The 288,358-nt window shown below is 44.2% G+C and overlaps 1 protein-coding gene across 1 annotated transcript; it reads left to right on the plus strand.

Annotated features, from left to right (window-relative positions):
• The first annotated feature begins 23,146 nt into the window (after nucleotides 1-23,146).
• On the plus strand, nucleotides 23,147-239,134 carry TNFSF8 (TNF superfamily member 8). The gene is made up of 4 exons (XM_069609675.1): nucleotides 23,147-23,395; nucleotides 122,665-122,740; nucleotides 228,365-228,427; nucleotides 236,221-239,134. The coding sequence occupies exons 1-4, from the start codon at nucleotides 23,258-23,260 to the stop codon at nucleotides 236,607-236,609; spliced, it is 666 nt and encodes a 221-aa protein (XP_069465776.1). The 5' UTR covers nucleotides 23,147-23,257; the 3' UTR covers nucleotides 236,610-239,134.
• The last annotated feature ends 49,224 nt before the right edge of the window (nucleotides 239,135-288,358 follow it).

Below are 288,358 nucleotides of genomic sequence, written 5' to 3' on the forward strand. Positions count from 1 at the left end.
GTGGGGCAGATCTCCTGTTTAGAAGAAGTTCTGGCCTTGATAATGTTTTGTCTCGCCTTTTCCGTTTTGGCTTGAAATGCATTAAGCACCGTATTACAGTCCTCCTCAGATGGCGTGAATGGGGGGGTAGGAGAAGCAGGCTTTTCTATGCTCTTCAAGATGTTAAAGAGTTTGCTTGTATTATTGTCAGCAAGCTCGATTTCCGCGTTGAAGAAGTTGGCCTTAGCTGACTTAATTTTATCTTTATATTCCATATCCTTCCTTTTCCAGCTCACTTTACTATCTGCCGATTTATTTGTGATCCATTTTCTTTCCAAAGTCCGTTTTTCCTTCTTCAATAAAAGAAGCTTTGGTGTATACCATTTTTGGCTGTTGCTATTTCTCCTAGTTAGCTTAGTGGTAAGCGGTGCCACGGATTCTACTAACTCAAATAAGTGTTTATTATATTTGTCTAGCAATTCGACACATGAGTCGTGATCCTGAAAGGAGCACAGAATTTTGTCCAAGCAGGGCTTGAGCTGAAGTTCATTTAAATTTTTAAAATTTCTGATTGCTACCTTAATGTGAGGGTTATGGTTATGTGCATAACAGGGCAGTTTTAGGTTAGCCGATATCAGATAATGGTCACTCCAAATGCAGGGAGTGGTGCTACAGTTTTGTAATGAAATGTTGTGACCACACAGCCAGTCTAACTGGTTTCCCTGAGGGGTAGTGGGATCTTTATTAAGAACTATGAAGTCAAGGTTATTCAAAGCTTTTTCCAGCGCTATAGCCCCTTTGTCCTTCTTATTGCCTCGCCAGAGGTTCAAGTCTCCCATAACGACCGTTGACACGTTGACAGATCTCAAAGTGTTTAAGTGAGAGCAAAGTTCCAATGAGAAGTCTGAGACCAATGACGGTGGTCTGTAGATAGCTATCAGGTTAAGGCAATTGTTAGGTGAAAAAATCAATTTGAGGTGTAGGGCTTTGCACCCGCTGAGTCCTACAGATACCTTGAAAGGTTTAAGGCTGTTCTTGGCAATAATTGCTACCCCACTTCCCCTTCCCTGCACTCTGTTGTCATAGTAAATAGTGTAGTTTTCTGGAATGGCCTGCTCACATGTAGGCCCCACTGGATCTTTGAGCCAGGTTTCTGTTATACAGAGTATATCAAAGTTGTTGGAGGATATCATGTCTTTGATGTTGATAGCGTGTTTGGTTAGGGAGCGTGTATTGAGAAGACCAATATTCAGGCACATCCACTTCTCCATATCATCCCTGAAATTATCAGCAGACGAATTCCCCTCCCCCTCATGACTAGTGGCCTCCTCCCCCTTCCTCAGGCTCGCTTGCGTTTCTGCAATTGACGCCTGCATGTCTCTCGCCCCTGCTTACCTAGGCACAAGGGCACCGAGTAATCCCAAGAGACCAGTGGGACGGGGAGCGGAAGATAATGGTCCCGACTCAGAGTTGCACCGAACGCCGACACATCCAGCCACGGACCGGCACAGACCGGCTTGCCCCCTTCGCGCCGGCACCTTTGCACCAGAGCGACCTCATTGTGACTATGAGGTCTAAGTTTTAGGATGTTTTATATTGAATACATTTTGGGATATTTTCATAAACCCGACCATTTGATCTTTAATGTATGGTGATAAAGATGATGTTTAAACTCTGCTTGGGTTCAGGCCTTGTCTCCAACCTGTAGTACAACATCGAAGGGTAGCTTGTCGTGGAACCCCCTTTCTTGCATATTGTAATTTTTTACATGTGAACTGGGCACAAAATCTAGTCAGTAACTTATTAGCTTGGAGAGAGGCTGGACAATGTTTCAAAAATGGTATCAATATGTCTGTGTTCAGATTTCCAGCACCCTCACCCCTCCCTGTGTCTGCTGGTACACACTGCGAGGTGTTGGGACCCAGATAGCTATCTGTTTTGCTTTGATACTGTACAGTAATAAAAGATACTTGTATATTTTCAACTCGTGATTGGTGTATTTCATTTGTGGTACTAAGCCTCGATATTTCTTTGGTCTTTCAACCCATCCTGCACTCACTCATAACACAGCATACACACATCCATACACACATTTAAATAATAAATACACATACAAACACATGTACACAAAACACACACAGAAAACACTCTCTGTTTCATTCACACAAGCATACATGCATTCACACACATATTTAAATGAATACATGAACATACAAATGCACACATTTATAGAGCATGCACACTGCAAGCACTCTGCCTCATTCACACGAGCACCCATCATGCACTCACTCATAACACAAGCCATCCCTACTTGGGGTTATCTATGGAGGGAACTAAGTGCTAGGGTTAAATCTTTCAAAGCCTGGTCATTGAATGCTACTTCGAGAGGAGGTAGAGCAAGGACACAATATTGAATTTCATCCAAGTAGGGGCCACTGGTTTTACTTTGAATTTTGGTTTTGTGGTAGATGAAGTGGTGGAAGGGACAGGGGAGGAGAGACTTTGACATCGAATCAGAACAAGGAGTGGTTGGAGCAGAAGTTGTGAACAGTGGGGTGAGCTGTGGTGAGGGTGGATGATTGGAAGATGAGACTGAGAGAGTTAACTTGATTATGAGTAGGAAGGTTGTGACTGGCGGCAAGGGAGTGGTGCTGTAGTAGATAATCAAGTGGAATAATGGACTGTGTTGACTGCAGAGAGAACATTAAGTGAAGCCCTAGATGAAGAGGTGTTGGGTGTGATAAGTCTTGGAGAGTATGTCAGCAATCAAGTTGTTAGGATGAAAGAGCTGCTGTTCTTAGCAGATTTTTGTCAGGGAATGAGGGAAAGCATAAATACAGTTTCCGTTTATCACAGTAACTATTGCATGTATGGCATCACAAATCTATGTTTTTGGACCTGAGAATTTTACGTTATGCCAATTTGATTTATAGCAAGCACTACTACTATTTTCATGGTGTTCAGTTGCTCAGGCAGACGTCAACAAAATATTAAGGAATTAGCTTGTTAGTGGGAGGAGTGGGCGTGCAGTCGAGTGCTTTTTTGCTGTTCTGTTGGCAATTTCAGTGCAGAAAAAGATTGTCAATGTGTGTGGGTTTGGTTCTAGGTGGTATGGTTCGGTGGTCTTTTGGGTGCTTGTGTCCATGTGGGAGGCCTTGTCTGCCCATGGCATAGGAGTTGGATTGACTGTGTTGTGATGTGTGAGTTGTTGGAGGAGTTGTGGAATTTTGCTCTTTGGTGTCAGTGTGGGTATTGTGCTTGCCGTGTGTGGGTGGTGTGCTTGGTTGGTTTGTGGCAGCTCTGCAGTATGGTTTGTGGGGAAGAAGGGGGTTATCCTCGTGCCAGGGTATAGGTTTGAATCATTGCTTTGTAGGTTGTTTTTTGTTTAAACTGAAATCCGTTGAGTGGTGGTTAACAATGTTAGGCCTCTCTTTCACTGTAAGGACAATTTGATTGGATCACGTGACCCGGGAATCCAGAGCAGGACTCAATACTTCATCATGTACCTCTTTGTATTAAACATACACACTTGGCATTTTAAGTCAGCATATTAAAAAGTCATGATTTAGTACTTTCCTGAATGTCAGGTGTTCCTCTAGTTTTCACATTTCCTTGGGAAGGGTGGTCAATATTTTTATTGAGATGATTGAAAAGGCTGAACCCCATATTTCTTTTTCAATATTATTTGGTTTCAAGACATCTGCTAATTCTAAACCTCAAGGTTCTATTTGGTCTGTAGATGTAGAGTTGTTCTAGCAGGAATTCTAAACATTGGCTGTGAATTACTCTGTGAATTATTACGTGTTTTTTAAATAGAACTTTTTCTTGTCTGGTAGCCATTATATGGATCATAGTGATATTCTGATGTGTTCTTTCTTACTGCTTATGAGGAAGTGTGTTCTAGATCTGTTGTAGTTTTTTGATGAGGTAGTCAGGCTTTCCAAGGTAGATGCTGTTGGCATAGTCTAGTCTTGACATGACCAGATAGATAATGTCATGTGTTCTGTGTGGGAAGATAAAAAAGGGTAACATCCACTTGAGGATTTCTGAGATGTTTAACAACTTTGGATGCTTCTGGTAGTGTTCCAATTTCAGTGGGCTGTAGCATTTAGGGGTTCTTAATATATATAGGGACCAGACTTGAGGCAGATATACATATAAAAGGAAGTTAACTTTATTTGTTACAGGGAAGTTATTGAAAGAGGGAAGGAGCACACGGTAGAAACATCTTTATCCATCTCTCTCCCATCCTGTGTGTCCCAACTGTCTCCACTGGAACCTTGATGTAGATCAGGTTCCAGTCACCAGGCAACATTCCAATGCTTGCATCTGTGCACCAACACAAGCAACATGCTACACATCCCCTTTCTTTATAAACATATACACACACCAACAAGCACTGAACAGGAACTCACATCAAACCACCAAACAAACATTCATCACACTCACCAAAACAAACCACTTTCTCAACCCTCTCAGCGTACATCTACATTCGCGTAACTAACGTTCCCCAACCATCACAAATATCACAAACCAAACATATATCCAGAACTGCCACCACTGGATCTCATAACTGCCACTTACGAGCACAAACCACATACTAACCAGATTCCATCATCTTCGCAGCTCATATGTCAGACATACACTCCTTCCACTCCGCATGCCACACAGAGTCTCGGGTCTGCCACACCCGCAGCACTAACGCAACCAACCAAATACACAAACTAACATTCTGTAACCTTAGCAATACACCAACATAGGATACAACACCACCTCTCATTCTCTCACACAGAACCTGCAGGTTGCACTCACACTCTCATACTGAACTTGCCCCAAGAAACATATAAAAGTAGGAAAATCAAGAAAAGATACGAACTAAACAAAGATCACATATAAACAGCGTAACTGCATAGGCACAGTAAGTGAAAAGAACACTAAAATGGGAAGTACAACCCTTCAAGTGTACAGATCTTGCAGACACAAATACATCCGGAAAATATATGCGCAAACATCCATAAAATTTCATTTCACTTTCAAAAGTGTGGATCCATTTCATCTTATCACCAGACACACCACATGCGCTGGATACAAACTCATCATACTCTTCAAAGAGCTTATCATTAGGGCCTATTACACCCAAATCCACTCATACCAGAGGCGCGATCTCTTTTACTACAACTGCATATGCCATTCACTAAAACTCGCATCACTCAAATTGATATACCAAAATGTACTGAGGATACTCATACGCTCCATATAATCAGAGGCTTGCACTTCACCCAGCTTAATGCTCCACCTATTTCATGCATTTAAAACTTTTCCTTTAAAATTCTAACATTTGCCAACCAGAACTTAAATATACTAATATTGTAATGCATTTCCTTTCCTAAATGTCTCATGTAAAACATTGTTCACTAAAAGTCCATATGAATACCTATGAGTCCATAGGCTCACCCTGATAATCCTCAAATTTGTTAAATCTACACATCTATAAATATACATATTCAAACACATTTTAAAAAAGAAATGGTTAAATCTACATTTTCCAGCACAAACAAAACAAAACATACTGTCATGTTATCACGATACTTTTTCTAATTTCAAATATTGTGCAGTTTTTCAAAACCATTAAGCCACTGTCCATAGATGACTATATGTCCATATTCACCCTGCAAATCCTCAAAAGTATTAATAAACTTGTATAACTTTTATCAAAATTCCATATAAATCTGCATTTAACACCATACCATTCACAACTAATATGCACACTATTTCCATTCACCTCCTCTCAGACTCTCTCCCATCCTGTGTGTCCCAACTGTCTCCACTGGAACCTTGATGTAGAGTAGGTTCCAGTCACCAGGCAACATTCTAATGCTTGCATCTGTGCACCAACACAAGCAGCATGCTACATGGGCCATGGTATATCTGGTTGTATGAAGAGGTTTTTGGGCGTGATCATAATTTAGTTTTTTTCCAGGAGGAATTTAAGGCTTTTGCTGCTCATCGTTGCGTTGATTTGTGAGAGGCAGTTGACAAAGCTTTAGTCTATGACTTTGCTGGTATTGATTTTGCAGATGATTTGTGTATCATCTGCATAGTTGTGACATGTGAGTCTGTGTACTTTGTTGTGTGTCATGAGTGAGGTTATGTAAATGTTGTAAATGTTGAAGCGTAGTGGTGATAGGGATCAGACTTGTGAAACCCCAAAGGTGAGTGTGCGTGATGTTGAGATGAAGGATGGTAGCTAGGCGTTTTCAGTTCTTGTAATGCTCACCTGATTCCCGCAGAGGCGCCGGTCTTGACTGGGTGAATGCCGTATCTTCAAAGGTGATGTGTAACACACGGTTGGCTCTTTGGGCTGGACCTCTGTGCACTGTATGTCTGACTCGAAGAGTAAGATGTCTGCAGATAGAAAATATGGGATTAATGGACTGGGGTTATTGGGTGCCTCTCTCCTCTTCCCTTTCTCTTCTCCTGTAGAACCCCAAAGGTTAACACCCTCACCTTAGGTAAGTGAACGCCGAGCTCTCCATCTGCCTCGGGGCAGGGTGCCGTAACCAGTTTCTTCACTGGATAAGGGTGCAGGCCTCTTGACCTCAGAGGACTGCTGTCCGTCGTTAACTGCACGAACGGTAAGTTCTGGGCACTTCAAATGTCTTAAAAGTCTTTTGTAATGATATCTCTTGTTTTGCAGGGTTCCGGCGATGGCGGATGGCGGGCTGATGAGAGTTGAGGATCGAACCCGCGTGAGGAATAGAAGCGCCTGGAAGCACGTAAGTAAGCGCTTGTAGCCTGCTTCACGATGCGCACTGACTGTCCCTTTTATCTTGCAGGTACAGGTTCGGAGCTTTAGAGAAGCTGAAGGGTGCTGGAATACCCACTGGATTCGGCGTGGGAAGGAGTAATGGCACGTGAGTAATAAAGTTGCCCAATGTCTTTAAACGCACCTTCTTTTGTCTTTCAGATGCCGGAATGCAGTGCGAAGACCTCCGGAGCATGCGAAGAGTAGGTAAGCCTTTGTCTTTCAGATGCCGGAATACAGCGCGAGGCGTTGGTGACAGCCGATGGACCAGGTAAGAGATGCGCTGCCACTGAAGACCGCAGTGCTAACCTGTTCTTTCTTTGTCTTTACAGGTGCTGCTGAAGACTGGATTCCAGGATGGTAAGCCTTTGTTCCCTTAGGCCCAGGATCAGAAGCAGAAGACACGATGAGCGTTCTGCTGCAGAGAATGCAGAATAACGCAAAGCAAGATTCATCCATCGGGTGTGGTTTAAATAGCCTCCTGTAGTGCTTAGGTGTCTCCTTCCACAGCTACGCCTAGGTAAGAAAAGAGTTCCTGCTTTCCAGAAGAGTTCCAGTGTTCTGAACCTAGGGAGTGGCTCCTGCCCCACCCAACAGGAAAAGTAGTCCCAAACAGAAGAGGATCAGGGGTTCAACTGGCAGGTAAGTAAGCAGCATGGTCTGCTGCAGGTAAGTCCATCCAAGCATTATGAGCCCGGCGCTTCCAGCGCTGGGGACTGGGCATCTTTATGAGCCTGGTGCCACTGGCGCCAGGACAGGGTCCAAAAGGTCCCAATTGGGACTGGCTGGCACTCGGAACCGGGGTTATGGGTCTGCTTCCAAGGGAGTCGGGCAAGTCCTGATCTTTTGGAAGCAGAGATCATGACAGCACCCCCCCTCAAGGCCCCTCCCAAACCGGGCTTCTCCGGGGGTTTGGGCTTGTTAGGAAATGTTCAATGAAATCTTTTGATTAGACGAGGCGCGTGGACATATTCTGCAGGTTCCCAGGATCTTTCTTGGGGACCGTAGCCTTTCCAGTCAATCAGGTAAAATAGTTTAGATTTGGAGATCTTGGAATCCAGGCTGCTTTTGACTTCAAACTCGAGTTCTCCATCAACTAGAATAGGTTTTGGAGATGTAGTTAGTTGGGTTTGAGGTTAAACGGGTTTTAATAGAGAGACGTGGAAGACCGGATGTATCTTCATGTGAGGGGGCAAGTCCAACTTGACCGCTACTGGATTGACTATGGTAGTGATGGAATAGGGACCAAGGTATCTTGGGTTGAAGGTGCGTGGTCCTTTTAGAGGTAGATATTTGGTGGATAACCAGACTTGATCTCCTACTTGATATTGGGGGGCTTCCTTCCGATGTTGGTCTGCTCCTTTCTTGTATTGTTCTTTAGCCCTTTGAAGGTGAGAAACGGCTTCCTTAAAGGCTTGGGTGATTGTAGAATGCAGGTGGTCTACTGCTTGTGTTCCAAGATCTTGGAGTGGATCCAACTCCGAGGTTCGAGGGTGACTACCGTATAAAAGAAAAAACGGGGTCTTCCCAGTTCCCGAGTGGACAGAGTTATTGTAGGCATATTCGGCTATCCAAAGGATATCTTTCCAAGTTTTTTCAGTTTGTTGTAGCATGCAGCGCAAATACTGTTCCAGAGTTTGATTGGTCCTCTCGGTTTGTCCGTCGGTTTGAGGGTGGTGCCTGGTCGAAAGTCTCACATCAATTTGAGCCGACCGACAGCAACTTCGCCAAAAATGAGAAATAAATTGACTACCTCGATCCGAAATGAGAACTGAAGGAAAACCGTGCAGTCGGACGATGTTTTCGAGAAATTCTCGGGCCAGAGTTGCTGCTGTTGGTAAGCCTTTGAGTGGAATGAAATGCACCATCTTGGAGAATAGGTCCACGATTACTAGGATCGTATTGTATCCGGAGCATGGAGGTAGATCGGTGATGAAGTACATAGAAAGCGTATGCCAAGGGCGAGGTGGGATGTCAATAGGGCGTAAGAGGCCGGCTGGTTTTTCCTTTTGACTCTTGTTTTGGGCGCATACTCCACAGGACATTATAAAGTCTCTGATATCTTTTTTCCAAGACGGCCACCAGAAGTAGCGCTTGATCTTTTCCGAGGTCTTGGTCATACCGGGATGTCCTTCCATTAAAGAATCGTGATAACAAGAGATTACCTTTTTCTGTAAATCTGTGCTGGGCAGGTATAACCGTTCTTGGAAATATAATAGGTTGTCCTTCACCGTAAAGTCCTTTCCCTGCAGATGCCAATTCTGTATGTCTGCTGGAGTTACCAGTAGCCTGGCTTTATCCTTAACTTCCTCTATGGATTGTGTGGCGATTACACCTAGAATTCTTTGTCCGGGAATGATAGGTACAGGTTTAGGATTGATCAAATGTTCTTCCACTCCCATCCGAGAAAGGGCATCAGCTTTACCGTTTTTTGTACCAGGTCGATAGGTAATTATGAAGTCAAACTCGGCAAAGAATAGTGCCCAATGGAGTTGCCTAGAGGATTGAGCTTTTGCGGTTTTCAAATATTGCAGGTTTCGGTGATCTGTAATCACAGTAACGGTGTGTCAGGCCCCCAGAAGATAATGCCGCCAAGCCTTAAAGGCAGACTTGATAGCTAGAAGTTCCTTATCAGTAATAGTGTAATTGATTTCAGGAGGCGAGAATTTGCGGGACCAAAATGCCACGGGATGCAACTGATTGGTTACTGGGTCCTTTTGTGATAGAACTGCCCCCATGGCAAGGTTCGAATCATCAGTTTCAACGATGTAGGGGAGTTCTGGGCGAGGATGTTTTAAGATCGGTGCAGAGATAAATCTAGTCTTCAAATTCTGGAAAGCTTGTTCCGCCTCAGTAGACCATTCAAAACGTTTGTTTTTCTTTAACAAGGCGGTGATGGGCTGGACTATTCGAGAGAATTCGGGGATAAACCTGCGGTAAAAGTTAGCGAAGCCTAACATGCTTTGAACACCTTTTACGGAGGATGGCGATGGCCATTTGAGAATTGCATCGACCTTCTTTGAATCCATATGCACTCCGCTAGGTGATAATATGAATCCCAAGAATTCAACTTCAGTCACGTTGAAAACACATTTTTCCAACTTAGCGAAAAGTTTGTGTTGATGCAATCTCTCGAGGACCATTTTCACGTGTTTCCGAAGTTCAGTTTCCGATGAAGAATAAACGAGGATGTCGTCAATGTAAACAACAACACACACATCTATGAGCTCTCTGAGGACATCGTTCATAAAATATTGAAAGGCGGCCGGGGCATTGCAAAGTCCGAAGGGCATGACCTGATATTCAAATAGCCCATACTTGGTGCGGAAGGCCGTCTTCCATTCATCGCCCTCTTTTACTCGTACCAAGTGGTAGGCTCCTCCAAGATCCAGCTTTGTATATATGCATGCTTTTCTGACTTGGTCCAGGAGTTCAGGGATCAAAGGTAACGGATATCTATTCTAAACGGTGATCTGGTTCAGGGCGCGATAATCTATACAAGTTCTAAGGTCCCCTTCTTTTTTTGGAACGAAGAACAAAGCTGAGGAAGCAGGGGACTTGGAAGGACGAATAAACCCATTCGCTAGGTATTGATCCAGGTATTGTCGGAGGTGAAGATTCTCAGGCTCGGTGAGGGCATAAATTCTACTACAAGGAGGAGTAGATCCAGGTATCAGGTCTATCTGGCATTCATAAGACCTATGAGGAGGTAGAGAGTTAGCCTGATCCTTCCGGAAAACATCTTGGAATTCTAGGTATTCAGGAGGTAACTGGGGAGCCTCCGAGGAAATTGCTGCCAGTGCAACACCAGGTCGAGGGTGACAAGTAGAGACACATTCTGGAAACTGAACCGTTCTTGCTCGCCAATCGATCTGAGGATTGTGCTTCTCTAACCAAGGAATTCCTAGAATAATCTGGAACTGAGGGGCCTTGATCACATCGAACACGATCTTCTCATGGTGTTCATCTTGACTTATTAGCGTCACTTCTTGGGTGGTATGCGTTACTGGTCCGGAGGCTATCTCCGTACCATCCACCGTAGTAATGACGTCCTTTACAGCCTTTGGACAAAGAGTCAGATTCATCCTCAAAACCATTTCATGATCCACATAATTGCCGATGGCACCGCTGTCGACGTAAGCTTCAATCGCATGTAATCGATCCGAATGTTCAGGGCTAATGAGGACCATAGGTATCACGAAATGCGAGGTCACGGAACTGGTTTTAACGCTCGGCAAGAGGACATCTATTCTTGTCGGGCGAGGTCGTTTCCCTGCTCAGAGTTTGTGACCCTGGTGACTGCAGCTCCTACTGCCTTCTTGGCTGGTTTCACCGGACAGTCTCGAAGAAAGTGCCCCGAGTTTCCGCAATAGAGGCATAATTGCAGCTGTTTTCTCCTTTCCCGCTCCTTTTGTGTTAGTGGTCCTTTCAGGCCCCCTATTTGCATGGGTTCCCCGGAATCTACTCCTTTGGTAGGAGTTGGTGGTTTGGAAAATACTCGAGCATCAAACTTGGAACGATCGGCCTTCCTGTTCTGCAGTCTGTGGTGAATTTGAACGACTAAGTCAATATAGTCCGAACAGTCTTGCGGGGGATTCACTACTTGGGCTAACACATCTTTGAGCTCTCCACGTAGACCTCTATAAAACAGCGTAATCCTTTTGTCCTCAGGCCATCGAGTTTCCACTATCAGTCTGTTGAAAGACGCAATATAAGCCAAAAGGTCTTGATTACCCTGTCGCAATGAAAGGAGCTCATTGTCCAAGGCCTGCCCCTGTGAATGTCTTGCAAACAGTTTTTCCATACTGAGCTGAAAAGCTTGAAAATCATGGAGAACCGGATCATCTTGATTAACTAGAGGGATCGAGCAGTCTGCCGCATTGCCACTAAGGTACGAAAGCACGAAAGCTACCTTAGCTTGATCAGTTGGAAAGGCTGCTGTCCGGCATAAGAAGTGCAACCGGCACTGATTAATAAATACTGCAAACCTCTTTGGGTCACCAGAAAATCGTTCAGGCGGAGCCAGAGGTACATTCCCCGGTAGGTTGATCTGCACTGGGTTCGTAGAGGATGTTGAAGGAAGATTTGCACCTGATGCGGCTAACAGAGTTTGTCCGGCTTGTGACTGTAGCAATTGTCTAGCGAGATCGTCTGTTCGCTCCTTGGAAATAATCAGTTCCCTTCTTAGAGCATTTGTTTCCTGATGGGCTGCATGCACTTCTGCTCTTAGTTCCCCAAGTAACTGGGCTAGCTGGTCGGTATCCGAGGTTTCCATAGCGCCTGGGTGGGAGTTTTGCGTTCTGTAACGCTCACCTGATTCCCGCAGAGGCGCCGGTCTTGACTGGGTGAATGCCGTATCTTCAAAGGTGATGTGTAACACACGGTTGGCTCTTTGGGCTGGACCTCTGTGCACTGTTTGTCTGACTCGAAGAGTAAGATGTCTGCAGATAGAAAATATGGGATTAATGGACTGGGGTTATTGGGTGCCTCTCTCCTCTTCCCTTTCTCTTCTCCTGTAGAACCCCAAAGGTTAACGCCCTCACCTTAGGTAAGTGAACGCCGAGCTCTCCATCTGCCTCTGGGCAGGGTGCCGTAACCAGTTTCTTCATTGGATAAGGGTGCAGGCCTCTTGACCTCAGAGGACTGCTGTCCATCGTTAACTGCACGAAAGGTAAGTTCTGGGCACTTCAAATGTCTTAAAAGTCTTTTGTAATGATATCTCTTGTTTTGCAGGGTTCCGGCGATGGCGGATGGCGGGCTGATGAGAGTTGAGGATCGAACCCGCGTGAGGAATAGAAGCGCCTGGAAGCACGTAAGTAAGCGCTTGTAGCCTGCTTCACGATGCGCACTGACTGTCCCTTTTATCTTGCAGGTACAAGTTCGGAGCTTTAGAGAAGCTGAAGGGTGCTGGAATACCCACTGGATTCGGTGTGGGAAGGAGTAATGGCACGTGAGTAATAAAGTTGCCCAATGTCTTTAAACGCACCTTCTTTTGTCTTTCAGATGCTGGATGCAGCGCTGAAGACCTCCGGAGCATGCGAAGAGTAGGTAAGCCTTTGTCTTTCAGATGCCGGAATGCAGCGCAAGGCTTTGGTGACAGCCGATGGACCAGGTAAGAGATGCGCTGCCACTGAAGACCGTAGTGCTAACCTGTTCTTTCTTTGTCTTTACAGGTGCTGCTGAAGACTGGATTCCAGGATGGTAAGCCTTTGTTCCCTTAGGCCCAGGATCAGAAGCAGAAGACACGATGAGCGTTCTGCTGCAGAGAATGCAGAATAACGCAAAGCAAGATTCATCCATCGGGTGTGGTTTAAATAGCCTCCTGTAGTGCTTAGGTATCTCCTTCCACAGCCACGCCTAGGTAAGAAAAGAGTTCCTGCTTTCCAGAAGAGTTCCAGTGTTCTGAACCTAGGGAGGGGCTCTTGCCCCACCCAACATGAAAAGTAGTCCCAAACAGAAGAGGATCAGGGGTTCAACTGGCAGGTAAGTAAGCAGCATGGTCTGCTGCAGGTAAGTCCATCCAAGCATTATGAGCCCGGCGCTTCCAGCGCTGGGACTGGGCATCTTTATGAGCCTGGTGCCACTGGCACCGGGGTTATGGGTCTGCTTCCAAGGGAGTCGGGCAAGTCCTGATCTTTTGGAAGCAGAGATCATGACAGTTCTTTCTGTCAGGAAAGCTATCATCCACTGTAGTGTCGGGTTGCTTATGCCTACTTCTTGGATCTTTTTGATAAGGGTTTCAAGGTCGACTATGTTTAAGGCTGCTAACAGATCTAATAGTATCAGGAGGTAATTGATGTTGGAGTCTGAATTCATTTTTAGGTCATCCCAGATGAAGAGTAGTGTCTATTATTCTCACATGCCTAAAGCCAACTTGTGCCTGGTCCAGTATGTGGATGGATTCCATGTGTCCACATATGTGGATTTCTAGCAGTTTCATCAGGTAATGGATGCTTGATATTGGGCAGTAGTTTGTGGGGTTGTCTATTTTTACTCAGGGATCTTTGAGAAGTGGTTCAACATAGGCAGTTTTAGAAACTCCTTTACAGAGGCGTTGCTAGGGGGCTATAGCCCCTGGTCTTTTGGTTGTAGCCCCGGATAGAATCTCTGGAGCTACAGCCCAAAGGCTAGCTAGCCCCGAGTCCGACAGTCCCGACATTAGCGTAGCCCCAGGTCTTTTCCACAACTAGCAACACCCCTGCTCCTATATACAGGACCTGTTGCCAGAAAATGGCTCATGAGGTTGCAGAACTATTGTGAATGTGCCTCTTTGCAGAGGATGTTCTTGTAGTCTTCTGTCGAGATTACTGTCAAGTAGTTTTGTAATGTGGTAGCCTCTGGGGTTTTACATTGGCAATATTGTTACTTATTTCCTTTGGCATAGCTTTGATGTATTTTGGATTTGTACAACTTTGTTGTTAAAGTGGTTTGTCAGTTACAGAGATTCTGCGAGGGGGAGGGGATGTTATTGCAAGATGTCAGGGATCTTATCTCATTGATGAGGTTCCACATCTCTTTCTGTGTGTTGCTTGCTTTTGGCATGTGTTCAGCATAGTGTAGTTTCATCCCTTTTAGTTTTTCTGCTTTATAGAGTTGTATCTGACTTTGGTATGTGATTTTTGTCATGTTGGTTGAAATCTTTTCTCCAAGCTTGTTTGAATTTCCTGCTGTTTTCTTCAGGGACTTGAGGTAAACCATCTGGCAGCCATTTTCTTTTGGGAGAAGGCAAAGAGTTGATTCAGTGCTACATCATCTAGATCGTACCTGATGCATTTTTTGAATGCCTCATTTCTTTCTTCTTTTGGAAGTGTGTCCAGTAGAGCATTTGGTGGTTTTGTGAATTCCTTTCGGGTGTTGAAGTCCATGGTGTTGAGGGAATGACATTCAACCACTAATATGTTATTTAGCGTATGTCCATCTATACAAGCTGTGCAGATCACCATGTCTCTTGCCTGTGAGTCTGTTTTGGTACCTAATTGCAAAAATGTGGAGCCCTTCAACTGAGTTGAGAAAAAGTATGCCCAAATAACCTGTTCTCTTGGATGGTTGGATGGTTCCCACTCAGGAAGGTATACAGCCACATTTTAAATCACCTCATGTTTTTGGAGCATATTCACTTCTATTTCACACTCAGGTTCTACACTTTGGCTGACTGAGGGACCCTTCAGTACTGATCTTTGGGTGCACTGGTGTTCATGTTATTGGCTTGTAACCTAAAAGACTCCCTCCCTGCCCATCAGGCCTGTGAGGTAAACTGTAATGCTCCGCTCGGTGCGTCCCTCGACATACTGGCGGCACAGGCTCAATTGTTGGCATTTCCCCTGGAGACTCGAGCAATGGGACCACCGCCAACCATCAGCATCGCCCTCAAAGTGCAGCATCAAGGACGTCAGGCACAGTATGACGTAAGCACGGTCTGCCAATCAAAATGCACACAAAACATGGAAATCTGTGATGTTGTCTTGATTTAAATGCCGAAATGTGGAAGAAAGATGCTTCTCAACATGTTCTCCAATCAGTGAGTGGCCTCCTGGTTCTTTGTGGTTTTGACTCTCTGGATTCTAGTTCTTGCTCCTGGATCGGTTTGTGTTTTCCATTGTATTATTTTTTTTTTTCAATTTCCATTTGTAAAGCGCACAACTGCCCTCGGGCATTGCGGCACTGTTAAGAAGACTTACTTTAGTTACATAAGTGCTTATGAGATAAGTATACATGTGGCCTAACCCCTACTTTCAGGACGACGGCACAAGCAATGCATAGAGGCAAATCCGGTGGCATAAACAAGAAGGCAAGCCTTATCTTGAAAGGTGGCATCAGTTAATGCAAGAGTCAGTATAGGTGGCACAGACATCAGCCTGACCCTATGTTGCGGGTGGCGGCATATCCAGTGCAAAAAGTAAGATCCGTTGGCAAGGACATTATGGCCAGCCCTAACTTGAGTGTGGTTGCATCAAGTAATGCAAGAGTCAGAATTGGTGGCAAAGGCAGGCAGCCTGACCCCCTGTGGAGGGTGGCGGTGCATACAATGTGTAGAAGGTCAAATCCAGTAGCAAATGCGTGCTGGCAAAACCAATCAATGCAGCCAACTGTCTACAAGGAGTTGGGGAACATCATACAGCAGGCGATCATGGTGGTGGGGGAGACACACGCATTACATACACACGACCAAGGGTGTGGGGTAGGCACTCGTACTACCTACAGATGACCAAGGCAGAGGGGGACAACATGCAAAAGGCAGGCGGTCATAGGCGGTGGAGGGAGACACACGTACCACATACAGGTGACAACGGGGTGGGGGAGACACATGCATTACATACAGGCGACCAGGAGGCTGGGGGAGATTCACGCACTACATACCGGGGACCAAGGGGGTGGGGGAAACTCACGCACTACATACAGGGCAATCATGGTGTTCGGGGGGAGACACACACACTACATACAGGAAACCAAGGTGGATGGGGGAGACTCACGCACTACATGCACACGACCAGGGGGGAGGGGACGTCATGCACCCATCAGGCTATCATGTGGGCGAACATAGTATGGGAGGGGAGCACACGCTACTACATCATGAAACAGGGCCTGGCTGCGGCGGGAGTTCTAACATACAATGGAAATATAACAGCATGAGCAAGATATGGATTACCCACAGTGAGGAAATAGTGGAAGTGGTAATGTTTGGGTGGCAGATTAAGAGTAACCATCGTTACGGATGGCTAGCTACTCGAGTGAGACGAATAGAAGAAGACAAATGTAACATTTTAGAGTGCCTGCAGCAGGGTAGCAGAGACAGGATCATGGGTGTATGGACCGGGTCGGACCGGAATCCCGGTAAAACAGGGAAAGACAGGATCCTTAGTGTAGGCCTTTGGTTTAGGCCCGGCGTCGCCTCCCGGCTCCAACTGAACCGCTGATTTGCTGCATCAGGCGGCCAATTGGAATCTCCTTTCCCCGAAATGAATCTCCAGGCAGAGAGAGGAGGTCAGGCACGACGAGAAACGACGTTGGCCATGTTAATGGTGTTTCATGGCTAATGCAATAGAATCTTGGTCTGGGTGTCCACGCTGTGCCCCAGTGGAGTGGGGACACGTCCTTCTGGATGGCTCTGGAGAAGGGGAAAAAAGAAAGGTTGGTTTAGTTATTGGACTTTGGACTTCTTCTTGACTTGTCTCTGAATCTCACCTTGGATTTGGCATTTTGGTGTTTTTCCCTTGGATCTGAAGCTTTGGTTGCCTCCTTTTCTGCAATGTTTTCTCCTGGATCTTGGTGTCTCGAGGTGTTCTGTTGTTCTTCCACGGATCATCACCCCCTTAGTGGTGTCCTCATGTCATCCAGGTAGGACCCTGCGTCTATTGCTTTGCTGCTCACCAGACTGGAGTTGTGCTCTGTATATAGATGTGGCTCGTTCTGCCTAGGTTAGAATCAGTTCCTGCATTGGTTTCTACGCCGTCAGGTGCTTTTCAAATCTATTGGTGAACACAGGTGAACACCAGGATTCCCTTCATAGGTCTTTCCACCCTGGCCTTGAACTAACGCAACTCAAACTAATATCTATTTATTGCGTAGAATTTGCAAAAAATGTTACAACATTAGATTAAGAAAAAAATGTGGTGTTTTTGGGGTCGTTATTTTGCAATTTTCTTTCAGGTGATAGCTCGACAATTATCAGAATAGTGTACATTCCACAGAAGAAGCACCAAGCACACACGGTGCACGTGTAAAACATGTAATACACGTCCATGGAAAAGGTAGCATGAACACAATCAAATACTTGCAAGGAGGAAACCGTATATCCAAACTCCCAGGAGTAGCGATTTCTTTATGGGGGCAAAAGGGGCAAAAACCCTGGGCCCCTGTCCTGGGAGATGCCCCCACCTGCTGGAATGAAGAAAAAAGTCTGTGTAAATACATAAATAACACAGGTTATGATTCTTTCTTGTGTGCTGCTGAGGTTCTGAGCCTGCTGTCCAGCTATTGTTGACGATTAAGGTTTGATCTGATCTTAATACTGTGCTTCATAAAATAAAAGTTAAATGTAGCCCATATAGTTTTGATGTTGACTACAGCACAACTCCTGAAGCATTTTCACCTTTCTTTGCGGAATATGTTGATCCCACGCAACAACCAAAGTTGAAATACATATCACTAACCGTAAGTATCCTGATAGTTTAGAAGAAAACTCATTGGTTTAAGCACTTGTTTATAGGTCAAATCACATTACTAAATTCAGCAAGCAAGACTCAGACTTTCCTCTCACTAAGGATGATAAAAAGCTAGTGATAGTAATTGTCTGTCTTGCTTGGCACAGTTGTACAACGATCTCTTGGGAGCCACGTCGGAATGTCCCCCTTCACCAGGACAGAAACCTTCCTCGTTGATCACTGAAGTAAACACAAGGACAGAAAGTCCTTCCCCTAGGCAGAAACGATTTACGTCATGCGTCCCTTGATGCATTCAAGGTACCTCGACCAAGGAGCTCCAGTGGATGACAAAGCAGAAACCATAAACCCACACGACATAGGCGAGAACCCTGTTCCCTTTGTGAGTAGTGTATACAGTTGGGAATGGGAGGATTTACATACCGATCATCTTCTCAAAAGGAATGCAGGAAATAACCATAGGCTGCACCTTTCCTGGATGATTCCAGTAGTTTGGAAACCTATCTTTGTCTCTATGACTCTGACTAGTGAGTCCCTGTATTTGAACACCGAGGGTTTCAACTCCTGCCTGTCTGTGTTCACCAACACACTGAGCAATGGAATACTGTAAGAGAAACAATGATACATTTTTCGAACTAAACTTAGGAATTATTTAACCAAACAAAGCATAAGCACTCTCTAAGTACCTAAACTTACCTAAAGATTTGAGTCTGACCATAACACTGAACGTTCATAGTGTGGAGTTTCACTTATTACGAGACACAGAGCCTCCATTGTATTACCCTTCTTATGGACGGAGGTTTCTTTCTTGCTGGCCATCTTGGAATGGGTGTCCTGAAGGTAAAGGGTAAGAGGATGTGTAGAGGGTAAGAGGATGTGTCCCATTTTGCCGGATATCTTGGATGGGGTCTGATTGCTCTGCACTGTAGGGAAACAGGAGTTCACAGTTAAGGTATACCTTCTTGTCCAATGAGGCTGCCTGGAAGAAGAGGAGCATGTCTGATGGAAGCCCGCTTGACTCTGGGATCCCTAACAGTAATACCCAGGAGGTCATTTTCTAACGATCACAGCAATAAACAACATTGTCATTTGTGTTGCTGGTGTAGTAGAGGCACAGAGCGGAAATAATGTCTCTGCAGTGATGTACTCCTCTGTCTTCAAGGTGCGCTTATATTTATACCTTTGTGAGTTGCTCATGCAGGTGCAAAATGAATGGATTCCTACAGAGTCCACCTTGTTTAGCACCTGCTAAAAGCACTGGGATTCCATAGGCATCCATTGTAAATGCCGTCAGTAAAGCATAATGTGCGGGCAGCATATACATTTTCTTTTTTTTTTTTTACAAAGACAGAATGTAAAACCAAAGAGTAAAGGTGATATCACCTCTTTCGACTTTTTGATTTTAAACTCTTTGTTGTAACGGTCAACACTTGCCTTCAGTAGACCCAACAGCACTTAATGGTTAACATTGGTGTTCCCCTGCATGCTGCAAAATGACGTGCCAGGATCAGCGATCTTGAGTTATAAAAACAAACATAACTTCATTATGGCAAAAGTCTAGAGCGAAGTCCCTTTAAATGAGGGTTGTACAAATTAGACAGCTACCCCTAATGAAACAAAAAAGCATAACTCAGGAGAGGTGACTAGGCAACCAAATTTGAGACATTCCAACCAATGTGTTGAGGCTTATATACCGACATTGACACTGAACAACCCTCGAATACTGGACAAATCCTCTAATCTCACAGGATAGAACCAGGCCGAGTTTTGTGAAAGGGTTAGCCTTCTCACATTTTGGTGTGTAGCTCATTGCCTTCTCTCGTTTCATGTAGGCCATTTGACTGGAAGTGTCCTAGATAGGAGGGAGCCCACCAAAAGTGATAGGTTTATGGTGAGCTTACTTTCAGTTTTGTGTATTTCACACAAAAACAGTTTCTTATGAAATACAGTAGTGAAAGATAGACAGTGTTTTTTATGATCACATCATTTAGGAGTTCGTCACTTGTGTACTTCCCCTAATGAAAGCGAAAATGCAATGACCTTAGACTAATTCTGCTTTGGCATCCCATGTTTCTATGCGGATTTGTTTTAAAATATTGTCAAGTGCGTTTATCATTTAATGTATGCACTTTCGAAGTCATGTCTACAAAACAGTGTATTATTGTAGTTCATAAAAGTCAAATATTCACAAACAATTTCCCCTTGCTATGTGACAAGAATGTGGGAAACAATTTGATCAAGGGTTGTAATTGCAGACTGGGCTCAAATGCGAGGTTCACAATTTTACCAAATTATGTGATGCTGGGTAATTTATTTAATCTCAAAGTGCCTATCCAGCCAATATTGCCTGTACCCAAATATTTCAAAATTGTCAACCACTAAGAGTGATGTATTTCTCAGGTTACACTCTTCAAAAAAAGCTTCCTTCCTAGTTTAACTATGTTATTGCTACACACATAAAAGTAACCTTTGATATATTTCAAAGCACAAAGTCATTTGTTTCTTTATTTAATTGATTGATTGATTGATTGATTGATTGATTTATTGAGCGCCTTACACCAAGGCGGTGTACAATGGAACAACACATACAGAGAAATAACAACAATTAACATTGTGAGCAAGAATACAACTTGAATCATTCTACAAAACAGTGCAAGGAGCAATTAACTGAGAGGGGGGCAAGTGGAGTGGGGATAGGAGTGTTGAGGGGGCAGGAGAAGGATAGAATAAATGTAGAAGAAAGGGGGAAAGAATGTAATGGGAGAGGGGAGAGAGGAATTAAAAGAGGGGAGAGACAGGGGGGAATGGAGAGGGTAGGGGGGGCTTCAAGGTGGGGAATGGAGAAGGAGGGATTTAAGGGAAGTGTGAAATGAGGTGAAGGTAGAGGAAGAGCGGATTGGGAGCGGGAGAGAGTTCCAGTGCAGAGGAGCAAGAAGGTGGAAGGAGCGGAACCGGGAGGAAGCACAGGGGAAGGAGGTACAGTGAGAAGGAAGCGGTCAGCGGAACAAAGGGAGCGAGAGGGGGAGTAGAAGGAGAGAAGGGAGGAGAGATAAGGAGGAGCAAGACCATGGAGCGATTTGAAAACAAGGCAGAGAAAGTGGAATTTTAGTTGTAGGTGGAAAGGTAGCCAGCCAAGGTGAGAGAGCGAAGAGGAGATGGAGTCGCTGGAGGTAAGGAGACAAAGGGTACGAATGGCAGAGTGGTATATGGATTTAAGAGGGGCAAGCTGAGAAGTGGGAAGTCCGAAGAATAGAGAGGAGCAGTTGAAGAGGCGGGAAAAAATGAGCGAGGAAATTAGTAGTTTGGTAGCATGGAATGTAAGAGAGGGGCAGATTTTGCGAATATTGTAGAGGTGGTATCGGCAGGTGCGGGAGGAGAGTGAAATGTGTTGCGAGAAGGAGAGAGAGGAGTCAAATAAAATGCCTAGATTGCAAGCATGGGTGGAGATAGGGAGATCAGAGGGAGGAAAGTGGATAAAAGGGGGAGGAGAAGGAGGGGGAAGAGTATTAGAGGGGAAGAAAAGGACTTTGGTTTTACCGGTGTTGAGGGAAAGAAAGCGGGAGGACATCCAGTTCTTGATGGCTGTGAAACAAGAGGAGAGTTTAAGATGGAGGTCAGGTGTGAAGGAGGAGAAAGAGAGAAAGAGCTGAGTATCATCAGCATAGAAATGATGGGAGATACCAAAGGAGGAGATAACAGGGGCGATAAGGGAGGTGATGATGCAACCTCACTTGAAAAACATGTTCCACTTCTAATCTCTGTATTTTGGATATGTGCACTTCCTGGCAATGTCTAATCTGTATCCTCTGTGCTATATTATGTGCACTTTCCGCATTGCTTTCTATTTCCTTCCTAATTGTCTCCTCTATCCATGCTTGAACACTTATGTACTGACTGGCTGGTAATTGTGGGATTAAGTTCCTATTCCAAGGGCTGGAATGGGTTGTAACAGCCCAGCAGCCCAAGTTAACGGCCCAAGTGAAGCGGTAACCCTGGGTGCCAAAAAAAAAATATTTTCATTCGTTGAACGGGACGCCTTTCCCGTCCCGCTAAATGACTGAAAATACTATGTGAAGATAGCCACCATGGAAAGGGAAAGTGGGAAGCTGGTCACAATACACAGGTAAGCGCGGTTGGGGATAGAGTTTGGAAAAGGTCAACAAAAAATAAGGGGATGGAGGGTGGGGGGGGATGGCGGCTGAGGGAACCAGCTGTCAGGCGACTTCGAATGCTGACTGAGATTGTAGGTTTCAGCCCACATTTCTAGCCACCTGATTGGCTCGTTCCCCCGTGCCATGTGCTAATCTAAGTTCTGTGTCTATGGGGGAGAAGGTTTAGCTGGTAAGATAGTTCAGCGGGTTGAGCGCTCGCTGCTGCGATCTGAGCATGATCTGCAGGTCGCAGGTTCGAATCCCGGCAAGACCAACTCAGCCTTTCATCCTTCCGAGGTCAATAAATGAGTACCAATTTCGGTTGGATGACATTGTATGTAAATATGGGCTCTGTAGAGTGCTTTGGATTAAGGCGCTACAAATATACACATCATTATCATTACCTTATCATGTGGCTACTGATTTGTGTCCTGCATCTTTACTCCAGCCTGCATCCCTCCCACGAGGCTCTCTTGTGTTGTGTCAGCAGTAGAACACAAGTACCCTTGTCGTGTACTGCTAAGGTTACTCTAGAAATGCCACGTATTTATTATTCTGATTCCAGCAAGAATGAAAGGGATAAAAAGACTGCCGGGGAAGCATGTCAAACTGGACATTGGGGGGGTGACCAGAGGTTCTTGGACCCCTTCTTATCTTTGGTTTCAGGTAGGGGCCCAAATGTGTGTGTGCCCTGGGCCCCAAAGCATGTGGGATGGCCCTGCTGAGGCGAGCAGAGCGTGGAATCTTTCTGCAGTGATGCTCGTCGTCTTTCCCTTGCACAGGCATATATATCGTTATGGGACGGCCCTTCAACTTGCATTTTCTTAGACAACGATTTTCCACTTCAAGCGAGGCTGTGGTTTTGAAGAGAGGAAAGGTTAAACGACAGAGTAGGTGGGGGCATTCTGCCAGGAACAGAAGTACAGGTCTCTTCTGATCTCTGTACCGTCTTGTGAGGAATGTGGTCATGTGGGAGACTCTCATGTGGTGTGGGGTGGGGGGCTGTCTATAAACGTAGAAGCTGTGAGGGAGAATTTCACAGATGGTGAAAAACTAAGCGTGGGGTAAGAAAGTGAAAGAGCGAGGGAGAGGGGAAGAAATAGCGAGAAGAGGCTGGCAAGCAGAGCTGAAAGGGGGAAAGGGTCATCTTCCCCGATGCTGCCATGATGGAGAGCAAGGGCAGTGCGCCGCAGTCACAGAAGCGTATTGTCAGAATCCTGAGCTTCATCTCCGTCGGTTCCTGTGTGCTGTGCCTTCTTCTTGCCGCCATTACCCTTGTGGTATTGCTGTGCTACAAGACGGTAAGTTCTGCTTAACTTTCTGCAGCCCTTCCTCTAGGCCCCTGTTGCTGTGTGTGCAGATGCCTAGGGATGTCAGTGGGAAGAGTTTGTGTTTGGTATAGTTTTTTGGCGGCAGGGCAGCTAAAGATCCATGGCATAGTGGCGTGCAGCATCCAGGCTGGCAGAGTGGTTGTCTTGGAATGCGTCATCAGAAGATGTAAGCCTGGCGATGATAGGGACTTGGAAAAGGTGGATGCCTGCGCATGTCCCTCGCTGATTGTTTATGCGTCTGTCTTGAGGTCACAGTAACAAACAGAGATGTTTGTGGAAGGCAGGTCTACTTCGGCCACAAGAGTTTATGTTTACTCATTATGTGGCAATCCCAAGGTTTTGCACTAACTCCCGTCATCCTTCACCACTGACTATACTGGCTTGGGAAACATTGGTCTTGAAGTCCAACACTTCTGATGGGCCCCAGAGTGAGCAATTTATTTCGATAAATAATAATAATAATAATAATAATAATAATAATAATAATAATAATAATAATAATAATAAAATAAATGAAATGGGAAAGTACCATTTACCATACCTTTTAAGGCTATTGCAAGTCCCAGAGGAGTTCTGTGACCAAATAATAGAACAAGGCTGAAGCTGAGTCCCTCTCTAAGGCCATGGAGGTCTCAGGTGACTTGCAATGTCTATCTTAATGTATGGTAGCTGGTATTTTACTCCTTAGAATACATGGCCTCACAAGGCCATTATGGACACAAATGCATTGGTGCTCAAAAAATGGCTTTCTGAATTTGGGACCTCTAAGAATATTGCAAAATGAAAAGGGATACACATCACAATATGGATACAGTCTGAAGGAAATGCAATTTGAACTACTTCTCGTTGTAAATATAGTTTGAGAAGAATATTAATCAAATTCCGATTCAAATGTTTTGCATAACAATGCTTTTGCCTACAATTGACACACATAAATACAACAGTCAATACATATTTAATATATAACACGCATCACATAATTTGGTTTGGGCTGTTAAAAGAAAAGAATATTCAAGACCTAGTAAAAAAAAAAGATGTTAGATAATGGTCTTCCTATAGATTCTCAATTAGTCTCATGATTTCATTGAATACAGATATTCCAAATAGATGATCTCAAAATTTCAATGTATTTCTGTTATGGTCAGCCAACACGTTTTAACCCAGAGATCTTTCTCAAGGCCCTTCTCCTATAGACTAGGCATAACAACCGTATTAATTAGTTGCCGCCACTTGATTGGTGGGCAGGGACTAGAGTTAATGCTGAGAATCTTGAATGTTACGGATGCACCTTGTGTTTTGTACATCTTATTAGATTGCGTAAAGTTGCGTCCGCATTGTAGTAACGTATTAATAGGTGGATAACTGGTTCCGATCAAAGGGATGAATAAGTCTGTGCCTCCAATGGCAGTATGTCAATCCTAAGGTTAATTTCCTTCTGAAGTCTCAAGAACTACACTTGCAATTCCTAGCAATCCTCATAAATATGTGACGTAAGCACAGATGACTTCCACCAAGAAGCTCTCCAGCTACTCCAGCCGACCTGATGGTCCATCCCCGATCTTCCAAACTCTAACCGAAAAGGAAACCACACAAAATGTAACTGTTGTCGACATTATCCTCCTGTGACTTAACCATCCCCTAACAGGCCCTCTCACGCAAGCTTCCCGCAGGAGAGGCTTTTGGCATTGACTTCTTATAAGGGGACAGCGGGGGCAGAGGAAGTGAAAATGGGTTACTGCTTCTACTGACCTGTTTTTGCACATACAGGCACAATCTCACACATCCAGACCGTCTCATTTCCTGGTCGCAGAATTCAAAGGGATAAGATGCAGTGAGAACTACAAGAGAATAATGTGCGTGGCGTGACCCATAATGTCCTCCAGATACTTACCACAACTTCTTTCTTACTTGAAAGAGAAGCACATATTTTTCCAGGGTAGCGGCACGTGCTGTACGTGCATTTTGTAAACTTCCTTGCAAAATCTTTGAATCACTTTACAGTGATTTGAAGTGTCTCCCTACTCATACTAATCGCAGGTGAGATTGCCTAGCGGATTGAGCGCTCACTCCTGTGATTTGTGTGTGATTGATCTGCAGATTGCAGGATAGACTTCCAGAAAGGCCAACTTAGCCTTTCATCCCTCTGAGGTCGATACATGATTACCAATTTTGGTTGGGTGATATTGTTTGTAAATATGTAAATAAAGAAATAACAAATCTTTATCATTATAGCACAGGTTTTCATATGGGGTCGAGCCAACTCAAAATGCTTCGAATCAATATCACCATCATTTTGTTTGCAGCGTTTCAAATGAGCTTCAGCATTTACACTGTGGATAGTCTAACTTGTCTAGTGACGCTCAATCGGATTGGAGACTCTTGAAGCCTGTAGGTGCCTGTTGGTTTGAATTGTATCAGCCTCTTAAAGTCACCCCGAGATCTAATTCCCCACATGTCTCCAGTCTCATCATGTTTAGTATAACAACAATAAGAAAAAGCCAAAACAATGTAAAACTTCCCAATTTCTTTTTAAAATCATGTACATTTTTATTCTGAGACCACAATACAAAGCATAAAGCAACTGCATTGTATTTCCAGCCGGGAGCTGTACGTTCACCTCAGTGAAGGAGAAGGTTCAAACATGCACAAATATTTATTTTTAGCGAGACCTCTAAAGAAACCTAGCCCAGAACACATGCATGTTATTGGAAGGGGACTCCACATTCAGCCCAGTAAAGGAAAAGGTGGAAACATGCATGTACAATGTTTTCGGATGTTTCAGGCAGGTAACCAGGCATAAGCCAACAAAGAAAAGGTGGCGAACATGCATATACATGTTGTATTCTGAGAGCCAGCAAAAGATGTGTAGCATAGAACGCCAGCATTTCTTTTCAGGCATAACACATTATATTGAACACAGCAAGTAAAGGAGAAAGCATGCACATACATATTGTAAGTAAATGCAATCCCTGCCTGCATGAAAAAAAAACCGGACTTAAAATGGGCTGATTTGTGTTTTGTAATATCAGATATTTTACAAAGAAAACATCTTCTAAATGAGGGAGCATCACCCTGCTGTGAAGTAAACCGTGCACGCCTTTCTTTTTTCAGTCATTCTAAACCACTCTAAGCCAAAGTATAACACTTTTCCGAAATGAAAATGAATCAACTAATCAAATGAAGTACACTTTTTAAAGTGGATGTGTGGTGCAATAAAGGATGGCTTTGGATTAAGCACAATTTCGAATGCATGGAATTCTCTCTCTGCTGTCTCGGCACAGCTAGTGATCCAAGCAGGAGGTGCAGGCCGTATGACATCACTTCCCTTAAGCTCCAGTATCCCAGAATTCATTATTAATGCCTTAGACTTCCGAAGTCATTCAAGCTAATTCCAGCCTCTCTTAATTCTACAGGTTCAAATCAGCTCAGCCACCAGGTTGGTGGCTTCAATCAGTAGCTTCCAAGCAAAGGATGTTCCTATGACTTTCTTCAGCCTATCACAGACCTCCAGGAAGTGTGATGCCCTATAAAATGCCTATCTCACTTTCTGGTCCCTTGTGGGTTTTGTTAAACTGTGCGAGGAGTGATAGAGCTTGTTTATAATTGGAAGGTATTTGGACTTGATTAATTGTGGATTTTTATTTTAACTTCGGAACATTAAAAACCTCATATTGTCCACCTTAATTTCCCAAAGAAAGAAAAGGAGGTGATGATATATTGTGTCATGTCTCCCAGAAGGATTTCACCCAAGGGCACCTGTACAGTTCGCTCAGTTCAAGAGTTGGACACTTATCGCTATCTCCATCTACTGTCTCCATGAATGGCTGTAACTTTGTCCCACACAAATGTGATGTCATCATGTCAACACAATAGCACAAGCTGTGCTGAGTCTTTACTCCTCCCTGCAGATGAGTGTCGCTCTAGGGCACTTGCCCTGTGTGTTTAGTCACTTCCAAACTCTGTGGGGGTAATTCATAGAATTTAGCGCACAAGTGGCGCACGCGGCTGGCGCACAGTGTGTGCGTGCGAATCTCTGAGCCAGCCGCGTGCGCTAAAATCCATTTCCGAGCACAGCGTATTCATGGATTTTAGCTACCAAAACCAGCCGTGGCGCACAGTGGCGCAGCGACCCTGCAGCAGCGCCAGTTACGGCCCCAAGAACGCTCCTCGCGCAGGGAAAAGCCATCAAAATCCCCAATCCGGTGCAAAGGGCTGCGCTAACCCTGTACCAGCACGGCAAGCGGAGTACGTGTATTACTGGGGTTCTCGGGAAGTTTCACACGCGAATGGCCCTGTGCGAGCGGGGTACGTGTATTACTGGGGTTCGCGTGAAGTTTCACATGCGATTTCAGCAGGGTACGTGTATTTCAGGGGTGCGCGGGAAGTTTTACACGCGATTGGCCTGGGTACGTGTATTTCGTGGGTGCGGGGGAAGTTTCACACGTGATTTTAGCAGGGTACGTGTATTTCAGGAGTGCGGGGGAAGTTTTAGATACGATTGGCCAGACTAAGGGTATATCAGGGGTGCGCGGGAAGTTTTACACGCGATTGGCCTGGGTACGTGTATTTCGGGGGTGCGCAGGAAGTTTTACATGCGATTTTGCTGTCATAGCAGGGAACGCATATTTCGGGGGTGCGTGGGAAGTCCTACACGTGAATTGGCAGTGTGGGTCCTCCCAGGTGTCCCCTCTACCCCCTCCACGGCCCCTGTAGGCAGCCCACACCACAGGGGACTACCCTGCACCCCTGATAATGTCCCCCAGCACCCCCAACCCCAGCAGTGAGGGGCACCTGCCAGCAGGCCCCGACACATGTCCTCCTGCACCCCCACCTCCCCAGCAGTGAGGGGCACCTGCCAGCAGGCCCCGACACATGTCCCTCTGCACCCCCCACCCCCCCAGCATTGACAGGCACCTGCCAGCAGGCCCAGAAACATGTCCCACAGCACCCCCACCCCCCAGCAATGAGGGGTACCTGCCAGCAGGCCCCGACACATGTCCCCCTGCACCCCCACCTCCCCAGCAGTGAGGGGCACCTGCCAGCAGGCCCCGACACATGTCCCTCTGCACCCCCCACCCCTCCAGCATTGACAGGCAGCTGCCTGCAGGCCCTGACACATGTCCCTCAGCCAACACGTCATCACAATCTAGATCCCTGGCTCTTATGGCCACCCATATCCCACCCCACGCCACCCCAGTCCAAACACCCAACCAAGCTTTACATCCATTCCAAATTGAAATCCCCATTACATGATAGATCACAAATAAGCAGTATGCGCATGAGTACAAGTCTGTCAGACACACACAATGGCAACACATGACTGAGAAAACCCACATTGTGACATGCATGAAACCAATGAGAGAAGACCACACATTGAAGTAAGAAACAAAAATGTATTCAAGTCAAAATGAAGGGAATTAAATCAAAACACACAAAAATTCCAATAATAATCAAAATACAGAATGTCCCAAAAAATGATAAATAAATAAAATGAGAATCCAAATTAATCCAAATGAAAATGTGTCCAAAGTCACCGTCCAACAAAGCAAATCCAAAGGGAAAGAAAAGCGTAATATCCATTGCTCCATGGTGAAGAAAAAAAAGAGATGAATGAGAAAAATCCACTGTAAAACTATGTACAAATAGCAAATCCAGGGTCCATGAGCCCAACGACATAAATGAAACCTACAATGAAACCTACCTAATTACTAACTATATACAAAAATGTGGGGCATAGTCCATGCGCTCCAAATGAAAGAAAAAAGAAATGAAATTTAACACTAAGTAACTATATGCAATGGCGTCGGGCAAGTCCAACGGCTCACTTGTTGATGTCATGGGCCAGGGCATCATTGAACTCCTGTTCAATGTCTTGGAGGCGGGCCTGTTCTCTGCCCCCGAGGTCTCGCAGGGATAACGCCATGTCCACCTCCAACTCCCTGCGAATTCCCTCGAGACACTCAGCCCGCCTCAGCACCCTGCACATGGAGTTCTCCGCCCTGACCATTGTGAGCCTTGCCTCCTCCACCCGCCGCCGCTCCGCAACTATCTGCTGGCCCAACCGCTGCCATACGGAAGACAATCCCATTCCAGGGTCCTCCTGCCCTCCGGCCGATGCCTGCCCCTCTGATGTAGATGGCCCCGAGCCATGATGCATCCCACGTTGAGCCTGCCGCTGCCTCTGACGCAACTGCCTCTGCCAGCACGACGGCATCCAGGCTGATGGAATACACCAACGCCATTGTGCACGTGCCCTGCCCGATGATGCCGGCACATCCTCCATCTGCTGGGGTCCAGTTGCAGTGGTGTCCACCCCTGCTGGACCTCCGACTCCCGACTGTGGCAGGGATGGGATCCCCACCGAGCTGGCTGCGTTGGTCAGGGCAGGTCCACAGGGGGCCCTGGTGGCATCTGGGCCGGAAGACGGCATGGAAACGACTAGCGCATAGTCTCCACAGAGGAGGAGAGGGCCGCCAGAGTGGCCTGACACATGTACAAAACCCCCGACCATGGACACTCCCAACTGGGCCACGTTGGCACGCTGCTCTTCGTGATGACGTGCATGCTCCCCCCGGGAAACACGCACGTCATCACGAATGTCACATGTGCGCAACGCGACACCAATCAGGACCTTCACCATACGGCCAGGGGTCCCCTCGTCCGCAGGTAGAGGAGTGTCAGATGACATGGACATCCCCCCTACATGCGGGCGGGCCTGGGATGGGGCATCCCTGCTGGTGCATGGTGGTGCAGTCACAGTGTCAGGGACAGTGACATGCACAGGCCCCTCCACGGCGACCTGTGCTGCCTCCTGCCCCTGCCCTTGGACTGCACCACTTGCACCAGTGGTACCACCCCCACCAGGCCCCATGTGCGGCTCAGTAGCGGCCTACTCCTCCTCTGTGGAAACCACCAACCTGGATGGCTCCACACCGTCTTCTGCCATTGCAAGCCCCTGTGGGGGCTCACCCACCCCTTCCGCTGCAGCCGTAGTGGCAGACGCAGCATCAGTCCCCTCACTCCCGGACAATGGTAAATTCTGGGAGGGTGACTGGGCCTTGCGTCGCCGGCCGGTGGGGGCATCCCCGCCGCTTTGCTCCATAGCGCCGTCTCCGCCCTCTTCATCACTTGCCGCTGTGTAGAGGGAGACATAGAACACAAGCATCAGGGTACTGTATAATGGTCCCCTAGACAAGAAGCAATAGCAGATGAGTGACACTGTCAAACATCACTTCCATCATGTTATCCACAACACATGGGTCAGTGCAGGCAAAACACATGCAGCAACAGGCATGGCGCATGCTATGAACATTAGCATACATGTCCAAGGGACGCTTGAAACATACAATGCTGGTTTGAAACTCACATGCATCATTGGTCATGCCTATCTCATGCACACACTCCACCGTAGTTTCATCCATCTGGCCTCGTACACCCCAGACACAGTGGATACAAGGATGAGTAGGCTGCATCAGTGAATCTGAACATTGTCACAGACATGTGTCATGCATCCATGGCATTTACAAGTCACAGACACGCAAGTCAGACACACAGACATGGACACCATACATGTCCATGACCGCAGCACCCATCTCTCACACCCCATCCATGTCCAATAACAGAGACAGGCATGCATTAATGTGTGCATTCCGCATGCTGCTCCGCATGTTGCATTGTAACACATGCACCTACCATGTGGTTCACACATTACTGGTCTCACATGCATGACCATGATGTCCCTGCACACACACCTATGTACATGGCCTATGTCAGACATACAGGCAAGTATCAGACAACCAGCACCCTGCAACATGCCCTGTCTCACACAGCAATGCTTGCCCACTTACTGCTCAACTCCAGATGGATCTGCCTCTGAAGGATCTGGGCGTGGAGCGTTGGGGCTACATGATCCAGGACCCTCATCTGGATGGTACTCATGCTGCCCGGCCCCCCTCCACGAGGCGCCGGGCCTTTACGAGGGTCCTGAACTCAAGACCTCCCAGCGCTTCTTGACTTGCTTGATGTTGCGGGTTGCCATCCCCTCCACGTTGATGGCAACCACAAAGTCGTCCCAGATCCTATCCCATCCTTCCTTGTTGGCGCGTGATGTTCCGAAGAGGGCATCATAATGCCCCAGGACATGCTCCACCAGGACACCAACTTCCTTCTGACTGAAGCTGGTGGCCCTCTGCCCCTCTGGCAGGGGGTCGCCAGTGGTCTTAGATGGTGTTTGCCCCGACATAGTGACCCCCGAGGCAGGCGTGGGTGAGCAACTGGGTCCTGGGGCTGGGCTGTGGAGCGATGGTATCCCAGTTGGGAGTCTTCTGTCCAGCAGGTGTGGACACAGCAACTGGACCCCTGCAGATGGCTGATGTGCAGGCACCAAATAGCAGGGCACGTGGGCAGCAGGCAGTCAGGCAGCAGCAGATGGCAGGTGGGAGAGTGCTCGGGGGGGTGGGGGGGCAGGAAAATGGCCTTCAGGGCAGGAGCGTGGTCTTCCGTGTGTTTTCGCTTGGCCAGCTTGATACGGAGTGATTTGGCACGTGAAAAAATTGCACGTCAGCGTGTAATTCGAGGAAAGGCCCTTAGCGCGTAAGCGCGTCAGCACACGTACGCGATTTCATTGGACCAAAGGCCTTTAGCGCGTAAGCGCGTCTGTGACGTATTGCGCATGGGCGTTGCCCTTTCGCGTGCAAAACTTCCTGCGCACCCCTGAAATACACGTACCCAGGCCAATCGCGTGTAAAACTTCACGCACACCCCCAAAATACACGTACCCCACTCGCACAGGGCCTATCGCATGTGAAACTTCACACAAACCCCAGGAATACACGTACCCCACTAAGTATATGCATGCTTTTTATTTGTGCACACTTTTGTAATGCGCAGGGACGCTACCACCTGCCTTCGTGTGGCGGACGTGTTTAGGCCTGTGCGTGTCTTTGCCCGTGCGCGGGTTTGCCCTATTCGATTCCATGAATACGTGTGGTTCGCGTGCGTGTGGGCGTTCCATGTACTTCCCAGCAGTACTTCCCCCGTTACGCCTTCTTTTTCACGCGTTATTCCCCATTCCACGTGTTACACCCCCTGTTCGGCCTACTTTTGTTGTGTGCGCTGCGCGATGTGCACTTTCGCTGTGCGCTTAGCGCACGCTGTTTGGAGACGTGTGCGCCAGCGTGCGTCATGCACGGATTTGGCACACAACCAGTGGGAAAGTAGCGCAGCGCCTTCCTTGAATCGCATGCATGAGCGTGCGCTTGCTTTCTCACGCTTGCGCCTCCTTGCGCCTGCTTGCGCTGGGATTTTCGGCGCACGTTTGTTCCATGAATCGGCCCCTGTATCTCTTGCCTTTCTGAAGGCCTGTCACTTTACCCTGACAAGTGTCATTGTTATTTTCTCTAGTTCCCAATAACTCTCACACAAAGTGAAACCCCTAGTACGTGCATCCCGCTGACCAGACCATTAAGATGATCTCACTTTCAAGGAGACTCCCCCTATACTGATGACATTTCTATAGTTAACAGGTAAATAACTAACTGTGTCACAATGCACACAAAACATTTCAACAAATATGCTAATAAACTTTTGTCAATTTCGGTCTCCAAATCCCCACATCATCACCATCTCTCCCAACCCTTCATCACACTCAACTCTTCTAACTGCATTACCATTTTCCCAAATGTCCAAAGCCTGCCTCCGCAAAAGCTCCTGTCTCTCTGAAAGCTGCCCAGGAGTGCACGAAGGTCAAACACATTTCTCTAATATTGACAGCCGGTTCAAAAATCTGATTTGAACTTTTCCTAAATTCGACATTGGTTTGAACATTTCGAACCACCTGAAATTCGGGTTGTTCGAAATTCAAACTGATCAAATTGCCCAGCAATAGTACAGAGATTGCATTCTCTGGTGTAATGTTTTTCCAGGTAATCCCAATATACTGCACATAGTCTTGTTATATCATCCTTTGTTTTCTACTATGTGGTGTGCCTCACATATGCCATCCCATTGGTCCAAATGCACTTTTTTAACAGACCTGAAACACGGGTAGTTATCTACCTCTTTGAGGTGCCCTTTAGCGATAGAATGGCTCAAAGCTGCACTAAGTCTGGCCCAATGTAATACAGATGTGAGGGTTATCATTTGTGTGACAGTGTTAATTCCCAATCCTTCATGCAAGAGCATTTTTGGGGCACTTAAGGGGAGCCGCAGAAAGATTCCTCAAAGATGTATTTTCCAAATCCTGGATGCTTGCCACACTTATAAACCCCCCAGCACTCAAGCCTCCCCGCAGCAGTTGCTACAACCTTCACCCTGTAGGTTTTCCACGGTGCTTTGATGGTTGCAAATCAACTTTTAACACCCAAGCGTTTACTAGTCTCGTTTCTCTTCAAACCAAATACATTGTTCACCTTTTGCTAAATATTTCTTTGGAGAATTTCCCTTCAATTGGTGAATCTCTGCCACACACAGGATTAAAGAACAATAGTCACTATTGTACAGAACATGTCCTTAACTGTATTCAATAAATACATTTTGCAGAGGCAGAGAGAAAATGAAAGTAAAGATAGGTCTCACATGTAATGGAAATAATGTCCTTTTGAAGTCAGAATGACTTCAAAAAGAACCTCCACCCCTGCAGGACATGGAAGGCTCTGGCTCCCATTCTCTGCATTGAAACACCTAGCGTGCATGAAGCATGGGAGCCAGAGGGGCCTACATGCAGAGGAGTTCTTCTGGAAAAAGGTAGGAAACCTTTTTTTTTTTTTTTTTTGTAAATGTGGGTGTGTGTGTGCCTGAACCGGTGTGTATATGCACATAATATAAAATGTGTGAGTGAGTACATGATGTATGGGTGCCTGTGTGTGTGAGTGAATGGTGGATGGGTGCACGTGTAAATGAGCACCTGAATGATGTGTGCATCTGTTCAATGCCTAGATTACTTATCAGTAATCCTACTTTTCTTCATCCCATTTCTTGCATATGAAGCACTGTAACTCATATGTAAGTACTGGGACGAGGAATATGGACGTTGCGGTAATGCTAGGCCAAGGAGCTGATGTTGGAGGTTGGAGGAGGAGAGGGAGAGGGCACATGATGGGAATGTGGTGCGGGGGGGGGGTGCGATATCACGTAATGGGCACCGATGCCTGCAACTAGGCTAACATTTCATGGAGGCAAACCATTAAAACGTTGGGGGAGATGCTGTCTTCAGACACTGTGGAAGGACAAATATAATTGTGAGGGGGCATCTAACTGTTTCACACATTCTAATGTTAATATTCTAGTCCAGCTTCAATGTTACAAGCAGTTAACACTCTCCTCTATGTCTGAAAGCACCCACTTAGGAACTGTTGTGAGAATGAGTTGTTGCCTGTCCCCTTCTACCCTTCCGATCAGTCCCCTGAGAAGCAAGTACTAAACCCATTGCAATCTCAATTGCCTAAAAACTAATGTATGCAAATGAAAGTGCTAACAATTAAATGTTTCATATTAGTCATTTCTAGGACTTTGTTAACTGTGAAGCCACAGATACTGTTTATTTTATTTGACCTGTTCTGTCCTGCTATGGCTCTGTAGGTCAGCCAGGTCAAGTTAACATATTCCAAAATGTCAGGGGGGAGGGGTTAAAGTCCAATCAGCCCAATGGGCATTGCGTCAATGTGGACATCCATGATAAAACAGGCATGGTTGATGTTATTAGTGGTTAGACTTGCATGTTAGTACAGCCAGTCTAGTAATTTCTTAATATGACACGACATTTTTACAGGGCATCTATGATAAAGTGAGCCTGATAAGTGTTATTACCTTTCTAGACTGGCCTTTGGTTGCAGCCAGTCTAGTCATTTATGATGGTGACATTACATTTTTACAGGGCATTCATAATGAAGTAAGCATGATAAGTGTTATTACCTATCTAGACTGACATTTGCATGCAGCCACTGTAGCCATTTCTTAGAATGGCATGGCATATTTTTCTGTGCATCTATCAAGAAGTAAGCATCACAAGTGTTATTACTTGTCTAGACTAGCCATTTCTTACTGTGACTTGACATTTTGTACTGGGCATCTCTGTTAAAGCAATCAGGATAAGTTTAATTACCTGGCTAGACTGACATTTGGATTCAGCCACTCCTTACTGTGACATTGTATATTTTTCTGGGCATCTATGATAAAGTAAGCATGATAAGTGTTATTACTTGGTGAGATTGGTGGCATTTTTTTACTGTGCATTGTCAAGGCTACAGCAAACACAATATGTGTTATTGCGTGTCTGGCCTATATTGTCCAGCCAGTTTGGGCATTTTTTAACGGTGGCATTGCTTTTATAATAGCAAAGCAGTAAGATAGCTCAATGGGTTGAGAGCTTGCTGTTGTGATCTGTCTGGGATCTGTAGGTTGCAGGGTCAAATCCTGGCAAGGCCAACTCAGCATTTCATTCTTCTTGGGTTGATAAATGAGTACCAACTTCAGTTGGGATGATAATTGTATGTAAATATGTGCTATGTACAGCGTTTTGGTGAAAGTGCTATATAAATAACAATTCATTATCATTAGTTTAACCATTAATTCTCCTGTGCACTGAAAGTGACTTGTATATATAATATTTTTTAATACGGTATTATCGCAGCAACATGCAATGTAGGGGATCTACTTTTCATATAATGACAATACCTGACATGCAACTATAATTGGCGTAATATGGAAGTAACTGGCCATACAATGCTGAAGTGGCATATTTATGGCAGTGCCTCAGCCCATGTTTGTATTGTTTTGTATTTATAGTTTATTAAAAACTTTAACACATTTGTAACCATATACTTGAAACTCTTAGTTCATTACAAATTGCATTACATTACTTCAGACACAACATTCTAAAACAAACATTACAAACATGAATTCATTCAACACAATAAAATGTAATACCATAGAGCATATACCCATCAGGCCCTCCTTTACTCACCCCCAAGATTGCATTTTCCCCCTATACAACACAATACCCCCTTCCCTACTTCATTATTGTGGACTAATCGAGAAAACCATTTTCCTCAAACTTTTTGTGTATGACTATTAAAATATTCACTAAAGCAATGGTCATTGAAATAGAGTATCCATATGTTTAAATCCTCTAATCTCCTTATGAACTTTCTGAACCACATTTCCCTCCGCCCTAGGGTTGTGCTACAGCCAATCAGCCAATGTTTTAGTGTTTTTACCTACATGAGTTTTTACAGAGCTGATCATTTCTACTTGTCAAAGGATCCCTCTTATGGGACCCCACCTTTGTAGGGAGCCTAGTGAGTTAAGATGAAAGCGCGTGCAAATGTAATGATATTTCGCCCCTTAGAATTTCATCACACAGGACTGCATCTCCTTGTATTTCCTCAGTTGTGTGTTTAGCTCCCTTTGTAGTTTATACAATGACATTCTCTGTATATCTTTCCCCATTTAACAATTTTCATTGTGTTGTACATCTTCACCAGGCTTTCCATCAATGTAAGTTTGTCTGAGCACATTTTAGCAAAAATCATGTTAAAGCAGGCCCCAAAAGTGCTCAATGCTTTGTCATAATTATTGCTTGAAGATATATTCAAATCTTCAAATAGCCAACCTGATGGTGGAAGCAATATTGCCTCGGCCTGTGTTTTAATATTGGGTCTATCCCTGACATATCATGGGCATCCATGACATATGAAGGCAGCACCCTTGTTAAAATGTGATTGGTATCTAAAATGTTCTTCGCTGCTTTAGTACGTATTTGGTATTTTATTTTTACATGTCTGTACTATTTCTTACGCCTGCAAGCCACTTCTGGTGATGCCACCAGGGTTAAAGAGGAACTGATGCCATCTGAGTCTAAGGTCAAGTGACATCACTTCCTGTGATGTCATCTGGTCTGTGATGTCACTTCCGCTACGACTGGAATTTTGGTGAATGCAATTCCGATTAATTTCCCAGAAAATATTTCCACATGTGCCCTGGTATGTGCCTGTTGTGCTAGAGTCTGTGTTCTCAAAGGTCAGCGTTCATCTGTCTGAGTCATTCTTAGATGGTACTAAGAGCAGCAACACCTTTCGTGCTTGACCCCTGCCACCATGGATGGAGTCAGGGCTAAGAGCTAGCAGTGGCTGAAAGCTATCAGCATTGCATATGCCCGTGTCAGCTATGGCCTGCACAGGGGAGTTGTTTTCTTTCCTATGGTATGGTGACACTAAACTCTGTAATGATATTTGATAGGTTGATGGTTATTGGTTAGGGTTGGGGTTACTAGGAAATGTACGGATTATTAAGGGGTAGGATGCACCAACAGCTACTTGCCTGTTGAGCATAGTGGTTCAGACACACGGCCTTGTAATGATATGTTAGGGTGGCTAGCACTGAAGCAGCTTACTGTTTTTCTGAGAGGCATGAGAGCTCAAGGCACTATGGGACAATGGTGAGCACCCCACCAACAATGAAATACTTCCTTGTGCTGCTTCCCACAACAGCTGATACATCAGTGGAAAACATAGCTACAAGGTGAAAGAATGTGTATTGGGGATTGTTACCCTGCATAAACCACAAGCACTGAGGACCTGCAGTTGTTTGAAAATAACTAGTTAATCCTGTTTACCATAACATGCATGGAACATCATTGATCTGTAATATGCATTACCAAAGCAGGGCCAAATTCAGAATAGTGGAAGCGGATGTGATATTTAACAGATGGTCGGAAGATGCTCTTTCCAAACTTCACATCAGTTCTGTCTGAATTTACAGAATTGTGTTTGTTAAAGGGCTGCACGCAGGCCCTGATGTCAGTTTTGAAAAGCTCGGAAAGTACTGCAGTTCTAAATAACCATCACAGTTTGCTTGAGGTCTGTTAGACTGAGCTGTATGCATCTCAGGTATCGATGTGCTCACTTCAGTGACAGGATTCATCAAAACAGAAAGCAATGCAGTAAGCAATCCGCATAGAAGTAAACTCCTAAGTAATTATGTAATACTTGCAATTTCAATTAAATGACTCAAAGAAATCTCTTGCCATTCTTACCAAACCCAAATGCAATAATTCATAAATACGCTGCATGTTTCCTCAACCTCTTTGGTGTTAGATTGCCTAGTTGGCATGACAAGAGGCATCACTTATGGCTTGGTTTGACTAAAACACAATTTGCTATATTGTCTTTAATTCTCTGCCATATAGACCAATGTGTTCTTTTGTTCCAAATGTAGGCCAATCAGGATGTCTGACATATGTGCTTCAGTGTTTCAAATGCGCACCTTTTCAGTGATCTCCTTAGCTTAATGTGCCCATGGTATTGGACACTGGCAGTGTTGCAGTGTCATCTTGTTCGGGCATTCTCACACACCGCTGTTGTTGTAAATCCTCTTCCCTATTTCCACCACCCTCCCCCACATGTACAAGGCCCCTGTTGCCACAGCCCCAGCCATTCCATCCGCCTGTGTCCAGATTGCATCACTGACACCCCCCTCCCCATTTTGTATGATACGGGGGAGGATCCTGCTGTGCAAAGCGAGGATCTTGCGTTAGAGCAGAGGAAGGAAGGAGGAGTGTTTCCTGTGGGAAGTGTGGATCCCTGCTGCAGCAGTGCAGGTCTTTCATGGAGAAACACATGGCTTATGAAGATTTTGATTGGGTATGCTGTACATCTGCCTTCTGCATGCACACTGGTGACAAGAACACTTGCATGAGTGTGGCCACTTGGGATCCCTTCATTGAATTTAATACTCCCTCTGTTGCTCTTTTCTGCCCTCAACCACAGGCATTGTACACTCCTCCCTGCCTCGTGAAACCATGATGCAGAGAGTGTGGCACCTCCTCACAGCCCCGCCTACGGACATCCAGGTCTTCCACAGAAGAGACCTCCACAAGCTGATGATAGAGGCACCCAGGCGTGATCCAATTGTCCAACAAGGTGTTCCTCTTTTAGTCATTTGCCAAAGTATTTCAAAGCTCATTTCAGCAATAGAGATATCTGGCAGAATGCCATCTTCAATGGTGTACAATCCTGAGCATTTATGAATTCTGCTAGGCAGAATTAAACTGGCTTTCGCTCTTAGAAAGTGAGCACTTTAAACCAGGCCTCACTTTCTAATGCTCCAAGCAAAACATTTATAATACACGTGTACTCTATGTAGATGCTGTCCACTGACGCACCAAGAGCTGCGTCGTGATGTGGCAACATGGCAGCCACAGGGTAAGCGTGCATTCCTGAAACACCCTGCTGCAACCAGATTCATTCGAACAGCTGTTGATGCCATACCAGGGGGAGCGACTCTACCCGAATCAACTCACTGGAAAGCGCCTAGAAGCCAGCTTGATGCTGTCGAACGCCCAACAGAAGTAAAACCGTTTTTCTGTCCCATGGCCTATTTTATTTGCCCTTCACATATTTAAGACCCACTTCATATCTTTAAAGACACATTCTTGATCTTGAACTTTCTACAAAGACTATTTGCCGGTAGACCTCTGTCTTTACTACTCAGAGCGCCCCCTTCTCTTCAAAAGTCTGCTTTACCTACACATTTACTTACATGGGTGGGTTGCCGGTGGTTGTAATAATTTATTTGTCCTGATTAAAGTCCTATTTTTTTTTAAATTGAACCGTGGTTGGATATTTTGGATTTTATTTTGGTATCTACACACACCCTCTTTGGCCCACACTGCCTTAAAGAGATGAAGGGGGTATGCAGTTCATGTTGCAGGCTAATTCTCCATTATAAGTAGAAGCTTCTCCATTATGAGTGGAATCACTGCTTTTCTCGTAGTAGTGTGATGATAGGTTATTTATAAGGCGCTTAATACCCAGAGATTTCTAAGCGCGGACCCGCGGATCGAACCTGTGTGGCTCTGTGTCCTCTTGTTTCCAAGGCGAGCACGTTGCCGCTGAGCTATCCTCCCAAGACAATGAGTAGGAGAGGAGATGAGTAGGAGTTTAGAAACCGTTACTCATCCCTGTTCTCCTTCCCGCACAGCAGTAGTCATTTTGTCACAAGATATTTACAAGGGGCCAGAATCTCACACTGCTCAGCAACTGCATCTCAAGCTTATTATGCCAATGCTATCATTCACACATGTAAAACAACAAAAAATGTTCTTTGCATCCCTCAACCTCCAAACAAAGAACGATTTCCCTTGCCTCGTGAGAAGAGTGCATGGATTAACATACCGCAGCTGATACATTTCCTGGTTTTGTGAAGCAAAAGGCTGCTCTCAAAGTCCAAGAGCCAATGGGAAGAATTTATGTTGTGTTAATGTCATTTATACCATGCATCGCTGCCATTTTCATGGTATCTAGGCACTCGGGAGGACCTGACAAGAAAACGAGTGAAGAGAAGGAGAGTGCAAGAGTGTTTTTGCTGTTCTGTTGATAGTTTCAGTTTAGAAAATATGCTCACTGTGTTTTGGGTTTGCTTTTAGGTGGTATGGATTGGTGGGCATTCAGGTGTGTACATCTGAATGGGGTGTTTTTTGTGCCTGTTGCGCAGGAGGCCGGTGTAGAGCATGTTTTGATTGTGTGAGTTCTAGGAGATGTGCATTGTGCTGTCTGATTTTAGAGTTGGTGTTGTGGTAGTTGTGTGTGGGTGTTGTATTTAGTAGGCGAGTGGTGTGTTTGCAGGAATGTGGAGAGTTTTACTAGGAATAATAGTTCAAAGGGGAATGCTTATGGCAATGTTGCATGGATTGTTTGGCATTTGGACTAAAATCCTGTGTGCAGTGGTTAGTGATATTGTGTTTTCTTTTGCTGGATCTGGCCCACTTGGTTGACTTCTCCTTGGAGTCCCAAAACTAGACCTCACAGTTTGTGGTATACCTCATCGTACTGAGCTTCCATGCTTCTCTTAAACCGTGGTTTGGCTTTTAGGCAGGCAAGTAAAAAAGCCAGGTTTTTGATTTTATGAGGTCAGATATTCTTAAATTGTGCATATTTACTTGTGGAGTGAGGTGCAGAGTTGTGTTGAGATTATGAGAAGGCTGATCCATGTTTCATTTTCAAGGTTGAAGACGTATGTCATTGCTGGATCTTAGGGTTCTTTTTGTTCTATAGAGAGATATTTTTTCTTGCAGGAATTCTGCTCCTTGGCCAGGAATTGTTCTGTAGATGAATGATGCAGAGTGTTTTGCAGTAAATCCGACCAGATCCTGGGAGAGTTGTTCAAAAGCAGATCCAATACATGGATCCCTTTTTTAACCAAACTGTTTAATGATATTGATGTAGGTATTGGATTCCCTCAAAGCTAGCGATGTTCAACCATAATTCGAATTTTTAAAAAGGGCGACCAATCCAACCCAGCTAAGATTTACGCGAAAGTGTTATAGGGTTACATGGAATAGTGGGCAGTCAACTCTAATATCCTAGTAAATGTACAGGCTGGTTTTAGAATGGGTTTATCAACAGTTTTTAGATTGTTTTTAATATTATAAAAATGTGTGTTTCTATGAGCCCAACCACTATATTTTGTTTTTATTGATCAGAAGACAGCCTTTGATAGTGTCCTCGGATTGTTATTGTGGAATGAAATGCTAGACGTGGGTTTTCCTCCTCCCATTGCAACTGTTTACAGGTTTTATGATAGGAATATTGCCAACATTAAATTTGTTCTTGAGGGAACCAATACAAAAAATGGCCTAGCGGAGCAGAGAGTTAGACAGGGTGTTAGAAAGAGGTGTGTGCTGGCCCCCTTTTGATTTCTATTATATATAAAGTCCCTTGCAGAGGATGTAAATAACCTGGCCACCATGAATTGGAGGAAAGAAAATAGGCCTACTATTATTTGGTCATCATGCCATTTCAATCTCTAAAACACCACCTGGGCTACAAGCACAGCGCAATGTTTTTAAACAGCAAAGTGAGGAGAAGGGGTTAGGTATTAATACTAAAAAAACAATTATATGTGCTGAAGTGGAAAGAAAAAAAATCACAATATCACCCTTTCTCTATCCTCTGAAAAATTAGAAAAAGTATCTTTCTTCGACCATCTGAGTGTCGGCTATCTGAAGAGGGAAGCTGGAATGCCCAGATGGAAAAGTTAAGGGTAATGATATGATATGATGAGGTATTTGTAACGCTCCCATACACAAGTGTTTCAAAACGTGACGAGGTAAAGGAGGGGAAACAGATAAAGACAGAGACAACGATCCTACTAGGCCAAGTGACTTTGAAATTGCAGATGTTCCGGGGAGAGGGGAAAGGGAAAAGTGCAGGGGGAAAGGGGAGGGAGCAGTACAGCACAAAGGATTGCAGTCAAATAAATAAAGACAATGGGCCTCATTACACGGAAGGCGGTAATGGTGAACGGTCACCGTTAATGGTAACGGTGATCGTTAACCATTACCGCCTTACTCAGAGGTCCCTTAGCGGGTTGGTGCTTTAACGCCTGCTTTTTGCAGGCGTTAAAAACCAACCCGCTAAGGGACCTTGGTGCTAATTACGGCACCGCAAAATTGCGATGCCGTAATTAGCACCTTCCCCATTCCCATTATGCCCTATGGGGCAAAAATGGGAATGGGGAAGGGCAGTGGAGGAAGGGGGAATTACCGCCCCGCCAACCTTGGGATGGGGCGGTAATTCCCCTTTCCACCAAGGCGGTGCCGATATTTTACCGACATGGACCAAGGTGCTAATAGCACCTTGGTCCTCCGCCTTCCGTGTAATGAGGCCCAATAAATAAAAGGGCAGCCAGCTGGTGGCAAGTGCAAGGGTAAGTGCAGACATCAGGTGTCAAGTGCTAGTAGGAGCTGTGGGGATACAGAAACAGTTCCCGAGTGCAGGGTTGCCAGGTAGGCAGTACAGGTGTGCAACTGGCAGGTGGTGGGGGGGCTGGGATGAGATCAGGGGGTAGGCAGGTAACCAGTGCAGTATCGGATTCAGCCAGGAGATCAGCAGGCGAGAGGAGGAGAGAAAGCAGAAGCAAAGAGGAAGGTTTTGAGGTACTTCCGGAACCAGAGATGGTTCACCTGAAGTTTCAGAGAGTCAGGGAGGCTGTTCCAGAGGGAGGCCCCAGCAGAAGAAAGAGATCTACCACCAACTCCCTGCTTGGAGAAGAGACTAACCCTGAGGAAGTTGAAGGCGGATGATCCAAGAGATCAAATGGGAAGATATTTAGGAAGAGAGAGTTGAAGGTATTGAGGTCCCAGGCCCCAGAAGGCCTTGTGGACAATGCATAGGGTTTAGAACGCAATCCTCACCGCCACTGGGAGCCAGTGCAGAAATGTCAGTCCTGGAGAGATACGATCCCTGGGCTTGAGGTCAAGGACACGTCTCGCAGTCCTGTTTTGGATGAGTTGCAGAGGGCGGAGAGTAGAAGCAGGGAGATTTAGAAAGAGGCTGTTGCAGTAGTCCAGCCTAGAGAGAACCAGAACTCTGGAGACAGTGATCTTCTTGGGGAAGTAGAGGATAAGAAGAATACCTCTGAGGAGGTGCAGCTGGTAGTGTGACTTCTTGGAGACTTTAGAGATGTGAGAAGAGAAGGAAAGTGTGGAGTCGAAGATGACACCGAAGTTTTTAGCCTCATAAGTGGAAACAGGAAGAGGGCCAAGAGAGGCCAGCCAGTGAGTGACAGGAAAGGAGGGAGCAGGTGTGCAGATGAGGAGAATCTTGGTCTTACTGGCCTTAAGGCAGAGATCATTGGCAGCACACCACTCCTGGAGTTTCTCCAAAAGATATGGTGGGTGTGTAATTGTGGCCTCCCTGGATGTTTATCGCTGCCAAGCTATGTAAGTTGCTCTATGTGGGACAAAGATTAGTGGAATGACTAGTTCGCAACCATTTGAACAGTCGAAAATGAAATCCTAAAGCCTCCGGTATCCCTCTCTGTGAGCACACCAAACATGCACTAAGACTGGAATTTGGAATTAGAGGGATAGGGTTTGAGGCAAGATCCATGCCCCTCTTATATTGGTCCCAACTATGGAGCTTGCACGGTTTAACATCCTATAGGGAAGACATGGAAGATGTATGCAACTCCCTAGGGTCGGGGTCGCGCCCATGATTTGCACATATCCATGAGACAAGTGTAGCGATAGATATGGCTAATATGCAAGGTTGACCCAGATGATAAAAGCAAAACAACTCTGGGTCTGATAAAGCACCCAGTATAGTAATGATTGTATTACTAATATCATGGTGAAATCATTGACATGTGTATCCCTACAGTGCTATCCATTAATGAAAAACAGCCTCAACCTAGAAAAATATTGGAAGAGGTGGAAAACATTACAGCTATTAATTTGTTGAAGACGATGATTCTGGGGATTCTGCCTCTGGCTGATTACACAGCAAAGTGTGAACCAATAGGCAAAATAAATCCCTGCCGTAGGTCTTAATCAACTTCTTTGTGCTCTGCACAAGGTATAATTTACTGAAGAGATTGCTTCTCACTCTATTATTCTGTATTTTTAACTGTAATGCAGCCAAAGAGGCCTTCACGTTAGGCAATGGTGATAACAACGGCGCAAAAGTAATTTCCTTCAAATCTGCAATCTTGGCCCATAATTGCTTAGAAGGGTATGAGTCCTACTTATCTGTAAATTAGGTTTTGGGATTCAGAGGCATGGTACGATAGATTTTAGAATTTTTTAATTAATTTTAGTGTGTACAAGCATTGTGATTAAATTGTACATTGTTATGATATTATCCATTTCTGCCATGTCACCAGTTGGTTGGCTAAAACACATTTTGACCTGAAGATTTCCAAATATTTATTTTTACATATTGTATGAGTTCCTGTGGCTGTTTTTTTACGTGTTTTGATTTAATGGCTAAAGTAAATAATAAATCTGTTAAAAAAACAACAGTATATCCTTTTTTGACTGGTAATTGCTGGTATGATGTGCTGTCTTTTACTGAGTCTGAGTAGTCTGTTACTGGAGTAGTCAGTCTTTCCAAGGTAGATACTGTTGACGTAGTCTATTCTTGACATGACGAGAGAGATGATGGTGAGTGTTCTGTGTGGGAAGGTGGGAAGGTGAGAAAGGGTAGTATCTATTTTTGATTGTGCATTTATGGTAGGAGAATTTCTTCACTACTGTATTCACTTGTGGTTCAAGGGTTAGGTGATTGTGCATACATATGTTGAGATGTGTAACCACTTTGGACGCTTCTCAGCGGTTTCCCATTTCGGTAGGTCATGTTATATGCTGTGGAATTGCATCATTGTTGGGGGTGATCATAATTTCTGTTTTGTCCTGGATAGTTTTAAGGCTGTTTCTACTCATCATATATTGATTTGTGAGCGGCAGCTGGTCAGGGTGTGATCACTCCACTGGTGCTGATTTTTTAAATGCTTTAGGGGATCATAGAAAAAGTTAGCTTCCAAGAGATAGTATGAGGAGTTCCAGGGGTTGGTCTCCATTCAAGTCATCTAGTCAGTTGAGCAACGCAAAGTGCAAGAGATTGTGCAAAGTCACAGCAAATAAGTGAGTCTTGAGGTCATGGCACAGGTTTATCATCCACAGTATTGCCGCCTTACAGCATAAATGAAAATTCAACATTCAGTAGGTGTGTTATGTCCATCTCACCATTCACATGTGTGGAATATTTTTCCCCATGCAAATGCACCCCACTACACCCCTTTGCCAATGGGGGAAAGAAACTGCCAAAAATGTAGGCGCTAACACTGTGTGCACCAAATCTGCAAAACTGTGCATGGTTCATAAACCACAAAAGAGCTGCACACCCTGCCACACACAGGCAAAGTTGGTGTCAAAACAGGAATCACTGCTGTCACCTGTCACCTGAAGCAAGGCCACAGAACGGCTAAAATCCGAAAATGCCCTTAAATACAGCTTTCTAATCAATGGCGACCTTCAAAGTGCTGTTTTGGTGCTAAATTCAGTCATTTTTCCAGTGAATTATTGAATTATTGAAAGGAAAAGTGTGCTGAAATCATAGATTCTCCAGACAGTCAGAGGAATCCAGGCCTCACTGGTATGGAAAAGTTGACATCTCAGCTTCACATTCCCTTGAAAACAGGAAGCCTAATAGTTCCAGCATAATGACAACAAGGGGCACAATGAGACCACATTAGACATTCGTCTGGGGCTGAGCCAAGAACAATGGCAAGTTGCCCAACTGATCTCTACAGTGGAGCTTCCCTCTCCACAAAGGGGACACACCTCCCTGATCAAAGGACTGATAGCTGTTGCATGTGAAAGGGAGGTACAAAGAAAAAAAAATCTGCTGGGACATTTTTAAATCCTTATTTGTGATTAAAGGTGAAACTTTTTAACTGAGCAACCTAAAGAGGGATACATCTGAAAATTGGTAAACATTAACCTCATTTCAAGCTTTTGATTTGAAGACATTGATGAAACTGTGCCATTTAAGGAACAAAAGTTCAAAAAAAAAGTTCATTGTAGCAGAACGATTAATGTTGCAAACCTAAGATTGTGTGTACATGATCCACTAGATAAGTGCCCAGAGATGTACCGAATTACAAATGATTCATCCAAACTGTTATGGTTAAAATTGATAAAAATCCTTACAATGACAAAGACAGCTCTCACAAAGATGGGGATTGAATGTGAATACAGACAATCAAATATGAAATGTATGTGTCTGATTTTATTAGGGTACATCATTTCAGAAATGTACATTTGTGCAAAAGTTATGTTTTGTTAAAAATCAATATCGGAGTTTCTAAATCCCATCATAAAGATGACAGCTCTGTGGTGACTGCCAACCAAAAGAAAGCATGTTCCTGCGGCCACTCATAGCAGTGGGGGTGTGTTTTGAAATTCTACCCACACCATAAAACTTGGTGATGGCATTTGATAGTATAAATATGGGAACTTCACAACACATAGGACACACTGCTTCCAGAACACCTCCAGATTTCTGCGCAGCAACTTGTTCTAGAACTCTTCATCGTGTAACTGACTCCAGACTTTTCGAAGATCCAGATTTCTTTGCAGAATCCACACTTTAGCATTGCTGAACTCCTGCTAGCTAGACCCAATTTCAAACATCCAAAACTTAAAAGAATAGTTCTGATTCAGCTTGGCTTGCTATCATTAAGGCTTGGCCGCTGAAACTTGCATTCTGTAACCTGCCATGTCCAGTTACCAGAAGGGTCCATCCAAATCCAGCATGAGCTGCAGTCTAAAATTGAACAGAAATGCGCTGCTGATCCAATCCCTCCAGAAGTGCCCTGCTGCCAGTAGACCTGACCCGATCCAATGACCATAGTGTGACGGTCCAATTTAATTACAAGGGACTGTAAGTATTAATAGGAAGAACAGTGACCTATAGTATATCTGCATTGTATTATCCCAATCTCAACCCATCGCATCTTTAAATTCAGAACCCTTGTATTGTTAGAATCCTTCTTGTACTGATTTTTCCCATCTGTGTTACAAAACCATGACTCCTTAGTGATTTTGAATAATTAATGTAATTCCCATACAGAACGGAAACTAGAGTATCACACATGAAGAATTATGAGTGGCCATGATAACTGTGGAGATTCATGTGTGGCATTCTCTTTTTCATAGTCATTGTATAGTGTATTAGTACCCCGGCGAGAGACAATGAAAATGCAACAAGCATTCTGATTGACTCTCACCAGGTCCCTACCCAGCCGGGAATCCCTCAGTCAGGATTCCACTGCCTTTGTCCCCGGCGGGGGGCATGGCAGCGCCTCAGCCAATGAGGAGGCTCAAAGCAGGGCCATCCCCGCTCCGAGCCTCCCTGCGGCTGAGAGGCTGTCTTCGCGTCCCGCCGGGGACTTGGGTAAGTCTTTTTTTATTTTTTATTTTTCCCTTCCCTTCCCTCCCTAACTTACCTTCTTGATCCTGCGTCCCCGGCGGGGGACGAGGGAAGCCTCCAGCCGTGTGGAGACTCAGAGCGGGGCCATCCTCGCTCTGCGCCTCCACACGACTGGGGGCTTTCCGTCGTCCCCCGCCGGGGATGCAGGTACATTTTTTTTTTTTTTTTCTCCCTGTCCCACTCCTGCCCTCCCAACTCCACTTACCTTTTTTTTATCGTTTTTCGGGAGCGCACGCCCTGGGAACACTTGTGTTCCCAGTGCGTCTGCTCCCGATGGCTGCTATGGAAAGGGAAAACGGACTCCGTTTTCCCTTTCCATGGCGGCGGCCATTTTCTTGGTTGGTTTTTTTTCTGTCCCAAAAGCCCACAGCGTTGAAATGCTGCAGCGTTTCGGGACAGAAAAAAATTGCTTTTAGTACCCTGGTCACGCAAAGTTTGCGGGCCGGGATACTAATAGCAATAGAACCCGAGCGGCGAGGGCATTACCGACTCTGGTAATGCCCCCGCCGCTCGGGTTCTATTGCTTAAATAAAACCTATCTGTCATTTTTGCAACCAAATTCTGTTTCCATTTCCGCGCCTATTTTGTAAAAACGCCTCTCACCCAAACCTCCATTTCAATTTTAAAGATAGATACAAAATTTCAACTCCCACTGATACCTAAGACCCTTAGCTACATCCACAACCACAGTGTATTTGTAAAAGTTTGCCGTGAATTTGCAGTTTTCAAAAGTTTACACGTGTCCTTTTCCCATTTCAAAGTGCTTCTTCCATCCCATCCTGATCTAAAGTGTGTACCTTTGTTTATATTATAGCTCATGTATTTTAGGACCTGTTTAGTGTTGCTTTCCTCAGAATTTCTATCCATTTAAGCATTTTTGCACCCTTTTGTATCGTTTCACCAAGCAATTCTCACCTGTCGGTTTAAAAGTGTCATTTTCCAAAACGGTTTTCTCTCTTGTTTGGGGAGGGAAGATTGCCTTTAAACTCTAGACATTGTCTTTCATTCCTGAATACCTGCTGATTACTTCCATCTTTGTTGGATTTGTCATTTATATCTAAAAAAAATTTGCAAGGGGAATATTAATCTAAACAATATCTGTTCACAAACCACAACTATTCTTTTTCCTGTGATTTCTATTCTGCATCATTATAAGTGAACTCAATTGCTTGACTTATATTCTGAATTGTATTTTCACTGCTTGTTGATTGCTGTCCCATATATATATATATATATATATATATATATATATATATATATATATATATATATATATATATATATATATATATATATTAAACCTATGTGTGATTTGAATATTAAATAAATGAAATAAATATTTACCTTTGCAAATTAGCCTGATTCCTGGTTCAGTGTGACCTGGTGGATATTTTGCTCAGCGAGACCAGGGTGTGTGCCTGATTGAAAACCTTAACACATATATAAAGTAAGGTGTATTAAACATCCTACTGGGAGATCTCTGCACGTGTACATCACAAGTATGTAGCAGTCTCATTTTTGGAGATGGTGCCCATTCGTTGGGATACACTGCAGCTTATGTCTGGAGCATGATGAGAAATTAGGCCTGTCACAGGGCCTCATCACGACTTCGGCGGTAACCCTTAAATCTGGTGGTAGCGCTATTACTGCCGGATTTAAGGGTCCGCCGAATCAGGGCTTTGGCGGATTTCGCCCCAGCTCTGAGCTGGGGGGAAATCCGCCGAAAATTCGCGCTATTACCGCAGGCGGTAAATCCGCCGGCAGTATTAGCGCGAAGATTCCCCATTGAGCCCAATGGGGAATGGGGCATTCCCGAATGGGCTCAGTGGGGAATGGGGACTTACATTACCGCCGAACTCGTGATCCGGCGCTATTAGCTCCAGGGATTTCGGCGGTAGGGCTAATACCTCCCGCGCTAATAGCGTTACCGTTACCGCCCAAGTCGTGATGAGGCCCACACTTTCTTATTTTGGAAATCTTTGCCTCAGAGAAATAGTGTCTGAATACTTGTTCTCGCCTTGAAAATATCATTTTGTGAAACAGCAGCAGTTCTAACATCCATTTGTTTTCTACAGACACCTCCACCATCCCCAGCTGTGTCAGAGCATCAGAGTTTCACACTGCAGTCTCTGTAGCTTTCTCCAGCTTCAAAGTAATTAAAAGAAACTAATTTATCCCACCTAGAATGCAATGTGTGTGAAAGCTTGTGTAAATGAAAGAAAAACCTTCAGTTAGCACATTCCACATGCAATTAATAGAAAAAGAAAACAGACCACCATCCAAAGAGCAGTGTGATTTTTATATACAGAGATTTTGTCATGTAACCAAAAGTGTCTGTCCCCAACCTGACGGGCAATGTGTGAGCACTGCACTCGTTTGGGCAATGCAGTCTCCTCCTAAACTGACAGGCCACATTCCCCCATTCACTCACAAAGGCATGGTCTGGAGCACTTGAGGCGTAGTGCATCAATAAAGAAACTCATGCTGGATGCATATAGTGTCTAACAACTTCAGTGTTACACCATACAGATGGCTCCTGTGTTTATGATACGTTCCCAAGTGAGCATAACCTAGGCTGTGGTGTCCACACTGATGCTCTACCAGTCACAAGACATACTGACTGGCTAATAGAGAAGGGATTCCTCATTTCACAAAAGTCAACACTGTGCATCACTATGAAAGCAGAACCATCAGGAACCAAATATCAAACATTAAGTACCAAAATCAGTGATGGAACATAGAGCAGCACTCTAGTTGTACATAACAGAGGGGACTATAACACAGAAAAAAATTCATAAAGGGTAGTGGGGTAAGGGGTTAATATGGATCCGGATGGGGTTGGGGTGGTGTTATAAGGGAGGAAAATTGGAGGGTTGGGACGACACTCACCCCAAATAAAAAAATAAAAAAACAATCTCTGTTTGTCTAAAAATAATAATAATTTGCATTTATATAGCACTACAAACCCTGAGGCATCTACACGCTGCTTATTGTGTGTGGTGCTCATTTATCGACCTTAGAAGGATAAAAGGCTGAGTTTTGCTCTGCCGGTCTCTGAACCTGAATCCGCAGGCTTGGCATGGATGTCAAAGTGAGTGCTCTACTCGCTGTGCTATTTGACCAGCTGTGTTTCTGCCTTTTGACAAAGATGAAACGTACCACTCTGTAATGTCAGTCGGTAAAATCACAGATAACAAACTTCAGAGATGCCACAGCACATCAATAAAGAGCCCCACACCATGCTCATATGGGAGTGTTGCACTGCACTGAATGTTCCTGTGTCTCTGTTGCAGTGATAAGCAAGTAAGACCTCTAGACTGTAGACCCTGCACTGATGGTCCCCTAGGGCCTCAAAACATGAAAACTAGTACTAACAAGCTTTTACAGCTCAACCATCAGAGGCCGGGGCTACAGAAGTGAAGACCATATTATTTTCTGCAAAAATACAAGGGTTTACATGGTAAACTCATATGTGATTGCAATATGTAAAATCATAGGGGGTCATTCCGACTCTGGCAGTAGGGGGTTAACGGCACCGGTTAGGATGCCAGTGCTGTTACCCCCCTACCGCCCTATTAGGAGGTCCCTTAGCGGGTCCCACCAGGACCGGCTGGTTTTACCAGCCGGCCTTAGCGGGGCACGTTAAGGGACCATGGAGCTAATAAAGGGCCCGCAATTTGCGGGCCCGTTATTAGCTCCTTCCCCATTCCCATTGAGCCCTATGGGAGCTCAAATGGGAATGGTTTTCGAATTGGGGACTAACCGGATCCGCATAGGTCAGAATGTCCCGGTAAGTCCACATTCCGACACCCCGGACCCGAGTTTGGAGGCAGCCATGGTGCTAATAGCACCATGGCTGCCTCCGAACTCGGAATGACCCCCATAGACTTTAGGCATTACCTCAATTAAACGGAATTTAGGCATAGCCTCAACTGAAACGGACAGGGAGTGTACAGTACTTTTCAGCCAACTGCATTGACGGCATACATATCAATCGTTTGGAAACAAAATCGAAGTCATGACTGCAACTTCCTGTATGCATTTGTTTGTAAAAGGACATTTCGGATTTTACAAAAAATGGCACAGTGTCACATGACACATAACCTAAAAGAAACATGACTACATGCTGGTGTATTACAAATCCATGAAAACATGATTAGCTATCATTTCTTCCCTACCAACCATACTCCATGCCTGAATAAAGCCCCACACCTGTCTACCTACACTGCCTACCCCTTTCCTCCCTGCCACATTCTTGCCTATCCACCCAACCTGCCCCACACCATCCTAATCACAAACCCTACCCCATTTCTACCTACCTGCTCCCACTCATCCATGCCTAAATGCTCACTTATCCTACACCATACTTAGATTATCTTATACCTGCATATCCACCATACCTAACATCTGCCTACTCACCCACCCTTCTTCTCACCTGCCTAACACCCATCCACCATACCCCCATCTGACTTCCTACCCACCTACAAAGCACCTGACTACCCGTCCATCCTAAGCCTGATATCTCGGACACTTAACCTCATGCCTGACTGACAAATGTACCTAATCACTCAATCATCCTACCACAAGTGCCCCTACATATCCATCCACCCTATTCAATCCCTCTGCACACACCCACTCACCCTACCCATAGTTACTTATCCTACCATACTCCAGCCTTCCCACCCCTAACCACACGAGCGTTCCCAGCCCCTCCTCATGATTCACTGCCTACCCACCAATTTCTCCCCCACATCTATTTACATTTGCACCCACCCTGCTACACATCTGCCCCCTCACTGACCCTAACCCATTTTCGTCTGCCCAATATCACACTACACCACTGCCTGACCACCCACCCATTTGATCACATGCCTACCTAGCCCACATATCCTATGCCTGCTTACCCACCTACATACCTTAACCCATGACTTCCTATGCATACTACCCCAGGTCTTCCTGCAGACACAATCTGCCTCACACCTGCCTGCCCGCACCCACCCATCCCACTACATACCTTCCTACGCACCTGCCTTCCCATGGCTGTCTAAACACTGAGCCCACCCTAATGCATGCCTTTTAGACAGAAACTAATGCCACACCTGACTAGCAAAAACCATGCCTGCCTACCCGCCCAATAACCCTGTGCATCCCTACCTACCCACCTTAAACCTGCCCGTATGCCTATTCATAACACCAGCCTAACCCACACATGTTAATTTTAATGTTAAAGGATATTTGTACCGCGCACTATCACCACCGGATTGGTCCCCTGGCACTCTGGCAGCTCTGAAAAAGGGAGAGGGGGGTGAGTTAGTGGGAATGAGCTGGAAAAGTGCAAGATAGCAGTGATGTGCTGTTAGCAGGCTCAGCCCAGTGGGTTCGTTGGCTGTGCTTGGGGTGTTTTTCGGTTGGTAGTCAGCGTGTTGTGCAAGTCTATGTGTGGTTTGTTTTGTTGTTGCACTGTAGTGAAGTTTATGCGGTTTACTGCGTTTAAGGCTTGTGGTTGTGTTTGGTTCGAGTTTGAGAGGTGTATGCAGAGGAGAGAAATTGTTAGTGGGTTGGTTATTGTTTCATGATTGCACACTTGGTCTAGGCTTGGCAGGAGAGTCATATATCAATCATTGAATAACATCTCTATCTAGAGTCAGGCTACGTTGAAGATTCCAACTAAGTGCGGCATATGCTGACATTTACAATTCTATCGAGATGTCGCGCATGCTAAGCTTAAGAGTACCCTCTATGTGTGCACATGCTAACATTCACAATTCTATTAAGATGTGAGGCAGGCTACGTTGAGGATTCCAACTAAGTGCAGCATATGCTGACATTTCCAATTCTATCTAGATGTGGTGCATGCTAAGCTTAGGAGTTCCCTCTATGTGTGCACATGCTAACATTCACAATTCTATCGAGATGCGAGGCAGGCTACGTTGAGGATTCCAACTAAGTGCGGCATATGCTGACATTTACAATTCTATCTAGATGTGGCGCATGCTAAGTTTAGGAGTTCCCTCTATGTGTACACATGCTAACATTCACAATTCTATCTATATGTGACGCAGGCTACGTTGAGGATTCCAACTAAGTGCGGCATATGCTGACATTTACAATTCTATCTGGATGTTGCACATGCTAAGCTTTAGGAGTTCCCTCTATGTGTGCACATGCTACCATTCACAATTCTATCTGGATGCGACGCATGCTACGTTGAAGATTCCAACTAAGTGCGGCATATGCTGACATTTACAATTCTATCTAGATGTGGAACATGCTAAGCTTAGGAGTTCCCTCTATGTGTGCACATGCTACCATTCACAATTCTATCTAGATGCGAGGCAGGCTACATTGAGGATTCCAACTAAGTGTGTCATATGATGACATTTACAATTCTAAAAAGATGTAGCGTATGCTAACGATTATTACACCTGTCAAAGGTGACATAGGCTGATCTTGACCGTTCTCCATAGGTTAGGAAACATTGGCACGAGTTAACATTGGCTGTGCGGACCTATCAATGATATACAAAGCACTATACAAATGCCAAGCAGCATAACATAACAATATGTTATGCATAGTGTAGTGCAAAATGCATGATAGTCGACGTTATAGAGGGGTAGGTAGAGTGGCAAGGGCTTTCTGGAGTAGAGAGCAGCTCACCTGGGGTTGCCGTGCTGGTAATGGCGTTCTCCCAGGTGAAGCTGCAGGCCCAGGCACACAGCATGGCCCGAATGACAAATCACAGGGGAGGGTGGTCCTGGAGGTGGGCGGATGGATGGGAAGGGGAAGCCACAGTGAACGGAGCAGGTCGAGCAGGTCGGGAGGGTCTGAGGCCGCATGGTGCAGGGAATGGGGTACTGGGTCCCTGCAGCTCAACTGGGGTCACATGCCTACTGTTGTATCTGAGCCAGAGATGACATGGAACAGGAACCAGGCTGACTCATGTAAGTACCAAACAGAAAATGATTTATTGTTCTTTGTTACATAGATGTAGATCATGAAAAGGTAGGAGAGAAGGTCACAAGTATCTGTCCTGGTTCCCAGCCATACTCCAAGTCCCAAGCATCACTCCTAGGAATCCCCAAGCCTCCAACACTCCAAGCCCCACTTCACCATTCTATGAGGCCCTGCGGTCACATAGACAGTCACACTAAACATACAAGGATACCACACCTACTATACCTGCTTATCACTTCTCTGCATACCCACAACCACCCCTCTAACCCAACATGTTCTGCCCTACCCATCCTAGCCTCAACTACCCACCCTACCCCATGCCTGCCTACCCACCAAGCATACTCCAGCTAATTGTGCCTACCCACCACTCTGTCCTTCCGCACCACAAGCACCAATCCATCATTTCGGAAATACTCTAGTGGTGTGGCCTTGAAGACTATTGCAAACCATTGTACATTTTCTATGAACTTCAAAGTGCACCCCCTCCGAAAAAAAATATATGTTTTTAATGTAGCCATCTGCTATACCTGTACCCAGATAAGCATGCAAATATGTAAGACACTGGAAACATCCCAAGGGAAGCAGAGTTCCCAAGTCCACAATCGTGCATGGAAAGTCTATCCATGCCAGGATTGTGCTTTCCATTCTCATAATCATGCATTTATAAAGATAAACGTAAAGAAACATACAAACACACACACGCATACACTAGTTAAGATGCCAGCAGCTGCAGTGTATCCTGACCCATGGCGTCCTACCCACACTACCCCGGGCATGCCTACCACACAACCGACCCCACACCTGCATACCTGCATCCACACATCCCACTACATACCTTCCTACGAACCCACGTTCCCATGGCTGTTTTACCACCAAGCCCACCCGAACACATGCTTTTCTAGACACAAACTAATGCCCCACCTGACTAGCAGAAGCCATGCCTGCCTTCCCACTGACCCTGTGCATTCCTAACTACCCACCTTAAACCTGCCTGCCTACCCATACAACCAGCCTAACCCACAAATGCCTACTATACCTGCTTATCGCTTCTCTGCATACCCACCACCACCCCCCGTCCCAACATGTTCCGCCCTACACTTCCTACCCTCGACTACCCACCCTACCCCATGCCTGCCTACCCACCCTACATACTCCAGCTAATTGTGCTTACCCATCACTCTGGCATTCCTCACAGCTTCTTAGCCACCCAACCCCATGCTTACCTACCCAACCATCCACCGTGTTCCATGTCTGCCTGATCAACCACCCACCCTTTGTCATGACTGCCCACCCCTCATCCATCTCCACTTCTGCCTGCATGCCCTCCCACCTAACTGCAGTCTTGTAAGTACATGTAGAATGCAATATCCTGCAAACGTTAAAACTTTTGGGTTTGTTTATGATTGTTTAAAAGATGCTAAGTACACAACCCAGTTTCACTCTCGTCAAAAAAGTATGTCATATCATCGTTAGGTATAACTGATAGGATGTAAATAATTATATTCCTCAGAGCGGATGCCTCAAAGAAGGCTACGCCTATGAGTGGAAGGAGGGGATATTTTGAACCCCCCATATTCCTGCAAACCCTTGGTAGACCCAGTTGCAGCAGCTTTGGGTTCAGGGCCCCCGCCTCGGAGTAGTTGTGCGGAAATACCCCTGGGAACTGTGACCCCCCTTGTGACACCCCTCATAGCAGTACAAGACCAGAGGTGGATAAGACTCCATTTTGTAAAGCACCAACTCCATTTTGTAACATTAAGACAACTGTGAGGTTTCAACGCAAGCCTGCAGCTCTCCCAGCCAGGCACGCACAGCAAACAAGTTCCTCCCCCCACCTCCACCCCTTTGCCGTCTCTGCAGTTGTTCGGTTCCCATGAGAAGACTGGCTGCGGGAATGCAACAAAATCCACACTGTATCTTCTGTCTTCCATCTTACTTCAGTGACCCAGATACAGCCCTGAGCAAGGGCCAGAGCAAAAGCTATCTGTCTCTATAAACCTGCCCGACACCCCCACAGACCCTGGCCATAAAAAACATAATGCCCCTTAGGATAGAGTCAACAGCTAGGAGTGACCCTTGAGTTTGCTTTGATCATTCCTGCTCTAATATAGACAGTGCCAACGTGCCTCATGCATACAACATCTGGTAAACCTGATGTGGGCCAATGTGTATACGAATGAACAATATAATCTATATAACCAGAAATCCTTATGTTAAACCTTAATGATGAATGTACGGTATATATTAATATGGGACATAAGAATGCTCATGGAAATGAATTGCAACAACGTAATGCATAACCAATATAACACTGTACACACCAGCACTAAGCTACTTCATGTTCATAACTCTATAAGTTTAAATGTAAATATATGTGTACTATCGTGTAAACATAATACAGCATCTAATCTCTCTCAGCAAGCCATACATCTCTAATAAGGGTGCCAACACAGGTCCCAAGCTACGAACTGCCTTTTTCCCTTACATATGTAAAAGATGAACATTGATTTGAGTCTATGTTTTATCGTTTGATGAACTCGTTTGTTTGTCCTTGTTATGATAAGAATGCCTAGCCGAATGGAAAATATAGTATGCTTTAAACCAATATGACTTGGGTGCAACACAGCAAGCCACCTGTAAAAAGCCTGTATATGAAATTGTGTTCTAAAGGCCCTGTTTTGTTGTGTAACAAGGAACCGCACCGCAAGGAAGACTCGACTCTCTCATGCCCATCATGATGTCAAAATAAGTCAGCAAAGAGTTAATGATGTTTGGACATTCGATCACTGAACCTTTGGACATTCGATCACCGAACCTCCAGAATGAAATGTATACCCATACTGATATGTGCCTTTTGTGACCCAGTCATTTCAGCCATATATTTAGAATCCTCTTTGTTGTTACTAGGTGGACACCCCGACCATATAATGACCTCATGAGCTATACCCCTCAGTCAGTATATCCTGAATTGTCTAAACAGGTCGAGCAAAGTATTTAATGGGTAAAGCTTAATCTATGACCAGTAATAAATAACCTGCCTTTGAACCATGGTTCCCAAGTATTTATGATATAGGTCTCTGAGGTTACCGGACAAACAGATCATGGTTGTGAACGAATGGGAGTGTGTGGCCACAAGGGCAAATGTCACATGGTTAGGGTAACAGAAGAAACATAAGTGTCAACACGGCATACCAACTCGATGAGCCCAGCTGACTGATTTACCTGGGATACCAAGTCAGCGCACCACGTGCCTTCAAGCCAACCAAATGCCGCTGACCCTATGGCACCTATAGGTGAACACTCTTAGTGCCCAATCCCGACTACTTTGTGCCCCCTAGGCCTTCCCACAGCTGATGACGTTTTTTGTATGTAACTAAATTGTAACATGATTCTGCAGAGCGCTCTCGGTGGGAGCAGAGTAGATTCTGCTCGCCCTATTTTAGATAAAAACCTTCAATACCACTAGCACTTTGTCTTGGTCTCATTCCCTTCTCGGATGCATTTTTATTGACTCCATTGGTAGAATTAACTGTATTTTTGGAGGCCTCTCACTTAACCCTATTTAACGAGCATATTCCTGCGCTCAAGTCCTCTTGGCAAAAGCTTGAAGCCAAAAACAAGCACTGAAAATGCTAAAAGGCTTGGTTATAAATATATTAGAAAGCTTAGTTAAGGACGAAGATGAGGTGCCTGGGCAGATGTTTTAATAGTGTTTTGAGAGTGTTTTGACAGTCTTATTCACAGTCTCAGCCAAGTGGATGGAATGTCTTTGTTTGCTGTCTGATGGGTCATTTACCCCAGGAACACTATAATGTGAAATGCTGGACATGTGAGAGGTCATCCGTGCTCATTAGTAAAGCTTGTGCTTTCAATGTTAAAGAACCAGCATGTCATCAGGGTAGAGTAATAGTACCACTTAAAGGGGCTGCTATACAGCTAATGGGACAGTACAACACGTCTCACCAGCTCTTCCATATTCTCAGTTTATAATATTATTTATACAGTTTATCAAAGTGGAGTACTGACAAACCTACCCACTGGATATCGCACATGTCTGGGGCAAGACAAAAGATGGATCATCGCCTCCTTCCCAGTGATGCATAAGGAATCAGGACGTGGACGCATAAGCTTCCAACCTCTCAGCAGGAACACAGAAGGAAGATGTGCTCCAAGGCTCCCCTACTTTTGATTTTACTGTCGTAGATGAGACTGCATGAGCCTTGAGGTCCCATCCCTTTCCCCCCTTCTTTAAGGAGGGGGGGCACCTACAATCTAGCTCTTACTAGAGCGATCTTTGTTTTTGGGGCCTGGATTTTACTTACATAATTTGAGGACAATGAGTTGAACCTGATGAGACAATGATCTCTTTGAAGCCTTAGCTTGCCAGTTCTGCCTTCACGTTCAAGGGTGCTATCATGTTTTACACTGTTTATTCATTACATCCACCTAGGTTCACCCCAACAACATCCTCATAGCTTGAGTGGTGTAGGGTATTTTGTGTAGATTTGGGGCCTGGCGGTATTTTCTTACCGCCAAAAAAATAATTTAGCAACAATCACTCCTTGTTTTCAGATTGGGTTATGTATAATAATAATACAGTGGATATGCATTATTTCAGTACACAGACAAATTTAGATGGTATACATTTGTTGTATGCGTGGTTGGTATGCATGGTTGGTGGTATTTTTGGTGAGCAAAATTTTTTTGTTTTATTTGTGGCCCCAATATCCAGAACCCCTTATTTTTGTTTAGATTGTTTGTGTGATCACTAGAGAGGCCTCAGGCTTACATTTCAGGAATACCACATTTTCATTTTTAGTGTGCCACCATGGGCTGTCCTCGCTGTCTTATCTATGGAAGCGAGCTAACATGCGGTATCTATCACCAATTTATCTACATCGGTGAACTATGTCCAGGGCCTCTCTTTCTGCTGACTCATGTACCTCCAGCAGGCTATAACACACACAGTTATTTATAATTGCTCATACTGAATGAAATCGTGCACACAGCTGCAGCCAAGTCTTATTTTTAGCTACCTTAAAAATGGTAAATGCACAAAGGAAAGAGAAAATAAAACACACTACCCGTCTGCTTTCAGATATTTTTGTGTTTTGTAAAAGATGCATTTAAACACGATCTCACTCTTTTTACAGAAATAAATGAAATAGCACAGTCAACATTATCTGTAACAAAATGAGAAGAGGGCGACTAGAAGTCGCAACATTAAACCTGATGATAAGACACTGGAATTCTTTCTTCTCCTCTGACTGAATAGTTTCGCACACATGCACACTGCCCCCACACTCTGCAATATATAATTACCTAGTTTGTTCAGCATGTGAGATTCTTCGGTTGGTCGCCTTCTGGAAGTGGCAATACTCCCACTTAAAGCACCCCCAGTGAGAACGTGCATCTGCGGTTACTCAAGCCGGGGATTATTGTCTGGGAGTTCCCAGTCTCTGCAGCAGTGCACTGGGATCTGCTTTTTCAGTCAGGCAGCCACCAGCCAGGTCTTTCTCCGAGCTCTCTAAAATGTATTCTCCCTCTCTCCTTCCCCCAGATTGTACAAGAAAACTTGGTTACAGCCTCTAATATGATGCTTGTCCAATAAGAATACCTCATGTTCTATCCTCCTCCTGCACACAATACAGTAAGCAACTGTAACAAAACTGATTTCCCGCTATTCAAGTCTTTGCTTCCTGCAAATACTGTGGACAGAGCGCAGATAGAAGCAAAGAAAAAAAAAATCTGGATGCGCGTTTAAAATGACTTTTAGAGCCTGTCATTTTCCATTCATTTTGCACTGGAGAACACATTATTTTATTAATGAGTTAGCATGTTAGTTTTTGTTAATGAGGTTAGTTCATTAATCCTCAAATGTGTCTCCTGCAACAGAGGAATTTCAGGTAAAAATATATGCTTTTAACTGTGAAAAAAAAATATTTGCATTTTATATATAGAAATCGTTTTTGACTGCATAACCTGTTTTCATTTACATGTCCATGTTACACTGGCAACAGATGCCTTGCTGTACCACCTTATAGCAATGCACCAAACCCATGCAGTGGTGCTGCACTTCAAAAACATGCTATACATTGATCCTGTGCAGTGGTGCTGTGCTCTGTGCTCCCAAAACACGCTAAACAATCCTACATATCCCCTCCTTTTTTTTTTTTAACTTGGCTACGATCCAAGCCGATTGGAAAAAAAAAACAATTTGCTTCTTTTCTTCAAAGTGTAGCAATCCCATACAATGAATATTCACGTGCATAAATAAAAAAAATTGAAAACCACTGCTCAACATATATCAAAATTCATCTGAGTATATCAGTTCTTTTAAAATGTTCTACATTTGCCTTCCCAATGGAAGTGTCCATAGTCCAGTGTTCCAATTTTATAAGTCAATTGAAAACAACAAACTAAAACAACCAACTAAAATAAATAATTAACATACCAAATTAAAATAATTAATTAAAACAATAAATACGTGGAACTCCATATGCTAGGACACTTGTCTGCCTCTTTTGGTTCATTCGGGTACTCTTTCATCTTGGCATTCTTGGATCCTTTTCTATAGAATTCATCTTTTCTTTGGCATTCCGGTTACTTGTCTTCACCTCCACTCGGAGGCATGCATCTTTTGGTCTTCATCCAGGGGACTCCAGGACTCTATCGTCTCCCGTGACCTCCGGTACAAATATGTTAATATTCTAAATCAAATAGAAAAGAAACAGATTAAGTATATAGTACAATACTAACTTCACCCTTTTGCCAAAAATAAAACATGCTTTGTAAAACATTTCGCCCTTTTTCTTTCGCCTTCTGAAATTAAGCACAGGTTATAGAGAACAAGCGTACATAAAAACAACATTCAATATTTAATGCATTTTCATTCTGCACACCAACCATGAGCTTCCATTATTTTTATTTATTTATTTATTTATTATATTATCTATATTTTATATATATTTACATATATTACAGTGTTTATGTACCATTTCAACCATCATTTTTTTTTAAACTTCTCTGTCACTGCCTCCTGACTAGACATATTCACTCCACCTTTTTATGTTCAAGGGACTTTATCTGTTTCTACATGCTCAAGCTACCTGATCTCGTGTCTGGGATGGCATGGCTTAATCTGTTTACGTGCACAAATTGCTCTATTGTTGTTTCACCTTCAGTCTTTAAAACTTTGTAAACTACAGGAGAGACCTTATCTATAATTCGAAATGGCCCCTGCCAGGCTGCTAGAAATTTAGAATTTTTCTGTTTACTTTTTCCAAAATAAAACTTATACACCTAATCCCCTACACTGTATTCTCTCACTGATGTTCTTTTATCGTAGTATGACTTTGCACTGTGAGCAGCTCTTTCTAGATTTCTCTGTACAAAAGCAAATGCATGTTGCAAATGCTTCCTCAATTCATCAATGTACTCATGAACTGTGGATGCACTCACAAGTGTCTGCTCATGTGTTCTGTATAGTATGTGTTGTGGTAACACCATTTTTCTACCTGTTAAGACCTCATGTGGACTAATACCTGTTGCTTTGGCAGGAGTTGATCTGATTGCCATCAAAACCAACGGTACACGTAAATCCCAGCTGGAACCTGCTTCTGCCACAAATTTCTTTAATATGTCCACAACAGACCTATTGCTCCGTTCACCTCCACCTGAAGAGGCTGCCCGATATGCGATATGTAGTTTCCTTTTCACACCCAGTATTTGCCATACCTTACTCATTAGAGTACTTGTGAAATGACTTCCTCTGTCTGACTCAATTCTTTGTGGCAACCCAAACCTTGAGAACACATGGTTCACCAGCAATGTGGCTGCTGTTTGCGCACTACAATCTGGTGCAGGAATACTTTCAATCCACTTCGACATCAAACATATCACACTTAAAATATAACGGTTTCCTCTGCTCGACCTTTTTAAAGGGCCTACATAGTCTATTTGCAAATCTGACGATGGAAGAGTTAGGCCTCTTTTCATCAATGGGGCTCTATGCATTGGTGAAGCAGGTTTAAATTGGGCGCATACTAGACACCCTCTAGTATATAATTCCACATCTTGGGACATATGTGGCCAGTAAGCATAATCTTTTAGTATTTCCAATGTTTTTTGTGAACCTCTGTGGCCTGCAGTTATTGCATCATGTGCATGTTGTAGCATTAGCCCTCTGAATGAAAGGGGTTCCACCCACTGTATTTGTCCTGTTATGGACTCTCTAATCATGAGCCCATCCTGCAGTCTAATTCGTTTTTTATTCTTTAACAGTACTCTCAACTCTTCTTTTCCCATACAATCATTTTCTGTTAAAGGGTTTTGTTCAGGATCTATCAAATGATTATAATAGATTCCCAAAATTCGATCATTCATTTGTGCCTCAATCAAATCTTGGTCTGGCATATCATGACCCCACTGTACCACTGGTTGATCTACCTCCTTTGGTGCTTTAGAACGTGTTACTGCATCAATTTGTATTATCCTCTCCGGGTGTTTTTAAATGCCCACACATTTTTCTCCAGTATATTGTTAAATCATTCTCTGACACCAATTTGTCTCTGGCTTGTATCATTTTTCCATGTTTAAGTGGCTTTTTGTTGTATGTAATCATGCCTCTCGCTTTCCAGCCAGGTAAATACTCCACAAAGCTATTTCGTGCATAGTCAGAATCAGTCACCAGGACAATTTCACTGAATTTATTATCAACAGCAGTAACAATTGCTTTATAAATGGCCGCCAATTCCGCCACTTGACTGCTTCTAGCTCCAATCCTCATCCCTACACTGGGGATGCCTTCACATTTCAACCAGACGTTTCCTATTCCTGACACTAATTGTTTATTACTGTCATTTTCAATGTGAAAAGCACAACCATCCACATATACAGTTGGCAAATCCTTGCATGTTTTTTCATCAAAAGCTTTGTGTGGTGATTGTTCAAATTCCTGCAAACTAGGTTCCACTTCCATTTCGTTTGATACTTGTTCAGCTGCACAGTCATGTAAGACAGCTAACCCTTGAGCAATTGGGCTCTTTTTATTTTGTCCATATCTCACTTCTACAGGAAAACCTTGTAATGCCAGCGTCCATGAAGTGATTCTGGACTGCGCTAGATTACCTGACCTAATTCTTTTACTCTCTAAAAACTGCAAAGGTTGATGATTTGTTTCAATAATCACCTTTTCTCCCTGAACAATAGGGCGGAAATGTTGTAGCGCCCACACAGTGGTTAATAGGGCCTTTTCACATTCATTGAATTTCATTTCAACTTGGGAAAATGCTTTACTTGCATAGGCAATGGTTTTGTGATTCACATCATGTTTTTGTGATAACACTGCTGACATACAATGTTCAGAGAACCCTATTTCTATAAAGAAATCCCTACCCTTTATGGGATATGCTAAACATGGTGCCTTTACAAGACATTCCTTCAATATAGCCACTGCCTCAGACTGCTCTTTTTCCCATATCCAGGGTGTATTCAGTTTAAGCAGTTTAGTCAATGGTTGAATGATTTCAGCATAATTGTCAATGAACTTTCTGTTATAGCCTGTCATCCCTAATAAACTTTTTACCCCTTTCACATGTGTAGGGTCCTTTAGTTTTTGTATGGTCTCTATTTTCTTCTTTTGTGGATTTAGCACATGTTCAGTCGCTTCATGGCCTAGAAAGTTCAGTTTTTTCTTGCACCATTGTGCTTTTTGTAAAGACACTTTGACGCCTGCTTTCTGCAATTGGCCAAGCACATGCCTTATTTCATCAAAATGGTTTTTTAAGTTTTCATTTTTTATCAGGACACCATCCACATAAACTATGGTTCCTCTTTCCGCTGCATCTGGCATGGCCTTTCTCAAAAATATGTCAAATTCACTCCCACTATTGATGTACCCGAACAGAGTTCTAACCCATGCGTATTGAGTCCTGTCAAATGTAAAAGAAAATAAATTCTGTATCTCCTCTGCCAATGGCACGCACCAATATCCAGAGGTGAGATCTAATGTGGTAAACAGTTTTGAACCATGTACCTGAGCTAGGCCCTGATCAATGAATGGCAGTGGCCATGTGGACACTGGTACTCTTTTATTTAACTCCCTCAAATCTGCACAAAGCCGCCATTGACCATTTGGCTTTAACACACCTAAAATGGGCGTGTTGGATGTTCTATGGATTGGCCTGATGATTCCTCGCGATTCTACATTTTTAATAATCTCTGCCAATGATTCTAAACATGCCAGCGGTAGTCTATACTGGCGTACAAATACTGGACTTCTGCTACACCCTTCCGGAAGTGTGGCCACATGTAAATCAGTTAAACCGCAATCATAAGCATCTTTTGCAAATACATCTTTAAATTCCATAAATATCTTTCTCAGTTCGTTTCTATCCTCATCGTTGTCACACGCATCCGCTATGGAGATCTGCTCTACTACCATTTTGGAAAATTCCAGAAAATGTTCTGGTAGTGGAATCTCTGCGCTTTCCTCTAACTGTGTGGCTGTGACTTTTTGTAAGGCTGCCACTTTTAAATATTTTGGCATATCAGCTCCACTTCAATGGGCTGATTTTCTGTTTCATTTTCATTTAAATCAAATGTTATGTAATCCTCTTGATGGTAGCACACTGTCTCATTTGAATCATAAGGGTACACAGAATGAATTTTAAATATTCCTTTGGGCTGAGAGTCCAGGTATTCTGGTAACTCACCCTTGGCATCTACATACTTTTCAGGGATATTTCCAATCACCATGTTATTTAGATCTGCAGTATAATGTAATTTTTGTGTGGCCATTCCTAATGGGGAGTTTTCATCTAAATGAATATCTTGACAACCCTTATTATTTACCATAATTCTAAAGGCCCTTCACCAATATCTACCAATGGAATGTATTCATAATCCAGGCCTTGCTGTTTTATGGATTCATTCAGGCATACAAATGCATCAGAGTCTTTCATCTGCTGTCCATTTTTTGCATTTCAGTGTTATTGCAAACTGTTTTGTAAATGCAGGAATAATAGTATCTTTCCTCATTTGTAATTCGATTGCATAAGGAACCAATTGTGCATAATGATAAGCCCTTCTTTTGTCTTCAAATTCAGGTGCCGGCCCACCTAGGCGTGACCATATTTTTTGATTAAGGAAATCTAACACCATACACATTCTGTGCATGATGTCTTTGCCCATGTAAAAATCATTTTGTGCTCCACTCACTATCCATACATTATGGTAAATTGTTTTCTGCCCAATGCTAATTTTAAGCATGCATCTGCCTGCAATTCGGTTTTCAAAGTCTGGACTGTCCAACCCAGAAACATATTGGTTTTTAATTCTAAATTTCGGGATCTCCTCCCTCTCCATTATTTTTTGCAACAATTTCTCATTAATGAAGCTCCTCTCCTGTTCAAGCGCTAAAGTGGCATTTATTGTTTTAAAACCGTCATTTATACCAACATGAACCCATGGTTGCTCATCTTCCATGTGTATTTCAGCAAGAGTGGTAATGTGTTTTTCTGAATCTGCTTTAGGAGTAATATTTTGTTTGCATATCTTTTCTTTTAAATAAAAACGTAATGTGTGCTCATCTATGGCGGTCTGCCAATTTTTTCTTGGGTCCAAGTATATTTGTACAGGTAGTCTTACATTGTGGCTCTGTATTTTGTCTTGACACATTAATATAACAGTGACACTAGGTATGCAACTATTCTGGAGATATACCTCCACAGCATCATTTGTTTTGGCAACGGTGTGACATTCATTTATGTTGCTGTTTTGTGATTTTAGTTTCTTAGGTCTCAATGGTTTTTTGGTTAAGGGCCACAGCACTCCATTCACCCCATCTATGAGAGGAGACAATCTTTTCAGGCAATCTGTCCCCATCAGAAATGGAATTTCACAAATAGACGTGATCAATACCTCTTGTTTCATTCTGTGCTTTCCTATTTTTATGTCAACCTCAGTTAAACCTATGATGGGCACCTCCTCCCCATTAAAGTTATGCACTGGACCTTGATTTTCCTTCACTGTGATCTGATTCTGTGGGGGTCTCCCTTCATTGATACTCTTTACCAGCTCCTTGGATATAATTGTGGCCTGTGCGCCAGTGTCAATCATAGCAAATGTTTGGCATTTTTCTTCTACAGTGATGGGTGCATAATATCTGTCCTCAACTTCCTCTAATACACATAAGAAGTGTGAATTCTTACTGATTTCAGGGTTCACCTTTCTCAGGCCTTTTTCACTTTTGGTTAAGCACATTGGTAAATGGAAAGACATTTTTCCCTCCTTTTTACCCATTTCTGCGCGAGAGACTTTTTTCATTTCTCCATGTTCAGAGGTTTTTTGGAGTGTGGCCACTGTTCGCCCATCCATCTTGGTATCATCAGGGACCGCATTACAACCTTCCAACTGAACATGTGTAACAACATCATTTAGTAATTTGTCATTGTTTAATTCTGTGCATTTGTGATCATTTAGTGTGGTACCAGCCCTTTAAGCCTCTTAAAAAATACGTGGCTCAAAGAATTCTTCAGGTGATTGATTTGTACCCTCCTTTTGAGTATTTCCTTTTCCTGTATGTGTTTGTTCACCGTTTCGACTGTCCAGGGAAGGAGCTATAGCATCCCCACTTACTCCCTGTTCACTTGTATTCCCCATGCATGAGTCATTATTCTTAAATCTGTCCCTTTGTTCTTTTGGAATTTCAGGTGTTTCTTTTTCATTTGCACAAACCTTCAATGTTTGATTTAGCTCTAAGTTAAACTGACTCCCTTTTTTAGAAGTGTTTGCACTTTCTTTTACATGTTCATTTACTGGCATTTTCGGTTTTACATCATTAGGCATCTCAGAGTCATTATGCAGAATTACATTAGGGCAATCTGTCTTTTCGGCACCGCAGGTATCATGAGTACTTAGTCACTTTTCAGAAGAAGCCCCCCGGTCATTGCTATGGCCATCAGCCCCCTCTTTGGATGGTTGTTTTTGCGCTGTATAGAGCTTCCCTATTTGCTCAGATAACATTTTCACTTGGGCCTCAAGGCACTGGAACCTTTCCATCCCTCTAGTATCCTCTTTTTGTGGCCTAGGTCGATATTGGTTGTTTTCCCCCTGATTGGATCTATTCTGATACCTCTCAGGTGAGTGATTTCTATTGGGATGGTTCCTGAACTCTTGATTCATTTGTGGAGGGGAGTGGGGTGCACCCATCCTTTGGTTGTAGTCCCCTATTGGGGAATCATTGTACTGACGTGGAGTGTAATTAATGTTCTGTCTCTCATGTTGTGGGTACTGACCCCTATGTTGATTCCCATTATCAGCAAATCGATCCACATATCGGGGTCTATCCTGATTACCATATATCATGGTGTTGGGATCAAATCTGCTCTGTGTCCCCAATGTCTGGCAGGGACCATCATTTATTTGATCATGATTTTGTCTTTGGTTATTATTCATACCTGACATATCAGGCCGATATCCTGCCCGGGGTTTATCCCCTAAATACCTAGGGCTGATGTAGCTCTCCCTATTACTAGGATCATGTGATTGGAACATTGGTGCAGAGGGTGATGACCTTTGTTGATTAACTCTTTGTTCAGGTGCCAAATTATTTTTACCTGGACTTTGAGCAGACTAAAGGGGCATTTTGGCTGACCTGATTTCCATCACTGTGGCTGAGGGTTCTTTAGATTTAGGTCTAGCATCTTTCATTTTATCACTTTCTCTACCCTGACAATAGAGTACCTCATATAGATTTGTGCTTTGATGTACAATCCATTCAACGGACTTGTCACGGTCAAATTCAAGAACCAATTGGGATATGATGTCTTTCTGTAGCCCATAGAAGTAGGCAGTTTTAAACTCATTGGAATTGGGGTCAAAAGATACATCAAAGCGAGAAAATGCTCTTTTTAAGTCTTGTAAAAACTGGCGAGGGGATGTATTAGGCCCGGCAGTGATTGTGTAAGCGACTTTCTTTGTCTCCTGCAATGACTGAAAACGAGAAAAATGACACCTAATTTCTTTTTCAAACTCCACCCATGTCATATTCTGCTGTTCATTTAATCCCCTTATGATGCTGGCCGTCGGAGCATCTAAAGTTAAATGAAAATATTGTCTGTACTGTTCCTTAGGTATCTGGAGTGCTTTAAAAATGTCATGAACCGCTTCTAAGTGATCCTCAATGCAGAATTCCCCTCCTTGTTTAAATGGTTTGATCAGGGCTTTAATGGATTTCATTATCTTTATGGGGCTACTTGTTGCAATACATGGAATTGCACCACTTTGTGATTCAATCCTGGTTTCAGGTGTATGGGATTGGTGGCTGCCCCCAATGGGAGTATCAAATCCCCCAAGGGTGCTGCAACCAAGTTCAATCACTGGCCCAGTCACTGGAGCACTAGCTCTTTGGGCAGAACTAGAATTCACCTCCACTCCATTGAATGTAGTACCCTGCCGCCTCTCCTGGGACCTGGGAATGCACATTTGCTGTTCTAAGTCTTTGCACTTTTTAAGGAGCCTGTGTGCTTCATTTTGCAGATAGTTGTTTTCATCACTCATTTTATTTATTACCTCCTGCATGTCACACTTTTGCATTTGGCATTCATTGAATTATGTGTTTCTCTTGTCTCTTTCTTGAATCATTTTAACCATTTCTTGCTCTGCACCTTGGAGATCACTTTCTTTTTCAAAATTTTATTTTTGTAAAATCTGCATTTCTTAAACAATCTCATTTTTATCCTGTCTAATGTGATCCACTAAGGCTTTTAAGTGTACCAATTCTTGCTCACTGTCTTCAAACTGTTTCTTGCTTTTGGACAACTGAATATCAAAATCTCTGCATTTTAATTGCATGTCTTTCTGACATCCTTCTAATTCTGTTCTTAACATCTCCTCTTTTTTACTTGCCCCATCTAAGTCAGTCTTTAACCTGTTAATTAGGTGGGTATCATTTTCTTGCAATCGCAGGGACCTATTCAAAATAAACCATATTTTGGCACATAGCCGTATTAAACAGTCTTTTTCTGCATGTTTGTCAGCTGCATTTAATAATCTCTGAAGGCAGACCTGAATTATGCTGCCTGCTGCAAAAATACTGTGTAGTTTTTATGTCTGCACTTCACCATGAATGCGGTCGTGCCATTCTGTGGCATTGTTCGATGACCACGTCCCATGTGCAAACAACTTTGCCTCTAAATATTGCACTAGCTCTGGGAATGTGGCTTCCAATTGAGACACTATGAAATTCGTTTTTAGTGGCACACTGCTATTATGAAATGGGTTCCGTCTAATGTACAGATGGCAGTGTGAGACACGCTTGCCACTCCCAGTAGGTGCTCTATGATCACTTTCCCGGCCTGCAACGCACCATAAATATGTAGGGTATTTTGTGTAGATTTGGGGCCTGGCGGTATTTTCTTACCGCCAAAAAAATAATTTAGCAACAATCACTCCTTGTATTCAGATTGGGTTATATATAATAATAATACAGTGGATATGCATTATTTCAGTACACAGACATATTTAGATGGTATACATTTGTTGGTATGCGCGCTTGGTATGCGTGGTTGGTGGTATTTTTGGTGAGCATAATTCTTTTGTTTTATTTGTGGCCCCAATATCCAGAACCCCTTATTTTTGTTTAGATTGTTTGTGTGATCACTGGAGAAGCCTCAGGCTTACATTTCAGGAACACCACATTTTCATTTTTAGTGTGCCACCATGGGCTGTCCTTGCTGTCTTATCTACGGCAGCGAGCTAACATGCGGTATCTATCACCAACTTATCTACATCGGTGAACTATGTCCAGGGCCTCTCTTTCTGCTGACTCATGTACCTCCAGCAGGCTATAACACGCACAGTTATTTATAATTGCTCATACTGAATGAAATCATGCACACAGCTGCAGCCAAGTCTTATTTTTAGCTACCTTAAAAATGACAATTGCACTGTCTAAACATCTCCCCACATCGTCAGCACTGTAACGGTAAATGCACAAAGGAAAGAGAAAATAAAACACACTACCCGTCTGCTTTCAGATATTTTTGTGTATTATAAAAGTTGCATTTAAACACAATCTCACTCGTTTTAAAGAAATAAATGAAATAGCACAGTCAACATTATCTGTAACAAAATGAGAAGAGGGCGACTAGAAGTCACAACATTAAACCTGATGATTAGACACTGGAATTCTTTCTTCTCCTCTGACTGAATAGTTTCGCACACATGCACACTGCCCCCACACTCTGCAATATATAATTACCTAGTTTGTTCAGCATGTGAGATTCTTCGGTTGGTCGCCTTCTGGAAGTGGAATACTCCCACTTAAAGTACCCCCAGCGAGAACGTGCATCTGCAGTTAATCAAGCCGGGGATTATTGTCTGGGAGTTCCTAGTCTCTGCAGCAGTGCACCTTGATCTGCTTTTCAGTCAGGCAGCCACCAGCCAGGTCTTTCTCCGAGCTCTCTAAAATGTATTCTCTCTCTCTCCTTCCCCCAGATTCTGCAAGAAAACCTGGTTACAGCCTCTAATATGATGCTTGTCTAATAAGAATCCCTCATGTTCTATCCTCCTCCTGCACACAATAGAAATCTTTTACAGTAAGCAACTGTAACAAAACTGATTTCCTGCTATTCGAGTCTTTGCTTCCTGCAAATACTGTGGACAGAGCACAGATAGAAGCAAAGAAAAAAAAAATCTGGATGCGCGTTTAAAATGAGTTTCAGAGCCTGTCATTTTCCATTCATTTTGCACTGGAGAACACATTATTTTATTAATGAGTTAGCATGTTAGTTTTTTGTTAATGAGGTTAGTTCATTAATCCCCAAATGTGTCTCCTGCAACAGAGGAATTTCAGGTAAAAATATATGCTTTTAACTGTGAAAAAAAAATGATTTGCATTTTATATGTAGAAATCGTTTTTGACTGCATAGTCTGTTTTCATTTACATGTCCATGTTACACTGGCAACACATGCCTTGCTGTACCACCTTACAGCAATGCACCAAACCCATGCAGTGGTGCTGCACTTCAAAAACATGCTATACATTGATCCTGTGCAGTGGTGCTGTGCTCTGTGCTCCCAAAACATGCTAAACAATCCTACAGTGGCATCCCCCATGGGTACCTGTGCTTATTGGGAGAGGAACACAGCTCAACCTGTTTATTTTATTTTATTTATTGGTCACATTTTAGGCGCTTATACAATTAGCAAAACTGTTTCAAAGCACCCACAGGGCAAGAATGTGAGGACAGGGGAAGGTAGACATTGAATTAAAACAAATATAAATAATTGAAGACAGTACAAACAAATCAGAAGATGGATAGGGAGGGGGATACAAACCTACTATGCGTTGTGAGTGTTCAGAACGTGCAAGTGCAGAGGGGACGGCGGTGAGGGATAGGTAATGTGGTTCTCATAGAGAAGTGCTCAGGGTGAAGTGCTAACAGGAAGAAAAACAATAAGTGCAACCTGCTGTGAGGAGGGTGAGCCAAATCAAGTGCAGTAAAAAAGATAGTGGCTGGGATGAGAGATGTGGGGGTTCAGGGCCCGGAGGATACATAAGGACCCAGCACATCAGTCATGCTACTGTATGATTAACAAGGAAGAGGGGAGGAAAAGGAAGAGGTAAAGGGAAAGGTCTTGAGGCTTTTTCAGAACTTAAGGAGGTCCTGCTCAAGACACAGAGGTAGAGGTATGCTATTCCACAGAAGGGAGCCGGCCAAGGAAAGCGATCGATCATCAGTTCTCTGTGTAGCAAACCGCTTCACACGCAGGGAGTTGGAGCCAGAGGAATGCAGAAGTCTAGAAGGGGAGTATTTGGTCAGGAAGATTTGAAGAGTGGTCCCTGGCCCCACATAGCCTTGTGGATGATACAGAGATATTTGAATGTAATCTGTTCTGAGACTTGGAGCAGGTGAAGGATTTGAAGGGCAGGAGAGATGCGGACCCTGGGCGTGAGGCCAAGGATAAGTCTTGCTGCCATATTCTGGGTTAGCTGAAGGGTTTGCAGTGTGGACAAAGGAAGACTGAAGAAGAGGCTGTTGCAGTAGTCTAGCCTGTAGAGAACCAGAGCACAGGTAATATTGAGCCTCTGGGGGAAGGTGAGGAAGGGTAGAGTTCATTTGAGAAGGAAGAGCTGAAAGTTGCACTTCTTGACAATGCCCTGAATATGAGGGATTCAGGAGAGTTAGGAGAGTTAGGAGTCAAAAATTACTCAGAGATTTCTGGTTTCAGAGGAGGGGTGGGGGGAGAGGCCATGGAGGAAGGCCAGAGTGCAGGGAAGAAGTAGTGTGCAGGGGTCCCAATAGGTAGAATCTCTGTTTTGCTGGCATTGAGGCAGAGGTCATTAACAATGCACCAGGCCTGATGGCAGAGAGGCCGTCAGGGATGAAGGCATGTGTAAAGGCGTAAGTAGGACCTGGTCAGATTTGGCTGGCATGTTAGACATTTCTGCTTCTATAGTTTCAATAGTATGACAACTCGTTGATGGTCGCATCAAAGATGGAAATGTTGAAAGGCAAATGGTATCTATACAACCATCTTATACTGGTCATAACCAGGTATGATAATGACTGTGTTGGTGAATATAGAGCAGCTGTTGTGACCTCTTATAGGCTAGCAGGAGACTTACCCCTCAGCCCAACTAGACCTTGCACATTCGCTTAACCGACCTGCACCTCAATGCCTCCAAAATACCACTTCGACCAATGTCGGCCACCAACTGGAACATATGGGGCGTTACGCATCACAACCATGAAGAGATCCTTGGACTGCCCCAACCTGCATCATTGAGAGCCCCCCTTAGACTGCTCAAATCAAGTGCATTCACCCCTACTCAGCACCCGCTTGCTGCTTCTGCCCCCTCAATCCAACGTGCCCGTACTGTGCTTGATCCGCTTGCATCAGCGTTCAACACCGGGTCTGACTTTGTCAGCACACCAAGAATCAAACCCAGGTAATGTTGACCATGAACTGCCACTTTGGTGTACTTGGAGCCTAGGGATTGGTTAGGTCACAATTGCACCTTTTTTCAACACCAACATATCCTTTTTTTGGCCAGTGACTTATCTACCAATCTTGGAACCATGCTCACAGTACTACTTTCCTCAGTCTGTCACATATTTACTGTTCTTCCTTCTGGGTGGACTTTTGTACAGTATTATCTATTCATTCTATTGTAGATAGTGTTTTGAATTAAAGTATATATATATATTTATATTTAGAGCCTTCATTGGGCATTGCCTTTAATTTGGAATGTGTTACTGTGTTGCTTGGGTTACTACTGGTTGATCTTTACACCCCACTTAACAGCATACCCTTCTCTCGGCCCATGTTACAACAAAAAGTGAAGTAGGCATTTGTCTTACCTGTCCCTGTTTAAGCTTTATGATTGCATTGGGTTTTGGTTTGTGGAAGTGTGAGGGCTGAGCGTGCCATTTTACCGTTACGCATCCTTGTACTCCTGCATGGCAGAATATAATTGATCAAACACACTTCTTTCTTCACTGTGCACTCTGAAGTCTTTCTTGTAAGGATGTTGCAGATCTACTTTTTGCCTTGATAACTTTGGCATCCCCACTGCTAGGCATTTCCTAGGAAGGACACAGGCCAAGCTTTTGACTCTTCAAGAACCTTTGCTGGATTCTGTTGGGCCTATCAGTTGTTAGCTTTAATCCCTTTTTGGGCTGTCGTAGAAAGTCTGGGCTTCGTCTCGCCATGAAGTCAAGTGTATCCTCGAAATTTCAACTGAGGATCAATCCTTTATCCTCTCTACTTCCTTCTTAACAATCATCCTATCTCCTTATTGGTGGTCTCCCTGCTCTCCACCTATGCCTTATTTTCTCTCCTGTTCCCCCCAGTAATCTATCTCCCCTTACTACTCCTTCTCTTCTTCTTTCTTCTGCTTTTCATCGCTCCATACAGTTCTTCGGCACCTTGTTTGTTACCTCCTCCAATTCTTCTCTTCATTATACTTTCTGAAGCGCCTCCTTTCTTCACCTCTGTCTCTTTTTCATCTCCCGAACTCCCACACTTTCTGCTCTTCTATGCACCAACTCTCTGCCACTCCTTTGTGCCTCTGCAACTGCCTGCTCCTCTCCTTTCTCAGATGTCCTCATCATCTCCTCTACTCCTCAATCATCTTCTCCTCTCCCCCTCTCTCTGATATTTTCAATACCTCCTCTACACTTGCCTGATTCTCTATCACCTACTCCTACATTCCTCTCTTATTATGTTTCCCCTTCTCTGATTGACTGCTCTCCCTCCTCGCTGCTCCAACATGCACATGATCATGTGTTTGTTTTTATAGCCTAGTGGGTCAGCTGACTTACAATGTAATTGAGTGTTTGACTTTGGCTGAGTATTTGCCTTAAGCAAGATCAACGGATTGCTTCCTTGATGTTAAACCACTAATAATTTAGCTGCCCATGTGTGTGGTGAGAGCATCAGTACAGTTTTGCTGGCCAAGGTTTTATCTTAGTCAGTTACCATCTGTGATTGTTTGTGGCTGGAGCTGCTCTGTGGTGGCCTGCATGCTTTTCCTTTTGCCACTGAGTTGTTGTTCACATATGTGTTATGCTCCACAAGCTCGTTTCAAGCAGTCTTGTGTTCCTCTGAGCATGAGAACGCAACTCGTGAGCATTGCCTGTGAACAAAATGAGCTGCCAGTTTTTTGCTATTTAGCATGACAAAGAGGCTCTCATGGCTATAAGGGTACTGCGGCATAGACATTTTGGGATTCCATACCACTTTCAATTTCATGGCGTTGAAGGTTTAACTATAAATTTGCCATAGAACCAGGGGAGTTCAGTTTTATATACAAAATTAGGGCTCTCTGGAGTTCCATTTAAAAATGTTTAGGTGGGTAACCCCATTTTCTACCTGGGCCTTGTCTTCCAGATCACTTGCCCCCCAGGGGAGATCATTACTCTTCTCTATCTCAGTTCCTCTAGAGTTCTAAGGGTAGTTGGAATTTGATGCCTTCTGGGCAGTCTTTACTATAAAGCTGCTGATGGAATAGGGAGCCAGATGGATGCCCCGTCTAACTCCTTTGGGAAAAATATCACGGTTCAGGTGATGGCACCCGCTCCCAGGGCACCCCAGTCTCATAATCCAACCTGTTACATGGGACTTTTTCACACTATACAAGAACAAAGTTTAACATCCTTGTGCAACCTTATGACTTGGTAATGCCATTTTAGGTAGAAACCAGTATTCTAGTCATCGGCTTTCCTTACGCAAACCATTCGCATCTGGTGCTTAAAAACGATTAGCCTGTGTTCTTTTTTGACTATCAATGTCCCAATCTGGGCGTTGAATTGTGGAAAAGAGTGAAGCAGTGCTGGGCGAATTTTCCTGCCTCTCATACCAGAGAGGTTAGTCATATTTAATTTACTTTTTGAAACTGGTGGTGACATTTGGCAGCATGGAAGCACATTGTGGGTGTCAAGGGTGTCACATCTGTATGTTTCCTTTGGAGTCATTTTACTCATGTGTTTATCGCTGGAACTGATACTCCATTCATTATTTCCCACTGGGGTCTGTTAGGGATTTTGTCAGAGGGCTATTACACAATTTGGTGGTATTTTAGTACTTTGGTAAAAATAGTGGTAAAATAGTGGTAACGTGGCGTTACAGCGTGTTTATGGTTCTTTATGGGATGACCTATATAATGTGACAAAACGCCCCTCTGAACCTTGTGTTCTATTTAGGGTTAACTATAAGCACAATATAGCAGACTTTGTACCTACGGGAACTTGACAGTGCCAATTGTCATTTCATTCCAGTCACTTATTTATGAGATCGGACTACTGTCTTTTTACAGATCTGCTCAGCTGTCAGCATGCATAGCTGAAACATCACACTCATACAATCTGTCTATCTTTGAACCCATGGTAAACAAATGACACAACCCGGGAACCATGAATAATATCTCAAGACATGCAGTAACTTTTAGAATGTGCATTTATAATTGAAGTTACCGATTGAAAAACAGCAACATTGAATAGCGACACAAATAGTCATGGAATATCATTCAGCAAAAATAAGCAGCAAGAAGAAATTACAAAATGTACTCAGTGCAAAGACACAGGGCCTTATTACGAGGTTGGAAGTAGCCATGGTGCTATTAGCACCATGGCTACCCCCTTACCGCATTCCGGGTCCGGGTTCTCTGAATAGGAACTTACCGGGTCATTCCAACCTTGGAGGTCCCGGTAAATCCCAATTCTGAGAACCATTCCCCATTCCCATTCGAGCCCCCATAGGGCTCAATGGGAATGGGGATGGAGCTAATAACGGGACCGCTAATAGCGGGCCCGTTCTTAGCTCCTTGGTCCCTTAGCGGCTCCCGCTAAGGGACCTCGTAATGCAGCGGTAAGGGGTTAACGGCAACAGCACCCTTACTTTTGCCGTTATCCCCTTACCACCGACCTCGTAGTGAGGCCCACAGTGTAAGTTTCACCCACTTCGAACTTGGGTCGGAAACATTTGGCAAGAGCCACGCTTAGTGTAAAATACAATTTCCCCAAATGACATTTGAAAGGTGCTGAGTTCTTTTACATGAAAATAACACTTCCCTGGATATCCCAGAGTACATTCCATACGTGCGTCTCAATTATCACAAATATACTCACATCAAATATGAGCAAGGTTCTTTGTTGTCCTGCCAGCATACAAGCAGTACCGCAAGCCCTGTGCCCAGACAACCTAGATAGAAGGCTACAACCTCACTGCAACCCATCTTCTCAGACTGCTGCCTGGGAAAATCTGGTCTCTCTGCACTGCACAGCTCTGCTCTCAGGCTACTCAGCTACCCTGCAGTTCTCCTCTGGACAGAAAAGACTGACACTCCTCTTCTGCCTCCTAAATGTATATGTCAGCTGTGTCACTCAAACTACATCCCGACCTTTCTCCTGACATCTACATATCACCCCAGACGATTTCTCTAGAAGCATGGCATTTGTTCTCTCCGAAAACCACCTCCCAAGGATGTTTGTATAAAACTGCTTCTTGGAGCACACAATAGTGCCTTCTGAACGAAACCACAGCCAAAGCACTCTGCCTGCACGTTTAAACTTCCAGTGAATTGTTAAAGGTATATTATTAATTACTGGAAAGTGTTAGTTGATGGGAAAGTGTTAGTTGATTAATTTGGGTTAACAAATGTACTCAGTGCAAACTGGACAGATGGCCCATTCACCAAAAAATGTATAATTTTAAACATGCTTAATATGCATTTCCATTTGCTGTCTGTAGTTTGCATTCACTTTAATGCCTCCACTGAAAGTATTTGTCATGTCCCACTTACTACCTTTCCTATATAGTGTCACGATTATAGTGATTGGGTACTCCCTATATTTTGTTATCGGGGGGTTGACTCTGCACAATGGGAGGCTATTTAAGCATACCTAAAGGAGGCAGATGGTCTACTCCTCTCTTTATATCCCTTACTGTCTGCCTGTCAGTAAATCGAAAATCTAATTATTTAATAGATAAATCAGTACATTGCACAGATACACAATTTCTCAAATTACACAAATATTCAATTTTATTTGGTCTTTCACCTTTCTTGAACGAACACATTAAAACCACTAAAAACATGTGCACACTCATAAAACATACAGGACACATATCTTAATGAACACAAATCATAACATACATTTTTCAATTATTTCAAACAAACTTAATTTTTATAGAAATCAGTGAAATTCAAAGCAATTCTTTTTTAGGAACCTATTCATAGATATATAGATTTGATGTGGGGTCAACCAGTTGATTCTATGGTCTGGCCCTTCTGAGTTAATACATACGAAGCAGAGAGGTTATATTAGTTGTCTTTTGTAACCTCCCTGAACTTACTGATCTAATTTTACTGTTTGTAATCAATGATACAATTCATATTAAGCAACCAGGCATTTGCCATTACAAGTAGAAATCAGGAAATTAATCAGATGCGTATTTCATTAAATGTCGACATATGTTTCGGCCACATGGACACATACTGCACAATCTAAAATGTTGTTGGTCTAATTAGTATATGAACCATCATCAGGACAAAAATAGTTTTTCAAAAAGTCAATTCTTCCCCAGTGATATGCTTCTCGGGGTAAGGAATCGTCTCAGTGCTGGTTGGCGGGTCTTAAGCACTATGTGCAGAGTCTCGGATGATGTTAGTGACTGCGGCATGACAACAGTCAGCGGTGCAGTCGGTTGCAGCTTGAGGGGCTTGACTGGCTCGAGAAATTGTCCTTTAAAGTGGTCACTGGTTGATGGTTGTTGATGCACTCCTCCTAGCTTAATCATTGGGCTTGTGTCATCCTTTAAGGCAGATGGCCCAAAGCTAAGGAGTGTGTTGCAGGCAACGTCCTTGTCCTTGGTTTGGTTCAGAAACCCTCTGGCACTTCCAACCTAGAAAGCTTGCTTGCAGAGCTTAGCAGGGCATGCTGTGTGCTGACTGGGTACCGGTTCTGCAGCTGGTGGAGGGTCCTCTGGATTCAGTATCTCCCTCTGTTCCTTGGGAGATCTTTAGGGGAGGGATCTTGCTTCCCCCTTTGGAAATCCTGGCCTTCCTTCACTGGTGGAAGCTCTCAGGCAGACTGTATCTTCAGCCAGTGTCCAAATGAGTTCTTCTTGTTTCTCCTCGCAAAGTCTTCAGATGATCCACCAAAAGAGAGGTACAATCCTCTTTTAAATCCAAATGGGCCCCAGTGATTGGTGTAGTCTATGCCTACTAAATGAACCAATCCTGGGTCCCCACCAACAATCTCCTGTATACATGAGGTTATCACATAGTGCTTTGCAACAGAAAAGGTAAAGGGGAGAAAACATGTAATACTAAGTCCCAACCATCTTCCTGTCTGTTGTGGATTAAAGGGTATCTCTGGTTAATGGAGCTCTCTTTGGTTCCTGATTAAAGCGGCAGCTCTTCTTTGAAGCAGTGGCGAGACCAGACTGTTGGTCGCTGCCAAACCACATACTCGTACCTTCTGAACGGGGCACCTTGGAAGGATGACTACTGTGAATACATAGTCCCAGACATGACAGGTCACTGTCCTTGATACTGAGAGTCAGGAGCTGGCTTCAGGTTGACACAGTGCATATCAAAGGTTGTTGGGGGTTTCCCGCCTTTTGTTAGTCCAGCAACCAGGCCTCCCTTGGACCTACTTGAATTATCTCTGATTCGTATGCAAAGCTGCCACCAGAAGCTAACAATTGATATGGCGGATACATGGAGCCTTTGTTAGTTAATTAGGATGGCTATAACAGGAGGAAGGTTTTGCCTTCCCCCTTCTGAGATGCCTTGATATTGTCATTTTCCACCTAAATATGACAGGTGGAAAGGTGCCTGTAGGCTGTGTCCACCTAGAGTACACGGGTCTATGTGTATGTCTTGAAGTGAGCATAGGAAAATGTCTACAGATTGGGCCCACACATTTTCCAGAGTTTGATCTACCATCATTCAATTTCATTTAAAATTTCAAAAAAGCCCAGGTGATCGCACACCCACTGCGCAGATGGAAAAATTCCTCACACTGCATACCGACATCGATCCGAGAAAAAGTTGAAGAAGCATATGAAAAAGGATTCATTTCTGAGCAAGAAGCTGGTTTCTTGACACCCACAAAATCAGAACCTCCATATTCTACGTAGTTCCAAACATTCATAAAGGTAACTTTCCCCCACTAGGACATTCAATAGTCTCAGGTAATGACTGTGTTTTGGAACCACTTTCTAAATATGCAGATTACTTTTTGAAACACAAAATACTAGATATGCGGTTATACATCAGAGACAGAGGACATTTCATCAACATCATAGAGGGCATAAGTTTTAATCCTGAAAAGACATTTTGATTTGCATGGACATTGAGGCACTTTGCAGTAACAATCCACAATCCAGAATTCTGCTAATTGTGGCAGAACTTCTAGATATGTGTTTTAACCATCTTATGCAGGATTTGAGCCATTTTATAGTGTGGTGCAATGAGATATGTCTAACAAAAAGCTTTATCACATTTCAGAAGTTTCTATACCATCAAATTGAAGGAACCGTGATGGGCTGAATGTTAGACCCCAATTCAGCCAATCATTATGTCAATGATTTTGAGGAAACCCATTTATATGCCATAGATCATCAATATTATCACCATATTAAATTATGGAAGATATATATAGATGATTTATTTCTAATATGGGAGGGATCAAAAGAAAAATGGCCCAGTTTACTGGTTGAACAATTTGAATCCTAAATTGTTCTTCACCCAGAGCCACAGCACCTCTGAAATTGTATTCTTAGACATCACAGTGTTCTGTGAAGATAATATCCTTAAAGTAAAACCATATAGGAAACCCACTGATTCTGATGCATTACAAAATTTCCATCCCAAGAAATCTATGGGAAAATGTACCTTTTAGTCAATTTGTATGGCTACGAAAAAATAGTTCCAACTTGACACATTTTAAGGAATCAGCTGGTATTTTAACAAAAAAACAAAGAGCCAAATCCTATCCCAACAAGATAATCCACAATGCCAGGAAACGTGTCTCTAATATTCCTAGACAGGTATTATTGGAATACAAGACTTAAAATAAACGAGAGAATGGTGTGTGTATGTACTTTCTCGCGTTTATCATTCAAAATAAAAACATACATTATCAAACATTGCCTTTTATTGAACAAGTGTTAGCTTTACCACCCCCACTTCCAGCTTTTAAATTAAAGCAAAAGCATAAGGAATGTGGTGGTTAGAACAGACGTAAGTAAAGTTGTCAATGTTAGAGCAACCACCCTTTGGGATATTCAGAGTATCCCTTGTATTCAAAAATTAAGTTTCATCTATTCCTTTACTTTTGTTTGCCCATGTTGGTCTCTCAGCAAACTCTTTTATATGGTGTACGTTTCTTTTACTTGTGTACACCAGTGCAACTACACAATGACTCAGTGCAGTTTGAAGGGGTGTATTGCATTTTATTTATTTATTTGCTTATATCGCACCAACAGCCCACAGGCATAAGGTCACCACAAACACAAATTGAGACTAACAAATAAGACTGGACAATGGAATTAAATTTAGTGAATTCACAGTGCTTTTGGCGGGAGACCTGAGAGGAGGAAAGTTATCCAAAAAGATGTGTTTTCAGTGCTTTCTTGAAAAACCGTAGGTTTTCCGTGGCTTGGATAGTCATCAATAAATAATTCTAGAAAGAGGAGGCGATGGCTGGAAATGATCTGGCCAGAAATCTCGATCTTGAGTACTTCACTCTTTGCAATTGTATGCAGGAGGAGGAACACAAGGTCCTCTTGGGGTGATAAAGAGGGATCTGGGCTTTGATGTAATCAGGAGCTTTGCCAAAGAGAGAATCGTGTATTAGCATACCAATTTTAAAATGGATGTGTTCCTGCACCGGAAGCCAGTGTAGATTTCTCCTGAAATTGGAAATATGAGATTTCCTAGGAATTTTCAATGCAATGCGAACCGCACCATTTTGAATAACCTGAATGGCACGAATATTGGATTTTGAGGCTCCACCAAGTAGTGAATTACGATAATCCAGCCTGGACAATATTGTAGCTTGCGCTACCATAACCACATTCTTTTCATTAAGGAAAGGCCAGATTGACCTCAAAAGTCTAAGGTGGTAGTTGCACGTCCTACGTAGGTATTGCATCTGGGCGTCGGAGTACAGCAATGCCTCCAGGAATATCCCAAGGGTCTTATCCTTCGAGTGGGTCTTAATGATGCTTCCGTGAATCACAAAGTTATCATATGAAGGCTCAAGTTTGGAGATGGCCTCGGGAGAGCCAAAGACCTGAAGCTCTGTTTTATTTCCATTGAGACAAAGCCATTTTGTACACATCCATCTCTCAATGGCGTTATAGATGTTGTTTAGGATCTCTGAGTCAATGGCATGATCCCCGGACAGCTCGATGACCAACTGCGTGTCATTGGCGTAGGTGGTAAAAAACAAGCTAAGCTTTTCTAAGGACCATGAAAAGGGATCTGATGTACAGATTGATTAGAAGAGGGGAGTTGGAAGCACCCTGCGGAACACCACACTCTATGTCAGAGGTGGACGAGAAGGCTGTGCCCCAGTCGATTTTAGATTTGCGTTTGGAGAGGAAGGACTGAATCCAATTTGCCTCAGCTGCAGAGCAGGAACCCAGATGTTGTAGGCACTAGAGCAGACGCTCGTGGTCCACAAGACCGAATGCTGCTGACAGATCTAAAAGGATCAGCATCCCGGCCTTCCCTTTCTCCAGAATTGTCAGCAGATGGGATTGGAGATCCACCAGTGTCTCAGTGCTAAAAGAAGCTATACTATAGTATTTGGTGCTGGGTTCAAAGGCTTTATCAAGGAGTTTCATAGCAGATCACCTTCCAAACCAGGTTGTAGTACTACACTAATGTTGCTATCCCGAGTAGCCATTGTAGGACGCTCCCCCCGAGCTACCAGCAGCCTTAAAGAGCATGCCCGATAAAGTAGTTTTAAGATTAACTTTTTCATTTCTGTTGTGCTTACTTTCCCTGTAACAGCTCTGCATGTCCCTGCATGGGAGCAGATGTCTTCATGAGGTCCACCTGTGACTTTAGCCCCTTTTGGCTGCAGATGCAATCCTTTCACGTATATTGCTTGGCTGGCATCATGTTTCTGCCACTTTGCATTCAAATCTTGCACGTGAATGACTTTCTGTTTTATTGTCCGTTTTTTCTTCTTGTGGCTTATGGCTGCTTATTAGATCGCTCACTGTGCAAAAGATCATCGATTTGATCTCTGGCACTGCTCTTTTCCTCCTCCAGACAAGTCACAAGCAGCTGGCACATTTCCGCAGCAGCCATAGGGACGTCATTTCACCAAACTGCCAAGTGTAGCGAAAGAGACATCACACGACCCTTGACCTGTGAAAACAAAATCAAAATATCAAGGCTGAGTACCCCAAAAGGAAATACACCAGACATGGGTTACAAAGGAACATACAAAGTACTTTAATTTATACTGAATTCAGTTACAAAGAACAGACCAAAATCAGATAGCTATCGGCACTCCGTGCAACACAGCAAGCTCCAGCGTGGTTCGGTGTATTCAGTGAGAGACGCTGAACATTAGAATTCATTGCTCTTTTATAATATTTGCGAACACAATGTAAAACCCTACTTCGGGTTAATATTCCTCTAATACATTACTGATCTAGGGTTCATGCCGAGTTCGCATATCCACATGTAACTGGTTCGTTTTTAATACATATATCAACAAGCCTACACGGCAACTGTGTATTCTGTGATTTACCATGCAGGTCTTCTCAAACATTAATACAATGTAGTTAAACAAGTGTTCTATGTTCAGTATTTGAATACATTGTTCTCAAAATATTCCCACGGATTAGTTTCATTGCACGAGTAATCCTTTACACACAGGTCAACGAAGGACAAGGTCTCAGTTCACGACCTCAACAAGTGGCCTACAGGCAAGTTACATATTAGCTACATGCAGAGGTCAAGACAGCCATGTTGTATTTTGGAATGACATCATCCACCATTTTAACTCACAGGGTGACTTTACAAAGCGAACCTAAAATGGCAGATTGACCTAAAATGGCGGCTTACATTGATTTTAAGGTCAGTACCTTGCAACACAGATTTCTTCGCAAGTGACTTACAAGCAGCTTGGTGTAGGCCAATATACATATATTCACTGCAATAGGAGGCACGATATAATTTCTCATTTGACAAACCCTCCTTTTGGCCTATGCCAAGTGCTAAACTACTTCGGATTTCCTTGCAAATAACTCTATGCCTCATCGTCCATGCACCCTGAATCACTGTCGGAAATATCTATCGCCATTAGGTCATTCGCTAGAATTTCTTTTAACACATATTCTTTGGAATTTTTATCTGGGGCATACACTTTATGTCCTATTGTACCTATCGTGTGTGCGCAACATCCCCCTAGCATCGAACATATACTAGGTAGACACTGAATACAGCAACAAAGAAACAACAGAATTCCCAAAATAATCAGCAAGACCGAAAGTACCTTCCAACCCCAAGATCGCAAGAAGTCCCAGAACCAAGCACTAAGATCCCAGTTTCCCTCGGGAACATGCACTTCTGAACTAAGGACCTGCAGATTCTGTATTGCCTTGAAGATTGAAAACACAGCAAGCAGACCCCACTAATTTACACACTCCACCACGTTCAGCCAGAATGACATCTAATGCCATCTGGTTCTGAAGTGCTACTAGTCTTAAGGCCTTCTGTTCTAATGTCATATTATAGAGTATGTCCGTGGTTCGGTTGATGGTTCTCTCCAGTATTCTCGCTAGTCTTCTGATATCTTTGGAATTTGCTATCTGCCCCCAAAATGGCACAACTGATTTTGCTATATCTCCCAAGATATGTGATGGAGTGTCACCATTCGCGTCCCGCCGTGGATGAGTCTTTGAAACTTATATTGTACTAGCTATAAAAAGCCCAGGTAACAGGATCCCTAAATAACAGGTTCCCTGCCAATCCCTGGGCAACCATAGGAATGCTACATTACCGCAGACAAAGAAGACAGGTTCGCCTACATACAAAGGTCTGTTTTCCCCAGTAAAATTTGCAACATTGGCACAACCGTGAAAATCTCCCATTGACTGAGTTCCATTCCTCTGTATGCAAAAAGAAACTGAATCGGGGCCATGCTTGACAGTATAAGAAGGAGGCATGGCATCCTTATTGTCTATCGAAGCCATCTTAAAGGAAATCAAAGATTGGAAAGGACGAGACAGTCTATCAGAAGGCCTAATAGAAGCAAGGTTAGGTTTACTCCTGTTTGCGAATACGAGCATCCCGGGGGAGTCAAAACACGTTTCTCAAAACTATTCAAATTAGTGCCGTCAAAGTTCCCTGAGATACTATCATTCCAACGGCCAGAGAACAGTGCTCTAAGAGAAGCATAACAAGCAGTTGTCAAAGGTAAAGGATGAATATACCAACCTAGCCCCTTATCCTCGTGTTGCGGTAAATGTGAGCAGACCCAACAATTAGACTTATTAAAAATGGCATGCGTAGCATTCATGATAAGTAGCAGAGTATTATTGTGGTACCTTTGTCTATGCTGAGAGTCCCTAGGGGACAGAGTATGCAAATGTACAAAGGGAGTAGGAACAGTAGGTACACTTTCAGTAGGTAACAAGGACTCTAAAGGATGAGTTTCCTCAAGGTACCACAAACCTAAGACAGTGACTATTATAAAGCCAAATATCATTATAAAAACACAGCAATACGTTTTCGGGGCCCAGGTGCATTGTCGATTGTCCCGGTTGGTCACACCATCATTTACAAGTCCCATACGAGCGGTAGCGGTGGCAGGCATTGTAGTCTTCAAACCGAAACCCCATGTTCGTTGCTGGCAACCTCCCGGCCGCGTGACTTCTTAGTCCTTCGACAACCCTAGCCAACAGAATCCCTTTTCTCAAATTTGGGCAAAAACAAGCCCTGGATGATCCTTTCCTTATCCGAATGCACATCCGAACCGTGTCGTAAATCTATTTTTTTGGATGCAGATTGTACCTTGCTTTTCCCGGTACTGATTGATCCGGAAACAATGTATTGTCACTTCCCGTTGGAAGCAACGTATCAGGGACAAGTGAAGATGCCGAATTTGAAACAGCAGTTTCCGGATGCAAAACATTTGGAGAGTGTGGAGACAAAATGGCTGCTTCCCTAAGCCTTACGGGCTCAGAAAGATTCTCCGACACACTCTTGGCGCTATTTACTGCTTTGGGATTGTTGGTTGCAGCGTTAGCAAGCGGTTCTGTTTCTTCTGTATGGTGTGGCACAGGGTGAGGAAGTTTCTTGACGTGGGACGCGTGGATCCAATTCTTTCTTCCAGAAACCCGCACCGCTGTTTGGGTGACCAACAGGACTTGGAACGGGCCCCGCCAGTGAGGTGCAAGGCAAGAAGAGCACTCAAACGCCTTGATGAGCACCCAGCTTCCAGGCCGTATGCTGTGGCCCGGGCCCTCGTATCGCACAGGTAAAGCCTCTCGCACCTGGTGATAAATCAAATACAGGTTTTTAGTCAACTGGCTGCAATAATCTGAAAGTAATACATTTTCAATGTTTCTTAAAGAGCTACATTTAGGAAGGTTCCAGATATTGGCAGGTCTCCCCATTACCAACTCAAATGGAGAGAGCCGAGTCTTAGTTTGAGGGGTTGTACGTATGGATAATAACACGATCGGTAAGCCGTCCGGCCATTTTAACTTAGTGCCGGCACATGTCTTAGTGAGATTGTTCTTGATGATACTGTTGTGTCTTTCTACTAGTCCGGCGCTCTGAGCATGTCTGGCCGAATGGAACCGTTTGTCGATCTGTAATGCCGCACATATCTGCAGAATTATTGCAGCGACAAAATGTGGACCATTGTCCGACCAGATAACTCTTGGTAGCCCGAACCGTGGGAAGTACTCCTTTAACATGTTTTTTGCTGTAGTCATGGCTGTAGCATCTTTAACGGGGAAGGCCTCAACCCATGTACTAAAAGCACAGATGACCACCAGCACGTGCTTCATATTATTGCACCGTTCCATTCCAATAAAATCAAAGTGGATAACTTCAAAGGGGACAGAGGGTGGCCCAAAACTTCCCCTTGGAGTTACTGTCCCCTTTCCCACATTTTGTTGTAGGCAATTCATGCAATCCTGGACATAGCGCTGGGCAATTTTCGAAATGTTGTCATTTGCCCAAACTTTCTCTAACATTTTTTGTCACTTTCTGGGCACATACATGCGTAGGACCATGGGCCATGATGACCATCATCATTTCATACGCGTCAGGGAGTAGCCATTTCCCTTCAACTATGTCCACCCAAAACCCGTCATCATCAAGTTTCCCCAAGCCTTCAGCCCACCTCTTGGATTCTTCTAACGTGGCATCAGCTTGGATATCCCGTACAGATCCAACACCCTCATCCATTGCATAAACATTTACAGTCTCCCTTGAAACATACATCTCTGTAAGGGGATCGGTAGCAGTTTGTCTAACTATCTGATCAGCGAAAGCATTCCCTTTTCCTATGTCATCTGTAATCTTTCGATGTGCTGCACATTTCATAACAGCTAACTGAGTAGGGAGCGCAAGCGATGAGAGTAGTTGTACTATTAGGGAGCCATGTTGGATTTTGGTGCCATGTGAAGTTAAGAACCCTCTCTGTGACCAAAATGCCCCAAAGGTGTGAACCACCCCAAAGGCATACTGAATATCAGTATATATGTTTACTGCAAGCCCTTGAGAAAGTTTGCAAGCTCGAGTCAATGCTATAATCTCTGCAGCCTGTGCAGAGTTTTCCGTGATTCTCTTAGTTTCCACAACCGTGCTTAATGTGGTGATTGCATAAGCAGCTGTGGATGTACCACCCGGACGTTTAAAGCAGGAGCCATCACAAAACAGCTCTCCTTGCGGATTATCCAAAGGAGTGTCTTTCAAATCAATTCTACCCTTTGTTGTTCGGTTGTAAACAAACAGTCATGTGATTCTTCATCGCCGCAAGTAGTATCTTGCGGGAAAGGTAGGAGTTCAGCCGGATTAAGAACACAACACCTCTTAATTTCAATGTGAGTAGCAAACAAGATCAATTCATATCTCGTCAACCGTGCGGAAGTGAGGTGTTGCGTTTGGGTTCGGTTCAGTAGAACAGCTACAGAGTGAGGCACCATCAGGGTTAGATCATGGCCTAGGACCATTCCCTCACTCTGTTTTACAGACGCAGCAGCGACAGCTCGCAAACATCTTGGCAAAGCGCATGCTACAGGATCAAGGGCGGAAGAAAAGTAACCGCACGGCCTATTCTTCCCTCCATGTTCCTGCATTAATACAGCCAAAGCACATCCATCACATTCATGCACAAACAACACAAAGGCCTTTTCATAGTTTGGTGTGCCCAAAACTGGTGCAGAGCATAACGCAGTCTTGAGCAAGTCAAACGATTGCTAGTGTTCCGCGTTCCATGGCAATGGCGACGAAATGCCCTTCTTCGTCAAAGCCAACATCAGTTTGATCACTAGTCAAAAATTTGGGATCCACAACCTACAGTAAGAAGCCATACCTATCAAGGCTCTAACTTCCTTCTGTGTATTTGGGACAGACATGCCAGAAATGTGTTTTATTCTTTCATGTGTCAATCTTCTTCCCTCCTTTGACAGGAGATAGCCTAAATAGGCGACCTCCTGGCAACAATATTGAAACTTTTTAAGTGAAGCTTTGTGACCATGCTTAGCTAGATGGATAAGCAATAACACAGTGCCCTCCTTACAGGTGCTCTCAGAGTCAGCAGCTAAAAGCAAGTCGTCAACATACTGAAACAATGTACAAGTAGAGGGCAATTCAAGGGTATCAAGCTGTACTTTCAAAGCCCTACTATAGATGCTAGGACTCTCTGTGTACCCTTGAGGTGCACGAGTAAATTTGAACGAGTGTCCCCCTAAGGTGAATGCGAACAAGTATCTACTATCCTTGTTTTTAGGAATACTAAAGAAAGCATTCTTTAGATCCATAAGACTAAAGTAAGTAGCTGTAGCTGGAATCATGGTTAATATTGTCATCACATCAGGCACAATTGGAAATTGGGCAGCGACGACTTTATTAATGGCACGTAAATCAATTATGAAATGGAATGGAATTGCATTATCACCTTTCTTGTACATGGGTAATATCGGACTATTGCACAAACTTCCTGAAATTTCTTCAATCACCCTGCAATGCACAAAGTCGGAAACAATGCATTTCAAAGCTCGCTCGCCCTCAACTGAAATCTTATACTGGGGAATGTGTGGCAGCTCAATTCCATGTTTTAAAACTATCTTAACAGGCTCAATCTGTAAAACACTGACATCCTTGTCGTCAACAGCCCATAAGCTCTCTGGTACATGAATGAACTCTGGCGGCAAAGGTCTAGTCAAGAATTGTGAGACAGAAAATTGCTGTAGTGAAATCGTCAAGCGCACTCCATGAGAAGAACAATAAATCACTGCATTTAATTCTTCTAACAGATTTAACCCCAGCAAGTTCTCTCCACAATTGGAAGTCAACAGAAATGTACAATGGTCCGTAAAGGGACCCAAAGAAAACGGTATTGGTGAAGAAACTGGATAAATAACTGGTGTGCCAGAAAACCCTACAGAAACATTGGTTTGCCTGACAGTGGAATGTTTGGAACCCGTGAATGATCAATGGAACACTTCTGTGCTCCAGTGTCTATCAAAAACTGATGTTTCCTATTTCCCACCACCATTTCAACGTAGGGACCTTTCTGATTGACGTTAATAGGTGTAGGTTCCAAACCCTGCTTCGGCCAATCCTAACGAAACAGAATGTCATCAAAAGGAAGCTCTTCAGATAAATATGCAGCAGAAGGATGATCAAATATGTTCCTAGTATCCACACTCGGAGTCTAATTATCCTGTGAAAAAGGTTGCTTAGGATCCTGTGTAAACTGACCTCTACCAGGGCCCCCTACACCCAGGCGACCTCTGGATCATCTACCCATAATCCCAAATGTGTTATTCCACCTTTGTCGAAGGACGGGGCATTGTGCACGCCAATGACCCTCTTGACAACAATAGGCGCACTGGTTAATGTTCACAGGACCCAAGGGCACATTCCCTTGTGGGACATACTGACTTCTAATCTGTGACCTACCCCCTATGGGGCCTCTAACAATTTGCTGTAATAGCTCTTTTGTCTTAAAATCACTTTTACGTTTTTCAACTCTATCTTTTTCATTATTGACACAATTCTCGTAGTACTGAGCCATATGCAGTACTTCTGATTGGGACTTCGCCTGCCAAGCGCTCTCAGAAGACATCATTTGTGACTGGATGTCAGGCAGCAATCCACACACAAATTTGTCCACAAATAACCTTTTCCCAGACTCTGTACCTAAGTCTTGTCCGCTGAAATCCGAGAATACCTGTTCGAACCGATTAAAAAACTCGGCAGCACCCTCAGACTTCCCTTGGACACAGGCCGTAAGTTTGTCCCAAATAATTCTTTTCTCAGGAATTATGGTTTTCAATTTTGCAATGATTCTATCAGACAAAGTTAATATCACCTGAGGCGGTCTTTCACCAGCTGGCCTTTCTCCATCGAGTTTAGTTATATTTGCCCATGTATCTCCCAAACCTGGCAAGTCGTCTATAGTTCTAACTTGTTTACACAAATCTACGGGCAGGAGTACAGGAAGTAACAAATCAATATCCCCTAAGGTGAACACTGAGGACTGCAAGACGGACTCTAGTTCTTTATAGAATCCTGTCAGATTTTTCCTAATATCAGGAATAGATTGTCTAATAGTATTCACTTCCTGTCTCGAGAACGGAACGTGAACAAACTGCGATACATAATGTGCAGGTATGTTCACAGCAACTATACCCTGTGCAACATCGGCCGCAACCCGACAAATGTCGGAGGAACCTCGCTCATAGGCAACTGAGAAGTAGGTGACTCCGCACGCTTACTAAGCAACAGAGCTAAGTCGTGCACTAAAGCAGTCAAAGAAGTGTCAAGTGAAAAAGCTCTCTTATAAATACTCAATAACTCTGTGGGACAACTAATCTTTCTTTTTACACAATCATCCTGTAGTTACTCTATCATTATCTGCATCACTTTCCTCTGCATTTCTGGCGTATACTGACTATATGTGTCATATACTTCAACTGGAGTTATCGACATATCTGAAATCGATCTAAGTGCGCCCTTCATACAAATTCGTGTTTCCTCAGATATCGATTCTCGACAAGGAAGGAACCGATTCTGTACATACATACTTTCCCCCTCGTCCTCCTCATTCTGTAACCTTTCCAACTCCTTTCTATACCCAAATAACCTTGCGACATGCTCATTTACTTTCTCCACAGTGTCTCTAGAAAACGCTAAAGTATTTAGATCCCTTAACCCTTGCGGGAGATCTGCATTATTTAATTTACCCCACATTACACATAAATGAATCCCTAAACCTTCAATATAAACAATTTTCTCAGGAAAATTATCCATATTATAAAGTGTGGCAAAACATTAGCTTGATCATCCCACTCCATACAATGCTTAGCCCATGCAATCAACTCACGTTTCTTCTCTGGTGGTACAGTATTGCGAGTGACAACCTTCGACCCTGCTCCTCGATCGACTACAAGCAGCTCAGGACCACTTGGAAGAGAGAGAGCAGGCAAATTCAATGGAGGTACTGTTACTGGTGCAATAAGAAGAGGTGGAGGAGCTGGTGGAAGAGGAACATTAGGAGGAGTAGGAACAATGGGAACAACAGCAGGTAGAGCAGGAATAGCAGGAGGAAGAGGCAAAGCAGCAGGAAGAGGAACATACGGAGGTGGCGCAGAGGCACCAGGCCTTCGTTCGTTTAACAATTTGTCTATGAATTCGTCGGAAGCATGGAGGTCTTTAGAAGGATAGATTTTCTGAATTCCAAGTGAGAAAGCCCTATCCATATTCCTAGTCGATTCAGAATGTTTATCTTGGTCATACAATAATGCTTTTTCGGCGTTCGTCTTATGACAGCGCGCATGTTTTTCTCTACTTAAGTTGCTGCAACGCTTCTTTTTTCCAATTCTGCAAAACATCAAATGCTGCAGGTCAAGTCTTTTTCTTTAATAGAATTGACTCTAAATACTCAATACGAGGGATTTGGAAACTACCATTGATTGGCCACTGAAGTTCGGAAGCATGTCTGGTTTGTCTGTGCCAAATATCATTAAATACTATACTTCCAATGCCATGCTTACAGTACATAGTACACGCCGGCGACCCCTCCTGTGGTGCGGAAGGCTAAATTCCAAAGATTGTCTATCGCTGAGGGACAACGTCCTGAAGCAGGTAGACCATTTCCCAGGCATGTCAAATTATTGGTGTTATCTCGTCAATAATTGTGTCCGCAGATACAATACGCCAAAATCAAATTATCAGGATTATATTAAGAGTCGGGTCACGACTAACCTGATCAAGCCTAAGGAGGTCCGATCAAATTTCAAAGAATCTTAACTAACTAATCTTACCTCGTTTATGGTGATTTCGGCAAATCTGCCCGCCTCGATAAGTGGACCCTCGTCAAGATGCTGTTGTCGGACCACAAGCTAATCGTCCAGGGATCAGGTCGTGCAGCGCTGCTGAGGTGTCGCGTCTCATTCAGTGGGGCCCCTTTTTGTCACACCGTCCGATCCTGGTCCGATAGCGAGGGTCAACCTTCGATAATCCGGCATCAATCTTGAGGGTCCCTATTCGGGCGCCAACTGTGAAAACAAAATCAAAATATCGAAGCTGAGTACCCCAAAAGGAAGTACACAGGACACGGGTTACAAAGCAACATACAAAGTACTTTAATTTATACCGAATTCAGTTACAAAGAACAGAACAAAATCAGATAGCTATCGGCCCTCAGTGCAACACAGCGAACTCCAGCATGGTTCGGTGTATTCAGTGAGAGACGCTGTACATTAGAATTTATAACTCTTTTATACTATTTGAGAACATGATTTCCAACCCTACTTCGGGTTAATAGTCCTCTAATACATTACTGATCTAGGGTTCATGCCGAATTTGCATATCCACATGTAACTGGTTCGTTTCTAATATATATATCAACAAGCCTACACAGCAAATGTGTATTCTGGGATTTCCCATGCAGGTCTTCTCAAACATTAATACAATGTAGTTAAACAAGTGTTCTACGTTCAGTATTTGAATACATTGTTCTCAATATATGCACGTGGATTAGTTTCATTGCACGAGTAATCCTTTGCACACAGATCAACGAAGGACAAGGTCTCAGTTCACAACCTCAACAAGTGGCCTGCAGGCAAGTTACATATTAGCTACATGCAGAGGACAAGACAGCCATGCTGTATTTTGGAATTACATCATCCACCATTTTAATTCACAGGCAAACCTAAAATTGTGGATTGACCTAAAATGGCAGCTTACATTGATTTTAAGGTCAGGACCTTGCAACACAGATTTCTTCGCAAGTGACTTACAAGCAGCTTGGCGTAGGCCAATATACATATATTCACTGCAATAGGAGTTTCTCATTTGACAGACCAATGATGACATCACAGAAAGTGATGTCAACTGACCCCACCCCAAAGTGATACCGTGGGAAGCGATGGAACACAACCTTTCACCCCTTGACAAAACAGGAAGTGGCATCACATAGCATTGTTTCTAAGTACACTACGAAAAATATGGTCATGATATCACTATAATGTGATATACATTTCATACAAGAATGGATTGCCATATGTATCATTAAGATCAGTGCATATAGGCCCATATTACTGAATTACTGTGAATGCAAGCAGACGTCCATGGCCAAATGATAATGATGTGTTATTATTTAGCACTTACACTTAAGCTCTTTATATAGAAGAAAATACATACAATATCACCCAAACTGTGTTGGTACTCGTTTATCGACATCAGAAGGATGAAAGGCTGAGTTGAGGCGTTTAAGAACAGACTAAATGAGTGACTCACCCCCTGAAGTGTGACTGAAATAAACCTTTAATGAGTCTAGCAATTCTTGTATAGAATTCCAGAAAGACACATTATTTGGTATTCCTATTCTTTCCTATTTAGGGTCACTGCTGAAAGTGTTAGACTTGTGGAACCCCTGTTATTTTTTTAATTTTTTTAAGAGGCCTGAACAAGAAAGTCAGCCACTCCAGAAGCAAAGAGCCACATGGCGCTGGCCATAACCCAGTAGCTTTCATGAAAAAATTTGAAAACGGACACACTTTAAAAAAAAATGTTAGGGGTAGCAAGGGAGAGCTCAGGGGTCGCAGTTGCGAAACTGGCGACCCCTAAATGATGTCCCTGGGCAGCCAGCTTCCACTGCAGGTGGGGGTCTCATCAATTAGTGAGCAGCACAGCACATCACTGGTGGCCTGCACCTCTTACTTGATGGCTATGGTCTGGAGTTTGCTTTGCTGATGACTCTGCAGTGAAACGAAGCACAAGAGGTGGAAGTGGGGTGCACTTTGTGTCTCATTTTGAATGATTTCAGTGTTGGTGTATCGGAAGCAAATTGTGTGGGACTGTGCTACACATTTCCCTCAACTCACTGCTGCTGGTCCCGGGATCTGTCTATCTTTTGATGCAGCGACCTCTGCTACATTATTTCCTCCCCCAGGCAGGAGCTGCTCCAAACTCTGATGCGGCCATGGCCGCTCTCCCTCTCCCATGTCAGAGACACACAGTGTGCAGTGGTACCGGCCACATCTTCATCCAGAGCGGGAGGGGGCACAGTTCTCTGCACTGCCACAATTCTCTATGCAGAGTGCAGCTATTCACTGCCATTGAGCCTGAGTTCGCCTGGGCCATTCAAATTAAACTCTCTTTGCACATACATGATTGTGCTGCTGCTGGCCGGGCGGGGGGCCAAAAGTACACCCCCAGCAGCGTTGTTGACTCTACCTTCTTGGCGGTGGGTGCCACATCAGGTTCACTTTATAGGCGGCGGCCATTGGTAATATCCAGGGCAAAGCATTGAGGACATCGCAGGCAGGCAGGGGCTCTCTCCTCCTTACCACAGGAGCTGATTTTGCTTCTGTGTTTTGGCAACAGCCTGCCGCTTCATCCATCCCCCGGCGGATTTCACAGGGGATGCAGGTACATATTCATCCTGGCCGCACAAGCACTCTCTTCACTGAGGGCCATGGCCAGGGAAAAGTAACCAGCAGGGTGTTGGTACATCCTGTTACTTTTGCAGCAGCAGATGGCACTTCATCTTCACTCTTGACCTTTGTAGCTCTGGTCATGGAGCTGGGCACTTTTCCCGCTTGCATGAGCAAAATGGGTGACTTGGCACTGGATGCCGCAGGGGCTGGGAACCCAGCTTCTCCCGGCTCCACAACCATCATCTCGACTGAACCCGCGGCTGAGGTGGATTTTGCCAGCAGGGCGCTAGGGGGTTCACTCCTCCCTTTCACGGCGGTGGATGCTGCAGCACCTCTCTTCCCCCAAGGGTGACTGACAAAAGTGCAGAGGTCCTTCCTCGCCATTGTTGTGGGGCCAGCAAGGTTCACACGGCCAGCTTCACCAGTGCTGCCAGCACTTTGGTGGATTGCCGGGATCACAAGGACTTATTGGTGTTGCAGGCCTAGGGTGCCGGGAGCATCCGGATCTAGGGTGGCCTGGGCAGTCCCAGGGTGCCACTCTGATCTGGGGGGCCGAGATCAACAGAACCTGCAGGACCATGATCACATTGTGGCGCTGCCCCTTGAAGGGATGCGCACGCGGCGGCATGACATTGCACGCCGCCGCGTGCAGTATAAATAAAAGGGGCGTTCCCGGCCGCGCCAGTGCGACCGGGAGGCCCGAGCAGTACGGACGTGTGTGTGTGTGAGTCTGTACTGGCTGGCGGGTTTACGGGCATCGCTGGGGGTCAGGACAAACCCCCAACAGTGGCGACGAGTGGTGAATGATGCCTGGGCCCGGCGGTGATTGAAACTTCAATTTTCTTTCCGTGAAGCGGAATCTTAATGAAATTTCGTTTCATGCCGTAGGCCGTGCATCGACCTCGAGGTTGGTGGCCATTTTGGATTTCGGCCGTGGAACTTCACTGAGCTCCGGTTTGGGAGGTGAGTGGCATCCAGGCCAATTTTCTGGACACACTGTTAGCAGGCAGTTATACCTGCATGCCCATGCCCGATTTTTGAATTTTCTTCAACTTTTGGGTCTCCTATGTCGAGTGTAAGCAAGGAAGAGGGCTACAATGGCTGGGCCTGCTTAGCCCAAATCTCTCCTTAACTCAATTTTTGGAACATCTGTGCCCACAAGGTACTGCTGCAGCTGGGGATTTGGTTCTTCATCATCCCCTTCATCATCAGGCTGGAGAGTTGTTTCTTCTTCATCCTCTTCATCATCAGTGAAGATTGCTGCAGCTGTGGACTTTCCATTCTCTTCTATCCTGTTCATCATCATGTCCAGCTGTTGTGTCTGTGCGTGAGGCAGTCTGTGGAGGGGGATCCTTGCCATCATCATCTTTCGCCCCAGGTTGGACATTTCATTTGCCTGGGTGTGTGTCAGGACTGTGTTGTGGTGGTGAGAATTGAGTTGCGGCCCCCAAATTCCACGCTGGGGGTGCCTTTGCGCTCAAGCCCATGAGCGGGGCTGGTGGTCAAGACGGTGGACTGCCGGCAGTCCAACAGCAGCCTCCCCAGGACGGTGGACAACCAGCAGCTCTACAGCAGCCACCTCAAGATCAAGCAGGAGGTCAGGCTCCACCCCCTCAGGCACCGCCAGTGGTGCAGCCGGTTACTCAGCCAGTAAATCCCATCATGGCCCAAGCACGAGCCCAGGCGGCCCTGCAGCCCATCCCCGAATTTGACGTCTCTCGCCCGCCGTCCAGCTTAGGGCCCAGATGGAAGAGGTGGGTTGATCGCCTCGATATGTATTTTAGAGGTGCACAGGTAACGGATGATGACAGCAGGCTGGCAACCATGTTGTACTCGGCAGGACCTTAGGTCCAGGAGATTTTTGAGTCGCTTCCAGCAGGGGATGGCTCCTATGCGGCAGCGAAGACTGCACTCCAAGCTCATTTTCTGCCCCTTGCCAACTCGGACTATGAAAGATTTGTGATGCTGTCTGCAAGGCAAAAGGAGGATGAGACTTTGGACACCTTTTATGGACACCGAATTCACCTGTCGCTGGCATGCGCATGGGATGATGCAGAGGACATGATAAGAACAATGCTCATCCAGGTGTGCTACTCGGGCAAACTCAGAAGACAGGTCCTAAGAGAGCTGGGCACCACACTGCCCCGCATCCTTGAGCTGGGGCGGTGCCATGAGGTGTCTGAAGCTCGGGCAGCGAGATGGAGGCTGCGTCCCGGTCAATTAAGACAGAGGAGGTGTGTGCCATATGGCGAGGTGGAAGAGGCATCAGAAGACCTGGTGCTGAACCCCGTGACAGAGCTGGAAGAGCTGGCGAATCTTTCCAGAAGTGTGGGTACGACCTTCCCCACCCAACTGAAGTGTGGAAGGTATGGACTGCCCGATCACTTTTCTCGGGTGTGCAAGGCAGCCCTGCCCGTGATGGTGCCTTGAGGCACGGCCCGGGTTCGTTCGCCGGAATCGCCAGCCGAATGTGGCCTAGGTGGACCAGAGTGAGGAGGATGCCCGGGTCGAGGAGGTAGACAAAGAGGAGGAAGAGAACATTTTCTTTGTCTCCAGTGTTGGAGCCCTAAAAGGGAAGAACAGAAGACAGCCGAGGTGTGTGGTGGAGGTGAACAGGTCGCCAGTCCCGGTCCTGGTAGACATGGGAGCGTCAGTCAACGTGATGGCCACGTGGGCATTACAACGCCATGGACACACCCCCAAGTTGGTCACACCGAAAGCTCGCATTTTTGCATTCGGGGGGCTGGAACCCATCCCGTTGGACGGTGCCTTTGTGGCGAAGGTGGAGCATGATGGTTCGCAGATCTACGCACGATTCTACATAACACCGGTAAGCACATACACCCTGCTGAGCTGTGCAGCGGCCAAGGCTCTCGGCATTGTCAGTTTTGGACAGATGGCCGGTGACCCAGTGAGGTTACATATAGACGAATCTGTGCAGCCCATCGCCCTAAAACATTGCAGGGTATCTTTTCACCTTCGTGAGCAAGTGGGCAAAGAGCTGGACAATCTTGTCAATCTGGACATAATCGAGAAGGTGGAGGGTCCGACCCCCTGGGTGTTCCCAATTGTCGTGGCGAGGAAACCCAAACAACCTGACTCTGTCCGCATTTGTGTCGATATGAGGCTGCCGAACAATTCCATCAAAAGGGAGAGGCACCTTACCCCAATGATTGATGACATCATTGCGGAGGTGCAGGGTGCTTGTTTCTTTTCCAAGTTGGACCTCCGGGCAGGCTACCATCAGGTGGTCCTTCACCCTGAATCAAGGTACATCACCATGTTCACCACCCACCGGGGACTCTACCGCTACAAAAGACTTGGCTTTGGCATGTCCTCGGCAGCAGAGGTTTTTCAGAATATCATCCGGAGCGCCGTTGCCGACCTAGAGGGTGTTTTGAACATTAGTGATGATATCTTGGTATTTGCTAGGACTGAGGTGGACCACCTGCGGAGGCTGGCAAAGACTTTTGAGAGACTGCAGTCGCTGGGCCTCCCCCTTCACAGGGAAAAATGTGAGTTCCTGTGCCTGTCCATCAAGTTCTTTGGCTTTGTTTTCAAAGAGGGGGGTGTGTCGCGGGATACCAAGAAGGTCCAGGACATCAAAAAGGTACAGCGACCTTAGTCGGTGTCCGATGTGAGGGGCTTCCTCGGCATGGTCACTTACTGTGGACGGTTTATTCAAAATCTTGCCTCGAGATCTGAACCCCTCAGGGCCCTGACAAAGATCGACTCCACCTGGCACTGGGCCCCGCTTGAGCAGGCGGCGTTCGAGGACATCAAGGGTGCGCTGGCGGCTGAGGACACCATGGCGTTCTTTGACCCTGCTCTACCATCGGAGGTCATCGTGGACGCCAGCCCATTTGGCCTGGGCGCTGTGCTAACTCAGATAGACCGTGACGGGGGTGTCCGCCCGGTGGCCTACGCCAGCAAGGCGCTGTCTGAAACGGAGCAGAGGTATTCGCAAAGTGAGCACGAGGCACTGGTGGTGCTCTGCGGCTGCAGGCACTTCAGGCTATATGTTCTGGGATGCCCGGTGACGGTCGTGATGGACCATAAGCCTTTGCTGCCCATTCCGGCAGGGTCGTCATCCAAGCCACCGGCGAGGATCGAGCGGTGGATGCTCGCTCTCCTGGAGTACGGGGTCACATTGGTGTATCGGCCGGTGGCGAACAATGCGGCAGACTATCTATCCCAACACCTGGGTGCACGTGGGGGGGTAGAGTATGACACATGTGCTGAAGAAAGCGATGATCATGTCCGAATGGTGGTGGAGGCGGCCATGCCCAATGTGATGCCCCTTGGGGAACTCGAGGCAGCAGCAGCAGGAGACTAGTGCTTCCAAATCCTGAGACACTCCATGCAGCAGGGTTCCTCGGCGTCCGGCCTGCTGCTCAGAGGTGACTGGATAGTTGTTCCCCAGTCCAAGGTGAAGGACGTGATCACCCTTGCCCAGCATGGGCACCAGGTTGCTGCAAAGACCAAGGCCAGGTTACGGCTGAAGGTATGGTTCCCTGAGTTAGAACGGAAGGTGGACGACTTTGTGGCGGCCTGAGTCTGGTCTCAGGCGGCATCTCCTCTGCAGCGAGAGCCGGCCATAGAGGCGATGCCTCGAGGGACGCGACCCTGGGAGGTGGTCCATGCGGACTTTGGATCTACAACGATGGGTACCCACTTCCTAGTGATCATCGATGAATGTTCGAGGTACCCGGAGGTGGAGTTTGTGGAGTCTGTGGCCTTCGAACATGTGGTGGTGGCCGTGGAGAAGGTGTTTGCTGCCCATGGTTTCCCCCACATGGTTTGCTCTGATAACAGGGCTCCATTCCTGAGCGAGCGGTTCTCGGAATTGATGGAGGGCTGCGGGGTACAGCACCGGAAGATCACCCCCCTGTGGCCAAGGGCAAATGGAGAAGCCAAAAGGCTGATAAGGACACTGAACACGACCTTCAGAATTGCCCAAGGCCAGGGACAGTCCCTCCAGAGAGCTCTCTATCAGTTCCTGAGTGTGTACCGCACCACCCCGCATGCTTCCATAGGGGTGGCCCCGGCCAAAGCTCTATTCAAGCGCTGCCCTCCGTGTTTGCTGCCTGAGGTGGGGGAGAAGGAGCCGGGGGTGATTGATAGCCAACAGGTAGAGGTGGACCGGCGATTGAGGATTGAACAGGAAAACATGAGAAGGGGGCTCCGCTCGCAGCGGCTCGAGCCAGGTGACGAAGTCCTCATCCGAAACAGACACCCCCATGGAAAGCTCTCCCTTCCATACGAACCGGAGCAGTTAGACGTTGTGGCCGTAAAGGGGTCCAGGGTGACCGCCTCGGACGGAAGGTCAGCCGTTACTCACAATGTCAGCTTCTTCAAGAAGCTAGGAGACCCGAGAACTGACCCTGCCCCTGAACCGGACTTAACGGAAATGCCTGATGACGGAGGAGGCCCTTCCGGCACACCTGAGTCCCCTGCCAAGGGGATGCCTGTGGATGGACTACCCATGCTGGATGTAAGCATCAACATCAGAAAGGTCATAATTCGGGGATATTTGTGGAAAGAAAGATGAAGTTAGATGTTTTGAGCTGTGGCCTAAAACTATGGTTGTCTGCTACTCTGCGGTAAACTGGTGTTTAACGCTGGAGTCTTTTAACATTTCCAAGAGTTCACTGTGTTCAGCTTCCCCCACCAGGGACTTGGAGATGTTTAACTATTTTATTAACTATATAATTATTATTATTATTATTATTATTATTATTATTATTATTATTATTATTATTATTATTATTATTATAATTATTATAACTCAGCAGCCGCCTGTATAAAAATGTCCCAGCCCCGCAGTGGTTTGAATCATACATGGGGGTGTGTGAGACTCTGAATTAGGTCATAAATGCTTGTACCCTGAAAGGCTTCTATGCGGTTGACAAACTCCCCCTTCTTATTCTAAGATGCAGTAGTTTTATATACCCCCATTTTAGCTAGCAATAGCTCTGCATTTTTCATGTACATTTGACTGTGTTCAAAACTTCTTGAATAAAATGTCCTCCCGAGGTGTTGTTTTTTTTAGGCTTTTGGACATTTAGCACTTCAGAATCCGGTGCGTACAGTGTTAACATCTTTTTTTAAACTGATTCCTTGTTCAAATAAGTCTGATTTTTTGAAGAGTCGTTGCATACAGATTTGCGTTGTCATATTCTGATTAATTGTGACAGTTTAGAATCGCCTTCATTTCCGAATACAGGATTAGGATTCTAATATCCCGCTCTTCACGAGGGTGTGTCCCTAATTGTTCCAGCTGTTGGCGTGGAAGCAGGTACATTTTCTGTGTATATTTCAAAAGTTAGCCGTCCAAGGGTCTGGTGACTAGTGGGATGGCGATACCCAGCAGAGAATCAATGAAGCTGTCTGTCTGTTTTACCAGTTTTCTTTTAGACCCCAACAATGTTTTCTTACCACTATTTTATAATGGCGAGCTTTTTTTTCAAAATGTGCAACTGGTGTTGTGTTAAAGGAATAGTCCTCTTAAAGCATTGAGTGCAACCTCTGAAATTGCACCCACTAAACCATAAGAAGCCAAATGACATTGCTCTGTAGCAGTGTAGCTGAGACTAGACTTTTCAGCAGAGCTAAATTCCTACGTATATGAGGCGACATGGGCAGACTTTATTTCTTCAGCCCAGCTTGTTTCCAAATGATTGGTTTGAGGTTTTGAAGGTCTTTCTATAGATCTGACTGCTATTTTTGTTTACATATGCAGCCGGTAGGTCAGGTGGGAAAATACCCATCCGCAGGTGGAACTCGTCCAGGGTTTTTGTTTTCAAGTCAATCAATAGGTAACCATAAGGCTTGTGGGCCTCATCTTCAAAAGCTTCTAGGAAATAGTTTGCTTTACCGGGGTACATCTGTCACGTGATAACCATCAGCTGTTATCTCTGGGGTCTTAAACAAGACTAAATAGGTGGCATTCAAAGTTAGAGAGTGGGTGTTCTTGCCTTTCTAGAATACATTCTTCACAATGTAGCAGATGATGAGATTCCTGTGGTGTGAGTACTGTGTAAAGGCTCGCTCTATCTCACTACTGGATCCTGCCTCACTCATCAAATCATTCACAATAACAAGATTGATAAGATGTGGTGGGCACAGGCGGTCATCATTTAGGGTTGTTGGAGTCCTTCAATACATTTCAAGTGCGGGAAACGGGTTCCAAGAGTTGCATAGATTTTCTGCCAACATGAGAAAAGGCATACGATGTTGGCCGGGGTCTGGCTTAAAATGCTAAAAGCATTTTCAAAAAGTTGTTTTAGGAAATACCTTTTGTCACAGTTAGTTGTACTGAAACACAAGCACAGGGATGTTGCAAGTGGGTATCCATGTTTGGATGTGGAAGTCTGTATAGATTCTGAGGGGTTTAATAACAGTGCGGTAATGTTTTATAAGGTTTTATGTAGAGCTTTAGTGGCAATCTCCCATTGTTTTTTCAAACGCAAAATGCTGGGTTGTTCCACCACTTTTACATGGTTGTCACTGTGTTAACCCTCCAATGCATTAAAGTGATTCCTGTGCACTTCACCCCCCTTTTCTCAACCTTTTGTGAACACATTCTGTATCAGACGTATAAAATCATGTATGTTCTTATGTAGAATCGTTTTAAACAAGAGACTTTGGAAACTTTTTTGGGTTAAACTGAAAACTATGCTTGCTAAAAATGAGGACATTTCTTTTTTTTAAATATAAAAATAAAAGCTTTGAAACTTATCGAGGTTATCGTCTGATATGTTGTGAGATTATGCATCGGGTGCTGTGGGGGGCTCTTTCAGGCGCTGCATTCTTAGTGGGTGTTGCTGCTGGTCACCGGTTATAAGGGTTTCTGTAGTGCTGTGTCTGGAGAAAAAAAGGAAATATTAGTCTACCGGCCTTTGAAAAGTGTCTCACTTTTCTGCTCCTTCTTTTGACCTCTGCTTTTGGACCTCCTTTTAAATTGTGACCAGCTCTAGAACTGTACCTCCTCCTTTTCTTATGCACCGTCGGGGGAAACGACATTGTGACGCTTTACGTTTTTTCCTAGACAGCCTTTTTGCAAATGTATATAAGCCCCGAACCCTCCTGGTCTCGTCTACTGAATCTTTAACTCAGTTGCAGACGCACTTCCTATGACATCCTTGGCTATATTGGTCACTGCTGATTTGACATGCGGTTTGTCTATTTCAAACCCCCTGCAGAGGAATGGGCTAGCTCTCCTAAAAAGACTTTTAAATATACCTGCTAAACCGCCACCATACATGACCGGGGCACCCTTAAAAAAGTAATGTCTGTAGCCGGCCTGATTTCTGTACTATTCCCTATAGAGCTTAGGATATTCATAGGTCTTCACCACAGGCATGGCGTTCCTCTATTTTCAATAGATGGGATAGTAACAGATTCGTAGATGAAGCTTCACAAAGACCTTTCTAAAATGAAGTGATACCAACGCGCCAGAGTCATATGTTATCTGGATATTCAGAGTGTTGAAATGGCCATTGCATATTGGTACGTAATATTCTTTGATATATCATGTGGTGATTATAGAATTGTTCTCACCCATCACCTCTATGCATCCTAGCAACGGGACGTAACTCTCACCCCCTCTCTGGGGTTCAATTATGTTGCTATAAACATACACCGTGTACAGGCCACCTTGGCTATCTGAACAAGTCTTTTCCAGAGTCTTCATATTTCTTAAATGTGTTACGGTTCCCAAGATCCTGTGCAGTTTTCCTGAGCAGATCAATACTGTGTCGAGGTCAAGGGTTGTAGGGTAGACTTTCCTCTGCACTGCATCATGGTGCAAGCGAATATCGGTTTAAGGGACAGTGGCTTGCAGAGATTCAATAATAGCTTCTACCATGGCATCTACAGTGTTGTAATAACCGTGAGGAAAACCTGTATGTGGCAACTCAGCATGTGATGTACGTTTGATGGTAAACTTGCACCGCTTCTACAAGTGTGGGGGTACTGTATTTCTGTTAGGGCTACTTCCCAAGCCCCATTCTTTGGAAAAACATCTAATGAGGCGTTGCAAGGTAGGGTAATATAAAATGGGTACTCTTCCATTTTTATAAGACTTTTGACTTTTTTGTGAACTTGAACCGCTCAGGCTCTTTAACGCTCTAGCGGATATCCAACTATTGTATTTTTCAGGTCATTTTCGCCACTTCACAAACACCTGCTCCAGACCTCTTTGACCTTTTCTTCTTATGATGTTCTCACTTAAGTAAACTCTTGCAGATTGTCCGGGATCTTCTGCAGCTACGCATTGTAGAAAATATCCGTGATAGGGTCTCCAGAATAATCTCAAACAAGTTTACCTAGTGCACACCTTCTAATTTAAGTAAGGTAAGGGTATTACGATATTTAGTGGGGTGCGGGGGAGAATATCAACCTTGACACTGGGTTGTACCAAATTATGTAAAGACAGCAGGTGTCCACAATCTTTGTGGAACACTCCCGTCCCCTGCACACCCTTAGAGTTGAAAACACAACCAAATTCTCTTTCAGAAAATAAATCTTTATAAAGGGATGATATCGTCATCCATTTTTTTAGGACTCCCAATCCAATGTATCTTAATAGGCAGAGTCCAAGTTCTCAAAGTACAGAATCCTTTACGCGTTTCGGGGTGAATAGAACCCCTTCTTCAGAAGATGTCTACTTAACGTGTTTTCTTCAAATTATCTGTATTAACAGTAGAAAGGATATTGTTATTTTAATCATAATTATGCATCATAGTCCCTGTCTGTCATGACTGGATTTTTCTTAATATATAATCACCTGTTCGTTTCATAATTTGGTTTCAATTGGAGATACCAATTCCATCTTGATCGGTATATCTTTGTCAAGCCTAAAAAATTAAAAAATATGCAAAAAAAGGGTTGTGAATCCCTGTCATTTTGAGAAGTAAAGTTATAAAATAACTGCCACCATATTGGTATACTCAAACTTGTCCATTAGAGAGAAGATATAAATGTTACCTGATTAGCAGGGCTTAGTCGGGATTTTGGGTAATTTCCCGCTTTGTTAAAGCTCTGTGCTTCTGTAGTGGAGTTTACAGACGCGATCAAATGACAATGTGGGCCCTGTAAAACGGAAAAAGATTTATCAGGAGCTATATTTATCAATTACTGAAAATCTGTAAGGTAATTCTATGTGGTAAAGTTCTAATTACGCTTACCTCCAAGTGGGACGTCTTTATACCAGTAACGTATGTTGAAAATCATACGCGCGGCAACTGAACAAAAATGGCCGTTCTGATGTTTATATAGCGTGATGACGTCAATGCGTGTCAACGTCATGACGTCACAATGTTTACTTTTAACGCAATATAATGCGTAGTATAAGCAGGATAGGGTAGAGTCTTAAAATACCAAATTTAGAATCTATATTATGAATATATCTGCTAGTCAGTAATGTGGGTTTCTTGTTTTTGAACATAAATCTAGAATGGTCTTCAGAATTATCGGCGACTCGTGATTTAGAAGAAGAATCCAGCCTGCTCACAGTCTATCTGTTGTTGAAACAATATGGACGTGTATATACATTTCATTATTTCAAGGCAAAAAACAAATAACAAATAAATTCTAGCAAATATAGATAGTATTCAAAATATAAATAATCTAATGGTCTAGAAATGTTTATCACAAGAAAGACTATTCCTTAGATGATATGGGAACTGTGTGTATATTAGTTGTTTAAAAGCTTCAATTCAAAAACAATTTTATATGTACCAAAATATAGCAATTGAGGAAGCTTATAAGAAAACACCCAAATTGAATTCTTCATTCATACCATTGGGGGAAAGACTGTTCAATTTTTCAATCCAATGTAATTCTCTCTGTCCCAGTCTTCTGTCATGGTCTCCCCCTCTGGGTAATTTCTTCACTTCCTCTAAAATGATTACTTTTAGTTGAGCTACTGTGTGTTTATTCAAAGAGAAGTGTCTAGCTACAGGGGATCTGGTACTGTTAGTTCGAATGTTACTTTTGTGTTCATTCCATCTTTCTTTAGCTTTCCTGATGGTTTGTCCTACGTAAAAAATACCGCAAGGACAACTGAGCCCATAAATAACTGATTTGGTATCACATGTGGTGTAGTGATTCAAACGAATTTTTTGTCCACTGTTAGGGTGTCTCACATAACTCCCCTTCATCACATTGTTACAGTTCCCGCAGTTTAGGCATGGGAATGTGCCTGTCATCTTCGTTTTCAAAGTCCGTTGTTTATCTTGTTTAATCTTTTCTGCTTTCACCAGTTCATCTTTAAAGTTCCTTCCCCTCTTGTATGCTATTAGGGGAGGTTTTGGAAATAGTCTGTCCAGTTGTGGATCCATTTTGATGATATTCCAGTTTTTCTTGATAATCCTGGTAATGTGATGACTTTGTGCCGAGTATCTCAAGGTATGGAGAAATGGAATATCCTTTGATTTGTTCTTATTAATAAGGAGATCCTTTCTTTCCAGTTTATCGACTTTCTCTTTGGCTTTTTCAATAACATCACTAGGGTAGCCTCTTTGTTTATACTTTTCGGTCAGTTGCTGGTTTTATGACGATATCATCCCTTTATAAAGATTTATTTTCTGAAAGAGAATTTGGTTGTGTTTTCAACTCTAAGGGTGTGCAGGGGACGGGAGTGTTCCACAAAGATTGTGGACACCTGCTGTCTCCAGAATAATCTACCAGATGGTACACAGGTACACCCTCTTTAACAGCAACGGCCTGTATCACAAACAGCTCATCGCTATAAGACTGTTGGTAAGTGTTTCTTTCAGCTTAGATAGACGGATGTGGTCACCCTTTTTAAAAATAGGTTTTTGGCCTTCTCAGTAAATCTTTTATCATAAATAGTCCTCATCACAACCAAGGCATGTTCTGACATTGCAGAACTGAGTGTGGTTTTGATGGTTTATGGTAGCTGTTATTCTACACGTAAATGGCTGCTAGACATCAATGTAGTGCTGTGTATTATGGGCTGTGAAATATTTCCATAGTTTGTTTTTTAATGTACGGTTAAAGCATTCAAGCACAGACGCTTTTACTTCTGAGTGTGTTGGAAAATGTTGGACACCATGTTTTTTTTATCAGGTTCCAAACTGTCTAATTTAGAAATGATTTACCTGCATCCGTCTGTGGTTTGACAGGCAAACAACCCTTGCTGAATATGCCCATAAAAGCTTTGGGGACTTCCCGCCCATATTTATCACGCAATACGACTACAAAGGCGTATTTGGACAGTATATCTAGGACCGTCAATATATACTTGGCCTCGTTGTTATGTTTAGCATACACTGACATACTGACCAAGTCAACCTGCCGTTGGGCATCCACAGTGTTTACCACCATCGCTCTATGCTCACATTTTTTTCTACCTGGCTTATGGAGCCAGTAGTGTTCTTGACCGGCCAACCATTTCTTCACAACAGAGTGGTTGATCGGGTGCTTGTCGGATCATGCCCTTCCACACCACCCAGGCTACCAACTCCACCTTTATCGTGATAGAGTTTCTTCAGCCTTAAATGAGACATGTTAACAGCTGCCACACTTGTAAGACAGAACGTGACATAGATTTAGCGAAATACATTTTATTTGAAAAAATAAAGAAAAATCAACCTTACAAAACAATTAGTTCTATCTCATATTAGTGGACAGTGACCAGACGGCTTAAAGACAGTGTGTCCTCTCTCATATAACTTTTGGTACATAATACACTTTAGGCATTCAGTAGCTCGTACAAGTCGCGATCATACAAATAATTACCTTTAAGACTAAGATAATCTTCAAACAAAACACTCAATGCCCGTAGTATGCTCTCCCTGGGGTGTAGATGTAAAGACTCTATATTAAATTTGTATGCACGCCAGTATTTGTCAAGGACAGGCATTTGTATGTTGATACATATATTCCTGATGCACTTTTCACTTCTGCAACTTTTGCCACATGGTGGTGATCTTACACATATATATTTCAGAGATGAAGTGTCTGTTTCAGCGAGTCTTTTTTTAATCATATGATACTATAGTTTTTCCAAACAGTTATGACCAGGTGTTAGCTCTTGTTGTACATCCGAGGGTCGTGCTTTCTTCATTTTGTCCTAGAAACAAAACATTATACATGTCACAAAACCCTGACTTTTGCTTCAAAAAAAAGAAAATCACTACACATTGTGAAATAGTCTGCGAGGTACCACGCACCTACGATGCTGGTCATCTGTGTTATGATGAACTACACACATACGTTTGTCTACCATTATCTCAATCATTCTTCTAGCATGCATTGAACACGCACCATGCCAGTATTTGTATTTGCAGCTTGGGTATTCAGAGCCCTGGATTTCTCTGAAGATTTCTGTCAAAACCCTAATCAGTGCAGGGTGGGCAGGTAATCCTAAAACTTTGTACACAGCTCTCAACATTTTAAAAACGTTATGCAGTGATAGCATAAAGCAAATTCTATGAATTGATCTAGAGGTATAGGAGGATTTAAGGCAGTCATAAGCATCCGAATGGGGGTCTTTAAACCTATTGCCATGACACATTTGGTAGAATTCTCGTTTTAAACAAGCCTTGTTTTGCCACTGATGCAGCAAACCTTTCACCCTCAAAGTCCTGTCCGAGTGTTCAAGGTTGATTTTTTAAATCTGTGGCCTACAAATTGTCCAAATGTGACCCATTTTACACCTTTCATGGCGTTGGGCACTTGACATTTCATTCTGTTTTGAACAGCACAGAAAGCAGAAATTGACGGTATGGGCTGAAGCCCCCGACTTCTCACCACTGCTGATGTTCTCTGTTTTCTACAATTCAAAAAATAAAGAAAAGCTCATTACTTCGGAAAGGACAGGTTTCATACACACCTTCATATGTGAGGAGATAAAAGATATGCTATATTGTGTACTTACATCTGAACAGTTGCCGTTATCAGAAGTCTCTTGTGGGGTCTGTGCATCCATGGATGAATAACCACTATCGGAATTTACAGGTGTCTGCAATGGCTGCAAAACTTCAGGAAACAGCACCTCCAACACATCCATGTATTTGCGCATTTGAGAGTCTGTCACATCCTCCTCCTCCGCCAGGGGTCCTTGGTGAGAATCTGTCACCTATTCCAGGGGGCCTTTGGTACCCTCCATTTCAATATAATCAGATTCCTCTGTATCTGGCCCAACACTCAATGCCTCTGTCTCCTCCGGCTTGATGGGTGATATTAGTTTGGGCAAATCAATGTGCAGCTTAGAAAACTTCTAACTGGTCTTCTTCAAGTTCGGGGATGTCATAAAATAGCGTATGGCCATTCGCATCTTGCGGCGACAGTGATATATTGCGGTAGTAGTTATTGAAGGTATTTGAAGCATCGTCCACCAGTGTTTTTTTAGAATAATGGCTGTATCACTTCATGGTTTAAGGCGTCTCACTCTTTTTTGCTAAGAGCTCCAGACACTGCTGAGAAGTACCGTTACAAATGAGCTGGGCCTAGACCTCTTTACAGGCACAACCTGGGAGGCATGGCTAGTAATAGAACTCCACACATTTGGTGGGTGTGGAATCTGGCTCTCTAACTCTCTACTTCAATATATTCAGGGACAGAGATGGTGTAATACTGGGGAATGTGTAGGATTGGGGGTGTCAGCCACTTCCCCATTTGGGAGACCTTGAACGGGAAGTCCAGGGGGGTGGATACAGCTAGGTTATATCCTGCTGTGAGAACCCAGGGCCGATTTGATGCTTGGGGAATACGTAGAATGGGGGTGTCAGATCAACGACATGTCATTTCTGGAAGAGAAACTTATCACAGATAGGAAACAGGAAGTATGGGACAGCACGAAGGAAATGGCGGAACTTCAGCCCCGGAAAAGGAAGGGGTGGGGCCTAGACTGGCAATGGCGGGTTATATATCTGAAAAGGGGGCATGGACACCTGTCACTTTTAACCCTTGACGAAAGGTATTCCCTTCCACTACTGACAGGAAAGGACCTTTTTGTTATGCATTTATGCATATTGTGCATATACCGAGTCTGTTCTTTACTGTTCTAACCAACATCCTCTCCTAAGTGTCTGAAGAGGATAGATGCCAGTGGGTGGGCAGCTTTTCTGAGTACACCTTTATATTCCCAGGTTCCACTGGCCCTTGTCACTGCTAGAAGAAGAAACCAGCATGAACTACAGACAGCAGCCTGTTAGTCAGACAAAGAGAGAATGAGGGAACAGGTTAGAGAAAGAGAGAGAGCAAGAGAGAGTGAGAGAGGAAGAGAGTGGTTAACAACAGTGACTCCAATTGGAGAAATTGGCTGAATAGCTGGCCCACTAAATTGATTCTATGCATCACAAGGTGGATTGAAGGCTGGCCACAGAACATACATAAAACCTGTGGTATAGTGTGTGGTATAGTGTAAGCAGCCTTCTGATGTTAAGAGCTGATGTTTTCAGCTTCAGTGGTGGCAGAACCCATTGGCTTATATCTAGGGTGAGGGCCTGCTGGTGAGTAAGAGGAAAGGCCAGGGTGATGTCATCATTAGAACATGATGCTGCCATGCCGCCATGCCTTGTGCTGAGTCTAAGCCAGCGCTGCAAACATAAACAACAAAGATTTCAAACTGTACTGTGATCTAACCAAGGAATGACAAGTTGTCAGCCATCTTGGACGGGGAACCAATGGACATTATTTTTATTTGCTTGGTCACCATGCATGAAGGAGTTTGTTTTATCTTAGAAATAAAACACACTCAATATGAGTTTGTTCTAGAAAGCTTCACATAGTGGAAATTGAAAGACAGGGGATGAGTATTTGAACTAGAAGATAATGATGACAAAGACCTTGTGTGCATGAGCCAAAACACATAAAGCCTTGAGGGGATGTCTGAGAATGAACCGATAGACATGAGTGGGGCAATCAGGTACCACACAGATACCAAAGTTACTGAAACAGATGAGGGATATGTAAAGAAGAGTGAACAGAATCAAAGATTGATAAGCTGAAATATAATGCAAAATGTGGAATAACAGGGGCCTAAATTGTCAACTGGAAGGGTGGCTGGTATTGAGTATGTTTTGTTGGTTTGTGAGCCTTGGACAGATGCACTGTTTATGCAAGAGACTGACCTGTTGAAAGAGGACATTACGAGGTGCATACTCCAGGTTTGTGCATGTAGCAACTAAAACGATGGGACAGCGATGAATGAGGCGAAAGGGATGTTCAGTGATAATGATGCTACATGTTTCTTCCATAACATTCCTTGAGGAACACCATAATGAATCGAGACCTAGACAGATCTGAAGGGCAGCCACTTTGGGTAGGAGTCTTGATTGGTAGAACTGGCAAGATGCATTCAGGATGTAGCGTTTGTTGATCTCTGGACAGTATTACATCCCAGACAGAAAGATTTTTCATTCTTCTCCCTCTTCCAGTTAGTTTATACAATAACATATCACCTCTGTGGGAACCCATCATTGACAGCAAAACACATCTGGTCATGTACATGTCGACCTACATATTCTGACCATGCCCCCATTGAGATGGCCTTGAGGTGAGGACTCCAAACGTAGAGGGGATGACACTTGGAGGCTTAATGTGAGACTGATAATCGATCCAATGCTTACAGAAATTTGTTCTGGGTATCCAGTGGGATACTTACTACCAACCTTTCAGGGGAGAGAGCGATGGAGCATGTTTCGGTGGCTTATCAGTGATAATGTGGCATTGTTTTACATTGTCATCAGCCAGTTAGGAAGGCAAGAGCTTCACAAAAAGAATTCTACAACACCTTGACAACACATTGACAATGCTAGATATTAAGCACAAATTCACAATCTCTTGTGTGCTCTTTATTTCTATAATAATAATAATAATAATAATAATAATAATAATAATAATAATAATAATAATAATAATAATAATAAGTTAAGGTGCACAGGGAAAGCAGCTTAGGATGCATTGGGTCTCATAATGACTCTGCCAGTCCTGAAATAACATGCCTTTAATTCCGTTTACCAGAGCGTTTCTGGAACTGGCAGAATACAAGTTTGCCAGTGGGGTAGCCGGATTTACCACCAGCCAAGAGCTGGTGGTAAATCAGACATCCCACTGGCAAACAAGTGCTGGTATTACCGCTCTCTCCTTCACCCCTCACATCATGGACCTTACCAAAAAGCCTCACTTCAAGCTCCAACTCCTCAGAGGCATTCTTGCTTTTCTCTCCTTCCCCCAGAAGCTCGATGTCTCCACAGCTTTGGATCTTTCCGGACTAGACTACTGCAACAGCCTCTTTCAAAATCTCCTTCTCTTAGCCCCATCCAGCTAATCCAGAATACGGCCTCAAGACCAGGAACCATATCTCTCCAGGGGGGCAGATCTCTCTCCATGGATGGTGCCTCCCTTTGGAACAGCCTCCCTACCCCTCTCAGATTTGAGCCGTACCGCTTTAAATTCCGGAAACTGCTCAAAACTCTGCACTTCTGTACCTCTTTCCCTTGTTCCCTTCCCTGTTAATCACCCGACTGCTGTGACAGGTGGCCTGATCCCCATGAACCTCACATGCTCTCGGGCCCTTCCTACCCATCATTACCAGCCCCCCCAACACCTTTTGCATTGCCCTGCAAGCCCATGCCTGGTGGCTCTGCATAGCTCCCTCGAGAGCCGCTTGTACTAGCACCTAGCCTGAGGTGCTCCTCCTGGCTCCCCCTAGCACTTCCCTTTTGGGCCCTCCTGCAGCACCTGCCCACTTCTCTGCTCCCCCTTCCATCCACTTCACCCACACTTCTCATCAATGCACTTGCACGTCCGAATGCCACAGACCTATTAGGACCAAGCCCATCCCCCCAAAAGAAGTGAAAGAGTACAAACAAATGCATGTAATTAAAACAGTAGTATTCAGTTAGATTCTAGTTAACTTGCATTAAGCTTTGGGAAAAGAGCACATTGATCCAAACAGAATAAGACATTGCACAGCATGTTTCTATAACTGAAAAATATAGCGTGACATAGCACAAAAAATACGACAGTCTAACATACCAAACCTAAAAGAGTGTAGCACTTCAAAACAGGGCAGTGCAGGCACATTGGAAAACATCCCTTGATAAGCGCCCAGAACAAATAATGAAACAATCCAGTAGAAACAGCACCACAAAGGTAGCTGGAGGCTCTTTTGTAGGCCAAAGACTCTAGGTAAAAGGAATTATTGTGTGATGAATCGTCCCTGCCAACTGGCAAAACTGAGCTGGCACAGTTGGATGCAAAGCAGCTCTACAGTGAAAAAAATAAATCCGGTAAATCCGTTGTTCTCAAGCTGGAAGCTGAAATGGATAGACATGTTGTTTATTTGTGTTACTAAGAGGAAGCTTAAACTAGTCCCGGAGTACAATACCAGAGGTTATACATCCGAAATCAAAGAAGAAGTTGCTCAAGCAGTTTAAATAGTATGCAATGTTAGTGGGTCATGTATAACAGGATGTATGCTCTTTTCATTGCCTCTAGGCATTAAAGTTACATACACGATTAAATGGGTGGAGTTAACAGAGTTACGTGCAAGGAGAGGGAGCATTTGAATGAATCCCTAACAACAAACAAGTTCCTTGGAAGGATTATTTCATTCGTGTATGCCAATTCCAGGATGAGTTTCAAGTAGCATTTATTATAAGTTTACAAATATATTCCAGGCAACATTATGAACTTTATTCAGAAATATGTTCTTCAGACCGTGATTGACAACAAGACCAGAAGAGAGGAGGAGGTTTCACTACTACTGAAACCTAGCAACCCCCTGTCCCCAACACTGTAGCTCTTATCATCTCAATGTTAGATGTTTCCTATTATATTGCCATTGCAATTAGAGGACCTTCTCTCCATCCTTATGTTCCCACACCGGGTGAGCGTCTTAAAGAGAAGGCAAACATTTGACAGCAGTAGTATACAACTAGAAATTGGCAAAACAACTAAGCATGAAAACACGCTATGTGCTAGGGATTTTAACCGTTTGTTTCTCCAGGTGTTTTGAACTGATCTAGCCAACAGAAGCAATTGAAAGGGAGCATGTGGTCTGAAGAGCCCAACGTTGCAGAATCCTTTGTCCTATGCCCTCTAGGCAGCAACTGCTGACAAGGCCTTTGATTTGCTGATGAATAGTGCTTCTCATGAAAACAGTCCTCAATGAAAAAGGGGATGGAAAGATAGCTTTGCTTAGGCCTTTTCAGGGTATCCTGACGGTAGTGAGGGGGTTGTGAAAGACTGTCACGGCCATGCTATACACCATTTTAGATGACTGTAAGGAAGAAGGCATGCTCCCTCACATGGCCAGATGGCAAGGGCACATGATGGGCCCATATGCTATTTCTGTAACTACCCTCCGAGTCTACATGCATGTGTTTTTGCCTTCAGCAAAGTGTAGTTTGAAATAGTTGGAATATGTCAGAGAGTAGAATGAGTTGAGCTGCTCAATTAGGCTGCAGGAATCATAGGACGTTCAAGAGAGTGGCCAGTAAGGAAATCAGAAACGTGCAGACCCCATTTTAGAAAGGAAGAATAGAATGCAAATTGGTCAGGATTAGTAAACATAGATGACATTGCCATGTGGCTAACTCATACTTTCAAGACCACAGATGCCCCGCCCTCAGTCAGTTGTACATCCTGATTGTCTGACCTATTTCCTTTTGAAAGTTAAAAACCAAAATAATTAAAATACAAATATATATTATCTCCAAGACTGCATGTTCCTTTCTGAAAAACTCAATTTTTCATCTGGAAAATGCATGGATCCCAAAAATAGTCTGACCGTGATCTAATATCATTCATAGGACCAGACTGATATGCAAACGAAGATTTCTCCTCTGTGGAAGGTAAAGTGATCTGAAACGTGGTTTTAGACCCTCCTGAGTGGGCACCTTCCCATAGAACTGGTTATTTGGGAGTGTTTGTTTGTGGTATACAGGCTCCCAGACCTTTTTGCGAATTGTTAGGAACTTGCGGTTTCACCCTAAGTTTCCCAGGGTAATCCAGATGTGAACCCCTTGCTCACTGGGCTTAGAGAGGCACAACTTCACCTCACCGATGAGGCCCAACTAGGCCGAAACACATGTCTGGGGTTTGTGACGAGTCAGAAATGAAAGCCGGACTTGTTTTCATGTTTTTGGTTAAAGACTTTTATACAACTTAACTGGGTTGGGAAAATGCCTCTCTGACCCTATTTTAAAAAGGAGTTTCACTACCTAAGAACCAGAAACTAAGGATCTGTCTTTGTCAGTATCAAAAGCCGTCCTTGTGTCCAAACGTTCTATCCTGACCCTCACACTAAAACAAAATAACCAAGTGATAAGGAAAATGTCTTTAACCTGGTATTGGCAAAAAGGTGTTCTTAAATAAAAATAGAATATCTCCAACACAAATGTTTGCCATAAAGGAAAAGACCCTAGTTCTATAGGGTGATTCTTTTCCCCTGGATTCTTCACAGAAATCACAAAATGTTGCTGAGTTTTACAATTCTTGGTGTCCTTTTTGGCTGACAACAATCCTGTTAGATGAAACACTGTTTAGCTTTATAAGTTCTTCTTTAGCAAAAAGTTCCTTCTTTAAACAAAAGTTTCTTCTTTATTTGACAAATACTCTTTCTGCTTGACACTCCTGGTAGGTTTTCAATTTGCCTTGTTACTCCTGGTAGGTTTTCAATTTGCCTTGTTAACTCCCCTGCCAGGACCCTTTATGCATTTTCAACTGCCTGGTGCACTCTCCTGCCATGGCTTCCATGACTTAGTTTGTATTACAGTTCCTCTTTGTATCCACGTAGCATATACCTTTCTTATCTTGGTATAAATATTTATTTCTACTTGTTTTCACAGTTCCTTTTTAAACGTTCCCCACATTTGCATGTTCTTCTTATTGGGGCTCATATTGGCTTTCTTCCATTTTTACTCATACACAATCTTCTTGTAATTTCACTTCCCATAACTTTACAATGTTCAAATTCTTGTTTGCGTGTCTGCCAAAATGCACTGGAGTCCCCACTCTACTCAAGTTAACTTGCTGGTCCTCTTTAGCATTCTCGGTCTTGCTTGCATGATGCAGCGTGCCTGTGCAGCTTACTCCTCACTCTGGGCGGTTGTGGTGTCTCTCCAGCTTCTCTCGTGGTTTACTTCTGCACTCCGGTTTCTTCTCGGCTCCCATTAAGGAAAATGCTGCTTCTCTCAGTTACTGGATGCCCAGGAACCCTGTCTCGGCTTCTGGAGTCTCCTCGTGATACCATGCTCACACCACGTCACTTCCCCTCTTGGCTGACAAACTTCTTTGCTTCACCACACAGGTTTGCGCCTCCAGCTTCCGCACACCAACTTGTGCCTCCAGCTTCTGCACACTAGGACATGCCTCCAGCTTCTGTTTGCCTTCTCTGTAGAAGACACATCCTCTCTCAAGCTCTCTGTCATAGCTTGGTTACCAATTTTTAAGATCCTGCACACAGGTGTCTTCCTCCAACAACTAGCATATTAATTATACTTGACATCCGTGTTGCTGTGCATCACTTCCTCCATCCTCCTCATCTCAGTATCCAGGTGGTTGTGGGATTTGAAGTTTGCTGATATAAACAAATGATTTAGGTCGTTTTGGAAATTAAAGTCCCTACAATGGTTTCTGATGCATAATATGTGGAGCTTTCTCAATGCTTCCAAGTGGAAGGTCAGCCCTACATGAAGAAAAACTAGAACTGAAAAGGGTATTCTTAGGGCCTTTATTTTTCAGGTGTTGGCCTAATGGGTGTTGGAAATATGTTTCTTTATTTTTCCTATAGGGGACACAGATGTTTGGCAATAGGCCATCAAGGTATTGGGCAACATTGGTCTTCTTCATGGGAACATGGGGATACCAATGAAGCTATGACATCTCTCCAGTGACTGTCACCTCCCTTGTGATCCTCCCCCATAGCCACCTGCAGGGTAAGGATCAGGTAGCGGCTGCTGCCCTCTGGCCCCATGGGAGGAGGTTATCACCAATGAACTTGTGATGACTCGATTTGGGTTCATCGCAGGTTGCTGAGAGGAGAAGGAGAATTGCCAAGCATTTTGCTGCTGAACTGGCCATGTGGGTGGGACCAGTCTGATATGCAAATATATATTTCTCCTCTGTGAAAGGTATAGTGAGCTAAATCGTGGTGGTAGACCCTTGAGAGTGGGAAAACATCCCATGGAATAGGCTATTTGGCTGTGTTCGGTAGAGGGGTTCCCAGATCTTTTTGTGAATATTCGTTTGACGGTTTAGAAGACAAACACCATGTGCTCAACTCTTATTTCAAGCAAATGACTGAAAATATACACCAGATTCAGACGATTGACTACAAAGACATTAATGCGTGAGGTAGTGTGGCGTGCGCTCATGACTGTTATTGAACGTTATTGCAGAATTTGACTATATCTTAAAAAAAAAACCTGACTGCTTAGATTTCTTGTTGGGCAATATGGTTGGCATGCAAATGATGCATGTGTGATACCTCAAGGATGTCTTTATTTAGAACAGACATATTGAACATGTGGGAAAGATCCTATGGGGAAATCAAGGATTCAGTAACGCAGTATTCCTAAAATCCCGTACACATTGTCTAACGTCCCAGAAATAAAATATGAACTTAACAAACATCTGTATGAGCAGGTGGGATATGTCCTCTTAAGACTATGACAGAACTTATTTGAACAAGGAGAGAAAAGAAGCTAACTACTAACACGTAGATGAAAGCTTTTGGACAATGGCATAGCCATGGCTACATAAAAGATGGAGTTGAACAGACTTAGCATTGTCCATGAGGAAAACGCCAATGAATGCTGAACTGTTGACTGACATATCGGAGGACACCATTGGCATGAGACTCATTGGCTACTTCTGTAATCAAATGAAAATGTCCTGCTTGGTGGCAGATACATCAGAGATGCAAGAATGTGATGTTTATAGAGGAAGCAGAGGCAGCCATACTTTGCTCGAACTCAACCAGACTTCTAGGAATGATGGTCTCCTACAGGGACTTTACTGCCTCTTACAGGATTCTGCTGTGGCTTTGTTACACAAGGTTTTCCTCGATCCCTTCAATAAAGATCCGATACTGATCACAGTACTACTTAAACACAAAAACTCCTGACACACTGAAGGTTCCTGGTTGGTGGCAGTTTCATGGTTTTGAGGTACAGCTCACAACTGCACACAGGGGTAATGCCTACCAGTGTAGGAAGATTCAACAATGAGACCATGTTACCTCAATAGGAATTGCTGAGAAAACGTTTACGGTGCAATCCTTTCTAAAGTACCCTGGTCATAATAATGTGAATAAATCTGATTTCTCCTTCTAGCTTTCCTGTACACATACACATACCTATTTGTACCAAGAAACCATCTTTGTCATTGTTCACAACGTTGCCACATGATGCCCTTAGCCCCGAGCAGCAATGACCTTCAAACTCAAATGAATACATAATTGTGAATAATGCTGTGACACTTTCCCAAACCCAATCCCTTCTATCAGCATTTGGTCTCTGGAACAGTACATTGAACATCGCAGGAGATCTGATATCAACTTAGAACAGTGTTATTTATGGATGAGGTTTGGCTCGTATCAAAATCTGAGCTTTGGCACAGATCATCTTGACCCCAGAGGCTGCCTTTGTGTTCCTGATCATATTAGTGGTCACTCGCAGACTCTGTTGCTGCATCACACCTGTCATGGATCTAAGGGTAGGCAATATATGGCTCTTCAGATATTCTGGCATAAGACCTCCATACCCCCTCACGTTATACATTTTCTGTTATTGTATTGGTGATTAATAAAGTGCCTATTCAACAAATGGTGTTACAAGCCACCACAAGACAAAAAAGGGGAGGATGGACAGAGAAGAAAAACAGCATTAACGGTCCTACTAGGCCTTGTGTCATTTGAATTGTGTAAGTGCAGTAACAAGAAGTAGAGGGGAGGAGTGGGGGGGGGAGTGCCGGTCATGGCGGAAGGGACAAAGGCAGGGTGGGAGATGAGTGCAGGACAGAGTGGAGGTATACAGGTGCAAGGCGGGGAGAAATGGCCCTTCGGGATAGGCAAGTGCTAGGGGGAACACACAGGGGGAGGGAACTACTGGCAAGGGCTGATTGGGGTTTATGCCACTGTAAATCCATGCTGTGGGTGATTTAAAAAATTGGTTTGGTACCTTGGCTCACTTATGATAGTTGTGGTCGAGCAATTAAGGCTGAATCTCTGTAGGGTGAGACTAGAAGATATTTCTTGAAACAATGACAATAGGCCAGACATAGATGTTAAATGTTTTGCCGGCACAAGGTTTTGTCAGTTGGTCTGGGTCTCTTCGTTGTGCCTTGAAACTAGACCCAGTTCATTTACCTGTTGACATGTACATGGTTAGGATTGTCCACCTTCTTTACCTGCATTTTGTAGCTATCCATTCAGTGTCTTATATGGCCAATTGGACTTCAGTTCCCAGAAAGCTTTGGTCTTCCTTTCAGTTTCTTTAGTAGATAGGCCTGGAGATGTAGGATTCAGGTGCCGCACACTCTACAATCCCTTTCTCACACTTCAATTCCCACTGTTCACTAATTCTCCACTTGGAGGTAACTAGGACTTCTGGCTTGTATCTATTGTATTTTGTTTATCTATTGATGATGCAGGATTTCCACCCAGAAACACTTACATACGCAATTAGCAGGCAGAAGGGCAATCCTGAGTCAGGTGTCATATAAATGTTGGTTGGGTGGGGCGGAAGCAACCGGCACACACGTGTGTGCTACAGAACCCAGGCGCAGGACACACATTACATGGAGAGGTTTCTGAGCACAGGCTATTCACAGGTTAGAAAGTTCAGTGAAGTTGGCAACAGGTAGGGCAGGGAGGGGAAGTCATGTAGGGATTCCTCGTTTATGAGGTGCAGCTTTAGGGAGGATTTGGTTGAGTGGATATTTGTGGCATATTGTTATTATTCCAATACATTGTGGCAAGAAGGGAGAATGAGCAGAAGTGAGAGAGGAGCTCAGGAAACACGGGGGAACAGAGATATTTGGGATTGAACCAGTGCTGAGGGTGCAGAGGGGAGAGAGAAGCGAGATATGGCGTTGGCTAGGTAGTGGGGCATGGGGGGCAGAAACATGCAAGGATTTGTCAACATGCAATTAAAATTTAAATAGGCAATGGTATTTCATGGAGCGATATCCAGCATGAAGGCAGCATTTGAAGGCGGAAGAAGATTGGGTAAAACTGTAAACAGTATCTGTGAGTACTTTGTCAAGCGAGCAGAAGGAGTAAAGAGAGAGGCCAGGAAGGAGACTGGCAAAGTAGTCAAGGGTAGTGATTACGAGAGTCACTATGGCAGTTTTATTTTTTAGATTTCAAGTGCCATTAGCACCCTCGACGGGTGAGCCAGCCAAAGAGGAGTCTAGGAACATGGGCTCAATCTCCCAATGTTAGCCCACATTCCAAGCTGCCTGATGGCCGCTCATCTGCCTACCATCGTCCCCCGACCCTTTTTAACTAATTCCCACTCCCCACTTACCTCATTACCGCAGCAGCACTCGTCGCTGCTGTTTCCTCTTCATCGTCTTCATCCTTGAGGCCACCATGGAAATGGAAGAGGGTCTCCGTACAAAGCCCCACCTTCCCTTTCAATAGCAGCCATCATTCAACAGTCCTTTCATTCCATGAACGGGATACTTTAAATTAGCCCTATCCCAGCCCACCGGACGGGTGCTAATGGAGTTTACCACCTGTTCCAAGGTCTCGAACGGGTGGTCTCATCCCAGGGCCTTGTTAAAAGTCCGTGCTTTGCTTTGGACTTTAACCCGGGCCCAAGGTCATTACCACCCGTTCCAGCCCTTGGAACAGGTGGTTGATGCCATAGTATGCAAGCCTCTTCAGTAAGCATCTTTGTGGGTCACATTTCCGTTCCTACTATGCAAGCCTCATCCAATCAGTCTCATACTCAGAGGGGCGTTTGGAATCATTGTGCACGATTGCCCGGCTCCATGTGGCTTAACCACTTCAAAGGTTAGGGTTGTATAATAGGTTTATCTTCCCAAACACACTCTGCATTCATTCAATTGAGGGATTAAAGAGCTATTTGCTCATGAAATAGCTTGGTGAGCTCTGGTTGCAGCTATACTATATCGTGTTTGGTGATAACCCCCAAAGCCCTCATCCGCTCAACCCCAATTCAACATTGATTGCTTGACCACATCTGTTAAAGGTGAGCTAAGCGTGCTAAAGAACACTGTGGGCCTCATTACGACCCAGGCGGTAAGTTACCGCCTGGGCCGTGACTTTACCACCATGGCGTAAACTACGTTTACGCCATGGTGGTTGGCGGACTTACCGCCCCATTCCGACCTAGGCGGGGCGGTAAGTCCCCAATCCCCATTTACCCTTCCCCATTCCCATTTTTGCCCCATAGGGCATAATGGGAGTGGGGAAGGCGTTAATTACGCCACCGTAAATTACGGTGGCGTAATTAACTCCATGGTCCCTTAGCGCCATGGATTTTAACACCTGCTAAAAGCAGGTGTTAAAAGCACCATGGCACTAGGGGACCTCGTAATTAGCGGTAAGGGGTCGGCGCAGCTAACGCTGGCGTTAACCCCTTACCGCCAGGGTCGTAATGAGGCCCTGTGACAGAGTCCACAGAGAGTGCCCTAGCGACACCACCTAAGTGACTGCTGGTTACACCGCCTAGTCGAAACATCTGGAGAACAGTCTAGCTGTTGCACGACTCTGGCGTAACTAAACTAGCATGTGTGCAACAAACATATATCACAATAACTGATGAAAATAAGTAATACAAAGAAAGGCAGTTCATATTTCATTTGACATGTTTTCCTCTTGTCTACTGACAGAGACCTATGGAAGAGGGGAAGGAAAGCAGCCAAGAAGCTCTGAAGAACTCCTGCATCACCGGAAGTACTATTGAAGGTGAATAACATGGCAAATTATTATTGATGGAAATGGTAATCCGCAATAAACAGTTTGGCTCTGTATTACAAAAGTGTTTTTTTTTTTTAATTGCACAATCCCATTAAACAACGATTTGTAAATCAGGCCCTGTATCTGCCTTTACTGTGTAAACTGCAAGACCAGAGAAGGGAACGTCACATTCCTCCCCTATCCCAATTCGGGATAAACGTCTTGAAACGTTGGAAGTTGAAGAAAGGCAGAAACATAAAAGATGCCATGGGCACATTGATGCAGGTGGAAGATGTGCTAGAGCGGATATGAACTAGATCCGCATCTGCATTTCCAGTCCTATACAGAGGCTGTGTAATCATTTTTCACCTGGTGCAGGAATCTTGGCAGCACGTGGGTTTTCCTTGTCACTGTCCTCCCCATGGGGAAAAGGCACTTGCATCATGGTAATCACTATGTAAGAACATGGCAACCATAATTACACAGGATTCCTATGGATTCTGCCAGTGGAGTAACTTTGCTGAAAATGTTGGGGGGGACATGACATCTGAAGAAAAGGTTTCCCAGCCAAATGAATGGGGACAAAATGGTGTGCCATGAAAGTTGGGGGGGACAAACACCCGCGTCCCCCCCTAAAATTACACCCATGAATTCTGCCTGCCTTTTGCACTCACAATCCACAGGGATTCAGTCTCTCACTCACATTAAAATGCGACGCAGTGGCATAACGACGCTCGTCCCCTTTATTGATCATTTCTTTTAATGCCACCATCGCGGCCATCAAATTATTCCATACTGCATACATTCCTGTAGATACTTGCTCCAGGGACGTACCACTACCATTCTGGCAAAGTAAGATGTTTGAGAGAGGGCGATACTCGCAGATGGGTATGCTATTATTATTATTATTATTATTATCATTATTATTATAATCATTATTATAATAATAACATTTGTCTTATGGGTTGGCCGCGTTATCTCGTAAAAACAAAAATAAAGATTCTAAAAAAGGTGTGATGCAGGAGGAGATGCTGTTTTTATCCCTGCACCAAGTGGAATTTCCTCTCTGTGCTCCTTCTCTTCTAAGGAAGCCAGATCAAAATGTCCCAGTGGTGGAAACCGTTTGAAACCAAAGAATGCGTCTCTGCAAAGTTTACCACCTCTGGGCCATTTACCCACTCCATCAAAATGGGGCCCATAGAGTTACCAGCTAGAGTTAAGGGAAATTTGCAGTGTTATGAAAAGGAGAAGGCATTCTGACCAAAATGCAAAGCCATTGATGAGGAAGTGGCACCAAGTACAGATGTGAGAATGCCTAGCACCTTGCACGTGCAAAGAAAGTACATGCTATGTACCGCTGGTCAGCTAGCACAGGCGAGCCTGCTGACGCAGGTTTGAATCCCAGCAGGGCCAAACTCAGCCTTTCATCCTACCGAGGTCGATAAATGAGCACCACTCACCATGGGTAATAATAAGAAGCACTCAGATGCCTGAGGGTTCGTAGCACTATATAAATGCTAAAATAGTATTATTATTATGTGAAATAATGCAGGGCTGGGTGAAGCCTACAATGATTTCTTATGGGAATTCAGGACAAGCATACGCGCCCTTAGCGCTTAATAATAAATCTTCAACTTGTATCTTTCACTATTATAGCATTGCAGTGTTATATACCTGTCCAGGTGTACATTGATGCATTTCATCAGACCATGGTTTTAGTGCATAGATGAAAGCATATTCTTATATAGTGCATTCCCGGATGTAAGGAGTGTGTTACTACATAATGAGAGTGTTGTGTAAGTGATTGGAATGTTTGTGGATGATTGAGGTAGCAGTTTAGGCAGTTGGAGTCATATAAGCCTGGGTGGTGGGAGCCAGTGGAACAGGGTCCCAGGCTGGGTCCCCTTCTGGGCGTCTGTCCTGTTCCTAGTATCCTACTTAATGTAACTGAATAAAAGGAACTTGGTAACAACTTACCTGAAGCCTCAGGGAGTCTTTCTTATATCAGTGGCGATGATCTGGTCTTTGAGCTGGACTCAATGTGGGCAGGAACATGAAGCTAAAATAGAGGAACAAAAGAAGAAGTTAACTGTTGAGGGGGGTGCAGAGAACATTGACAGGAGCCACTGCCCTCGGAAGGAAGAACCCACCACCCAGGGTGAACAAGAGGGGTGCCAGGGTGCACCCAGAGCGAAGTGTGAACATAGAGTGCACCCAGGAACCCTGTTGAGCAATAGAGGCTACGGAAAGTGAAGTATGTGGTCCTGGGATGATATGGCCGTTGGTCAGCAGGATCCCCCTTGTGCTCTCAGGACAATTGATGATGTCAACCTCCGAGGCTTCATAGCAATGGAAGGCCATTGTGCAGGATTCTGACCTCCAGGCAAGACCTACGACGATGGTGAAGTAACGATGTCTGTATTGATTGCAGTGCACCCTAGGCTCCTTTCCCCTGTGAAAGGATGCTGCCGCCACAGGCCAGGTGAATAGGAAAGCACAATTCTATCAGTACTATTTTGAGATCCCTCACAGTCAGTGCGTTAAGTGGCACTGAAAAATTAGCCAGGGCTCATCCTGGGACATGGCTTAATACAGGGGGGGTCGCCTGCTCGCTCGTTGGGCTGCACCCCCTTGATGATCCCCAAATTAATCGGATACAGGAACCCCTGCCAGGCAGCCCTTTGTTGAGATCCACCCTCTCACCTCTGGGCGAGAGGGTCTGATCTCTGCATTTATTTACTAACGGCTTGCCTGGCAGGGGACAGTCCAAACCAAATCAATCTAATGTAGAGCAGAGTAGTGGCTAATGGAAAACAGCCACTCCAAACCAAGTCTAAGAAAAGTAAATGGGTGTCATTACGAGGTTGGCGGTAGCCATGCCAGTAAATACTGGCATGGCTGCCGCCGGAGTAATGAATTTTCCAGCGCCCGGGAATGGGCAATTACTAGGTCATTACAGCCCCGCGGGACCTGGTTATTGCCCATTCCCGGGCACCTGAAAATATTACTCCCCATTCCCATTTGTGTCCCATTGGACTCCATGGGAATGGGGAGGACGGATGCACCAGCACCATTCATGAATGGTGCCGGTGCATCCGTCAAGGTCTGCGAGCGGGTGCCGTTCCGCCTGCCAGGTCAGACCTGGCAGGCTGAAAGGTACTTGCTCCTAGAACTCATAGTTTGCCAGTCTGGAAACAACATACCGGCAAGCTTACCGGTATCGTTGTTTCTGGACCGGCAAACTTATGATGAGGCCCAATAAGTAGAAGGGTTGGAGAACCAGAGCTGGACGGGCTCACCCGTGCTCCATCCCGGCAAGAAGGTCATGTTATGAAAAACATCTTCTGCACATATTCCACTTCATGTGGGTGGTGGTCTGGTAGTGTCCATCTTGTCTCTTCTGTGGCTGTGGATAAGATTGTGCAAGTCAATTGGATTCTGAAAGATGAACATATGACCATTGAGGGTGACCTTTAGAGATGCTGGATGGATAATCCCATATCAGCCATTGAGCTGCTTTATCGCTGGTCTAAATGCCAATAACTCTTTTTGTCTTGCTGCAGTGGCATTGGAAACAACCTGCGTTATAAAGAGATTAGCCTTTGTCCGATTCCCCTTGAAGCCTTTTTTAAACTTCCTTCCCCCATTTACAGATCAGGAATTTTCTAAACGCATGTGTGTGAAGAAAACTAATATTTCACTTGCCAATGGTAATTCCATATAGATGTACATGGGAGGGGGTAAGAATGATTGATGCCATGCAATTAGCCCCTCTCGTTACTCCCTGCATTATGTGTTACAGCCTACACTTCAATCCCTTGAAATGAGCGGTTCTGAGGCTCAATATTGCAACATAAATGGTCATTTTTTAATGTTTTGCCTTTTCATCCTTAATGGTGGTGCTGCCCGACGCCAGGCATCATGCCTCGGGAGGGACAGCAGCACCATTAAGGCTGAAAAGGTGAGGTCGCTGGAAGCTCGGGTCTTTTTTCCTAAAGCCTGAAGTTTGTGCAAATGAGCAGGAGCTTCAGGCTTTAGAAAAAAACAGCCTTGGCTTATAGCGGCCCCACCGTTTCTTCGATAATGGTGGTGCCGGCCCAAGGGCATGTTTTGATTTAAGGTATGCATCATGCCTCGTAGGTGCTGCCACCATTATTGATTAAAGGCATTTTTTCTGAAGCCTAAAGCTCTCCTGCGAGAGTTATAGGCTTTGGGGAAAAAATCCTTGTCCTCTCGCGGCCGGGGCTGGAATACATCTCAGAATGATATTTCTGAGCCTGGCAGGGCTGGGATCCAGCAAACCCCGGCCCACTTACAAAGATTAATGTCTGTTGTTCTGTCTTCCTCATGAGATTGCCGTTATGTAAAAGGCTGGAGGTCTCGAGTAACATGCAGCCTGTGCTTTTAAATGGATTGTTTTCACATAATCATAGCAGAGCCAGGGGAGGGCAGAGTGGGTCACAACCCATTTGACACACTCTCCTTTCCCGTGGTGCCTCCACTGCCACCTCTTAGGCTGCCACTGCAGGTTGCATTTTTTTTTAAAAAAACCTTGCGTGGAAGCAGCAGATTGTGCAATCACTGAAGCCCATATTTTCTGTCTTGCATATGTTATGTTAAAGGATATTTATACCGTACACTATCACCACCGGAGTAGTCCCCTTGCGCTCTGGTGGATCTGAAAAGCAAGAGGGAAGGGTAAGTTAGTACACTGAGAGGGAAAAAGCACAAGAGAGTTGTGACATGACACTGAGCTGGCGGTTACTTAAGTATCATTCTGGCCCGGCCTTAAACACACTTTGCAAAAAACTAAAAAGGGGCTCAGTTCAGCAGAACAACAGAACTGGGCTCCCTGCAGTTCTGCATTTTTTGGTGTGATTAGTGATGGACCCAATGCACATCTGGTAGTCCCTGGACTCTGGCCACCCCTGAGGTCCAGTGCTGTCAGCAAGTTGGGGAGGGTGAGGCAGGGAGGGGCGCACAAATCTCGCACAAGGCGCTGGCAGACTTGGGGTTGGCACTGCATAGAGGATTGTAAAGATGCCACAGGACTCAGCAAACGTGATGCAGGAGGCGGCGTATGACACATTGTGTATGTTTGCATTGGAGCATGCATTTTACAGGGCAGAGCATGTGGTTGCATAAGTGTCATAAATGTGAAATACAGTGACAATGAAGACATACATTGATGGTGCAGCTTTATGAAGGTGATTTAAAGGAGTAATGATGACATGTCTTCTGGGTGCAACATCCTCAAAATTATTTACACTGACAGTGCCCACATAGCTGGTGGGTGCCGCTTCATGAAAGAGATTTATAATGGCAGTGCTGTCATCTCTTTTAGGGGTATCATCCAAGTGGTTTGCAGTGATAATGGCAGTATAATTGTGTGGGTGCAGCTTCATAAATGATTTGAAAAGTCTGTGCTGGTATAATTTACGGACATAGTGTCGGGGGGAAATTCTGCCGGGGTCGGCTGGGCCGTCCGCGGACCTCCGGGCAGGGAGGCCCCAACTCCTCCCGTATATCCCAAAAAATGAGTATGAGACACACGCAAGAAGCAAGGTGATTCTGCTGTTTATTAAACAAACGGCAGGGATGGGTCAAGGAATGTACGCGTCCGTCCTGACACTCTCTCCGTCGATGGGCTCTCAGGCCCTTTTTATCTTAGTATGACGCGCTACTTGCGCTCCCTGGGCAAAAACCTATCGCCACCCTGGATTGGCTCCTCGAGTGGTAGGGTTAGTATAGCATACGTATAGAGAGCATTGTTAGTGGTTAAGGGTTAGTCAGGTGGTATAATTGGGTTGTCCCTTCAGGTAGATACATGAAAATTGTTACTGAGGACCCCTGGGGATTGGTCAATGCTAATGGCATCAGTGATAAGAGCCCCATGTTCTGATTGGTCCACGCACGAGCCCCCCAGTCTGGGACCATCGTTGTTCCCAGCTCGCGGTGCACCTGTCATTTGCAACAATGTTTCACTAAGGTTATGTGCAGACAACGTGAAGATTTATTGGTATGCCTGAAGGCCGACTACTCCCACCGCCGCAGATGTCCATTGGATCATTTCATTGTATCTGCCGGTGTCTTGAAATGGGGGGTTTCGGTGCCTCCTTCCTCCTGGGCCTGGCACCCTGTCAGATTTGGCTTGATCACGTGAGGTGGGACCGTGGTCGAGGCAGAATTCTGCACAATTAATATTGTATTTTCCACTGTGTGCCTGGTTTTAATTGTGGGATGTTTTTATCCACGCATCCAAGCCCTACCTCAAAACTGTGCAGTACTGACATGGAAAACATCATGATGGCCAGAGCTTCCCAGAAAATGCACAGGGAAATGCATGAAGAATAGGCTGCCACTCATTTTTGCCGATGTGGGCACAGAAGGACACTGCCTAAAACCACCATTGGACTACCCACACAGTAGTCTGAAACCATTGGGAATGGCAATGCTGATTGCCAAAAGCAAACCCATAACTGTTGGGAATTCATTTTCTTAAATCCCAAAAAGGGGTGCAGTACCAGTACTCACCACTATCAAAAAGCCGGCGTTTTAAAACAACACCAGATTTTACTTTTTTTGTGTAAAACTGAATAAATGAACCCAAGGCAAGCCAAAGAAAGACTTACTGAGAGGTGGATCAAATGTAAAGTTATATTCTGAAATGACTTGAAGGTTTATAACAAGACTGGCTGAGCTGTGGATTTCAGCAGTTTAAGTAAATTTGGACTGAAAGATACTAAAAATCTAAATGTTTAAATTGACTGAGTGACCTACTTTTGAGTGTCACATAGGTTTCAATTGTTTAAATGTCATAGTTTTAAACTTAGGGTCAGCATTCTAGCTGCATATGTAAAAATGTTTAGTTTTATTTGAATGCTGAAAACTGGGGAACAGAAATGACATGTAGCTAAAAACTAGCTTAAAGTGATTCAATTTTGCCTGGCAACTACCCCCCATCAGGAGTGAAACTTGAGTCACAGCTGTGTTCCCAGGCCTATCTGTCTTTTGCTGGCCACACTAAGGATATGCCATCTCTCTGATAATTGAATTAAGGGGAGCCCCCACAGAATACAGGAGCTCTGAACAAAGCCCTGTCCTGACTCAGGCAAATGTTTTATTGGCGGGAGTCGTAAATGGAGCTTCCTCCTGGAAGGACAGGGGAGGGGCACTGCCTGTGAGAGCAAGCTGGCTTGGCAGAACTGGAAAAACCAGAAATTCAACCTTGTGCTGGGGGGAAACCACACCCCTTTGGGGCCAGAACATAACTCTAAAAAGATGAATAACTCATAGTACGGACTTGTGAAAATTATTTAAATGACACCATAATTCTTGTGATTTTTCTGCCCACATTTTAAGACGTGTTAGGACCCGGTGGTATGTTCAGGGGGGTTTTAGCGGAAAAGGGGATATTACTCAAAATGTGTGCATGTGAAAAATCTGACACTTCATCAACTAATGTCCATACTCCTTGGGCACATGTGTGTAAATTTGGGGTAATGTCCGGTATTGCAAACCAGTTAAAAAGTGCAAAATATTGCCATTTCTGAATGCAAGCTCCCAGGAAGAGCAGATTTGGACAGGGTATACCTCCTGTAATGCATGATGGGTGCATATGATTTTAAAACAATATGTACCTCTGCAAATATGTATTTGGTTCAAATCTAGATTTGTGTGCAAGTTGACAGGAGGAGTGGACTTTCTGCAGGCTGTAAAATGACATCACTCTGACACAACTTAGCTCCCCCAATCAGGGGAGAAATGAAAGCTTGGCCAATGACAAGTGGTGAGGGGTAGAGCCTAGTGATGCTGCACACACACCCATTTTAAAAACAGATAAAAGCAGACAGACAGGACAGATAGGGACCTTCTATTCCATTTGCTGCAACACGCTCTGCCGGACCATACCACATCCAGAGATCCAGACTTCAAATCCATCAATCTCCAGAATCCAGAGAGGCTAGAGAGAGAGCTGACCCAGATCACTGTGAAGTGCAGAGACCCAGACCGGAGTCCAGTCCAAAACCTGACCAGATCCGTGGCGAGGCCCATTCTATTTCTAAATATATTGTGAGTACATAGTAGAACTGTGCAGAACCAATCTCTTATTTAAAATAATATAATTCAATCTATTTTAATCTAACCAGAACTGTCTCCTAGAAGTTGTACCTTGTCATTTTGCAAAACTGTCACTTGTCATTTTCCAGTTGCTAGCTGTCACTTGTCTTTCTGAACTTTAAAATTTCAAATCTGAAAAAACGACCTTTACAAAATCGCTCATATCTCCGGAACCGTTTGTCTTAGAGACTTGCAGTAACTTTCATCTGGAAGCTGAGATCCTAGGCTGTCCTAGGACCCTAAAACGATAGTGATAGTCCTTGTAGTTCCTCTGTAATCGTGCCCGGCGCACTCACGAATTTGCCGCGATTTGCAAAATTTCTTCACGTGTGAAAACAGCAGTTTTCTTGCCTTCCGTTGCAAAAATTTGTTTGCAACCTGACAACCATTATAGAGCATTGCTAAGGTGATCCTGAACTTATTCAAAGCATATACCACTCACCCTAAACCTCTAGAGGGAATTAAAAGCATTTTAGCATATTTTTCACTTCATTGCCAGCACATATAAAAGCATTTTGGGCCTGTGTTTTAAACTTCTGTAGTCCAAGCTTGCTGGGGTGAACTGAATCACATTTGATTGCATTTCTGAGAACTGTGTGCTTCCTTCCATTTCCTTGCATTGCATAAAGGGGGGGAGTGAATTGTCCAAGAAAGTGATTACATTGTCTTTTGCTGAAATCCTATCAAGTTATTTTCTGTACTGCATTCCATTCCACATTGCATCCATTTGAAACCATAAAAGTATTGTTGCTATATTATCCATCCTATAACCACTCATCATTGATTATAAAGAAGTGTGCTAGTGCCAGACTATCCATTATTGATTACTGATCAGATTAAGTGTGATATTCAATTATTAATTTATTCAAAAGTGTGATATATAGATCTATTGTTTAAATTATCAAATAAACCTTTTAAACTTGCTAAACAGAACTACTTCTTGGCTCAGTGGGGTCAGGAGGATTCCAAGAGAGGGGTGTTATATAGGGGTAGTCATCCAGAACGCATGAACTGGACATAAAGATATATCAATAAGGGTTTTCATTCAGTATTATAGACTAGGCGTTGACTTAGCTGTAGTGTTGAATTGAATCCTCTTACATAATTGCAGGTGTGACCTTGGCGTCGGCTTACGGCATACGAGATTGCAACATTGTGCCCTTTACTGTCAGTCATCGCCGGGCTTATTCTGCAGGGTCAGCAATTGTACTCTTCCTCATTCAATGTTCATGGGAACTCTTGCTTGCGGCCTACTTGGGCCTGGTGCATAGGTGGAAACGTTTGATACACCGCGCTTTAGGTTATGGTATCGTTATTGTTTTATCCCCAGTATCGTGTCTTCGTTATATTTCCTATTGCAATGCATGGGTTTAGGAGAAGCGTGAGCAAGCGTTATAGATGAGTTCATTATGTGTCTTGCGTTTCAGCATTTGAAAACCTATGTGAAAAATAATAAAGGTGCGCGTCAGTGAGTGTGTCCGTCATCTACGTCGTAGCACTGAATATGTTCTTTGTGCGGATTGGTGTGGGAGTGTCCAGGGTGCATGTTTGCACGGGTGTGCTGACCTGTGGCTAAATCGTCATGGCATCTCTAACGATGTGTTCATTTACTGCTGCATGGTTCAGTCGAGTTCATCCATGCCGCAGGTGTTGGCAAGGGCAGGACAGGCTGGTGGGCACATCCGTATGTTCTTGTACCAGGGTAGTTGATCGTCTGGTAGATGGGCAAACTCCTCTTGTGGCGGGTGCCTGGGCCATGATCCTCTAGGCCAGGGGCGTGAGGGGATTGGTGGGAGCCTTGTGTTCCATTTTCCCACTTCAGTCCCCCCTCTGGTCGACTTGTCGACCACAAACATATCCTTTTCCTTATCTCCTCTCACTCTCCATATTTTAGTTACTCCTCCCAAATGTCCATAGTGGTTTACATGGTCTTCAAATGACCAATACACGTATTCACATGTTCCTCCAGGTGTGCAGTATACCCATTTCCCTACGTAGCTCCTAGGGTTTCTTGGGTTTTCGAGTTTCACAGAGGGCGTGTCCAGGTGGTTGGTGATGATCTGGTTGCGCAGTTTCTCTCTCTCTTTTATTATTGTGCCTGTGTGTTGGCCGTCATCTGCTGGCATCAAGGGGTGCATACCAACCATTTCGATCATTTCGTCTGTGGTGCGTGCCTTCCGGGCCTTCCAAAATCTTATTATGATCAGTGCAGCTCCAGCCAAAATAGCACCTCCAATTATAATCTTCAGTCCGTCCGACAGCCACGATGGCATCCATGACCATAATAGCGAAAACCAGCTGTCATCCTTCTTCACACCTTTACTTTCATTCATCATTTTGGAGTGCATCTGCGCTTAGATTGGCGTGGAACAGCTCTTCGCCTGGGCACTGAATGACTACTTGATAGGGAGAGCTTGAAACCAACAACTAACACCAATAACAAGCATATTGAGTATTTTCAGGCGGGCAACTTTAACGTCGCAAGAATTAGCTGCTGGACTGCAGCAAGGTAAGAGCAAAATGCCGGTGAGACTAGCATCTGTAATAAAAATGATAGGGATTTTGATGATACCATTGTCAGCATCGTTAGCAGGAATGAATGTGCAGCATGATTGTCCTATCTTTGCGCAAACTCCTCCTTCCATTGCTGTGAGGAGGTCCAGTACATATCTGTTCTGTAGTGCTACCATCCTTACTGCTCGCAGTTCCTCTTTTATTGCGTTGAATCCATTTACTGTGGAATTAATTGTCATCATTAATTCCCATCGAGTTATCTGGAGCCATTTTGCGTTTGCGTAAGCCTGTAGTCCTGGATGTATTATTGAGGAGAAAAACATTGCTGCTCTGCTGAATAGTCTGTGTTCTGGTGGGATTGAAGTGAGTGCTGTTTCCAACCTTCCCCATAGGTAATTTCCTGTCAGAGGTTCTCCTTGTCTTTTCTTTCTATTCAGGACAGTGTCGTCGCCGTTGTTCTGGTCCTCTGGCCCCTTCTGGGATTGTACAGATCTCTTATCCCTCTTCTTTCCTTCATCCATTTTAGGGAAGCTTGCCATGTTCACATGTTTCTTGGGTACCACTAGTGATGGTACATTAACGTGTACCATCGTGCATATACCATTCCACAGAGGGGGCAGTGTGTATGCCTTGTCTCCGCAGGCCCAGTAATGGTCCATTAATACCGCTGTTCCCGCTCCCCACTCAGGTAACTCCGGTAACTCCGTCACGCTTGCACAGTTGGTGTTGTACCCCACGTTCACTTCTCCTCTATGTTGATAGCATACCTTAGGTGCAGATAGCGGCAGTATTGTAATTGGGTCTTCATCCTTTTCTATCCATGTCAGCATGGGTGCATACTTGATCCAAATCGTCCAGCATCTGTTGTTGTGTTCAGCAATAGTTGCAGTATCCTCTCTCGTTACCATGTTGCTGCCGACCACTCCTGTGTCCCATTTGTTATCCAGGTACACCTTCCCTATTATGGTTATCAGTGGTCTTTCCCAACATCCTTGTTTACCAGGAACTTCAGTGGCGTACCAATCACATGGTAGGTATTGTAGTGTTACTTTCTTTGTCTCTCCTTTTTCAAGGCCGCTTGTTATGTATCTGAATGCTTCAGCATGTAAACTGGTCTTGTGGTAACTCAAATAAGCCTTGAGGAAGTTGTTTTCGTATGGATATGTGTCTCGCGTCTTCCATACCAGGTGCACCGTGCTCCCTTGAAATCTCCCTTTCGTTTGGAACAGTGCCAAGTATATTATACATCGTGCTGTCTTTTCATCTATTTCTGTGGCAACGAAAGTTCGGGAGGTGCTCATGGCGTATGGGATCAACGAGCAGACGTAGCAGCTATCTTCTGTTGTCTGCTTGCCTATTTGAGTCATGTGTTTGTACCACATGTTGTTCGAGACGTGTCCTGAATCTTGTATGTAGTTGTCGATACCTTTGTTATCTGAGTATGTGCTGCGTTTAACTCTATTTCCGTTGTGTGGAGTTTTGCTAGTACCACCTGACGTAACACCTGTTGCAGCCGGGGGTGGGGGTATATTAGGTTTGGGAACAGCCAAAATATTGATGGCATAACTGTTCTGCCATACAGAGGCAGCCAAGAACCCGGTGATCATCAAAATCCCTATCATTTTTATTACAGATGCTAGTCTCACCGGCATTTTGCTCTTACCTTGCTGCAGTCCAGCAGCTAATTCTTGCGACGTTAAAGTTGCCCGCCTGAAAATACTCAATATGCTTGTTATTGGTGTTAGTTGTTGGTTTCAAGCTCTCCCTATCAAGTAGTCGTTCAGTGCCCAGGCGAAGAGCTGTTCCCACGCCAATCTAAGCGATCTATCTCTTAGGACAGGCAAGTATGGGTGGAGGTGGGGCATGGATTGTTCTATGGCCAGGAGAAATGCTGTGTAGTAGACACGTACCCTTCTTCTTTTCAGGTATTTTGGCCTTTTTATGTGATAGACAAATTGGTGTGATAGCTCTTCAGGGTGGTTATCATCTGAGGGTAGCATCTACTCCTGGGCAGTGAACTTCGTTAGTAATCTGTTTTCTAAACAGTACAATAATATGCGATACCTGCATGTGCGAGAAAGAAAAAGAGAACATTCAAGTGTTTACAGGTGTAAATGTGCAAGATAGTGTCCTTTAGTCCAATGGTTACTGCATTAGGTAGGACATCGATAGGCAGAGGATTTTGGGCTCAACTGGTGGAGGTCACTTTACTCTTCGATCGTGTGACCATGGGGTGGGCGGTATGGGGATTGCCCTTCTCTATTTCAGTAGTTGTCTCTGGGGAATCTGGGGGGTGGTATGGTAGGGGGACACTTAGGTCATTGGCTGTGGTAGAAGTCTCTTCCTCCGTTGGAAATGTCGTTACTGTTCTCCCAATGGCCCTGTCGGTGATGCTAGGGCGGGTCTGGAGTTTGCAGATCTTTACGTCATGTAGATGATTCCAAGCGCGTTTGTCCTGTAGCTTTACTGCTCTCGTTGATACTTCCTCTACCAGATGGGGGCCAGTGAAACGTGGGCTGTTCCACTTCCTGTTGAAATTGCGGAGTAGCACGTGGTCCCCTTTAGCAATTTTGCACAGTTTTTCTTTTCCCAATTCTTTGTCCGCGTCTTCCTGTTGCTCACTCTTAGACCCGCCCCGGGTGTGCTCGAGCTGTTGAGACACAAACACTACACTAGTAATCAAAGAAGACACATATTGGTACATTTCATCACCGAGAACAGTTGCAGTATTTTCATAGTCGGTGAATGCTCTTGATGTTGGCGTTAGGGGGAGGCGCATTTGACGGCCGGTCACCACCTCGTGAGGAGTGAGGTGGTGGTCGGAGCCTGGCCTATTCCTCAACTCAAATAGGGCTAGCGGGAGGCAATACAACCAACTCTTCTTTGTTGTTTGCTGTATTTTTGCAATTGCCTCTTTTAGTAGGCCATTCAGGCGTTCGCATACACCATTGGCCTGCGGGTGATATGCACATGCAAATTTATGTTTGATGCTCAGTAAGGATGTGATGTGCTGGAACATTTCATTGGCGAAGTGTTGGCCATTGTCTGACCGCAGTACCTCGCACACTCCCCACCTGGGGAAGACCTCCCTCACTAGAAATTTAGCTGCTCTGAATGCATCTGGGTGTGAGCAGGGTCCTGCTTCAATCCACTTGGAGAACGGGCATACTACTACAATCATATACCTATTTCCTTGACATACGTTGATCATATCAACATAGTCAATATGGATGTGTAGGAAGGGTCCCTCTGGCCGGGGTATAGCACCTTTTTATCACCTTCAGCGTGTGACCGGCCGTGAACTGTTGACATGTGAGGCAGTTGCTTATAAAATTTGTCACATGGGAATTTAACTCGGGGAAGAACCAGTCTTCCCTAATTCATGCTGCAATGACCTCCTTGCCTGAATGGGCTGGGTGGTGTAATGGGCTCAGGGCGGTGTTCAATAGTGCCAATGGCATTACCATCTTTCCAGTGTTAACCTGGTGCCATAGTGCGTCAGTTGGTGACATTGTACATCCTCCTTTAACCCATATTTCTTTCTCTGCCATTGGTGCAGCTGCTTGTAGCTCCATTATCTGTGTGGCTGGGAGATGGGTGTACCCTTCTCTTATCAACATCTCTTTAGCTATCCCCCTCCCTCTCCCTCTCTCTGACTCTGGGGGGTTCCATATCTCACCAAAATATGCAGCATACTTCGCATGTGCGTCTGCTGCTGCGTTTCCTTTTGAGATATGATCTTCTCCATTAGTGTGTGCGGTGCATTTGACCAATGCTAATTCTTGGGGGTTATTTATTACTTCAATTAGTTCAGCCAACAAGAGAGCATGTTGCACTTAATGAGTGTAAGGTATTGGAGCATGTGGGAAGGGATGGTGACGGTGTGGCTGTACGTGTGTGCCTTTCCGCTGTTCCTTGCTCTTCCTCCTCACTTCCCTCTAGTTCTTCCTTTCTCCTGCAGATCCATGGTGATCCTCTATTTGTCCGGGTGATGTATAATTTATCTAGGCTTTCCCTTTCACTCTCTCTCCCTTCCTTCTCTATTCCTTCTCCCTCTTCACTGCAAAAATCCTCCATTAATTCCAGCCCCCACTCTGTCTTTTTTCCCATAATCGTTACTGATTCCAAGTCTATTAGGTCCGTTCCTCCCCTGTCATCTTTTCCATTTCCCCCCCTTTGTGCTGATGTTGTTGTTACTCCTGTGTCTCCGTATACATATCTCCTTCCTCCAATCCCCCCTCTCCTATCTTCTCTTTTCCCTTCATTTTCCTCCGCTATTTCTCTATCAATTTCTTCTCTTTTCTTTTTCAATTCCTCCATTACTTCAATACTCATTCTTTTCATTAACCTTTCTTCTTCTTTCTTCCTTTCCCATCTCGCTCTTTCCTTCTCTAATATACCCTCTATCATCCTCCCTTTTTCATATTTCCTTTTGTTTTCTAATAATAATCTCCTTCTACATATGTCCATTTCCTTTTCTTTCTCTTATTCCTCCCCTTTCTTCTCACGCAGTGCTGCTCTGGATTCCCTTTCTGCAACTGCCTTCACCCTTTCTGCTTCTCTCCTTTTCTCCTCAGTTCGTTCCCTCATTTTGTCCAATTCATTCTTGCTTTCTTTCCTTTCCCGTGCTCTCTCCCTTTCCTCTCTCTCAAGCTGCCTGATCAGTGTATTCTGCTCATCCCTTAATTCTGCCAATCGTTCTTCCAAAATCTTTTCCTTCTTTCTTAACAACTCCTCCTTTCTTTTCTCCTCTTCCCCTTTCCATTCCTCGTCCATTTTCATTACTACCTTCTCTTCTTCTTCTGTTAATGAACCTCGTAATTTTAATAATACCTTCGCAGCTACCCACTCATCCTGTCCTATTGCTGCGATCTTTTCTTCGCCAATGCCCCCTTCCCCTGTGGGCATTTTTGTGTGAGCTGGTCCCGTCGTGCTACTCTGCTCCCTTTCAGTGTGGCTGCCTGTGACTGTATATGGTGGCGGGCTGTATGCCGGGTTCGAGTACTCCTCAGCCGCCTTTAATTGGACCATGTCTCGTAGTTCTGTTAGAGGATATAGCCCCCCTCCCTCCTTTTTCACTACCTTCGCTAGGGGTATATCGTCGTTCTGTTCCCTTTTTACTTCCTTTTCGTTTATGTTGTTACTCTTTTCTCCTCCCTCTTCTCCGTTCCCCGTGTTCCGTGTGCTTTCACTCTCTTTTTCCCCATTCTCTCTTTCCTCCTTAATCTTCTCTTCTTCCGTTGGTTCCCCCATAATAAACATTCCGTTTGGTCCTGGTCGGGACCCTTGGAACATCCTCCATAAGTTAAACACCTCCACGTGGTGCATTAACTTCTTCCCTTTGTATGTGTTATGCAGATGGTTTAATAGTGAATGTTGGGTATATGGATCGAAACTGCCATTAGGCGGCCATGGTGTCGTCGTTTTGTTGTCCGTCCCCTGTGTCCATTATATGCTATACTTGATCAGTTTCTCCCTATGGGGTAACAGTGTTTTACATATGTGCTGTAGCGGGGTAGTGAGGGTGTTCCCCCACCCTCCCGATCCTGCCCCGTGTGACATAGTAGCGCTTCACTTGTTGTCCTTCCCTTATTTGGTAGCGGTTGTCTTACTAACAGTTTACACTATACAGCCTTAGATCTTTACCTGGCCACGTAAGTTTGGGGACTTGCGATAGTCCGCTAAGAAAAATTAGTAATATATAGCATTGGCATTTGTATATTCTTTTCTTACTTTTCTTTCTTTACCGAACACCTGTACGGCCCCCTGCGGCCGAAGCGCACATAGCCCCCTGCGGCTTCGTGCCCTTTGTGACGTTCTTATACAGCCGTCCCGCTTTCTCTTACTCCTCCTCCCCTTTCTTCGCTTGCCGTTGCCGGCGCTCTCCGTGCGTAGCCACGTCCCCCTTTTCACCTTCCCCTCGATCAACTTGTTACCATTTACCTCCGTTTCCACACCCTTACCATAATTCTCTTCCCCACCACTCTCATAAATAAAGATGCCTTGTTTTCAAAAAATATCCTATCAAAAAAAGGAGCCCTACTGGTGACGTCACCGATCTCTTCAAACTACCGGTATGTTCTTCATATGTTTTTAAAAGTTCAAAATAGGCTTGCAATCTACCCCTGTTAGCCCCACAGCTGTCTTCCTGTCACGCCTGGAACAAGGTAATCAACAATATAATCGGACTGCGCACACTGCGTCGCCTCACGTGTGATACGCCCCTCGACAGGAGGGCTTAACCAGCCAATTATCTTCCGTATTAGGCAACCAGCTAGCTACCGCCTACAGGGAAACGTCATCTATCTATCGAGTTTCCTGCTTGACCAATAGGATCCTCATCTACTCATTGATCAATAATTACCAAATCGTAGGAATCCGCACTCACACACACCCTTACACGCGGTCGCGACTTAGGCCAATCAGTGTCTACGAGTGGCCGCACATGATGTTTTCGTGCTCTGTCCCCTTTTCTTCTGTAACATAGTGGACTGCTCTCGCACGTGTCCAGTTACCATTCATTGCACCGTCAACACTAAGTTATCAAAACCTTCGCCGCGCACCTGTGTAACACCTCCCGCCTCCCGTATTCAATTCCTCCCCCCTCCCTCACAATTTCACATTGCTTGTTGTGCGCGGTATACTCACCAAGTTCTCTCGATGCGGGGCCGCCCGACTGCGTGCACCCCTCCAAGCGGTTTGCCACCTCCCCTCGTCTGGACCACGTCCGGACACTCGCCAACCGCGGGTGGGATACTTCTCAACCGGCTCCCGAAGGCCAATATCCGGATTGCGCTGTCCGGTCTTCTCGCAGTTCCGCGATGGTCCTGTAGTCCTCAAAAAGGGGCAGCGGCAGAGGGGGCCACGCCGCCGGGCCTCCTCGCAACGGGAGTACTCGGAAAAATAAAATAAAAGCAGACCTCAAACAGATCTCAGCAGTGCCTCCAACTTGTCGGGGGGAAATTCTGCCGGGGTCGGCTGGGCCGTCCGCGGACCTCCGAGCAGGGAGGCCCCAACTCCTCCCGTATATCCCAAAAAATGAGTATGAGACACACGCAAGAAGCAAGGTGATTCTGCTGTTTATTAAACAAACGGCAGGGATGGGTCAAGGAACGTACGGTGTCCAGTCAACTGGTCGACAACAAACTGGTTGACTGCAATTTGGTCGACACCATTTGGTCGAATGCCAAATGGTCGAATTTTTTTTTTTTTTATATATATATGTGTTTTGTGGGTTTTCGTGTGGGGAAAAAAAATAAAAAAGAAAAAAAAGGGGGTTGGGGGGGGACCCCCCCAAAAAAACCAAAAAATGGGTAAAAAAAAAAAAAAAAAAAATTCGACCATTTGGCATTCGACCAAATGGTGTCGACCAAATTGTCTGTCGAACAAATGTTTTCGACCATTTGACTGGTAACCGGAACGTACGCGTCCGTCCTGACACTCTCTCCGTCGATGGGCTCGCAGGCCCTTTTTATCTTAGTATGACGCGCTACTTGCGCTCCCTGGGAAAGTTTAGCAAAAACCTATCGCCACCCTGGATTGGCTCCTCGAGTGGTAGGGTTAGTATAGCATACGTATAGAGAGCATTGTTAGTGGTTAAGGGTTAGTCAGGTGGTATAATTGGGTTGTCCCTTCTAGTAGATACATGAAAATTGTTACATGAGGACCCCTGGGGATTGGTCAATGCTAATGGCGTCACTGATAAGAGCCCCATGTTCTGATTGGTCCACACACGAGCCCCCCAGTCTGGGACCATCGTTGTTCCCAGCTCGCGGTGCACCTGTCATTTGCAACAATGTTTCACTAAGGTTATGTGCAGACAACGTGAAGATTTATTGGTATGCCTGAAGGCCGACTACTCCCACCGCCGCAGATGTCCATTGGATCATTTCATTGTATCTGCCGGTGTCTTGAAATGGGGTGGTTTCAGTGCCTCCTTCCTCCTGGGCCTGGCACCCTGTCAGATTTGGCTTGATCACGTGAGGTGGGACCGTGGTCGAGGCAGAATTCTGCACAATTAATATTGTATTTTCCACTGTGTGCCTGGTTTTAATTGCAGGTGTGACCTTGGTGTCGGCTTGCGGCATACGAGATTGCAACATTGTGCCCTTGACTGTCATTCATCGCCGGGCTTATTCTGCAGGGTCAGCAACTGTACTCTTGCTCATTCAATGTTCATGGGAACTCTTGCTTGCGGCCTACTTGGGCCTGGTGCATAGGTGGAAACGTTTGATACACTGCGCTTTAGGTTATGGTATCGTTATTGTTTTATCCCCAGTATCGTGTCTTCGTTATATTTCTTATTGCAATGCATGGGTTTAGGAGAAGCGTGAGCAAGCGTTATAGATGAGTTCATTATGCGTCTTGCATTTCAGCATTTGAAAAGCCTATGTGAAAAATAATAAAGGTGCGCGTCAGTGAGTGTGTCCGTCATCTACGTCGTAGCACTGAATATGTTCTTCGTGCGGATTGGTGTGGGAGTGTCCAGTGTGCATGTTTGCACGGGTGTGCTGACCTGTGGCTAAGTCGTCATGGCATCTCTAACCATATGTTCATTTACTGCTGCATGGTTCAGTCGAGTTCATCCATGCCGCAGGTGTTGGCATGGGCAGGACAGGCTGGTGGGCACATCCGTATGTTCTTGTACCAGGGTAGTTGATCGTCTGGTAGATGGGCAAACTCCTCTCGTGGCGGGTGCCTGGGCCGTGATCCTCTAGGCCAGGGGCGTGAGGGGATTGGTGGGAGCCTTGTGTTCCATTTTCCCACTTCAGTAGCTTCTTGAACGTGTTTTACAGTGACAGTGCCTGCATAGTTTGTGTTGCAGAATCATCCAATGGATTTATAATGGCAGTGCTGCCACGTATTGTGGGTACATCATCATCCATGTAATTTAAACTGACAATGCCAGTATTATTTGGTATTACCCAAATTGTTTGTTTACAATTGTTTGAATGAACAATTGACCGAATGTAAAGGGTCACAATTGACCTTTTCACAATTGGCGTTGGGTGGGGGGTTGTGGGGGGTTTCCCCCCACATATATGGTACAATTGACCTTCACAATTTGGTCAATTGTGAAAAGGTCAATTGTCATTCGAGCAGTTGTAAAACAAACAATTCGTATACAACCTATTATTTTGTGGACAAAACGTCATGAAGTTAATTTATAATGCCAACGCTGGCATATTCAGTTACAGCAGGATGATATTAATGTATTTATTTTTTAAATGTATAGAGTGTGCAAACAGCCAGGGGGCATCGAGGTGCTTTTACAAGGAATGACTTAGTTACATGAAGCATACATCATACAAAACAGGGTGAAAGACATGTAGCAGACATTATAGAAATATGGCATACATATAGCTGCAGCAGAATGGTAGTAATTCATGATGGAGATGCTGGCATATATTGTGGGCACAGCTTCTTGACAAGGATTTAAAGTGGCAACACGAACTTCCATTGTGACAAAAGAATCATGGAAATGCTATATAATGCTCATGTGTATATTTGGACATGTATTGGATTTTATCATGTGTTAGCCTAGGGAACCACTTATAGATTGTATGGCTTTTTATCCCGTTTTTCTCAGACAGTGTGCTGCAAAATGGACACATTCAACCAACTATTTAAACAGAGGGACATATTGGCACAATTAACTACAGAGTATTAGACATAGTAGGCATAACAGGCTCAATTCATAAAAATGGGACCAGGACAAATGCAAGGTGAGAAAGTACTTAATTGTGTGGGTGGCCTTATTCACAAAAATGAATTTGCACTGGCAAAGATGTTTTGCATACAATTTCACTTTTGTGATTCATAATCCAGGCAGGAGTAGTGCAGTGTTGCACAAGTAGACGCCTCAAATCAAAGCATGCAGCCACAATGTCTTGCACTTTCGTCTGGGCACCACTGCTGCATTTTCTCCTGTACCTGGTCTCCCCTTTCTGCAGCAGAGTCCAGAGGGATTTGGAATACTACCACAGCTCTTTTCAGCCATCTGGCTACATTTAAAAACATGCATTCTCACCATAAGCCTTTATATTTATTCTGAAATGGAGTAGGTCATTAAAAAATATAACCATCATTGCATATACAAAAATGTAGGAGCCCTTCTACAGAGAACGAATATGGCCAAATAACCTGTTCTCTGGGTTTGTGTCCCACTCAGAAGGATATACAATCACTGCTTAGCTCACTGTACCTTTCCCAGAGGAGAAGTACTCATTTGCATATCAGTTTGGCGACGTCCACAAGGACAGTCCAGAGCCAACATTCTTGGCACTTTTCCTATGAACAAGAGAAACAACATCAAACGCAGGCATGTGTTTCACCCTTGTTTGGCATAAGCAGTGAGGTAAAATTGAGTCTCTCTACGGCACAGTGGGCAAGGGGTCCACGTCTGGATTACACTTCTGACTTTGGGTGAACCCTGCGCGTTCCGAATTTCCAAAAATATGAGAGCCCCTCTACCGAGAAAGAGCACTGCCAAAGAACTCCATGATTGGTACAGTGAGCTAAAATCCGGTTGTAGACCCTCCTCAGCGTAGAATGCCATGAAACAGGTTATTTGAACTGTGTTTTTCCTCCGTAGATGGGCTCCAATATATCTGCAAATTGTGTAAATCTTTGGGTTTTACCTAAAGTCTCCAAGGGCATTCTAGACATTGCTCACTATGCCTTAGGGAGGCTCAACTTCACCTTACTGATGAGGCCTAACAAGGCCAAAACACATGTGTGGGGTTGCAGATTGTACTCTTGTTCAGGACTGGACTGCCTTTTCGGGTGGGGCCAGACTGATTTGCAAATTGATATTTCATCTCTGTGGAGGGTACAGTGAGCAAAAACGTAGTTGTAAACCCTTCTAATTGGGACACATCCCATAGAACAGGTTATTTGAACCATGCTCGTCCTCTGCGGAGTGGCTCCCACACTTTCTCTCTGCCACATTCTATGTCTCTTCCTCTGCCTCTCTCTGAGAATGAGAGTCACCTTGTCAGGTGCACATCTGCTAGAGCCAACCCAGCCATCTCGAATAGCAGCATGCTACAAAACAAAAAACAGATATTGTGTCATTTTTTATGGTTTATGTTTAATAGTAGAATGACAGCATCAGCAACAAAGGCATTTCCTTTCAGTGGGGACTGGCCTGATATTTGGAGACATCTATTGTATTTGCATGTTCCCCGCAGGAATGTTGCCTTCACACTGAGGGTGCATTGTCCATACGGGAGAGGCCAGGGGAGAATAGATAGGTTCTGTGTGCAGTGCTTGGGTTCTGAGAGACCTGGTACGGGACGAGCAAATCAGGCTCAGTGTCTTAAAATAGTTCAGTTATCTTCAATTGTTTGTTGATTATTAGGCTTAGTGCATACTGTAACAAGAGCATGATGTCTGAAGCACTATTGAACAGTCAGTGTCCATACACTCTCCACTGCTCACCCAACCTTAGACTAGTTGATCATGCCAGATTGTCTGCCCTCACCCTGCTCTGTTGTCTGCTCCAAAGCCTTGTATCGCTGCTTCCTTGATTGTGTCCTCCCCCCTATGATTTGTAATCGGCTCATGTTCACGCTCACTAAATAACCCAACAAAAATAATAATAATAATAATAATAATAATAATAATAATAATAATAATAATAATAATAATAATAATAATACTAATAATAATAATGATAACAATTTCCTATCTGCATCTGAAACTTTCCAAAAAAAAGGACATTTGGAGAGACAAAATGAAGTGTATTCTCGGCAAAAGCGCTTTGGCATAAGGTGCTTAATAAATAAATAAATACAATACAATACAATACAAAAGTATCTAGTAAATAAAGGACATTATTTAATTTTGACTAACAGTGTAAACTGGTCCTTTTTAAAATTGTGGCAGGATCACTTCTAATGATCACTTTCAATACATATCTCAGGGGCAATGTGTTTGTCTCTGAATCAACACAACACATAGCAACACAGGGTCAAATACCCGTCTCGCACTTAGAAACCGGTCCCCGGTATTAAGCTTGATATCAAAGAACACTTATAATTATAGTCATAGTAAGAAGGTTGTAACTGAGCAAATGTCAGTGTCAAAACTTAGAATTACCATGTAAATTATTTTATGATAAAAGATTATCAGATACAAGGTGGACTGGTGCATGCCTGTTGTGCTCTTTCAAAATACTCCTATGAGAATGGGGAAATAGTAAATATGAGCCCTGGGGGTCCCTGGTGGTTTGCATAAAATCAAACAGATTTTTGAAACATAAGAATAGCCACAAACCCTGCTATTTGAAAAATATGTCTGTAAAAAGTGGTGTGTCGTTTAGTCACTAAGTTCTCCATGCACACTTTGCTCGGGGATCATTTCATTGTTCATAACACACACTCTAAAATTAAAGTCTTTGTAATGATGGACAATATATACATCTTCAGACAGCCACCTGATTTGGATGTGAGGATAAAATGGCTGCAGCATTGATCCTGCAATTGGGATCCGAGATTCACACTTACAGAATTTTGGGAGAGTAGGGAATGAGAGCTGAAGCCAGACCTTAGGGTCAGGAGCTCTCTCCATATTGGTGTGTGCTCATGCCCAGTCTCCAATGAGAATACATAGTTAGAGAATTAGGTAAGACAACACTTACACAAAGGTGTCAAAAAGAGTTTAAAGCTATGCATGGAGGGCCATGCGGCAGATTGCTTGCACCCCAAAAAGTCCAGTGACTCACATGCAAATGGCTTTGTGAATCAGGGATTTTCATGTATGGAAAGGCATAGGACACGAAGGGTATTTAGGGCTTTATGAATTGGGCCCATTTGCCTGTCTCTTGTGTGAGCATCTTATACAATTTACACAGAATGAAACACAATTGTGAACACTGAAAGAAATGTATCATGAGTAGCTGCATGCTCCTTTAGAGCTCTGGGCCATTTAAGCACTTTTGGGGCCCAGGGCACGGACACCTTTGTGACCCCACTCAATGAAAGAATTTAAGGGATATAGAATATCTGGTCTCGTCTCCCTCATCGCAATCACATGGATAGCTTGGTATACTGTCTTGCAGTGATCAGAATAAGCATGGATACTCCCTTCTAGTCCCCTTACCCTCTTCACTATTGCTGTACATAGAATAACAAACAAGTAGCATTTCAAGGTCAACATTAGCAGGCAATGACAAGGGCACATGTGTCCTAAAATAGGTACAGGACACTTTTTTGTCAATAAGAACCATTGGGGAAAACGTATGGGCTGTAGTATAAATGTAGGACACAGATCATATGAAAAAGTTACAAATAACCCAGAATGGACAGAGGACACAGATTAGCATCAAAGTGTGCAAAAGTGCTCAAGCATGGATAGAGGAAACAAATTGGAAGTAAGGTGAAAGCTCCATATACCAAAGCATAGAAAGTGGATACAGATTAGAAGTTACCAGGAAGGTGCTCTAGTCAGACATGCTGAGATTAGAAGAGAGACATTGGACCTCATTACAGCGTTGTCAGTAAAACCTGCCGGTAGGCAGCGGGTAACCCGTTACCACCCTTTCTGCCGCCTGACATCCTGATGCCACTGGGATATCATGGCAAGCAGCAGAACGGTAAATCCCCATTCCCGTAGAGCACAATAGGACTCCACGGGAATGGGGTAATTGAAGCACCTGGCATCGTTGCTAATGGTGCCAATGCTTCAGTGAAAACACTGCTGGTAGGGGCCTGAATTCCTGACTCTTAGTTTGGCGGTACGGAAAGGGCGTGGTATGATGCTACTGGCACCCTTATTTCCAGACCTCCAAACACCTAATGAGGCCCATGGTTTTCTAGTAGTGTTGCCAGTAGAGAGCATCAATATATCAAAATATCAATGCTCCCTCTTATTACTGATGAAGTAACACGATAGCGAGTGAAATCAAGTCGGAGGAAGTTTTGAAGATCATGCCCAGAGACGGAAATCACTCTGAAGGACTGAACATTTTCAAAGGTTTAGGGACCGCCAATTTTAATAGGTTAGGCAATGGAAGATTAAGTGAGATGCCAAAGATCACACATTGTTTAAGAGGTGATGTTTAGATTTGCGCACAAACTTCAATTTCTGCAGTTTACACTTTCTTTTCCAGTTACCATAAGCACAGTGCAATTATTTGTTAATGTTTAAATTCCCATGAACTAACAAACTACAATTGTATAGAACTGTTTTGGAAAGTGCACCAATCAGTACCCCAGCAGGACTGTCTTTAAAAACAAAATGTTATAGAAGCATATTATGCAAATTTGGAATGATTCTGCATTAATTATCCCCATCATCAGTATCCAAGTACCAGAATACTCATTGATTGTGATCTTTTAATAATGTATGTTAAGTTTTTTTTCAGAGGGCTATAACATAACTTGGGTGGTATTTATACTCATGGAAAAATGGTGGTAGCGCAGAGTATTTAGTGTAATGCCCTATATGATGAGACAAGTCTCCCCCTTCCTTATACTTGTATTCTGAGTAGGGTTGACTGTAAGTGCAGACTATCAGACTTCGCACTTGCAGGGACAGAAGAGCACCAGCTGTTTTTCCAGTCACTTATTTACATAACCGGACTACCGTCTTTGACGGATCTGCTCAGCAGTCAGCATGCACAGCCAAGACACACACAAACACATGCATCATAGGTTTTCTAGCTTGCTAGCTGATTATACAAACTGTACCTCCCACTTTACCACATGTGGTAAATATTTTTTACCGCTTCTGGGTACAATATGACACTTCCTTGCTATTTCCCCCCTTTTAAAAATAATCCACATAGACACAAAAATGCAACTCCACTGATTCGGTTTCTGCTAATGCTTTTTTCTTTTTATACGTGTTGTGATTTAAAAATAGGTTCTGCGATATACATTTTAGAACAAGTTAACCCTTTAGCAATAGATATATGAGCCACCTTTGTTCATAATGAAAACATTAATTTCTTCTTACCAAGACCTTGAAGCCTGATACTGTTACACGATGTACCGTATAAAAGAAAAGACATAAAGCGCACAGGACAATAGCATGTCAACTTTTCCCTCTGTCACATTTCAGTGATTCCAAATTACCAAGACGAAAGAAGGAGAGAAAACAAAAATTCTTTAAAAATATTCCTGATTGTCTGACTGACGGAATATCACACAATTACCTGCACGCTGCTCAAAGTTTCACCAATACTCACTTCTAATGTGTAGGATTTCTGTGTTGCTTATCACGAAAGAGCCCCTCTCTGCAGTATCTTATCTGTCAGCAAGTGGGTGTGCTGCAAATTTTGCAGCTTTGGCAGCCCAGTGAGAAGCCAGCGACCTCATTCCGACCCGTCTTTCTCAGAGAGCTGCATGGAGAGAATCCTGCACTCTCTGCACAGCCTGGCTCTGCCCTCCTTGCACAGCCCAGCTGCCTTCTGTTTCTTTTCTCTCTGCCAAATGATGAATGAATCTCCACCTCCCTTGCAGCTAGATTTACACCATAGGCCTGTCAATCTTACTGACCCTGCCTCTTTTCCTGACGTCTGCTGTCATCCCAACTGATCCTTCTAGAATCATGGCATTTCTCTCTTTGAACACCCCAGCTCCTGAGCACATTTGTATCAACTTGCTACCTGCAAAGCACACAACAACGCCTTTTGTATGAAAAAGACAGCCAATGCAGTTTGCATGCACGTCTACTTTCACTGAACCACACAGAATCTGTCATCTGAATCATTTACACTGCTCTGTTAAACGGTATATTAATTAATTACTGGGGAAATGTTATTTAATGGGAAATTGTTAGTTGATTACTCCGGCTAGTTTATCAGTGCAAACTATACAGATGGCCCATTCACTATACCATGGAACATTTTACATGTGCTCAGTGCATTTCAATTTGCTGTCTGTCTTTGCATTCATTTCACGGTCTCCACGAAAGTGCATTATCTTTCTATTATCTTTTCCTACAGGGGTCAGGAATGTGAGGCAGACAACTGTTCTGATGATTTATCAGAATATGCCATTTTATTCTCAAATAAAATATAGTAAAATGCCTCACTATCCCTACTTTGCTGAGGATTTCCCTGCCCAACCAAACCTAAGGGAATACACTCTAACACAGGATATCTGGCGCTCACACTAAGCAACAAACACACAAAGAAAATATGTGGCAATGCAAGATAACATAAACAACATTCACAGTTTTTTAATGACCATCTAATGTTTAGTTTAGTTTAGTTCATTTGCTTATATAGCGCACCAAACCCAAAGGTATCTAGGTGCTTTTGCTTGCATATACAACGGTTGTTACATAATGGTACAATAATAACAGGAGCATGCATTAGGCACATACAATGTAATGTCCTGGGTAAATCCCCTTCCCTAGGGTTCAATGCCAATTATTAATGTTCAACTAAAGAAAGAAATGCCTCAAATCAGTTCTTGATGTTTAAAAGTCAAAGTCAGGGTTTATTAACCAAAGTTTCAATGATAGCAAATCTGTTCTCCTTGGTGAAATATAAACCTTCCAGTTATAGGGTTGGCAGTCCATTTTGATGTCTGCAGACATCATTTTAATTGGGAGGGGGAGGTTCAGGGCGAGTTGCGTTATTCCAATATGTATTAAGTTTAGTAATATATGTATAGCCGTTCGGCTTTGTATATACAAATACAAACATAAAGGTAAAGGGGCTGATTCATGGAATTTGTGAGCTGAAAAACTGGAATTTGTGTGCCATTCTGCCCGCAAATCCCTGTTTAACAAATGGGGATTTGCGGGCAGACTGGCGCACAAATCGCAATTTTTCGGCGCACAAATTTCATGAATCAGCCCCATAATACATAAAACATAAAACAACCACATACACCAGTGGGCAATCCGTTGGTCACCGCCCTTCTAGGGTACAACTTAAATAATACATGCATTTGATCATAGAGCATCATTTAACAAATGTCTGATGACCTCGACCCTCATATCAGTATATAAAAGAATTAAAAAAATCTTACAGTAACCAATCAAAAAAGAGTAAAAACAACATTCATAGTTAAAAGTTATGTACAAACTATTATCAAACGTCCAATAAAATGTAATCTTAGAATAAATACAATTTTGCTCATCTCCTGCTCATCTCCTGCCATGAATTTAGACGAAATAGATGACATGTCAGAGCAGTCAAAACTATTATCATAAGCATTGACAAAGCATTCCCTGATAGGATAATGACTCAGACAGAGTGTCATTAAGTGTTCCAATTTTTCTATATTATTTTCACGACACAAATGGCACATGCGTTTTTAGTGTGGAAGACCTACTAGTGCACCTTGTATCTCGAGCACTGCACAAATATTACATTTTAAGAGCAGGTTCTGTCTTATCATATCATTGTTGGCATTGGTACTTAATTCAACTAGATTGTTTTCATAGCTAAAAGTAGTCAATTTCTGTTTCAACAGACTTTTCATCAAGGACACAATCCTAGACACTGACCAACCTTCACAGCCTACACGCCCCTTGTCGTATAACATGAATATATTACCCATAGTACCTTTTTTGCCACATCTATCTAAACATAACAATGCTTTCAAATACCCAACCATAATCATAGCATTATCGAGCACACACAGATTTTCAAAGCACATAACTACTCGATAAATAAAGTCAGAACAGATCATGTTAAAATCAAATTCAAGATTAAAAAAAATCAACTGACACGGCCTGTGGCATTATAAATAATTTGCAAAGCATTTTAGCCTCAAATTGTTTTAGGTGATCGCCATATTTATGGCCCCATACTTCAATACCATAGTTCAACATTGGCAAGATTTTTCCAGTATACAGTAACAAAATAAATCGTACACAATGAAGAACCCCCTTTCCGCCCAATGAAGGAGCTAATAGTCTGAACAGATTTCATGCATTTCACTCTCTTCTGACAAGTGCAGATTCCAGCTCGGAGTATTCGCCACATGTAACCCAAGGGGTTTATAGTCATTCCATCGACAGCCAAAGCATCTAATGCCATACCATATAAAAAAAAGCAACTAAAAAAAACATCTAGTGCATTTTATTCATTTCTTTTTTTTAAGGGAGGTGGATCCCCCTCCCAATCCCCCCTTTTTTAACCTTTTAAACCCATTTTTATTAAACTAAACCCTTTACCATCTAGAAAAAATGCATTAGATGCTTTTTTTTTTGATTTTTATTTTTAGATGGTATTTATAAAAGATAGCACACTAATTTTGAGCCATTCAACATCCAGGCAATATTATTTTTCTTTTTCATCTTCCCAGAGAACACCATAATCTTACTCTTGCCAGTATTTACTTTGAGACCATTAGTAGTGGCATAGTCACCCAGTACATCAAACAGGGTTTGCAACCCTTTCTGTTTATGGTCCATGAGGAGGAGATTGTCTGCGTACGCAAGCCAACTAATTTGTTGGCTACCAACTTTCACAGGACAATTGTGCAAGTTACTAAATAGATATTTCAAGTCTCTGAGATAGAGGTTGAAAGGGTTGATGCCACAATGCAACCTTGTTTCACCCCTCTATGTGTAGCCGTAGAAGGAGACAATCTACCTTCCCCATCCAACCGAACCGTAATGCTTGTGTCCATGTGTAGTAACATAAGCATTTTTAATAACCAGGAGGTATGTTCCAGGCAACTAATTTGCTCCAAAGCCTGTTCCGCAACACAGTGTCAAAGGCTACGCTGAAATCTATAAACCCAAAATAAACTGGACTCTCCCTTCTCAACCAGGCATATTCAAAGGCAGACACTAGTATTAACAAATTATGTGAAGTGGACACTTTAATTTGAAAACCCGCCTGGTTTGGGGGCAGAATATCATTATCTTGGATCCAGATGATCAATTCAACAAGTACAACTTTTGTGAGTATCTTTGCCATTAGTAGTGGCATAGTCACCCAGTACATCAAACAGGGTTTGCAACCCTTTCTGTTTATGGTCCATGAGGAGGAGATTGTCTGCGTACGCAAGCCAACTAATTTGTTGGCTACCAACTTTCACAGGACAATTGTGCAAGTTACTAAATAGATATTTCAAGTCTGTGAGATAGAGGTTGAAAGGGTTGGTGCCACAATGCAACCTTGTTTCACGCCTCTATATGTAGCCGTAGAAGGAGACAATCTACCTTCCCCATCCAACCGAACCGTAATGCTTGTGTCCGTTTGTAGTAACATAAACATTTTTAATAACCAGGAGGTATGTTCCAGGCAACTAATTTGCTCCAAAGCCTGATCCGCAACACAGTGTCAAAGGCTACGCTGAAATCTATAAACCCACAATAAACTGGACTCTCCCTTCTCAACCAGGCATATTCAAAGGCAGACACTAGTATTAACAAATTATGTGAAGTGGACACTTTAATTTGAAAACCCGCCTGGTTTGGGGGCAGAATATCATTATCTTGGATCCAGATGATCAATTCAACAAGTACAACTTTTGTGAGTATCTTTGCCGGTATGCTCAACATTGCCAACATGCAATAGTTAGAAGGAACCTTTAATGGCCCCTTTTTATGAACAGGGAGTAGATGGGTCTCCTGCCAGGTTTCAGGGAGAAGTTCCAATGTGCACAAATAAAAGATACAAAGCTTGAGCCCAAATTCCAAGAGAGAGTTTAAGAAGGCTATTACATATACTGTCCGATCCTGCAGCACAGGAATTATTCAAGCACTCAATTATGATAGCAATATCAAAAATCATGGCCTTACATACCCATACAACGTCCGTAATGTCTATGTTGGCGTCGCCTGGGTGAGAAGCCCCCAGCGTTGATTCAATATGAGCTGCCCATGTCGGTTGTGGAACACTGTTAATGGTTAAATCACATTTCTCAGCCCCCCCACCCTGTATAACTTTCCAGATGTAATTGTTATTATTCATGGTTGCTAGATAAGCAATATGTTGCCATTTTTCTTTCTCACATCTTGATTTATGTTCCCTAAGCCATCTACGATAATTCTGTTTTGCCAGTTGTATGTGGTTAGTAATGTTAGTAATCTCAAACGGAGTGCATATACCCATAGTGGGAAATAATACCTCTGATATTTTGGTGCACAGTTTCTTTTAGGCTACAACAACACGAGCATCAACATTAACACGCTTGTTATGAGGCTTATTACAGCACTCTTGTGAACTTTTGTATTTTCTCCACACATTTGTAATTTCTTTGATATTGGCAATCAGCGACCTAAAGGCACTTACTATGTGCAATGAAGTGATCAAATCTGGGCCATCAAATTCCTCAATAAAGTGAGCAAAAGCATTTTAGATACTGTTTCAGCTTTACTAAGTTTAGTATCATTTTAGAAGAACACAGAGAGGTAGATGATCACTTTCTTATATTGCCACTAACTCGCGTATTGGCCATCTGTGCGCCCCCCGCACAGTGACCATTAAGACAAATGAAACCCAAAGCTTCAAGCAAATTGGTCCCTACATTACCTTGTTGGTTGGTAGCAGTCATCTTAACTGGCGCATATTCATAGATCTGCAGAAGCTCAACTTAGAGATAGCAAGGCTCGCATTGAAATCACCCATCAATTTTATAACCTGGAATATAGACAAGGAGCCATCAACTTCACTAATGGGCCACTGTTCCCCACTAGGCCAATAGGACTTTTCATGGCAACTCTCTGCAGGGTATCACGGCCATGAAGGTGGGTAGGCTCAGTTAACCAGGTTTCCTGCAAAACGATAATTCAGAAAAGGTCCACGTAGGCCACAAGACCATCATCACTAAAAATATGAGAATAACCCTGCTTGTTCCATGAACACAGAATGTTGATGTCATTGAGACAGCGAGGACAAATGAGTTATAAATAGAGATGGCAACCATTGCCAGTATCCATCTCCAGGACACTTCACTTCACCATCAGGTTTATCATCAATAAGGTCTCTCCCCCTACAGTTGAGAAGTGGTGCACAAAGTCCCTTACTCACACAGCCTGCTGTGTTAGATTGTTTGTGGCATGAGTCGAGGGTTTCCAATGGGGGCTGAGTCAATGTCACTCCATCCTTAGTATACAGTATCACAGTAAACTGCTTATTCTTACCAAGGGTATTCTTACCCAGTGCATTGTCTGCCATCCTAGTTCTAATTTTGGTAGGTGACATCATCACGGTTTTTCATGAATACCCAAGTCTATATAATTCAATCTTATATGTTAATGTATAGTCTAGGGTAGCCTCCGACTTGAACCATATCTTGGTTGCACAGGTAGCTGTATTCTCCATCTGGTCAACTATTTTACTATCCTCAGATGAGATAACGCTCAATGGCACCACAGAGTGCAGAATACTTAAAATAGTTGCACAATTAAGGGGGGAAGATATTCCACTGACGAGACAGGCTGTAGTAGAAGGGCTTTAAAATGTCCACCCACTGAGAACCCAGGAAGGCTCTTTAGAGGTACTGGTATCACATTATTCTGTTTTTGCGAGGGCACAGCCCACAAATCCATAAATTTAGCCTGGCCTAATAGCCCAGGATGGCAATCAGAGTTCATTGCAAAGACAGTAGTACCGTCATTGTGTGCAATACTTATACTCTTTCCATTAGCATATTGTTGCGGTCTTTATAAAGACGGTACAGCTACCACTGCAGCGCAGCAAGACATTTCTACTACCTCAGATACAATTAGATTAGATGGTGCAAAAACAGGGGGCATAGATACATTGGCATTGGAGGGCTCAATGATCGTCAAAAATATTATCGAACATACTGTTGTCCGGTATAATACAGGCATTCTTACGCATATTCGCCCTCTTAGCATACATAAAAGCTTTTCACGTAACTTGCTTTTTATGTTTGGAGGGAGCACCTTTAGATATTCCCGTTGTCTTGTCGCTTGCATCAGAGTGGCAAGCTCGAACAGCTACACTATCAACAGGAACAGATGGCACCCAGTGACATGCATCATTACCCTTCTCAACAGAACCAGTTATATCAGTATTAGAACCTTGCTTCCTCAAAGTTTTCCTACAGCGATTAATACTCTTATGAAGGAGAAGGCACTGAATGTCAAACCGCTCACATGTGACTACCAGTGTAGTCCACAGGCATTCAAAGGCCATGAACAGCTCATTGGATTCATGCTTGAGTTACTGATATCAGGTACTCCTGTGTCCGCCATTTCAGGTAGGTCAGAGGGTACATTATGATCAGTAGGGATGATGGGGGATCAATGGGAGTACCCACTTCCTCCAATCTCATCTCAGCCAACATGGGAGCAATGACACCCTCCCCCTGTTATCTCACGTTACCAGAGGGAAAACCTGGGCAAGAATCAAACAGGGTATGGGGATCTAGAGTCATAGGACATGAAGAAGATACAAGGTTGCCTATATATTCGACTTCAGGAGCATCCAGTCTAAGGTCTATGTTGTTGCTTGGGCCATCTATACAGGAACCATGTATCATGGCTGTAGCAGTGGTAGTAGCAGGAATCGACAGGACACCGACTCTGTGTCCCGTCCCTTAGGAATTAATGCCAAGCAGGGAGAATTGACAATAGTACTAAAAGTTGAAGTAGCAAGACACACCAAGTCAAGCTCAGGCTCAAACGTGGTTACTGTCTGTTTGGCACTGTAGGGTATTTTGTGGAGATTTGGGGCCTGACGGTATTTTATTACCGCCGAGAAATAACTTAGCAATAATCACTCTTTGTATTCAGATTTGGCCATGTGCAACAATAATACAATGGACATGCATTATTTCAGCACCCAGACCTGCATATTTGGTATACGTGGTTGGTGGTATTTTGGTGAGCATAATTCCCTTGTTTTATTTGTGGCCCCAATGTCCAGAATCCCTTATCTTCGCTTAGATTTTTCGTGTGATCACTAGAGAGACCTCAGACCTGCATTCTAGGGAAACCACAATTTCCAGGGATAGTGTTGGTGCGCCACCATGGGCAAACTCACTGACTTATTTACGACAGAGAGCTATATGTGGTAGTCTTGTGGTAATTTCCACTACCTTATATACGGTAGGGAGCTATGTTCAGAGAGTCTCTCTTCCCGTTGGCTCATGTACCTCCAACAAGTTATACTACAGTCACTCACAATTATTCATACTGATTCTGACATACACACATCTGTCTTAAAATGACCATTGCACTGTTTAAAAATCTCCCCACATCATTGGCATTGTAATGGTAAATAGAAAATAAACCACCCGTCTGTTTTCAAATATTTTCTGTATTATAAAATTTGCATTTAGACATGATCTCATTCTTTACAGCAATAAAAGGGAACAATCAAAGCATTTTAAATGACACACTGCAATTATAGTGGCGGAGAACAGAACTTAAATTGCAACATTAGCACTTGATTAAGACACGCACGGGACTTTCATTTTTCTACACTGACTGCATACTTTCGTGCACACACACAGCTCCCCCAGTTAGGTAATTACCTTATCTGTTCAGAGGATTCTCTCTGTGAATGTGGCTCTCTTGGCTTAACTCCAACAAAAAGGAACGCTTGCCTTCTCAAGCCGGGGTCATTGCCTGGAATTCTCAGCTTTTTCAGATAGGACTGCCTCTGCCAGTGGAAAGGTAATTCTTTCAGCTTTCCCCAGTCTCGACTGCAGCAGGACACCCCCACAGCCAGGTCTTCTCCCCAGTAGTGCAGAAAGATGTCTGCCTGTCTTTTTCCCTGCTACTGCCCACTAAAACTTTCCTCTCAGCCCTCTTTATGACGTGTTCCAATGAAATCCATCATCTCTCATCCTCCTACTTTTAAACAATAGCTTCGCTTATACATTTGCAATTGTTGCAAATCTGACTTCCTTCCTCCTGCAGTTACTGTGCACAACAACACGGATAATCAGGCAGAGAAGAGAGGAAAAATCTGCACACTCATTTAACTGGTTTTCAAAGTATGCCTAATTCTGCAGTAGAGAACACATTTTATTAGTGAGTTATATTAAAATAAGGTTTTATTAGTCAGGTTAATGGTTAATATGTTAGCTGTTAATTTTCAAATGTGTCTCTAGCAATATAGGCATTTCAGGTGAAAAATAGTGTGCATTTTTAAATGAACACGTGTGCTTTTAACTGTAAAAATAGCTTTGCATCTTATATGTTAAAATCGTTTTTTGACTGAATAGCCTGTCTTTCCTTGTTAATCTGCTAACCCATATAGCAATGCACCGCACCCTTGTGGTGGTGCTGCAAAAAAAAAATGCTACTTGTGCAGTAGTGCTGTAATGCTACTTGTGCAGTAGTGCTGTAATGCTACTTGTGCTGTAACATGCCAAATATCCTTACATATACCCTCCTTTTGTTTTTAGAACTTGGCTATAATCCAAGCCAATTCCTAAAAACAACTTGTTCTATTTTTTTTTACAATATAGCAATCCAACAAAATGAATATTCATGTGCATCAATGAAAATTTGCAATTAACATTTCATCTGAGTCCATCAGTTCATAAAATGTTCCACATTTGCCTTCTCAGTGGAAGTGGCATTACTTTAAGTTTAAATTTTCCAAGTCTATTAAAAACAATGAAATAAAACAACTAACTAAAACAAATAAGTAATATAACAAGTTAAAATAAATAATTAAAATAATAAATACGTGGAACTTCATATGCCGGAACTTTTGCTTTGTCTCTTTTGGTATGTCCCGACCAGCGATGTTATTCGGTTCATTCGAGTACTCTTTCATCTTGGCAATCTTGAATCCACAGTATTCATCTCTTTTGGCATTCCGGTTATTTTGTCTTCACCTCCACCTGGAGGCAGGCATCTTTTGGTCTTCATCCAGGGGACTCCAGGACTCCATCGTCTCCCGTGGCCTCTGATCCCGGAACCTCCGATCAAATAATGTTAATCGTCTAAATCAAAATAGAAAATAAACAGATTAAGTACATAGCACAATACTAACTTCATCCTTTTGCCAAAAATAAAACATGCTTGGTAAAAATACTTCGTTTTTTTTTTTTCTTTTTTCTGAAATTAAACACAAGTTAAAAGAAAACAAACACATATAAAAACAGCATTCAATATTTAATACACTTTCTCTCTGCACACCAACCACGAGCTTCCGTTATATGTGCATTTATTTATTTATTTATTTATTTATTTATTTATATTATATATTTTCACATATATTACAGTGTTTATGTGCCATCATTACAATCAACTTTTTTTTTTTTTTTTTTTAACTTCTTTGTCACTGCCTCCTGATCACACCCATTTATTTTCTCAAGGGACTCTATCCGTTTCCACATGCTCAAGCTGCCTGATCTCATGTCTGGGATGGCATGGTTTGATTTGATTTACATGGACAAACTGCTCTATTGCTGTTTCACCTTCATTTTTCAAAATTTTATACACTACAGGAGAGACTTTATCTATAATTCGGAATGGCCCCTGCCAGGCTGCCAGAAATTTAGAATTTTTCTGTTTACTTTTTCCAAAATGAAACTTGTACACCTGATCCCCTACATTGTATTCCTTTACTGATGTCTTTTTGTCATAATATGACTTAGCACTGTCAGCAGCTCTTTCCAGATTTCTCTGCACAAAAGCAAATGCATGTTGCAAATGCCTCCTCAGTTCATCAATATATTCATGAACTGTGGATGCACTCACTAGAGTTTGCTCATGTGTTCTGTATAGTAGGTGTTGTGGTAACACCATTCTCCTACCTGTTAAGACCTCATGGGGGCTAACACCTGTTGCTTTGGCAGGAGTCGACCTGATTGCCATCAAAACCAATGGTAAACGCAAATCCCAGCTGGAACCTGCTTCTGCCACAAATTTCTTTAAAATGTCCACAACAGACCTATTGCTTCTTTCAACTGTACCTGAAGACGCCGCCCGATATGCGATATGTAGTTTCCTTTTCACACCTAGTATTTGCCATACCTTACTCATTAGAGTACTTGTGAAATGACTTCCTCTGTCTGACTCAATTCTTTGTGGCAACCCAAACCTTGAGAACACATGGTTCACCAGCAATGTGGCTGCTGTTTGCGCACTACAATCTGGTGCGGGAATGCACTCAATCCATTTTGACATCAAACATACCACACTCAAAATATAGCGGTGTCCCCTGCTCGACCTTTTTAAAGGACCTACATAGTCTATTTGCAAATCTGACCATGGGAGAGTTAGGCCTCTTTTCATCAATGGTGCTCTATGCATTGGTGAAGCAGGTTTAAATTGGGCGCATACTAGACATCCTCTAGTATATAATTCCACATCTTGGGACATATGTGGCCAGTAAGCATAATCTTTTAGTATTTCTAATGTCTTTTGTGAACCTCTATGGCCTGCAGTTATGGCATCGTGTGCATGGTGTAGCATTAGTCCTCTGAATGAAAGGGGTACTACCCACTGTATTTGCCCTGTTATGGACTCTCTAATCATGAGTCCATCCTGTAATTTAATTCGTGTTTTGTTCTTTAATAACACCCTCAACTCTTCTTTTCCCATACAATCATTTTCTGTTAAAGGATTTTGTTCAGGATCCATCAAATGATTATAATAGATTCCCAAAATTTGATCATTCTTTTGTGCCTCAATCAAATCTTGGTCTGGCGTGTCATGACTCCACTGCACCACCGGTTGATCTACCTCCTTTGGTGCTTTAGAACGTGTGACTGCATCAATTTGTATTTCACCCATTAAATAATCAATAGGTAGCAATTCTCCCATCACAGCCCCAATCTTAGCCAGATGGTCTGCCTTATCATTTCCCTCCTTATCCTCTCCTGGTGTTTTTAAATGCCCACGAATTTTTCTCCAGTATATTGTTAAATTATTTTCTGACACCAATTCGTCTATGGCTTGTATCATTTTTCCATGTTTAAGTGGCTTTTTGTTGTATGTAACCATGCCTCTTGCTTTCCAACCAGGCAAATACTCCACAAAGCTATTCCGTGCATAGTCAGAATCAGTCACCAAGACAATTTCACTGAACTTTTTATCAACTGCAGTAGCAATTGCTTTATAGATGGCTGCCAATTCCGCCACCTGACTGCTCCTATCTCCAATCCTCATCCCTATACTAGGAACGCCTTCACATTTCAACCAGACATTTCCTATTCCTGCCACTAATTGTTTATTACTGTCATTTTCAATGTGAAAAGCACAACCATCCACATATACAGTTGGCAAATCCTTGCATGTTTTTTCATCAAAAGCTTTGTGTGGTGATTGTTCAAATTCCTGCAAACTAGCTTCCACTTCCATTTCATTTGGTATTTGTTCAGCTGCACAGTCATGTAAGTCAGCTAACCCTTGAGCAATTGGGCTCTTTTTATTTTGTCCATATCTTACTTCTACGGGAAAACCTTGTAATGCCAGCGTCCATGAAGTGATTCTGGATTGCGCTAGATTGCCTGATCTAATTCTTTTACTCTCTAAAAATTGCAAAGGTTGATGATTTGTTTCAATAATCACCTTTTCTCCCTGAACAATGGGGCGAAAATGTTGTAGCGCCCACACAGTGGTTAATAGGGCCTTCTCACATTCATTAAATTTCATTTCAACTTGGGAAAATGCCTTACTTGCATATGCAATGGTTTTGTGATTCAAATCGTGTTTTTGTGATAACACTGCTGACATACAATGTTCAGAAAAGCCTATTTCTATAAAGAAATCCCTGTCCCTTATGGGGTATGCTAAACATGGTGCCTTTACAAGACATTCCTTCAATCTAGCCACTGCATCAGATTGCTCTCTTTCCCATCTCCAGGGAGTATTTAGTTTAAGCAGTTTAGTCAATGGTTGAGTGATTTCTGCATAATTCTCAATGAACTTTCTGTTATAGCCTGTCATCCCTAATAAACTTTTTACTCCTTTCACATTTTTAGGATCTTTTAATCTTTGTATGGCCTCTATTTTCTTCCTTTGTGGATTTAGCCCATGTTCAGTCACTTCATGCCCTAGAAAGTTCACTTTTTTCTTGCACCATTGTGCTTTTTGCAAAGATACTTTGGCGCCTGCTTTCTGCAATTGGCCAAGCACATGTCTTATTTCATCAAAATGGCTTTTAAGGTTTTCATTTTTTATCAAGACATCATCCACATAAACTATTGTCCCTCTTTCCGCTGCATCTGGCATGGCCTTTCTCAAAAATATGCCAAATTCACTCCCACTATTGATGTACCCGAACGGAGCTCTAAGCCAGGCATATTGAGTCCTGTCAAATGTAAAGGAAAATAGGTGTTGTATCTCCTCTGCCAATGGCACACACCAATATCCAGATGTGAGATCTAACGTGGTAAATACATTTGAACCATGTATCTGAGCTAGGCCCTGATCAATGAATGGTAGTGGCCATCTAGATACTGGTACTCTTTTATTTAACTCTCTTAAGTCTGCACATAGCCGCCATTGACCATTTGGCTTTAACACACCTAAAATAGGCGTATTGGATGTGCTATGAATGGGCCTAATTATTCCCCGTGATTCCAAATTTTTAATAATCTCTGCCAATGATTCTAAACATGCCAGCGGTAGTCTATACTGGCGTACAAACACTGGATTTCTGCTACAACCTTCTGGTAGTGTGGCCACATGTAAATCAGTTAAACCACAATCATAAGCATCTTTTGCAAATACATCCTTAAACTCCATAAATATTTCCCTCAGATTGCGTCGATCCTCATCGCTGTTACATGCATCCGCTAAGGAGATCTGCTCTTCTACCATTCTGGAAAATTCTGGAAACTCTTCTGGTAAAGGAATCTCAGCGCTTTCCTCTAACTGTGTGGCTGTGTCTTTTTGTAGGGCTGCCACTTTCAAATATTTTGGCATATCAGCTTCCACTTCAATGGGCTGATTTCCTGTTTCATTTTCATTTAAATTAAATATTATGCAATCCTCTTGATGGCAGCACACTGTCTCATTTGAATCATAAGGATACACAGAATGAATTTTAAATATTCCTTTGGGCTGAGAGTCCAGGTGTTCTGGCAACTCGCCCTTGGCATCTACATATTTTTCAGGAATATTCCCAATCACCATGTTATTTAAATCTGCCGTATAATGTGATTTTTGTATGGCCATTCCTAATGGGGAGTTTTCCTCTAAATGAACGTCCTGACAACCTTTATTATTTACCATGATTTTTACAGATCCCTCACCAATGTCTACCAATGGAATGTATTCATAATCCAGGCCTTGCTGTTTTATGGATTCATTCAGGCATACAAATGCATCATAGCCTTTCATCTGCTGTCCATTTTTGCATTTCAGTGTTATTGCAAACTGTTTTGTAAATGCAGGAACAATAGTATTTTTCCTCATCTGTAATTCGACTGCATAAGGAACTAGTTGTGCACAATGATAAGCCCTTCTTTTGTCTTCAAATTCAGGCGCCGGCCCACCTAGGCGTGACCATATTTTTTGATTAAGGAAATCTAACACCATACACATTCTGTGCATGATGTCATTGCCCATGTAAAATTCATTTTGTGCTCCACTCACTATCCATACATTATGGTAAATTGCTTTCTGCCCAATGCTAATTTTAAGCATGCATCTGCCTGTAATTCGGTTTTCAAAGTCTGGACTGTCCAACCCAGAAACATATTGGTTTTTAATCCTAAATTTCGGGATTTCTTCCCTCTCCATAATTTTTTGCAACAATTTCTCATTAATGAAACTCCTTTCATGTTCAAGCGCTAAAGTGGCTTTTATTGTTTTAAGATAATCATTTATACCAGCGTGAACCCATGGTTGCTCATCTTCCTTGTGTATCTCTGCCAGAGTGGTAATGTGTTTTTCTGAATCTGTTTTAGGAACAATATTCTGTTTGCATGTATTCTCTTTTAAATAGAAACGTAATGTGTGTTCGTCTATGGCAGTCTGCCAATCTTTCCTTGGGTCCAAGTATATTTGTACAGGTAGTTTTTCATTGTCGCTCTGATCTTTGTCTTGACACCTTAATATAACAGTGACACTAGGTATGCAGCTATTCTGGAGATATACCTCCACAGCATCATTTGTTTTGGCAACGGTGTGACATTCTTTTATATTGCTGTTTTGTGATTTTAGTTTCTTAGGCCTCAATGGTTTTTTGGTTAAGGACCACAGCACTCCATTCACCCCATCTATGAGAGGAGACAATCTTTTCAGGCAATCTGTCCCCATCAGAAATGGAATTTCACAAATAGATGTGATCAATACCTCTTGTTTCATTCTGTGCTTTCCTATTTTTATGTCAACCTCAGTTACACCTATGATGGGCACCTCCTCCCCATTAACGTTATGCACTGGGCCTTGATTTGCCTTCACTGTGATCTGACTCTGTGGAGGCCTCCCTTCATTGATACTCTTTACCAGCTCCTTGGACATAATTGTGGCCTGTGCGCCAGTGTCAATCATAGCAAAGGTGTGGCATTTTTCTTCTACAGTGATGGGTGCATAATATCTGTCCTCAACTTCCTCTAATACACATAAGAAATGTGAATTCTTACTGATTTCAGGGCTCACCTTTCTCAGGTCTTTTTCACTTTTGGCTAAGCACATTGGTAAATGAAAAGACATTTTTCCCTCCTTTTTACCCATTTCTGTGCGAGATATTTTATTCATTTCTCCATGTTCAGAGGTTTTTTGGAGTGTGGCCACCGTTCGCCCATCCATCTGGGTAACATCAGAGACCACATTACAACCTTCCAACTGAACATGTGTCACAACATCATTCAGCAATTTGTCATTTTTTAATTCTGTGCATTTGTGATCATTTAGTGTAATACCAGCCCTTTCAGCCTCTTCAAAAATATGTGGCTCAAAGAATTTTTCAGGTGATTGACTTGTACCCTCCTTGTGAGTATTTCCTTTTTCTGTCTGTGTTTGGTCATTGTTTTGCTTGCCCAGGGAAGGAGCTATGGCATCCCCACTTACTCCCTGTTCACTGGTATTCCCCATGCATGAGTCATTTTTCTTAAATCTGTCCCTTTGTTCTTTTGGAATTCCTAATGTTTCTTTTTCATTTGTGCAAATCTTTACTGTTTTATTTAGCTCTAAGTTAAACCGTACCTCTTTTTTAGAAGTATTTGCACTTTCTGTCACAATTTCATTTACTGGTACTTTCATTTTTAATCCATTAGACATCTCAGAGTCGTTATGCAAAATTATATCAGAGCAATCTGTCATTTTGGCACTGCAGTTATCATGAGTACTTAGTCACTTTTCGGAAGCCCCCCGGTCATTGCTATGGCCATCAGCCCCCTCTTTGGAAGGTTGTTTTTGCGCTGTATAGAGCTTTCCTATTTGCTCAGCTAACATTTTCACTTGGGCCTCAAGGCATTGGAACCTTTCCACCTCTCTAGGATCCTCTTTCTGTGGCCTAGGTCGATATTGGTTGTTTTCCCCCTGATTGGATCTATTCTGATACCTCTCAGGTGATTGATACCGGTTGGGATGGTTTCTGAACTCTTGATTCATTTGTGGAGGGGAGCGGGTTGCACCCATCCTTTGATTATAGTCCCCTGGTGGGGAATCATTGTACTGGCGTGGACTGTAGTTCACGTTTTGCTTCATGTCCTGTCTCTCAGATTGTGGGTACTGGCCCCTATATTGATTTCCATTATCAGTAAATCGATCCACATATCGGGGCCTATCCTGATTACCATATATCATGGTGCTGGGATCAAATCTGCTCTGTGTCCCCAATGACTGGTAGGGACCATCATTTCTTTGATCTTGATTTTGTCTCTGGTTATTGTTCATACCTGCCATATCAGACCGGTATCTTACCCGGGGTCTATCTCCTAAATATCTAGGGCTGATGTAGCTCTCTCTATTACTAGGATCATGTGATTGGAACATTGGTACAGTAAATGGCGATCTTTGTTGATTACCCCTTTGTTCAGGTGTCACATTATTTTTACCTTGGCTTTGAGCAGACTCAAGGGACATTTTGGCTGACCTGATTTCCATTACTGTGGCTGAGGGTTCTTTAGATTTAGGCCTAGTATCTTTCATTTTATCACTTTCTCTACCCTGACAATAGAGTACCTCATATAGCTTGGTGCTTTGATGTACAATCCATTCAAGGGACTTGTCACGGTCAAATTCACGGACCAATTGGGATATGATGTCTTTCTGTAGCCCATAGAAGTATGCGGTTTTAAACTCATTGGAATTTGAGTCAAAAGATACATCAAAGCGAGAGAATGCTCTTTTTAAGTCTTGTAAAAATTGGCGAGGTGATGTATTAGGTCCAGCAGTAATAGTGTACGCAACTTTCTTTGCCTCCTGCAATGACTGAAAAGGAGAAAAATGACGCCTAATTTCTTTTTCAAACTCCAGCCATGTCATATTCTGCTGTTCATTTAATCCCCTTATGATGCTGGCCGTCGGGGCATCTAAAGTTAAATGAAAATATTGTCTGTACTGTTCCTTAGGTATCTGGAGCGCTTTAAAAATGTCATGCACCGCTTCTAAGTGATCCTCAATGCAGCATTCACCTCCCTTTTTAAATGGTTTGATCAGGGCTTTAATGGATTTCATTATTTTTATGGGGCTACTTGTTGCAATGCATGGAATTGCACTATTTTGTGATTCAATCCTGTTTTCAGGTGTATGAGATTGGTGGCTGCCCCCAATGGGAGTATCAAATCCCCCAAGGGCGCTGCAACCAAGTTCAGTCACCGGCCCTGTCACTGGGGCACTAGCTCTTTGGGCAGAGCTAGAATTCACCTCCACTCCATTGAATGTGGTACCCTGCCGCCTCTCCTGGGACCTGGGAATGCACATTTGCTGTTCTAAGTCCTTACACTTTTTAAGGAGTCTGTTGGCTTCATCATGCAAATAATTATTTTCATCACTCATTTTATTAATTGCCTCCTGCATATCGCACATTTGCATTTGGCATTCATTGAACTCTTTATTTCTCTTGTCTCTTTCTTGAATCATTTTAATCATTTCTTGTTCTACACTCTGGAGATCACCTTCTTTTTCGCAATGTTCTTTTTGTAAAATCTGCATTTCTGAAACAACCTCATCTTTATCCTGCCTAATGTGATCCACTAAGGCTTTTAAGTGTGTCAATTCTTGCTCACTATCTTCAAATTGTTTCTTGCTTTTGGATAACTGAGTATCAAAGTCTCTGCATTTTAATTGCATGTCTTTTTGGCATACATCCAATTCTGCTCTCAACATTTCCTGATTTTTACTTGCCCCATCTAATTCAGTCTTTAACCTGTTAATTAGCTGAGTATCATTCTCTTGCATTCGCAGTGACTTGTTTAAAATAAACCATATTTTGCCGCATAGCCGTATTAAACAGTCTTTCTCTGCACTTTTATCGGCTGCATTCAATAATCTTGTAAGGCAGACCTGAATTATGCTGCCTTCTGCAAAAATATTGTCTAGTTTTTCTTTCTGCACCTCACCCTGAATGCGGTTACTCCATTCTAAGGTAGTGTTCGAAGACCAATTCCCATGTGCAAATAACTTTGCCTCTAAATATTGCACTAGATCTGAGAATGTGGTTTCCCTTTGTGACATTCTGAAATTCGTTTTTAGTGGCACACTGCTATTATAAAATGGGTTCCCTTTAATGTGCAAATGGCAGTGTGAGACACGCTTGCCACGCCCAGTAGGTACTCTGTGATCACTTTCCCGGCCTGCAACGCACCATAAATATGTAGGGTATTTTGTGGAGATTTGGGGCCTGACGGTATTTTATTACCGCCGAGAAATAACTTAGCAATAATCACTCTTTGTATTCAGATTTGGCCATGTGCAACAATAATACAATGGACATGCATTATTTCAGCACCCAGACCTGCATATTTGGTATACGTGGTTGGTGGTATTTTGGTGAGCATAATTCCCTTGTTTTATTTGTGGCCCCAATGTCCAGAATCCCTTATCTTCGCTTAGATTTTTCGTGTGATCACTAGAGAGACCTCAGACCTGCATTCTAGGGAAACCACAATTTCCAGGGATAGTGTTGGTGCGCCACCATGGGCAAACTCACTGACTTATTTACGACAGAGAGCTATATGTGGTAGTCTTGTGGTAATTTCCACTACCTTATATACGGTAGGGAGCTATGTTCAGAGAGTCTCTCTTCCCGTTGGCTCATGTACCTCCAACAAGTTATACTACAGTCACTCACAATTATTCATACTGATTCTGACATACACACATCTGTCTTAAAATGACCATTGCACTGTTTAAAAATCTCCCCACATCATTGGCATTGTAATGGTAAATAGAAAATAAACCACCCGTCTGTTTTCAAATATTTTCTGTATTATAAAATTTGCATTTAGACATGATCTCATTCTTTACAGCAATAAAAGGGAACAATCAAAGCATTTTAAATGACACACTGCAATTATAGTGGCGGAGAACAGAACTTAAATTGCAACATTAGCACTTGATTAAGACACGCACGGGACTTTCATTTTTCTACACTGACTGCATACTTTCGTGCACACACACAGCTCCCCCAGTTAGGTAATTACCTTATCTGTTCAGAGGATTCTCTCTGTGAATGTGGCTCTCTTGGCTTAACTCCAACAAAAAGGAACGCTTGCCTTCTCAAGCCGGGGTCATTGCCTGGAATTCTCAGCTTTTTCAGATAGGACTGCCTCTGCCAGTGGAAAGGTAATTCTTTCAGCTTTCCCCAGTCTCGACTGCAGCAGGACACCCCCACAGCCAGGTCTTCTCCCCAGTAGTGCAGAAAGATGTCTGCCTGTCTTTTTCCCTGCTACTGCCCACTAAAACTTTCCTCTCAGCCCTCTTTATGACGTGTTCCAATGAAATCCATCATCTCTCATCCTCCTACTTTTAAACAATAGCTTCGCTTATACATTTGCAATTGTTGCAAATCTGACTTCCTTCCTCCTGCAGTTACTGTGCACAACAACACGGATAATCAGGCAGAGAAGAGAGGAAAAATCTGCACACTCATTTAACTGGTTTTCAAAGTATGCCTAATTCTGCAGTAGAGAACACATTTTATTAGTGAGTTATATTAAAATAAGGTTTTATTAGTCAGGTTAATGGTTAATATGTTAGCTGTTAATTTTCAAATGTGTCTCTAGCAATATAGGCATTTCAGGTGAAAAATAGTGTGCATTTTTAAATGAACACGTGTGCTTTTAACTGTAAAAATAGCTTTGCATCTTATATGTTAAAATCGTTTTTTGACTGAATAGCCTGTCTTTCCTTGTTAATCTGCTAACCCATATAGCAATGCACCGCACCCTTGTGGTGGTGCTGCAAAAAAAAAATGCTACTTGTGCAGTAGTGCTGTAATGCTACTTGTGCAGTAGTGCTGTAATGCTACTTGTGCTGTAACATGCCAAATATCCTTACAGCACTTACTGGCTTGGTTGACACTGCAAGAATACTATCAGTAGGTTTAGAGCCCAAGCACCTCAAAGAGGCATTCAAATCCGCAACAATATCACTTACTGCATTTGATTCATCAATTGTGCTAAGGGCACTCGCTTTGGGAATTAAGAAGTCCTTTTCCTCACCTTTGTACCAGTTGGTGACTTGGAAATAATGAAGGATGGGCACACCCGACGACAGCGTCGCAGGAGCAAAGGCTCGCTGTTTCATGGACCGTCACTTGGTCGGCCATCAAGGATCTACACGCAGGACATGGGGAAAAACAGGGGCGGCCCAGCAGGAAGGGGGAGAAATGGGAGAGAGCACACACGACGCACACACACTTGTAATGGGATCTAATGGACACTGCACACACCCCTTAAGAGCCCAGCCAGGCACGGGCATTGAACTACAGCTAACGGGGTGCAGCTGTGTAGTTACTCCAGGGCCAGCTTAATAAATCAGTAAAGAAACACAGACACACTCACACGCGCGGAAAGGAAATGCAAAACAAACAGTCAAAAGTTAAAGAGAGTTAAATATCTTCTACACCCAGTTACAAAGTAATAACAAATTCACACTCAGAAGGACACAGGGAGACTCAATGCCAACATAAACGCTTGGCCAAACTACAGAGGAGAGATGTTTATGTTACCAAGGTCATGCTGCAGCTGTTGCTGATGCAGTCCAGCGAACAGCAAACAGCTCTTGCTCCAGGCACACACACACGTGCTGCCGCTTAAGTAGGTAGGAGAGGTCAATAGGTCGTAGCTTAGCATAAGACCAAGAAATTACTTATAATTCTGTAACAAAAAACAAAAAAGAGCAATGAGATATGCAGCACAGCTAATCCAGCTGGTTATAGTCCTTGTCATAAATATAGAGTCCACAAGGCTGTCAGAAGAAGGTATCCTTTTCAATCTTGCAGGATCAGGCAGGGGGTCGAGACAGCAAACAGCACTTGCTCCCGGCACTTCCGCCAGTGTATTGTATGTCCTTGTTATGTATGGGTTAATTATGGTTTAATTATGGTGTGGTGGTTGTGGCCATAGGCCATGCAGCCAAGAATATTGCCACTGGATACAACCATTATAATAATATGTGTATAGTAATTATTGATAGTGTAGGGGCAGTATACACTATTTGTAACATGGTGACATAATATAATTGAAGTACTTATGATTGCTGTACCATTGAGGGTATAGGTTGTGTTTGTTGTACATGGTAATGAAGGAGAAATCTTTGTTTCTTTCTCTGTGAAAAAAAACATTGGATCATATGTTAGGCGCGCTGTTGTGAAGCCCTTTGTCGAAGGGCTGTTTTGCGGCTGTTCCACATACTTTTTTGGAATTGCCGTTTTGGACTATACATAATTGAGCCCCATTGACATCTTGTACTTTGCACTGACTGAACTACGGTGACCAGAATCACCCTTGTCTGCATTCAGCATTCAGCTGTGCCGACTCCGCCCAGCTAGGACCTTTCCATCGGGGAATCGCCTGTTTTGTGTAAACGGCGCTGGAAACTCGAAATCCCAGCATTCTTTGCAAGCCCCACCCTCGCACACCTGACCCGGACTTCATCAAAAAGCCCAGGGCTCGTGCCATAGCGTGCGCACTGTTGTGAAGCCCTGTGCGGAAGGGCTGTTTTGCAGCTGTTGTGCGGCAGGTGCAGGCGTGGGACGGGATCTGCTGTTGGGCTGTTCGGTGTGGCTGCATTAGGTGCGGTGATCTCTATTCACTGTATCTATGCTTTAAATGGTAAACAATGCATAGGATTGTGCTCTTATTTGCGTGAAATGAAATTGGTATATCTTGGTGAGTGGTAATAGCTTGAAAATTGTAAAAGCATTGGTTACACAGCAAAGGTGTGCTGTGTTTCGATTTTTCCATCGCCATCTACAGGCACATTTGAATTATGATCGGGAGCCTGCAAAGCGGTAAATGACTGAACAGCAAACGGGTCAATTCCAGTTTAAATCTGACTACCCCGATCCAATTCCATGCCTCAGATGAGAGTGCTTCGAATGATGTTGGCTACTTGCCAATTACTGAATCTGTAAGTAATATGGGGCGTTCCATGTATTTAGAAACAGTTCCCTATGCCCAACAATCTTTGACGTTTGCACTTAATAGCGATCTCGGTTTTGTACAACCTGATCTTTCACCGGTTAGTTATCATCAATCGGTGTATCCAGTTGACTCTTTGTATAAAACTCTTTTTTCAAGTGATGTACCCCGCAAGTCTGTGGCACAAGGAAGCCAGTTTCTTCAGGGCTAGCCTCAGCTTAAAGCTCAGGATGTTTGCAATTCTGATGTCTCCATTCTCTCACCTGTTGTCGATGCTGAATAGAGCAAGCTTTGTCGTGGTCCCCTGATGTGGCCATCGCCCATGTCGGCCCTACTCTTAGAAGGGAAAGCAATGTGTGGGCATACGCCGCAGGTGCAAGCTCAGGGTCTCCCTTCTGTGGCATATGACCACCACTCAATGGAGGCCCGCTACAATTCAATCAGTTCCCCAAATGGTCCACAAGCTTTATTTCCAGCGACTATGGCTAACCATAATGAGGGGTTAACCCTACCAGCTTTACGGTTGCTTCCCAACGATCTCATTCATGGCAATGAAGATGAAAGCAAATTATTAGGACCCCAAACAGGTAATGGTGATTTTGCTGATTTTGTTGGTAATGTCAAGGGTTTTAAATTTGCTTGATAAAGGGCATGTGAGGATGCATGGCTCTATTGACTACATTATGCATCTCATTGTGGAACACAATGTGTGGATGAGTAAAATCGAGGGCTACATGTTGGTACAGATGAGCTCTGAGGTTAACAAGCCTTTCCAGGCAAACGTTACTATTCCAACTGAGCTCACTTGGACAAATGTAGCTACTCAAACCCTGGAGATGGATTAATACTGAATACTGCATTGGGAACATATGCAGAAGCGGTTGCAGCAGGCCCTATAGAGATTGATAGGCATAAAGAGAGTGATATGCACCTGTTAAATGAGGTTGTAAACTTAAATGCTTTGAAGTTGGACTCTCATTCAGTGAAATTAGATGATATATTTAGGTTTCTTATGACAGAGTTACAAGCTACTAATAAAACACTTGGTACAACTCCACCTCAAGCTTGTTCACCTCTACTTGAGAATGCCCAATCTTGCGACAATCCTAGTAGTCCGACCCATCTCCTTGAAGTTTTTGAAGAAATCAATAAAGCCAAAGGTTGCCCCATACCTTCTAAGACTTCAGGTGATCTAACTTTAGAGAAAGAGTCTGATCTTAGATTATATTCTCGTAAACATTAACACCAACATGCCTGAGCAATAAAAAGAGCCAATTGAGCACCTTCCCAAAAATAGATAATTTTAGACACGAAGGCTCTAAAATATATATATATATATATATATATATATATATATTTCATCAAACGATCTAATGTTATCAAGACAAACAGATAGTGCTGATGGTCCAGAATTCACGAGTGACCAATATATATATCTAGAACAACTGAACCCTGAGTACAAAAAAATTCTAAGTATAGCTAACCTAGATGTGGCATGGCAAACGAGAAATAATCCAAAAACAGAACAAAGAAAGTCTGCAGATTACAATAGCCCAGAACGCTGAAATTCAAAAGATTTCCCCAAAAAAACTTGATGACCAAACTTCAGGTTGGTCGCCCCTCGAGCTGCAAACAGTGCTAGAAAAAAACACACAAAGCATACTCTGCCCATTTTGAAGTGGGCGACTCAATCTGTTGGCAGAAATGTTAGTTCACCTGTCAGAAATGTCAGAAATGTTAGTTCATCTACAGCGGTAGGCACTTTGTCAACTCACAAAAAAAAACTCCTGAGGTATGCTGACAAGAGATCCCCACTGAAGAGGTAAGACATTACTCCCAAGCCATAGGTATAGATATGGTTAATAAGGTACCCTGACATCTAGTAAAAAGGAGTGCAGATAATAGGATAAACTGCGTTGTTCCAACTAGGACATTAAATATCTTAGGGTTGATAAGTGACCCTGTAAAAAATGGTCAAAAAAGAATTAACTGCTCCTTTTCTTAAAATCCTTTAAGAATTGTCCCCAATTAAGGATCCTTATTTCTGATGATATTCAGTGGATAAGACTCTCTAACCAGAACAACCACTGTATGATCTGTGAAACACATTTTTTGAACATCTTAAACCAACCTAAATTGGTCGCAGAGAGTATCCTTGCAGGAGTACAGTCTCTCTATTCGGTTATTTGATTCAATGATGGAGGCAGAAGCATACCTAGATACCCCCATGACGCCTCCTCTGCAAGTCATGTCTTTACCTGCTGAAATGGCAGCATTAGGGCCACTAACTTCTGTTATTATGCCACAGCTAGCCGCCTTAGCCGGAAACTCTGCTAATATGGCTTGGTTAGCTCCTCTGTTAACTACAATTGCAGAGATAGCCAAATCTACAAATCCGATGTAGCAAGATTTATTAAGATTTACCTCTTGGAATGGCTGTGGATATGAAAATCTAAAGGCGTGGATAAACTCTTGTAAAAAGGCAGATATTCCTGACGTATTGTTCATTCAGGAAACAATGTCAAAACCCCCTATTTATGTGGATGGTTTTGAAACCTACTCACTGGTTGCTGCCATGGGGGAGAGGGGGAGACCATCAGGAGGGTTAGCTATTTTATTGAACATTTCTGCGCATAGAAAATCAAATGTTTTTGGGATGGAGAAGAATATTCTGGCAGTTGAGTATCAACTTTTGAAAGTACCTCAAATGGTGTTCTTGGTGGTATGCATTTACTTCAATCCTCTTAAATTCACACTCGATGAATATTTTGATTCGCTTGATTTGCTTATCGAACCAAGATTATTTCATCATAATTGGTGGTGATTTTAAGAATTGCCTCTCCACCGCCCTATCTAGAGGCAGGTCATGGACTCATTATCTCAAAAATTGGTGTTGTCATATGGTCAATTTCTGCTCTGATATGGCGCCAATAACTTGGACATGGGGAAATGCCTCTTTCTGTATTGACTATTTTTCCGTCTCAAATAATGTTTTACCAATGGTTAACGGTAGCTCCGGTGACAAATAGTGATCCCTTGCCTATTAGTTTAGTAGTGTCTGTTTGTAATGCATTACTTGAGGTTAAATCAGAAGCTTCTTTGACGCTGATGCACAGGTCATCAGCTTCGGTCCATTGGTCCCCTAAATTATGTAGAAGCCTGTGTTATTTAGTTAACAGAAACTTGAAGTTTAGTGATGACAGCAACTGTTCTATTTATGAGTGTGAATATTGTAATGCAAACATAATAAGAGCACATGTGAAACCTCTGCTGCTGGCTGCACAGAAAAAGTATTTATCTATTAGAAAATTTTGAATCTTGAGGAACTACAGGAGCAAGCTTAAGGTGCTCAAACATCAATTACATTGTGCCCAAAACCAGAAAATGTTTGCTTTCATTTACAAACGTGATGTTCTCAATATTTGGGATATGTTAAAAGATTCGCAGTGATATGTGTATGACATCTGTAATCACTGCAGAGGTCTAGGAAACCTTCATATATTCCACACATAATAACGATATAACCTTTTCTATAGAGGACATTGAATGGGCATTTGGTCAATCTAAAAATTCAAAGTCAGCGGGTCCTGATGGGATGCCACCCTGTATTTTTAACTGTTACACAAGAAAGTAGGGTAGCCCCTAAGTGTCAGTGTGGATTCAGGGCGATATATAACATCAAACAAGCAGGAAGAAAGATCCACACTGTAGTCAGTCTGGGCTACTCTCCTAATTTACTCTTATTCAACAAAAAATGTTCTGTGTTCATGTGCAGAGTCACAGGTAAGAAATACCAAGTATATGTCTAAAGAACAATTCATCATGTATTAGTGATAAAACAAAATCTTCACAGGTGTACAGCTGGATGAGTATTTGGCTTGCTTTTATTTTCATCTGCTCCAATGTTTCTTTGTTTTCTACAGAGTTGCTTTTTTTGTAAGGCATTCTGTTCTGTTTGTTGGAAAAAAAGGAAAGTCTGGGTTTGAAAGTTGTGGAATATGCACGCATGTATTGTGAATGAGTGTTTGAATAGTATGGCAGAGATAAATAGAGCTCTGTGTGATTGTGTAATGGGTTGATAGTTGTGGCTGGGAAGGTTGTAAGCTTAACTGTGTGTGTAGATGTGTGATGGGCTTGGGTTAGGGCGTAAGAGAGTGGTAGTGTGAATGAATAAGTAAAGACATTATTATGTTTTCAGGATAATAGTGGGTGTTATAATAATGGTCTTTAGGTGACAATAGAAAGACTGTACATGTTGAAGTGCAATGAATAAGAGCGAAATAAACATTGTTGATTGTAAAGGTATTTTGTAGGCTACTTTGTGGCTAAACTACACTGTACGAGTAACAGAAAAATAATACTACAGTAATGTACTTACTTTGTAGGATGTGAAGAGTAGTTTTATTCATGTTGTTGTCTTCCTGGAGGTTGTTGTTCACTGCAATTGGGAAATAAGAAACCTAGTGGATATACATGGTAGTGGTGCTGCAGGCAGGTTGCCACCAGATTCCCATATTCCTGTTAGCCTAGAAAGTCAGGTGCCGGAAAATGTTAGTCCCTATTCCTGTGGAGTCCCATAGGACTCTACGGGTATGGGGACATGGGAGCACTGACACTGTTGCTAATGGGGCCGGTGATTCTGTGATAAGCATGCCTAATGGGGCCGTAGCAAAAAAGTGTGATTTTTTTTAGAATGGAAATGGAAAATGCTGAGCATTCAAAAAGCTGTCCTTTTTGGGAGGATGTACAGTAAGGTAAAAAAAAATGATTTTGTGGATTTATAGCAGCACTGTGCATAACTTTTAAATAAAAAAAAGAAATAGAAAATATTTGTAGAACACTTTTATGTGGCACGTTTGTGAAAGTTTATTATGTTGTTAGCACATGCATACTTGACAATGTAATGCATTCCAATGTGTAGTTGCTTATTAAATGATGGTTCTTTTGTTGGTATTATGGGAGTTGTGGTTGTACTATTTGCATTAGAAAGGCGAATGTTAGCAAGTATGCATGTTCATCAATGTTCATAAAATTGCACACACTGTGTCATTTCGAAATGTTGGACAAATTGTTTCCATGTTCTTTCATTTCTTTATTTTTAAATGAAACACAGCAGTGTTGTAAATGTATGCATGCATTTATTAGTTTTAGTTAAAAGGGTGCTGAAATAAATATTTTTAAAAATGGATTGCATTTCGCCATTTTTCATTGCATGTACATGCCATGCTTTAGTAACATACATGCAGTTTTCGTTTTGACTTTGCATTTGTTGAGCTTTAGTGTAACTTTCATACTGGGAGAAGTGGTATTAGAAGTGACAGAATGAAAGAAGAAAATAACACTTGATATATTATAATGGGTCAGATTGGCAAGTATGCATGTACTGAACTTTCACAGAGCATCTGTCATTTAAACATGCTGCAAAGATGTTTTAAATGTGGTTTTATTTTCTTTCACAAAAAAGACACAGACATTGCTGCTGGAATTGCAAATATGTATTTTTAAACTGTTATGAAAATGCTCATTAAAAGAACATTTTGTAAACACAGGATTGTAAGAAACTGCCACTTGATGTCAGGAGATGGGACAAAAGAGAGTATGGTTATTGACTAGGTTATTGCAGGATAAGTGGCAGGAATCCTGTTTGTATGCATTTGTAAAAGAGTTGGAAATATAATTTTACAAATATAAGCATACCCATACTGTGTCTTGATATATGCAGATGTGGTTGAATCTGCAAATAGAAATCTTGGAGATTGTTATAGTAATTTTTGATGCAGGTGCTTGTGAGTAATAGGAGACATGTACTCTGAGAGCTCAACAGTACATCTGAAGTGTTGAACTAAAATTACATAGTTAAATGCAGAGTTTTTGGATGTGATTGGTTGATGGGTATGTGACTGCTTGAAAGCAGCCAATGAGGGAGCGCTACAAAGATTAAAGCAGAAAGGGAAGAAGGATGCTCTGTGTTACAGGGTCCACAGACAGTACGGTAGTTCGCGGACAGGGCATGCCAACAGGGCATACCAAACAAGGGGGGTTATTCATGGAATTTGTGTGCCGGAAAACAGGGATTTGTGCGCCATTCTGTCCAAAAATCCATGTTTAACAAATGGGGATTTGCTGCCAGAATAGCGCACAAATCCCTGTGTTTTGGCGCCCAAATTCCATGAATCAGCCCCAAGGTTTTTTAAGAATGCCTGGAATGGAAATGGGACTGTGCAGTCCAGGAGATTAGCCAATCAGGTTTACTGGGTGTGGTATACAAGGAGAGTGGGTGGCAGAAGCATTGTTTGCAGAGAGGACAGCAGATGGCTATGGTTATGTCTTTCAGGAGGCAGAGTGTATGGATTTGTGGGACTCGTGGATCTATTGGCTGAAGCTGTAGGTTGAGGAATGTGGAGTGGCTGAAAATCTTGGATGTGATGATTTTCATGTACGATGGTATGGAGTGTGTGGCATTAAGTGGGTGGATTTGCTCCCATTTTGTTTAAATATGGTCACAATAAAACATCCAGCCATGAACTTTGTTCATTGTGGAGAGAACAGTTTAGGGTATCTGACTGGAATTTCATTGCAGTTCGCAATGAAGGAGTCATTCGGAAAGTTTAAGGAAATGTTCTCCAATTCAAGAAGGATTTTTTCTCGCATTGCCCAGAGACAGATGTGGATACGCTCAAGTTCATTTGGTCCACAAATGGAGAAAGTGAGGCGAATGTTAATATGGCTGTGTGTGCATTTTTGGGAGATGTGGGCATGACATCTTTCCATAATGAAAATATTAAATTTGACATTGCCAACATTTTCCGCAAAGATGGAGTACATCTTACTGATGTGGGTAGTCAGATTGTTCTGAAAAACATTCAGAATGGTTTGAAGCAGTTTTTTGTAAATATACAAAGCATTTTTTAGTAGGTGCAACAAAAAACGGAAACACTGGGGGATAAAAAGCCTACTTTTTTGCAAGTTTAAAGAAATTGTTAAGTTTAGTACACTGTTCTTTAGTTTACTTTAAAAATGTAAAAACAATTATAAAAGATAAAAATACAAAAAAGGTTCTTTTCAGAGTCACCATTTTCCCACACAAAAGAGTTTAATGTATTTGATGCTGCCACCGCACACATGTATCCAATGTCCGCGGACCACCGCTCTGTCAGCGGACTCGACAGGCTGTGTAGGGGCCTATAACTTTTTTGTTGGTTCTATTTTTAAACTGTGAAAGGTGGCTCCTAAAGGAACCCTTTTAGTGTTTTGTTTTGTTTTATATTTTTATGTGGCATTTTTTGCAGGAGAGGAAAGAGAGTGAAGACAATAGAGGGAAGGGGCTACAACCACAGGGACGTAGGGGCAGGTGGAGAGAGGAAGATGTTGGGTGGGCTTGATCAGGTAGGGGGCAGTGTTTATGGTGCTCCTTAACCACGGCCTTGAAAGCACTCTGAAACTGCTCCCCCCTACACAGCGGTTTGTCGCAGTACATACAAGGGGCCTCATTACACGGACGGCGGTAACCATGGAACTATTAGCGCCATGGTTGCCACCGGTATTTTACCGATTCCGCCTTGGTGAATGGGGGAATTACCGCCCCATTCCAAGGTTGGCGGGGCGGTAATTCCCCATTCACCAAGGCTCTTCCCTATTCCCATTTGAGCCCCCATAGGGTTGCCACCCTGTACATCAAAGATGACATCACAAATCAATGATGACATCACCTATGAACTATGATGAAAATTCCTTACAAGGGGTTGTGTTTATAATGTTGGTAACAAGCTGTCAGGGGTGATCGGTGCCCAATTCTGTTTATAAAAAAAAAACAATATGGCCACCAAACAACATAGATAAAGATGCATGTCCCTTTCGGTGTGGTTGGCGGCCCTTGGGGAGGTCAAAGTGGGTGCAAGGGACTGAGCAGTGAACATCTGGTAAGTAGGGTTAAGGGCAAGGAAGGGGGTGGCAACAAGTAAGTGGAGTTAAGGCTAAGAAATGAGAGAGTGGGACTGCATCTGTTGTGGTTGGGGGCTACAGGCAGGGTATGTGGACAGGTGGGCAATGGAAAGAAAAGTAGAGTGTTGAGATGTGACAGCGGCCCATGGTGAAACAAAAGCTTATACCAGATAATGAAGCCTGCCCATGGTCTCACCGATGTGTTAGTGCAACCCCTATTCCCAGGGTGCTAACAGCTAGTTCACAGCATGTGCACCTCTCAACTTTCTTCAGAATGTTAAGTATTGGGTACAGGGTAATTATCCTGGGGTAAATAATAGATACATTTTTGTACTGGCTCTGGGGCAGTACGATATCATGTTCCCTCTAGACCCTGCGCTTCATACCCAAACCAAGTGTAGTATTTAGCAGCCATTGTATATCCAACTTACCATGATGCAAAATATGACTTTACAACCAGTACCTCTACCAAACATGTCTGTTAAACAACGTGTTTATTGTATGTATTTTCTTTTTGTTTGAGAAAAGGGAAGCAACTACATATTAAAATTAGGTCACATCTTGATTACTGCAAATTTGTACAACTACTTTGTAGACATCTACATGTCTACAATCTATTGTAAATCATCTGGATCAACATGTAAAAGAAATATTGGTGCTGTGAGTAATTATGCTTCCAGCCTATGCCTCAGTTTGCTAGAATAATATTAGAATAATATGTATAACAAAGTGTAGCCATAATCTTCTCCTGTCCAGAAATTCCAAAAAGAAAAATTGTACATTTTTGATTTTTCTGCCTAGAGATAGAAGAAGAAACCATTTCTATCAAGATTTGAAATAATGTAATCAGCTTTATACATCTTTTGTAGGCAAATGCAAGGGAAAAACAAGCATGCGTATTTTATGTAGGCATGGGAAAGGCACTTTCCAGGCACAGCCATAGTGGTATTAACTACCCATTGTTGATAAGAGGTGCAAAAAGGTGCAAGTACTTTGGCATCTAAAAGCAATGCCTGGTAAAAGCTTAAAACGTGTGCACAATCCAAAAATGTTGTCTTTTATAGTGCTTGTTTTTAACAGAACTTCAGTGAAGGACACTCAGAATGTCTATAATTCGAACGGCTGAAGGCAGCCCTGGAAATATGCTTTTACTACACCAGTAGCATTTGTGATCAATCAACTTCTGGGGCACCAGTGGTCCAGGGAAGACTATAGGCGTCTAAACCGAACATATTGGAAGCAGAGGCAAATTATAAACCTCCTTGTTCAATTTTGGTAACATGGATCGTTCGTTAGTTGCAAGACAGTGAAACAATACAATTATCACCCAATGATAAAAGGGACTGTTCTGTCAAGGTTTTATATAAATATCTACTTTATGATTATCACGACAGACATTTCTAGCAACGCTACAAAATACAATCCACCTTGTGAAGAAATGCAGAGGACAGACAGTTTCAAAGAAGGGAGAGGGATGCACTCTGGATACTGACAGGCGGGTGGTCGGTAGAGTAAATAAGCAGGACAGTTCAAGGATACTTGGCTTCAGCACAAAGGGAGAAATGGGTCTTAAAATGCCTCTAGGGGCATTCCAAGAAGGACGAGGGAGACAGAACCACAATATACCTTATGCTGTAGGTGTTCTTAGTTCTTTTAAAGGCTGAGTCGGCTTCAGGGCGCTTTGCAGCTTCTGTGACAGAGTACAAGATGGGAGACAGCTGTCGGTATCTGGCGGCAAACAGTTTGGCAAGTGAAGCTGGATGGACAGCTGCAGGCTGGCTTACATGATGGCTCGGTGCAGGAATCATTGTCTCATTGCTGGTCGGTGGTTCTGAAGCACTGGTTGAGATATCTCAAATTGTCTTAAGCGACTACGGCATAAAGAACATCAGTGTTGCAGTCGATTGCACCTAGAGGGACTCGACTGCCTCGAAAATGTCCTTTAAAGCACACGCAAGTAGATGCTTGTTGATGCACTTCTCCTAGCTTCTTCACTTGGCTCGTGTCATCCTTTAAGGCGATGGCCCAAAGCTGCAGAGTATGTTGCAGACAGCTGTGTTTTCGTTGGCTTCGGTTCAGAGCCTCCCTGGCACTTCCCACCTAAGATTTGACCCTCTCCCTTGTGGAGATGCATCGTGGACTTCTCCTGTCATATCCCAATTAAATATAACAGGATAGAACTGCGCTTATAGGCTGTGCCCACCCAGAGTACATTATTCTACGCTTATTTCATGCAGTGAGCATTGGAAAGTGTGTGGGGATTAGCCACATTCATTTACAATTTCAAACAAGCCCAGGCAAGCGCACGCCCACTGTGCCGATGGTCAAATCCCTCACAGTATGTTTACAACTCCAATTAAATCATTAACTCTCAGAAGACTACTTTGAACAAACACTGGCAAGCACTTTGAATACAAAGCCTCATGGTAAGGCTTGATAAAAGCAAGCTCAACGAGTTCCCATTATGAGTAGTTGTAGGCGGGCAGAGGATAGTGAGTTGTAGGTTAACTGGCCAGTTGTGGAGGGGTCTTGCATTTTGCGTCAGAAAATTCAGTGTGGACAAAAACACATGTGGCACAGAATAAATATTAATAACATAACCCACATTGTTCACTGGAGAATGAGTCCCTTTTTAATCACCTGACTAGCTACTTAGAATAATCTTTATATATACAGTCCAATTCATGTGCAGATTAGACCATTTAAGATTATTTTTGTAAACAAAATGGCAGCATACTGACTCCAAATAAAATAAGGGGCACAGCTCAGTTTGTTGGATCACCTCACCTGCTCCCTGTACAACAAAGTGCTTCGATTACTAGGACAAGTACATTTAAAAATAGTGATGTTTGCACCCCCTGTTTACATGTGCGTGTGTGTGCATTGTGGGAGGGCGTACATAGTATCTGGGATTACCGTGGCAGGGGAGCACTCAGAGAAGCGGCATAGCATTCAGGTTCTAACTGCTGTAGAAACATAGGAAAGATGTTTCAAGCGCGAGATGCCCCTTTTAGAAAAATATTCAGGTACGTGGGAATCGGAAAGAACCAGAACCCAAGGGGGCTCTTCACTATGAATGAACCTCACAGACACACCACCCCAACACGCCCCCCTCACCCAACCAGCAGATGCGAAGATCCGTCCTGGAGAACAAATGGGAGGACAGTGTTCAGTCTTAAGTGAGGATGCCTGCCGACAAGGTACACTTGTTTCTGGAGAACCATATTCAGTTTATATATAATTTTCTTAACTCCCTCTCAAGCATCCCCAACGTGCTGATGGAGAAGGAAAGTGGGGGGTCTTTTGCAGGGCAACAGGCGCCAGCAGAGGCGAGTGGATATGTTATCTTGATGGCTTGTACAGGGCTGTACATCGCTGTCAGCCACTTCGAGGCACTGAGGGTAAAGTGGAGCGTTGAGAGTGGCAGGAGCAGGAGGTAGAGAAGAGAAGCAGTAATGTGCGTAGAAAACAATGGGGGTCATTCCGAGTCTGGAGGTAAGGTACAAACCATGCCGGTATTGATTTACCGGCATGGTTTTCCGCTCCATGCCATTCCGACCCCTCAGACCGTAAATTACGGCACCGTAAACTACAATGCCGTAATTTACGGTCTTGGGTCGCGCGCGCGCACCACCATGGCGAAATTTTCGGCATGGTGTAAACCGGAGCTGATTCCAAGTAAGGACCACACGTAAATTACGTCCTCCTCAAGGCCGTAAAGTACCTTACCGGCATGGAGTACATACAGGCATCTCAGAGAAGGAGTAAAGAACCCTGAGCAGTGCGACCCAGAGCCACAGGTGCACACATGTAACACAGACGGAGGCCAGGAGTCTGGCATAGTAGAAAAGGAACACACCCACACACCACCACCCTCCCACACTAAGATGACACCAATTGAACAATCAAGTCCACAACCACACAAACCCCTGCAACAACACCAGGCCCCTCCACTGAGGAGACACAGGGGTAGAAGGAGGGGGGAGACAGGCCCTGCATGCAGCACCAGTGCATCCTCCGTTACCACCCCTGCAGCCCCCATGCACACGTAGCATGACTTGACGCACTAGGAGAAGGCCTAGCAGACAGACACCCCTGACCACCTAGACTGTGACACCGTCACCACCATATTGCGGCACAGACACAAGACAAGCGAGCACCATACAAATGTACAGTGCCAACCCGGCACAAGTGATGGTGTTGCCTGTGCCCCACACCCATGCCAAAGGCACCCACCAGCACACAGTGGCATGTCACAACCGTCCATTATGCGGCCACATATGCAAGTGCCCTTACACCCCCCCCAAACACATCCCCAAACACACAAGGGTCCACCGATCCCCAACATGGACCACCCATGAGACACACAACAGTAAAGCTGGACCAAAAGCAAATGGAGGCATGCCAAATGACAATGTTGCCCCTGACAGCACCCACCGGTCGTATGTGGACCAGCTTGGCATGCACGTTGCGGACATCAACTGCAAACAATACCACTCCCCCTACGTGCAGATGGAATGCAACATTACCAAGAACCGCACACATGGGTGGGCCCGACACCAAACAACTACACATGACTCAAAGGGCCTGCTGAAATGACATGATATGATATGATATGGCATTTGGAACGTGCCTATACACAAGTGTCTCAAGGCGCGACGAGGCAGGGAGGGGGGAACAAGGGGAAGACAGACAACGATCCCAGTAGGCCAGGTGTCACACAGACCGCGCAAGTGCAGGGGTAGTGAGAAGGGAAAAAGTGCAAGTGCAAGGGGACGGGGGAAGTGCAGTACAAAGTAAGTCGAATATTCAAAAATAAATTAATAGGGCCAGCTGGTGGCAAGTGCAAGGTAAGTGCAGACAAGTGCTGGGAAGGGGGGGCTGTAGGGATAGAGAGACAGTCCCGCAGTGCAGGGGTTGCCAGGGAGGCAGTGCAAGTGGAGAGTGGCTGGGCCCAGGCCCGAGGTCGGCGAGAGTGGCCCAGATCCAGATCCTGTGCAGTTTCAGTGAAGAATTCAGCAGGGGAGAGGGAGAGAGAAAGCAGAAGCAAAGAGGAAGGTCATGAGGTGCTTCCGGAACCAGAGATGGTTCTCCTCAAATATCAGGGATGCAGGAAGGCTGTTCCAGAGGGAGGCCCCTGCCGCAGAGAGAGATCTACCCCCAGCTCGTTGCTCCGAGAAGCGGCTGACCCTGAGTGAGTCAGAGACGGATGAGCAAAGGTCTTGGGAAGGAAGACATTCAGGAAGAGAGAGTAGAAGGTATTCATGCCCCAGGCCCCAGAAGGCCTTGTGGACAATGCATAGTGTTTTGAACTTAAGGGAAGGAGGGAGTGGGTGTGCCGATGAGGAGAATCTCAGTCTTGCTAGCATTAAGGCAGTGTTCATTGGCTGCACACCATTCCTGGATATCAGACAGACAGTCAGAGATGAGGGAAGGAGAGGAGGACGCAGAGGGTAGGCTGAAAATTCGCCGGGTATCGTCCGCATAGCGCTGAAAGTTTGGGCAGAGGGTGGCGATGAGGTGGCCAAGGAGTGCCAAATACTGGTTGAACAGCCAGGGAGGGAGATTAGATCCCTGGGGAACACCACAGGTGGAGGAAAAGATGTCAGAGAGGAGGGCCCCAAGTTGGACCTGGGAGGGTCGATTGAAAAGGAAAGAGGTCAGCACGCTACCGCGCCACATGGCCCAACATGCAGGATGACCTGTCTGGCTGGCTGTTGAGTCGTCTGACTGTGTCATGCAAGTGCACTGGTGCCACAGGGTGGGTGCCTGCATGAACCAACTGCGTAGAAACGATGGAGCCATTGTACGTTGTTCACCCTGACAACAAACCTGCCAAAGAACCAGGGCAACGGCACATATGAACATATTTTCACTTTGCCAGAATAAGGCACCCGCATCACACTACATCTACACCAACTGACAAGGGATAGGCACACTGCACCAGCACCACTCATTGGCGGACACCACAACCGCAAGTGCATATCCGAGGGCACACTGCACATTCACATTGTGGCATCCCCCAGCCTGGCACCACATTGGAGACCCACCCCTGGAAGTGGAATTCACGGAGGACAGCAGGGGTACGATATCACGTCACCGGCATGGCACCCCCATAGGAGTGTTGGGAATCACCATAGAATGGATCAGAGCTGGATGATGGACATGATCCACAGCCAAATGAGAATGTACACAGTACACAGCACCAGAATGATCCGACATCAGAACAGCAGCATGCGACAAAGGAACATGTACCCCAAGATGTCCACACCACCGTTCACGGACCATCATGTAGACACAACACCCCACAGCATTACATTGCATCGGACACATATTTGTGTCCCTGATCGTGCCGAATATATCTATGTACATGTACATATGGCCATCATCGAAAGCCTGCCATGACAGCCAAGTACTGTTCACCACCATGACAGTCCACACACCCACCTAATTTTGCGACACATGCAGCTGTTGGTGGATGTACCCTAACAGCAAGCCACATGACCCCTGTCATAAACCCCCTGAACAGACCCATGGGGCAACCAGACTATGGCCATACCCGTGCATGCGTGTAGATGCAGCAGTCACCAGGTTTGCGTGATGCACATATGTGCCCGCGAACCAGGACTGGTGGCTGACCCCTGCACTGATATCTGCTGTCGAATGGGCCCATGCCATATGTGCAGATGGACAAAAAGTGCAATGAAGAATGTCCACAACTGTTCAACTTTGCAACACCAATTGTGTATTGAGATAACAAGAAATGAAAAAACAGTGCTTACATCAGCAAATGCCCATGCCTCCTCACCCCTCCCCCCAACTCCAGAACACAACATCACCCCCCTCCCCCCAACTCCAGAACACAACATCACCCCCCTCCCCCCAAATCCCGAGCAGTCGTCCCATGTAGGATATGGGGACCACATGTGGCAGGAATGGCTAATGTCCCTTGGAGCCCTTGTCTGGGGGAGGCAAATCCCATTTGTGCAAGGAACGCCGGAGGCGTCTCTCCGGGCTGACTTGCGTGGCCTCACTTGTCGCGGGCGTGTCCTCCTGCTGTGGCTCCGTATTTTGACTCCCTGCCTCAAGGGCATTAGCAATGCGGTTGAGGACATGGCATAGCCGGGTTGTATTGTCCGTCAGGGAGTCGCACAATCTGGTGGTGCAGTCGTTGAGGGACTGGCGCATTTGATCGAGTTCCTCATGCAGTCCAGCCCTGGTCTGGCGATTATCCTCAATATAGTTCTCTATGAGATCGCTCAATTGCTGAACTCTGAACTGGTCAGGTGAAGGGGGGCCATCGGATGATCTACTTGCACCAGCATGCTGTGCAGGGGGTTGTATGGGTGGACTGGGGGGAACAACGTCACACCCCAGCGGGTCAAGTTCAAGGCTGTGCACTGGTGATGGTGCATCCCCGGAGTCACTGCATGACGCCAGTGTCACGATACATGGTTCCAGCATTTGCATGCTCTCCTGGTCGTCCTCCGACATGGGCCCCTGGATGGGTGGCGGGCTGGGCTCCCACTCATCTGGTGCAGTAGCGGCAGCCTCCCCTGAAATGCTCGATTGTACTGAGGTACGGGTTTGCTCAGCTGCTGCCGCGGATGTTGTGTGGTTTGCTGGTCTGCCAGCTTCAAGTGGCCTTTCCGTAGGCTGAGGGGTGGTTTTCTTGGCTTCTGGCTTCGGCCTGGCCCTGCCAGTACCCGCGGAGGTGCTAGACCGGCTTCCTTGGGGCTCTGTGCTGTCATGGTCTGTGCCTGTGGGGGTAGGAGAGAGGGACAACATTAGTGTATGTGCTATGTCCTATTTGCATACATGGTTGCATGGACATTTCAGTCATTCACGGGTTGTTCAGTTTGGGGGGTAGCTATGGCAGTGGTACATGTGCATGGTGATGACATATACACATGTTTGGGAGTGATTTGTTGTGCCCTGTTCATGTACATTTCGGCAGGTACTATGCCTACCACGCTGGACGGTGTGCATGATGGGCTGTGCAAGTCAGTGCAGTATGGTTGATGTGCGTTATGTACTCGCACTTGGGCCAGCATTAGGCGGCACTTGCCTCAGCATTTGTTGGATGGGGGGATGCGTTGGATGGGGGGAGGACAACACGAGAGGGTGCCTTCGATGGCCCCTGGGTCAGTTTACACGATGCAATGGACATTGCCAGTGTGCACTGTCAACACTCACCTCCTTCTGCAGAAGTCGTTCCGCCGCACTCCATGGTCCCCACGCCCTCTATGGATTCCGTGCCAATGAGCTGCGCGCAGGTCTCCTCCCACGGCTCTAGTTGGACCTTTGTACTTGGCCCACCTCCCGTCTGCAGGGCCTGGCTGCGGTTGCTGGAGCGAAGGCCCCGCACCCGCACCCGCAGGTCGTCCCACCGCTTGCGGCAGTCCCTTGGGGTGCGGGGGGTGCTTCCAACAGCGCTCACCCTCTGTGCCAGTTCCGCCCAGATGGTCTTCTTGCGGAGGGTTGATTCCTTGCGCATGTCACCGCTGAAGACTACATCAGCATGCTCTGCCAGGTAGTCTACCATGACCTGCAGTTCATCGGTGGAGAATTTCACCTTGCGGACGCGATCCACCACCCTTTTTGGTGCTTTCGGCATGTCCTGCGGTGCCTGGTCCGGTTCACGACTTTACTTTCCTCACAGGGCTGCTGGCAGCTGCGGGTGGTAATGGATTGTGTTTTTAAAGATGGCTGCCACTCTCCTTCCCGTTCCTGTGCGATGTCGTAATTTCCGGATCCGTTTTTTGGCAGAGACCGTGATTTACGGTTTCTGTAAATTACGGTCACCGTAATTTACGGTCACCGTTATGCACTGTCGCTAATGCTTACAGGGCGGTATAGTACTTCACGTGTCGGTTGCATGCCGGTAGGGGTTTTTCGGGGGGTTTTGCGGCAGGCCGCGCGGTCCTTTTCCGGCATGGCGGAAAGCGCGTGTCCGAGAGCTCGGAATGGGCCGTCATTTTCGGACTTCAACCAGCACGGTGTCGTACTTTACGCCATGCCGGAAAATACAGATACTTACCGGCATGACTCGGAATGAGGCCCAATGTTATGTTGGTTACTGGCATAGCGCTGTACCCTCTGCCAGTCCGTTTCAAGGCACTGAGTGTAAAGTGGAGTACAGCAGAGTGAAGGAGACACCATAATACTATCATGGTTCCTCGTATAGTAGTATTCTTCTGCCCCTAGAATTATAGTATTAGAATGATGGTACTTGTATAGTATTCATGTTCCCCTGAGAATTATCCTTTATAAGCCGTTTTTTATGTGAATGAGTTGCATTGAGGGACCATAAACTCACACAGTATTTTTGTAAGGGGGGTGGTTTTGACCTATAAGTTTGCACTAAACACACTCCACATCACTTTCAGCAAAACCCAAAGATATTCCCAATTCAACCAATCGACTTAGTAGTTAATAGGGCCCTAAGAAGGCCTAACCAGTGTCTTAAGTAAAGTGCACTGTCTCACTGCGCTCTATCATGCTGCCCATCTATAGGCCAGCTGTCCAATAGCGGCATTCACTCAGAGTAGTGCTCTTCTCCATACAGCAATAAGGCTATCCCTTCCCACAACCAGGCCCTAACTCACCGGCATGCCGATGGAAATTGAAAGACTTACAGTGAAGAACTTTCTGTTAAAATCAGAGGGCATCAATGAGAGATTTTAAAAAATACAAATTGTATTGATCCTCTGTAAAGCGCTTTATACACCAGAACTATGTTTCAAAGTGCCACAAGGCTAAATGGGACGGGAGAAGGAGAAATAATAACAATGGCAAAAACAGTAATATACAGTCGTGGTCCTACTAGGCCTTGTGGCATTCAGCTGTACAAGTGCATTGAACAGAAGTGCAGGGGAAGGGGAAGAAAAAAGGGGTAACAGAGGAGTGGACAAATTTTGGAGGAGGGTCCGGGAATGAAGTGCTAAGGGGAGCCAAGGAGGAGAACCTCAGGATAAGTGCTGGTACAGGCGACTCTCACATTCACTAGGGTTCATAGCCAGTTCACATAACTAATACAGATTCAGATAACTATACATTGTTCAATGTTTTCCTAAAACACTAGACATGTTTTTCTGCACATACAATACAATGGTAACATCTGTTTTCAAGCTTAAAGTTAATCCAGTTTCAAGGAATGAACACAGAGATTTTGCAAAGGCACATGGTTTCAGCTATTCAACATTCTGTTGAACTGTTTGAATGAGGATGACGCTATTGATACAGACAACATTTAAATAACTGTTCAGTTCAACTCTAGTTTAGCTCCAAGGTTTCTTAGTGCAGGACAAACAATCCACTTTCAGCAGCTTCAACATGTTTATCTATATTGACACAGTACCAAGTTCAATTTTCTCTGCTGGCACCAAAACCAAAAAGTTTAACATGAGACAGAAAGCAGGAGTTAATGAAAATGGTGGATGACTTTAAAATGGCTGCGCAGTCAGCCTTATTCAGGTTAATTGAAATGCGAGTTTCAATGTGATGCGAATGTGCTTAGGCCAATGTTCGTTTCTAGGCGATATTATGTGAAATATACTTTAATAAACCCTCCTTGTGGCCTAAGCAAAGGGCATTTATTCAAACATCAGCATTATGCGAAAACCATGTATCATCGTCAGAACATCCTGAATCGCTGTCTGCGAAAACATTAATCGCCATTAACTCCTTGATGGTAATATCCTGCATTACTAAGGCATTAGAAATCTTCCCGGGCATATGTATCTTAGGTTCTAGTGTACCTATTGCCTGTGCACCACTTCCTCCTATCATAGTACAAATGAAAGGCCTCATTACGGGTCTGTCGGTAGCCATGCCTGTAACAAGGGCACGTCTGCCGCCGGACCTGGGATTTTACCAGCACCCGTGAATGGGCAATTACCGGGTCATGCCAAGGTCCGCGCACCCAGTAATTGCCCATTCGCGGGTGCCGGCAAGAAGGGACTCCCCATCCCCATTCGGCCGCATAGGTTGGACCTGGCAGGCAGAGCGAGACCCATGAGCACAACTCATAGTATGGCGGTACGGTAGCAATGGTGCCAGAAGCGATACTGGCGCCGTTGTTGCCTTACCGCCATACTTGTAATGAGGCCCATTGTATGCAACAACAACAGAACAGTATAATGCCAAGGATTACCATTAAGACTGCAAAGATTTTCCAACCCCAAGATCGCAACAAGTCCCAGAACCATGTACTAATATCCCAGTTTCCCTCTGGAACATGTACTTCGGAACTTAAGACATTTAAATTCTTAATTGCCTTAAATATCGTGGGGGAGGAATCAGGTCAAAGACGCAACACACAGATCCCACCATTGTGCATAGCCCACCACGCTCAGCTAGAATAGCACCATCCTATTTTGGAGAGCCACTAATCTAATATCCATTTGCTCGAGTGTATACAAGATGTCAGTGGTCTCATTGATGGTTTTCATTAACGCCCTTGCCAATTTTCTAATATCTTTGGAGTTTATTATCTGTCCCCAGAATGGCACGAAGGATTTTGCAACATCACCCTGAATCTATGAAGGAGTGTCACCATTCTCATCCCGCCTGGCACGAGTTTTAGAGACTTCATCAGTGGTGGCCACATGTACTCCTGGCAACAATATACCCAAATAACAAGTACCGGTCCAGTCTCTGGGTAACCATGGATATGCCTCATTACAGCAAACAAAGTAACAGGATCTCCTACATACAAAGGTCTATCCTCACTAGTTAATATAGCAGTATTCGTACATCCCTCAAATGTACCCATTTGTTGGGAACCTTCTCTTTGGGAACCTTCTCTTTGTATGCAGAATGGAACAGAGTTTGGACTGTGGTTGATGGTATAGGAAGGAGGCATGGCATCCCTATTACCTACGGGAGCCATTTTAAAGGTAATTGACGATTGAAAAGGTCTGGAAAGTCTGTCAGAATGCCTAATAGAAGCAACATTTAGCTTGCTCCTATTTGCAAACAAAGAACATCCTAGAGGTGTTAAAACTCGCTTTTCAAATTCGATAAGATTATTCCCATCAAAATTCCTAGTGACAGTATCGTTCCATCAGCCAAAGAATAATGCGCTAAGTGAAGCATAGCAAGCAGTAGTTAAAAGGAGTGGATGTATATACCAGCCCAGCCCCTTTTCCCCATGTTGTGGCAAATGCGAAAACACCCAGCAATTTGTTTTATTTAGAATGGCATGGGTTGCATTCCTAATCATCAAAAGAGTGTTATTATTATAGCCCCCTCTGTGTTGAAGGTCTCGAGGATGAAGAGTGTGCAAATGCACGTAAGGTGGAGACACAGTGGGGATACTTGCAGTCGGTAACAAGACATCAAGCAGATGTGCATTTTCCAAACACCAAAATCAAAATGTCATTCCAATTATAAAACAAGCTTTTATTGTGACCAGTGTCCATTTGGTCCTATGGGACCATGACTCTTGATGAGCAGATTTATCATCAGAAAAGTGACCAGCATCCTTTTTTGTACAAGTGGCCTGTAAAATAGTCATAGTTTCTCAGCACTAAGAATCCTCACTGTAGGCTTTTTTACTTCATCTGTGGGTGGAACCTGACCACGTGGCCTATGTTGATTGAAGGTAACTTTGCTGGTCCCTGCCTCTTATTTATATACAGCAGAGGAATGACGAGGGACTGGCTCAATGGTGGTTTCTTGTGGGTTTCTTGTGGGCACAGCCTAGCTGCACTTTCCTATCCTATTTAGATTAATGTAATGTCAGCATCTCTAAATCTAAATCCGATTCTGTGGTCGCAGATCGTACCTTGAGACTCCAGGTACGAATGGTCGATGAACAAAGAGTTGTCGTTTCGTGAAGAAAATGAAGAAGCACAAGCAAAATCGATTGACGGTGAAGAAGAATTTGAAGAAGAAGCAACAATCTCCCCGGGCCCCAAAGGCTCTGGAAGGATTTTCCTAGAAGAAACAGCAGTCTCCCCAGGCCCCGTGGGCTCAGGAAGGATTTCCGTGACACCCTCTGTGTCGATTAGAGCAGGCTCGTTGTGAGCGTTAAGATCACCAATTCCCTTCTCCTCCCCTTTGTCGTAGGGCAGAGGAAAAGGAATCCTCTTCACATGGGTTGAGTGGATCCAGTGCTTCTTCCCAGTTACTCGTACAGCGGTCTGCGTGGCCAAAAGGATTTGATGTGGTCCCCTCCATCGAGGTGCAAGACAGTAGCCCCTTTCAAAATTCTTCAGTAGGACCCACTGGCCAGGTCAGAGTCAATGAATTGGACCCTCGTATTTTACAGGGAGGGCTGCTCACACCTGTTGATGAATCAAATACAAGTTTTGAGTCAACTGGTCACAATAATCAGACAAAAGCGGATACTGGATTTCTTTCAACTACTTGGGTTTTGGAACATTCCATATATTGGAGGGTCTTCCCATGACAATCTCATAGGGGGAGTGCCCTGTCTTTCATTGTGCGGTTGTCCGCATTGATAATAAGGCTATTGGCAAAGTGTCAGGCCATTTCACATTACTATGTGCACACACTTTCACGATTTTTTTCTTTAAGATTCCGTTATGATGTTCCAGAAGACTGGCACTCTGAGCGTGCCTGGCCGAGTGGAACTGTTTATTAATCTGTAATCCCGCACAAACTTCCAGGATGACAGCAGAGACAAAATGTGGACCATTATCAGAACAAATTACCCTCAGCAAGCCAAACCTAGGAAAGCATTCCTTCAGCATGGTCTTTGCTGTTGATTTTGCTGTGGCATCTTTTAGAGGAAAAGCGTCAACCCATTTACTGAAAGCACAGATGACAACTAAAACATATTTATAGTTTTGAAAATGTTCCATCTCAATAAAATCAAAATTAATCACCTCGAAGGGCATAGAGGGGGGACCAAAACTACCCTTCATTGTCAGTGTTCCTTTCCCAATGTTATGTTGCAAGCATGTCATGCAACTCTGGACAAACCGAACAGCAGTTTTCTGAATATTAGTGTTATTCCAGACAGGATCTAACTGTTTGCAAATCTTTTTAGCACACATATGTGTTGAACCATGAACCATGGGGACCATAGCAGTAACATAGGCATTGGGTAGCATCCATCTTTGCTTTTCATTATCCACCCAACAACCCTCATCATCTAGACCCGCTTGACTCTCAGCCCACGGTTTGATTTCTTCTGAAGTAGCTTCAGCCTGAATTTATTTTATACAGCTAATCCCTTCATCTATCATACAAGTGTCAGTGACCCCTTTTGTTGGATCTTACACATACATCTTTGATTGCAAATCAGTGGCAGTCTGTTTGGCTATTCTGTCAGCAAAGGTGTTTCCTTTTCCTAATTCGTCCGTCACTTACTGGTGTGTGGCACACTTCATTATTGCTAACTGTGTAGGAAGCGCAAGTGCTGAAAGTAGCCAAACTATTAGAGTTCCATGCTGGATTTTTGTTCCATGCGAGGTCAAGACACCTCTCTCAGCCCATAGTCGACCAAAGTTGTGGACAACCCGAAGGCATATTGGCTGTCTGTGTATATATTCACACAAAGCCCTTCAGAAAGTTCACAGGCTCTGGTTAACACAATAATCTCTGTGGCCTGTGCAGAATTATGCGGAATTCGTTTGGTTTCCACAGTGGATGTACCATCCGAAAGTTTAAAGCAGGAGCCATCACAAAACAGCTCCCCTTGTGGATTCTTTAAGGGTGCATCACTTAAATCAATTCTGCCCTTAGTTTCCTGTTCTATGGCATAGAGGCAATCATGTGACATTTCGTCACTACATTCTGTTTCTTGCGGAAGAGGCAATAGTTCAGCCGGATTTAGTGAGCAACATCTCTTAATTTGGATATGCTGAGCACATAGAATCAGGTCATACCTTGTTAGCTGAGCCGATGTGAGATGTTGCGTTTGTGTTCTCTTTAATAGAACGTCTACAGAATGGGGTACCATCACGGTTAAAGAATGACCTAAAACCACACCCTCACTTTGTTTCACATATGTAGTGGCAGCAGCTACAGCTCTCAAACATCTTGGCAAAGTGCATGCAACAGGGTGTAACGTGGAGGAAAAATAACTGCACAGTCCATTCTTGCCCCTATGTTCCTCTGTCAAAACAGCCAAAGCGCATCCATCACATTCATGCACATACAACACAAAGATCTTTTTGTAATTTGGTGTGCCCAAAACTGGTGCTGAACACAATGCAGCCTTGAGCAGATCAAAAGTATTCTGGCAATCCATGTTCCACGGTAAAGGCAAAGAAATGCCCTTCTTTGTCAATGCCAACATAGGTTTTATCATTAATGAAAAATTTGGGATCCACTGTCTACAATATGAAGCCATGCCTATTAAAGCTCTGACCTCTTTCTGTGTATTTGGGACAGACATATTAGAGATGCTTTGTATCCGTTAAGGTGTCAGTCTGGTTCCCTCCTTCAACCTCCTGTTGACAATACTGAAACTTTTCCAATGAAGCCTTATGCCCATGGTTTGCTAGATGAATATGCAGCAACACAGTGCTTTCTTTGCAATCAACTTCAGAATCAGAAGCTAGAAGTAGATCGTCAACGTACTGCAACAGCGTGCAAGTAGAAGGTAACTCAAAAAAGCTGTTCTTTCAACGCTCTACTATAGATGCTTGGACTCTCAATGTACCCTTGTGGCACACAAGGAATGTAAACAAGCGTCCCCTGAGGGTGAACGTGAATAAATATCTGCTTTCAACACGTACAGGAATACTGAAAAAAACATTTTTCAAATCCACAACATTAAAATGCATAGCCGAGGCTGGAATCATAGTAAATATTGTAGTAATATCAGGTGCAATTGGAAACTGGAGCAACAACCTTAATAAAGTCAATAATGAAATAACAAGGAATCACACTATCCCTTTTCTTATAAACTGGTAGAATTGAACTATTACACATACTCCCTGCAATTTCCTCAATCACACCTATGTGTACAAAATCCGAAATAATACTCTTCAAAGCCTGTTCACCTTCAACCGAAATCTTATATTGTGGAATACGAGGCAATATAACACCTGGTCTCAACACATTTTAACTGGTTCAATTTGTAAAATACCATTGTCATTATCATTAACTGCCCATAGACATGTCGGAACCTTATTCAAGTCAGTTGGTAAAGGCCTAGACAGAAATTGTGGAACAGAAGTTTGTTGAGGCAAAATCGTTAAATGCACTCCATCCGGAGAACAGTAAATCACAGCATTCAACTTCTTTCATTAATTTTATCTGAACACATTTTCACCACAATTTGTCGTCAATAGAAATGGACAAGAATCAGTAAATGGTCCCAGTGAAATTGGTACCGGCCGAGAGACCGGACTGACCACTGGCATACCAGAGAACCCAGAAAACAAATGAGCAGGGTCAATCTTGCGTATTCAAATACCCCTAGAGGCTAGTCAAAATGACGTAGTAGACAAATGTCATTTTGACTAGCCTCTAGAGGTATTTGAATAGGAAAGATTGACCCTGATCATTTGTTTTCTCCTGGGCAGAATAGGGACCATTCCAGGAGCCATTACATATCTTTGTACTAGAGAACCCTACAGAAATGTTGTTCTGCCCTGACAGTGGAATATCTGGAACCCGTGAATGATCAATGGAACACTTCTGTGCTACTGTATCTATTAAAAATAGATGCTCCCTATTCCCCATCTTCATTTCAATTTAGGGCCCTTTTTGATCGATGGGAATAGGTACCGGTTCCAGACTCTGCTTCAGGCTGTCCTAACGGAACAATATATCGTCAAATGTAAGATCCTCAGAAAAATAGACAGTCGAAGGATTATCAAAAATGTTCCCACTATTAACACTTTGTTGTTGATTATCTTGTGAAGGTGCCTATTGATTCTGTGCAAACTGACTTCTACCAGGACCCCCTATCCTAGGACGGCCTCTGGATCATCTACCCATGACACCATATTGCTATTCAATCTCTGTTGAAGGATCAGGCATTGTGCTCAGCAATGACCTTCCTGTCTACAATATGCACATTGGTACATATACAGGACCCAGTTGTGCGTTACCCTGTGTTGTAAACTGGCCTCTAAACAGTGTATTCCCACCTCTAGCTGCTCTAGCTATTTGCTGCAATAATACTCTAGTTTTCAAGTCTCCCCTCTTCCCTCTTCTTTTCCACCTTCCCCTTCTCTGTATTAACCCTATTTTCATAGTACTGAGCCATCTGTAATACTTCAGATTGTGATTTTGCTTGTCAAGCACTCTCAGAAGTCATAATCTGTGATTGGATTTCAGGCAACAATCCACACACAAACATCCCTTCTCCTGACTCTGTACTTAAGTCTTGACCACTAAAATCTGAAAACACTTGCTCAAGCCTATTAAAATACTCAGTTGCACCCTCTGACTTCAATTGTATGCAAGCCGTAAGTTTATCCCATATGATTCTTTTCTCAGGAACCAGAGTTTTTAATTTAGTCACTATTCTGCCTGGCATCACTAGTATTACTTGTGGCGGTTTCTCACCAGCATTCCTTTCCACATGTATTTGTACTAAAGCATCCCATGTATCACCCATCCCTGACTGATCATCTACAGTTCTAATCTGCTTCCATAAATCAGCAGGAAGGATCACTGGGAAACACCACATCTATATCACATAGCGTGAAATCTGATGAATGCAAAACAGATTCCATTTTTTTATTAAATCTTGTTGGATTCTTCCTAAAATCTGTAATTGTTTGTCTAATAGTATTCACTTCCTGTCTAGAAAATGGGACATGAACAAACTGTGAGACATAATGTGCTTCAATAGTAGTGGCAGGTGTTCCTGCTGCGGCATTAGCTGGAATTTCTACTTTCGGAACAAATGTTGGAGGAACCTTCCTCATCTGCAATTGTAAAGTTGGCAAATATGAACATCTATTAAGCAACAAGGCTAAATCAAGTGACAAAGTAATCAAAGTAGTATCGGGCGAAAATGCTGTTTTATAAATGACCATTAAATCTGCGGGACAACAAACCTTTCTCTTCATAAATTCTTCTTGTAGATACTCTATCATCACCTGTAACACTTTCCTTTGCATTGCCGGAGCATACTGACTAAACGTGTCATGCACTTCAATGGGAGAAATTGAAACATCCCAAATCCACCTAAGAACATTTCTTGTGCAAATGCGCATTTCTACACTCATTGGTTTCAATGGAGGAAGACATTGTTTCTGCGCATATGAACCTTCCCATCCATTACCATCCATTTCATCTTTCTGTAACCGATCTGGCTCCCTCTTAAACTCAAATAACTTCTCTACCTGCTCATGTACTTTCTCAGCAGTGTCCCTTGAGTGTGCAAGGACTAAACCCCTGTGGGATATTCATGTACGTCAAATCACTCCATGTATCAGCTAAATGCGTTCTCATCCGTTCTATCAAAATAGTCTGTTCGGGAATATTCCCTTGGGCAGAAGTCGCAACTAAAACAGCCGATTCATCACCCTCTTCTATGTACTTTTTAGCCCACAAATTCTCTTTTTCTAGCTTTAGATACTTTACCATGAGTCACTATTCTTGAATCAGCTCCAGCCCCTAGCAGAACTACCTGGTAAAGACAGTTCAGACAGATCTTGTTCAGTAGGTAGCTGAGACAATACCGCTGGTGGTGCAGACGGAATTAAAGGGATGGCAACTGTCGGTAAGGGTGGAGGTGCAGGAGGAGGAACAACAACAGGAAGAGGAGCAAAAACGGGAAGAGGAGGAACTACAACGGGAGGAGGCACAACAACGGGAGGAGGCACATAAGGAGGTGGTGCAGTGGAAACAGTTTTTCGTTCATTCAACAATTTATTAATTAACTCATCTGACGTATGAAAATCCTGAGAAACATATATCTTTTGCACATCAAGTTGGAAAGCCCTATATATACACCTAATAGATTATGACTGTCTCTGCTGATCATGCAATAGTGCTTTCTCAGCATTCGTCATGTGTCTACGTGCATGCTTTTCTTTACTTCTGAGTTGCTGCATAGCTTCCTTTCTCCAATCTTTAACTGCATCAAATGCTGCAAGCCTAGCCTTTTTCCTCAACAGCACAGATTCTAAGTGTTCTAGGTGGGTAATTTCAAAACTACCATAGACCAGCCACTGAAGTTCGGAAACATGTCTAGTCTGTCTGTGCCAAATATCATTAAATACGATAACTCCTAGACCGTACTTACAATACATTAAATAAGCTGGCGACCCATAGGGTTGTGCCGGTTGGCCCTGTCCCAAAGATTGTCTATCTCTGCGGAATAATACCATGAAACAGGATGACAATTTCCCATGCATATCAGATCACTGGTGTTACCTGGCGTCATTTGTATTTGCAATTACAAAGCTGAAACCAATATCAGGATTATTAAGAATCGGGGCACGACTCACCTGATTTCAAAACAAAGGGGATTGTCTTTCAAAGTATCATCGTGGCTGGCGATTTCGATAAACAGGCCTCAATATGGGGACCCTCATGAAGAAGCCCTCCTAAACGATGCTTACCGTCTAGGGATCAGGTCGTGCAGTACTGCGGAGGAATCACTTCTCACTTTGCAGGGGCCCCCATCACTCCACGATCCCAGTCCGGTAGCCTCATCTTCGTCTAGTGATGTGACATCAATCTAGAGGGTCCCTATTTAGGTGTCATCTGAAAGATCAAAATAAATATTGAGGTTTAATACCACCAAAAATGAAATATGTCAGTCACAAGTTCAAAAGTACATATACAGTTTATTGATCAGTTAGCCATCTGGCTCCCAACGCCTCTCAGTGTGTACCAGCAGGCACGGTGAGGGGAGAGAGTGCTGGACATCTCAAAAACATCAGTATTCATACATTTTATGATAATCCCAGACTCATCGGTCAACCCCTCTTTGTGTTGTACATTCACTAGGGTTTATAGCCAGTTCACATAACTAATACAGATTCAAATAACTATGCATTGTTCAATGTTTTCCACAAACACAAGACATGTTTTCCTGCACATACGATACAATGGTAACATTTGTTTTCAAGCTTAAAGTTAATCCAGTTTCAAGGAATGAACAGACAGATTTCTGCAAAAGCACATGGTTTCAGCTATTCAACATTCTGTTCCACTGTTTGAACGAGGATGACGCTATTGATATAGACAAAATCTAAATTACTGTTCCGTTCAACTCTAGTTTAGCGCCAAGGTTTCTTAGTGCAGGAAAAACAATCCACTTTCAGCAGCCTCAACATGTTTATCTACATTGACATAGTACAAAGTTCTTTTTTCTTGGCTGGAACCAAAAATCACAAAGTTTAACATGAGACAGAAAGCAGGAGTTAATTAAAATGGTGGATGACTTTAAAATGGCGGCGTAGTCAGCCTTGTTCAGGTTTATTCAAATGCGATTTCCAATGCGATGCGAATGTGCCTCGGCCAATGTTAATTTCTAGGCAGTATTATGTGAAATATACTTTAACAAAGCGTGTAGGTGTTATTTGCCAACCCATTGATTGCCCATGTCTATGCTAATCCCTATGGCCATTTCCACCAGGTCCTGCCCCTCCACTCCCAAAATACATCCTCATGGGAATTCTTTAAGCTCATTTTATTCAAGCCTTACCATCAACTGTATTCAAAGTGGCTGCCAGTATTTTTACAAAGCAGTTTTCTGAGAGTTAATGACTTAGTGCCTGATTCACATGACATTTTTAATTCAGAGTGTGCCATTGTAAAGCACTTCTGGGAATCAGGCCCTTAATTGGAGATGTAAACACGGTACTGATGTATTGAAAATGTTCTAACCAGGTCTGCCGTCAGCCAGTCCATTTGTAAGTGCTTTGCATGTCCTTCACTGAAGTCCTTTTAAAACAAGCATTGGCAAAGCCAATCGTTTTAGTTTGTGTAGACATATTAGGCATCTTCCGGGCACTGCTTGTAGAGTTCCAGGTACCATTTTGCACCTGCTACCATCCTTGGCCAGTTCATACCACTACTGCAGTCCTAGACAATGCCTTTCCCATGTCTACACAAAAGCTCACACTGTTGGCATTGCCAATGCTTGTTTTTATAATGTTTTGTATTTTCTACACACACAAATGGTACATGAAATTACACCAAAGCTTCCTGATGCGATGCAGCATTACGTATCATCTATTCTGGAAAATAAAGTCCTGCCAAGCCATTCTCTTCCTGGGATGAGCAAAATTTCCACTAGTAGGATGGGCATTAACTTTCACTTCTAAATATTCCAGGCATTAGGTTTCACTCTGAGATATGGCTCTTTCCTGGGACTGAACTCTCTCCCTCTATAATTCACTTAATTGCAGTCTCTGACTCAATAGATGTATATTTCCAAGGAATTCTGAGTGTGCTGCCTGGCTTCCTCAATGTGGAAAGCATTCCCAGAGCAAGAGAGTGTGAAGTGGAAGGGAATCTGGCACAGCTACCATAATTATAATGATCATAATTGGTTATTTATGACGTGCTTAATAGCCAGAGGTTTCTAAATGCGGTCCTGGGGATGGAACCTGTGTTTCTCCGCATTGTTTTGCTGCCAAGCCGAGCGTGTTGCCCCTGAGCTATCCTCCCGGTGGGGGATCATCCAGGTGCGATGCTTTAGCAGGATCTGATCCCCAACATGGTCTGGACTTTTGGAATCAATGAGCTGCACTAGACCATTTTGCAAGGATGGCTAATGCCCGTTTGTTGTTTATAGAACACACTGCCCAGGTGATGACTCTCTCTCTTGGGCCACAGTGCAACAAAAATGCCAATTTTTGAGGTTCATTTATAAGAAGTTAAATTCGGAAAAATATTCAGCAAGAAAGGCTGGATAACACATGCCAAACACCTCAGCACAACATGCAGAGTTTGGTGGGAGACCAGAAAAGTCATTCAGCCATATGTGGATGGGAAAGACATCAGCACTTTGGGATCACTGGGAGCATTACTCTTTCTTTGGAAAATAGATGTAGAGATTGCTGCAGTGCAGGCTTAGATGAATGCAGGCTTCACAGGGTCCCTCAAAATAAGCCATCTATTTTTGATAGAGCCTTGCAATTAATTACCTTATTAGTACACATGTTGGGGAGACCAATCGAAAGGTTGCCCAGCTGCGGAAGGAGGTGGCAGTACAGTTTCAGGTAATGCTACACTTGCACATCATGTTAGATTGTTTTCGATCCCTTCTGGAGAAATACAACTAAGAAACACCTCCAGCAACCTCTGCACTCATATATTGTGTATTCTGTACTCTGCTGCTTCTATGTCTTCTTTGCTCATTTTCTATGCTGGCTTGTTGACCAACCTGTAACCCGTGTCAACAAGCCTCTAATCCTACACGTATGTAGCTGTAACAAACATTTATGCTCAAGCGCCCAGATACCTCAGGGTTACGTGTGCTCTACAAATAATAAAACTAAACTAACCTACAAGTTGCCACACCTTTAAGGGCAGGAGAATGTTGGGGTACTGAGAGCCATGAAATGAGCTAAGCTTCAAATACAAAGGCAGTAGAAATCTAATGGAGGAACATCTGCAGAAACGTGGACCCCGGTTCTGGCATACCCAGATAATAAAGAATAGCCACCTGCGGGCATGAAACCAGAATTCAGGAATATGATCATGGAAGGCAAAAGTGGATTGAAACATACAGATGTATCTGTCTGAATTGCTTCTCCTGCATGTGACTACAGAAGTTGCTACTTAAATGTCCCCTTTTTCCTTTCCTGATGACTGCATCTAATTCCCCCAAGCTTTCTCTCCCCCGACGTTAATGAATTTTGCATCTTAGGGGCCTTACATTTGTGTTGGGTTATTATATATGAAGTGTATGACCAAATTACTTTCCATGGACTGTTCATTAAATTAGAGATCGTATACGATATTCTTTATCTTTATTAAAACTCCATTCCGTTCATAGCACAAATGCAATGGGTAACTGTCCTACCCAACCATAACATATGGAAACCTACACAGCCTCTGAAACAGCCTCCCATAGCTCCATTCAGATGCACACATGGTTTATATTCTTTTATCAACAGTCATTTTTACGACTGCCTTTTTTATGTACACAATTACGAAAAAGATAACCAAACTTATTTTGGGGGGGGGGTGGTCCCCCTCCATACCTCATATCTGCCACCTATTTTTAACTATTCCCGACCCCAACCTCTTATCTGCCCTTTCCCACCGCCCCCAAAATTTCAATGACCTTTCTCGTAATTCTGTACTCTGTAAAAAAGGGAGTCATAAAAATGTCTGTCGATGAAACAGCAGTATACCGCTCAAAAGACTGTTGGACAGCCACAAACTGATACTCATAAAGCCCCCAGCTATCCCCCATATAACGTCTTTCCTTACTAGTGCTCCCTCTTTCCCCATTGTCTTTCTTTTTTCCTCAGCAAAAAACATCTAACCAACATAATGCAAGAAAATATTTTTTACTGCTTAATTTCCTGATCATTCTTTTCCGATCTGCTATCTCAGACCCCACGCCCCTCTGTCCATTAGCATTTTGGGTCAATCTTATGAATAAAGGTGGGCAAGCAAAAGAAGGCTTGAGCCTTGCCGGTGCAAAAGGGCTGGCTCTGGTTGCCTCAAAGACATGTCACTGTGTGACATAAGAGCAAACCTAGAACCTGGTTAAACATCAAAGAGCCTGATCGATGTCCTCTTCCAAGTCCCCCAGACCCTTCCATGATAGCAGCCATGTCAACAAATAATACAACCCATCATAGAACTTCGTGAGCGAGGGCAGCATAAAGAACCCCTGAGGCTATGCTTAGTTGAGAAAAGGCTGCTTTATGCAATGGCAGGTCCATATGCTTTAAGCCCCATCCTTGGACTGATCCCCAGGCAAACTAAATTGACCCTAAAAGACAACTAGTATACGGTCAGTCCTACTCCTCCCCAACCCATAAACAAATAAACCCACCCTGAAAGGCCTCAATGTCCCATCCCTGTTACCTCTTGAAAACCAGATGTCCAGCCCATCTTATTCCCATAAATTCTCCCTGGCAAAGTTTCCCCTTTGGACCCACTGCTCCGCTTCCCAGAGCTCACCTTCCTATACCCAGGCTTCTGGCCTGCTCAAGATCCTGTGACTCTGCAATCTTTATTAACCTGTACCCACTGTCCCTCCACCAGCAGCCTGTCCACTTTTGGACACAGCTGACAAAACCTACTCACCATTTACCCATTCCTTACAAATGGGTCTCTCCACCTAGCAATGTGAGGGTCTGGACCACCTTTAAAGTGGCATTACACACTACCAACAAGTCTGTGTAAATCCTAAATACTGTGATCTACAAAAATGTGATTCTTCACTGTGGAAACCTGCCAAAGAACACATATATGATATGATATGGCATTTATAACGTACCTGTACAAAAGTGTTTCAAGGTGTGACAAGGGGAACAGAGGGGAGACAGACAACGATCCTACTAGGCAGGTGTCATTCAGATTGCGCAAGTGCATGGAAAGGGGAGCAGTGAAATGCGGGGGGGAAGAGGAAGGGGACAGTGCAGTACATGGAATGATAGAATAAATAACAATAAGTAGAAGAACGGCCAGCAGGTGGCATGTGCAAGGGTAAGTGCAGACATCAGGTGTCAAGTGCTGGCAGTGGGATTGTAGGGATACAGAAACAGTCCCCAAGTGCAGGGGTTGCCAGGAAGGCAGTACAGGCGTGTGTGACTGGCGGGGGAGGGACCTGGGCCCGGGATCAGAGGGTGGCCAGGTAACCAGTGCAGTTTCAGTTTCAGCCAGGAGGTCAGCAGGGAAGAGGAGGAGAAAAAGCAGAAGCAAAGAGAAAGGTTTTGAGGTGCTTCCAGAACCAGAGATGATTCTCCTCAAGTTTCAGGGAGGCATGGAGGCCTTTCCAGAGGGAGGGCCCAGCTGAAGAAATAGATCTACCACCAACTCGTTACTTAGAGAAGCGACTGGCCCTGAGGGAGTTGGAGGCGGATGAGCGAAGAGCTCGAGAAGGAAGATATTTAGGAAGAGAGAGATGAAGGTATTGAGGCTCCAGGCCCCAGAAGGCCATGTCGACAATGCAGAGGGTTTTGAACTTAATCCTTGCCGCAACTGGGAGCCAGTGCAGAGATTCCAGTCCTGGAGAGATACGATCCCTGGGCTTGAGGCCAAGGACAGGTCTCGCAGTCCTGTTCTGGATGAGTTGCAGAGGGCTGAGAGTAGAGGCAGGCAGATTTAGAAAGAGGCTGTTGCAATAAGCCAGCCTAGAGAGAACCAGAGCTCTGGAGACAGTGAGCTTCTGGGGGAAGGAGAGGAAAGGAAGAATACATCTGAGGAGGTGCATCTGGTAGTGTGACTTCTTAGAGACGTCAGAGATGTGAGGAGAGAAGGAGAGTGTGTAGTCGAAGATGACCCTGAGGTTTTTAGCCTCACAGGTGGGAGCAGGAAAAGGGCCAAGAGAGGCCAGCCAGAGAGTGACAGGAAAGGAGGGAGCGGGTGTGCCTTTGATGAGAGCCTTTCCTGGACCTCTCAGTATCATGTATATAAAGAACAGCTACCCGCCTACACATGTACTAGGTGTGTTCAGTTGCAAAAAGTGCCATGTTTCATGTCAATCAATACATGCAGACAGGAAAATAGAGATATACATATTTTAAATTCATAAATACAAAAAACTCAAAAAATTCTTGTGTTAAAAAAGACAAAACACATTGTTAACAAATACCATCACATAAAAACATTCAGTGAAGGTCAATTTCTTGGACCAACAAAAACCTTTCCTTTAGGCTAAACACAACCATCTTATTATCACAAGGTCGTGAAGTTAGTCGAGGTGTGAGGTGAACATTTTAGTATTACATATAGCCTCAAATCATAGTATACTTGTCCTTGGCTCTGTCGACACAGAAATGTGTTTCTGGGCCCTAGCAACAGTAAATAAGTGTGACAGTCTATAGCCAAACTAATATGCTGTAAAACGTCTGCTGGACCCGTCTTCAGGACGTTGTATAATGACACAAAGAAATGAAAGGATGTCAGAGAGAGGCCCATCAATTGATAGCCTTCACTTTTGACAGTCTAAAAAGCAAAAACGAGAAAACTTATTGGTAACATGGTAAAAACCCAATCGGGGGTGTTGTACCTCTATTGGTGGGCACATGCAAAATTTTACACTAACCTTTTAATTGCTTTAAGGACGTGTGGGGCTTCATGTAGGATAAAGTTTAAGGGCGATTTTCAATTGCCCGAAGTGTTAATCCTCGCAGTCATCAAACTGAAAGAATAAGTAAGCCATAAGTGCTTGTGTTTGCCATTTTTTGAAATGGCAATTTGTATTTTTTACACATAAAACAACTTGGTTCGTTTTACGAAAAACCTTTGCAATCATTAGTGAATAACATCATTACAAGTATCAAGTCTCTGTATGTTTTTAGAACTTGTGTATGGGATAGACCCATAAAGTTACTTGTTGTCATCTCAGTCTCGTGTTAAACACACCACCTTGTCTCAAGCCTTATATTACTTTGCTCAAACAATTGTTGTTTCAACATATATTATCTTACACTAACTTTTTAATCAAAAATAAAAATAAAAATAAACATAGGTGTTTTTTGGATCATCACTTGTTTTTATTTTCATGTCCTATTTTAGGGAATAATAAGTCGAGTCTCCTCTTGTTTCACATAAATGGAAATGCGGTAGAAATTATAACCACATTGATTGTGAAATCTTGAAGGCGAAGGGGGAGGGTGGAGTACAAACGATATTCCTCTAATTGAGCATATAAGATTTTGCTGCAGAGTGAAGGAAGTAGAGATGTCTAGGTCAAATTGACCAAAGTGATGTGCCAGATCTAGATCTTACTAAAGTAGACATGAAGATTATTAGAGGAGATACAGCTGTACTTGCGCTATGTGTGCAATAAGAACACTTGTTATATGACTGGTGTGGCATAACTTTATATCATGTCAATTGGGTAAATTGCTAAATTCCAGTTGATGGCTCACGAGAGAGCTTTTCAAATGGACTCTGAAAATCATTTGTAAAGGAAGTCATTTGTGAAGAAACAAGCTCCATTCGATCCCAACATTGAGACTGGCCTGAACAGTATTAAGATCATAGATCCATTTTTGTTCTAATTGTTTGAGTTTATGATCTCGGTCACCTCCCCGAGGGTGAGCTGGCCCTGTTTGAATTATAAACCACTCGATGTCTACTTTGGTGTGTTTGGCCTTAATGAAATGAGCTACTAAGGGTTTTCAGCCACAGAATTTTTGACTCACGAACGATGTTCGCAAATCCTTTGCTTGATCGGTCTTTTTGTCTTGCCGATATATAGTAACCCACATGGGCATGTAATACCGTAAATTGCCCATGGTGTATTGCAATTTGTAAAACTTTTTAAGTGCCAAATACGACCTTTCAGATTAACAGTTTTAACATTTTTTGTCAAACGGCACACCAAGCAATTCCCGCACTTAAAGTGTCCGCTGACTGGTGGAAGATGCCAAAGAGTTGTTTGTTTCAGGCTAGGTTGTGGTTTCAAAACTTTATACGTGTTTACCATTTGTCACGCAAATTGGCCATACGTTTAAATGCAAATCATGGTGTTTGCAAAACAAAATCATCTGTTTGTATTAAAGACCAGTTTTTTAATATGCATCTGTGAAGGTCATTACTAATCGGGGAATAAGTAGAGACACATGTAAATTTGTCCTCTTCAACTCTACATTGTTTCTCCAAAAAATGTTCCCTATTGGTATTGCGTGCCCTTTTCATCGATCTTCGGGTGATATGTGGTGGGTATCCCCACTCTTTTAGTCTTAAAGACATATTTTTGCTATTGCTATTGAAATCTTCCTTTGTTGTACAATTTGTCTCATGCGCAAAAATTGACCAAAAGGGAGATTTTCTCGCAATGATTGCGGATGAAAACTCTTAAATTATAGCAATGTGTTCTTGTCAGTTGGCTTCTTATATAGAGTGGTACTTAAATTAACGGATGGTGTTTTATAGATCTCTAGATCTAAAAAGGCATTTTTTTTGTGGTCTAAATTCATAGTGAACTTAATGCATGGATCTTGTAAATTGAGCCACACAAGGAATTCTGTCAAAGTTGTCTCACTACCATGCCACGAAAGAAACACATCATCTATATAACGATGCCAGGCTTTAATTTGCATTTTGAACAGATTGTCTTCATAGTACACATATTTATTTCTAAATTGTCAATGAATAAATTTGCTAAATCAGAGTCAAAGGTAGCACCCATGCTCGTCCCGTGTAGCTGTTGATAAAATATATCTTCCACCATGAAAAAATTGTTTACCAATGCTAGTCTAATGCATTCGCATATAAAATCTGAAGGCACTGACTTATCTCTCCGTGTTTCAAGGTATGAATGCATGATTTCAATGCAACGTAATTGGGGAATGCTAGTATATTGCGATTACACATCTAATGTGACTAAAATATTGCTAGAATCAATTTCAAGATTGTTAACGATTTTAATCATGTTAGTAGTATCCTGGACATATGACCTCATTTTCAACACAAAAAGTCTAAGGAACGAGTCCGTATATATGGACAATGGTTCAAGTAAAGAACCAATGGCAGCTACAATAGGACGCCCTGGTGGATTGATGGTGTCTTTATGTATTTTGGGGAGCCAGTACAAAGCTGTAATAGTGGGATGACCTTTAATGAGAAAGGCCTTTTCATCCTCATCTATCCAGCCTTCATTTAATGCATGTGTCATGAGACTGCTAATTTCATCCCGTATGGCGTTAGTGGGGTTCCCCTCTCAGTATCATACCATCTCTAAATGATGGCATTCAGCCCCACAGCATACACATGTTATTACAATATCCATTAAGCATGAGCAAACCAGATAGAAAAATATTCAAGCCTATCTGAACAATGGGTATTCAACTCTGCTCAAAGGGTACAAACCATTGGCTTTTGAATTAGAATTAATGCCACTTTTGTAGATGCAAATATTTGATGGTTCAGCTCGTCGTGAATATAGTGTAAGTGGTGGGTAATTCTGCTCCAGGCTGCGCTAACCATATAAATAATATGTGGCAGTGGTCTCTCGCTGTCTTGGGTGCATGAAAGGTTTACTGGATCAGTATCCTAGAATTTAATACTACTAGTAACTAAGGACATGATAAAATAAACACAAATAAATTAGCACAAATAAAAAAAAGCACAGAAAATTCACTATGTTTTATTTACATTCATTTTAGAAAAGCACATATCACCTTATGCACAAAGGTGATCTGCATTTTTCAGGGGGGCTGTGTGGAAGCACAATTGATATGCTGACCAACCCTCTTGCATCTATTAGTATTGGGAGCGCACATGATTGACAGGCTCCCAGCACCCCCTCAGGTGCTGCAAGCGTATTTCACAATGACGTGCCCTGAAAGGAGCTGTCTTTTTGAAATGTTAAAAAAAAAGCTATTCCTATTTGAGTGATAGGAATTCAGATGGGACAGCAGCGATTCATACCACTGCTGTTTCATTGAAAAGAAAATGCATGACAGGGTTGGCAATGACCCCGCCATGCATTGTGCATCCCTCGCACCTATTCCGAATAGTTGCAGGGGATTCTGTTTGTGGATTCAGGGTACACTTTGAAATGCACAGGAACACTCCCTCGTTGGCATGAATGGCAAAGGGGGTGGAAAAAGGCAAAGGGGGTGGAAAAAGGCATCGGGCTGTGCGCTTCTGTGCTGCACACTTTCAGACGCCCTATGCGAAGAGGGCATGCGTTTGGCACACATGATGAGATGCACCTGCACATCTCATCACTCACGGTTAAAAAGTTTTAAGACTCGGTCCCATTCTTTCTTAAATTCCACTTGGATTTTAAACGAGTTTTAACCCAATTCGAGCCATAGCGACCATTCCCATTGCATTGGGTCAAACCTTATTGAGCATTTACTGAATTGGCTCCATTCAACTGGAAAACCAGCTCTTTGGAGGCTTGAAGGCGTGAATCGATTCAAACCTTTTTGTCTAATCTCCAAACCGGCATTCGAGTCGAGCACTTTAAGGCGTGTCCCTAATATATGCGATTCACATAAAAGAATGTCTAACAGCTGGAAATCTGCAAAGATGAACCGGATGCCATTAATTGCTTTCTGACGTATTTCCGGGAAATATTGGTGTCCATGAGATAATTGTCTGGCAGTGAGTTCTCAACACGTGTAGGAAAGTGAAGGGTTTCAAATGAATGAATAGGCAACCACTGGTTTGTGAGAGAACTGGCCTTATTTTAGCTCCCAGGTTGTCCCATGTCAATAGAGAATAACTCTTTCAGTCACGTTTTTTTCTTAGTAGTTCGGGAACTGCAATTTAATAAAATACAAAATTACAGATGCTAAAATCCAAAGGATGGGACTAGGCACGCTAATAACTCCGGGCATGAACTATATGTCAAGTCATTCGGCGCAACAAATGAAATATGTACCTCAGGGCATAGAGTGTCTTACAATGTATGCATGACGAATGCATTCACATAGCTCCCAGAAGAGGTCCTGTGGCAGGTTCACTGAGCTATGAAGGCGAACCCAAGCAGAATAATTCCCTGCTGTATTTTCTTTTTTGATGATACTGCTCATTTCAACCCACACTCTTATGTATGGTGTTCAAATAATATTTTACCATGTACACGATTATGCCCTATATTTCCAGGCATCACTTCACGGGATTACGAGATTGAAGGCACAAGCAGCAGCTGTGGCTGTGTGCACCTGTGGCTGCACTCTTTGGGGACTCTTTGCAGAGGTAGTCTCAAAGGTAGTCTCCAAGCTGCTCCAAAAATGGTGTGAACGTAATGTGGGCAGGGGTCAAGTCCTAAAAATTAAAGTGGGGGTACTCATCAACAAACGCAATGGGATGTGACATCACCAGGAATGAGCATATCAAGGTGAAATATGGGTTGCCAGACATTTGGTCGAAAAAAATTGGTCGACCAGACAAATGGTCGAACCAATTTGATTAAAACCAAATGGTCGAATTTTTTTTTTTTTAACCCTTTTTTTTTTTTTTTTTGGGGGGGTCCCCCCCGAACCCCCTTTTTTTCTCTAAAAACCCCTTTTTATACTAAACGAAAACCCGAAAAATAAATATATAAATAAAACCGACCAAATTGCGTCGACCAAATTGCAGTGGACCAGTTTTTTTTCGACCGGTTGTCTGGACACCGAAATATGCGCATTTCATTAAATTGGCTTTGCAAAGCCACCCAAATTACACAGGACAAATGGCATTTGCCTTTCATAAAATCAACACACACAAAACCAACACAGGATATTTTCTTATAATAGTGTTTTTGAAACATTAAAATATGTGCATGTTTTAAACTCCAAGAACAAATACAAATGATTTCCCTGGGACTTGAAGTACCGAAATGGGAAATTTCACCTTTAGTTGTTTGTTATTTTTGATTAGGTTACAGTGCAGTGGTGAAGTGTCCGGCCTACAGACCTGACGACTGCAGTTTGGTCCCCGAGGTCTGCTTTAATTAATACATTCCAAGAGGACATCCAATGTTTCTCTTTTAGCTGGGGGGGGCTGAGTCCAACCTCTGAATAGAGTTGGGGGACTCCGCCCCCCCCCCGCATGTACCCTCGACTTGATCCCTGAATGTGGGGGATTCCCTAATGGAACTCCGATTGCTTGCTTCACCGGATATGCATTCACCACTCTGTACCATCGATCAAATATGGACTGTGGAGGGGGAGGGGAGGGCATATTTTCCATATGGTTCTGTGCATCTTATATGTACCAAATGGGATTCGTTCGGAAATGCATGCACAGGCCTCGTCCAGATTGGGTGTGGGAAAATGTGCAATGGACTGAATCATCAGTCTGACCCTTCTGTGCACTGTCTGCAGCTCATGCTGCTCTTGACCCAAATGCATTTGTAGACGCTTTTTTTGAGGGAACAAGGGATACAAACATATGTCCTACAAGTTTGCAATGTATCACCACACGACCGTAAATAGCTGAATTCTGCTTCAGGCAGCCACGTGGATGTTGGAGTCAATGAATGCATTAAAGGTGGTCCAGTGCACCCAGCGCCAATGTATTTACTATGTTATCAGGTTCTTCGAAAACAGCACAGTGCACCTTTTTGAATTAGGTGACAAGTGCATTTCACAGATTGGACTTCTCAGAAAAGCACAAATGATGAGCTCTTCTGAGCTGCTTGTGTGAGCTAGGACTACTTTGGGCCTCATTACACGGAAGGCGGTAAGGGTTAACGGTCACCGGTAATGGTACCGGTGACCGTTAACCCTTACCGCCTTACTACGAGGTCCCTAAGCGGTTTGGCACTTTAACGCCTGCTTTTAGCAGGCGTTAAAAACCAACCCGCTAAGAGACCTTGGTGCTAATTACGGCACCGCAAATTTGCGGTACCGCAATTAGCCCCTTGCCCATTCCCATTATGCCCTATGGGGCAAAATTGGGAATGGGGAAGGGCAATGGTGGAAGGGGGAATTACTGCCCCGCCAACCTTGGAATAGGGCGGTAATTCTCCTTTTCACCAAGGCATTGCCAGTATTTTACCGGCATGGACCAAGGTGCTATTAGCACCTTGGTCCACCGCCTACCGTGTAATGAGGCCCTATGTCTCTGATTCTGAGCAAACTTCTCAGTAAATAAATAATCTATACACCAATCACACTCTCTAAAAATAGATTGTTCTCTAAGATGCTAAAAAATCAAGGACACGTTTCCCCAATGTGGGGGCCATCTGTGTGATATACTTGTCCTAAAGCTCTGCATACATCCAAATCAGTTTCAATGGCAGCAGGCACAGAGTCTAGAACCACTGAGGCTGAATTTTTGATGAGAAAAAAAAAGCCTTCTTTAAGCCAAGGCATGACCAAACACACCAAAGCCAAGTCCTTGGTGTTGGTACCTTTCTGCACTCACACGCATTCATGCACTGGACAAATGTACGGAGCCAGGGCGCAGGTCAACCTTCTTTACTCTCTCCTACATCATAACTAACTCTTTCCCCTCCTCGTCCCTCCCCTTCCGTCCTCTTCCCGCCTTGGTGTGTGTCTGTGTGTGTCCTTTCTTAAAGGGGCTGTGTCCCAATTTAGACACGTACAACAGTTGGTGGATCACCATCAACTAGTTTGACCATAAATGGTGAACTAATACAAATGAAGGGAATATCATGTGACTTTGCCTGGAAGATCTTGAGAATCAGGGGTCTAGATTTGCTGTTTGACAAGTCGGAATTGGGCTGCAAGCAGGGGAGGACTGGCAACATTTGGCCTGGGGGCAAGTTTACTCTTCTGGCGCCTGCAGTGCAATCGCCCAAGTCCACAGTGCAGTAGCCCCAACTTGCCGAAAAAGTAAACTCAATACTGACCTCTCCCAGTCCCGCACATTCTCACGAATATATAGTTGAAATGATTGATATTAGTTTCCTTTTATGCAACTTATTTTTCATTCCTGTTTGTGGGGTTCTTAGAGACCTGGACCCCTGGAAATTCTCCCACTTACCAAACAAAGCACAGTTATTTCATCAGAATAATACAATTGCTGAAATGGGAAAATTGGAAAACTGGAATTTGAGTCCAGTTTTCAATGTGTTACAATTTGTAATTTGACATGCCACATTTCCTCCCGTCCCATCTTTAGTTTTAGAACAATCTAAAGAGGTGGCCAAGGTAGAACATTCATTGGTAGAGCAGAGGCGCTGCTGAACCAGGGAGCCTGGTTTGCTCTCTGAGTCAAACATGAGCTTGTATGGCAAAAGACACATACCTGGCTTCCTGTGTCCCCAGCCAACAACACAAAACCTATACCTGCACCCTGTGTACCACCCTGCCACAACATAAATCCCTCACTTGTTATCTGCCCACTAACCAATGTACTTAACATACATAGTTAAAATTAGAATTATTTATTGAGTAACACTACAGAGTATAAGCCCATATGACCGAGACGTCTCTACAGATAGTTAAAGAAAACAAGCACAGTGATGAAAGGTGATTTGCTCATCATCACATGTATGTAGTGTAGACGTGGAGATTTGAGCTCTGTCTTCCCGGTTTCACAGTTTCCAATTAAGAGAGCAGGGGAGACGTTATCTTCTACTCCATCTTCAATATTAGAAACAAAATAATGTTTTCTGAAAAGTTGTCATTCAATGGCTAAACTAGTATAATGTTCAATAAATCAAAGCACCAATGTATTTACAAGGGGGGGCCTATTAGTCATCAGGAGAATAGCTCAGGGGAAACGTACTCGCCTTGGAGGCAAGATGACATGGAGCACCACAGGTCCTGTCCTCATGTCCGTGCTTGGAAACCCCTGGGTATTAAGCATGTTATAAATAGCCTATAATATTATATCTGTATCCTGAGGCAAATGCATCTGGAAAACAGACTAAGACTATACTTATAATGAACATTTACTATAATTATAATCTTAGTCTGTACAATTGTGTGCACATTCAAAGCACCAATTCACACAATAAAGCAACCTGAAAAAATACAAGAGAAATAGTAATTGAAGCATATGAAAAAAGAATGGGGATCACGCCAGTCCCACAATTGGGTGCAGTGGTGTGCAGGTCAGACATAGATCCCAGCAACAATCATCCTGCTGACCTACCATTCCAGATGTGTACTTCCATCTCATTTACCGTATTTTCCTTATGCATCATCCACCAGAGTTCTGCCCTTGCACTACATTCTCAATGCCGCCCTGTTTCTTACAACTTTCAGACCTCTGTTCCGCTTTTGCTCCATCTTTTAGCTATTAACTCAATCCCCTTCCCTTGAACACAACTGCTTCCCTTACCCACATTGCTCAGTCACTGATTACTTGCCACTATTGCCCTTTAATTTGCCATCACACCATGCACATTCTTTGCCCCTCTCCACCTCCCATTGGCGTGGCTTACAGTTGGGCAGTAGACCACCTTTATTTGTCAGTCCGCCTCTGACAGAAACGACAGGAAACTGTGGTTGAGGTCTTGCTGGTAATAGTGGACATGTTTGCTCCCAAGTTGCACTTTCATAGAATGTTGACTGCATATTTCTACGCACTGGATCAGAGAGAACTGCTAGGGGATTACGCATTGGACCTGCTGATGGGGAGGGACTGGGAGCAAGATCAGCCTTTTATATGTATGTGTCTTTTCAAATAAGGTTGTGTGTGTTTCAGTTTCTATGACTGGGTTAATGTGTTTGAATGTATTTGTGACAGTGTAATGAGACGTGTTACCAATGTATCTGAATCTGGTATTGATTTGCATGTGTCTCTTTTGTTGGTCACATAAGAGAAGAGTGGTCTGGAAAGGACAGATTTAGGGGATCAATCAGAGTTGGGTGGTAACTATAAAATTGTTAGTATTAAGCAAATATCGTTGATTTTCGGTCCACCCAATTCAGGGTTTGATCAAATGCCATCAGTGGCATTGCATGGGAAAACTTGTAGTGGTATTTTAAGCAGACTTTTGCAGAAAATCAATCTATTTATACCTCCATCTTGAAGGTGGAGGTAAAAAATCCAAACTGGCCCCAAATGTTTTAAATCTTACTTTTTACCGTACAGACAGAAGCACAGGTGCATCCCTTCAATAGAGTGAAAAACGTTTGTACAAAGGGTCATGTCGGGGTAAAAATGTGGGCATTTCTGTTTGCCTCCTCTCACCACCTTCCCCATATAACGCATATAAAAAGTCCAGAATTGGGGCAAAGGAAAATCAACAGGAGTGATATGAGCCACTATTGTACATAATCAATTTCTCCCTTCACATTGATGCTAAAAATGGCTGAACAATGTTTAGAACAGCGTTTTTACATTAGCACCATTGGAGGTGGTATTTCTGAAGAATCACTGGAGGTATTCCAGAAATACCAGCTCTGCTGTTCATAAACTTTGAGTAGGGCGGCTTTTCAGAAATACCACCGGCAGAGCTGGGAACTTTCTTGAGCAGCATCACAAAATCTAGAAAACTGAATCTCTGAATGACCCCCTTAGTTTGTATTCTTCTAATAATTAATACCTGAATATTGCATTTTTCAAATGCATCCAAAACTAAGTACCATGGACAGACCAACATCCATTTCTATGATCACCATATAAGTATCATCCAGGGGTTCTGTTCGGGGAGCTATTAAACTATTTTTGTATGAACGCACTGGTGATCAAGACATTCACCAGAATATGAGGAAGCATTCGTACAGAATCAAACCGAGGGCAAACTCTCATAAGATATGGACTCTTACTTCCTTGGCAAGCAGGAGCCGTGAGAAGCTGCTCTGGATTGCAACCAGAAAATGCTGTATGGGGAGCAGTGGTACCAACGTTACCATCCACAGTCACAGAATCTGTTATTTAAGTGCATACATTACCGCTCAGCAGTATACACGTGCCCCTGCAGCCTAGACCCCTCTCCCTATCACTCAAGGTGTAGGCCAATATGTGGGGGCCACCCAGGCACATCTACAACATTTATGAAATCAAGACAAAATGACTGAACCCATTAACAAAGAACCTGATCAGGTTTTGCCACACAGGCTAGTTTTGTCTTTTTCGATTTGATTTTAACATTTTGGAGAAATGCATGGGGCAACAGCCCAGCCTGTCTGGAGGGCAATGGCCCCTTTGCCCGACTTGCAAATTTAAAAATATTAAACACAAACTTTGGTCTTCAATTAGAAATAATGAGGATGGTGGACTGGAAGGTTCACAAAGGTTCTGAAGGAAGCAGCCAATATGTACTAGGACAGTATGATCTAAAGAGTACTGGACAGTACTATTCAGGTTACCTCTTGCATGTCTTATCATGGCACTAAACTGGGTCATCTTGTGTAATGACACTTCTGTGATTTGTAGAATATTATGCTGCATGATTTACAGTGTAGATTTTAGTTTCGGCTATTGGGTGGCACTTGCGTCACCTATATGCAGAAACGATTGCATTAGAGTACAGATAGGGAGAAATGGCATAGGAGGAACTTGTAGATGTTGTTTGAGTATTTGCCACCCATTGAATGCCCATGGCAATGCTATAATCCCTATGATCATTTCCATGCAGTTCCTGTCCCTCCCCACCCAAAACACCTCCTCATCAGAATTCTTTGATCCTGCTTTAACAACCCTTACCATCAAATGTTGCACTCAAAGCGTCTGCTTGTGTTTTTTCAAAGCAGTTTTCTGAGTCAATGACTTAATTGGAGCTGTAAACCGGCTACAGGTGTAATAACAATGCCTTCATCAGATATGCCTTCAGCCACTCGATTTATAAGCACTGTTAAGAATAAGCATTGGCAAAGCCAACAGTTTGGCTTGCGTATAAGTATTAGGCATTTGCCAGGCAATGCTATTAGATACCCATGTACTCACACCATTTTCCATCTGCTACCATCAATGACCAGTTAATATCACTATGGCAGTGACTGGCAAGGACCGTTGCCACACCTACACAAAAGCACAAAAAGTTGGCATTGCCAATGCGTGTTTGATGGTGCAATCGCCTTGCCGTACGACTGCTAGCAACAGCCCAGACCCGAGATGCATCTCTCCCAATTAATTGTGCGTGTTGCTCCCCACTACACGTTCTGTTATAAGCGCCACACAGGTAACCAGTATAACACACTTTACGAGAACTAAATCCTGACAATGCGGAATGAATTGTAAACACTGTTCGATTCTCCAGTTTCGTTAGGTACTTTCCTACTTTCTGCATTAATGCTGACTACATTAATTGTGCAACACCTCCAGAGCGACGAAGAAACACCCTCTTGCATGTGGGAGTCAAACGCATGTCGCCCTTTTCTTGTTCACGCACGTTACAGATCAGGAAGTGTTTATGTACATGCACTATTTCTGACAGTGGATCGCAACAGCCGATTTTACCATTCTCCTCCCACTCTCCGATACCTTGTGTTAAGAAATAAAGCTTGCCCAGAACATGTCTGACTGCTCACCGGGCAGAACTTGCAGGCACTGTCTCTGTTCAAGTGTTGCTTCTATCAAATGCTAGTGTCACGGAGAATGAGCCTGTGGGCTGCTCAGAAGGTTCACCCTCTGATTGAGGTCCACAGTGCACTTTAAAAGAGGGAGGTCTCTAAAAAGCCCCTCATTGATCAAACACTGCTTGGCATTATAAAAGTGTTCAAAGACATTTTCTCTAACAAAGAATAACAGGTAAGTCAGAACTGAAAGATCCCCCCAGAGCGCCCGAGCAGCTGCCCCTATGTTGGCAATCTTTTTACAAACCAAAATAAAATACTTAGTTAATTCAGGCCGTGGAGTTTCTACACATGCCTCGTTGCCTTTTTGCTTCGGTTTCAACAATATTAGCAGCCTGCGCAGAAAGGGCGATTAATACCTGTACATCGAACGTGTAGTGTTTCAGTTCCTCGCTGGCTGCCGTGCATAATTTGTAAAAAAGTGGCAGGGCCCAAATATTTTCTAGCATTTTCTAGCACCCGGTGTGGCACTGCAGGTGGGCAGTTCCCCACAACTGCTGCCACCGCTGCTCCCCACAGTCTTGACATATTTAAGCAATATGCCCCAAGCAGCGGGGGCATTACCAGAGTCTGTAATGCCCCTGCCACCAGGTGCATATAGCTATTAGTATCCCGGCCCGCAAGATCTGCGTGACTGGGGCACTAAAAGGAAAAAAAAACAACCAAGAAAATGGCTGCCAGGAAAGGGAAAACAGGGTCTGTTTTCCCTTTCCATGGCAGCCATGGGAGCGGACGTGCTGGGAACAGAAGCGTTCCCAGGGCGTCAGCTCCTGAAAAAAAATTAAAGAAGGTATGTGGGGTTGGGAGGGCTGTAGGGCTGGAGGGAGGGAAAAAAACGAAAGAAAAAAAAATCATACCCGAGTCCCTGGTGTGGGGCAAAGGCAGCTTCTCAGCCGTGGGGAGGCTCGGAATGGGGATGGTCCCGCTTCGAAGCTCCTCAATGGTGGAGGGGTTGACACGCCCCCCGACAGGAACAAAGGCCGTGGAATCCTGGCAGAAGGATTCCCGTCCGGGTAATGCCTCGGTGAGGGCCAATCTGAATGTTCCTTTCAATTTGATTGCGCCCTCACCGTGTCCTAACTGGGGTTACACTACAGCTCACACCTGCTCATTTTGGTTGATGGATGCACTGACCATCCCCACTTCATAACTAAAGTGAGTCTGAGACAATAAGTGCCAGGGCTCAAAAATAAGTGCCAGGACTCAGCCCTGGCAAACACCCCCACAAATTGCGCACTGTCCGGCTGCCAGCCCTGTAGCCATCTACAGCGCATGTGTGCTATAATGCTGGCAGCTCAAAGTTAGCAGATATTTGACAAACCTTTCGGTTGCACGACAATGAAGGGGTTGGGTATTCATTTGCAACACGTACTATTTCAAGGACTTCAAGTAGAGTAGCTTGAAGCACATATTGGCAAAGGGTGACATTGAGCTGCCTAAAGCTCGTCCTCTTACAAATGAGAGACCTCAAACCTAAAACACGTCAATGAGCCGCTGAAGCTGGAGTAGGTATGGCTGTTCGCGTGCATGATGTGGAGGTATGTCCTTAAGTAAGGTGGGGGGCTTTACTGGCCAGAGCCCAAGCTACAAGCCGCAAGCGAAGCAAGTGCCTTAACGCATACCCCAACACCATTACCACCCAGGGACAATCAGTGTGCGGTGGAGGGTAATCCCAAGGTGGACGCATCAGGGAGCAACATGGGGAGAATTCAGAAGGTGTGCAGGTAGGAAGGGTTGGCTTTCAGTCAATCAGAATCGCTGGAAGCCTCCACCAGGGTACTGATTATGCAAATGATAACCTTTGCCCACCCAAGCATTTCCAAAAATAGTTAATGTTAAGCAAGGCCTCTGGCTATTTATAAGGATAGACTGAAATGTATACTCAGGCAACATGCATTGCTCCAGACAGAATGGGCCTCATTCCGAGTATGGAGGTAGCCACGCCGCTTTTAGCGGCATGGCTACCCCCATACCGGGTACTGGTCCAGGATCCTTGAATGGGGAAATACCGGGCCATTCCAACCTTGGAGGGCCCGTTATTTCCCCATTCAAGGAACCCAGACCCGGTACATCCCCATTCCCATTTGAGCCCCCATAGGGCTCAATGAGAATGGGGAAGATGCTCGCGGGACCCGCTAAGGACGCCTGGTAAAACCAGGCGTCCTTAGCGGGTCCCACGAGCAGGCCTTGTAATGAGGCGGTAGGGGGTTAATGGCGCCAGCAGCTTTACCGGTGCCGTTAATCCCCTACCGCCAGGGTCGTAATGAGCCCAATGTCTTGTGTTGAGGACAAACCTCTAGGCCGTAAAGGTCCAGCACAAAGATTTTGCGCTGGGCAGGGAAATGCCTCAGCAACACGATTTCAGACCTGCCATACTGTAATGTTATGCTATATGGCATTTGTATAGAGCCTACTGCCATTAGTATGGCCCCCAAGTGCTGTTGGATGCCCCTCGGAGGACCTTAGTCCGAGATGTGAGATGTGAAGGAAGGATTTCTAAAATGCATGGGTGCATTTGTAGCCAGCATGAAGGTAGGTAGGGAGTAACTAGGTCCCTGAGAGCAGCCCATAGATATCACAGAGAGGGTGGGTGTGGTGACAGATTGTCAGAGGAGTAGGAAAGTCAAGGAGAATGATTATGTGAACAGCTGGACCAAATTATTTTGTGGCATTCAGCTGCATTCTATTGGAGGTGTTGATGTGTGTTTGGGTGGAGAAAGTTGAGCAGAGTTTGTTACAGATGTATGGAGGTGGGTGGACTGTGCTCCGGGCGATATACAGCTATGTTCTGTTGTGATGGTGTCCTTGACATTCCTGTGAAGCACGGTTGACACCTGGTTAGATGTGGACCTTCAAGTAAAACTTGCCTTTCAAGAGAAGAACAAGAAAGAGCCTGGTGGCTAATTGCACCTAACCCAATGGGGTTGCATGAGTGACCATTGGTCACACAGTTGTGAATTAGCATTGCCAGATCATATGACCACACAGCAATAGTATATGGTGTTTCGGCACAAGCTTTCGGAAGGGACCAAACTAAATACTGTAATTTTCTTGGAGCAGGGGACCACATATGGCTACCTGGAGAACCTCCTGTGGTCTGATCAACATCTGAAAGCAACAGTGACCATTGATAAATACGGTGGGGTATCAGTAGCGTTTTTAATACCCATGGTAGAAGAGCAGTAACTCCAGTCCTGCGACCTGTGTAGGTCACAAGCCTTGTCTGCGGCACTGTATAGAGCTGAACTATGGGGCCAAACGAAGGCCCCTTCACTCAGGGCGTCAGAGAACAATTTTATGAGAGCTCTGCCCATGCAGCCCACCGGAGCCCGCGTAGCCAGTCTTCTTTGGGAATGTAACCCTTCTCTGATTGCTGAAATCTTGTGCATGAAACCCTTGTTGTACTGGGTATGGATTTGGACTAATCCCCATTCAGTGAAATACCAAGTTGCTCTTAGAAATGTGCTCGGCCTGAATGGTGCTGCTTTGCTCCCCTGGTTTAGGCATCTGTGCACAGAGCTTACGATGCTGTACTTTGTCTCGGGTAGTGTCCCAAAACTATGAATTTGGGTTTCAACATACTGGTCAATACTGCATGCTCTGAGGCCACACTTTGTCAACTCAAGATGGGATGTATGAGTCTAACCACAGGATGCCTGTATTTAAGAACCAAACAAGCTCCTCAGTTTGAAAAATATCTTTATCTGATCACTCCAGGATTCGCACACCACTCTGAAGGTTGCATCTTTTACAACACAATGGAAGTGTTCCAATGATCCTAAATGCCCGGTTTGAGGTGCTGTGGAAAAGACACTCATACATTTGCTGTTGTTTTGGTAAGGTTTTAAAGATTTCAGATCAAGATACATTCTCCCTCTATTTAGATTGAAAAACATCAGGTTAACTTGCTCCACACTGGATTTTTGTAAAGATTGTAACATTTTGAATGCAGTTTTATTTGTTTCAAAATTGTTACGTCAGGAAGGGCTGAGAAGGCTAAAGTGGACAGAGCCTCGTAACATTTGATTCATCCCCGGTCTGATCTCATTGCTTGTCTGTACGTCTCGTCTGGTTTTATGTGCGCCCCCCGAGGCCTACGGGCATGTGCGCGCGGAACAAACATGAAAATAAATAAATAAATGGGCTTTACTGTTTTACAGAATTGCCACAAATTCCCTTTTTTTTCGTTTTTGGAAAGTGTAGTTCGGGGGCCATCTACACAAGGGCTACAACATGTTATGACCTGTTTTGTTGTGTTCAGAAACTATGATAGCCTCCGATTCCCACCCATATTTTATACTCTTTACGAAGAGGCTTTAAATAGTTTTTATGACATTGTATTGTGTTCTATTTATTCGTCTTTACAATATCCCTGCTCCTGTTTTTTTTTAAATTATCCTCGGATTATATTCTGAGTCTGTTTCATCCATTTTAAATCAGCATTTCGTAATATTATTAACTTGTGACATGGCTTGGACATCTTCAGGTACTTTGCTGTCTGATATTGTATTTTTTTTATATCTTTGTGTTTTATGCTTTTATAGCAAAATCGAATAAAGCTGTGTAACAACAATAATAGACAGCCTATTGACTGGAGGGGCCTGGCACAATGATTCTTTCTTATAAGATTTGTTTCTTGATTCCAGTGGAATATATTTCCTGAAACTATTGGGGGGCACATGATATCTAAAGGAAAGGTGCCCCTGCCAAACTTTTCGTTGAAGCTGTTAACTCTCTGATGTACCCTACTATTGTGGGGCTGGTGGCGGTCACGCAGCCAGCATCACAGGTGCTGGGGGCCCATGCTGGTGTGCCATTGTCACCCAGACTTACTTGGTTGCAGGATAGGACCCTGTGAGTCTATGGGGACACAGCCTGGGTGCTGGGGCACCTTGGATGGTGGCAGCATCCTGGATACTGGGTGCATGGGCTGGCCCCAGGGCACCATGCAGGTCTGGAGGGCCCAGACCAGCAGGGACCTGCAGGATCGTGATCACACGGCATAGGCCTGCAGGCCCAAAGTGAGAGACAGAGACAACAGGAGTTCTATAGTTGAAGTCTGCAGCCGTTCTGATGCAGGGGCTCTTTTTATTAGCTTGGGCCATGACACAGTCATGGCCCATCTTAAAAGGGCAATACATGTGGGAGAGACACACATCTTAAAAGGGAAATACACATGGGAGGGTCACACATTACACTCCTCCTTTTTCATAACTAACAAAACAAATGTTGCTGAAACATAAATACCCCCCCCCAGAACAACAATATGTATACCACTTGGGAATTGTAGGGTGGACAACTAATAGGATGTGCCACTGATACATACATAGATACATAGGGACTCAGGTAGTTGCAGACATAAAGCATGTATCAACACACTCTAAACATAATCAGCGGGTGACAGTCATGATTGGTGAAACGCTGGTGGAATGTTGGCAGTTCTACCACATTTCAAAAGACCATTTATTAAACTGGGGTAAGTGGAACTTCCACCACTGAATGACGCAATTGCTAGCTGCTGGCACCATTTAGAGCATGCCTACAAACTAAGGGAGCACAGCTTCACATCCATTTAACTGGGACCACTTTAAGCACATAATCTACATGCAGGCACACAGCATCTAAAAGCATGTTTACTGTGTCTTCTTCGAGCACTTGCAGGAATGCAGGAGACTAGTTCACTTTGCTGCAGTGTCCAATCAGGATAGCCACTAACACGGGTTCAGGTCCGATGATGGTACAGTTCAAAGGCCGGCAAAGCTGCACCTGCGGGCACCACGGGCCACATCGGCTTAGTCCCTTGATGTTGGGGCAGGCAGCGAGATGCAGGTAGCAGGGTGCCTAGGCTGCGCCACATGCAGTTGACAAGAGGGGTGGGGTGATAGCGTGTTAATCACCCCCTCTTCTTGGCCACGCTCCCCCAGGCAGGAGTGTCTCTTTTGTGTGGCGGCACAGGAGGGCCCACAAGCACTTGTACAAAGCTGCAACCCTCACTTGCTTGTTACACTTCTTTCTGGTGGTGGGTTTCGGGCCGCAAGATGTTGCTTGGCTGGACACAGGTGACAGGGTGTCTGGGCCATTTCTTCTCTTCCCCCGGGCAGCTGTTGATGGGGCAGTAGTCCCAGCCAGTCCACTTTTCTCTTCTGTCTGGCAGGATAATTGGGCAATTAATGTTCACGGCTTGCAGGAACCGCACCCAGGCCCACATCAGCCTGGTCCATGGATGGTGGGCCCGACAGGGTGACACTAGTGGCAGGGCGTTAGGGCCACTGGTAGGGCAGGCAGGGTGACACTAGTGGCACAGTGTTGCGGCCACATTCCTTATTCAGCTCCCCTAGGCAGGGGCATGGACAGGATGCTACCAGTGACGGAGGGCGCACAAACACTCAGACTCACACTCACACTGGGATGCACCCTTTCTGTCTCTTTGCAGTTGCCATGTGCCAGTTCAGTTCATCCTTTCCAAACTTGCAAATCACTGCTGCGACTATCTGCTGTCTGATCTTTCAGAGTGCTGGTGAAGCACAAGGGATCTCCTTTGTGCCGGGGCCTCTTTGCCACATCCCCAACACCGGAGCGCATTTGTTTTCTCCAGCTCCGATGTGGAGCATAATGCTTTTCACCGCCACTTGGCCCCAGGCTCTTCAGAGGGGCGTGTGCATTTTCTTTTCACAGCACTGTCCTGGAGCTCTTTACTTTTATTTTTTCCATAGCTCCCACACAAGGGTCTTTACAGGTCACCGCCAGGAAGCCCGGGATCTGCAAAGGCACTTTACATTTCCACATTGCTCCGACATGGAGCTCTTTAGTTTTTACCATTGTGTAGCCGGGATTTGCAGAGGCCCCTATTAATTTGTTTAATCTGCGCCAGCACGGCGCACTTTGTTATTTTCACAGCCTGGTCAGCACGGGAATGCTTCAGGGCTTTCCACATATCATTTCTTTGCGGGGACACACCCGCTTCATTCTCTTCACTGAAAGGTGGCCCGGGAACAGTGATCACAAAGCGGGCCCTTGTTTCCTGAGTTCCGGCACCATGGCATCTTATATTTCACCACCGGGCTGCCCGAGGCTCCAGGAGCATGGCAAACACTGCGCCCACATGGCCGGTGTCATGAGGCCGGCACTCAACTTCTGGACAGCTCAGGATTTTACCTGGCCCCCCTCCTCTTCCACTACAAACGCGGTGATTATATAATCACCGCCCGGATCTGCTTGAGCACAAGCGGGATAAGCCTGGAAGTGTTTTTGTGCTGGGGAGTGGCATGCGGGTGAAGGATGTCATGGATGACAAGTCTGACATGACAGGCAATACAGTATTGACAGTTGCAGGAATGAGGAGACTGAAAACCAGGATGTGAGGTGGCCACAAGCTTTATTTTAGTACCAGCCATGGTGCAAAAGAAAAACCAGCCATAACATCACATAAGGATAACAATACTATATTTTGGGGACAGAGGGAACAGGTGAGCGGGGGGCCCTAATCCCAATTAGGGGCCGCTCGAGGCTGATCCCCACCGCCATTCATATGAAAGCTTGTGACAATTGTTTGGCCCCAGCGTGTGAGCTGTGACATGTTCATAAATTGCTTGTCTTTTGGAGCAGGTTCTGCCTGCTTTCTCTTGTCCTTTCCAAATGAGGTGGGGAGGTGTGCGCTTATGTGCCTTTTATTGCTGTCCAACCTGACCAGGTTTAGCACTTGCACCCTCTCTCGCTCACAGGGTGATTTTCGCTGAAGTTATGGCTCTTGATCCACATTTCTTAATAAAACAAAACCCCCCGTTGTGAAGCCTTTCACTTGATACTCCTCGGGATGTGTTCTTAGAGCCATTTTGATTTTTTGATCAAGTGTTTTGTAGTTTTCCATGTATGGAGGCGTTTTAGCCTCTTGGTCTACTCTTTGGAGATAAATTTGGCACTTTCTACAGACATGATCCACTTGAGTTTTTGAAGCCCCCACGCTCCGTTTGTGGGCTAGTTATTTCCTCGGGGGTGGGTTCTAGGAGCCTTACTAGGGTCTTCTCTGCTCCTGATCCACTTGTGCTATGAGACCCCTTCCGCGCCTTAGGCTGCTTGTTTTTACAACCGGGGTGGGTTCAAAGAGCCTTACTAGGTTTTACCCTGCTCCCGATCCACTTGCATTGTGAGGCCCCCTCAGCGCTTAAAGCTGCTTGTTTTTACAGCCGGGGTGGGTTCAAAGAACCTTACTAGGTTTTTACCCTGCTCCCGATCCACTTGCGTTGTGAGACCCCCTCAGCGCTAAGGCTGCTTGTTTTTACAGCTGGAGTGGGTTCAAAAAGAGAGCCTTACTAGAATTGTCCCTGCTCCCGATCCACTTGTGTTGTGAAACCCCTTCAGTGCTTGTGTTGTACTATTTCGCTGCTGGGGTGGGTTCTAAGGGCTTAGCTGGGAACTTCCCCTGCCCACGATCCACTTGCATACCCCAGTGCGCTTATCTTGGATAAAAAATGCAAGGGGGTGGGTTCCGGAGCCTTACTAGGAACTTACCCTGCTCCTGATCCACTTGTGGTGAGACCCCCCCTTCTGCATGCATGGAGGTGGATACTTGAGGCTTACTAGTACATGTTTCTGCTCAAGTTCCTCTCTCCTTTTCAGTTGTGTAAGACCCCTAGAGCCCCCACCTGTATTGATGTTATCTGGTGGATTCTGAGCGCCTGGGTCTTCTATAACTGTATTTTCCTAGAAGATTAACTAATAGACAAAAGCCCCCCCGGTATTTTTTAAAGCCCTTCTTGGAGTTGAATTTTTATGTTTATTTTTAAAGTGAGGCGTTTTAGCCTCCCCTAATATTATGATTTTGCTCCATATTCTACCTGGCCCTCGCTATAGCTTTCCTTACAGTGATTTGCAGGGTGGGAGGGATGGTTTTTTAGTCCTGCAGCCGTCCTGCTGCTGTTCGTGGCTGACGGGGAGGAGGCATGAGAAGGGCCACCTTGCCCCTGCCAGATAAAGGCAAAATTCGGCCTGGGAGCAAGGCAGCCCTTTCTTTGAACTTCAAAAGGCCCCCGCCCTGCATCCGACAGGATGGGAAGGAGGGGCCTTTGAAGTATGGAGTGCAAGGTGACAGGGGCCGCGACTACCGGTTGTCACCTGCCCCTCTCACCTCACCCTCCTGTGCGGGAGACGCGCTGTCTGGGTTCCTATTGTTAAGGGACCCAGCAGCCCGTCCCCCACCATGTGCATGCTAAGTGGGGCAGCGCCAAAAGGCACTGCCCCACCGAACTTAGCACAAACCCCCCACCTCCCAGTTTACGGCCCCGGGCCTCCCATCCAGGTGGGCCCGGGTGTATTTTCTCCTCTCTATCTCGTGGATGCTGTAGGGGGCTGCAGGCTGCAGGCGGACCCTCTCCCTGGATGAACGAGCACCCTCTTCTCTGAGGGCCACAGCCAGGGAGGATCCGCAAGCAAGGCATTGGGCAGGGCAGTGGATGCCGCCTCCTATTTTCTCGCTAATTTTTTTTATGAAAAATGAGGGACAGCAGGGACCGGGGACATCGCAGGGGTTCTTCCTCCTCTGTGTCGCCATTATTGTGGGGCTGGCGGCGGTCACCCAGCCAGCCTCACAGGTGCTTGGGGGAACCAGTACCATGTTGGTGTGCTGCGGCCGGCCGGACTTACTTGGTTGCAGGGGAGGATCCTGTGAGGCTGTTGGGACACAGCCTGGGTGCCGAGGCACCTTGGATGCCGGCAGCATCCTGGGTGGTGGGTGGCTGGGCTGGACCCAAGGCATCCAATGCACCAGACTGGTCTGGAGGGCCCAGACCAGCAGGGACCTGCAGGACCGTGATCACACGGTGTGGGCCCGCAAGCCAGGGCTGCAGGGCCGTGATCGCACGGCATAGGCTTGCAGGCCCAAAGTGAGAGAAAGAGACAAGAGGAGTTCCATTGTTCGAATCTGCACCCATTCTGATGCACGTGCCTGCAGGGATTCCTTTTATTAGCTTGGGCCATGACACAGGGCAATACACGTGGGAGGGACACACATTTTAAAAGGACAATACACATGGGAGTGTCACACATAACACCTACGTGGTGCTAACACTGTTTTTTCTAAAAGGAAATCGGGCCCACGCCTACAATGCTAGTTTGATTTCCTTTTTTTTAAAGTACAAAATCGAAGGGCCAGCATGTAAAATAGAAAAGGGCTTAAGTCCAGTTTCGATGTTACTAGCAGCCATCGCGGTAGTTTTGAGAATGGTGATGGGGGAACAGAGTAGTGGCTGACATGTAAATGAGGTGAGGTGTTGGTTGGGGCCACTGAGCGGGCAAACAGGTGCTGGAGGTGTGCGCACATGCCACAAGTGGGTATGAGAAATAAATAGCGAACTGAGTAGAGGCTCCATCAGCCCACAATACAACGTGAGGTTCAGTGGTCGAAGTGGGCGCAAGCAGTTGGGAGCGGTGCTCCTCTACTTTTTTTTTGGTTACAGGTCAAAGTATTGAATCAAAAGGATCGAAATACAATAGGGTCGAATCAAAAGGACCGAAAACAAAAGGGTTGATTATTTTTTTTATTTTATTTTTATTTTTATTTTTTTGGGGGGTCCCCACAAAACCCCCTTTTTTGTGGTAAAAACCCCCAGAAAATAGACATTTAAAAAAAAAAATCAATCCATTTGTTTTAGGTCCATTTGACTCAACCCTATGGCATTCGATCCTTTTGGATTCGAACCTTTGAACGGACACCCTTTTTTTAATTACGTTTTTTCTGTTCCTATACTTTTATTTTAAAAAGAAACCATACTGGAATGTTTTTTTTTTAAATACAAGTGTAGAAAGCAGTTGAAACTTGTACTTCAGCGCAATGCACTGGCCGTTCCCTTAAACAACAGGGGCATTTGTTTGCGGGTATGAATTGTGCGTGGGAGGCGGCACAGTGATGGGGTTTGTGGGGAGTAGGGCAGGCCAGAAGAGAACATAGTTCCACTACTTCTTTTCATACACTTCGACCACTAGTGAGGTTTTACCAACTTATCCAGTCCATTTTCCAGCCAATAAGATTGCACATCACCAGTCCCCAGGGTGCCAATAATGAAAGGGATTTCCGATTGGGTTGAAAACAAGAATTCAATATATTGGCTACTGATATGAGTAGGTGAGAAGCAAGATTCCTTCTGTTTATCAGGCAAAGCTTCGCCGTGCATGAACATGGCCTTAAGTAGAGAAAGGACTAGTCACCATTAAACGAACCTTACAACCTTATAACTTGACCCTCGGCTGCACTCACAGGGTTTATTCAGAATAAGGGCCTGCCGAGCGGTTCCATCTATTCTCCCAACAGGAGCCTTGCTCAAGCATTCAGCTCAAAGCAAAGTCCAAAAGAACTGATCCAAATAAAACGTTCTATTAAAATCATCCGCAGGACAAGTAGATTCCAGAAAACGAAGATCCCTTCCTTCAACTTACTTAGTCATATATGGGACAGAAAGTGTAAGATCTAGTAAGGGGCTAGCAGGCTTACTTTGACATTGTGAAGGGCATTCATTCATTTCTTAGTGGAAGGCATTTTATAATTGCATATGTTCTTTGTTAATGTCATTTATATGTTGAAATGGTGAGTTGTGAACTTTGAAGGAAATATGGGACTAATATAGATACAAATGACAGCATGCAGAGGTAGCGTTAGCCCTTTCAGACCGTGACCTCTCTTTGTGCTTCTTTTTCAGACATCACCTCATCTCTCATGAAACTACCGCAGACAATGAAAACCACCGTGGCTCATCTGCAGTGTGAGTGCCTGGATTCCAGTGCTGACAGCAGTCCATGTCGCCAGGCTGTCTCAGATAGTCAGGAGCAATTAGTGATGTTCATCTCAATATGTGTTATGGTTACATTATGTTAATGGGCTTTCATTCTGCTCCACCTCATCACCATAGCAGGCTGTGAGCGTCTTGCGTTGTCTATGGAACTGTGTCCACTATCCAGACTTTTGTCTGCTGCAAAAAGAAAATGAAATCGGTGAACATAAAAAAAACAGGGGGCTTGGGGGGGCGGGGGGAACAGGTGATATAAACCCAGGGATAAAAAATCTCAGTAGTGGTAATGGTAATCGACTATTAGCATGCAGAAAAGTCTTCATAGTCTTCATATAGTATTCTGCTTCAAAAGATTTCTATAGAATACTAGAAAAGACTAGATATAGGGCCTCATCACGAGTTGGGCGGTAACGCCGGCGCTAATAGCGCTGGCGCTATCTGCCCTACCGCCAAACCCACTGGCGCTATTAGCGCCGGATCACGGGTTTGGCGGATTCGAAATCCCCATTCCCCATTGAGCTTAATGGGGAAATTTCGCGCTCATACTGCCGGCGGATTTCCCGCCGGCGTTATGAGCGTGAATTTTCGGCGGATTTCCCCCCAGCTCAGAGCTGGGGAGAAATCCGCCAAAGCCCTGATTTGGTGGATCCTTAAATCCGGCGGTAACAGCGCTACCGCCGGATTTAAGGGTTACAGCCAAACTCGTGATGAGGCCCATAGTCTTAAAATACTGTAACAATACAATTATTCGAATTTGTAAAGAGTTGGGATGGAAGCTTGAGGATTCTGGAAACGCGTTACTATCTGTTGGTTTGATGTGTCTATCTGTTATTAGTTTCCTGTAATTTACTGTAAACGTCTGAGAAATTCAAATATGTGTTATCCACCTGACAACTGAATGATACGTTCTCTTCCTAAAAATTGATCCAAATAGTAAATTTACCCCGGCTTTAGTGATGTTCACTCCATATCCTACATATCATTTCTATTTGTAGTTATTTCAAAAGAGAGAATAGCTTTCAGAAGAAGCCTTTTTCATGAACACATTACAGCTGTCAGAGCAATCCCAAATGTGGTGTCTTGAAATAGTGAAGATGTATTGAAAGATTAATTAACCAGGTGATGAGTGTGAAGGCACTGCAACAGAAAGAGGGGAAGAGGGAGCCTACAATGAGCACATATAGACAAGTGGTCGAAGTGAGCGGGAGCGGTTGGGAGCGCTGCTCCTATACTTTTTTTAATTGCGATTTGCAGCTCCTATACTTTTATTTTACAAAGAAAACGTTCCGGAATGGTTTCGTTTTAAATTAAAGTGTAAGAATAAAGTGAAAGGTGCACTTTCAGTGCACTGCACTGAACGTTCCCTTAAACAGCAGGGGCATGTGTTTGGGGGTTTGTATTGTGCGTGGGAGGAGTTTGGCGAAGGGGTTTGTGAGGAGTGGGGGCAGGCGAGCAGGTAACATAGTTCCACTACTTCTTTTCGTACACTTCGATCACTGATATAGACATAAACATGATTTAGATTTACAGTGACAGGGCAAAGCAGGGGATGAAGGATGGGTCGGGGCGAAACTCCCACCGAATTGCAATGCTCCTTCAAAGAAATGTTCATGATTCTTCATACCAGTTTTGAATTCTGATATAGCAGGGGTGGTCTTGATTTTTTTGATGTGAGAATGCCAGGAGGGTGGTGGAGCAAAACGGTGAGGGAAATCAGGGAGGATGGGCAACAAACAGGTTGGAAGTAGGGCTTGGGATCTCATAGTGCAAAGACATTTGTAGTATAAGATGTAGTTGGCCAGGTGGGGGACTAATCTGTGGGTAGATTTGGGTTCTAAAAGCTGGACTGTAAAAGAGCTCTTGGACAACCACCCCATATGAGTGTAGTGTAAAGAGCTGGGTGAGGATCGAAAAAGATTAAAGAGGGTGTGGGCGGCAGAGTTCAGTAGCTTGTAAAATGGGGTAAAGCAGTAGAGAGGGAGCTCCAGGAGCCAAATCATGCAGTAGACCAGCCTGATGAGGACTAGGTTGCACATGAGAGTCATAGTGGAGGGAAAGGTAAGACGTGTCCATTTTTGAGGTTGTTCAGGAGTTAATGCTGACAGCTGTAGCGTTGGAAGTACAGACCTGTTGCAATTACAGATCAATGCCAAAAGGGAGCCTGCAGGTTGAGTGCCTTGGCTGATGGCGTGAAGGTGTACCTGGAAACATTTAGAGGGTGTGTGTGGAGGAGGAAGGTGATGAAAGCTAGGGGGCAGATCATCTTTGTTTTGGAAGAGTTAAGCATCAGGCAGCATAATGCAATCCAGTGACGAATAACAGAGAGGCCTTCAAAAATGTAGAAAGATATCTCCTGGGTGAAGGAAGGGAACAAGGACATTATTTGTGGTCAAAGGCAAAGAAATGAAGCAAGAAGCTTAAGGAAGAGATGTGTCTGACAAGGAATGATGTGTAGCATGAATAGGAGATGTCCAAGGACAGACCCTTGAGGGATCCCCTCTGGGAGAGTTGTGTCATAGGATGTTCCAGCATAACAAAATATAGAGGAGGAGTTGCCACAATGAAAGAGGCAGTCCAAGCATGGCAGTGCAGTGGAAGCTGTGGTAATAGGCGCATGAGTTGTCAGCAGTGTACATTGTTGCATAGAAGAAAAGGAGGACAATGTGAGTGGGTAGGTGGCAGTTATTTGTAAGGAAGTTAGAGACATGGGTAAACACTGTTTCTGTGGATTGACCACTGTGGAATCTAGACTGAAAGGTGTCTAGTGAAAAGGTTGCAGCCAAAAGGCCATTTTCACACATGAATCGTGGCAAAAAGGCTGTGGTGTGACCCAGTAAACGTGTCTCCATTATACCTCAAAATGGAAGCAGTGGTTGCAGGGGTTTGCGCCGCTCCCCTTGAATGGCATGGGTCCAGGGGTTTTCGGGGTGTCCACTGCATCCATTACATGGATTGCAGGTGCCACACCACAGCCTTTTTGCTGCAATGCTTTGTGAAAGCTACCTTTTTTGCTGCAACCTTTTCACAAGAAAACTGATTGGAGGTGGTCTATGGTTCCTTGCATTTCCAGGCACTGGTGATATTTTTGAACACCACAAGATCTACGATTTTGTAGAGGAGCAGGTAAATGCTTTCACACTAGTTCCCACCCCCTCACCGCCTTCATATTGGAATAGTAGAAGAGCAGTAAATGGAGTCCCGTGTATTGTTCCTATACCTCATCGGATGTATGAGAGACGCTATGCACTCAGACAGCAATACAGAATGTACCCTTGCACAGAAAGTGTGGAAGGATGCCGAATGGAAGGATGTCAGCATGCAACAATGGGCATGATGGAACGTTAAAGTGAAATCTGACAAGGGCAAGGTGATGTCATGAAGAGGATATATGAACCTATACTGAAACAACATGAAAATACTTAAGAGTAACACTGTAACTGAAGCACCGAGAGAAACATGCACCTAGACCTGAAGTAATCGTGAATATAAAGAAGATGAAGTAACTTATTGGTCAATAACTGTAAATGTGCAGTAAGGCAAGGGAGAAAGGAAACATATAGATGCTTGCTATAGAGGAATATATAACGTGGCAAGCACGGCCATGATAGGAAAATGGACAGTGGCTCATACCAAATTCTGCCAAGCTATGTCAGAAACAGATTGAGGGTGTAGAATCAGGAAAGGCTGAAAAGCTCTGTGTGCAGAACAAGAGCAAGGCTACATTGGTCTAAGGCCAAGGATGCTATTTTAAGGAATAATTGCAAGGAACACAGGAAGTTAACCAGGATAAACTGTGAATGAAGGAGACATTCCGCTTATTTTGTTATTTTATGTTAGTTAAACTTATAGCACACACGTACACCCAAAGGCATCTTGGTGCAAAGAAGGACACAGCAAAGCCACACTCAGGAAGAGGAGAAACAACAGAAAACAGTGGACTTAAGTAGACGATGGAAGGTTTAGTCATTCCCAATAGACTTAGGTTTAAAAGGAAGATTGTTCAACAGTTTACCAGCCACTACAGAGAAGGCCCTGCCACCCACTCTCTGAAGGCGAAACCTTGGAACCACAAACAATTGGTTGCTGCTAGAGCAAAGAATCCGATTGGGAATGTAGGGCTGGAACTTATCCCGAAGGAATTCTGGTCCAGCCTGATAAACCGCCCTATGAACAATAAATAGGGATTACATAGATTAGAGAAAGAGAAAACATCTGCAATGGCTAGAGTATTGGATGATTAAAAGTGTATAAAGTCTATACACGATAGAGAGTGAGCAAGTCTTTAGAGGCCAAGGGAGGCAACAGCACCCTGCATGCTTAAATCAAATAGCAATAAATAAGAGGCTGAAATTGACAAATTTGTGGTCTCTTCACATGTGACTTAGAAGTCAAGACAAGGGCTATTCATTAGAGCTCAGGCGGAGATAGTGGTGTGCTTGCACTCCCTTGAATGTTGCAGGACAGTGAGCAGGCTACAAGGTCAAATACTGATGGAAGACTTTGGCTTATATCCGACCAATGAGAGTTGATGGCCTAATTGGGAACAGAGGGAGTAGTCTGATGGGATTCAAACACCTGAGTTTTGTTTCACTTATGTGATGCTAGCGAGCCAAAAGTCCAAGGTGGTGGTAGCATGCCAACCAATCATTGGGTCTTAGGGGCAACCTAACATACAATGTTGCATAGACCTATCCACTGCCATTATGTCCACTATAATAAGTACTTTGCGTGTTTAGAGGTACTTCAGCTGTGCCCTACAGAGAAGGGGCTGTCGATGAAGCATGAATCCGTATATGTTCTATATGCAGACATGTTCCCTTAAACCAATTCCGTCCCTTAATAGGTTTTATGATTTGCCACATAGAATGACATCATAGATGACGCATATTGGGGTATAAGACCCCTAAATGTAATCAGGTTGCTTTGTGAGTGAGTATGCATCAGTCAGATGTCTGCCAGTTATCCCTGCTTTATTAAATGAGAATAAAGTAGTACTTTGCCGCATTCTTTGAGTCTGTCCGATTATTTGGTCTGAGATCATTATTGTAATTCCAACTAGCACGAAAGACACTTCAAGGTGCTAGAGCACAATTTTAAAAAAGTGAAGGAGAAGGGTGGCAGCACAATAGTTGGATAGGTTATTGGGATCTGCTGTAGCTTTCATCAGCATAGGTATAGCAGCAATGCCACGAAGAAGGCTGTGAAGATTTCAGATGACAGGGAGAGTATGAAGGAAGGAGAGCGGTAGATGCAGGTAAGAAGTGCCATTTCTAGGGTCAACAGGAGCAAAAGATGGATTGCTAGAGGGGAGGATGGTTATCAATTCAGCTTGAGTCATTGGAGGCAAGTCAAAAGGTGCCAATGAGTGTAGGGGTGTGGTGGAGAAAATAAGGAGGGGAGAGAAAAAGGCAGACAGGTTGTCAGGGATTTAAGAGATTTTAGAAGAGAGGTAGCAGCCAAGGTCATTAGCAGAAGGAGAGAGGAAGGGATGGAGGGGGCTACGGGACACGCATGTAATGGAGGGTCATGAAGCGCTTGCATAATGGAGTAGTAATGAGGCAGATGTAATAATATGACTTTGCCATGTCACGGATGTTCTGGGCAGAAGGAGTGGGAGTATGGGCTGTGCATTAGCGCAGAGAGACCTCACGGCGGGACGGTTGATAGACTAGGTGGGTGGTGAGGAGCCTGGATTGATAGATTCAGCCATGGTTTTGAGCAACCTGCTTGGTTGCAACACCAGCCCAGGGTACTAATGGAACTTCTGTTCTTCTTTCTAGAACATAACAACATACTAAATCTACAGGTGGCCTGATCATGTTTACAAAGAAACTAGTCAATAACACTTAAAGGAATGGTTCGGTCAGAAAATATTATTGGCCAAAAAGATGGCCAATAATAAAACAAATACCTAAAATATATATATTTTTTAAGACCCTATGCAAATTTTCCAGCAAATGAAGCTCAAACTTTAAAATTGCAAGAACTAGGGGGCATCCATTTTGTGAATTCAGGCAGCCTCCTCGGCTCTGCCTTTGCGGCACTAAACAAGCAGCAAAAGCCCCCTACTGGGAGCTTTTGCTTACTGCAGCCTAAGCAGAGCTGAAGAGGCTGCCTTCACTTTCATTTTACATTTTCTGTGCTCCCCAAGCCCCGGGAAGCACAGAAAACGTAAAAGGAAGGCAAAAAGCCGAGGCACGCCAATTAAAAACATAACGTTGTTGTATTTGTGATTGCCGTGGTTGGAAAACCACGGCAATCACAAATACAACAACGTTGTTCTTCTGAATGCTGCAGCTTTCGCTGGGAGTCTCCTGGGCTCCCCAACCCCGAGGGAGTCCAGGAAACACTCAGTGAAAGCTGCAGCATTCAGAATAACATTGTTTTTGGATTTGTAAATACTGCTGCATTTACAAATCCAAAAACGTTGTATTACTAAACACTGCGGCATGGAAACACAACCCCGTTGTGTTTCTGCCAGCAGCGGCTTTCACTTTGGAACTCTCGGGCTCCCCCAGGGGAGCCCGAGAGCCCCAAAGTGAAAGCTGCTGTAAGCAGAAACACTGTGGCATTTCTAAACACCTCCGTTGTGTTCCTGCCTGCAGCGGCTTTCACTTTGGAGCACGCAGGCTCCACATGGGGAGCCCGAGAGCCCCAAAGTGAAAGCTGCTGTAAGCAGAAACACTGCAGCATTTCTAAACACCCGCGTTTTGTTTCTGCCTGCAGCGGCTTTCACTTTGGAGCTCACAGGCTCCCCATGGGGAGCCCGAGAGCCCCAAAGTGAAAGCTGCTGTAAGCAGAAACACTGCAGCATTTCTAAACACCCGCGTTGTGTTTCTGCCTGCAGCGGCTTGAAAGCCGCTGTAGGCAGAAACACTGCGGCATGGAAACACAACCGCTTTGTGTTTCTGCCTGCCTTGGCTTTCACTTTGGGTCTCCGGTGCTCCCCTGGGGGAGCACCGGAGACCCAAAGTGATAGCCACAGCAGGCAGAAACACAACGCGGTTGTGTTTCAAAAACAATGCGGTTTTTCTTTCTAAGTTTCTCAGGCTCCTCCGGCTTGGAGGAGCGTGAGAAACTTAGAAAGAAAAACCGCAGTGTTGTTGAAACACTACAACGTTTTTTTTTTTCCGGTAGCTTCTGCTTGGAGCCCAGAGGGCTCCAAGCTGATGCTACTGCAAACATAAATACGTTTTAAAAGCTGCGGTTTTATTTCTAAGTTTTCCGGGCTCCTCCAGCCTAGAAAACTTAGAAAAAAAAAAACACAGCTAATGCTTATTTAAAAAAATAAAATAGCGCTTACCGAGATGCAGCTGCAGCTTTCCTGCCTGTAGTCTCTGGTCCCCGTCCTCCGAGACCAGCACCAATGAAGCAAAAGCCTCCCAGTGGTAGCTTTTGTTTTCTACAACTGGCTGGCTTTTGCTTCATTAGTGCCGCAAACACAAGCACAGGTGGCATCCATTTCACAAAATGGATGCCCCCTAGTGCTTGCAATGTTAAGGTTTGAGCATCATTTGCTCGAAACTTTGCATAGGGACTAAAAAAATATATATTTTAGGTATTTGTTTTATTATTGGCCATCTTTTTGGCCAATAATATTTCTGAACAAACTATTCCTTTAACACTGGGATAACGGGCTCTTGGTGCATTGTGTTTGGCGCCTTGAAACACTTGTGTATAGGTGTGTTATAAATGCCATATCATATTATATCATATCATGCATATATCAGCTTTTAATCCACATATCTCTTTGCTTTACTCAACAGTGGCAAAGAGAGTCAACACTTCTGCAAAGATGATCTGGAACAGCGACAGGATTCTGAAAAACGTGGATTACCATGCTGGGGACTTGGTGATCAAGACTCCAGGGTTGTACTTTGCATACTGCCACCTTCACTTTAAGACGAACTGCTTGAATAGAGGGCCGGACCTCATGATCAGCCTGCATGTGAATGGTGAATCGAGGCATCAGACATTGCACACCCATTGCAAACAGGAGCACCTTCATAAGAAGGCCTACACAGGGCACTTCTTTGGTGCAGTGTTTGACTTAAAGACCAAAGATAATGTGTCAGTGGTCACAAACGAGGCAGACTGTGTGGATAAGGATACGCTCATCAAGGACAATGTCTTTGGACTCTTCATTCTACACTGAACATCACTTTTGAAGAGGAGCCCCCTTTCCACCGTTAGGTTATCATGAATAATCACCTTTGTTGCCCTCATTCGCCTTTGTTGCCCTTCCTTTACAGCATCTGGCTGTTGATACATTTCAATCTTTGCAGCTACGCATCAGCCGCACAGGACCTAACTATCACAGCGTGCTCTGTGTGGTGATGATCTGGGATTTGGGCACAGTGGACACCCAGAACCCTCCTATCATCACATGCTGCTTTTCCTTCCACGGTAAGACCATGTGCAATATCTTAGAATTCTATCTCCATTGGACCCAGCCCGAAATAACCAATCGAGGCAGCCTAACTGCAGAGTCATCACACTGACTGCTGAGAACTACAGGCAACACCTTTCACATTGGTGTTACCCTAAGCTGCAGCTACTGAATGGACAGGAGGGTCTGCTATGAAGCGGGCTAAACATTTCCAGGGTTCAAACTCTGAACTGCAGTAATGTGCACACCAGTGCTGAAGTCGAGGGTACAACCGGGTGGACGGAGTCCACCCACTTTTTTCAGAGAGCAACTTGATATGCTAATTTCTGGTGATGCCACGTTCAATTGTTATGTTAATGAGCCCTTCCACTTTTGTTTTAGGACTTGACCACTGCACACAGATGTATACTGTGTATGGGTTGGGGGCGATAACCTGCAGAACTGTTTCAGCTGCAGCACCTATGCATGTTTGGTGTCAAGGTGGGGGCCCAAATGATATAGGTAGTGCATAGAGAGAGATATGATCATCTAAATGTAGGAAGTGGTTTTTAGAGTGTGCATGCCTTAAAGTTCAGACTCCGCTGGGGGATAGGGTTCCTCTTGTAGAATGTTCACTGATTAGAGGCAGTGCAGGCACAAGCTATGCACACAACGCATTGTTTCAATCACCAGGAGGACACTAATAATGAACACCACAAATTCATTTCTAGGAATGGTGGGAGTTGGAAAATATGGAGATGTGATGTTCAGGGTGTTTATTAAGGGATTTTTACAGGATTTATGGTTAAGACAACAAGTGCATGTCACGACTAGATGTCATAACAACAAGACAGGATTGCTCAGGCTAAGGGAGATCCGTGGACGACCTTTCCTGCAGGAAAGTGGAGTGAACGCAGGGGGTCTCGCATCAGGAGTGGTGGGTGGATAGAAAAACATCTGTGGAGAAAGATTACAGAAAGACAGGAACAAACAGAAGAAGCCATTGTAGCTCACATGCATGGGTGTGATGGAAGAACAGGCGGCGTCTTCTGTGTCAATGCTGTGAGTTGGACCTTCTGGGTTGTCTCATTCTGGTGTTCTGTGTATGTCAGGTCCTTATTCTGGGGCCGCATCATCTAATCTGAAAAAAATGGAGCAAAGGCCTTTAGTACCAATGTGGCTTCTTACATAGAAGGGAATGGAACAAACTGATAGTGAATGCCCCGATCTGCACTAGCGAACATATGTTCACTGTGGCAAACATAAGACAGACTTTGCCATGTAACAGACATTTAAAAGCAGTAAACACATGTCACTTTATATTATATAGTAAACTTTGTACAACCTCGTCCCCCAAAACAAAAAAACAGTTTGATTCATGTTTGCCCTAGAGTAAACATGTTTTAACAGTGAGGATTTGCTTAAAGCTATATTACCCAAGCATGTGCTCAGTTTTCAGCAGTTGTGCACATGTTAGGCAAGCTCGCCGATGGTGGCATCTGAGCAGCATGGGGCAAGATGATCTCAAAGTTTCCCTTGTCCCAAAAATTGAGCAAATTAATGTATAATATATCTTTCTGGCCACATCATACGGAATGAAGCAAACACTTGACAAAATCTGTATTATCTCAAATGTATTTTATTTGGGCAAACATGAAGTAGACTGATCTTTGCACCATCTTTGTTGCGTAACAATAAAAATAAATGTAGTAAAGAGGTTTATTTTTATTTTAAGCAGCAAACAAAACACCCTTGTTTATTTTTGCTCTAGTGCTAAACATTTTTGCGCCATTGTTTATTACCCAAGCAGCAAAGCTGGCACTAGGTGCATTTGCTTAACGTTTTGCCCTCGTGCAAAAAATAGATTTTTTTAAATATTATTTTTATTTATTTAATATTGTTTCAGTTGACATGTCAACTTTGTCAATAGTTTATCCGATATTTTGACCATTACATTCATTGATCTTACTCCTTTCTTGTACATCATAATATATATTTTAACCCCTAGGTGTCTGCTTTGTGTTCCCTGTCGCCCCATTTATATGAATTAATCAATGCACACAGTTGTTTGTGCTAGTTTAGGCCTGTTGTATTGCTCAGCCAGTTAGGAGCTGCCATTAAAGATCTGTGTGTCATCTCCAGTGACTGACATGTCTGAATTATTTATTTATTTATTATGTATTTATTTATTTATTTCCATGTATAAAGCGCAGAAACTGCCCTCGGGCATCAATCATGGCAGGTCCAACTCAGCCCTTCATTCTTCCCTGCTAGGTACATTGAATGCAATCTCATTAGCAAATGCCTCCTGTTGTTGCAGCATTTGCAACAGGTGTAATCGATCATGAAGTGCTAGATAAAAAGAAATAATAAGTATATCACTATCACTAATGAAAGCAGTATCTTACTATGTCTTACTTTGAAGAATAGGTCAAACGCACTTGTCTTCAGTACTACATAAGAACAACCAATCACCAGCTGTATGCTGACTGGGTCTGGCCATCTCTTCCAACCCATGCAATGTATATTAGACCACCCGGGAAGGGTGCACGGATAGCAACTGGGGTCATCTTTAGTCATTGCAGGGTTCTTTCCAGGTGTGGACTGGGGTATAGAATGGGCTCGGGCACCCAAGGAAAAGTGTCCCACAGTCGCCAGTGACAATTCATTGCTTGGATGAGCAACGGTTTAATTAGTCCCCACTGTGGGATGGTTCGGTAAAATAGGTTGCCAATAGTGCATTTAAAGAATAAGGGCTCGATTCACTGAATTTTTTGCACGGTCCCAAGTGACTTTGCACTGCTGAAAAGTGGCTTTGCACTGCCGACACAAACCCTGATTCATGGAACTGTGCAAGGTGTATTTTTGCCGTGCATAGCCTGTACTGCAAAAATGACTATGGACTGACTTTGCACTGCAAAAATACTCTTTTCACAGTTCCATGATTCAGGGTTTGTGTCGGCAGAGCAAAGTTACTTTGAAAGTAGCACTGTGAAGTAACTCCTCAAAATGGATCTCTTTGAGCAAAACCTGACCTATTCTGACCTACAATTCTGGCCCACACTTGCATATTGTGCCTGTCATCCCTATTGCCCTACAGGCCAGTCCCAGCCTGGTTCTGCCCACAGAGCAATGATGGAGAATGTAGTTCAGTGATGCCCACAGCCATTGGCCACATGGCAGTACTAGAGGACTGGAGCGCAAGAAGGGCTCTCGCTCCCACACTGCTGCTACTTACATTACATTGGGCCTCATTCCGAGATTGGTGGTAGTCGTGGCGCTATTTGCTCCATGACTGCCACCAATAACGGGTCCGGCACCGGTGTTATTCCATGGGGATTTACCGGTGTAGTCCAACCCTGGCCGGACCGGTAAGTCCCCATTGAACGAGCCCCATAGGGCTCAATGGGAATGGGGAAGGTGCTATTTACGGGCCTGCTAATGGCAGACCCGTAATTAGCGGCCTGGTCCGCTAACGGGACCCATAAGGGACGTGTGGTCCGACCACTCTCGCAATGACCCCCATTACCTTCTCATGAAGCTTGCCCTGATGTCGCTGACCTAGAAAGGTCCTGTGTGTGAGGAAGCAGGAGCTACGCATGCTCGTTGCCTCTGCGACAGCAACTGTGCACACCCGGTGCCAGATTAGGTAATATCTGCACCAGCGCTAATAGAGTTAGTACCAGTTTTGCTGTTTTTATTTTTAAAATGGAATGGAGCAAACAGGTTAATTCCCCAATCATGTTGCATAAAGATTTCTGCACTGAAAAAAAAAATAACCAGTCTGATTTGTGTACTTTGATTACTATATAGCAAACCAAAAAAACTGAATTTACATCAAAAAAGGACCCATCTTTCACCTTGTAAAAAGCAGAGCAGCATGTTTCCCCTCACATTTAGTGCATAAGAAGACTACAAATTAAAAAGTCAGTATGTGTGCTCATTTTTCCTGCATCGGTGAAAAACATGTTATGCAATGTGGTTATCTAAATTTGGAGCAAGCCCTCTGTTCCCTTTCATATCGCGCTTGCAGAAAAAAAAAATCAAAACCATTTTACTTTGTTGCAAAAATCTTTCTGTAACATTAATGGCGGAAACCCATGTTTTCTCCATGTAACTGCATGCCCTCAATTGTTTGCACTCGTGGTTATTAGACTGCACGCGCTGGGTGCTTTGCTGTCATGCATGGTGCACTTCGGTTTCCGGTTGCTCTTGATGTTGTGTAATGTTTATGAGGGAAGTTCATTCTTTCAGTTGGGAAGTGTGCGCTGCAGAGCTCTACCCCTTGTAGATGTGTGGACGTGAGTGAAACTTGTATGATGCAATCTATCAATCATGGCCATAGAAAGTTTCCATTGCTGTTTCCGTGACACGCCTTTCTGTGCAGCAGGGAAACTGCTGCCTAAATCCTAGTGAGTGCAATGCGGGCGCAGTCGCTGGCCATTGCGTCACTGTTCTATGCTTCACGGGAAGTCTCCCTGATGTGGGAACCTGGTGAGAAAGAGAGCATCTCATACGGGGGAATTCGGGTAGGACACTGGCTTCAGGAAAATACACAACTATGCACATCCTCTTGCATATGAGCGTGAAATAAAAGCCTTTTTTATTTTTTATAATTTAAGCTTAGCACCTCTTTCACAATATGAAAGGCAATTGCCCTCACTTGCAGCACGGTGATATTTGACAGCATGGTGCTTTAAGAACCCTGGGGCAGTCAGTGCTGCCTTTCTTTTCCTTTGTTAAAGGAATGGTAGCATTATATTGTAGTAATTTACATAGCGCCTTTTACCATTATTATAGTCTTAATGCTCTACTAGTGGGAACGCCCTTGTGGACCAAAGTCCAGAGTTCTATGATATGATTAGTAATTTATAACGTGCTTAATACCCAGAGGTTTTTAAGCGCGGACCCGGGGATCGAACCTGTGTTGCTCCGTCCGTGAGCTATCCTCCCCCTCTTTTTTGAAGATCACAGAGTAGGATTAGAATGTGTGTGTCCATTTGGCCACAATAAGGCTTTGCAGAGCTCGCCAGTCTCCTGTAGAAAGCAGCCCACGAAGTCAGGCATGAGGATGAGTGTTGAGACGAGCCAGGAGATGGCGTGAGAGCTAGAGACTCACTATGTGTCCAGCATGCCCTAATTTGTCGTAGGACTTCGCTGCATGCTGATATCAGAGGTGTTGAGGCATAGTCTGGTGTAAGTAGGCGGAACAATTATGTGACCAGCGAGGCCAGATTTATTGTAGTCGTTGCTGTATTCTGATGTGTGCGGGCAGCCATGCCTGCGGCTAGTGCCCACCGGAGTGATGCATTGATATGTACCTAGAAACTCAGGTGGAGATTTCTTGTATGTGCACCGATCAGGTAGTGTCATCTTCTGTCGATTCTTGTGGCCGTGACAAATGGTTAGTGACAGGGTATGTTTCACAAATTGCCACTAGTAGACCACGGGCTATACTTTCAATCTCTTCCAGGAGTAGAGCATGGCGAAATCTTCACAGATAGTGTGCACTCATGAAACCTTCAAAATGGTTACCTTTACCATGAAAGGCCAACCATATAGGACATCCAAGCGCAATACCCCTCGCGTCCTTCCAGTGAGATTCAAGGCAAGTTCCTGATTGCCTTCTAAGCAATACATGAGAAACCCCAACCTGCCCTTCTGGTGTGAGACATGATCATGGCACACAATTCCTCCCAGGGCAATGCCTTACCACACATCACAATCTATCCGAGTGCGGCAGGGCTGTAGTTCTCCTTCAACAATTTTGATTGTGATTTGCTTGATTTCCTTATGCATGGCAGGTGCACTGACTAATCAATCTTGTGACATTTCATGGTGTGAAAACGTGATGATGGCCTGTGTCCAATTATTGGAACTTGAGATAACCAATGTAATGTTTGGTGTTTGATAGTGTGTGGATAGTGTGTGAGGTAGTGTTGCTTGAGAGAACCAAGGTCATGTTTGGTGTTAGCTAGTGTGTGAAGTGTGGGCTGCCGCGATAAGGGCCATCGCCACTGGTTGGTGAATGTTCATATGCTCGGATTGGAAGTTGAAAGGTTGGGCACAGGTTTCAGGATATTGTGGGAAATAGCCAGGTTTTGAGGATTCTTTTGAAGAAAAGGTAGTCACTGGTGCAGCGGATGAGCAGAGGAAGAGTGTTCCAGATAGTGGGAGCTAAGATAGAGAAGGCCGAGCCACCAAATGTAGTGGAGTGGTAAGGGGGAATAGCGAGGAGGAAAGGCAAGTCAGATCTGAGGTTTCTGGGGGGTTGGCAGTTGATGATCTTTTCCTGTAGGTACTCTGGTCCCGTATTATGGATGGCTCGATATGTGATGCACATGGTTTTAAAGGTCTATCATAGGCTGATAGTGAGCCAGTGTAATACGCTGAGGGTAGGGGTGATATAGTTTCTGGGCGATAGGGCAAGGAGTAGTCTGACTGCTGCGTTTTGGATTTGAGTTTGGATGCTGGGACGCCAAGATAGAGGGAGGTGGCGTAGTCTAGGTGGGCGCTGATGATGGCCAGTATGGCAGAGACTCTTTGAGGATAGGAGAGAAAGGGAAATATTAATTTTAGGATGCATAAATGGAAGTGGCAAGTTCTGGATACAGAGTTGATGTGCTTGGAGAGAGATAGGTCCGCGTCCATGGTGCATGCAAGATTTATAACAAACGTGGATGCAGCAGGTGGGGCTCACTTTATTGTGGCCATGGTATAGGTTTGGGAATGAAAGTGGAATTAGAATTTTGGTTTGCCCAGGTTGATGATAAGATGGTTGGCCGTCATCCATAGGTCGGTAGCAGAGAGACAAAAGGCGAGGTCAGGAAGGGGAGAGGCTGGAGTCGTGGGAATTTTTAAAAGGATCTACATGTCGTCTGTGTAAATGTAGCAGGTAAGGTTGTGAGAGCGGAAGAGAGCCGGCAGAGGGCTTAGGTAGATGTTGAAGAGGAAGGGTGACAGGGAGGCTCTTTGTGGGACCCCATTTGTGACATGGCAAGTGGTAGAGAAAGGTGTAAGGAAAATGAATAAAAAAAGTTATCAGGCAGACTTGTCTTTACCTTCGTTTCTCTCCTTTGACCCTGAAATTCACCAAATGAAGTATACAGACATTAAAAAGTCTTGCTCAACTTTTCCCAGAATATTGACAGGCAAGCTAATTTGCAACATAAAGCGTGGCAAAAGTTTGTAATCTTTCATGCATGGTTCAATTGACTTTTATGCAACCAAGCTAAGCCAGTACCAATGTCTTCAGTAAACAATTGCTAGACGTTGCAGTGACTTATTCTAATTGTTATTGAACATATATTTTAGATTGCAGACTATCCCTCAGGATTGACAGCTATGAACAGGACTCCAGTTCTAAAACACAAACATTGGCAATGGCAACAGTTTTGGCTTTTGTATAGGCCTGGGAAAGGCACTTACCAAGCAGTGATCCAGCGGTAATAACTGACCATTGATGGTAACACCTGCAAAATGGAGCGTGTACCTTGGTATATGATTGCAGTAATTGAATAACATTGCATGGGCATATAAAAGATGGGAGGTGTATGACTTAGTTATTTAAAAGTGAGCCAAACATTACTAGGACCGTACAGAAACTCGCACATGCTGACTATGTTCTATTAAAAAGTATTTCTCATTGGGGTAATTTCGCAAATAAGTGCGTAGTATTGCATTCCTCCTTTTCCATTTTTTGTGGCTTGAAATGAAATGAAATGATATTTTATTGATATCTCGCTGGTTTGCAGTCGGATGCATATACATCTGGGGAGGGGGGGCGCTGTTTCAAATGCATTGTTTGATGTTCGTAGTTTAAAGAGGTGTAAATGAAGCAAGACGACACGAAGCAAAACACGTTCGATCCCCGTGTCCGCGCTTAGAAACCTCTGGGTGTTTAAGCGCGTTATAAATACGCAACTAAGTAAAAAAATATATATAACAATTACGCGACTGAAAAACAAACAATTCCTGTAACAGCACCTCGATGCCCGCGGCTGTGTGAGCGCTTTAAAAATGTAAACAAAACAAATGACTCTATCAATGAAAGCACAGCAGGAGGCATTCTCATGGATGCTTAGGCTATCTGCACTCATATAGCAGGTGCTAAACGCTTTCAGAATTCATAGGGATCCTAGGCATTGGCTGCTGTGTTAAAATCAGATGCTGGCTTTATTGGAGCCGGTCGGGCCTGCAGAACTGCACTATTCGCTCCACACTCCAGCTCTACTTGCCAAAAACTGCAAAATCTCCCCAGGTGGAAAACGAGATGGAAGAGCATGAGAACATCTGTTTTGCGTCTGTTTTTTTTTAACACTTGCCACTCCTGGGATTTGAAATAATGGCACCTACAATGCATAATTACTTTCGTCTGGCCCCTGATCACAATATCCCCCTCCCCAACCCATGCACTGGATCTGCAGTAAGGGGTCGAAACTCCAGATTAGTGTAGTGAGACCTCCCACCTGCCTCCCAAGCTGTGGGACTCCCAGAATTACGCCCAGGCAGCCATCTCGGTGGGATCAGTGACGCATTCGGAGTCTTCATGGAAACGCAAATGATGTTTGTGTTTTTTAGAAGCAGACCATGAATTGATTACTGAGCTATGCCTGTCTTACCGACAGGATGCCGGAAGGGGAGCAGGCCCGGGCGCGGGCACCTGCATCGCTGCGGGCGATAAAGATGGAAATGGGATAAAGATATGCCAGAGCTCGCTATACAAAAGACCAACGCATATGCCAGACATTCTTACGTACACGGATGCAACACGCCCCCTCTACAAAGCCCCCGAACGGACATAAAGACAGGGCAGCTGCTCCCAGTCCTGAAAAACAGGAATATATCCTGATCGATGCAGTAAGAAGTGCAGCAGAATTCCCAGTTAACACAAGTCACAGGGCACCGTGTATATATATTTTTTTTTGCATTTATATAGCGCTACAAACCCTCAGGCATCTGAGCGCTGCTTACCCACGGTGTGTGGTGCTCACGTTGGAATGCTCAAGTTCACACGGAGAACGCCTGTCAGCCATGGGTGGACTGGGAGCCAATAGAGGCCCTGGAAACGATGTTCAAAGTGGGCCCATATTACACGTTTGCACCAGGCCCCACCCTTTTCCTATGAGAAATTGTGGAAAATAAAATAGATTGCCATACATACTAAAGAGGCCCAGGGTGCAGGGGCCTACCTGGAAATCTCCAGAGCTCCCTATAGGCCAGCCGACCCCTGTTGTCAACCACTCCCAGTACTACTTCGGAGGGTCGGGCAATGGCCACCCCTTGATAGCAGGCGCCAGGTATGCACAGGTGTGTGCTGGCTCTCACAGGTGAATGCAAGCGAACTAGCTGGCCATAAGGCGCATGTGTAACTGTGCCCAAGTGGTCACAGCAGTAGACATTATTATGTGAGTGTGTGCACCTGGGCATGAGATCAAGACGCTTGGCAGATAGGTGAGTGTGGGGACACGGGCGCAATAGCCAGGCATTACACATATGAGTCAATGTGCATGTGGGAATTGCAGTCGGACATGGCTCTTTGCAAGGGTGGCTTGACCATAACGAAGGGACAGCCTCCCACCGCATTCAAGATCTTATCTTTCACACTCCCAAGCCGTTGCCTTCCTATCCCTATGGTCCGGCTTTGTCTGAAAATGGTGAGAACCTTGGCAGGAGCAGAGGGTGGTCCTTGGTCCCACAGTGCTCTGCTGCACCGGTCGTGGCATTGGCGGGGATCTCTCCGGTGAGTTTGGCGCATACTGGAGCGCACCTGAGAAACGCATCTTTGCCAGTGAGTGATCTGATGTGTTCATGGGTTTGTAATTTGTGTCCCGCTCATTGGGTGATGCCCTGCTTCCTGCAGTAAGATTCGGTGCACATATATCCGAGCTTCAGGAAGAACCAGCAGATGAGTCTTGGCAGCCAACCCCCAAGCCCCATTAAAAGATGAAAGACAGAGTACTTCTCACTATAAAAGGCAGCCACGAGGAGCCCACACCAGGTGTGACCCTGGACAGCAAACTCAACTGAGAAAGCCACATGGAGAATACTCAGCAGAAAGCAACAGGAAAGATGGCAGCGCTGTACCCACTCCTGAAGACCAAGTCCATGCCCCTCTGGACAAAGATCAACGTCTACAAGGCGATCATCAGACCAACCCTGACGTATGCCTCCTCAGCATGGATGACTTGCCATGAGAGACACCGGAAGAGCCTTCAGATAGTCCAGAACAAGGACCTGCGGATATCGTCTGGTGCTCCAATCTTCACAAGGATAGCAGACCTTCACAGAGACCTGGACATCGAGATGTTGGACGAACATCTATCTGAGTAAGAACTTATGGCAAGGACTGGATCAGAACTGAACCCTCTGATCAGAAGACTCACTGCCACCACTGCAAACCCCTTCGACCGCTACCCGCGGCCCATCACTGCAAAGACCATGTGAAACCAGCCCTACTGTGACAAGACAACACACACCAAGAAGAATACAAACCCACAACTAAATACTCAACCCGAGAAGATGGAGTAATGATGCTCAACCCTCGGTATCTAAAAATCACAGCTGATGGATAAAAATATATCAACCAGAAGAAGAACAAGCGCCCACACCAGGCTTGTGACTGTGAGTGAACCTCCAATATATGTGTTGTGCACAGTTTCATGAGCTTTCCATCGGAAGAGAGCGAGAGAAAGCAAACACGCCTGATGCGCAATAGAAGGTTTTCTAGAAGCAAACTCTCCATAGCAATGCCTAGGGTTGTTGTATGTACAGTGGGCCGTTCTGAGGGACACAAACCGCGAAAAGACGTTGGGCAAAGAATGTGAAAATGTAATGTGATTGAAAATGGAGTGTGCCCCTCTCAAGCAGCATTCTTCAATACACCCCAGGCCCCCTCGCATTGTTGGGTGTCTTGACCCACGTACAAGTTATTGGGCTACAACATTTGTGCTGTGGGCTTAGGAAATCCAAGAGGGCAGAAAAGCCCACATTGCGCAAGAATCCAGGAAAACCGCAGAGTTTTGCGCTCACCAAAATGGTCGCCTGACCTGCCACCCACCAGTGCGAGCGTGATGGCCCGGAAGCGCCAGGGGTGAAAGGTGGTGCCAAAGGAAAAATAGCAGTGCCTTTTAGATAAAAAGCGCTTTGAAATCACCTTTGTTTCTCTGAAATGCAAGCTAAAAATGCCTATTTTAAACATTGCAAGATATTGCAAAATCTCACTGAACACCAGCAGACATTTGGCAGAATGTATTCTTGTGTGCATACTAAATCTGGAAAGAGAAAGAGCCCAAAACAATGTTTATAACAAAACTGGATGAGCTGTGGATGTCAGCAGCAGAAGTGAAATTGGACTGAAAGACATTAAAATCTAAATGTTTAAAATAAATGAGTGACCTACTGTTGAGTGTCACATAGTTTGCAACTGTTAAATGTCATAGTTTTGTGTAAAAAATTGCAAGTTTGGTTTGAATGTAGAAAACTGGGAACCAAAGTGACAGTTAGCTGAAGCCAGGCTTAAAGAGACTGAATTCTGCCTGACAACTACCCCCGACAGGAGTTGAAACTTGATCAGCAGGTGTGTTCCCAGGCCTGGCTGCATTCTGCTGCCCCTGCCAAAAGGAGATCTGCCAAAAGGAGATGACACCACTCTGATTGAATTAGGGGAGGAGCACCTGGGGACTGCAGGAAACTAAACAAAGCTCTGTCCTGTGTGTTAAATTAGGGGGGTCGTAAATGGCTTCCTCTTGGAAGGAAACGGGGAGGGGCACTGCATCTGTGAGCAAGCTGAGCTTGGGGGAAGTGGATAAACCAGAAATTCCACCATGTGCTTTGGAAAACCACACCCCTCGGGGCCAGAGCATAATTTTAAAAAGATGGATAATTCATAGTGCAGACTTGTAAAAATTATATAAATAACATCATCATTCTTGTGATTTTTCTGTGCACATTTTAAGAGGTGTTAGGTCTCTGTGGTATGTTCTTGGGGATAGTAGCGGAAAAAAGGTTGGTACTCCAAATGTATGCATGTTAAAAATCTGACACTTTATCATCTGAAACCCATATCCCTGGTGCACATTTGTGTAAAATCTGGAAAGGTTTAGAGGTCATTATCTGGATGAAAAGGGGAGAATTCTGTCATAAGTGGACACGACATCTTACAAAGACAGGGATCGGATGGTTTGGTGCTACAGAAAATATGTTAACTGGACACATAATATTATAAAAATGGTACATAGATAAATATGTATTTGGATCCGAAATAGATTTGTGTGCAATTTGACAAGGGGAGGATCCTCTGACCATAAACCTACCTCATCACTCTGACTCACAACTCAGTTCCCCCAATCAAGGGAGAGAGGAGAACTGGGCCAATGATAAGCTGAGAGGGGCAGGCTCAGTTATGCTACGCACACACTCACTTTCTAAACACATAAAAGGAGACTGTGCAGGACAGGTAGGGATATTCACTCTTCACTTTCTGCGGAGCATTTTGGCGGATGACTTCACATCCAGACTACAGACTTTGCATCCAGACTGACTCCAGAACAAAACTCCAAGAACTCTAGAACCCAACAGCTGAACTCCTATCAGCAGGCCTTCAAAACCTAGCAACCAAACCAAACTATTCAAACAGCTGGGCTGAGCTGTCTGATTCTGGCTAGTACCCTGTGCCAGTACCCAGAAAGCAGTGCTGAATCCAGAACCACAGACTAGACCAGAAAGCAGAGCTGTATCCAGAACCAGAGATCCGTCCAGTGCCAAGAACTTTTGCCAGAACCAGAGACCAGACCGCTGTGAGCAGAACCGTCAGGAGTCCAGTCCAAACCTGACCAGATCGGGGACGGAGGCCCATTCCTTTCAAAAATATAGTGTGATTACTCAGCCAGAACTGTGCAAAAACCCAATCTCTTAGTTTAATATGATCTAATTCAAACTATTTTAACCTATTGATAACTGCATCATACGAATCGTGTCCCTACTTTTGATTCAAAGCTGCAAAACTGTCATCTGTCATTCTGAACTTTAAAATTTCATTTCGAGAATCTACCTTCACAAAATCGTCCGTATCTCCGGAACCGTTTGGCCTAGGAACGTAATTTAACTTTCATCTTAAAGCTAAGATTCTAAGCTTTCCAACGAGCCTTATAGTTCCTTCATAATTGCACTCGGCGCACGCGACTAAATTGCTGCATTTTGACATTTTGCTTCATTCCAGCCACGTGTGAAAACATTTATCTTTAACTTCCATCACGGAATTCTGTTTTCAACATGATAACCATCCCTGAATCATTGATAGGGCTGGCCTGAACTGATTTAAAGTATCTCTCACTCACCCTGAACCTCCTAGAGGGAATTAAAATAATTTTAGCATATATTTCCCTTCTTTGCATACCACATTTAAAGTACTTTGCCTGTGTTTAAAATCATCCTTGTGATCTAAGCTTGCTAGGGGGGAACTGAATTCGGATTGTACTGTGATTGTATTCCTGAAGACTGTGTGTGTTACTTCCATCGGGGGGGAGTGAATTGTCAGAGAAAAGTAATCATATTATCTTTTGCTGAAGTCATATCAAATTATTTCTGTGTTGCATTCTGTTTCACCTTGCATTTCCTTGAAACATATAAAGCATTCTCTGCTACCTTAGTCCTCTGTTCTTATTCATAAGTAACCAAGAACTGTGCCACTGTAGGATTACCTATTGCTGATTATTGTCATATGTCTAAGTGTGATATCAAATATTAATTTATTATAAAAGTGTGATATATATCTATTGTTTAATTTTTCAAATAAACCTTTTAAATTTGCAAAACAAACTTACTTCTTGGCTCAGTGGGGTCAGGGGGATTCTAAGAGAGGGGTGTTATATAAGGGTTGTCATCCAGAGTACACGAACTGGACATAAAAATATATAAATAAGGGCTTCCCTTGGGCATCCCAGACCAGGCACTGACTTAGTGGGATTGCTTGATTGGAGTCATTTAACAGCATATTATACTTCACGGCTGAGCATTTTACCATGGGCTGTTGCGTTTCGGAGCTGGTTACCCAAGCAGAGGCTAGGCTCGGCTGGCACCCCATCCCTCCTCCAAGTGGGGCATTGCTGGGCCCTTTCCCTCGTCTCCCCCCTCGCAGTGCTTGCTGCCCCAGTCGTACGCTGCATCACTTTCTCTCAGTCTGTGTGCTGCTGTGTATTTCAAAAATCAATACACTTACCGATAAGTCAGCTACCAGATTGGCCTTTTCGGATGAAGAAGCCGAGAGGATACTTGGACTTATTAAAGACACCAGTAAAGAACCATTGAGTATTGAAAATCCTCAAAATTTGATTCAAAATTTAGAAAGACTAATCTGTAGAGAAATTTCTCAGAAACCTCACGCCATGACTTTGGCACAATATTTTAAATCAAAGAGAATGCCAAGAGGACTGCGGATATATCTCCGTCCAACACTCTGTAAAGACAATCATGAATTTGTTCAACGCTGGTAACAAATATTAAATAAATGCTCCCTTGACCTGATTCTACTTACAATTGAAGAATTGTCGAAATCCCTGTCACAAATCAATCAAGAAATCGAGGAGGTCTCTTCACAACTATCCAAACTAAAAACAGCGGCTGAACTAAAAACCATTTTGGAAGATACTAACAACAAATTGGACAACTATAAAAAGGAAATAGAACAGCGTAAAATAAGGAAATTTAGACGCGATACTCTTGATTACGCTTGCGACATCGTTTATTCTTGGCACAAATTTTACAACAACAAACAAACTAACTTTACACCAAGACAACCAAAACCACAACCAGCAAACAACAACACAGATAGTAGTGAAGTAACCAGTGGAGAGGTGGAAGAAATTCCCTCCACCTGCGGTACCACACCACCAACTTCAGTGCCCACTGAAGGACTAGAAACTGCTCAACCAACTGGAACTGTACCTACACCAACACCGGAACGTTTTTTAGGAGGAGGAGAAAAGCAAGGAGAGGGAAAAAGAAAACCCTGCCAGAAGAACAAACATTGAAGGAACCAATAATAATCAACATTTCCTCCAAACTACTTTCTCTAACCCAACTGGACACTTTGAATTTAGGAATTTCCTATATACCAACTAATAATACAAGTTTATTTGAAGAAGAGGTTAACCTCTTCAAATTAATTCGAAAAATGGAGCAAAAAGTTTTTTTTGACAATCTGACAACTGAAACAGGAGTGAAAGAAAAATGTCTGTATCTAGAAATGTAAAACAAAAGTCATTTTCATCCCCAGATCAATCACCCTTTAATCAATCTATTTAAAACTAAGACTACCAGAGCTCTTACATGCCTCAAATATACCACCTCAAACAAACAGAATATTAAGAAACACCAGCTGAAAATTATTAAAGATCTTGCTGAGGACAACAGCATCACGATCAAAAAAGCTGATAAAGGTGGTGCTCTAGTAATTATGTATACCTCATTTTACAATGAAGGCTGCCTAAAATGACTATCAGATCAGGATACCTACCTAAGATTGGACTGTGATCCGGTCAACGTAATCAAAGAGACTGTCAAAAATACTATTGACAAAGCGGAAAATTTGGATTGGATAACCAAGAACACGAGTAATTTTCTAATCAACAAAAATCCAGTAACTCCTGTATTCTATGGTCTCCCCAAAATCCATAAGAATAAAACGGCCCCACCATTGAGGCCGATAGTTGCAGGTACAGAGAGTATCTTTCATCCCCTTGCTGTATACCTTGACACAGCACTGCAACCGTTGATTAAAAAAACAGAGACTTATCTGAAAGACACCACTCATTTTTTACAAAACATCAAAAAACGGAATATGGAAGAGCCCAACTTACTACTCTTTACAATGGATGTGAGTAGCTTGTATACTTCAATCCCATACAACCAAGGAATTGATGCTCTGGAATGGTTGCTCTTAAGACATGGAGATGTCAATATACACAAAGTGTTTGCAATAGAACTTATTAATATCATTCTATTTAACAACTACTTCAGATTTAATGGGCAATTCTTTCTGAAAACCTCAGGTACCTCCATGGGGTCCTCAGTGGCACCCTCACATGCGAATATATTCATGTATTTTTTTGAATATACTCATGTCTTGGACAATGCTATGCGGAAAGATTAAATCAAAAGCTGGTTCAGATATATTGACGATGTGTTTGGCATATGGAAAGGGACTGAATCAGAACTCCTGCTATTTTGGGAATACCTTAACAAATGCAATGACAGAATTAAGTTCACAATGGATATAGGGAAACCATCAGTCAATTTTCTGGATGTGACCATTGAGATTACCAATGAAGGATTTAAGAAACAGATCTATAGGAAACCTACTGATGTGAACAGCACCTTGCATTTTCGTAGCTTCCATTCAAAACATTTAAAAGAAATCTTACCCTACAGCCAACTACTCAGAGTTAAAAGAATTACTTTGGAAGCTGACAAACTACAGGAAGAATACATCACTTTGAAATCCAGATTCAAAGACAGATGCTTTCCAACAGATCTTATTGATAAAGCTATACTAAGAATGGAACAACAGAGTCGGGAAGACCTTCTAGACCCAAGAATAAAAAATGAAAAAACAAGCTTAATTCACTCATTGAAATATTCCAGCTAAAAGTTTTCAGATAAAGAGGATAATTCACAAAAACTGGGATATCATCAAAACAGACCCCCAACTGAACCACCTCTTTCCCGAACCACCAATGCTAGTATATAAGAGGGGCAAGAACTTTCGTGACAGACTTATCAAAGCAGAAAAACACAAAATCACTAATCAAACTGTTCTGAAAAAAACAAAAAATGGTACCTACCCATGTCTGAACTGCCAACATTGCTCCAACATAATAAAGGGGGATCACATCCGGAATGGTAATACTGGAAAAAAGATCCAACTGAAACAATTAGCGACTTGCGATTCTAAAAATGTGATCTATGCCCTACGTTGCCCTTGTGGTAAATATTATGTTGGAAAAACTATCAGAAAAGCCAAGGAGAGAGGGACAGAGCACAAATCCAATATCCGTATGGAGAATATAAAATCACCAGTGTATAGGCATTTCAGAGACCATCAACATACAGTGATACACATGAAAAAGGTAATACTGGAGGTTATACATCCACTCCCTAGAGGAGGAGATTTACTGAAATTACTATCCCGGAGAGAACTGTTCTGGATCCACTGCCTTGATTCACTTTCCCCCTAGGTATGAATGAGGATTACTACCTTGGTCCGTACTAATGAAACACACAATATTGAGTTTAACCATGGGGTATGTACCACTACATGATTTTGATGTCTAGATGTATTTTACTTTTGTCCTTGATTGATGACTATGACCATTTATCATTACTGTTATTTTCTTTCAAATGGTCAATTGTTTACTTTTTTACATTTCTTATATGTCCTGCTAACTATATTTTGTTGTTCTCTGATTTTACATACTTCTGAGCAAAGTTGTTGATGACTAAACATCCAATGAGTGAAAAGATTGTAAGTCCCTATGGTGACAGCGACCTATGGACATTACTACTCATGACCACTCCACTTCTTTGGACTAAAACCGACTTTTACTGACTTCTTCGTATATTATGGTTTTTATAATATATTTATTCATCTCTCTAGTCCTTCCCCATATTTTTTTTTATTATTTTGTATTCTTTCTAGCCACACTACTTCTCCTCTTGGAGGGCTCTGAGTATTAGCATATTTTGCACCTGCTCTGATGCAGTACTTTTAACCTTTTACTTATTACAGTATTCTTATTCCTTTTATTCTGCAGCATCTCCGCGTTTAATCGTTTAATTTATTCGCCCCTTGACGTCACGCTTCAGCGTAGGTAGCATTGGGGCATACCTGATCACTTCTCTTTAGCTTTTCCATGGTCCTTTGACACACAGGACACATCATTTCTTGCTTCATTTAACACGCATCTACTTTTACTAACATGTTGTTTACATTCATTTGTATCACATTACCGCGCATGCACAGTGTTGTCGTCATAGCCATGACGGTGTTCAACATTCGTCATTCGCATGCGCGCGCAGCACTTTGCCGTCACGTATTGACGTGCTTTACTTTCGGAAGTATGTAAGAGGGCCTCTTCATGATGGCAGCACATCCTCCTCAGGCGGGATGAGCTCCACCATGACTCCCTCACTCTGACCGTCTCAATGTACGTATTGGAGAGCCGTGCGCCGACGTATCTTTAACTATTTCTTCTATCGAGCTTACACTATTATTCATACTCTACCTTGCAGTTTGAATGCCAGAAGGAGTTTTCCTGAAATTCTATCTTTGTTTCTGAGTTAACCACAGTGCATCATTGACTAACTCAGTTGTAAGTGTATATCTTTATTATTTTTTTCTACAACTGGACTTTATTCCATAGTACACTCTACTTACCGCTGATACTTTCTTTCATCTATAGCTCTACTCTTTACCAGTATTTGGACTGATTACCCTAGAAACGTGCAGATGCACCATTTCAAAATAATTTTTTCCTATGTACTTTCACCACTTGTGGTAAGTGACGTTCTTACCTGATAATCTAGTTTTGATTATCTGATGACAGGACTACCATAAATTTGACTTGATTGACTCCCCCTAGATCTCTGATTTTGTAAAGGGTCAATAATAACTAGAAGTAATGATGTTTACTGCATTAAGTGGAACAAACTCTCTTATTTTGTTCAAAATTGTCTATAACAATGGTTTAAATTGCTAAATGAACGTGTTGATTTCAAAAGTAAAATCAGATAGTTAACTGATTTGTAATTTTGCTTTCTTGATTAGAGAAGTACAACAATATGCTAAATTGTACCTTTTTCTATTCTTTTTAGAAATTTTGAAAGAATTGTGATATTGCCCCTGAAGAAGAGTGCAAACACGAAACGCGTTGGGCTTAAACATTGTACAATAATAAATTGCGATTGTTATGTTCTACAAAATTGTTATATTGAATCTTTTTGTTCACCAAGTATTCGTACTAAACAGCTTAAAAGAACCTCAGATTACTTTATTAAATTACTGATCTATTTTACAGATAATAGATAGTGTGCAGGGGATGGGAGTTCCTAAATAACCTTTTTGGGAACAATCACCCTTTTTCCTGCTGCTGTGTATTACCAGATCTCTGATGCTTCTTTGACAAGCGTTTGGCCTTGTTTCCTAATCCTGGTTTGGCAACGGCCATCTAGGAAGCATGCTTGCTTCCGCGTGCCGCTGCCGGCAGCATCCCCCCTAGCGTGGCCGACTGATGTAGTTACAGTGACACTTTTGCTCCGCTCCAGGCACAGACGGACGCCGGGCTACCTCCAACCGGCAGAGGTTGCACACTTTTCAGTTAATCTATTCAGAATATTTCCAGAAATAAAATTAATCACAAAGTGCCTGTTTTCGTTTCTGCACAACTCTGGTGCGGGCCCTGATGGCCTCTGAAAGTAGCCAAAAAAGAGGCCAATTATGTGTCGTGGAATAGCCCAAACTAGCCCAATGTGGCAAATCACTCTGCAGCTGGGAAATGGAAAGCCCGCCGACTTACTTCTTGCAAAGCTGCTAATTGCAGCAATTCTTGTCAGGGAGCTCCTCATTGGGTAATTGTTAATTGTATTTTATTTATAACGCGCAAACCCGCAGGCCCGGAGGCATCAGGGCGCAATTTGTACAAGGTTACAGAAATGCAGGAATAACAGAGCATCATATCAAACAGGGATCCAAAATGCAGGTCAAGCAAACAGTCATTATATATATTTACAAGAAGATCTTATATACATATGTACAGTAGTTTCAGTGCCGATAGATGATAGTAGTGGACGGTAAGTCAGGGTATGTCGGGAAGAGGCTCGAAGGCGGCCTTAATGCTGGTTGAGAAGCCAAGATCTAGTATTTGCTTTGAAGATATTGAAAGAGTCTTCCGCTCTAATTGAGACAGGGAGGGAGTTCCATAACTTGGAAGCTAAGACGGGGAAACTTGAGCCCCCTGCTTTTTGCAATTTAAATCTCGGGATCGCTAAACAGTGGGATTGGGCTGTTCTTAGAGGTCGGGAGGTAGAGTGGCGCGATAGTCGACTACCAAGGTAGATCGGGGCTTTGTTGGCTAGGCATTTGTGCGTAAGGGCAAGTGTTTTGAGTGAAATTCTCTGTTTGACAGGTAGCCAATTTAGCTTACTTCTGGTTTCTGTGATGTGGTGGTGTCGGGGAATGTTTAGCGCAGCACGAATGGCGTTGTTTTGTGTCGTTTGAAGTCTGTTCAGGTTCTCTTGGCTGGTGCCAAGATAAAGAGCACTGCAGTAATCAATTTTAGCCATAATAAGGGTTCTCGCTAGCGTGACGCTGTTGGACGTAGTGAGGAATGGTCTGCAAGCTGCGATGAGTTTGCATGTGTATGCAGACGCAGATCTGACAGCATTAGTTTGTCGGGTTAATGAAAGTGTGGCATCAAGGTAGAAACCTAACGTTTTGGTGTCTTTTGAGACACAAATGATATTACCATCAATGTTGAATGATTGATAGGACGGTTCTAGTCTGCTCAGACGTTGTGCAGTGCCCAGAATTAGGAGCTCCGTCTTGTCATCATTCAAGCACAACTGATGTTGGGCCATCCAGGCTTGGATGACCGAGTAGATGTCGTTAAGGGCTTTGGTGTCACCTAGATAATCACCAGTGATGGGGATGAGTATCTGGGTGTCGTCTGCATAGTTGGTATAGGAGACACCCAGATAGTCAAGCACATCAAAGAGTGGTTTCGTGAAAATGTTATAAAGTGTAGGTGACACACAAGAACCCTGAGGAACGCCGCAGTGAATCGGGGAGGGGTCCGCGGCTGCGGATGGGGCAAAGACTCTCATGGATCTGTTGCTCAGGAAGGATTTGATCCAAGCCGCAGCCGAGGAAGAGAAGTTGGCCGCTGAATGGAGGTGCTTGCACAGGATCTGATGGTTGACCAGATCGAATGCGGCTGAGAGGTCGAGAAGTAGTAGTAGTGCTAGTTTGCCTTGATCCTTTAGAACCTCGATTTGGGTTTTAAGGTCTAATAAAGCGGTCTCTGTCCCGTGTCTGGGGCGGAAACCAGATTGTCGAAGACCTAGCAAGTTGTTAGTTTCCAGGTAATTTGGATCTGAAAGTATGCGGCACGGTCTAGGATTTTGAGCAGAAATGGTACGGTGGTGATAGGTCGGAAGTTAGTGGGAATGTTAGGGTCTAGGGAAGGTTTTTTAAGCAGTGGGATAACCCAAGCGTCCTTCAGATTGTCCGGGACAATGCCTGTTTGAAAGGAAGAGTTGATGAAGGCCGTGATGAATGGGGCCAGCTCGTGCGCTGAGTCCTTGATAGTATGAGCTGGGCACGGGTCACCTTGGCAGTTAGTTGGCTTAATTCTAAGAATTATGTTTTCTACCTCTGCCACGGTAAGTGGAGAGAATGCGAATGGTGTGATATTGGTGGGGTCTGGTAAGGGGGCCTTAGTGAGGGGATGAACGTGGTTGTCGCGATTCAAGTTGTCCTGTTTATCTTTGATTTTGTCTTGTAGTGTGGAGATTTTATTTAGTAAGGCCGCTTGGATACTGGCGCACCATTTACTATCTTTCACGCATGTGTCAGGGGGGGCGACTGGAGTTTCAAGCTCTCTTAGGATTTTAAAGAGTTCCTTGGAGTTCGAGTCGGCTTGTAAAATGCGGTTGTTGAAAGATTCCTTTTTAGCCGTGATGATGGCATCTTTGTAGGAGAGTGAGGCTAGGAGGAAGCTGTCTCTATGCTCGTCTGAGGGGTGGCTTTTCCATCTATTTTCGGCACAGCGTTTGGCTTTCCGGAGTGATCTTAGCTGTGGTGTGAACCATGAGTTGAGATAGGCTTGAGGTTTAGCCTTTCTAAGTTTGAGAGGTGCTATATAATCAATGGCAGTTCGCATTGTTTGGTTGTAGGTGTGTGCTAGTGAGGTTGGATCAGAGTAAGAATTGGTGGCTGTGTTAAGGGACGGGAGTAACAATGGGAGGAGTTTCTCCTTGGTTATGTCTTTTTTGCTTCGAGTTGGGAGTGCTGGGGCTAATGGTGACGGGATTCGTGGTGTGGCTTCAATGTTGAAAGTTATAATGTGGTGGTCGGACCATAGACAGGGGGAATTGTTAAGGACTTTGATATTGCAATTGGAGCCAGCTACCCAGTCAAGTGTTCTACCTTTAATATGGGTAGGCTCTTGGATGTATAAGGTAAGGCCGAGGTCAGATAGTGCGATCTCCAGGTCAGAGGCCACTGGATCTTTTAAATCCCCAAGACCTAAGTTAAGGTCGCCTAGGATGATTGTTTGCGAATTGATCTTTGTATTGTTGAGGAGGAGAGTGGAGATTTCACTGACAAATGTTGGAGCGGGTCCTGGAGGTCTATAGATTAGGTGCATGGTGGCTGTTTGGTTAGGTGTGAGTGCTAGTTTGACAGACAGCAATTCGGCCGATGTGAGTTTGGAATCAGGTAACACTCTTAAGTCAAGAGTATTTTTATGAATGAAGGCCACACCACCGCCTTTGGAGGAGGTGGAGGAGCGGTCGCATCGTGTTATGCCGTAGTTTGGCGGTAGGGCTAACGCTAGTAGGGGGCCAGATGCGGCGTGAAGCCATGTTTCGGAGATAGCTAGGAAGTCAAGGTCGGACGTGGTGATGAGGTCAGCTATGTCTAGTGCATGTGCAGTGAGGGATCTGGCATTAATGAGGGCGCCTTTGAACATGGGCAATTTAACCTTGGTGGAGGTGGGTTTGCATGTGGTGGCAGTTGACAGAGATCCAGGAGAGAGGGGGGTTTGTTTCCTGGTGATGTGACGGGAGTGGCGTAGGCGTAGGCGGAATCTGGAGCCTAGTCTCTTATTTCTAAGAGAGAGGGGGCAGGGTTGGTTAGGTGTGGGTTTCCTGGCAAAGTGATCCAGCCATAGAGCTGGGTCGTTGAGGTATAGATTGGTATGGCCTACAGTGGGTGCCGCCGGGCTTATTCTAGGCGATGCGAGAGGTCGTGGGGGTGCCATGCTGGTGGAGGGCTGGTCCATTTTCACCCAGAGTGTGGCGGTTGTTACTGTAGGTAGCTGGAGAGATTGGGTGAGTACTATGGGTAGTATGATATGATAGGTTATTTATAATGCACTTAATACCCAGAGGTTTAACAGACCTGGGGATCGAACCAGTGCTGTTCCGTGTCGTTGTGCTTCCAACGGGAGCACGTTGCCCCTGAGCTATCCTCCCAACACAGTGCAGGGGAGGAGCTTGGAAAATTACATTTTAATAACTTGGCCATTTCATGCCATGACATTGCTGGTTGCTATGCCAACCAGACATTCTCAGTTCAGAACCCAATTTCTCTCTTTCTTTTTTGTAACAATGGATTTAGCAAAATGTGTTGCTTGCCCCAAAAAGATTTGCCAAAACCAAAAAATGGGGGACTCTGACAAACACATTGGGAAGTGATGTCACATAAAATGAACAGATTCTAAAAATTAAATATGCACATTCCATTAAACCTGTCTTTCACAGTTGAAGAAAATTCACAGACCAAATAAGTATTTGCCAAGAGAAGATATTTTCTTAATACATTGCTGGCTAGCTATAGAAAGCTAAGTACCTTTTAAAGCTAAGAATCTTTAACAAAATAGTTCCTCTATAGCAGACTGTCAATATGAGACATTTCATTAACTATCATGAGGGATGCCTTCGATCCTGTGGCTAATTCTCTTGCTTCCCACTTGGACCACTTGGGTTTGAATCCTGGTGGCATTGTTCAGGCCAAAGGCGTGCAGCAAAATGTTCTTATGTTTTGGATCATCTTTAAGTGGCTGTGCAGATGCATGCGCAGAAATCTAGGTGCTATCGTAAATAATCTGGTCCCTGATTGCAGCACATTACAAGTTATCTTGACCATGTCCCCGGAAGCTCCTTGCAACCCACCAGCAGCCTGTTGACCGACCAGCTGTCTGTGTTGATCTTGGAGAATTGATAAGTCACGTGTCAGGGGAGGACGGTCAAAGATCCAAGCCTGCGCTATACTATGCTCCCAACATGAGGGACCAGTCAACCATTCACGCCAGCTTGCTGGACTACTGGAACGGTGAGGACCCTGCAGCCAAAGCCACAGTAGAACAATTAAGTTCAAGCAGCAAACTCCTATATGTTTCATGGTCATCAAATCTCAATATAACATTGTGAAGGTCCCTGTCAACAAAGCTACAGGGCAGGTGGCCTATTGACCCTGCTCTCCCCCTCAAAGGTTGAAATGTATGAATAAACACACCCATCCCTCCATCTGAAAGATGGACACCATCACTGTGGAACAACGGTGGGGAGAGGAGCCTCAAAGGTTCATGCCTAAAGTTGCACAACGTTTGCAAACAAGTGCACTTGGATAATTTAATGTTTAAGTTCTTGACTGGAATGTTAATTGCGGAGGGGTGGATTTCCTCACCCCAATGTTTTCTCAGATTCATTCCAGACTAAACTATATTGGTGTCCTTAAAAAAGGGCGAAATGTGAACTCATTCAATAGGAATTCTTTACCTCTATCTGGGTATGGGAACCTATATTCTCGGACTGTTACTAACACAATTATTGTACATATGTTGCAAATCCAGACCTCCAACTCCCAGCCAATAACAAGTACAAGCAATGAGCACGCCAACAGTTTGGGCTTTTGTATGGTCATGGAAAAGGCATTTACTAGGCACTGCCATAGTGTTATTAACTGGCCATTGATGGTAGAAAGGTTATACACCCTGGTGTTTGAATCCCGTGTCTGCGCTTAGAAACCTCTTCAGTATAAAGCGCGTTATAAAAAAAACAATTATAATTGCCAGAGAGACCAAACCAAGCCCTGTGGTATGGAGAGCTCATTATGAGTAGCAGCTAAAACAGGCTCGTCTACAGTCACTGCCAAAGAAGACTCACCAACAGGAAATATCTCTGAAGGAGCCTTTGCTGGCTGCACTGCTTGATGATCAAGCGCTCAGTGGCTGAACCAGAGCTGCGTCCCCTGAGTTCACGGGCACCGCATTCACAGCGTTGCTTGGGGTAGGGCAGGCATTGTAGCTTTTGTGGGCCTCTTTGAGACAAAGCCGGCAGCTCTTGAGGGTCAATAGGATTCTTAACACTCGAGCGTGGCGGTCTTATAGGATGTGGCAGCTCTGCAATTGGCCTGGCTCTGCCCCCCCATAAGGGCATGTGGACCCACTCTTTAGCTGTGCTCAAAAGTTATGCCATCAAAGCCGCTTGCTCGCACTCGGAATTGGATTCGCCTGAGGGCCTACTCGCATTTTTCTTTCTCTTGGTGTGTCATCGCTTTGGCCCACTATGGGAAATAAGACGAGGCATGCACCGCCGGCTGGATACCTTTGGTAAGCAGCATGTAAAGTAAAAAACACTCTTTATCGCAGACCATAAGTCAAGGCCTATTAAGTTGAGCTGCCAACTTGGATGACGGCAAAATAGTGAAAGATAACAGAAATAATTCACTGAAAAGCATCAAAATCTTCAATGAAAACCTTCTCTGAATCTGCCCTGGATGCTCAAACCTGGTGAGCTAACTTATCTCAGCTCTGATTGCAGGCCCAGCTTGTAAGGTCCAAGGTGCAAATTGTGAAGTATTAATAGGAAACGTTTTTTAGTTAATGTTTAACATCATGCACTGCAAACAGAATCAGCACGAAAATTGAGCAGTGCATATAAAACAGTGATAACATATTTATTTATTTATTGTTTACATTTATATAGCGCACCTAACCCTTGGGCATCTGGGCGCTTGCTTTTCCATATTAGAGTTAAGGAGAGTCATGATCCTATTGAAGATACTGAGGCGATCTGTACTTCACTTATGCATCAAACAACAAACAACTGGAATACTACATTACCCAATAACCCTGGGACTAATTGTAGTACAAGGGGAGTGAATAACTCCTGTGCACCTCCAATCACAATACAGTCTGTCTCCCAAAGCCCTTCGCTTCATGCTTCACTTTGTCTTTCTTTCGCTCTGGTACTAGAACATAAAGAACCAGAACCATCTTTGACTTAATAAAAACAAACTCTCCTCCTTCTGCCATGGCTTTCTAAAACCCAGCTGACCTGGCGTCCGGTCCAGAAGAATGAGAGAAAGACACACAAAAAAAGGAACTAACTGTTAGCTCCAGGCGGACTTACCAAATAAACTTGCACTAACAGTTTACCAATTGCATTGTGAGGTAGCTCTTGCTCAGCCTCTTTGCTCATGCACACTAGCTAAAGCTTAAATTACCACTCTTAATGCACGATGTTGTGGGTGGGATAATACTTTGCCCATGTGTCTTTAATGGTGATGTTCCTTAACTTTAGTATGGACAATCTGTATTCTATGTCAAGGTTCGTATTATGCTCCTTTAAAGCTACTCACCATCACCATCAACAAGGCCATCTGGCCAATGGGTTTAAATCAAAAACCTTTGAAAACTGACATGTTTGACCAGGCTTCTGATTTTAGTATGTCCTCCAAACGTGCCCCGAGACCGAAGGCCTTCAGAGCCGTGGTACCTCTTAAGGAGTGTGCGCCAAAGATACATGTATCAATCCCCACCTGTTGCATGCATCATCAGACCCCTCTGGCGAGGGGTACTGAAGAAATAGTTCTAAAGGGTTTTCTTATCACTATCAAAAGCTGCGACTCTCCAGGAGGCCCAAGCTGTCCAGTCGTTGCTCTATAAGGTTCAAGGCATCAAACCGGGCGCAGTTTAGGTTGTTCTGGAAATTCACCATATGTGACTGCACTGATATAAGTCTTAGTTTTCTTCATGCTGTGGATGGTTGCACCCCCCCCCAAGAAAAACTTCTGTTATTTACTTGCAGGGTCCTAACTTCAGAAACTCTCTCGGAGAAATGAGACAGAAAAGGACAGTCAGCTTGGCTGTCAAGGTTTTCCTGGTAAGGTCTTTAAATTAGGCCATCTCAGGAACAATTGTAGAACTTTTTTTGACATCCCAGAGGTGGGGGTACTTCTGTGTCAGAGGTTGCAGAGTTTAAACTCCTTTCAGAAGCCTGCAGGCTAGGGAATGTTCCCTTATTTATGCCCCTTGGATGTATTGGTTCCCGCTGAGATGGCTGAACTCAATGTACCTACTGTCCTAAAGGCTTTTGCACTACGTGGATCACATCCACTGTAGATGGATCAAGGTCCCTCTCCATGCACTATGTACACTACTTTGTCCAAGGTGCCCTGTAGGAGTTTTTAGTTCTGGGGAACCATGACACCTCCATTAAACATTCAGCTTGTTCTAAAAGGCTTGGCTTTCTCCAGGTACCAATGAAATCGACCAGTCTATCAACAAGATCCCTTCTATCACCAGCACATTAGGGGCTACCAGAGGGTTCAGAAGCAACTCCTCTTGCAAAGGAAGTAAAAGCAGGCCCTGGATCGACATTTCCAGCAAGGCTGGGAACCACGGTTAACTGAAACAGGACAGTGTGATGAACACCAGACTCACTTCCTGCTGACTTAAACTAGCATTCTTGATGTCATAGAGAATGGAGCAAAGGCAAACTCCATCCCTGGTCTCCAGGTCTGCAGGAAGGCATCCGTTGTCAATGCCTTCAGAGCTGCCCTCTAGCTGTAAAACCCAGAGAGCTCTTTGTTTAGGTTTGAGGTGAAAGGTGCATTTGAAAAGGACCCCTCAAACTCATCAGATTCTGGAATACCTCTCTGTCCAGCTACCTAGTGTTGGTCAGGTGCCTGGAATTATAAACCACAACTTTGCTGGAGAGACCCGGTAGGTATTCTGCCATTACCAAGATCTCTCTCTGCAGACAAAAAGGCAAAACATGTATGGGAACCTAACTTGCATGCTGGACTTGTTCCACCCAGTCAGCTGATACATTGCCCATCTTCAATAATTCACTCTGTCCTGGGTCCAGCTCTTCACTGAAAATGAGCCAGCCTGTAATTACATGCAGTTGATATACATCTTTATCTCCTGTCTAGACCACTTCCCTCTGGTTGCTAGGTCTCCACTTCGGGCTCCTATGAGTGACTGGTCATTGATTTCTGCCAGTTCACCAAGAATCCCAATTTCAGCTGCAAGACTGCTGTCTCAGACACTTGGGTGGAAAGGAGATCCCTTTCCTGGGACATGAAGAGCATGTGATCCAGGTAAATTATCATTCAGATCCGCTGCTCAGAAAGTTTGCCAACCACTGTCAAGAGGTGTTTTGTAAAGGACCAGTGAGTGGATGGAAGTCTGAAGGGAAGGGATAGAAACTCCTTGAATCATCCCATCCCCGTGAATTGCAGGATATGCCAATGAACTTCAGGGTGGGAACTGCGAGATATGCGTCTTGCAAATCTAGATGTTCTAACCAGTCTCCAATCTTATGCATCTCTCAGAGTAGATGGATATCTTGCATCTTGAAACGCTGATAAACTAGGAGCACAATGAGTATCCTGAGATTGATCAGTGGTCTTAGTTTCACTAGAATTCAATTTCTTACAATTCTGTCGAGACTCCAGCATGCTGGCACTATGGCATTCTTTTGGCCCACTTCCTTTGACATGAGACCCCCCTTCCTCTGAAAAGAAAATTGGAGGAGCAGACGGTTCTTGGTAAGGGGTTTGAGTACATTCCATTTGGAACCCCTGCACTGTCTCTAGAACCCAGGCACCTGAAGTGATCACATCCCAGCTGCACAAGCAACTCGCCAATCTCTCCCCTACAGCGAGTGCGGCTGCTCTTGCTCTCACCTGAGTTAGGTACTCTCTGCCTGTTTCTGCTCCTCCAGCCTCTGGCTCGACCTCTTCCCGGGAAGGGAAGAAGGGTTTGGCCTCTCATCCTCCTGGTCTTTGAACCTTGCTCTGTTGATTTGGAAACTCTGCATCGTTCAAACCAGCTGAAAGCCTTCAAGGATACATTCTCTTTTAAGAGAAGCTTGGGCCTCATCCAGGACTGCGTGTTCATGATCTTTGTCATATCTTTGACCAACAAGTCGCTGAAGAGAAGACCTTAGTCCTTCACTGCCGCCTCGGATGTCGCTAGGGCCTCCAGCTTTGGGTCCATTTTGACCCATAAATGAACAAAATGCAACAGTATCTGCAGATGGAAGATTCAAATGATGCGTCTGAACGTCAAGCTTAAATAAACATATATATATATTTTTTATTCATCTATTTGGCGCTCCAGGGTATCTGTGCGCATTACAAGTTGCTTATGGTTACATATTACATCATTTTTACATATTACAGATTTTTGCAATCGCATATATGAGATAATTACATGGAATTATATACATAAATGAATAGGTTATGAAAAATGTACATCTTATTTACAGAATGTACAACAGTCAGTGAGCATATGTAACACTTTAATGTCAGTTATGAGTCACGAGAGAAGAGCCAGCTTTTAGATTTCTTTCTAAAGCTGTAGAACGAAGGGTCTGATCTTAAGACTGTGGGTAGAGAGTTCCACAACTGTGCTGCCATGACAGGAAAACTGCTACCCCCTGCTTTCTTGAGCAAGGCAGTGCAAATGCATTGTTCTGTTGGGACAATCAGATGTCTTTTTTACAAATGTGTCCACTGGGTACTTTGGGGCCGAATTAGATATACATTTGTGGGTAAGGGTGAGTGATTTGAACTGGATTCTATCCTTGACAGAGAGCCATTTAATGTGGCGTCTAGCTTCTCAGATGTGTTCTAGGAATACTTAACGCAGTTCTTAGGGCATTATTTGATAGGATCTGTAATTTATTGACAATATGGTCCTCATTACGACCCTGGCGGTAGCCGTGCCAGTAAAAACGGCACAGCTGCAGCCGGAGTTGTTTTTTCCCCGGCGCCTGTCAATGGGAAATTACCATGGTATTACAGTCCCTGCGGTCCCGGTAATTCCCCATAGCCAGGCGCCGGAAAAAAATACTCCCCATTCCCATTCAAGTCCCATAGGAATGGGGAGGACGGATGCAATGACGGATGCAATGGCACTGTTGCCTTTCCGCCTGCTAGGTCAGACCTGGCGGGCAAAAAGGCACCCACATGCAGAACTCAAAGTATGCCAGTCCGGTAACAACAGTGCCGGTAATTTACCGGCACCGTTGTTACCGAACCGGCATACTCATAATGAGGCCCTATGTCTGCTTGAGCCAAGATATAGTGCATTGCAGTAGTCAATTTTCGAGAGAATTAGTGCTCTAGCTAATGTGCTGCAGCTGTCGGAGTAGAGGAACGGTTTGCAGGCATGGATCAATGTGCACATGTATGCTGTAGCCAAGGCTGCGGCATTAACTTGTCTGTTCAAGTTCAGAGCTGAGTCCAGGTAGAAACTCAATGTTTTACCAACTTTGCAACTTTTATATTAATACCGTCGATGTTGAATGATTGATACTGGATGTTTAGCTTGTTAAGTTTTGCTTGAGCTCTGATGAGAAGGAACTTGGTCTTTTCATTGTTAAGGCAGAGGCCATGAGTGGCCATCCACGCTTCAATAATGAGATACATTTTGTTCACCAGTGTGGAGTCAGTGTCGTAGTCGCCGGACATAGGTATGAGAATCTGAGTGTCATCTGCATAGTTAGTGTAGGTGACACCCAGAATATCTAGGTCATCAAAAAGTGGCATTGTGAAAATGTTGTACATTGTAGGCGAGACACACGAACACTGTCGTACTCAACAGGTGTTAGGTACAGGCTCTGCTGTAGCAGTGGGTGAGAAACCTCTCATAGAGCGATTGTCCAGAAATGATTGAATCCGAGCTGTAGCTTCAGGGGAGAAGTGGGCGGCTGAGGATAGGTGCTTGCAGAGCACTTTATAGTCCACTAAATGGAAAGCGGCCGAGAGGTCTAATCGGAGTAGGAGAGCCAATTTCCATTTGTCCTTCACTTCATCCATTTGATTTTTCAAATCAATAAGAGCAGTTTCTGTACCGTGTCTAGGTCTGAAGCCAGACTGAAGGTTGTTGGCTTCCAGGTATGTCTAGATCTGTAGGTAAGCTGCCTTGTCAAGTATTTTTAAGATAAAAGGTACAGTTGTTATAGGCCTGTAATCAGTCGGAATATTTGGGTCAAGAGTAGGTTTCTTCAAAAGCGGGAGGACCCAAGCATCTTTTAAGTTAGTAGGGACAGTTCATGAGTCAAATGAAGAATTGATTAACGTTGTGATGAATGGGGCAAGGTCCCTTGCTGCTTCTTTAATAATGGTTGCTGGGCAGGTGTCACCCTGACATCTGGATGGTTTAAGGGAAGCTATTATAACCTCCACTTCCTGGATAGATACGAGGGTGAATTTGAAATAACTGAGAGGTTTAGTAGGGTCCAGCAGAGATCCCTGCAATACTGCTGTATTTAAGATGTTACGTTTTTTGGCTTCTATTTTATCTTGTGGAAGAGCTATTTTGTTGGACAATGCCATCTGGATATTTGTACACCAAGTTCTCTTGTACTAGATCTGGCTTTGTTAATCCTGTCATTGAATATATCATGTTTAATTTGTAAGATCTTGGATTTGTATTTAGAAGCAAGGTAGGCTTATTTTTCTACAGGGCTTCAGCATTCCTTTTTTCTAGCCGTAAGGCTTTGAGGTTCGGGGTGAACCAAGTGTTAAGGTAGGCTCGAGGTTTACCTTTGCACATTTTTAGAGGTGCGATTTTATCCATGGCTAAATTAATCACAGCCTAAGTGCCATTTAATAACTAAAAAGGATAGGAAGGGAATGGGGAAGGAGTAAAATAGTGAATGGACACAAAAGGAGAGGAGAATGGTAACTTTACTCCCCTATTGCACATGCTCCACTAAGTATTTGTAGTTTTTCTCCAACACGTCCACAGTCCCCGACCATAGCAGCTGGTCCACCCCAGCAGTTGTTGGTAAAAGCGAATTGTCTTTGTTTAATGTCCTCAATCTTTGACCTCAGCAATTTCATTCCTCAGCATACCCTTGTTTTTATTTCTCAGTATCATCCCATGGGTCTGGGCTTTGGCATTTATTTGTCCTGTAGACTGTAGTGTGTGTCTATGGGGAGGTATAACTAAACAGAACCCAAAGGCATATAAAGCAATGCCAGGACTGGCATTCTTAAACCCTCCATGGGTGTACGTACCTTACTCGAGGGGCAGTTCAACCTATTGACACCATAAATAGTCTGTTTCTACCCCAACCCCTCAGTGGTAATTTCTGTTATGTTAAGCCTGTCCACTCACTGGCCATTTGTGTCTAAAACTCACCAGGGGCTATGCTATCCCTGATGCAGAAACACTCCACCTCTTCAAGGACTTTGCTCATTAATCAATGAGCCATACAAAGATTGCATATCGGCACCAATAGTTGTATGTAAGGGGCTTCCCTCCACCACACCTAAATGACATGCCTCCCCTGAAATTTAGAAATAAAACAATGCCTTGTGCAAGAATATAGGTATGGGACCTCTTTCCAGAACAACTTCTACTCCAGCCTTCTGCTCACTGCTGCACTGAAACAAACCCTCCCAGAACAAACTTGCTAAATAATGTACTCTAATAGGTAACCTCAGCTGTCAGTCATCCTCCCATGGTAGGTGATGACAGTAGGTAAAGCTCTGCAATCAGAGTTGACCTACGTATTCTCTGAAAAATCCACCGACCCCACTTGGCTTCATGTGTTCTACCTACAGTGTTCCAAAATCCAAACCCTAACCCACATTTTCTACAACTAGAGTTGAAATAGTACATTATATCCTCCTAGAATATTCAAGGGGAAAAGGACACACATATCTATCTATCTATCTATCTATCTATCTATCTATCTATCTATCTATCTATCTATCTATCTATCTATCTATCTATCTATCTATCTGTCTGTCTGTCTGTCTGTCTGTCTGTCTGTCTGTCTGTCTGTCTGTCTATCTATCTATCTATCTATCTATCTATCTATGGGTTTTTTGCACGGCGCCGCTCGTCCAAAGGCCTCTCCAGAGGATTTAATTTAGTCTTCTTACTTCATATTAAGGAACATTTCAAAATGTGGCTGCAATATGCCCCCAGGGTGCCAAGTGAGAGAACACTTGGTACTGTCCCTCTGCCATCTGCAGGGATGAATGCAGTATCAGCTTTCTCTCAACTGACCAATGAGACTGACCACTGCTTACCACTAAGAAGTCCCAATAAGAAACACTTGAAAGAAAAACATATATATGGTATTCCCAGACAGATATCCACAAAAAATAAATTACTTTTTATTTCCCTGTAATCCCTGATACAGATATACGCCCCTGCCTTCTGTGATATGAGCCCATGGCGGGGGCTGGGATAGCCGGGCTCCTGGAGTGCAGCACAGTCAGGCGTGTGACAGATTGACACAGACACAGCGGCTCTTTGGTCAGAGCAGGAACTTCCCTTTTGCGGGCTTTCCCCATGCCTTCATTCCTTTGCCCACGTCATGAGTATCACATGGACATCACATCCCTTCCCAACTTTGGATGAACAAAATAAACAAACAAGTAAACAGTAATTGCTTCTGTCTCTCTTCTGGTATTCTTTCTCTGCTGCTTCTCAGCCAACATTCTTGGGTGGTTAGCTTCTCACGCGGGTGTAAATGCCATTCAAGATGTACCCTTGGAGTCGAGTGGATGGTACCAGCCGCTTCCAGAGCGTCGTTCGTCTCGCTCTCAGTGCAGGGTCTGTGCTCTGGGTGGAATCTCGTCCGTTTCGCTTGATGTCGGAGTTGGTTCTTCCCCCTGTTCGTTTTCTGGGGATGAGCACTCTGCTCCTGTGGGGCGGGTTTCCGCCGGGCTTTGGTTCTCACAGGATTCCTCCCATATGGCCGGAGGTGTCCGTTGGAAGTGAGATACATTGCGGGTCACAGTCTCATGCCCTCGGGCCATGCTAGGCCATATTCTCTGTGAGTGATGGTCCAGGGGAGTGACTCGTAGGGGAGGCTCCTCTTCCCTTTCTGCGCTCTGTTCCTCACAACTGCCGTGTCACCTACTTGCAGGTTACTTGGCATGGCTTTGCTGGCTCTGTCCTCTGTAGTGTTGTGCTCTCACCGTCAGCGTTCCATCTGTTCCAGAGCCACTCAGGGGGGTCTCCACGAGTGGCGTAGTGGTAGGCTTGATTGAATGGGTACTTTGAACATTAGGGCCGCAGGACAGACTTGGGTTGCTGAGATTGAGGCTTGCGCATTCTTGATGTCTTCAACTTTTCCTGGATCAGGGATACTCCCTTTTTGTTGAAGACGTAGCCGAAAAAGCTCAGTGTGGACTTCCCAAGCTCATACTTTTCCTCATGTAGCGTTAGTCATGAGTCTTCCAACCATTGCAGGATTGCTGCCAACCTGACATTGTGTTCCTTCTTGGGCTTGCCATACAATAAGATGTAGTCCCTGACATTCGTTACTCATGGGAGGTCCTGGAGAACCTTGTGTATCTCATGCTGGAAAACTTCGGCAGCTGATGATATGCCAAAATTGAGGCAGCAGTACCTTCTCAGTCCCAGATGCAATGAGAACATTGTGATGTAGCAACATTCTTGTGATAGGCGGATCTGATGGTAGCCGGATCGTGGGTCCAGCTTGCTGAAGACCGTGGCACCGGTCAAGTCCCCGATCAGCTCATCTATTGTGGGAGTTATGTGCCTTTCCCTCCCTATTGCCACATTCGGGAGGCGCATGTCGATGCATATGCGCACTGCTTGGGGTTGTTTGGGATTTGCCGTGACTACCATAGGCGAGACCCAGGGGGTTGGTCCGTTGGTCTTCTCAATGATCTGGAGGTCTTCCAGCTTGTTTAGGTCTGCTTCTACTGCTGCCCTCATGTGGAAGGGAACTCTCCGGTGTCATACTGCTGGTGGTTCTATTGTGGGATCAATGTGGAGTTTCACTGATCTGCCTTTGAGGCATCCGATGCCTTTGAATAGTCTTTTGTACTTTGTTAGCAGGTGCTCAATGTCTTTGGACTCGATGGCAAAGTAGAATTGGATCTGTTCTAGCCATTCTGCCGTCGGGCATCTGAGCAGGGTTTCTATCCCTGTGCCCACGACATGGATCTGAGTCTTGCAGCTCTTGCCGTGATGTGAAATGACAGTCTTGAAGTACATCACTATGGGGAGGGGCTTTTTGTAGCCGTATGCATATAGCAGCATAGTCTTTAACAGCAGGAAAGGTTTAGGATCAAGTTTGTCAAACCTGGTGGTCAGCATGACGTTTACTGTGGCCCTTGTGTTGATCATCATGGTGACAGGGATGTCGCCCACTGTTACAGTGAAGCAGCGTGATTTATTTTCACCGGTTTGCTCGCTGTGCCTGGGTTTCGCTGACATACTGTGGTTTCTGTGTCTGTTTGAGTAGGCCAGGGATTGCTCTCTGCTCGACTGTCTGTCATCACTGCTGTCACTGTTGGTGTCATTGCCATCTGTTGCTCGGGCCCTTCCTTTCTTGCTTTCTCGTGCCTTGCTTGGTTGTCTCCTCTGCCAGTGGTCGTGCTGTCTTGAGCGGTCTGTTTGTGTGCTGCCGGGACTTGCATAGTTTTTCCAGTCCGGGGTGTACCTCTGAGGTGAGTGATCTCTGGGCTTCTGAGAACTCGGACACACCGATGCGTAATGGTTCATTTTCCCGCACTTTTGGCTTGTGGTACCGTATGCCGGGCAGGGTTCACCTCTGTGTTGTTGACCACCACATCACAGGCAGAGTTTTTCAGTCAGGTGGCTGGCTGCCCTTGTTGGGGTCTGTGCTGCCGCAGGGCATTGACTGTCAACATGCTGTTGTGTGGCGTTTTGGTGTCCAGCGGCAACCGGCTGATTATTTGCTCCATCTCCGACACGTGCTCATCCGTTCTTTCCCGTAGTCGGCCCATGGACAGTATGCTGTCCAGTGGCAGGTCTGTCTCTGATAGGATGCATCTTTTGAGCTTGTTTGAGGATAATCCATGTATTACTTGTTGCCTCACCTCAAACTCTTCGTTCGGGAAGTCACAACTGAGGGCCATTTCCTGCAATCGGTTGTGGAAGTCATTTATTTTCTCCTACGGGCGCTGTCTGGCTTGGCTCATCTAGAACCGTTCAAAATCAGGGCTGACTTTTGCCTTGAACCTCTTGCTGAGGATGTCCTTTGCTGTCTTGTAGTTGTCTACTGTGCTCCGGTTTGGGAGTGCGTTGAGCAGTCGAAGGGCCATGGTGCCCAAGCTGAGCATGAGAAGGCTCTCTTCTTCTCCTCGCTGGTGATGTCCCGTGTCAGAATGCTCAGCTGAAACTGCTGGATCCAGAGCTCCCAGTGGAGTCCTGGGCAGGGCCCGAAGGGTTGAAAAGGCTGCATGAAGGTCCCCTGTATGGTGTCCAGCCATGTGCTGGTGTCAGGGTTTCGGCTTTGTTGCCTCTGTGGCGTTGTGGGGTTGACCGCCATGCTCTGATGTGTCTGGATTGTGCTTGGACGTGCTCCTGTGCTGGTGCTCCTATCCGTGGTACTGGTTGTGTGCATGGCATGCTGTGACCTCCTTGCCAGTGTGGGTGCCGGCTGGGCTACTTGTGCTTCGCGATATGGGTAGGCTACCCACTGTGTTGCCCTGGTGCTGGGTTGCTTCTGCTGGCCTTTTTATGATTCCCCCGACTATTTCCGCTGCCACCGTGTGGACATGTGGCCTGGGACATCTTCTCAGGCTCCTGTGGGTTCTCCGGTGCTTTCCTGTGTGCGTTGCCTTTTCAGGGCATACATGGTGTTTTTCCTAGGTTTGTTGTCTTTGCAGATGGGGGCACTCGTGTGGCCCACGTGCTGGCGCTAGGTTTGTTGTCTTTACAGGGGGGCACTTGTGTGGCCCATGTGCTTGCTGGTCCTCTGAGCTGCAGGATAGAAGGATAATGCAGGAATGGGGTCGTGGGGGATTGCGTGTACTCTTTGCCACGCGTGGCACACTTACTTTGTGTAGTGAAGCCAATTTTTTTTTCTCCAGCTGCTTGCTGACACCCAGGCACCTGGCTGGGAGGGTGCGAGTTTGCTCAGCGGGCCCTGGGGGTTCCGTGGGGCATGGCGACGTTGCATGCTGGCCTGTTTTGGGCTCTGTGGTGTCCGGCATGTTGCCGCTGCTCAGGCCCCTCGGGGAAGGGTGCGATTCAATCTGTGAGTCCTGGGGGTGCCTGGAGCGCAGTGCAGGTTTGGCCTGCCTCGTTGTAGTGAGGCTGTGTCGGGTGGGCCTGCGCATCCCACCTCATAGCCAGTGTGATACGTGCCCACGGCGGGGGCTGGGCCTGCCGGGTGAGTGGAGCGTAGTGCAGGCAGTTGTGGGACAGATTGACACAGACACAGCTGCTCTGTGGTCAGAGGGGGATCTGCCCTTCACAGGCTTTCCCCACACCTTTATTCCTTTGCCCATGTGATGAGTATCACATGGACAGCACACCTCTCTTGCCCATACTTGTTTTTTTTTTCTGCCTCAGAGATAGCTATGAACACCTGGGTCAGACCGTGATCCAGCTTTCAAAATGTAAGTATAAGAGCTGGAGTGCTCTGCTGTTAGGGACGTTCCAAGCTCATCACACACCCCACACGTTGAGAAAAAACACACCATATCTGGTACAAGCCCGCTGTTGTGGGAGGTCCAGAGATGCATGTGATAGTCATGTGCCTTGCCGTTTTTTTCCTGCAGAGCAGTATGCGGGGGTTGACAGGCCGCTCTTATCCGCGTTAGTCACAGTAATACTGCACACTGCATGACAATCAGCTTCCTTTTTTCAGGAAGACATATCATTTTATTTAAACTTTTTCAAAGTGGTATCGAACCCCAAATGTCCCCACATGTCCCAAGCAGCACCTCTACATATAGCAATGTAGCATCCCAACATGTATTTTCCTCACCCCAATTCACACATACACACAGGTGTGGTTAACTAGAGAGTCGGTGTTGCCAGGTCAGAATGAAAGAATAAGTTGAATGCCCCTTCAAAACGAGCCCAAAACAAGCTGACTTCCAAACAAATAAGGTGAAAAAACAAGAACACCTCTAAAACACTGTGGTAGGTCTCAAAGTAAGAAAAATAACAATAATGCAAATATACATAGAGAGAACACAAACATAATATTTTAGACCAAAAAGCATTTATTAAAATTGCATTACATTTTTCTAACAATTAGTATCTATTTTTATTTCTTGTGTGTGTGACTTATAAAAGCACATAATTGGCTTTTTGGATACTTAGCTTCTCTGGTCCATCGTCCAACTGGTCCTCTATTTGTCGCTCTCCTCCGGTCCTTGGCTCCCTTGCATACCTGCCAGGTAGCCCCTTGTCCTTCATGAAATTGAGCCAGCCCAGGAATTTCCTGTTAAATGCTAGGACTGGTATTTTTGTTCTTTCCATTATATGTATGGGCTTACCCGCACCACCATGTAAAGTGAAAATCCAGGACTGGCTCATGGTGTCACACATGATAAGGGCACCCACTTGGCAGCAATGCCTTTGTCAGTTGCTCCTCTTTTCTATTGCGCATCTGGTCCTTGACTCCCTTGTGAGTCACTCTCCTCTAGTCAGTCACCCTTCTGTTCTTGGGTAACCTAGTTGATCGCTCTCCTCTGGTGCTTGTTTCATATGGTCCATCACCCCTTTGGTTAATCGCTCCCTAATGAGTTGCTCCTCTAATCCATCACTCCTTACATTTGGATTTAATCATAAAATACCCAGGTGGTTACCGAGGATAATCCTTGGCGAAATAGAGAAAGAATAGCCATGCAGAATGTTTACAAAGTGTCCAATTGTACTCCCAAAGTGAACTAGCCAGGTGATATGGCAGTACTGGTGAAAGGACACAGTCATCTGGTTCACCCTAGAGTTGGCCTGTCAATGTACTGAGAAAGAAGGAAAATTAAAACTACAGGAAAAATAACAACAAATGAACAAAAGCACACACAAAAAGACAGAATCAAACCCAACCAGTAGAATAAGAATTGTCAAATGCAATAGCCCTGTATTTATATTATGCTGTATGTACACTTGTATGACTGGACAGCCTAGTATAACAGATATTGCCTTTGTGTAGCATGTATTGGCATCTTACACCAGCACACTGTCAAATATCCAGCCATAGCCATTACACAAAGAGGTACAACATTATATGGTTCTTGTATGGTTGGATGTTTCCATCAAATGTCCAAGTGCAGCCCATTATTACAAAAGTAAGCACAGGTTCTACTGCCATATGCCCTCTTAAAGCGTCACAAGCTCAGGCTTTGCCATGATTTTTGTCTCGTACTGGTTTACATGGTAGTGAACACTTTATATCCTTAGGTGCTGTCATAATGCAGCTACATCCCTTATATGCCTATGTAAAGCTGTCCCCTCCTGCACCCCTTAGCCTCCTCGGCTTTAATGGGAACTATCCTTTTTAGTGCCGGTTATTATAAGCCAAACCTATTGCATTAGAGTGCAGATAGGAAGAAATGGCATATGAGGGACACACAGCTTGTAGGTGTTGTTTGGTTAATAGCCCACCTATTGACCTCCCATTGCCATGCTAATCCCTATGGCCATTCCTAGCCAGTTCCTGCCCCAAACCCTTTCCTGTGGGAACTCTTTGAGCTCCATTTAATGAAGCCTTAATATCAAACTTTGCACTCAAAGTGCATGCCAGTGTTAGTTTCAAAGCAGTCTTCTGCGAGTTAATGACTTAATTTGAGCTGTAAACGCTACTGGTGTAGTCCAAATAGTCCAAATATCTTAACCAATCCTGCCTTCAGCAAATCAATAAATATAGCACTGTGGATGTCCTTCAGTTAAGTCCTGTTAAAGCATTGGCAAAGCCAGCAGTTTTTGGCTTGTGTATGTGAATTAAGCATTTGCAAGGCTAATAGATGGCCAGACTCCTGCAGCTAAATTAGGTAACTCCTATTTCAATCATGCTCTAAATTAGAAATGGGTGATTTAACATTGGTAAAGAAAAGGAAATGGTAAGGTATGGTGTAAGGAACGTATGGTATCAAACAGTAAGACAGACACAAGTGAGCACAGTTCAAGGGTGTTTATTTAACTTCAATTGGATTTGAAAAATGCCTATCTAACCCTAAATATAAAGATGGGAGCAAGCTACGACCATCAAATAATAATAACGCAGACCTAGTGATGACTTGTCAATGTAAAAGGGCCTATACTAATAAACCTATTGCCAGTTTGTACTTCCAAATACAAATAGCGTGGGAAACAATGTTTTGCAAAAGAAAAGTGTTCAAGAAATATGTCAAGATACTCAAGCCGTTGGATTCCCTTCCCAGCGATTTCAGCATGGGACAAGGTGACACTCTTGAGTTTAGCACTGTCTCTGACTTCTCTAGCACGAGAGTGCAGTTCAAAACTTCAACATCATTTCCATCTGTGCCAAAGTCTGTTTGCCATTCAAAGTCTCTTTTCCTGATGGCCTATACGACAAACAACAAAGTTCCTTCCTCCTTAGGGTTTCACAAATACACATTCTCAGGTGATTTTCTGTTCACCTCGGACCCCCCCGCCGGGCTCAGACCCACTTCAACACAAAACCTTCTCGGGTGATTTTTGCTTCATCGCGGATCCCCCTCCATCGGCTATGACCCACTTCAACACAACGCTTTCAATTGATGTCCCTCTGCCAGGCTCGGACCAACTTTATCAACTTTTCCACAAATGTTCTTTACTGTATCAACATTGAAGACTTTCAGTCGTGCACAGGGTTTTGCTTGACCCGTCACAGGACCACTTTGATTCACGATTCTCTACAATTCTTTCACTTTGCAGCTTTATACCTTACAGAGACCTTCGATTGAGCACCCATGTGGTGCTTGACCACTCTGTCAAAGGTATCATATCTTCGTTTCAGAGTTCAATCACTCATCAGCAGTTAAACTTTACTTTTATCTCGCATATTTCAAACAATGTTCGGTCCAGTGGTTGCCATCCAATGTTCCCGTTTGCAACCTTGGCTTCAACACAGACCAGTCTTGTATTGGTCTCCCCAACTCACCGGCTTTGTTGACTTCACTGACGCTGCTTTGTTCTTGGAGCCAAGGACAGTGCCACGGTGGGTAATTCTCCTGCCTTGATTCTTGACACGGGAGGGCCTCAGGTATCTCCGACACACAATGCAGGATTCTCAGCCTGTTTTCCTGGTCTTACACTTTTCAATCTTGAGGGCTCATGAAAGGAACGGTTCCTTGTCGAAAGGGTCAAGGGAACTTCCCTCCTTGCCATACCCTTCTGTTTCGCCGCCTTTAATCCTCTTGTTTAACTGCCATCTTGGAATTGCTGTTTCCTTTTGTACTTTGCCTCACTCCGAGTGTGCTCTCATGCTCTGCCTTTTATCCATGTGGGGAAGATTAATGGAAGTCAGGTGTGTACGATGGTCAGTACCTGCCTGACCTTGCCTGACCATTGTATTGGGACACGTCAGGTGTTCGGCTCGGGTGCTAGTCCATTTTCTCTCATAGCGGGCTGTCCGTGAGAAAGTGTTTGTGTTGTAAAGGGGAGTGGGAGGATGGAGTTTCTAAATATCCTAGCAGGGTGGGGGTAAATGTGTAATAAAGAAGGGGATACTGAGTCTCACCATCCAGTGTTCCAATCCCACTCCCCAAAGAGATCTCAGCCAGATGATCCTCCCGTACTGGTCCACCCCCACAGGAACTGGACCCAAAAGGGATGGTTGTCTCCTGGCCACATGGATGACAGATCCCTGGGGACTAGTGGTGGAGACACCTTCTGGCTTCTCACAATGGGGAGTCATTAAGGGGAGTGGAAATCCACATTTACAAATAAAATGGTCAGCAAATGGGCTTATTTTCTAATTTTAGGTTGTTTGTGAAGACCTAAAAATCACCAAAGTCTCAAGCAACGCTGTTGACAGCCATCATCTCTGGGTGTTGTCACAACAGCCATTTCAATTAGATCATTGTAGACTTTAGCATAGGAACATTTTAAAATAAACATCAGCACAAGATATTCGCCAGTGACGACAGCAATAAAAACGTTTAGAACATTTGTACATCTGAACTTCAGTGAAATACTGCGGTGGACTGTAAAGGACCTACAAAAGTTGATAAAACTAGAGGACTGTCTCAGAGGTGGGGTCTGAGAGCCCTAAAGCAGCCCAACACACTGCCATGCATTAGAGTGCTGATGGCCTTGGACAGGAAGAGATGGGGTGCATGTGGTCTCTGAGGATATTTCAAGGCTGTGGAACGTGGAAAGGTACAAAAAGCTGAGTCGTGCGCCTGTAGAATCTGCTTGTTGCGTTTTTTGTGAGCTTGAACTGAGCAAGTGCAACAATATGCGCTTAGTATGGATAATAAGCAGATAAAAACCACAACAAGCAACCTGCAAAAATGATAAGTGACTTTGGACAAAAAGAAGCCCAAAGTCGCTTATAATAAGCAGACCTGTACTGAAAGAAGATAATAAGCCATTCCCAGTGACAGAGCTGTTGGTGGTCGGGGTATATCCACATGGCCACGCAGTATTTTCATTTTCTTGCTGCATTTATGGCTCTAAGCATCTGTGGGTGGGCGGGGCTACCCTGTACCCCTATAGGCCAGACCGAGCCAGGTCCCTGCCTGCAGCAGAAAGTGGTTTACCATTTAACATTATCCGGAAAGGTGAATTGTAGAACTACTGGGTTCAGGTCATGGTGGAATGTGCTCCTCGGCCAGCTGTATTTTGGGAGGGAAGGTGGGGTAGAGCAGGCAAGCCCAGGGCTTTGGATCCATGCGCTGCATGGCACACTTATCCACACAGCAGGATTTAATTTTCCCATGTGAACTTCCGTCTGGCTGCTTGCAAGCTACGTTCGTTTTCACACTATCATCTAGGGCTGCGCATTAAAGGGAGTTTTCTTTGGATCCCAACCACTTTATGGGAAAGAAGTTCGCCGAGGGCAATGTTTAACCCTTAGGCGAGAAGCCTATAAATGAAATCCTGTTATAAAGGCACATGGGACTGACATATGATATATGTAGCACTGTGCTTAAACTTGCTGCATGTGGCTAGTAAAGAGCACAGGATATGTGCGTGCACTGTTACATGTGTAGAATGCATTTTAAAATGATGGAAACGGGATTCCCGTGGGGGTGAGGACCCCAAGTAAGCTATGCTGTCCCCATATTTGAGTCCTTCGAATAGCGGTGTTGTACAGGGGCGCAACAAAACCTACATTTCGGGGTGGGCTAAGTGGTGATGGGAGGGGCCACTTCAGAAAATAGGTGGGGCAAACTTGGAGGCTCCGTCCCCACTGTGCTATCCCCCAGCCCTCAAGGTCTGGTGTGGGGACCAACTATAAAACAGTATATTTTAAAGTGCAATATACAGAGAGGTGATGGAAGTGTTTCTTGAAAGTATCAGCTATAAAGTTTTACTGTGTTTGTTCAAGTACGTTTTTCTGAACAAACACAGTAAAACTTTAACACCACCAGTTTCGGGAACGGCATCCCTCACATCGCTGCCTAACAAAATGCAAGTGCGCAGATTCAGGGGTGCACCTAGGCTAAAATTTAGGCTGGGGCAAACCCTTCAAATGTTGAAAGAGACAGTAACTTCTGAGATAGCGGAGGAGTGACAAACATTCTTCTGTAGGGGCATCTAACTTTATTACGCATTGTAATGAGACTATTCTAGTGCATCTTGAATGTTACAGTTAACTCTTTCCTTGAAGTCAGAAGACACCCCGTTTTTGTAGATCCTGAAGGTCCTAGAACAGAGGTCTTCAAACTGTGGGACGCGCCCACCCAGGGGGGCGCGGCCGCCTCCTAGGGGGGGCGCCAGAGCCCAGCATGAAATGTGTAAAAAAAAAATATATATATATTTTTTTTTAGATTGGAGGCAATGGGAGGGGGAAGATCACATGGACCATAAAACGGTCTTAGGCGCCAATGAAAGCATGGCCAGCAGTTGCAAATGGATATTCAGTCCTTTAGTCACAGACTGAATAGTACCCAAGGGGTTGTTTTTTATTCAAATGTGAACAAACTGTGATATTTAAAGAATATGTATTCAGCAACAATGGTCAAAACTACTAGCTGCATAGTGAAGCAACTCCTCAAACTGGCCCACATTGGCCAAAAAAGTGGCCCATTTTGATTGGCCTACACTAGCATTTTGCATTTTTGGTACAGTCATCGCCCTATTGCTCTATAGGCCAGTCCAAGCCTCCCGACTCAACCATAATGGTTGAGGATGCATCCACCCACTGGCCACCTCACCCATTACGGAGGAACCGAGGAGCCAGCGCAGTGAAACACTGAGCACTCCCTCAGCTGCTTTATCCAGCTGAGGGAGTGCTCCTGGGCCAGCTGAACTGTCAAAGGGAAACACTGTTTGCCTTTGACAGTTAATTTCCCCAGCCGCACATGACCACTGAGCCATGCAACGTTGGGGGTGTTTTGCTTCGCCAGCCTTGCATAGCTCATTGGAAATTCTGGCTGGGGCACTGCATGTATGAATGTGCGAGGGGGTGCTCCTGCGCCTCCTCGCACTTACGGGTAGAGCAACCTGGAGCGGGGCATTATAGCAACCACACGCAGGCCCCTGCAGAAGGTAAGTTTATGGCGATTTATTTTTATTTAAATGTGTATGTTTGTGTTATGGGACTGTGGTGGGAGCAGGATGGGCAGCAGCACTGGGTTAGTGGTGGGAGTAGGGTGGGGGAGAGTCCAGGGTCTGTACTGGGAGTAGGGTGCGGTGACGGCACGCAAAAGTTCATAGCGATTTCTACATAATGTCCATCCAGCACTTTTAGGGGGGCCGGCCTGCCTAAACTTGGCTCAGGGGGGGCCCGAGCCAAAAAAGTTTGAAGACCACTGTCCTAGAAAGTGTAAAAATGGCAGATGGTGTGCAATGAAAGACTCAATATCATAGCATAACAGGACATAGCAGAGTGTGGGGCAGTACTCTGGATGGCCCAAACAATTTTAGTGGCTGAAAATGTAATGTTGGTTCTACCATGGTTAGTGTGCTTTACTAGAATCTCTGGTGCACTGACTGGATGATGAGACTATGTCTGCCTGTCAAATCAAGTTATATGAGACTGGCGGACTGCCAGTGCAGCAATAATGCAATTCAATGTGAGAGTATTGGAGCCACTAGAAAAGGAGCACCAAGTTACACTAATTTGGCCCTACACTTATAAAATCTGTCCTATAGTAAGGGTGTAAACGTAATCACTTATGAGCACTTACATTTTTTCAGTTCATGTCACAGTGAGATTACATTATTTGCTTGGGATCACATAATTGCGCTAAGCAGCGAAGCAGGGATTTTAACCCACTCTGCAATTTGGGCACGGCCAGCTTTTCCACGCTTTACTTGGAACAAATATTTATGTTTTGAGTGTCAAGACGTACAATAATACTGTCCTATAGAGTTTTCTTGCAAAATCCACAATTTGCATAGCAGCAGCATGTTGGGCCAAAATAATATCAATGTACTTTTATTTTCCACATCCTGAATGGAAACATATAAGATGCAAAAGGCAAAATATCTATGTAGCCACTTTATTTTCAGCACTTTACGACACACAATAAAAGAGGTGTGAAAAAACTCACTTAGTTTTGGAGGTTTGTCACATGTTATGTATGGTTTTTAAAACATTCCACTAAGGACATCAAAACACATTTTCAATGGGTGCTTTATTATGTTGCTCGCTTTAACTGTCACAGATTTGCAGGGTGACTGCTGGCCTTTCAGTTAGAAATTCCCCATCATGCTTAAGAAAGGCTATGCTGCAGATGACAAACGAAACATGTTGTCAGTTTATTGCTGCCTGTCTGCTCTCGGGGGCTGTGGCTCAGGAAACGTGTAGAGCTTGATGAGCCTAGCCGAGCAGATAGTAGATTTGCCTCAGAAGAAATAAAATGCGCCAGGAGTATGTTCCCTTGAACTGTTTAGGGGCACTGAAACCAGGGCTCAAGTCGAGGGTACACGCGGGGGGACAGAGTCCTCCCACTTTATTCAGAGGGTGGCCTCAGTCCCCCCCAGCTAAAAGACACATTGAATGTCCTCTTTGAATTTATGAACTAAAGCACACCTCTGGGATCAAACCACAGTCGTGAGGTTTGTAGGCTGGACACTTCACTACTGCACTATATAACCTGATGAAAAATAACAAACAACTAAAGGTGACATATCCTATTCCGGTACTGCAAGTCCCAGGGAAAACATTTGTATTGGTTCTTGTAGTTTAAAACATGCACAGATGTAAACGTTTTTAAAAACACTATTAGAAGATAATATCCTCTCTTGGCTGTGTGTGTGTGTGTGTTCATTTTATGAAAGACAAATGCCATTCGTCCTGTTCAATTTGGGTGGTTATGCAAAGCCAATTTAATGAAATGCGAATATTTCACCTTGATATGCTAATTTCTGGCGACGTCACATCCCATTGCATTTGTTGATGAGTCCCCCCACTTTAATTTTTGAAACCCTGAGCCTGAGTTGCGCTCCTGGTGTTATGATATTCCGCACCCCCTACAGATGATGGGAATCGGCAGGGCAGAGCTACAAATGTGATCACTGGCCAATCCCAGGAACAGAGCTGTTGGAGGGCGGGCATTCACGCTGCATTTCCATATTCTAATTTTTAAGCTGAGTGAGCGTGGCTCCGAAGATTGCCGAACACTGGCTCCCTCATGCTGCCATGGGGATGCAGGACACCATACAACACCGGGCTGCAAGCGAGTTCCATAGACCTGGTTGCCAGTTGTTATGGGGGGCGGCCCCTCTGTTGGACCTCGTTCATACGTATGGTGATGCTGTTCTTTATGTGCGTCCATCGTGCGAGGGGCAGATCGTGGGCGTGCTGATCCTCCTTCCGGTAGTAGTTCTTTGCACATCACTTGGAAGTGGTTCTCCATTCCGCATCTCATGCATCGTTGCCCAATGGCGGGGCACGGTCCTCTGTGTGGATATTCAAATCCGCAGCGATAGCATTGACGGTCACCCTGTGCTCGTTGTGTCGGGTACCTCTGGTTGGTCCTTGGTTGGGTGTTTGGCTGGCGGGCGTAGGGATGTATTGCGGCTATGGTTTCTCCTTTTTTTGGGTTCTCAATGGCTGCTGCTTGAATGTCCACTCTTTTGTATATCCTGGCTAGGTCCAGCACTTCTTTTAGGGATAGGGGTTTCTTGAGGAGGTGCTTCCGGAACATCGAGGATACACACCCTTCTATGATGCGTAATCTAATGGCTTCTTCGTCATTAAAGTTAGCAAAGTCACATTTGGATATTTTCCTCTGAAGGCGTATTACGAACTCCCCTATTGATTCGTGAGGTAGCTGGCCACATTGGTTGAAAGTGTACCTTTCATAGTCCCGGTTGGGTGAGATGACCAGTTTTTCGTTAATGGCTTGCAGGAGTCTTGCATATGTGGTGCGATCTTGTGGAGGGATCGTGCGTATAATATTTTTGATTTCTCTCCCTGCGACATTTGCAAATATGCTCAGTATGTTGGGAGGTTCTTGTGTGCCAATGGCACCCACGAAGTCGTCAAATCCCTCCATCCATTCTTCCCATCTCTGCCCCTGGTCATGGTGTGGGTTTAGCGTGAACGGGGCAGGTCTCCTCATTAGGCTTGCATGAGAGGAGGGAGCTCCCGGTGGTGGTGGTGGTGCATTAGGGTCTGCCGCGTCTGCAGATGACATGGCGGTATCTTGGTGTGTAGCGTGGAGTGCTGCGTCGCGGCTGCTCGGGGTGCTCTGGTAGGCTTTTGCACCGTGGTTCTCTTGAACTGCTGCAGTGTATGTTCGCCCACTGGGGCACGTTGTTCACCCTCAGCTTTTTGTGTGCAGAGTGGCGTTCTGGCAATGTCACCTTCGGGTTCTTGCAAAATTTTGTTTTTCAGGTGTGTTCACCGATGTGTCACGTGGGTGGGAGACTCGGGGTTCCCCTTTCAAATGTCACCTTCGGGTGTCTCTACAGATGTGTCACGTGGGTGGGAGACTCGGGGTTCCCCTTTCAAATGTCACCTTCGGGTGTCTCTACAGATGTGTCACGTGGGTGGGAGACTCGGGGTTCCCTTTTGCAGGTGTCACCTTCGGGTGATTTCACTGGTTCCCTGATGTGTCACGTGGGTGGGAGACTCGGGGTTCCCTTCTCGCTACCCCTTTCCGACTCCTTACTTGAGGGTGGATGCCGCGAGCCTGCGGGTCTCCTCTTCCGTGACGTGTGGGCCTGCTGAGTTCCCTCGTGGTCTCCTTCCTCTTGTGGGCCTCTTCTGGTCCACGGGCTCCGCTCGTTGTTGGCGTCCGCGGTCCTCTTCTTGTCGAGGGGCGCGGGACCTCCTCTGCTGGGCGCTGCGGTCCTGGTCGGCTGGGCTGCTGTCGGCGGGTTTCCTTCGCTGGGCACTTCAGTCTCGGGCGCACGAACCCCTCGATCACCTGGTCGGCTGGCCAGCTGCCGGTGGGCCTCCGCTGCTGGGCTCTTCGCTGCTGGGCTCTGCAGTTGGGGCGCACGGGCCTCTCGATCTTCCGGTCGGCTGGTTAGCTGGCAGTCCTCTGCTGTCGGGCTCCTCGCCACCGGGCTCTCCAGTCTTGGGCGCACGGTCCTCCCTGATCTTCTGGTCGGCTGGTCTGCTGCTGGCAGGCCACCACTGCTGGGCTCTCCGGTCCTGATGCCGCAGGGCACACGGGCCCACCTGGTCTGCTGGGCTCACGAGCCCTCCTTAACTGCTGGGCACACGGGCCCTCCCTGAACGCTGCTGGGCTCACAGGCCCTCCTCGCACTGCTGGGCTCACAGGCCCTCCAAACTGCTGCCGGCACGCAACGGGTCGTATCGGCTTCGTCGCCAGTGTTGGACCTCGTTCATACGTACGCTCTTAGGCCTACAAACGACACGGAGCCAAATTCACTACGAACCAACTTTATTCACCTCTCAACTCTGACTGACTTTCCTCTCTCTCTAGCCCCTCCCTTTCCGTCTCTCCTCCCGCTCTTTCTCCTTGGCTGCCCTTAAAGGGGCAGTGTCCTTTTCCCATGTGTAACACCCTCCTGCATACTGTCTCGGCATGCACACAGTAGTCAGTGAGTTTGTTGTGAAACTGGCACACAGGAAGCCGTGCACCCCTTTTATTTGAGACATCACATGGTATCTGCCATGGGTGCTCCACACATGACATCTCCACTAGCCCAGGAGGGGCTTACGTTACAACAGTTCTGAATTACCATAGGAAATGATTTTAGGTTCTGCCGACTCATGCAGTTAAGCCTATTCAGTTAGTAACGTTGGCTAAAAGTAATACAACAAATCACCAAACTAGTGCACTTTCACCAAAACTACTGGCTCACACTATAGTGTTGCACCAGCCTTTCAAGCATTGCCCAATTGCACTGTAAGGCTCCCTGAGTCTGACTCCTGGGACCTGTTCTGGTCAAATTCTGTGTGTGAAGGAAACTTGTTTGATGCAATGTGTCGCACGTGCCCACGGGGAGGTTAGATTCCGGTTCCCATCGCACACCTTTCTGTGCGGCTGGCAGGAAAATGCTTGTATTGTCGCTGCCCGTGATGTCTATTCTTGGATTCGGTGGAAGTCTCACTGATGCTAGAGCGAAGATACCATTTTCGTGGGCGAGACTGCTGCCTCCCAGGCGAGGTTACCTGGGCGAGAAAAGGAACACCTTATGTTACAGTGCTGCAAATACTGGAGCTTCAAGGGCCCCGGTTTACTACTTATTTTCAAACAGGATAATCTATTACAAATCCTATTGTCCCTGTACATTCTCACTGTATCCTTTAAAGTTTAAATGCATTTGAATCACACATAACACACAGCAGTTTCTGGAGATGCTTAATGTATGTAAACAATGACCCATGGACACCATCAGAAGACTTCTCTGCATTGGTTCGTGGATGTGAAGAGTACATTTACAAGAACCCATTGGGTATGCAATTTTCAGAAAAGATATTAGTAAAACAGCTAAAATATGCGAGATGAACATATGGGAAACAGGCATTGGCAATACCAACAGTTTGAACTTTTGTGTGGGCATGGCAAAGGCACTTGCCTGGCACTAATGTAGCGGTACTACCTCGCCACTGATGGTAGCAGGTGCAACATGGTGCGAATACTTGGGCATGTAATTAACTCCAATTGAGCAATCCCACTAAGTCGGTGCCTTGTCTGGGATGCCCAAGGGAAGCCCTTATTTATATATTTTTATGTCCAGTTCATGTACTCTGGATGACAACCCTTATATCACACCCCTCTCTTAGAATCCCCCTGACCCAACTGAGCCAAGTAGTAGGTTTGTTTCGCAAATTAAAAGGTTTTATTTGAAAAATTAAACAATATATATATATATATATATCACACTTCTATAGTAAATTAATTTTTGATAGCACACTTGTGAGGATGATAGTGATCAACAATGGATAATGTTACAGTGGTACACTCTTTTTGATGGCTTAGAAGTGATATATCGAGGATGAAGTAGCTGAGAATGCTTTTATGGCTTCAAGGACAATGCAATGATGAATAAAATGCAGTACAGAAATAACTTGATATGATTTAGCAAAAGATAATATAATCACTTTTTCTCTGGCAATTCACACCTGCCCCCCTTTGCAATGTAAGAAATGGAAGGAGAGCACACAGTCTTCAAGAATACCAACAAAATGCAATACTAAATGCAGTTCCCCCCTAGCAAGCTTAGAGAAAAACAGGTATGATTTTAAAACACAGGCTCAAAATGCTTTCAATGTGGTGGCAATGAAGTGAAATGATGCTAAAATTGATTTTAATTCCCTGTAGGAGGTTCGGGGTGAGTAATATCTAGTTTATATTAGTTCAGGCTCACTTTAGCAATGCTCTATGAGTAACTAGCAGGTTAAAACGAATTTTAGCAAAGGAAAGCAAGGAGCTGCTGATTTTTACACGTGGCTGAAATTGTGCAAAATGTCAAATCGCGGAAAATGTAATCGCGTGCGTCGAGCGTAATTACGGAGACCCTATAAGGAGTAGCAAGTCGGTTCTAGATTCGTTGGAAAGCCTCGAATCTTAGCTTTAAAATAAAGTTAAATTTCGCTCCTAGCATAAACGGTTCCGGAGATACGGCCGATTTAGTCAAGGTAGTTTTTCGGATTTTAAATTTTAAAGCTCAGAATGACAGATGACAGTTTTCAGTTTTAAAGATGACAGAATGACGCAATTCTAGGAGGCAGTTCTAATAGGCTAAAATAGCTTGGATTAGATTATGTTAAACTAAGAGATTGGTTTTGGCACAGTGAGTACTCACACTATATTTTTGAAATAAGCCGTCAAGGTCTGGTCAGGTTGGACGGGACTTCCGGCGGGTGGTTCTGAAGTCCTGGCTATCTGGGTCAGCTCTGCTCTCTGGGTCTGTCAAGCACCGGTTCTGCTCACTCTGGATCTCTGGTCTCTCTGGATCTCTGGTCTCTCTGGATCCCTGATCTCTGGAGGTTGATGGATTTGAAGTCTGGAGTCTCCCGGCAAAGCGTCCAGCAAGAAAGTGGAAAGTGAATCTCCCTACCTGTCCTGCACTGTCTGCTTTTATGTGTTTAGAAAGTGGGTGTGTGCGTGGCATAACTGAGCCTGCCCCTCTCTACTTGTCATTGGCCCAATTCTCCCC

This window comes from Ambystoma mexicanum, chromosome 8, assembly GCF_040938575.1.
Source record: "Ambystoma mexicanum isolate Mex_15411 chromosome 8, UKY_AmexF1_1, whole genome shotgun sequence".
NCBI classification, from domain to species: Eukaryota; Metazoa; Chordata; class Amphibia; order Caudata; family Ambystomatidae; genus Ambystoma; species Ambystoma mexicanum.

Bases quoted from the DNA above. Each gene is read 5' to 3' on its own strand.
- TNFSF8 (XM_069609675.1), top strand. From the start codon at position 23,258: ATGATGGAGAGCAAGGGCAGTGCGCCGCAGTCACAGAAGCGTATTGTC. The intron at 23,396-122,664 runs GTAAGTTCTGCT...GTCTACTGACAG, and splicing joins TATTGCTGTGCTACAAGACG to AGACCTATGGAAGAGGGGAA. The intron at 122,741-228,364 runs GTGAATAACATG...CTTCTTTTTCAG, and splicing joins CACCGGAAGTACTATTGAAG to ACATCACCTCATCTCTCATG.